Raw genomic sequence first — 288,358 nt, forward strand, 5'->3', positions numbered from 1 at the left:
CCTCCTCTGATCTTTAATGTGATCCAGCCTAGTTCCCTTAGTTTCTTAATTTCCACACATGTCCTTGAGAGGCAGTGAAAATACTAAGAAAGCTCCCACGTGGGTATCCTGGAGGAGGCAGAGCAGAATATTTGCTCAGTACCTGGAGGCACCCAAAGCAAGCCTAATAGCTCTAGAGAGATGGAGCAAGTATGGATTAAGTTCTTCCTATAACAGCTAAAATATTATATCTCAAATCATTTTGATAGCAAGTAGTTTCTCTTTTTCTGAATATGTCTACGTGTTTCCTCCTTTTCCTTTTATAACTGAGTTTTTTGCACTTAACGCTATAGCTGGAAATCGTGTCACATGGAGAACTTTTTACATTTTTTTTACACCTGTATGGAATTCATATGGACACACTATAGTTTATTCAGTCATATTCCTTTGTAGAGGCATTCAATGGTTTTCAATATTTTGCAATTGCCAACAAATAAGTAACCATGAAAATACACATTTTCATTTTGTTAGAAGTATATCTTTGCAGTAAATTACTAGACGTGGAATTGCTGGGTCGAATAGTAAATGCATATCTAGTTTTTTCTAGATATTGCCAAATTCTCCTCCAAAAGGGGTGTACCAGTTGTATTTCCACCAGAAGTGCATCTAGCCAAAGGATGTCACACTTTTTAATTTTCCTTAATCTCAAGTGTGTCACACTTTTTAATTTTCCTTAATCTCAAGTGTGAGAAATGGTATTTCAGAATAGTTTTAATTTGTATATCTGTAAGTAAGGGTGAACATTTTAGCCCATCCTTAAAGGCCATTTTTATATCTTTTTGATGCATTTTCTGTGTCATATCTTTTGCCCACTTTTCTATCAGGCTTTTTTTTTTTTTTTACTTCATTCCATCCATTCTTAAGAGCTTTTCATTATTAGGGATAGTAGCACTATGTTGCAAATATTTTCTTCCAGTGTCAGTTATTTTTTGAATGTTTATGGATTTCGTAGCATTTTTGTTTTGCTATGTAAATTTTAAAATTTTCATTTGGTTATGTTTATTAACCTTATATTTTATGATGTCTGGATTTTCAATCATAGTTAGAAAATCTTTCTTACACCCAAGTTAGAAAGAAATTCACCTATGCTTTCTTTTAGTACTGATACTATTTATTTTTTCCCTTTTTTTTTGCTTTTTTACATTTTGATTTTTGGTACAGTTCCAGTTCGTTATTGAGTGTTGTCTGAGGTACGTATTTACTTTCGTCTCTTTCCAAGCAGCAAACTGTTTCCCAGTTCATTTTATGTAAAGAGTATGTTTTCTCCCCCAGTGATCTGAGATGCCACCTTTATCACACACTAAGTTTTCACATGCACTTGGATCTGTTCCTGAACTTTACATTCTATTTGGTTTGTTTGTCTCTTCATGCACTCATCCTACATTGTTTTAGTTACAGAGACTTTATCGTATATTTTAATGTCTAGTAAGGCTAGGTTTCCCTCATAGTTTTTCTGTTTCAGTTTTGTCCTGGCTTGCACATTTACTTTTTTATGTGAACTTTCGTATTAACTTGTCTAGCTCCATAAAATCTTGTAGGCGTTTTTATAGAGTTTGCTTCAGCTTTATAAAGCATTTAGGGAAAACTGATCTCTTTGTGATATTGAGTCATCCTATCCAAGAACGGGAATTGTCTTTCCAATTCTTCGAATATACCTTTGTATCTTTCAGGGGTATTTTAAAATTTTTCTTTAACCTGCAGGAATTTTCCATATTTTTCGTTAATTTTGTTCCCCAGTGTTTACTCTTCTTTGTTGCTATTGAAAGAGGGATCTTTTTCCCCCTACCGTTAGGTCCTGTAACTGGTTATTTTTTGAAGTTATAGATGTTATTAATTTATGTATATTAATTTTGTATTGAACTGAATACCTTACTGAAATCTTACTTTAATCAATAAAATTTCTGTAGACAGACATCTCCCTAGATCTGATTTTTAAAAAAAGTCTTTGAGAGTCAGTTTTATTATTGATATGCTAAGATGTTTTAGGTATACAAAAATACCATCTGCAAATTGACAAAGTTTTAGATTTTTTTAACCAATTTTTATGTCTCTAACTGATTCTCTTGTCTAATTGCAATGACTAATATCACCACTAAAAGATAGAATAGGGCAATTTTGGGCACTTTTGCTTTGCTCTTAATCTGAGTGAAAATGTCTTTAGGGTTTATTCATTAAGTAAATTTAACTTAAGTTTGTGTATTTAATCATGTGAGAGTATCCATTGATTTCTTGAGGTTTTTTTCTCTGAAATGGTTGTGGATTTTTGTCCAAGGATTTTTCAGCATCTATGGAGACAATTGCATGTTTATTCCTTGGGGCCATTAATATGGTGTATTATGTTAATAATTTTTTAATATTGAACCACCTTGCATTCATGTAACAAATCCCAGCTGATCATGGTGTATTATTTCTTTAATATGGTGTTGTATCCTCTTTGCTATTTTATTTAGTATTTTACATCAATATTCATAAGTGATATTTGTTTGTAATTTTTTTGTGCTGTCTATCAGGTTCAGTTATATTTGCTGTACAAAAATAATTAGAAAGTTTTCCTTCACTTGTAGCACTCTGGAACAATTTATGATGCATTGGGACAATCTCTGGTCTTTGAGCATTTCTTAGACTTTTCCTGTGAAGCCATTGGCCTGTGCTTCTGTGGGCTAGTTCTTTGATTACTTTCAATTTCTTCTACTAAAACTGGTCTGTTTAAGCTTTCATTTTCAAACAATGTTGCTTTTGTTAATACATATCTCTCTAGTAAATTCTTCTATTTAAGTTTTCAAATATATTTGTATAGAGCTCTGTAATGTAGCCTCTTTTACTTTAAAATTTCTTCTGTTTCATTGCTTGCCTCCTGTCCTTCTTATTTTGTATATTTGTGCTTCTCCTTTTGCTTCTTGGTCAAATAATCTTGTGATTTGTCTTTTTCGTTAATCTTTTCAAAATTACGTCTAGTCTGTTTCTTTTTCTCTACCTCATTAATTCTGCTTTTATCATTATTATTTCTGTTTTGTGTTTTCTTTTTGTTTACTTTTTGAAGCTTGGAATTTGATTAATTTATTTTGATTCTTTGATTTTATTGAGAAAAGTGTTTAGTGGTATGAATTTTCCTACGATTACTGTTTTAAATGGAACTGATAGATTCTGATATGGAGTATTCTGTTATCATTATTTCAGTTTTCATGTCCTCTTTCACCCAAGAGCTGTTTAGTAGAAAATTTTATCAATTTTTAGGTGAAAGGGCCTTTTTAAAAGTAATTTCTAGTTTTATTGCATAGTAGTTGGAGAGTACTGTTTATAATATTTCTACTTTATAGAATTTACTGATGTTGACTTTATAAACTAATATATGATCAATATTTGTAAGCATTTGATTAATATATTTTATTCCAATGGTATATTGAGAAGAAGATCTATTCTGTAGTATCAGGATATAACATTTGATATCTACTAACAAAATCTACATGATTATTTATGTTGTTTAGATTTTTAATATCTATACTTATTTTTGTCCACTTTATCTGTCCTATACTGAGAACGGCACATTAAAATTTCCTATCATTAGTTTGTATCTGTTTCTTTGCATCTTGAGTATTTTTTGCTTTATAAAGGTGGTTGCTGTGTTATTCGTTACATAGATATTTATAAATGTCATATCTTTTTGTGAGTTTTGACTCAACAATTAAATATGCTCTTCTACACATGACTTTATTCTGGTATAAACAAACAAATAAATAAAAAAGAAAAGTTATTCTTAGAATTTTCCAGTTAATAAATTTAAAAGGATATACAGAAATAGAGAATTACCACTGGCCACACATTGCAGTAATAATTTTTGCAGGCAAGATACACCAGTGAATACTAAAATTAGTGGGTAAAAATTTGAAGATAAATAGAATTTGCATAGTTTCAAATTATCTCGTTCAAGATGCTTATATTAACTACAAAGGAAAAGATAGTAACCTGACAGAGGAGAAACTCAGCCATCTTAAACACCATCTTAATCGAATAATTAAGATTAACATCACTACTACTAAGACACAGCGACATTATAAATCCCTTGATAAGAACAATACCATTTTTGTGGAAATCTTCCCCAAAACACATAACCTCATTTCAAACATGAGAAAAGATAAGACAAAGACAAATTGAGGGATAAACTACAAAATAACTAATCAGTACTCTTCAAAAGTATCAAGGTCATGGGGCTGGCCCCATGGCGGAGTGATTAAGTTCTTTCACTCTGCTTCCATGGCCCAAGGTTTAGCCAGTTCGGATCCTGGGTATGGGCCTAGTACTACTTATCAAGCCATGCTGAGGTGGTGTTCCACATAGCAAAACCAGACAGACCTACAGCTAGAATATTCAACTATGTACTGGGGGGCTTTGGGGAGAAGAAAATTTAAAATAAAGAAGATTGGCAACAGATATTAGCTCAGGTGCCAATCTTTGAGAAAAAAAAAGTATCAAGGTCATGAAAGACAAAAAAAAGGCTATGAAATTTTTACAACTAAACACAGTGTGAGATCATGGATAGTATCCTGAAACAGGGGAAGGTCATTAGTGGAAAAAATGGTGGAATTCAAATAAAGTCCGTAGTTTAGTTAATAATATATTTCCAATGTTCATTTTCTGTTCTTTTTAACTTTACTATGGTTTTATAAGATGTTAACATTAGTGGAAGCATGTCGAGGGATAAAAGAAAATTTTGTATTCTTTTCTAATTAAGAGACTTTTTTACAACAGTTTTTGATTTACGGAAAAATTGATCAAGTAATACAGAGATCCCATACACTCCCGATCTCCCTGCCACAGTTTCCCCTATTAACATCTTGCATTAGTGTGGTTACCTTTGTTACAATTAATGAACCAATATTATTTCATTACTGATAACTAAGTCCCTACTTTACATAAACTTTTGCTTTTTGTGTTGTTCAATCTATAGGTTTTGGCAGATACATAATGTCATGTATCCACCATTACAGTACCATACAGAATAGTTTTACTGCCCTAAAAATCCCCTGTGCTCCACCTAGTCACCCCTCCTTCTCTTCCCCACTCCCCAAACCCTGGAAGTTGCTGATCTTTCTAGTGTCTCTGCAGTTTTGCCTTTTCTAGAATGTCATAGTTGCAATCATACAGTATGTAGCCTTTTCAGACTAGCTTCTTTCACTTAGCAATAAAGATTTAAGCTTTGTTTATGTCTTTTCATGATTTAATATCTCATTTCTTTTTATCCCTGAATCATATTCCATTGTATGGATGTACCATAGTTTGTTTAGCTGTTCACTATTGAACGACATCTCCATTACTTCCAATTTTTGGCAGTTATGAATAAAGCTACTATAAACCTTTGTGTGCAGGTTTTTGCATGGACATAAGTTTTCAACTCAATTGGATAAATACCTAGGAGCACGATTGCTTGAGTGGATGGTAAGACTATGTTTAATTTTGTAAGAAACCACCAAACTGTCTTCCAAAGTGGCTGTGCAATTTGGTAATGCCAACAGCAATGAATGAGAGTTCCTGTTGCTCCACATCCTCATCAGCATTTGATGTTGTCACTGTTTTGGGTTTTAGCCATTCTAATAGGTATGTAGTGGTATCTCATTGTTTGAATTTGCAATCTCTAATGACATATGATGTACAACATATTTTCATATGCTTCTTTGCTATCTATGTATTTTTTTTAGTGAGACATCTGAGTATCTATTTAGATCTTTTGCCCACTTTTTAGTCAGGTTATTTTCTTATTATTGACTTTTAGGAGTTCTTTGTATATTTTGGATACAAGTCCTTAATCAGATACCTATTTAGCAAATAATTTCTCCTGGTCTGTGGTTTGACTTTTACATTATCTTTTGAAGGTGAAAATTTCAATAAAGAGCAGAGATCAGCAGAATTATCAAATGTTGCCCTGTTTGGCTATACTGTGTAACTAGATCTATGTCACTGTACATATTCCAATTTTACTTTAAGTGGGGTTGGATATTTTTACAGAGCTGTTATCAACAGTCTTTCTGTTGTCCTCGGAAAGAACTTAATTTAGCTTCGGGATCTAATTTGAGAAAATGCTACATCCAAAGTTGAATAGCACCATTTTTCTGTTTATCTTCCCTTTGGTTTGGAAAAGGTTGGGAATGATGTCAGTGTTTGGGGTTTTTCAGTAGCTGTTATGGCAAATTTTGTAACTGAGGATGACTCTCTTTGTTATGTTGATCTTGCCAAGTTTATCTTTTCCCTAAGACCCAGGCCATAGATCTTTCTTTTCTCTCTGGCTCAGAACTATTTCAGCTACCCCAAAGAAGTTATCTGCTCCTAGTTGCAGCACATCATAGGTCTTTTTAAAGAAACAAAATGTATTTGGGCTGTACACTTCCATTGTTGGATACAGGAATTTTGTGACTAAGCCAGTGATTAAAGAAGTTGTATTTCAAACACATACTTTTCCTGGGCACTGTGTGCGGGAAGAGGCGGCATGGAAAGTCTTCCTCCATCAACAGATTACATCAGATGAATAAGATTCTACAACAACCAGAAATAGGTTTTCTTTAGCATACTTGATACTTTCGTTTAAAAATACAGTAGAATCTGATTTGGGGCAGAGAGATTCTCTAATTTGTCTTAAAAGTCTAGGTTTGTCTGAAGCTGTGAGCCATTTCTCAAGGTAGATCTCTAGATGGGCCCTAGCCTCAGGGTTGGATTTCTGGCTGGCAATTATAGGAGTTCTGAACTCATTTTCCAGATGGGAGAATTTATCGAAAGCGCCTCGTCTGTATTGTGAAATTATGTTCTTAATAAGCTACTTGCATGTAGTAAATACAATTTGTGTTTTTGAATGCTTATGCATATCAAGAAATATGCTACGTGCTAGAGTGGGATGGAGTGGGGAATTTACTTCTGATCTTCAGAAAGCTGTTTGGGAGCTTATAAGTGTAAGAGATCTGTAATTAGCCAGACAGAAGTTCTGCTACTTCTACTACTTGCTAGGTATGTGATTTTCACCAAATTATGAATATTTTTAAACTCTCTTACTTAAAACGAGATAATAATACATAATAATATATTATTATTAACAGTTAATAATTATATATTATATATTAACATATAAAATGAGGAGAATAACCCTCATGGGGTCCTAGTAAGAATTAAATAAACTAATACTTGTAAACTTTTACAATTTTACAAGTTGGATGTGTGTTTGGCACACATACAACACAATAAAATTTAGCCATTATTACGATGGAGATTATAGTCTTGTTGAAACAGTAATAAACATAGTTGTTAAATAAGAAACACATGATAGCTGCCAAAAAACATGATAAAAATCTGGTGATTCTTTCTAGAAGACTTCAAAGAAGGAAAAACACATGTGGCTAGGAGTAGCTTGAGAAAGCTTGTCTGAAAGTTCCTTGTGCATGTGATGGTGTCTTATTCATAGCTCCTCTCCTGCTATGTCAAGGCACTTAGCATATGAAATGTGCTTAGTGAACACTGGCCCTTTGAGTGACTGAGGATTTGAGTTAGCAATCCCAGAAAGAGCCAGGATTTGCATAGGTAAGATGAGAGGATACAATTTTGGTGGAGCAGAAATTTAGCAAAGATGCAAAGGCAGGAAAAAGAGTGGCATGAGGTAACTGTGATTAAGGTAGCTACTGCTCATGTAGGATGGCAGTGAGTGGTCAGAGAGAGCCCAGGAAGAGGTGACAAGCCTTTGGGAACACCTAAACACCTGGAACTTAATTTTATGTGCATTGAGTGGTTAACGAAAGCAACTGAATAGGGAAGAATTGTTAATAAAATGATAGTGAAGAAAGGTCATTTCTTGGGCCAGCCCCATGGCCAAGTGGTTAAGTTCTTGTGCTCAGCTTCGGCGGCCCAGAGTTTTGCAGGTTCAGATCCTGAGCACGGACCTGGCACTGCTCACCAGGCCAAGTCCCACATAGCAGAATCAGAAGGACCTACAAGTAGAATACACAACTGTGTGCAGGGGGCGCTTTGTGGAGAAGAAGAAGGGAAAAACAAAAGAAGATTGGGAACAGATGTTAGCTCAGCTGCCAATCTTTAAAAGAAAACACACAAAAAGACAACAAAAAAAGAAAGGTCACTTCTTGTAGTAGAGCAGAATTATTAGAAGAGCAGGCTACAGGGAAAACCTATTACTCACATGTGAGACAATGTGAACTTAAACGCCAGTGGCAGAAAGGAGATTGGGAAGGGGAAACCTTTCAATCCTGAGGTTCTTTACAGTTACTATTTCTTTTAACTATCAGTGAGGTAGGCCTTAGTCTCATTTTCACAGGTGAGAAACTGAGGCTCAGAGAGGTTATTCGTGTGCCGTGAAGCCAGAATTCAAAGCCAGGTTTTCCAGGCTTCATGGCGTGCCCTTTTTTGATAAACTTTAATAATTGATTTACTATGAAGCATCTGGGGAGAAGTTAAAGATGATTTCAAATTGATTGCCTATATTGGAAAATTGCTAACATTATTGAGAAGACAGAGCCAGTTTGCAGAAGATAATGAATTTAGCCTTCAATATACTGAATTTGAGGAAACAGTGGGAACACAAGTGCCAACATGCATGAAATAATTAGAGACGTGGATCTGGAGCTTAGAGGACAAATGAGGGCTGAAGAGAGACATTGGGAGGTCACTTGAAATAATGGATGGTACTGGATGATATGTTCTGGACACAAAAAGTAAAGCTTCAGAACAGAGTTAGGAAAATTCTCAGGACAGGATTAGAAATTGGAGCCAGTGAAGAAGAAAAAAGATGGAATGAAAAAAGTAACAAAGGAATGTGCAAGTAGATTTCTCTTTTTGAAAGTAGGGTCTATCAAATGCTACAGAGCTCAGAGTTTCCTGTGTATATTTGTATAGACATATGTAGATAGAAAGGCGTGAGTCAGCAGTGAGTGAAAGATGGGAGGCTGGGTGATGTAGGCAGTCTGGGAATGGGAAGACCTGGGTTGCAGCACCAGCTCTCCTATTCCGTGACCTTAGTAAAATCACCAAACATCTCTAGGACTTAGTTTACAAATTTGTGAGATGAGAGGTTTAATTGAGATGATTTCCAAAGGTCACCCTCAGTGTTGAAATTCTAAGCTAAAAGAGAGTAAGTTTCAAAATATATAGACAAGATTGGGTGCATAATTTTATAAAATTCATTTAATCATTTGACATCCGTTATGTGTGTGTAATTTACTACATCTATGTCTATATAGTATATGTAGTGGGAATGAGGAGAAAACATGATCTTTAGCATAAAGTTAGAGAATATAACAGATGTTCACAGACAACTACAAAGTAGAGAGTCCATATGTCACAAGAAAGAATTAAGAGGCTATGGAAGTTCAAAGAAAAAGAGAGGTTGTTTCCAATCTGGAGAAGGGAGGAGACGGTGAGGACTGTGGAATGACCTACCAAAGAGCTTTCAGAAGACTTCCACTGTAAACTCCAGTACAGATTAAGCTGAGAAGCAACTCTTTAGTGAGAACAGTGGTGTCCTTCACTCCTTCTGTTGGATGTCACAAACAGGCAAACCAAACTTTGGCCTGGTGACCAGCCTAGGAGTGCAAGAATTGAGCAAGCCTGAGTCAAATCCTAGCTATGCTACTTACTAACCGTACAATCTTGGACAAAGCTCTTAACCTCCCAGCTTTAGTTCCTGCATTTGTAAAATGAGGATACGTCCTATCAGTACCTACTTCACGAGGTTGCTGCAGGGAATATGATGACGCATTTAAGTCCTTAATGATGTGGGCATTATACTAAGTGTTCAATAAATGTTGGCCGTTGTTCTTTTCCTAAACAGCAGATGTTATTAGAACATCTCTTCCTGACTTTGCGAGGTCCCATTACGGCGGCACACGGAACTAGAGTAAAGACCTAGGTTTGCTTTCTGGTTTTGTATTTAGTTAGTTGCTTAACGTTGTGGATTGTCTCTGTGTTGGGGCACCCCTTTAACACTTCGCCAAGCGTTTACAACTCTGCCTCACCCTTCACTTCCTGCTTGCACTGAATTTAGATAATCCAGTGGTGAAAATTTACGGTAATATCAGTTATTTTATAAGCACGCATCCTATCCCGGCCACGTGTTTGGCTTTCTGAACTCCTTGGTTTATACGACCGCTTTTGAATGTCTTAATTTCCCAAAGAAACCCTCCCTGGCGTTTCCTCCCTGTCTTGAGGCAGTCTCTTGCATGTCTCAACAGTAATTCTCAGCCCTAGGTGGCTGCAGGTTTTTCTGATCACCTTGCAATGTTTTCAAGCAATGCCCACAATCTATTTCCTTTCTAAACAGCACTACTCATAAAATGCCTGAGGGTTGTTGTAAGGATCAGATAGAGAATGTGTTAAGACTTTTACAAAAGATGATTCATAGGAAACACGTTACTTGTTTTGTGAGCCACATCACAGTTACAACAGAAGGGTTTTTTAAACGGTGGGCAAAAAAGTTTAACTTTACATATATATTATTTTTCTTGATCTTCATTTTTACCTACAAAAATATAACTTTTCTTTTACCACCGTAGGTGTAGAAAAACTTTGCCTTCTTCCCTTCTGGGTTTTTTGGCTGGCCTAATTTAATCAACATAAGACAGATTAACAGGAGAAAACAAATTTAATTTTGTACATACAGAAGCCCCATAAAATGAGACTTAAAGTGACCAGGGCAGGAAGATAATCTTTTAGACAAAGAAACAGTAGATTTGTGAAGAACTGACAAGGCAAAGGGTTTCGGCCTGGGTAGTAAATGGTGAAGAATTAACAAGGTTCATTTATACAGCCTTCTCAGCCCTAAATTCCGTCTCTGGTGATGACGATGTCTTCTACTCTCCTGGTACACAGAGGGGACCTTCCACACAGGAAATTTATCACTCACTTTCAGGGGACAAAGGAGGCTCATTGTCCTTGCACTGGCTGTTTCTTGAACATGTTTAATTCAAAATAATCAATAAACCAACATGGCATATTTTGGGGTGACATTCTGAACTCCTACACCACGTTGAGTAGTTCTCTAGCATCAGTAAGAGAAAAATATTGGTTTTATTTCAACATTTTATTGAACTTTTTCATATTACACAATTTACTGAAAACATTTAAAATGCCAGTGAGACAAAAAAACTTAAACAAAACAAAACAAACAGATAAAACACCTCTTCTAGCTGAGGTAATATTGTATAAGATTCATTGCCAAATCACAAGTTTTTGTTACTTTGCTATACATCTTGGTACCATATTAATGATACGCAATGATTCAAAAGACAGACATCACAGATCCAGTTTATATTAGAGACAGTGCAATGTACTATTTGAAAAAGAAGAGAAAGCAGAAATGCCAAGTATCACTCAAATTCTAGTGCAATGTGAATTGTCACCAAAGGGATTTTGCTTGTATATTATTGAAATAATTAATTCAAATGTGGCTATCTTTTCAAGAGCTGGCAGAGTAGTCTTTTGTGTTCCAAAAGATCGAGTGAGCAAACTGAGGGCAAACATCCTCCACAATCTCAGTTGAAAAAACACCTATCGAAGCAACATGTTTTATTTTCTGAGCAGATGTATGAATACACAGATAGAAATATTTGTGCACAGATAGAAATATGAAGCATTTGTGCCCAATCAGGAAAGTGAGTGCTTTGTGTGGTTCTAACAAAGCCAGTGCTGAAAAGACAGCCGTGAATAGTCAGGTAGGTCTGCAAAAGTGGGCAAGACCTCCCACTGCTCCAGTTTTGCTTCTGAAAACACTGGCTAAATGATCAAATCCCCAATCCATAGCCATTTTGAAATTAGCTTGTTTTTACTATTTCATATTTAGGACATCTAGTGCTGGGCGTTTGGAGGCTTGAATAAATTTTATAAACCTGGGGATTATTTTTCAAGGTCCCATAGAATAGAGAAGGGTGTCTCAAGGGAAAGAAGTTTATTAACAGATTTTGTAAATCAATTAATAAATTCACTTAACATAGTAACTTAATATTTACCAGGTGTTTCAGTTTTTAATTCAATTGCTTTCAGACTATTCAACTCAAATTAAGAAACCTTACAACGTAAGGCAAGCATATTACACTTCAGCTCCATGGCCCAGATGTGGCTTATGTGAGAGGACCAGTGGGCCCGTGGAACCTTCTATCAGAACCTTATTCATCTATTATCATCTTAAGAAATGTGGCCCATGGAAATTCGATTTTGGCACCCATACGCTAAAGAAATACAACACTTTTAAAAGAGAGAAATAGCATGCCCAATGTTTATTTCACTTATTCCTTTCTAAACTCAGTAAAACATATTTGGCCAGCACTTAATTTAGAGATTTTATTTCAACTAATTTGGAATGGCAGTAAAAAAAATTAGTATTTTACTTGCCACATTTCAATTTTTAAAGTTACTTTGTATTCTTTCTTCAAAGAGAGAAGATAAGACCAACCTTACTTGTGTGTGGTTCAGCCTATCAGTCATGTAATAATCCCATAATGAAAAAGATTTATGTAACTGAATCTTCATGCTAATTTCCATCAAATAATCTTGAAATATCTAATTGTTAGCTAGATAAAGGATCCCAGAGATTTCCACTAGTAAGCACTTGATTCCATTCGTATCCTGTTCTAGAAATTTTCAGGTTACTCTTGTCTGAAACCATCTTCTTTTTTGATTACAATAAAAATGAAAGGTTTTTAGGAAGCTGGACATATTATAATCATCTAAAAATTTACTTAGCAGTTCAAAAGCAATGCAAACGGTTTAAATGCCGCAGCTTGGACAAAGTAAACCAAAATCTAAAAGAGTAACCATAAACTACAACGTGATCAGTGCTGTTTAATTTTATTTCCCCGCTCTTGGTAGAATTTAAAAACGGAATACTTAGTGTTTTAGTAATTAAACACACACACACAACACAAGATAGTGGAGAGAGTTGCTACTTATATTCCGTTTCACACTTTTTGGATTTCATTTTTTGGTTCCAACATTATTAATCACAAAAAGTAATCATTTCGCCGACATTTAGCAAGTACAATAAATCTCAGTTTGTATGCATCCTAGGTTGGACAACATCAGTGCAAAAGTCATCACACCTCAGTGTGCTAAACGGTTCACAGTAAAACTGTGATCACTCATCACAGGAGGAAATGAAACTTTAAAATGTTCGATGATGGATCAGTCAAATGCCTATCGTTTTACTAGACAAAGAGCCTCACTACCAAATTCAATCGAGGAACAGACAGAATTTTTTTAACAATTAACAATTTTTTTGCTTGCTATTTGTTGAAATTTACTTCTTTTCCTCATTCATAAAAAGCAAGGATAAACTTCCTTTAAGGTTTGTACTTTTTCTTCAATATTCATCCAAACAAGTCTAAATAAAAGGCAATAAGGATGAACCTGCTTTCCCCTTTATGTATATGTAGTTTGGAGAGCAAAACTATAAACAAAAACTGGAAGAAAATAAAAACTGAAGCCATTATTTAATGATGACTATACGGAAGGCAAGAGGCATAAATTCCCAGGTGAATTTTAATTGTGTCTCCTTTAAAGACAAGTCATTCAGAAATGAAAGGCAAGTGACGTTCCTTTAGTGCACAATTTGTAAATGTGTAAACAGTAATGGTTGTCATGATTATTTTATATTCTATCTCTGTTAAGAGCGGCTTGAAAAACAGCCTCATAATTCGCATAACTAGGTAGGCAAATTAAACTTTATAAACATATGATGAATTTTAAGGTGCTGGCATTGAAATGCTGGGTTTGGATATGGACAAGTATGCTGTTTGCCTTAAATCTTTTGGGTACCTTGGCTTTTAATGTTTTATAATAAAGCAGAAAGTACATGACTTCATTTTATGCAATAAGCTGATCTAAGAGTGGAAAGTTTGTGAGGATGAAGGGAATTCCAAGTTATATGTGTGTACATAAATGGCTTTATACAATAATACAGCCATTAAAAAGCTATATGGGGACAATGCAATTTAAAATGCTTCAACTCCTGCTTATAGCTTGTCAAATCTAATCCTTCTCGTCTTTTTCATTGATAACATAATATTAAGGATGACATACCAATGTCAATCTAGAAGGTGCAATAACGTGAAAAGTGTTAAAGTCAGATGGAATAAATTCAGCTCTGTGAAATTTTGTTATATGTTTGTTGACAAATTTTTGCTTCTGCCCAACATCATTTTTAGCTCAGCATGAGTGCTATACTAGTTAGAATTTAATTCATGAGTGTTATTTTTATTGAATTTTCAAATTTGGAATACTTTTGATCCAAAATATATACCTGTCTTAAAAAAAAAAAAAAGGGAAGAGTCAATGTAATTAGCATGGGCTTTTTCTACCAGTTTCACTTTCTAATCCATATCCCCCTCCAGTATTTCACTTTTGTCCTTCATAATTTCATAACAAAGTATCCAGATTATGTCTTTTAGACTGTCCAGGAACCTAAATCTCAAACACTATTTTGAAGAAGTGTAGAGTAAATAATTTTGGTAATCTGTAAAACAGCTGCATGCAGTGTGTACTGTATTATAACAGCACCAAACCCTTTATAAAAACCCAGCATTCCTTCCTCCTGCCTTATGGTATTGATACAGTCTCTCATCCCCTCATACTGTGTATTAATTGGAAGCACTTCATAGCCAAGGTCTGTGTTGTCAATTATTGTGCGTGTTCCTTGAATGTGAAGGCGGTGCAAAACTGTTTCCAGTGGGTAAAGTAAAACATCAGAGCAAAGACTGGCAGCAAAGTTAGCAATAAGTTCTGGAAAATAAGCATCCAGCATACTCTGTACCGGGCTAGTGCTCTCAGCTAGGTGGCTGTTACAAGTCTTTCTCTTCAGAATCAGTAGGACAAACTTCTGAATGGCTGAGCTGATGATGTAATGAAGAAGCCCGTGCAGCACCGTAGGGAGGACCAAGGAGAGCAGCGGCAGCAGTCGTTTGCTATGAGGCACTCCCAAGCCTATCACTCTTCCAATTCCTTCTTTAACACATTCCAAAATTCCAGTATTATCTCGAATTATCTCACTCTGAAATAAAAAGGAGGAAATGAATAAAAGTTAACATTTGCTTATTTTGCCACAAAAAAGGACCTCCTTTTAGGTTCCTTTTAAATCTTAATTTGCTGACTAAAGAGGAAAAACATAATGGTTTGCAGACTTCAAATGTTATCTAGGCATTAAATTCTTTTTTCCAATGAAAATTTCATAAAACAGACAGCAGTGAAGCTGGGAGCTATTCTTACTGGGGGAGAGAAACTGGAGTGGAGAAGCAGAGGGGGACCTGCCTCGTTTCCCCACCCTCAAGAAGCTCCTTAGAACTCATTTTGAAAAGCAACAATCACGTGCCACCTAAAGAGGTAGTACAGTGCTTAGAGTTCTGAGGAATGGGTTGAAACTGCCTCCACTACTGACTGGTTACGTGACCATACTTAACTTCTCCTAAGAGTCAGTTTATCATTCTATAAACATGGGATTAGTGCTGCCTACCATTTAGGCACAGAGTTGCTGGGAGTATTAAATGAAAAAAGGCCTAGCACCCAAAAGGCACTCAATAAATGTCAGCCATTATCATCTGCAATCTCTCTGCCTTTTGATAATTTGGGGGACATGTATAACCAAGTTTGTCAAACAGATTACAGAAGCATGGACAGGCAGAAAAGGAACAGCTAAAAGGCCAATTTGGCTGCAGCAATGACTGAAGAAGAGAACAGTATAAAATGAAGTTAAAAAGGTAGTCAGGGGCCATATCATGTCACAGTGTACACTGGCTTCTAGTCCGATGGGAAATAACTGGTTGGTTCTAAGCAGAATATGGACAAGACATAATTTATGTTATACTGGCAGTTGTGCAGAAGAGAAGAGCAGAGGCTGAGAAACCAGTAAAGAAGTTATTGCATAATCCAGAAAAGATATGACAGTAGACAGGATTAGCAGGTAGCAATGGAGGTCAAGTGCTTCAATTGTGCTTTTATCCTAAAGTTACAGCCAACAGGAATTACTGGTGAATTCGATTTGGGATATGAAAGAGAGAATCAAGGAGGACCTCAAGGCTGTTGGAGAGGAAGTGGAGGAACAGCAGTGCTTTATACTGAGTTGGGAAATATTACCGGGGTAGCAATATGGGAGAGAAGATCAAGATTTCAGAAATGTTAAGTCTAAGGTATAAACTCCAAGTGGAATTTACAATCTAGACTACAAGGAAAAGGTCGAAGCTGGACATACAAATGTGAGAGTTTTCAGTAAGCAGAATATATTTAAAACCATGAGACAAAAATAAGCTCACTTAACCTAATCCATTTCCCTATTTCTGGCCCTCTTCCCACTCCAGACTACTTTTAATCCAGCAGCCAAAGAGATCTTAATAAAGACATAAGTTAGATCACATCACTCTTCTGCTCAAACACACCAAAGATTTCTCATCTCCCTCAAAGTAAAGGCCAAGTTCTTACAATGGTCTACAATGCCGTGTACCATCTCTCCCCTCTTACCCCTCAGACCTCATCTTCTCCTGTTCTCCCCCTTGCTTAGTTAGCTACCAGTATATTGGCCTCCTTTTTGCTTCTCAAACACATAAGATACAATCCTACCTCAAGGCCTTTGCACTTACTGGCCCTCCACTTAGAATGTTCTTCTCCCAAATATCCATGTAATTCTTACGTACAGACCTTTACTCAAATGTCATCTTCTCCGTGAGGTCTTTCCTGATCTTAAAAAATAGCAGCTGACCCTCCCCACCCATTACACATCTTAATTTCCCTGCTTTATTTTGTTCTCTTTAGCACTTAGCACCATCTAGTATACCTTATATTTATCTTCTCTATCTCTGTCTTTCCCACAAGAATATAAGTACTACGAGGGCAGAGTATTTTAGTTTGTCTTGTTTGCTGCTGTATGCCCAGGGTCTACAACAGTGCCTAATATAAGCTGGCACTCAAAAAATATTTAATGAGTTAAAAAAAATAAGCAGTTAAGGAAGATTAACTGGAAAGGTAAAATGAAGTCAATAAAAACCTTGATTTAATTTTATGCTGAGAAGTCTGAAATTGATCCCAGGGAATATGAATCAACATGGATCCTTAATCAGCATAGGATACAGTATTGCAACTTAAGAACAGTAATCTTAAAAGAGTAGAATGGACTTTAAAATGCAGGGACTAGAACAAGGATTCTCAGTGAAGAACACAGATCACTAGGAGGTTCATATTTAAGGGCTCCAGAAGATATACGTATAAATGCATATTTTTCAGGGGAAAGAATGTTGTCAAAGAGATCTGAGCTCCCCAGAAGGACAAAAAAGACCACTGAACATGAAGTAGGAAGAAAGAAGCTAATCTAATAAGCTGAGTGTATAGTAAAGAAGGGATGAGAAGAGCTGCCTATCAGTGGGGAGGAACAGACAAATCTCAGATACTTGTTGCAACTAGAAGTAAGAAAGCACGAGGCACGATGGATGAAAGAAATACAAAAATCAAGACTTTCCTAAAAACCAGAACTAAAGTTCTGAGTCTTTAGGGTAAAGATAGTAATAATACCATTAACAGAAAAGGAGAGGCTCAAAAGGAAGCTAATGAATTTTCAGGGAAATAAGATGAGATTATTTTTATGAGTTGAGTCTGAGGTAACAATGATTTGATTCACATAAAGATTAAAGTTAAAATGATTCATAAGAGTAAATGAGTTCTCCAGGATAGTGAATAAAGGATAAAATGCAGAGAGGGTCAAGGACTATGCCTTGGAGTACAACAGAAGAAATGGTAAAGAGGTTACTAAAACAAGAGGAAAATGTTTAAGAGAGTAGAAATCTAAGAAGGAAAAAAGGAGCACGGAAAATCAGACAAAAGGAGTCAAAAGGAGGCAGCAGGTGGAACCTGGAGCAGGAAAATAGGGGCTGGATGTTAGAGCCAGCCCTGATGGCCTAGTGGTTAAAGTTTGGCGTGCTCCACTTTGGCAGCCCAAGGTTCGGTTCCTGGGTGTGGAACCACACCACTTGTCTGTCAGTTGCCATGCTGTGGTGGTGGCTCACATAGAAGAACTAGAAGGACTTACAACTAGAATATACAACTATGTACTGGGGGGCTTTAGGGAGGGAAAAATAAAGAGGAAGATTGGCAACAGATGTTAGCTCAGGGCAAATCTTTCCCAGCAAAAAAACCCCCAAAAAACGAAAAACAAAACTGACATATAGTGAGCTGGGCACTTTACATAATTCATTTAATTTTTATAACTCAGTCATTAAAATACTATTCCCATTTTGTGGATAAGAAAATTAAGATTTAGAAATGTTAAGACATTTCTTTAAAGTCACAGATCTAATTTAAGTAGAGAAATGTGATTCTGACATGAGTCTAAAGGTAAAACTTGTTTCCCCCAGTATATCATGAGGTTTAGTTGTTTTTCCTTAAACAATTACCTTTCTGCTATTTTTTTCCTTATCTATAAAATGAGTATTTCTCACAGAGTTGTAACTGTGTAAACTGCAGCTCCATACAAAGATTATATCATTTATTTAACACAATGCCAAATGTAAGGGAAGAGGAAAGTATATTTGGTTAGCAAGATGTTTACTTCAGTTAACTGAAGTTAATTCTAAAAATAAATAAAAAACCAACAATGGGGCCAGAAAAGCAATTAAGTGGAAAAGATAATTAGAAGAGGAAAGGCTGATCCAATGAGGTTTCTACAGAGGGAACTCCGACATACGGAAGACAAGAAATCTGCTTGAGGATATGATGTTGGAGATAGAAGATAGGTGGTATACAAATAGTTGGCTTTTGTGTATAGGTGAAGTCAAAACTATCTTCACCTTACCGGTTTAAGCATAGGAATGACGGTATGGTGAGAAAGTACATTAATTCAATGTACTTGAGGTGCCACCATGTGGTTGGAAATAGTAAAACAATTGAAAACGCTAGCAGGAGATTGCTTTAGCTCTGTCGTAGTTAATACACCAAGCATCAAATGTTCCTCAGAAAGCATATTTAAAAAAAATGCTGTTAGTAAACTACCTACAGGGACTACCTACTCACTGTCAGGATGACTGCCCATCATGCTTTATGCTCAGGTAATTAGAAATTTATTGCTCTACGATAAGTCATAACCATTTGAGTTATACATGAAGATCTTAAAAAGTTGGAAAAACCCAACAACTATAGATTCTTTGTATTCAGAGCAAGTCATAGGCTGCATTCTGAAATATCCGTATAAGGAGTACAGCTGCCTATGGAAGAGATAAAAACAATTAAAACTAGAAATGTGAAGTAAGTTTGCAAAGGAAATACACACGCTGGCAATGTGCCTAGTATAAAATCTCTGATGTGTGGTAACTGTGAAATAAAAATTTTAGAAGGATACTGTCTTAAATTTTTCTGTTTTACAATCAGACATACACAATGTATTGAATATTTCAAAAAGCACTTTTTACCTAAAAAGTGACAATAAAAAATAGCTCACCTGTACTGTTTCAATTAGACTTGCTGAATAAAAAGGCATTGCCACCACATAGGTTAGGCTGTAGAAATTAAAACAAACTTATCAGTATACTGAAATAAGATGCTGACACTAAATTTTTAAATATCTACTTCAAGATATCAACATAATTTATATTCAAGCCGGAATGATATTTTTAAGCTTTCCAACTATTAATACCTATAGCCTAAAGACACTTCAGAGACCTGTAACATAGGATGCTTCATTCAACAAGTAGAGATGAAAAAAATTAAGTATTAACAGCATAGTCTGCAAAGAAAATAGATTTTATTTTAAACCAGTAGAATGTAGGCTCATTTAGGATTCACTGTTTGGAAATCTATCTGCACATAGCTAATGTAGCCTATAAATCTGATACTTAAAATTTAGGATGAGGGATTCATTCCATTGCTTGCCTTTTCTGCTATTATTCTATCTATTATCATTATCCATTCCCAGATTTCCCACCCAGCAGAGCTAAGCCAGTCTTCAATGGTGAGTGAAGTCCCCTTTTATTATTAAGAAACAATATTGTACAGCTTTGCAAAGTTGTTTCCCATCACCGCTAATTTACACAAAGTAATATTACAACCTTGCAAGCCTGCAAAATATAGTTACATGAAATAATATCAAGGTGGGACTTACCTAACCCTATGGGCCAGGTCCTGGCAAGGAGTGGTTTTCAAGGTGAATGGAACATCACTAAGTAATAATGTGCTGGAATGTCCCACAGAGGGAGCCAGCAAGCTGGGGGGTTTCCAATTCACAATCTTCAAAAAAAATTAAAAAGTGAAGAGTAAAAGTCTAATCTATAAAAATCATCAGTGTTGTAAAATCACTAAGCGCCTTTAGGACTACATTTTAATGACACTAAGGTTTTGAGTTTGCTCATCTTCATATAAATATATTTGTATCAGCTTAATACTAAAATAATAATGATAATAATTTTCTGGGCAATTTGGGTTAAACAAGTTGAAGACCTTTGCTATTTCCTAAGAACATAAAGAAAAATTAGGTTGTGATTTCAGCTTTTTAAATTAGACATATTTTAAAGACAATAAATATTTCAGGATTTTATTCCTAAACTCTATGTTACTTGTCTCTTGAAGTTCTGGTCCCACAAATATTTTATTGCTCTAATTTCCTTCAGCATACTTATTTTACAGGATTTTATTTCCAGTTCTAAAACTATAAAAATTATGGAAATTTTCAATACAAATGCCTCTCTGATACTTACGATTTCAGTAGAAGGTGCTCTCCTATTCGTTTAGGATTCCATTTATGCGAAATCTCCCTAAAAAATAAATTTAAATAAAACAAAATCCATGTTATTTAAAACATCTTGAATTAGTCCAATTTTCAAAAAGGTAATCAATTTTTTTTAAAAAAATGTGTAGGAGAAATATATTCTACTGGTGAACAGTTTCCTTTCTGGGACACACTTCAAACAACTGTAGTGGTTTGAAAAGAGAAAAAATATACAAGGTGCTTTTATATGTGCTGATAGAAGGGGCTGACAGAGGAGGAAGAGTTATAACTGGTTATAAAAATGAACATGAGAAATTAAAAGAGGAGATATAAAAATTATAGCCTGAGGAAAAAAGAATGAATGAGGAAAGGAAAGGGAAACAAGGAATAGAAGAAAGGAAGAAAAAAGCTTCAAGAAGAGTGTAAGAATGAGAATTAAAAACCAAAACAAAATTAAGCAACTGTAAAGCAGAATGACACATTACATTTGTGTAGCACCTAATTTCCAAAGTGCCTTTAATTGTGAGGACATTAACTTTTTGACCTTCATTATATTCTGCTATCTTTCTGAGCACCTAGTATGTACCAGGCACTGTGCAAATTGCTTTGTTAGATTATTTCTAACCCTGACAATGATCCCCTTACCCCCATTTCACAGCTGAGGAAACAGGCTCAGAGAAGGTTCAGAATTGACCAAAGCCATACAACTAGTTAGTGGCGGAACTGGGTTCTAAACCCGGGTCTCTGAGTTGAAGTCTGCCCTCTCTGCCTGCACTGCCTCTCACCTCATTTGATACACGAGGGAAACCTGTGAGATAAGCAGGTATGGTCGCATTTGTTTTATTGATGCGAAAAATGAAGGTCAAAACGATGTTCAAAGGAGACGGGCAAATGCCAGGTCTGGAGCTAAGGTCGAGGACTGTGCGTGTCTTGCTAGTTAGGTTACCTTGGGAAACCAAAAAGAAAGAAGGAAAAGAAGAGAGGCAAACTGAAAAAAGAACAAAAAGGGAGAAAGTTATATCAAGAGAAAAGTCAGAAAGGAGAAAAGAGCATGGAAAGTAAAGAAGGAGGCAGAAAAAAATGAAAAGGCAGATAGAGGGTATGAGGGGGGAGTAGGGAGGGATAATAGAGAATAACAATAACAACAACAATAATAATAACAGCAGAATAACAGGGAGGGAGGTGTAAACTAGAGAGGAGTCTCGCTGCCACCTGCTCCCCTCATGAAATTGGCACCCACTGCACTATGGCCACGGTGGAACCTGAGAAAAACATTTTCTATTTGAAATGAGTGAATAAGACAAATGTAAGGAGACAAAGGAATAAATACATTTTATATTAAACAGGTGAAGAAAATGAATCACTAATAACATAAGCACTCTAAAAACAAACAGTACAGTTATAGCATGGGTGGTATGCAAACTTCCCTACATTTTTCTAAGAGGCTGAAAAGTCTGCAGAGAAACTTTAGACAATACAACAACCATCTCTGATTTATAAGACCTTAGAGAGCCTTCTGGGTCACATTCTGGTTAAATTAGTACTAGAATACTATAATTATGCCTGAACAACCATAGAAAAATATAGCTGGAATGACATTCAGTGATTAAGAGAAAAAACGGAAAAAAGATTAGGCCTTCCATGTTACTGATGGTGACTTTATGATTATAAAACAAAATATGTTTTGTGAATGGCTTGTGAATCAACTGGGTACTACTATTACTCTTATCATGGCCTCAGAAAGTATTACCACAGGTGATTATGACATTGATTTTAAGCATGAAGCTGTCATTAACATTATGAACAGACGGGTCTGTAAGCGGTGTTTCTGTAAGGACGGGGTCACGTCTCCTTTGAATATAATACTAATTACAACTGCCGATTCTTTCTTTTTTTTTTTTTTTAAGATTTTCTTTTTCCCTTTTTTCCCCAAAGCCCCCTTGTACATAGTTGTGTATTTTTAGTTGTGGGTCCTTCTAGCTGTGGCATGTGGGATGCCGCCTCAGCATGGCTTGATGAGTGGTGCCATGGCTGCGCCCAGGATCTGAACTGGCAAAACCCTGGCCTGCTGAAGTGGAGAGTATGAACTTAACCAGCTGGCCACAGGGCTGGCCCCACAACTGCCAATTCTTAAGATCATTAAGGTAAAAGAGCTAAAAATGAATTTAGAATCAAGACATAAGAAAATTGAGACTCTCTTCCTTGTATCTGTTCTCTACTCTTTTATAAAATAAAACTTATTGCCATAGCTCTAGAAATTTAAATTAGCACATTTAAATGCTTCAGGAAACAGTCATGTTAAAATCTACTTGTGAGTAAATCTTTTTATATTTCATTATCAAATATTCAAAGCAAATGTATTTACATATGTAAATACATTACATATGTAAATTACATATTACATACGTAAATACATTTAATTCACTAATTTTACAAGAAAAACTGCCCTTCAAATGAGCAACAAAAATTAAGAGAAGTGGCTTGCTTTTTCTCAAAATAGTTTTCCATTTGATAGATTAATATACATCCTCCCATGCATAATCAATATACAAAAGCAAAAGAATTTTTAAATAACTCTATATTTAAGCAGTCTTTACTTTCCACTGTCTCTCATTTTCACAGGCTAAACTAGCTGCCCTCTTAAAAAAAAAATCTTCCCTTAACCCAGCTCAAACCCCTCATCTTCCAGCTACTTCTCTTCACTTCTCCTCTTCACAGCCAATCTTCTACACCTGCTATTTCCATGTCCTAACTTCCCACTTACCTCTGAATCCACTTCAAACTGGCTTCAACTCCATCATTCCATAAAAACAGCTCCTGCCAAGGTCCCCATGACCTCCATGTCACTAAATCCAATGGACGTTTTTAAGTCTACCTAATTTGCCCTTTCAGCAGCCGTCTGGCACTCATGTTCCCCTCTCCTTCTTGAACCACTCTGTCCCAGTACTCCACTATCCTATGCTCTTCTGGTTTTTCTCCTCTCTTCTGGTGTCTACTTGCAGGAGCACTTGTTTTAACCAAGTCTAACTCCCTAATCTGGAGTTCCTAAAGGCTCAGGCCCTTTCCTTTTCTTCTTTTACACGCTATACACCTTCCCTAGGCAATCTCATCCAAGATGATGGCTTCAAAACCTCCCAAATCTCTTATCTTCTGTTTAGACTTCTCTGTATGTCAATCTTATACATCATCTGTTTACTGACAACTCCACCTGGATATGGCAAAGCATATGAAAATGAATTTGTCCAAAATTAAACTTATGATCTTTCTTTCCTACTCTTAGACTCTTTTAATGTTCCCTATTTAGAAACTATTGATCAGAAAGGAAATCTATTGAGTTGGAGAAAGATTTCATTGTGTTTAAAATAAAATGTGTTTAAAGTCAGTGAATTCAGAGGAGTTATTAGGAAAACAGACAACATGAGGAGAAAAACTGTACGATGCTTATATTAGTTCAACTGCAAATGTGAGATGTCAAACTAAATTGGAGTTCAACCATTGGGTTCTGTGAGAGGCTAAACTACGCAGGTAGCCTCGGTTACAGGTGTTTCTTATGTTAATGATTTGAGAAACACCACCCGAAAAGTAAAGGGTACTTCTGGGTAGAGCGACAGATAACCTAACTCACTCCACCTGGGGGAAGGTTGGCAGAAGGATTTGGGAGAGGTCTGGGCAGAGATTAAGGAAGAGATCACAGATGATGCTCTAGGGTTATATACATATTTTTAAAAGTAATAATACTGAAAAACTATAAGCTTGGTGACTTAATGGGCACCATAGACTTGCTCTTTTTCTCTCATAATCACTATTAAAAAACTAAATATTGGCGAATCGATAGCGTCTCACCTGTTGGACCGAGTGATCACTGTACAACTGAGGAAGCTCAGTCTAGGAGACCCTAGAGCTCATCCTCCTCATACAGTAACTTCGGTGAATTGCTCTGGGTTACTGCTCTGCTGCCTTGTCTGCTATGATCTTGATTTCCCCCAAGAAAGCTCAACTCTACCCAAAGAAGTTAGAGTTAAAAAAAAACAGTTTACATTCCACTTCAAAGAATGGCTTTATTTGACATCCAGTTACACAAGCGAAAATCCTAGAAGTCATCCTGGACACTTCCTTCTCTATCATCTACCATCCCTAATCCATCACCAAGTTCCACCAATTTTACCTAAATATATTTCAAAATTAACCCCGTACGTCCATTTCAGAAGATACCACTCTGGTCTTAGCCACTATTATTTCTCACTTAGCTTATTGTTATAGCTTATGAACATGTATCCTTTTATCTACTCTGATCCTCCCGTAATCTTTTCATCTCCAATTACACTGACCCTTGAAAAACATAAATCTGATCACATCATTGACCCCTGCTTAAACTCTCCAATATCCTTAAAGCAGCCTACAAGGCCATGCATATAGACTGGCTCTTACCTACGTCTTCAGCACTCTCTCATACTGCTCTCCATCTTGCTCTCTGAGCTCCAGCCACATGAACTTCTCTCAGTTACTCAAATTCTCCAGATTCCCCTGCCACACTGTCTTTACATCAACTGGTCTGTGCCTTCTCATCACCACTCTGATCTCAGCTTAAGTGTCATTTTATTAGGGACATTGTTCCTAACCCTTCAATACTCTCATAGAACCATATTATTTTCCTTCCGAGAACAAATCTCAACTGGCAATTATTTATTCATTACCGGGATTATTTTACTTATGTCCCTTACACTAGATTCTATGCTTCATGGTCACAGGTACCTTTTGTTTCTTCTCCTCAATGTATACCTGATTTCCAGCATAGGAACAAACACACAGTAGGTACTCAGGAATATTAGCTAAGTAAATAAATGAATTAATGAGTGGGATGGATTTATCACCAAAATTATCCAAGTAGAACACAACAAAGGTAATCTTTTGTGTCTTCTTTAATAAGGTTCAAAATGACCAAGAGAAAATACATACTCACACAATTGACATGTCCATATGCCTGTAGAGTAAGAAAGTTAGATACTAAAATATAATAAAATTCTGTGCCTTTCCATTCCCATTTCTCTTTCTCCTTCTCTTCAACCTGAAGTTAAAGTTACTATTTCATCTCTGCTTCAGAGAAATGGTGTTACTTGCCTAGGGTCCCAGAAGTAAAAAGTGGGGTAGCCAGGACCAATGGTGTTCTCACTGCAAATACAGAATTCTTTACACATTACCATATGGAAATTTTGGAATTTTGTTAAATTTTTATAGAATTTTGTGTTTGTGGGAGAACTTCAAGAACATTTGATGACAAGTACTAACTATTGATCTTATTCTGTGATATAAAAAGCAATAGGGTGAATAAAGTTAGCCAAGAGCAGGAATTCAGATTTTTTAAGTATGAGAGGGGAAACTTTTAGCTGGCCAAATGTTTTGTTTTGCTTTTAACATTTAACAAACCTGTGTTAAAAGAACTTCAAGACTATGAGGTCCTTTCAAATCAATCACATTGGCAAAAAGCCTGATATCAGTCTCTCTTGCTTTCATTTTCTTCCCTAGAAAGACTGAATTCCAAGATTGAGACACTAGTGGCAGTACCTTCAACTACCTCACTTCCTTGTCAATCTAGAGATTCACCCTGCCAGGGGCCAACTTTGGATTAACAAACCATTCTAAGTCTTTAATACTATCCCTGAGATATAGTATTGATAGGGAAAATCACAAAGTCCTGCCAAATAGCACCTAAACCAATTTATGATTTCCAGTATTATCTATTAACATTCCTTTCATATTCCTTGTAAGGTTCCCTTTCTGTTATACATAGTTGTGACTGTCCCAAACATTTAGGATGCTTTTCTACTTCGACTCTAATGCTCATCCTTCTTTTACCTAATGACTGTGTATCCTGTTTCAGAGAGAAAAACAGACCCAGAAGCAAATTCCCCAACTTCTCTACCCTCCCCCTCCAAATGTATCTACAATTCTAATTCTCCTCTCTTGGCCTCTAGGACACTATTGTTCTATAGCTTACTGCTATTTTCAGTTTGTTTTGTGAGCATCTCTTATTACTCCCCTCAACTACCTCTCCTACCACACATGCAGGGCACACACATGTGCAATCATACATTGTCCAGGATTCTGTCCTTGGTCCACTTTCTGTCATTTAGTCTACATTTTCTCTTTAGGGAAATTCATCCATCCTAATGCTTCGACTGCTACTTTTATGCCACAACTTTCAAAGCTAGGCCTCCAACTTCAAATTTTCTCTAAGACTCTGATCCACAGTTCTAACCACTTATTAGATAGGTCCCCTTATATGTCTTGCAGGAATCTCACACTTCACTGTTGAAAGTCAGATTCCTTATCTTCTTTCCTAGTCCAACTTATTCTTCTTCACGAATATGCCAACTCGATTCCATTCTAGAAATCTAGTCACTGCTGACAATTCATTCTCCCATACCTCCATTCCCAATCTATCACCAATTATTAATTATATTCCAGCTCATCCCCTTCTGTTCTATTCTACAGTTCAGAACCTTCTAAGTCTGGCCTAGATTACTATAACAGTTCTCCAAGTCTCTGTCTACACAGTCCTTTTATTTACACTGCCACTTGAGTATATACTTCATCAAAGCACTCATGTACTAAAAGAGAAACAAACAAAAAAATCCTTAGATTCTCAACTCCATAGAGAATAAAGCCTAAGTCCCTTACAAAGGCACAACCATGCTTCAATCTAGCATCTCAGCCTCTTTTCCTGTTATTCCACTCCATACATGCCCAATATTCCAAGCACAAGACATTTATTATCTAGATCTTCAACCTCCATAAAACTAGGCACATTGTCACCTCGACTTGGAATGCTCTCCTTCTCTGCCAAGTCAATTCCTACTCATTCAAGATCTGGCTCAGATTTTAGGTCTTTTGTGAAAGCTTGCCAGTAACTCCATGTAAAGTGTCCCTTGGGCTCTGAAAGGACTTTAATTACAGCACTAATCACAGTGTACTATAATTTGCTTACATGTGTCTCCTTCACCAAATTGGCTAAAAGTGCGAGAATTGTTCACATACTCATGTTTGTTTCTTAGTTGACAGTTGCTAACACATAGCAGTTGGAGCTGAAAGACATATCTCAATAGATACCAGACCAGGAAGTACTTTCTGTATCATACACTAATTCAATAAGACATAATTAATTAATTAAACTTTATTCTCTGTTTCTTCTCTTAGTTACTTCAGGCAAGTCATATTCAAGGTATGTTTAGAAACTATCATATTTTCTAATTTTTTAATATGAATCTAATATTGAGAAAATGCCAAAAAAGGTACCTTGGTAAAGGTGTGAATTCACTGATTATTCCCTCTGCTCCAAGTGTGACTCCCTGGACAATAAATGTACTTCCCATTCCTTTCCAAAGGGCCCTTGGTCCCTAAAATGAACAAAATTTATTGTTATTTTTGTTAACACCTAAATAAGAAACACAAAAAAGGTCTTAATAAAACTTGACTATTGAATGTTTACTGATATTTTCCAATAAGGCATTATTCTAAAGCACATTTCAGTAGAGAACTACAACTAAATTAATTCCTATCATTATTTTAATGTTTGCCAGGTGGCCAATGTTAGGCTAAGATGAACACTGCAATTAGCTAAATATCTCTAATATAGATTAAATATCTCTAATATTTAATTAATTTTAGCAAGGTGTGAATTCATTGATTATTCAGTGACATCAAACAGGTGTCATTACCGTGTTACATTAGTTTTAGTATAAGAATTAAGATATTTTTATTAACCAAATTAAAAGGAATGATTGTTGCTTTAATTATTACTAAGGCCAAACGGTACTTTTTCTTTTTGATTGGCAGCTGAGATAACATCTGTTGCCAAACTTTTTTTTTCCTTCTTCTTCTTGCCAAAGTCCACCAGTACATAGTTGTACATTCTAGTTGTAGGTCCTTCTGGTTGTGCTATGTGGGACGCTGCCTGAGCATGGCCTGATGAGTGGTGCTAGGCCTTTGCCCAGGATCTGAACCAGTGAAACCCTGGGCCATGGAAGCGGAGCACGTGAACTTAACCACTTGGCCATGGGGCTGGCCCCCAAATAGTACTTTCATTATAAACAAATTTAATGAATCTACAGACTAATTCTCACCTGAGTTTTGTTGAAGCTGTACATAATATTGATGACTGTAAATGGAGTGAGATGATAATGTCGAGCGTGGTAATTAACCTGTAAAAAGAGATATTTCATGATGATTTTCTCTTATTTTGTCAAGAAATAACGAGGCCATGAAAGATACACAGTGGAGTCACATCATAAAAAAAGTTCAATTCTAAAGTCAGCATAAATTACACATAAGCAAAATTACTATTGAAAATGCTTTAAATAACTTATTAAAAGTACAGTACATATGGTTAAATAAATACAATTCTGAAGACCAATGCACAATATACATAGTAATCTAGACTATATAATAAAAAAGTCCTTGGTGTTTGATATTTAAGTTTCCTTAAACACTAGAATTACATTCAGTGTGGCAAAACACCCATGCCATTTAACACACAGGAACCACAAAGAACTCAGGGAATAGGAGATTCGTGTCCCCAATGGCAAGTATTTTTCAAACTATACACTACAGCAATTGGTAAATTATTAAATCAGTAAAGAGGGTCAGAACCAATACTTATTAAGTGAAATAATAAAAAAGAAAGTATCAGAATGCATCACACATTCTGAAGGTATTATTTCATAAAAGATTTTTTTAAGTTACTCATATATATGTAAACACTGGATCCCAATGTAATATTGATATAATGTAAAATATGTCTGAAATTTACTCTTCTGGGCCATTTATACTGGTCATGCTATTTAAATGGCTATTTCTCTCTATATACTTATTTTTTGGCGCTAAGCATGAACAGCTTAATTTGTAATTATTTATATCCTTTCTAAATCAATTTTCAAAGATAAGTTATATTACAGGACTTCTGCCACAGTGTGGTCCACCGACCCCCTGAGGGCCTCATTACCCTTTCAGGAGATTGGCAAGTTTAAAATTATTTTTTCAATACTAAGACATTATTTGCCTTTTTCATTATGTTGACATTTTCAATAGTGCAAAAGCAATGGTGGGTAAAATTGCATGGATCAAAGCAATGGCACCAAAATATATTTTTGTACTTATTGTATTCTTTGTCCCACTCATTTGTAATGAGAAAAAGCCACTTTCACTAAAGAATGTCCTTGGTGAAGCAGTAAAATATATTAATTTTATAAACTCTTGACTCTTGAGTACACATCATCTAATTAACATTCTGTGTGTTGCATAATGAAGTAAGATGGCTGTCGAGGAAAAGCACTTGTCTGAGGGAGTTGCAAGCTGAACTAGCCACTTTTTTCATGGAACACCATTTCTTCTGGGAAAACTGGCAGACTATAGTTCTCCACCCTTGGGACAGACAGGTTTTTAAAAATGAACAAATTGAGCTTGATGACTAAAAAAAAAAAAAGGATAGTATTTGTTGCCAATGATAAATTTGAGTTTACCAGCAAAAATTAGAATGCTGGAAAACCTGTATCCACCATCAAGAGTTTACCAATACCGAAACACTTTTCCAGTGACATAAGTAGTGATTTTAATGATGGTGTTTTTTTGACACTGAGAATCAAACACAGTAACATTTGGAAGATCTATATAACTCAGTAAATTAATATTTTTCAATTAATCAATGCATAATATAACAGAATCATGCATGGGTAAAAAATCCATTCAACATGCAGTATAGATCAATAGATTTTATTGTTAATAGAGTATAAAAAGTTAATTGATGTGGTTTCAGACTTCACATTGCAAATAACCTTTAAGAAACTAGAATTTATTGAGTTTTGGTGTAGTATCAAAGAATATCTGCCAATTATCTGGAAAAGATATAAAATACTCCCATTTTCAAATACACATGAGTAGAAGGCTAGACTTTCTCACTTCTTTCAAAAACAATGCATTGCAACAGATGGACTGCAGAGGCAGATGTGAAAATCTGGCTGTCTTCCATTGTGCCAGACATCACAGATATTTGCAAAAAAGTAAAATAGTTATTTTTCACAAAAATGTTATTTATGTTACTATCTAAGGGTTTACTATTATTTTTAATGAATTAAAGAAATATATATTAAAATTTTCCCAGTTTTGATTTCTGAAACAAAATGAAATATTGATAGATATAACCTGTATAAACAAAAGTTCTTTGGTGAGCTCAATAATTTTTAAGACAAGAAATGTCAAAGACCCAAAAGTTTACGAACTGACATATTGTAGATTTTGGTACATTTCACATGGAATAAGGGTTACATGGTCTCAGTCATTTATCTGAGTTCTCTACTTCAAATTAGGGTTAGGATTACTGTTTTGAAGGTCACAGAAAGGACATTTACCTGACATTGGCGGCGGAGAACAATGCAAGGATGGGCCAGTACATTTTCTGTAAAGAGACTATATAAGAATAGTTTATATATATATAATACAGCCAAATTTAATTTACAACATATGTGTATCTGAAATTACTCTTGCTTGAAGAAACATGCATTATTTTAATCATACAGTATTCTTAAAAGTAAAAAGAAAAGTTTTAAATGCTAGACATGTTTGTCAATCATTCTACCAATAACAAAATTCAATATGAAAAGAATTAAAACAAGAATTGCAAACTGGTAAGCAATGGAAACAATATATAATACTAATATGTACAGTATAAAGATGAAACCACATCTCCGTATGCCTGATATGGTAAACTTCTTTCTCAGACAATTTAAATGCCCCTTTGCATTTTTTTCAGAAGATGTCCTATGAGCAAAGTTGCCACCAGAAGAGTCATCTGTTCTTCATAAACTCCATTCTATAAATTTTGATGCACTTTGTACTTGTTATAGGGATTTTAATGACCATGTTAACTGAGCACTATTTTATGTATCAAATATTTCTTCTGAAGTCATTTCTCACAAATTAATCACAACTGTGGGCTTAAGCACTAACTGTGACATACACACCCACTCACATATATTAAGAATCTATCAAATTAACAATAGCTTTAAGTATCAACGGTGAGGCTCACGAAAAATTAACTCTAGCAGAAGGAAAACTTCAATATACCAATTTTTTTTCTATTGATATTAGGATCCTCAGGTTTAATTATGCAAATAAGGTCTTTTCTTCATTAAAATATTTAAAACAATGAGCTATTCTGGCATGAAATCTAAGTCTTTGTGCCATGCCAATGTTTTTCAAACAGTATTCACTAAAGATCACATAATCAAGGCTGGATTAAAAAAATGGTCCTCATTAAATGCTAACTGTAAGCAAAATCTAGACTCTATGCTGCTAAATGTCTTGTTATAATTCAAATGTTTAGGGAAAATGTTCAATGCACAACTACTTTTTTTCAGAGAGGGAGATAAGATTAGATTTCAGATTTTATTTTATTCTTTGGGTAGACTCATGAAAGTTCTTACACTATTCCTTAAAAAATTATTGTGTGATTAAAGTTGAATGACTATTGTGTATCCTTATTGAAAAAAAATCAAGTTGTAGGTTTTAAATAATTTTTTTCTGCAAAATATTATTCAATATTTAATCTACTGCTCTAAAGAATCAGTCTAAAAGAAGCAATACTAATCATTTATTACTATAAATTACACTAAGGAAAAAACTTTAAATAAATTAAAAATCTTTAGATAAATCATTACCTTGCAAGTCCAATCCCAAATCCAGCAAATCTATTCAACTGTTCTAAAACAGAAGGAATAAGATTATTCATAACCAATACTTAGGTTTACTGTAAAAACAACAAAAAATATTTTCTTTTATTAACATGACATCCATTTAAACCTCAGATCCCAAAGTTGAACTCTCATGGTGCCAGACAGGTCATTTGAATGAGGGAAGGGCCCTGCTGGAGCCTCTGGCAAGTTGCAAGGTGCAGGCCTTCTAACGGCACAACTGCTCTTCAGCTCCAATTCACTGGTGCCACGCGGGACTGCGGACCCTGGGTTTCTACGCTGCGATTTTTCTAAAAGAGAGATTCTCATTTTTATATACTATCTTTCAACTTTAAAATACTGGCAACTATTTTAGAAAGCATTAAAACATTGTGTTAACATCATGTGGGCCAAATCCAACATGTTTGCATGTTGTTTGCAGGTCCAATCTAAGGGCTACCAGTTTTCCACTTCTGACTAGAAACAATTTAAGATGCTTTCTATAGGACGCTCTGACTGATGCTTAACACCAACTTTACCTATCGAGTTGTAAAATTAGTCATTCACTGTTACTGGTGGAGAGCATCTATGTTAAACTAATAGCAGCAAGAAAAACACCTCAAAATTATTAGACTGAAAGAGTACTTAAGGTAATGAAAATATGGGTAAATAAGGCTCTCTCCCTCTCTATCACCCCAAGTTCTAAATATTTTGAGAGTAAGTGGTTAATTAGGTCTCTGATATAGGCTACTGGGTATATCTGTGCTACTGTCGATGGCATTTCTATAGTCTTAGAAAAGTTTACAGCTGGAAACATTTCTATGCGTATGTCAAAACAGAAAAAAATTTTTCTCCTTGACTAAAAAAACTCAAAGTCATAATGGTGAAATATCACAACTCCAGGAGACTAGACATTAAATTTCAGCTATTATACAATATTCACAAGGTATGGATAATTTTTCTCTCTCTCTCCTCTCTTCTCCCATCTCCTCTCTCATCTCTGCTCTTTCAGATGAAGTAACGCCCTCAGTATTCCCTTACGGTCAGAACAAGGCCATGTAAACATGTCTCTGGGGAAACTATTTGGTTCACCCTTGCCTTGAAAAATGTGAAAGCTAGATAGAAGCTTCTTTAGCCCAATTAAGATCCTTTCCGCTTCTTCCTTTTTGTTGTACAGACCATCCCCTAATATTAACAGAAAATATCACTTGATATTTTCTGGAACGTGTTAGGAAGGTTTACTATTGGTAACTGTGTAAGTCTCTCAGGCTTCTATCCTCCTTGCCAAATTACATTCACCAGCCTCTTTGCTGTAAAAAACTCCCAAAAACCAAAAAACAACCCCGTGGTTTTATTAAGAGCACCTCCTCACTGTAACTATCAAAGCACAAATTATGAAAAGATAAAAGCATCAACTTTACTGCCAAAGAAAATAACTGTGCTGCAACCATATATGCATTTTGAATTATTTAATTTATAACTTTCCAGTACTCCTTTTGGAACCTACAGAAAGAAAACCAGGCAGAGTGAAAAGCTAATTGTAAGACACGCAGTAAGTCACTGATCCTCCTCCATAACCTCATTTGTTCACTAGACTATACTTAAAGTCCATTCCTCCCAGTTAATCCAAATCAAATAAACATTACTGTACTTCCAAGTCAAAATCAAAGAAATGAGAATAAAACTCAAGCCTAGAATGCACTTAATATTTAATGACAATCTATAATTCTAACAATTTCAGCGGAATAGGAAGAGGCAGCCACTACTTCCATTTTACGAATAAAAAAGATGTTAAGAATATCTACATCACTGTTGCAATTAAAGCACAGGTCTTCAGACACCCTACAGAGAATTAATCACGTCTTGATTCCAAAGTCTTATCTTGAAATTGTCTCGGTGTTTTTCACTCTTTAGTAGTGGAGGGTTTATGTCAAAAAAGGAAAGCAGGAGGTGGGAAAATATAGGAGTAGTTTGGCGATCTAGAAAACAGACACAACTCCTATGATTAAAAGGGAGGAAATGAGTATTTTTTAGCCCACTATGTGCTCCATACTGCACTAGGCACTACTCATACTTCATTTTCTTTAACACAAAGAACCCTACGAGTTATTCTTCTCTCCACCTTAAAGAAAACTGAGCCATCACAGAAGCTAAGAAGTGGTTTCCTAAGAGTGGTAGCGGCCAGGTTTGAATCCAAGCCTGCCTATGCTGAAAAACTTCTCTGTCCAGAACACAAAGATACAATTCACTAATCAAATCAAGGAAAGAGAGCTATGAGGGAATTAAGTATTGTTCACATATTCCCAGCAAACAGTAAATAACCCAATTTCCTTCTTTCTTGATTCAGGTCATGGATGTCACACTCCAAAACCCTTCGCACTTCCTCCCGCGCAGCCCCGAGCTAAGGCAGGTGTCGTTTTTGGAGGCGATCCCGGAGCGAAGTGTGCGACCAAGAGGGAGGAGGCCCGCTCCGGCGCAGAGGACGAAGGGAGGGCAGAGGGTGTGGCGCGCGCTAGGCTGAGAGGCACCGGGGGCGGGACCCTCGGCGCGGCTTCCGGGGTCCGCAGGCCGCGAGCCGCCGCCCCGCCACCCCACAAACCCCTGCTTTGTCACCCGCATCCCTCACCGCTGCTCTGGCCCGGCACTCCGCCGCCGCCGCCGGGAAACGGCTCCTCCGCGGGGCCCTCGGGCGGGGTGGCGGGGGCGGGCGCACCGTAGGGCGGGCTCTTCTCGCCCCAGTGCAGGTTGCGGCTCCCTGGGATGTCCGGGGGAGTGGTCACCCAGTGGCTCAGGTCCGACGCGGTGCCGTAGGACCTTGCAGGGAAAGCGCCGCCAAAGCCCTGCTCATCCCGGGCACCACCCCGATAGCCCAAGCCATCGAATCCGTCGGGGCGCCGCGGATGCATGGCACACGGGGCAGGATGAGGCGAGCCCACCCGGAGTCCACCAGCACTGGGGCCACCGCGACCTCGGACCACACAGCTTCGCCACCCCCGCCGCCGCCGCCGCCGCCGCCCCAGCGTCTGGAGAAATTCTGACAACCGGAAGTCACGTTGCAAACCCGGAAATCCGCCGGGCACGTGATCGAAGCCTCTTCCGGCGGCCATTAGAGACACGGTTGCTAGGGAGACGCGGCGGTTACGTAGGGCCAACCCTGAAAACTGTCGCCGTTAGCGAGGAAGTGGGACGATGACTGCGGGGTTAATGAAACATAGTACCAAAGAGATCCCGCAACGGATCGCGGGTGGGAGGTGCGTCCTGGATAAGACGAGATCGAATAAAGATGTTTCATTGAAGGCGATAACGCGTTGGTGGAGCCAACTACCTGAGCTCTCAACCAGAAATGCCCCGCTCCACACAAAGACCCCAGATCTAGGTCTTTTCTTTCCTCATTGGGCTAGTGCCTCTCCTGACACAAGGGAGCTATTAGAGGTTAGAGTTGCGGGGTGTTCGTTCCTTCCAGCTTTGCCTCCCGCACTTAGTATTTTCGGTAAAATCTATTGAGACATCTGGTTCGGCCCAGAACGCAAAGGTACTGTGGATGGCTAGAGCAAGCTTAGAAAAGAACGTCCGAGAGAAAAGCTCGGTCTTCCCCTCCCTCCCCCGCTCTCCCCACGACTATAAACTCCTCTCCAAGATTTAGGAGTTAAGTATTTTGCTTTTCTAAGGCCACAAAACAACTATAAATAGTTTTGTGTAGTTTCTTGTCTGGTGCACCTAAATCACTCCGGGTATTTAAATCTCAAGTGATATCGGTCAAAATCGGGACCATAGTTAAGAGGACTTCTAAAGAGAGTGCCCTGTTACCTATTTGCGTCAGCTCCATGGGCTCTTCAGGCAGAGTCGCTCTCCCTACATCTGATCGAGCCTACCATGGCTTTTTCCTGTGTCCCTTCTTCCTCACTGCACGTCCAGGATTCCGAGGGCCTTCGGAAGAGAATCCTGATGCCCGGCGCACTATTGTCAATCTTTCAGACGCGACCATTTATTTAAAGTGATAATCAACTTCAACTTCTTAAGTGGATGGACATTCTTAAATTGGGTTGTGATATGACTTGGGCATATGTATTGAGTCTCTCTCTGATTAAGTGTATCCAGTATTACTCGAGTACTAAAACCAAATTACTGGGTAACTAAAATCAAACTAGTTACTGGGCGTGGCAATACATATTTCTCTGTTTCTGAGGAATGATTGGCCCAAGGATGGGATTGGCTCAGGTTCAAGCTTATTGTTTGTTAAAAGGTGAAAGAGAAAAACGCCTGTGTGTGTGTGTGTGTGTGTACTTTTAATATGAAAACAGTGGCATCTCACAGTTTCACATCCACATCAGTGGAGAAAGGATGAATTATTAAAAGGAGGACAATTGGGTAGCCAGCTGAGGGGAGGAAACAATAACACCCCCTCCCCCCCCCAACACACTCAGAACTTACTCCCAATGAATTCCAGCTGTAATATATTTTTTATTTGCATTTTTAAAGATTGAATATTGGAAGAAAATAATAGGTGAATATTTTTCAACCAGTGGATTGGAAAACTTTCTAAAGGTGACAGCAAGGTGAAAAGCCAAGTAGGGCAAGACTAGTTAATTTCACCATATAAAATTTAAGTTTGTACATCGTAAACAAAAAAGGAAAAACATAGCAATCAAAATTCAGACATATCACAAAGTGAGAAAAATTACATTTTAACATGATTTAGACAATGAATCACTTTATTGTGTGAAAAAGAGCTCTTAATACATAAGGGAAAATCAGTAGAAATACAAACAAAGGACATGAGGCAATTCATAAAAAAAGCAATGAAAATGGATAATAGTTGTATGAAAATATCTGCCCTCTAACAATTGAAGAAAGGCAAATTTAAATAACTATCTTTCCTCTATGAAAATGACAATGTTTAAAAGGGAAATATACATTGTCATGCAAGGTGAGAGCAAAGTAGCTCTCATTCTTTTCTGGAGTGGTGTAAAATATAACAACTTTTTCATGCAAGGCAGTTTGGCAATACGTATCAAAAACCGTAAAAATGATTGTATTGTATCTTTTGACTCCTAAATCTTAGGAAACAAATATAGGGTGTGTATATTTACTTATGCACATGTTCATGACATAATTACTCATAATAGGAAAAATTGTCAGAATTATAAATATCAATTATAATTCATTAATTATTAAAATGGTACATCCATATGATCTTTTAATCAAAACATATTTACTGATCACCTACCTGTGCCAGGTACTGTTCTAAATAATGAAGATAGAGTGATAACTAAGCCAGAGGAAGTCCCTACATTGTTGAAACTGACATTCTTGTTTGGAGACAACAGATTAATATAGCATGTCAAATAATGAAACAAACATACAATGCAATGTCAGATGATGACATTGACACGTATCACATAAAAAAAGATTAAATGATGGAGTTTTTAGATTGGGTGGTCAAGAAAGTCCTCTGAGGAATTGATTTTTAAACAGACCTAAATGAAGTGAGGGAGTGAGCCATGTATGAACATCTGGGAGAAAAATTTTCAAGACAGACCTAAGTATGAGGTCCTGATGACAAGGTAGATAGCCAGTGAGCAAGGGCTCACTGAGAGCTGAAAGGAGGGTAGGGGCCAAATTTTGCAGGGCCCTGTGGGTGATGGACAAGAATTTAGTTTTTTTTAAGAGTAGAAAAGTGAGGTGACCTTAATGTTGTTTTAGAAGGGTCAACCTGAATTCTGTATGGGGCAAAGATGGAAGCCTCCTCTACTTAGTAGGCCATTGCAAGCTGCTGAGGCAAATGATAGTAGTAATTTGATCTAGAGTGATAGTGGCTATGGAGATGAGAAGAGCTAGAGTCAGCATGTTTAAAGATTACGTTAGAGATGGACATTAAATGACAAGTGAAAATGTTCATGTTAAGTTAAAAATATGTACACTATGATTTCATTCTTGTAAAAATAATAGTAAAGATACACAATAAAAGGGTATATGCCAAAATGATAAATTATGTTATATCTGGGTGTAGGTTTGAATATGTTTTATTTTTTTCACTTTTCATTTTCTAATTGTTGTAAAATAGGGTTTTTTTTTGTTTTTGCTAAGAATAAAAATTACTTTAGAAAAAAATCAGTAGAATAGATTAAATTATGGGACACAGCAATAAAGATCTTTCTAGATTACTAAATCTGTCCATAGCATTTAATCAGCAGTCTCTAGAGCACTATCAACGTTCTGCCATCCTATATTTCTTCAAAATCTTTCCAAAATAGTTGCTGAAGTGGTCCAGAGTGTTTAGCTTCAAACTAGTTTGAGAAACTCATAATACAGAAATTAAAATCTGTAATTCTAACATTTAAAAAAGAGTGACCAGTATGCATTATATGAGAATAACAGTATAATATTTCTAGTAGTTATCTGTTGTGGCATAAATTATCCTTAAATAAAGCAGCCTAAAGCAATATTTATTATCTCAGTTTCTGTAGTTCAAGAATTTGAGAGTGGCTTAGATTTGTGGTTCTGGCTCAGGGTCTCTCATGAAGTTTCAGTCAAGACTTCAACTTGAGGTGTGGTCATTTTAGACTCACTGGGTTTGACTGGGACTGGAGGATCCACTTTCAAGATATCTCACTGAGCTAATTGTGGAAAGAATGCTTCCTTTTCTTGCCGGTTTGCTGTCAGGAGGTCTCAATTCCTTGCTATTTGGAGCTCTCCATAGAATGTCGTGAATGTCCTCATGACATGACAGTTGGCTTCTTCCCAGAGCAAATGATCCAAGAGAGATAGCAAGGAGGAAGCCACACTGTCGTTTTTTTTTTTTTTTTTCCTTGTCTTTGTTTTGTTTTGTTTTCTTTTCTTTGAGGAAGATTAACCCTGAGCTAACTACTGCCAGTCCTCCTCTTTTTTTGCTGAGGAAGCCTGGCCCTGAGCCAACATCCATGCCCATCTTCCTCTAGTTTATATGTGGTACGCCCACCACAGCATGGCGTGCCAAGCGGTGCCATGTCTGCAACCGGGATCCCAACCGGCGAACCCTGAGCCGCCGCGGAACGTGCACACTTAACCGCTGCGACCCTGGCCGGCCTCCACACTGTCTTTTATGACCTAATCCCAGCTCATCGCTTCTACCACATTCTATTCTCTAGAAGTGAGTCAGTAAATCTGACCCCACACTCAGGGGGAAGAGATTTGGCTCCATCTTTAGAAGGGAGGATTATCAGACAATCTGTGTTCATATTTTAAAATCACCACAATTAAACCATTACATCACAATTAATGGATAGAAAATATTGTAGGCACCAAAAATTAATAATTAGGATTTTCACACAATTATTAACAGAATGATATAGATTAAATTTTTGACCTTTTTCTTGAGCAGACTTGAAGGATTAGTTTTATTTGAAAAGAATCATATGATAAAAATATTGATAATCATGAAATAGTTTAATAAATATTTTTAAAAGTCCAGTCATTATTCAGTTAGACTGGAGTCAAAATACAAATGAAGAATAGTAAACTATTTTGACAGGTTTCAAGAGTTGGCACAGAATGATATGCCCTGCTAAACAAAAGTAGAGAATAAGCAGATCACTCATTTATATTAATATTTTACTCAGAAATTCTGACAATGAATTCAGCTCACAGGATAAAATAAAATCGTCTACATTTTTATTCAAGAATTCACCCAGCAGTATTTATTTAGCACTTACTACATGCAAGTCTCTGTATTAGGTACTGGGATGCAACTATATACCATTTTCAAGGATGGAATTTTAAAATATTTAAAATATTTTATTTCTAAAATATATATGGACCAATAAACAGTTTTCACAGTAAGTTTTAATATGTAGGAACCAAATCCCTCTACATTTGCTTCTTTTTCATAATTTTCTTGGCTAATCTGCCATTTATTCTTCCAAATGAATTTTAAAACCATCTCATTCTTCACTCTCACTCTCCTGAAAACACACAGACACACACAGACACACACATACTTTGGGCTTTGAAATATATTTGCATACAATTTATATGGTAACCTTAAGAGGTTAGATTTTTTTTTTCACTCTGTGAAATATTTCCTTCAAGGATTCATGGTTTTCTATTTCCTGTGATCTAGGTTTATGCCACTAAGTGTTCTCTTCCAAAAATATCTTCTGTATCTCTGTTGAGATCTGTCATTTAGTGTAGAGTGTGAGCTGAGAATCTAACTGAATCCTCCCCTGCACACACAATAGTGGAACATTTTTACTTTACACTCCTTTATGAAAATTGAGAAATGTCCCCACTGCTTTCTCACACTTCATTATTTTAACTTGAATTATAAAAGCTATAAATCTATCATCTCTTTCAAAACATTTTCTGCCATTTCATTTGATGGCCAAGGGAAAACTGTTTAGGTACATCTAGTTTCAGAGCTCAACATCAATTCTTTCCAGTCACGACTTCCACAATTTTGAGTTCTTAGTTTTGATTAATGTCTAAGTGATCTGCTTTTGAGTGGTTTAATCTTAAAGCGTAGCAGGAGTAGGGGAAGAATTTGTAAATTCTGCCTTATATAAATGTGTCCTTTTGTTGTCTTCTCTATAGAATTCACGGGTGGCTACTTTTTTCTCTAAACGCTCTGTAGAATCAATGGATTTTCATATCATGGGGAAGAATTTTTTGGCTAACCTGCTTTTTATTCCTTTGTGAGTAGCTTGTTTAACAGCTTGAATTTTTTGTGCTTTTAACATTTTTTTCTAGATTTCTTGAAGTCAATTTTAAATAAAACCCACCGAGCTATTTTTAAGTGCAGCAGTCTTTCCATATTTGTTTTATTTGGAATATGATAAGCAGTCAATTTCCTGTCTCATCATTTTTTTTTTTGATCAAAGAAGTTTTGTTCTTCCAACTAATTTTTAAAGATAAATTTTATATTTTTTAAGGATAAATATTATTTATATTTTTCTTCTCTCTTTTATAGGTTGTCTCAATTTCACTTTTGTTCTTACGCTCAACCTACTGACCTATTAGGAGAGTGTGTTTTGACAAAGCCTGGGATTAGATATTATAAATTTTGTTTTTTTTAAACTTTATTTTAAAAAATTTATTAATTAAAGTTTTTATTATTAATTTTTATGAGGAGTTTTAGGTTCAGAAAAATTAAGAGGAAAGTACAGAGTTTTCCCATATACTCCCTACCCCCACACATGCATAGCCTCCCCCATTATCAATATCCTCAACCTGAGTGGGACATTTATTACAACTGATGAATTTACATTGACATATCATGATCACCCAAGTCCACAGCTTATATTAGAGTTCACTCTTGATGTTATACATTCTATGGGTTTGGATCTATAATTTCTGTTTTAAATAGCAAAATGTCTAAAAAAAATCAAAAGACTTATTTGGTTCTTATTATGAACAGAAATAATTCAGGATTGATGTATTTCAAGTTTACATCAATTAAGTTCTCTTTTAAAGTTCTTAATTTTTTAAGCCAATTTATTTCACCAGGACAATCCCTGTACATTAACTTTGAATTTAATTAGAGTTACTCTTCCATACAGTAAAACACTTGTGAACTTTGTAGAATATTTGAAGTTGCTCGCCCATTGGTAGACAGAGGAATTTCACAAGGATTTAAATTAGATAATTTTATTGGATACTATATTTAAAAACAGGCAATCTTTTATGTTTAAATTCTCCCCCTTGTGGTTAGTACGTACAAAACACTTTCTATGCTTTGTTTACCCATTATCCTAATTGCGGAGGACACTGGCGGGTCTACATCTTCTATGTAAAACGAGCTTACAAACAGCAGTCTGATGAAAAGACATAGCTACCTCTGGATAGCAAGCATGTTGTTTTTATTTTTATTTTTTAATTTAGATTGGGGGGAGGGGCGAGGCTTTGGAGGAGGCGTTTAGACATTCAGGGGGCACTGACGCGCGGCCGAGTCGCTTCTCTTCGCAGCTCCTGGCCGGATATGCAACGTACGTACAGTATGTAGAAAGAACCATTGCTAACTGCTTTATGATTGTATTTTAAAGCTAATAAAGGTCTTTTACACGTCTTTGCATCTATTCATTCGAAACTAAACACAAATATGGTGAAGGCGGGGAAGGGAAGGCGGAATTGCATTTACAGGTCCTGGTTGGCTAAGCCCTGGTCAGGAGACTCTAAAAGAACAACCTTCCGGCTCTAAGAGCGCCTCCCACGGCGTCCTTAGCAACCGGTCTCGGTCCCCAGCGACCCTGCGTGCCGCGGTGAGTGATTACTAGGTCCTGGTTCTGATGACTTGAGAGGTTTTTGCCACATTCACCATCCCGAGGCCGCCGGGAGACCCACAAAGATCCACAAATGGGAGCACTAAGCCTTCTTTCTTTGGGGTCCGTAGCTCTGGCTGTTAGAATCCTCTAATAACGCAGGCGCCATCCTGGCCCCTCCTAAGAATCTAAGCGGTCTAGTGTGGAAACACTCCTGTGAAGGCGTGAAGGGAGAAGGTGGGGGATCAACCACTAGGTCATTGGATAGGGAAATAGCTCTTTGCTGGGAAGACGAAAGGTGGTAGGAGAACCTTCCTATTGCTATCAATGAGGGAATTCTTTCAATTTTCTGTGTCTCGCTTGCCGTCTGGCAAATCTTAATTCAGAAGTCCGCTTGCCTCGCTGGATGGTTTCCAAGTCCTTCTATGCTCAGTGAAATTGCAGTCCCCTTCTTCTTCTTTTTTTTTTTTTTTGTATGCAGACTATTTTGGACTTCAAAAGAGAAAGTTCAAAAATTTGGATAAGTGTGTGGGGGGATGGGGCGGAGGGGTGGGGGGAAGTGCCTTGAGGTTGTGAAATAACAGGATTTTTAAAGGCAATTAATCTTGAGGAAAGGGTGCAAGTTTCCATTAGGAAAAAATTCTAGGAAGGGGAAAGGTGATGGTAGGATTCCCTTATGTACCTTATCTCAATAATATGTCTGAATGGATTCTTTCTTTTTGGTGGTCTTTGGTGAAATTATCCTTTGCTCTTTAAGGTTATAGCTAAATCTTGTATTCCCTAAAGCATGTTACCTATCCAAAGTCTTGTTATAATCTTAATAGCATCTAGTGTCTCAGAAATTGTTTTTTAAAGGGTACTTTTCCAACCTTGTTTTAACTGGGGCTTAAAAAAATACATTAGAGATTAATGTTAAAAACTTTTTTTTCTTTTAAATTCTGGATGTATGCTAAGCTGCAGATGAACCGCCCAGCACCCAGCCAGCTTGCTGGAGGCACTTCATGAGCTGAAACATCTCTCTTCAATGTGTAAACAGTCTTTGTTTTGATACTGCTCATAAATTTTAGGTTCAAGGTGAGTATCAGATTTTTATTTCACTAAGAACTATTCTGTATGAACCCTTCTGATCTTGATGAGTAATGCTATATTCTTATTGAACATCTTATTCATTATCAGAATCATTGATTATCTTGATTAATTTGGTAAGTGTTCCTTTCTTGAAGTTCATTATTCATCCAGAGCCCCTAGTAAAGTGCCTGGTCATGATGAATGCTTAGTAAATAGTTATAGTACTATCAATTAGAATTTCCCAAAATGGGTTGTGCACCTGATTCTGGAAATAGTGTTCTAAAGGTTTCTTGGTCAAATTTAGGAAAAGCTATAATTATACTGCTACTCAGTGAGATTTGCAATGCATAGGACCATATTAACATCTCTGAGAAGTCTTACAGTATGCAAACCTATTTAATTTTGTCGAGTGCAATGTTTTCCAAACTTATTTCAGGAGAAAAAGCTTTTAGGAGGTAATTACATCCTAAGAATCTATATTCCATGACACGCATTTTGGGAATTACTAAACTAAACACTGTACTCTTTATTTTTGCTTATATTTCCATAAAACCAAATGGATTCATTTCTTTACAATGTAAAACTATATTTACAGATGACATGATGTTGTACATAGAAAATGCTAAGGAATCCATTAATAGACTATTATATCTAATAAAAAAGTTCAGCAAGGTTGCAGTATACAAGATCAATATACAAATATCAGTTTTATTTCTATACAATAGCAATTAGCAAACTGAAGAGGAAATAAATTAAGAAAAACTCCATTTACAATAGCATTAAAAAGAATAAAATACTTAGGAATAAATTTAACAAAAGTTCAAAACTTATACTCTGAAAATTACGAAACACTGTTGAAAGAGGTTAAAGAAGACTGAAATAAATGGAAAGACATCACATGGTCATGAGTAAGAACACCTGATATTGTTAAAATGGCAGTGTCCCCAGATTGAGCTACAGAGTCAGTCCATCCCTATGAAATCCTAGTTAATCTCTTTGCAGAAATTGACAAGCTGATCCTAAAATTCATATGGCAAGTCTACCTAGGGACCTGGAATAGATAAAACAATCTCGAAAAAGAAATACAAAGTTGGAAAACTCACATTTTTCAATTTCAAAAATTACTACTAAACTGCAGTAATCAAGACAATGTGGCACAGGCCTGAAGACAGACATATGGATCAATACAATAGAATTGAGAATCCGGAAATAAACTCACATTTATGGTAAATTGACTTTTGACAAGGGTGCTAAAATAATTCAACGGGGGAAAGAAAATCTTTCTAATAAACAGTTCTGGGACAACTGGATATCCTTCTGCAAAAGAATGAAGTTAGAACTCTGCCTCATACTGTATATAATAATTAACTCAAATGGATCAAAGACCTAAATGTAAGAGCTAAAACTAAACCCTTAGAATTCTTGTGGCTTTGATTCAGGCAATGATTTCTTAGATATGGCAGCAAAAGCACATACAACCAAAGAAAAAATAGACCCAATGGACTTCATGAAAATTATAAACATTAGTGGAGCCTGCCCTGTGGTGCAGTGGTTAAGTTCATGGGTTTCACTTCGGCAGCCCAGGTTCGCTGGTTCAGATCCCGGGTGCGGACCTATGCAACACTTGGCAAGCCATGCTGTGGCAGGCTTCCCACATATAAAGTAGAGGAAGATGGGCACGGATTTTAGCTCAGGGCCAGTCTTCCTCAGCAAAAAGAGGAGGCTTGGCAGCAGATGTTAGCTCAGGGCTAAACTTCCTCAACAACAACAAAATATATATATATATATGTATATATATATATACATTAGTGCTTCAAAGAACACTATCAAGGAAGTGAAAAGACAACCCATAGAATGAGAGGAAATTTTTGCAAATCATACATCCGATAAGGGATTTGTATCTAGAACATATAAAAACCGTTACAACTCAATAATAAAAAGCCCAATTAAAAATGGACAAAGGATCTGAATAGACATTTCTTCAAAGGAGATATACAGATGGCTAAGAAGCACATGAAAAGATGTTCAATATTATTAGCCATCAGGGAAATTCAAAGCAAAACCACTTCATATCTGTTTGTATATCTGTAATCAAGAAGACAGGTAATAAGCGTTGGTGAGGATGTGGAGAAACTGGAGCCCTTGTTCACTACTGGCGAGAATGTAAAATAATGCAACCACTTTGGAAAACAATCTGGCAGTTCCTCAAATGGTTAAACAGAGTTACCAAATGGTTCAGCAGTTCCACTCCGGGGAATATCCTCAAGAGAATTGGAAATATATGTCCACACATAAATTTGTATATGATATCAATGGCATCATTAAGACTGAACTCATTCAGATCGTCTTGGATTCTTGGATCTCTGGGGCAGCTAGCCCACAGTTAGGACAAGTTTATATTTTTGTTTGTAGAACATAAAATTTCATGGCCACACGTGTTTATGGCTGATGTTACATTGTGTGTGTGTATGTGCGGTGGGAGAACAAATACTGAAACATTATTTTTTACAAGAAGTGAAGGAGAGAATATAAAGAGCAGTTGTCTGAGAAGAATAAATTCTACAGTTTTCTTCTAGTACATGTTGCCTGTAACAACTTCACGCACCTGGTATGAAGTTGTCATTCAGCCAGTAGGTCATCCAGCTACTTCTCTGGCTATTCATACTTCCTTGTTTGCTTAGTGATGCATAGACAAATTGTGTATATCCTTCATATGCTGTAGACATTGACGTTTTCTAATTACTGCCAAGTTTTTCCTATTAGTACTGTAAGAACAGCCAACCAACGCTTAGCGTCCTTAAAACCTGTGGGCTCCTTTCCTCAGCCATGGTTAATGTTCTTCTAGGACATAGCACCAGTACCGAACTGTTTCCTCAGGTTCAGGACTAAGATTCTCATCAGATATCACCTTAGAATATTCATCAATGTAATTTCCAGCAGAAATTTTTTCATGAAAATATTCAGATGTTTTATACCATGAAGCTTCTTAAATTTCTATAGCCAATCTTCTGAATATTCACACTCACATTCAATGTTCAGTTCCTCATGGTCAATTCTACCTTGTTTTGTGATCCATAAATCAGTCATTTCCTTTATTTGGACAGTTTAGCATCATCTATATTTATTGGTCATTTGCATTTACTCTTCATAGTTTTGCTGGTTTTTCAACCCTCTCGATCCAAAATTTGTCTTTCTTCAGCTTAGGGAAATTTAGTTTCATTATTTCTTTGATTAATATTTTTTCTCTGATTTCTTTGCTCTTTCAGGAACGACCTAAAGATTTTGATTTATGCTTGCTTTAAATTAAAAAAAGAACAATTAAAGACCACCATATTATTTGATGGTTTGAGGCTGAAAGAATTCAATGGTGTCAAGTACTTTCAAATTTTAAGTATTTTGCTTACTAGGTAAAGATATTTATATTCTTTGAACTCAGAGCCAAAATAGACAAAGAATTCTACTAAGAATGGAATTATCTTTTAAGAATAGAATTATCTATTAAAAATATAATATCTTGTTCATATTTAAATTTAAATTTGACTATTCTCTAGGTCTTATCATACATTTATAAAATGTGATATTGATCAAATATTTTTCTTGGGCAATTTTTTCCCTCTAAAATCACCTGGAGTCCCATCGTGGAATTCAGCATCTTGAAATGTGAAAAAACTGTTGGCTTACAGGCCAGTCCTTTTTCTCTAGATTATAATTTCTTGAGGAGAGGGAACATATTTTACTTATCTTCACATCTCTAAAGCATAGGAACCTCAAACATCATTAGTGCTTTTATTTTTGTGAAAAATGAACCAAATTGAATTTCCTAAATGACAACCACTTAAAATGAGTAACATGGGTAATTTTTGGTACTGCTAAATATAAAATGGTCAAAAACATTTTTTTTTATTTCTAGCGTATATATAGTGTGTGTGCATAGTTTTCTTTATTTCATATTGTATGTTGTGTTGCAAATAAATAAAAAATACTAGTGCACAGCACAAACCCAATAAAAGAACTCATAGACAATTACATCCACTTCTGCAATTCCTTTACAAACTATTCATCACGTTAGTAGTTTGCAGCAAAGCCAAATGGCCTCCTAAGGTGAGTGTGAACCTAACTAAAGATGTGAACTGAGGCAAGCTCAAGTTAACAAAAATTGAGTTTATTGGGGAATGGCAGAGGAATTGCAATTTGGAAAACACAAACTGTAGCAAGCTACAGGCGAGTCCACTGAAGGTCTGAGGACAACTATATTTATGGGCAAGGAATGAAGAGAGCAGGGAAGTCCAGCCAGAGTCCAAGCAGTAAGTTCATTGTCTTCAGGATGGGGAAAGGTTCTTGGTAAATGGAAATAGTTCCTGTTTAAACTTTAATGGTACTTTCTAGTTCATTTTCCTTGTTGTCCAAGGGTTACTAAATCACCTCTAAATACTTTAAACACTGCAGTTTTTCCTGTTTTGAATATTGCTATTTCATGTTAATTATGGATTACATTTATACTTATTATTTCTGGAAAAAATGCCAATTATTTTATTTACTACTACAAAGTTAAAATGCATGTAGTAGTTATGAATCATAGTTGATGGACTTATAGATGCAGGAAATATTTCTGTGCTTTCTTTAAATTGACTGTGTATATTCCAAGCCTCTGTTTTGCTGACTGGTTGGATATTCGGTCTTAGTTTTTATTAGGCCTGCCCCTGCCCTGGGGTTATACAAAGATCCTGGATGCTTATGCATGACAAAGCATTGGAAGGCATCATGGGACATTGGGTCAGTTGTCACATCTATAGGGTCTTCTCTGTTTTGGCATTTCTCTTCTGGGCCACAACAATCCAAGAGAAGATTTTTATGCCTCTGCTATGCTATGGGGTCCAATCTCTCAAGATGCGGGACCAGATATTTCTTCTGTGATTCTGTCACCTCCAGGGGATGCTGCTATAACAGAGGAGATGGTTCTGAATGACTGTTACCATCCAGTCTCAGGAAACATCTCTCTCTACAATGCCAGTAGCTGTTTTCCTCCTCACAAGGCACTCAGTGTCATCTCTTAGCTTAGTTTTTTGTTTTTATTTTTTGAAGACTGGGAGGATCCAGTGGCTTCAGGCAGCTCAGCTTTCTGCCTTGGAGAAATTCAGGCAAGAAAGGAAGAAGGCCTTATATCTCCCCAGAATCGAGAAGTACAAACCAAAAGGGAGAAGAGTTCTTAAAAAATACATATAAAGCCTGTGTGTATGTATGTATCTATATCTCTATCTGTCTTGCTCCCTCTCTCTATGTATAGCTCTTTAGAATTGAGAAGTACAAATCAATAGGGAGAGGAATTCTTAAAATATATATATAAAACCTTCATACTTAAGGGGCATCAATGAGGCTCCATCACTTATACTTCTCTTTTACAAACTAAACATTTTAGTCTTCTAGCTATTTCCAAAAGGGACATGGTTTTATATTTCCTCACTTTTCCCCTCATACCACGAGGTAAAATAGTCCAGTTGATGTTTTATAAGTGTAGGACCCCAAAACGGATGAGGTAATCTAGTTTCCAACATATTTTACACAAAAGGTTTGCCATGAAGATTTATAACTGATACATATAGTTTAAATTTGTGATGGCAAATAAAATAATTATCTATTTCTTTAAAAACACAATAGATACAAATGTAAACCATACACTCAAACTTTATGCTGCGACAATCTGAATAGTCCCTATGCTGAGTTTGGAGTTTTTTGTTGGTAGTAGGCCTGTGTTAAAGGATCTTAAACAAGGGGGTGGGGCCTGGGGGACGAGTGAAATGATCAGGAGGTTTGTGTTTGGAAAAGCGGCTCTGGCAGTCTGTAAAAGATAAGACTACAAGAAGAGAGATAAGAAGGAGACTGGGAGATAAGAAGTTACTGTAGTAATTGAGGACAAGGATAATGGCATCCTGACTTAGGAGAACGGCTGAAGGGATGAAAAGGAGACTGATTAACAGAGTTCCTTTGAAGATGGGAACCAATGGCACATAGCGACCAATAGTGCCTCCCCAACAATGTGATGCTGCGTGAGCTGGTGAACAACCTGAAGCAAGGTGAGGCCTGACAATGACCATGAAAGGAAGATTTAGATAGAGCCTTGGTTTCTTATGACCATGAAGCTGCCAAACAGACCCTGAATTGCCTAGCTTTGGATTTAAAAAAATTTTTTTGACACCAGAGAGAAATGTACTTCTATCTTGTCTGAGCTATTGTCAATTTTTACTTCTGTTATATGTTACTAAACCTAATTCTAATACAGTATATTCTCTAATAATTTTATTTTTATTGAGGTAAAATTTGCATGCAGTGAAATGCACAAATGTTCATTGTACAGTTCAGTGAGTATTCTGGGTGTCTGTTGCTGGTAACAACTACCTTAAAACTTAGTGGCTTAAATAATTTTTTATACACTCTCATGTTTCTGGAGTTGATTGTATGCAGCTGGGTAATTCTCATTTCGGTCTCTCCTGTGATTTCAGTTAGATGTCAGCTGAGGCTCTAGTCATTTGAAGGCTTGACTGGGTTGGACAACCATAATGTCTCACTCACGTGGCTGGCCGTTGCTGCTTGCTGTCACCTGGAAGCCTGGCTGGGTGCTCAGCTAAAGCTATCTACCAGAGCCCTTATACATGGCTTCCCATGTGATGTTGGCCTCTCAGCGTGGTGGCTGGACTCTGAGAGAACATCTCAAGAGACTTAAGAGAAACTGTAAGGTTTTTTTTTTTTTAAGAAGATGGTTAGCCCTGAGCTAACATCCGCTGCCAATTCTCCTATTTTTGCTGAGGAAGACTGGCCCTGAGCTAACATCTGTGCCCATCTTCGTCCATCTCGTATGTGGGACACCTGCCACAGTATGACTTGATAAGCAGTGCATAGGTCTGCACTTAGGATCCCAGCTGGTGAACCCCAGGCCACTGAAGCAGAATGTGTGAACTTAACTGCTGCACCACTGGGCTGGCCCTGTAAGGCTTTTTCTTTTTCTTTTTTTTTTTTTTTTAAGATTGGCACCTGAGCTAACAACTGTTGCCAATCTTTTTTACTTTTTCTGCTTTTTCTCCCCAAATCCCCCCAGTACATAGTTATATATTTTGGTTGTGGGTCCCACTAGCTGTGGCATGTGGTACACTGCCTCAACGTGGCCAGATGAGTGGTGCCATGTCTGTGCCCAGGATCCAAACCAGCAAAATCCTGGGCCACCAAAGCGGAGTGCATGAACTCAACCACTCGGCCACGGGGCTGGCCCCCAGGATTTTTTTTATAGTATAGCTTCCTATATCTCAGAGTGTTACTTCTGCCACATCCTATCAGTCAAGAAGGTCACTAAGTTAAGCCCAGATTCATGGGGAGAGTGAATTAGACTCCATCTTTTGTGGAGGAGTGGTAAGGCCACATTGCAGAACAGCATATAGTATGAGAGACATTGTTGCACCATTTTGAAAAATGAAATTTGCTACAATGAGTTTTGATACATATATACACTAACGTACCACCCCCAATATATAACATTTCCAACATGCCACCTTCTGTTCAATCACTGCTCCAGCCCCAACCCCCATCTTCCCATAGATCATCAGTAGGTAGTAGTTTTGCCTGCTCTTGAGCTTCATATGTATGGAATCATATAGTAAGTACACTTTTGTGTTTAGCTTCTTTCACTCAATGTAATATTTTTCATTGAATGTATTATTTTTGTTGTATGTAGCAGTAGTTTGTTTTTTATTGCTGAGAAGAATCCTGGTATATAAACATATGACAATTTGTTTTTCCATTCTCTTACTGATGGATGTTTGGGTTATTTCCACTTTGGGTCTGTTATGAATAAGACTGCTATATACATTCTTGTACATGCCTTTGTGTGACAATGTTTTCATTTCTTTTGGAATGAAATTTCTGGGTCAAGGGGTAGGTATACGAGTAACTTTCTAAGGTACAAATTGATTTCCAAAGTGGTTATAGCTTATTTTCACTCCTATCAGCAATGTATGAGAGTTCCATTGCTCCACACCTCACAAAACTTGGTATTGTTAGGTTTAAAAAAAATGTTAGCCACTCTGGTTTAGAGTGAAATAGTATTTAGCTGTGGTTCTAATTTGAATTTTCATGAAGACAATGATTTTGAACATATTGGCTTTGTTGATCTTCTCTCTCAGATTTTGTTCTGTATATCATTGATTTCTGTTCTTAAAAATTCTCTTCCAATTTTTTGGCAGTATGTCTTGCTGTTATTTTTCTCATCTTTTTGTGTTAGCTAATTTTTACCTTTTCATTGTTTTTAGGTAAGTGTTTAATATTTACTTCTAGGTGCCACTTTTGTTGCACTTCACAAATTTTTACATGTAACTTTTTTATCATTTAGTTCTAACTACCTTTGAAATTCCATTGTTATTTCTTATTTTTCTCCTTTTTTTATTGAGCTAACATTGGTTTATAACATATAAATTTCAGGTGTACATCATTATATTTCTGTGTAGACTACATTACATTAACCATTCAAAGAGTAATTACCATCCATCACCATACACATGTGCACAGGAACCCCTTCACCCTCCTCCCTTCCTCTTCCTCTCTAGTAACCACCAATCTAATCTCTGTATATATGTGTTTGTTATTGTTTTTATCTTCTATTTATGAGTGAGTGAGATCATAGGGTATTTGACTTTCTCCCTCTGACTTATTTCACTTAGCATAATACCCTCAAGGTCCATCCATGTTGTTGCAAATGGCAAGATTTCATCCTTTTTTGTAGCTGAGTAATATTCTGTTGTGTATATATACCACATCTGCTTTATCCGTTTGCCCCTTGATGGACACTTAGATTGTTTCCAAGCCTTTTCTTTTTTGATCCACAGCTGACTTAGAATTGGGTTTTCTTTTTTTTTTTCCTTCTTCTTCTCCCCAAAGCCCCCCAGTGCATAGCTGTACACTCTAGCTGTAGGTCCTTCTGGTTGTGCTATGTGGGACGCCACCTCAGCATGGCCTGATGAGCGGTGCCATGTCAGTGCCCAGGATCCAAACTGGCAAAACCCTGGGCCCTGACCGAAGCGGAGCGTGCAAACTTAACCACTCGGCCACGAGCTGGTCCCAGAATTGGGTTTTTTATTTCCCAAATATGGAGGGTTAATTTATCTTTTTATTATAAGTTTCTGACTTAAGTGTGTTTTGATGTCAGGGAATATAATCTATTGGTGTAGATTACTACTCTGTAATTTGTTAAGACTTGCTTTCTAGGCTAGAATGTGAACAATTTTTAGAAATTGTACTTGTGTGCTTGGGAAGAACACATATTCTCTAATGATTGAATACAGAATTCTCTTTGTGTTCATTTGTCCATCATATTAATTGTATTGCTTAAATCTTCTGTACTTTTGCTGATTTTCTTTTTGTTGCCTACTCGATTTATTAGTAGTTAAGAAAGCATAACTCAAACTACTTTTTTACTAATTTGTTTTCTCAGAGCCATACCGACTGACTACCTACTTCTCCACCTGTATACACACCAGTTCATAATTGCCTTTCATTTTCCCAGTAGCTTAGTTCAGGGTTTTTTCTCTCATAATTTCTTGGATTTCACATTTCCTTCTTAGTCCTACAACTTGCTTTTAAAGACAGGATCCCAAAGCCTTGTTAGTCATCTTTACTGGCACTGGAACCCATATCTCTAATTTTTTTGTATTAATTATTTATTCAGAAATATTTTTTTTAAGTGGATGTGATCTATTTTTTGTATGTTCAGAGTCTTCTGAGATTTTTATTTAGATATTTTTCAAATAAATATACTGTCCCTCTTTTCCCATGTTTACACCTTTTTTTCTTTTTTAAAATATTTTTGTTGGCTAGGACTGCCTATACAATGTTGAATAGTAGTAATACTAAAAATATTCTTGTATTGTTCTTGGCTTTTCAGATAAAACTTCTAATGTTATATCATTAATTATCATGTTTATTTTAGTTTTTCCTAGATATCGTTAATTAAATTAAGGAAAACTCCTATCCCTAGCTTGCAGAGATTTTTGTTTGTTTTTATAATCATGAATGGAAACTGGATTTAATTGAATTACTCTTTGGCATATATAAAAACATTTCCTACTTTTTTGCTTTAAACTCATCAATGTTATGGTCTATAATAATAGATTTTATAATATTAAACCGTCCTTGCTCTTCTAAGACTAACCCTTCTCAGTTAAAGTGAATTATTTTTTATTGGTATTGTTGGATTTGGTTTCCTTATATTTTATTTAGAATTTTGCAACCATGTTGGTAGATGATATTTCCCTACAAATTTATTTTCCCAGGCTGACCCAGATCCTTTAACCTCAGATGGTCTAAAAATTTATCTCTTTTTGTATAAGATGGTTAAGATTGCCGAAACTCTAAAAAAGCATAAAAAGTAGAATTATGGAAAACCTTAGGTAGGTATTCTGGGGAGAAACAGTGAGCATAAGAATAAAAGAAAATGACGAACTAATTTAAATAATTGTATTAGCAATTTTAAAAGCAGTTTGTATGTCTTGTTATTCTTTTGGTTGTTGTAATATTAGATATTATGTCTGTTTTTTGGTTGATTAAATGTTTAGAGATAATCTGGTATATATCACATCACTCTATCTATCAATCTATATGGTGCTATATATGGTGGCCTTGTGATTTTTAATTAAATGCTGAGAAGAAATTGATTAAATCTATGTAATTATGAATCAATACTTTAAAATACTTTAGTATAAAAAGCTTCAATCATGCAGAAAAGTTGGGAGACTAGTAAATGAATCCCCATTTACTTTTACTGCAGATTTAATGATGATCAATTATCAATTAAATACATACATTATATTAATTATATATTTTTATGTTTATTACTTAATACATTTATATGATTAATTAGAAGACTATTACACAAAGAACAAACAGTAAGTAATGATTTTTTTTACTCTCCATTTGGATAGTAAGGACCCATTATATATATATGATTTTATATATATATAGTTATATATACCATTATATATACATATATATGTATATGTATATATAATGGTATAATGATACCATTATAATCCCTATTTAGATGAGGAAAATGAGGCATCTGGAAGTTAAGTAATTTGCACAGCGACACAGATATAATCTGTGCTGGAGCCAGAATTTAAAGTAAGCTGTTGATTCCCCCACTTGCACACTTACCCACTAGACCATACAGCAGTCTGATAAAGAGACCTCGCAGAGGGAGGGACACAAGCCAAGGGAGGAGCGTCATGATAAATGAAAAAGAAGACACATTTCTGCAAGGTGATGATAGGTAGAGTCACTTACTATGGAGGGATCGGGTGAGATCAGTATGAAAAACTCTTAGTGGAATTGTCCGCCTGGAGATTACTGTCAGCCTTGGAAAGATTATCTTAGTGTTGGGATAACAGAAACTACATTCCAGATATTGAGTTTTCTGCACTGGAATAAATTTAAGGGTAAATATTATTTAATATAAAAATCATATCCAATATAAGTAAAAGGTAAAATCAAGCTGTGTTTTTGCCCACTCAAGACAAATGTGCAAGATGAATCTGGAATCTATTTAAATTATTGAAAAACATCCCTGGAAGGTGGTAGAGAAAATGTGATTTACTGCAGACTGTCCTCTATAGTGGAATGCTGTATAAGCCAAGAGAATTAGAGCAAGCAAAGAGGTGGCTCTTAGAAATAGTTGCTGTCAAAAATAATGATGTTTTTGATCTTTCATTTCTGCATTATAGGGAAGACTTTATTTAGAAAGGAGAGTAATTCAATCTTTAAGATCAGTTTTATTCACTTAAGATTTTGTTTCCATTTCAAACCACAAATTCAGTCAGTACCATGTGTTTTGGGTACTACAGAGAATAGAAGGACATTTGAATCTTAAAGATCTATTTAAATTATAAAAAAGCTCATTTTTACATTTACATCACCTTCTGCTGATTCAGGAAAAATGACAGCTATTTCTTAACCTTAGTGTGAAAGTGAAATAATTCAACTTAACAACAACTCCATCTTAATCTCTTTACATTTAATTATTGTGATTTCCCAGCAGAGTAAAAGGAATGTCTTGTATTAGATAGCAGAAAAATACAAAATTTGGCCTCATTTTAATTTTCTTTTCCTATTTTAAGGTGATTTCGGGTTACTAAAGAACATGAGATATGCCACTGTCTGTCCCCTTCTGTAAAATTCACAAGTCAACATCACTGGATGTAATTGTCCTGATGAGGAATAAAATGTACAATGGTACAAATGATTTCCCCCAGTAGGTTTTAATAAATGGTCTAAAATAACTTTTTTTTAAAGATTTTATTTTTCCTTTTTCTCCCCAAAGCCCCCTAGTACATAGTTGTATATTTTTAGTTGTGGGTCCTTCTAGTTGTGGCATGTGGGATGCTGCCTCAGCGTGGCCTGATGAGTGGTACCATGTCTGCAACCAGGATCCAAATCAGCAAAGACCTGGGCCTCAGAAGTGGAGCACGCAAACTTAATCACTCAGCCATGGGGTCGGCCCACCAAAAAATACTTTTTATTAAATAATGTATTAGAAAGTGAATGTTTCAGCTCCGCTAATGATTAGTATGTGTGACTCTAGTTATATTAATACAATGCAAAAAGGACCTACTGCACATACAATAATAATAATAATTCCTTGTTGATTGCTTCAGGTTTTAAAGTCTATTGAGAAACGATGAAGAGACCTAAGACTGTGAAAAGACTGAAATGTGAAAATTGAAAACATTTTTAGATTCTATATTATGAGGTATTTTTTTAACAGGGGGAGTCATTTTAAATCTTTTTTTGTTTGTTTGTTTATTTGCCCCACAGAGGGTTTAATTCCAACATGACTATTGGAAACATTTCTGAAGACATTCATCTTTTCTTTTTGGAAACGAGATTATTTGTGTATTGTTTCTTTTAATCTTAGTCAAAAGCAATCCTAATTAATAAAATACATTAAGTAGTATATCATAATAGTAGTCAAATAGTGGTTCACAAACTAGTGTTGGTTAAGCATAGTTACTCCCAAGATGAGTACTTCCAAGGTAAACCAGAAACTGAGAGGAAGCAAGTAGAAAGTTTTACAGCAGTTTGACGTTTTCTACCCGTCCAGTCTGGGGAAGTCTCACACCAGAGGTTTGTGGAACTTGCATGTTAGCAGATGGTGCAGACACCTACCTCTGTTTCCAGCAGATGTGATGGGTCTTTGGAAAGTAGGTTCAGGGATCAAGAGAGAATTTCTAAAATAATTAGTCTCTACCTTCTTGAAACCCCAAAACATATGACTAATCATAGTCAATTCTGTGAAGTGATCAGGAAACAGCTAAAAGCTCAAGGTCAATATGCCCAACACCTGCACGCAAAAACCAATTTGCTTTCAATTCAGTTTCTCTTCAATTATTTTTCTCACTAGGTGGTCTGTAGTTTTTCCTTTCTATTCATTTGGCATCAAATGTTTTAAATTAATTTATCTAAGAATATGTCTCACTCAAATTTGTGTTTCTAATCTCTATTTCTGAAATATGTAATGTTTTATGAATGATGGGTTTCTTTTGTCTTCTTTTGAAGACTGTGTCTTTATCTAGTGTATTTAAACCTCTTATCACCATAATTTTATATGACTCACAATAAATACTTATCAAATGTGTGACATTTATTACTGGATTTATCAAATTAACTCTTTTGAATATCTCTACATCTTTATTATCGTCATCCTGTGCTTATGTGTACTCTATGATGCATTCATGAATAATTGTTTGGAGTTATTTTCCTGAGTGCCTTTTAAGGTGGAAATGTCTAACATGATGTTGTTGCCTATTAAAAAAATTAACTCCTGAATATATTAATCCTGCTCCTGCTTGGGAAGAACTTGTATTTTCTATTAAAGTTAAGCCTGCTCTGAGTGAGGTCCTTGTATGTAGCTTAGTACAGCTGCTGACTTAAAAATACATTTGCTTTACGTTCTAATGCATGCAGATTATTAGAAGCAGACGTTGCTATAAGCAAAAGCAATGGGTAATGATGTTTTGTGCTGGATACTTTCCCATTGCCCCTCCAGATCCGCTTTCCATCTTTCTCCACTCTGCCCTGCACCTTCTGGCTTCTAGTTTGGTTTAGCTAAGGGGAAGCCCATGCAGATGATTGGAGTGGAGTGAAGGAGAGTCAGATCAAAGTTTCCATTCCCCAGGCTCCCTCTGAGCAGGCAGCCTCAGACTGGTTGCATCTCTCTACCAAAGGCCAAAGATTTTTAGTAAGCACCTTCTCCAGCTATTGTTCGTTCTGGGTCCTTCTTCTCAGTCCTGAGAGTGGTAACGGTTCACCCACTTCTTGCCAGCCACTTAGAATGGCACCATCTCGGGTTTTATTTTTTTACTTGAATCAATCTGCCCACATCTTTGGAAAGAGTCTTTTTATACAGTTACCCCATTTGAGTGTGCCATCTGTTTCCTGTCAGAACCTTGACTGATATAATGATCAGTTTTAAAAATCAACTATCTTAGAAATGAAATGCAAAATAATTCCATATAAATCTGACTACTCATCTTATTACTTCATTATGCTGTTTACATACTCTGCTAAACAGGAATAGTGTGTCTTAATTTTGGTCATATACTCATAAAATGTGTTCAGATGTACTTCAAAAGGAAGTAAATCTGGATGTGAGGGCAAGCAGAGAAAGCATAATCTAAATGGCAAAAAGACAGGAGACCTAAAAAAGAAATTTACAAGTAACCTTAAAAAACAGAAAACACAGTAATCTAATAATGATCATAAGCCCTTATATAAAGCTTCCTATATGCCAGGCTCTATTCTAAGCAGTTTACATATATTGATCTATTTATTTTTACAGCAACTCTCTAAGGAGGTACTATTCCCATTGCACAGGTGAGGAAACTGAGGCACAGAGCAGTTAAGTAAATCAGATAGTCGGTTGTATCTTAGCTACTATGCTATGCTGGTTTTCAACAGTTTTGCTGATAAAACTGCTAACGTACAATAAAGACTAAATATTACATGAAAGGATAAATTTATAATAGTAACATAATAGAAAGAACTGGGATTTCAATTCAAAGTTGAGTTTGACTCCGAGGTCTGACAGTTTAAGTTTAAATTCTTCCTTAATATAATTTTGTTCTTAAGCCTGATTTTCCTTCTTCCTACCCTTTTCCCCACAAATCATGAATTTGCATGAAATGTATTATTTGGTACTGTGCATGCATTTCTGTTCTAATATAACATTTAATATTTCTCCATAGGTTTGTGATCTGTGACTATACCTGTTAACAAAGCACCTGTGATTAATAAACTTGGAGTAATGTCTTCCTTTCCTGAAACACTCTTGAGGTTTAATTTTCAAGATTTAAGGAAAACAGGGAGTAACACATCAAAGTAAGTTTGAAAGTATTTTTATTTTATTCAAGTAGTGGACCCATTTACACTGTAGAATTTAGAAAGTACAGAAAATTGTGAACAATAAAAAAAATCACCCATAATTCTATATCTAAGGATAAAAATGTCAGTTTACTATTTTTTAAATAAATACCTTAATTATTTTTAATGATCATATATTTCTAAAATTTGAATTCTACAGTATTTGTTTAAACATCGTTTTCTATAACCATATGTCTTTTAAGTTGCTATAATAATCCATAAGAGAAAGTATTTAAGAACTACTGTATTGTGAAGCATTTTAGTTATTTCTGAGTTCTTTGCTATTTCAAATTAAGCCACAATAGAATATTTTTCTGCATTTCAAATTATTTCCTTGGGATAAGGTTTCTAAAATGAAGTTACTAAATTCGAGTTTGTTGATATTTTAAAAATTGTATGTGATTTAAAAAAATTTTTAAGAACTTAAAAATAAAGAGTAGAATAGAATACATAATAAAACAAATGTTGGCATATTGTTATATTTGTTTCACGTATTTTTCGTTAATAAAGGATAGATCAACAGATAAACTTTGAGCTCTTTGACTCTGTGTTCTCCTACCTAGAATAATTGTGGCATATATCATTTCAGTTCATTTTACTACTTTAATATACATAATATAAAATTGTATTTTCCATATGAATATAAATGTAATTATACCTGACACACTTATCTGTGACTTCGTTTTTTATAAATCAATGTTCTGTTTTGAATTCAATCCGTACTGATAGTTATGTATTTTCTTCATTCATTCATTTTAGCGGCTGTGTAATTTCCCATATAATGATTTCTTATTTTACTTACCTTAATTTCCAAATTTTTGCCAATAAAATCAATGCTACAGTGAAAATCATTGTATATTTCTCCCTGTGTACCTTTGTAAGTATTTCTTTGGAGTGGAATTTTTTATTCCTTGCTCTTTAATTTTACTTGATACTATTTCTCTCTAAAGTATGGGGATCAATTTACATTTTCTTCACCAGTATATGGAAGTATCACCTCCCCCAACTTCACCAACAGTTGATATTTTCAGACTTCTTGACATTTTCTATTGTAATAGGTCAAAAGTGGTACTTACCTGATAACTAATATTTTAAAATCCCTGTTAATGTTTTTTGCCATTAGAATTACTTCTATGAATTATCTTTTCATATATTTGACCAATTTACTTTTGTGGAGGTTTTTTCTTATGTATAATTGATATTCTTAAATATTTATTATGAATTCTTCCAGTCCGTGCCTTGTCTTTTAACTTTGTTTTTGTGATGACTTTCATCATACAGAAGTCTTGAAACTTAATATAGTCATTATATTTTTAAGATTCATTCAATATGTTAAGTGTAGCTATATAATTTTTATTGTTGATTTGTTCATTCCATTTGTCCACTTCACTAACATACTGCAAATAATCCACTCATTCTACGATTGTTGGCCTTGTCAATTATTTCCTGTTTATGGTTATTATCAACAATGTTTCCATGAACATTCTTGTACAAGCATCCTAGCATATATCCTAAGGTACACACCTTAGGATACCTGTATTTTGGTTAAGAAATCTGTCTCCACCACGAGATCATGTAGATATTCTTATATATTATTTTCTAAAAGGCTTATTACTTTGTGTTTCACATAATAGATATGGAAAGGATTTTTGTCAATGGTGTTAAGTACAGGTCCAATTTCCCTTTTTTATATACATATGCAATTGATGAACACCTTGTATTGAAAAGAACATCCTTCTGCACTATTTCTGTAGCACTACTATTGCATAAGTCAAGTGTCTTCCTATAGTGGGGTGTTCCTGGGCTCTCTCTTCTCTTTCACTGGCCTATTTTTCTTGTTCTACACCAATACTGCACTGCCTTAATTACTATAGTTTAGTAATAACATTTAGTCGTTAACGTAACAGATTTTCCAAATTTGTTCTTCCTCAATGATATACTGTGTATTATTGTTAGAATCAGCTTGTCATATTTTTTTTAAAAAAACTTGGTGGGATTTTTCATTGGATTTTTTTGAATCAGTAGATCAATTTATAAGAATTAACATCTTTATTATAGTAAGATTCCAATCCATGAACAAGGTATATCTCTCTATTTATTTAGTTATTAGTAAAGTTTTCTTAAAATTTTAATATTTTTTGATAGGAATACTATTCATATTTTGTTAGATTTATTCCTGTGTATTTGGTACTTTTGATACCGTTATAAGTTTTATGTGTATATTTAAAAATATATTTTTTCTAGCTGTTGCCAGAAGAGAGAAATACAATTGATTTTTTTTTTTTTTTAAAGATTTTATTTTTTCCTTTTTCTCCCCAAAGCCCCCCGGTACATAGTTGTGTATTCTTCGTTGTGGGTTCTTCTAGTTGTGGCATGTGGGACGCTGCCTCAGCGTGGTCTGATGAGCAGTGCCATGTCCACGCCCAGGATTCGAACTGACGAAACACTGGGCCGCCTGCAGCGGAGCGCGCGAACTTAACCACTCGGCCACGAGGCCAGCCCCAAATACAATTGATTTTTATACATTGATTTTTACATGCAGAAATATTGCTGAATTTTCATATTAATTCTAAACTTTCTTATCTCAATCTTGATTTAAAGGGAATATTCCAAACATTTCATGATTAAGTATAATTATTTTCCTCAAACCTTATCTGGGATTTTAATTCTATTTTGTGCTTTTTGAAAATCACACCAGATTTTATTATTTTAAGTAGTTAATGTTCCTTTATATTTTATTTACTGTTTATCACTTTCTTTCCTTCTCATTCCTTCTTGCTTCTTAGACCTCATTTTTCTTTTGCCAAATGTACAACTTATTAAACTTTCCTTGGTAAGATTTTGTTGTTGAAAAAACTCAGTTTTTGTTAGTCTGAATATATCTTTATTTTATTCTTATTCTTGAAAGAAATTTAAAACTGAATATGGAATTACCTTTGGTCTGTTATCACTTTTATTCTTTTTCTCCCCCAGCACATTGATGATATCATTCCACTCACAGCTTCCATTATTGCTGTTGAGAAGTTAGCTGAAATTTTGATGCTTTTTCTTTAAGATTAATCTCTTTTCCCTTACTTGGGGTGCTTTAAACAAATTTTTATTGTCTTGCATTTTCTGCAGTTTTACTGATGTGTCAGAATGTAATTTAAAAAAACATTCTTCTGCTTGGATTTCTTGGACCTTTTGAATCTGTGGACTTTGTGTTCCATCATTCTTGAAAAATTATCAGATATTCTTTCTTCAGATACTACCTTAACAACCCATTTTCTCTTTTCTCTCCTTCTGGGATTCTTGATTAAATGTATTTTAGACAATCTATTGTGTATTTCATATCGTTTACTCATTCATCCCCGTTTTCCACCTTTTTATGTCTCTTCTATTCTATTTTGAGCACTTTATTCTGATATGTAATTTGTTTTCCACATAACTAATTCTCTCTCGTTACCAAATTTATCTATTGAGTTTTAAAAACTTTATCTTACATTTTTAGTAATTCGTTTATTTTTCTTCAAAGCTTCTATGTAGACTTAGAGTTTCTGACTGCCTGTAGATACTTGTAAGCATAATGTAGAATAAGTATAATGGTTATAATTTGTGTCTGATTATTACAATAACTGGAGTCTTGGTATGTGTGTAATGTCTATTGTTCTCATTTATGTCATATTTTTCCTGTATCTTATCATTTCTCACTGGTTCTTGGGGAAAAAAATGTTTCTGTGTATTTTTTGAGGAGAAATATGTCATCCTGCAGGGAATCTTTTCATTTGCTTTTCTGCCAGGTGCCTGGACAACTGAAGTTAAATTCACTGCCTGAGTTTTCTTGGCCAAGTATCTGGGTTTGCCTGAGGTGTAAATCTGTATTCAGACTGATCTTCTCAGCAATATAATAACACATATGCATGAATATGTATATTTTTTCTTTTTCTGTCCTTCTCTATAGCTCCCTGGGGTTGGGGAGAAGGCATTGGAATTAGTTCTGATTGCTCTTACCTCAGATATTTAGTCAGACAAGGTGCAGGGAGTCTCCTGTAAGTTTCCCACACCTTGAAAATCCTGGTTTTTTCTTACCCTAAAGTCATATAGAAAACATACTTGGTCTTGTCTCCATGGCCCCTTATATCAAGGGAAACCAGAGTCTGTCCCTGGCATCAGCTGTTTGAGATGAAGCAGAGAGCTATCCTGCACAAGGGGACGTCACCTTTGTTTTCCTTCTCAGGTGTTGTGTGAATTGTCATAGGTCTCATGCTGTATTTGCTTCACTTATTTTTCCTTAGAAACATGGGTTTTGCAGGCTTAGTGTGGGTTCTATTAGAGACACATATAGGGCTTCAAGTAAATTCTTCAGGTGAGGTACTGAAGTTTGCACATTTCTGGACAAAGAGAAAATTACCCAATCTTTCAATGGATTACTGGTTCAGAGTATACTGTTTTGTCACTGTTTTCTTTTATAACTAAAATTATTTTACTTTGTATAGTATGTTTGGCTTTTTCTACTTCATCTCAGAGATGGAAAAGATGAAAAGATTTTGAAGACTTAGATCAAATATACACATTTACTTTAGCAGACTGAAAAAAATTAAAGAGAATATATAAAGAGTCTTATATTAGGAGGATTTAGTTAAGCTATTAGATTATTTTCTTTCTTTCTCACAGAAGCTGCTTGAGTACTTTTTATATCTGAGAGGCTTTAGTCTTCAAAGCTTCCTGAAATGTTAATAAGCCTGAAATTTTTCCTTTTTATTAATGTTTTTGACATGTTTATATTTAGTAAAATTTGTTCTGGAGATATATGCTCTAAACATTTTAAAGCATTATATGTACATGCCTATATAATATTATTGATTTAGATCTATATACATTTACAATACAATATAGGTCTGTAGTGTGGGCTCTAAATGTGTGCTGGCAAAGCAAAAGGAAACTTTTTTAGACTTACATTTATATTGTGATCATTTGTTTATTTGATCTATAGTGTTCGTTTTTCATTTATCTGAACTATTATAAGCCTTTAAGTGAAATTGTAATGGTTAAGACCTTGCAATCAAGTCTATTAATTTTATCCTGAGACATCTGTACTTCTAGCATTTGGGGTTGGTTACAGACGATTTAACCAAAATGTGGTAACTTAGGAGCTGGATGGCCATTAAGCGCATGAACGCATTCAATTATATATTGCAATGTATCTTCCTTTAAGATGTATTATCCCAAATGAGAGATCAGTAACTACTGATAGGAATATCTGTACAAAGTGTGTAAGGCCTTGTAAGACCTTGGAAACCACAGTCCTCTTATACTTGGGCTTACACCACTGTCTGCCCATAGATGCTAACTCATCCATGCTTCCAGGTTGTATGTGGTTACTCCAAATGTGGGAGGGGCTGGGCAGCTCAGTGTTTGGGCTGTGAAGGTCACGCAGGCATCAGGTGCATCTGAGACTCTGCTCAATGTTTATGGCCAATGTAGGCGCTGATCATGAAGACCTTGCAAGCCCTGTATGCTTTCATTTTGGGGAATGTTTTCAGACATCAGATTTTTCTTATCCCTAAACTCAACTCTGTATCAATGATGCACGAGTGAAACTACTCTCTTAAAGATCTCCACCGACTTTCTAAACATTAACTCTAATGATCTCTTTGTCCTTGGTCTTGATATCTCTGCAGATGTGAATTTTTGGTCATGGTTTTCATCTTCAATCTATTCTAGGATTGCATGTTTGCCTGAAACAGGCACACATTTAAAATTAACTCAAGAAAGGAAAAATGTAATGGAAGGGTTTGGGTTGTCTTGTGGAACCTGAGGGCAGAAAGTCTAGCTAGGCCTCATTCATTCATTCAGTATTCACTGTCTTCTCTAGTTGGTACTGGAGATAAAATGGTCAACTTGGCAGATATAGTCTTCATCTACACTAGACTGTGAACTCTAAAAGGGTAGGAAATCTGGCTGTGTGTTAGTAAATCAAGTACTGATTGGGGGCTACAATGGTGAACAAGTAGCTTTCTGCTTTGGGGTGCTTTGTTGTCCTGAATGATCTCTCAGCAAAAGCCACCTCTTGGCTCTACAGGACCTTTCAACTCTAATATCAATGAATTAAAGTATCAGATAATTATTTAAAATCCCTGGGGAGAGGATAGGGTTGGCCCACCTTGAGTCCGATGCCTATTGTGACCCAATCAGCTACGGTCAGGAGGGTGGCATCATATGGTACTAATACAGTGGTTAGAGCCACTGGTCCAGCAGGGACTATGAGGAATCAACAATTCTCAGAGAGGAGTTTACACCACAAATTGTACACAGATTTGAATTCCATTGTAGTACTTTCCTGAATCTCCTATCATGCTTACTGTTTCGTCTTTCCTTCTTCTCTCCTAACTGTGGCATTTGTCCAAAGATCTCCCTTGACTCTTTTTTCTCAGTACTCTTCCTCTTGAAATTTCATAGCTTTGAGGATCACTAATATGTAGGTGAATCTGAAATCTTTATTTCCATATCTTATTCACTTCCTAATGCCCGCCTCACGAGTCTATTTGGATTATAGACCTCTCCACTTGGATGTCTCACAGGTAAATCATAGTCAGTTGTCCAGAATGGCACAGATCATCTGCCCAGATTCCTCCGTCTAATTTTTCTTGATGTCAGCTCTCTAGAACTAATCATGAAGTCTCAAAACCTGGAGATTATCTGTATGTCCACCCTCACAATTTCTTTTCTCATATACTATTAGTCATCAAGTCCTATCGATTTAGTCTCCACCTAATCTCTCACATTCATTTACTCTTCCTCGTTTTATTGTCCAAACTGCAGTTCAGTTATTACTTCTTACCTGAATTTGTTGGAATAATTGTCCAACTGTTTTCCAGCAGTCACTCCTCACTCCAAACCTTTCAACGTGACTTTCAATTTAGTCATCTTGTACAGCAGTAATCTCATTGCTCCTCTGCAAAATAATTCCCTCTTAAAATTTATCAAATATAACTCAAAACTCTATGTATAGTATAGAATTAGTGCCCACTTTAAGAAAATCTAAAATACCAATCACACTTAAACAGAATAGAAGTTTATTTCTCTGAATGTAGTCAGTTCAGAACTGATATGGTGATCTGGGAGCAAGTTCCTTCCTAGTAGCTGCTCTGCTGCACATGGCTTACACTTAGGCCATCTCATGGTCCATCATAGCTGCTGAAGCTCCAGCTATCACAGTCATATTTCATGTAGCAGATAGAGGAAAGGCAGACAAAGGGTTTGTGCCCTTTTTCAGGAGACTTCCCAAAACTACTATCTGAATTTTACATACATTTTACTAGCTGAAGCTTAGACATTTGGGCATACCTAACTGCAAGAAAGAATCTTTTAGTAGGAAGAGAATAACACTGATGTAGACAGCTATAAGTCTCTGCCATAGATCACCATTCAATGCCATTTGTGTTTGTCCTCAACCTAGCATTTCCATATTCATTTCCTATCTTGATTTTAAGCATTCAATCACTCTATGTTAGGTTAAAGTTCATCATTTTTTTCCCCTTTGTTCCTATTTGTATTAGTTAGGGTAAATTTGAAGCAACTATAAAAGAGGCCTCTAATTCAGTGGCTTAAGTAGGATAGAAGAAGCGTATTTATCTGACGTATGAATGGGTCTAGGCTGATAGGACAGCTCCGCTTTCGGGGTCAGTAGGAAACTCAGGACCCTCATTATCTCATAGGGTATTGTGCTCTTCTGCCTAATCAAAGCTGATTCATCACTGTGTTTGTGTTCTAGTCCCCTGGAAGGAGAATAAATAGCATTCTAGGGAAAGTAGCAAGTCTTTAAGTTAGAGGTGACCTGAAATCTGCATATATTACATCTGCTCACACCCCAGTGGCTTGGCCATGTGGCTATATCCAGCTGCCAGAAAGACTGGGAAATATAGCTGGGTGATCATTTGCCTAAGAAGAAGCAGAGAAAGGATTTTGAAAGGACAACTGCTATTTTGTCACATTCCAGTTCCTGTCTATCCTTCAAGGTACAGCTCAAGTGCCATTACTGCAAAGAAGCTTCTTCTGAATCTTTAACCCCAAACAGTAATGCTTATACCTAGCAGTTATCCAGCATTGACTATGTGCCAGAACTAGACTGTGTGTTCTGGTTTAATGCTTTTCAAAATTCTACAAGATTTTGACCTCATGTCCACAGATGGAAAATTATAGCTCACACAGATTAAATGATTAAGCAAACAGTGTAGGACTAGGAAGTGTTGGAATCATGATCTCTACTACTGAACTCCCACGGAATTTTATCTCCTTTTTTCAGTATGTCTCCTTGATGTTACATCATTAGTGATGTGTCTCACTTCCCTCCTAGATTGGGAACTTCCTGAGGCCAAGCCTGGTTCCTCTTCTAACCCTCACTGTATCTAGCAAAATATCTTATGTATAGGAAGTTTTCCTTAAATACTTACTGAACAAATTAATTGTCAGCTAAAAGAAACTTCTGAATTCACAGATAATCTAAGTAAAGGGTCAGTTTGGATTGGGTATCCATACAATCAGGAGACTTCAGAATATTTTCTTTACATGTAAAATTAGAATGATGCTCTTTATTCACCACCTGTTCCACAGGACTGCACTTACACACTGACAGTAGATCACATTTTTCTTTGTAAGATCCTTTGATATTTTGAAGAAATTGGAATGTGTGAAGCTAAAGTATATTTTCTTTTCAAATGTCTGTATTTACTCTTTAAAGTGTCCTTGTGCTTCTTATTAAATATTTTATGTATCATTAAATGTGTTAATTTGTATAGTAATCTCAATTTACTTGTGATGGACTAGAAATGGTTAAAATAGCTATATGTACTTCCCATTAAATATTTATTGACATGAGCTACAGGAGACCAATTAAGAGACTCAATATCTATACAGAAAGCTAAAAAGCACTAGATTTCCATATTTTCAATGATTCAGCACAGGCCGAGATCCATGTTGAAAAATAATTGACAAAACTAAAATTAATTATAAAACATATTCTAAGCATAGAAATTGAGTTAGATATTATTTTTATCGTGAGGCTTTATTTTGCTTTAGAAATAAAATGATGTAAATGCATTTTCCTCAAAGCCTATGAAAAAGCTAAGATAAAATACCTAATTTGAGAAAATATATTTTAAAATTTGTATTTGAAATCCTGGATATTGTGTGTGTATGTATATGTTTGGGGGTGTCTGTGGTTGGTAGAGGGAAAAATATGCTTAAACTGCATTGACTACTATTTTATTAAGAGGAATGCGTTTGACATTCTTATACGGTAAAACATTCTGAGGCATCTTCTAAAAAGAGCTAACTGCAAAGACTGGGTCAGACAGTTTATTTCAAATATTGGCTCTGTTCTCTTTTAAATCAATGACCTTGAGTTTGATACTTAACCACTCTGATCCTCCTTTTCCTTTTTGTAAAACAGAGAAAGTACATTTTAGTATTTATAAGGCAATCACCAGGTGTTCACTAAGCAAATTGTGTATACAGCAGTAAGGAAAAACTTAAGAAAATCAGCTTAAAGCAAGGAATCTAAGAGAGATACACTAATACTAAGTTATGGAGAAGATTTTTGTAGGCTTTAGAGTCAGATCTGAGATGAGTTCTTGGCCCTTTGTAATTGTGTGACCTAGGGAGTTTCTTCATCTCCATTAGTACCATCCTCTGCCTCCCTCCACCAAGTCATCATCATCTAGTTCCTGCCATTCTGCAAAAAGCCTCCTGGCCAGTGTCCCCCTTCTGCTCTCTGAAAAACAGCCTCAGTGATCTCTTAAGAATGCGAGTGAAATTTTGTTATGCTCTAATTTAAACTCTGTAGTGTCTTCCCATTACATCTAGAGTGAAAATCAAACTCCACCCCGTGGTCCAAACTCCTGGAGATCTAGTCCCTGGCTGTCTTCCTGACCTATCATCAGCCTCTCCTTTGTCTCTGACTCTTGCCTTGTTGGTCTCCTTCTCATCTCAGCTCAAATGTCTCTCCCTCAGCATCTTCCCTGATCGTCTAACATAAAGGATCCCCTTCCCTGCTACTCTGTTCTACACCACTCTGGTTATATCTTCACGTCACTTACCGTTCACAGGAATCATCTTGTTCATTTATTTGTTTTCTTGTTTATTGTATATCTGTTCTCCCCCAACAGAGTATACCATCTGTGAGGCAAGTGACTGTGCATCAGTTTTTGATTGACTGTTGTTTTGTGTCTTCTTGCCTAGAAGAGTGCTTGACTCACAGCAGGTGCTCAATTAATACAGAATGAAGTAACAAATGACTTTATTTCAAAGTGATTTTTGTTCACTTTCCATTCCTTATCTGTCAACACTTCTTTTTTTAAAGTACACTTTATTGTTTAGAACAGTTTTAGATATAATACTGTTTAGAACAGCTTTAGATGATAGTTTTGAACAGTTTTAGGTATTGTTATTGTTTGAATAGCTTTAGATATATAAGAAGATAGTACAGAGAGTTCCCATATACCCCGCATTCAGTTTCTCCTATTATTAACATCTTACATTAGTATGGTACATTTGTCACAATATTGAACCATAAAGATACATTACTATTAACTAAAGTTCATCCATTATTCAGATTTTCCTAGTTTTTCCCTGATGCCTTTTTTCTGTTCCAGGATCCTATATAGGATACAACATTAAGTTTTGTTGTCATGTCTCCTTCAACTCTTCTTGGCTGTGACAGTTCCTCAGACTTTCCTTATTTATGACAACCTTGACAGTTTTGAGGAGTACTGGTCAGGCATTTTGTAGAATGTTTCTCTATTAGAATTTTTCTGATGTTTTCCTCATGATCCATAACTAGGGTTATGGATTTTTTTTGTGTATGAGAAAGACCTCAGAGGTTAAGTACCATTCTCATCACATTACATCAAGGGTACATACAATCAGCACAATTTATCATTGTGGATGTTGACTTTGATCACCTGGCTGAGGCAGTTTGTCAGGTTTCTCCACTGTAAAGTTATTCTTCTTCCCCGCCTTTCCATACTCTTGGATGGAAGTCACTATGAGCAGCCTATCTGAAGTAAAAAAACAAGTTAGAATCATATTTCTCAACATTTTCAACAGTAAATGGCAAATAGATTATAAATATAAAAAATTATTATAAGAAAATATAGGTGTCTATTTGTATATGATTTGGGTCAGGGACATCATCTAAACAAGAAACCCAGAAATAATGAAGGAAAATGGAACCATATATAAAGGCAGTCATGTGTTGCTTGACCATGGGGACATTCTGAGAAATGCGTCGAGTTATTTCATTGTTGTCTGAACATCATAGAATGTACTGAGGATTATTTTTAAGAAACAAAAGACTCAGAAAGTTTTTCTTGTTACCTCCTCCTTAACTGCATAGAAGAATTCAGATTAAAAAAGCCTCTCAGAAGTGAGCTATCACCTTAGCATAACATGAACTAGTTGGTAGAACAGGGAGGAACCTAGAAAAGCCCATTTGAAGGGCTCCCCTCTGTGTTCTGTTTCTATGTGGCCAAAGAAACACTTGTTTTCTAAACTTTTGCTCCTTTTCACCTGCCTCTGAATCACCTTCCTTCCCTTTGAAGTCCCTAACTCTCCCCACCCCCAACATCTTCTTTCGTCTTTAGCTCAGAATGGTATTAAAGGTGAAGGCTTTGGTCATTTTAGCAATTTACTCAGTTTTCCTGGCTTTCTCCTATGTATATGTGTTATTAAACTTTTGTTTTCTTTTCTCCTGTTAATCTATCTTATGTCAATTTACCAGGAAGGGTAGAGGAAAATTTCTTCCTCCCTTCCAGTAGTGAATAGATGGTATAGTCTACTACATACCCAGGCTATATGGTACTAATCTTACAGTACTGCCCTCGTATATGTGGTCTCTCATTGACCGAAACGTCATTATTCGGTGTGTGACTGTATGAAATTTTAATATATGGCCAAAGTTAGCATAACAATGAAAAAACCCAAATATTATACTGACATAAAAGTACCTGCAAAATTTTAATATGATAATCATGCCAGTTATCATTGAGTATTTAGCATGTGCCTGTTATTCTTCTAAGTACAACACATATATTATTTCACTTAACTTTCAAAACAACCCACAAAAGATGTATATTTATTTTTCCGTTTTGCAGACAGAGACATTAAGGCACAGATAGGTTAAATAAACCACTTAAGGTGACAGATCTAGTAAGGGACAGAGTGAGATTCAAACCCCAGGCAGTCTGGCCTGTGCACTTAACCTCCTGGGACTGTGCCCTTGACCACTATACAATATTGCCTCGAGTTGATAGAAAAAAGACAAAAATCCTAATAAAGAAAAAAAATGAACAAAATATATAAACATGCACGTCACAGAACAGAAAATGTAAGAATGAATGTAAAGTCATTCTTACAGGAAAAGATGCTCAATAATACTAATAGGGAAATACAAACTTTAAACCGCAGGGAAATACTATTTTCATCAATTAAATTGGCAATAATTAAAACAACTGATATCATCTTGTTCTGGTGAGGATGTGGAAAATGGGAATTTTCATGCTTTACTACTATGAATATGAATGACTAGAATGTTAAATTTTTTTGTGTGTATGTGAGGAAGATATTAGCCTTGAACTAACATCTATGCCAATCTTTCTCCATTTTTGTATGTGGGATGCCGCCACAGCGTGACTTGATGAGTGGTGTGAAGGTCTGTGCCTGGGATCCAAACCCATTAACCCTGGGCTGCCAAAGCAGAGTGTGTGAACTTAACCACTACGCCACCAGGCTGGCCCCTAAAAATATTTTTAAATAATGTGTTATAATTAAAAGTACATATACTCTTAGATCTTGCCATTAATGTTTGAAAGCTTTTTTTGTAAAATGTTAACACACAGATGGAAGAGTATATAAAAATAAATATAAAGCTTAAAAATTATTATAGAGCAAACACTTGTGTACGCACCAGGTGAAGAAGTAAATCATTTTCAGAAGTCTCTTTTGTAACTCCTTCCAAAAAGATCCCCTTCTTTCCCTGATAACATTCTGCACTCGCCTACCTTTCCTTTGGCTTTCTTTACAGTTTTATGCTTTATATCAATGGAATATTATAGCGTGTATTCTTGTGTGTCTGGAGTAATAGTATGTTTGTGAGATCATCCATGTTGCCCCTATAGCTGCAGCTTGTTTATTTTTATTTCCTTAACACTGAATACCCACTCTTGGGTCTTCTTAGGCTCAACGAGACAGACTCATATGATTATGATAGGCTGCACTCACCATTGACGACATCATTTAGCAGGATACAGCACAGGAAACTCAACACGCCAGCAGAGTGGCAATTGTTTACCTCCTGAGAGAGTTCTTATAGCAGCCCACACAACATAAGATAGTGTGTGAAGACTAGGAGCTAGTCTTCTTTAGCCCGTCCAAATGATTGATCATGTGAGGACATAAGACTCAGAGAGCTGGTGCAGTAGATACACAGGCTGTCCCAAAGTGAAACCACTGACTTTTTTAAAAACAGATTTATGGGTTCCTTCAAAGAACGTGCACTCTGGGAAGCCCAAAGGCTCTCTTCATCAGGTATTTATAGTTCATTCATAGCCCGCCTAGTCCAGATGTAGTGTACCAATCAGGTCATTTTTACTATAAGTAGTGGCTCCAATAACACAGATGACATCCACTTTTACTAGGTTTTCAGGGGACTAGAACTAGAAAATTAACCCAAGTTTAAATTTGTCCATTGGAAAGGAGAGAATGTTTTGTTCAACCTTTATTCACAGACATAGCCCACTTTTTGGTCCATGAGATGGAGAATTGGTTTGATTCCAGATTTTAGCTCTTATGAAAAGTGTTGATTTGAGCATTCTGTACATGTCCCCTGGTGTACAGGTGCACACACTCTATTGGGTATATATTAAGCACTGGGATTGCTAAGTCAGTGAGTATGTCTCTCTTCTTGGCAGGTAACACTCAGTTGATTACCAAGGTGGTTGTACCAATTTACACTGCTACAAGAAGCATGTGAGAATTCTGGTAACTCCACATCCTCTTTTAAATGTTAGTCATTTTGGTGGGTGTGGAGTAGCATCTCATTGTGGTTTTAATTTAGATTTCCCTATTTATGATGTTAATAATAATTTCACATATTTATTGTCCAACTGCATTTCTTCTTTTGTGAATTACCTGTTTAAACCTCTTCTCCATGTTTCTATTGTTTGGGAGTTCCTTATGTATTCTAGATATGAACACTTTGTCAGTTATATGTGTTGAAAATATGTCCTACCACTCAAAGTTTTGCTTTTAATTCTCTTATGATGTCTTTATATAAATATATTTATAAGCAGAGTTGGTAATCAAAATATTTAACTATCGATATAGTGTGGAGATTGATAAATTGGAATAGTGTGCACTTGTTTACTGTTGGCCCCATGTACAAGAAGTACAAGAACTTTTTTTTAAATTACAGCATCATTTAGTGTGGCAAAAATTATACATGAAGTAATGAAATGCCAATACAAGAAGTAATAGGAAATATCAGTCAATAAAAGAATTGATACATTTGTACATCCATGTTACTGCATATTAGTATCAATTGAACTTGAGGAATATCTGATAAATTTGATGAAGAAAGCATGCTGCAGTGTTGTATATGTGGTTCCATTTATTAAAATAGTGTATATAGGTTGGTCAATGTTTGTGAGCATTGAGAAAGATATGCAAGGACTCACACTAAACCATTAGTGTTGGCTATTTCTGATGGGTAGAATTGGAGGCAGTAGTGTTGGGAGGCAATCTCTTAACTTTTTCTTCATGCATCTCTGTATGTTTTGTTTGTTATAAACAGCACTGTTATGTTAATATTTTTAAAAACCTAATTTCTAATGAAATTTATAAAACATGAAATGGATAAAGGGTCTACTTTCTTATAATTCCCTTAGCACTTGGTACAAATGGGAAGATTAAAGCTATTTTGTACTCTTCATGCAGAGTAGGTCCATGTAGATCAAAGATACGTCATCCTAGGTGACTATTGAGAAAGAATTTTCAACCAACCTTCACCCTATCTATCTAATCAGATATCTCCAAGAGCAAGAGTACAATGAGAACAGGATATCAAGAATGAAGTCAATCATTTCAAAATGCCCAATTCTAGCAGACTTTCTGAGTTGTAACACTTCAACTCTTCCTCTATTTTATTATAAGCTCCATGAGGGCGGGGTTGTTTGTTTATTTTACCATTGTATCCCCAGTTTTAAGCTTAGTGTCTGATATATGGGAGATAGTCAATAAAAGCTTACTGAATAAATGCCCATTTTAGGATGGCAGTTTAAGAGTTGGCTATTTCATTAATCATTGTTCACTGGGATGTCTGTTTGGTTCTAGTTTTCAGGGCACCATGGCATTACCTCTGCTTATCCTGTGATCATGTGGTACTGTCATTACATTTGCATACATCTGTCTCCCCAGTAGGACTCTGAGTTACTCAGGGAAAAATCTGATTTTTATTCTTTTTTTCCCCCGTATCCCACAGAACAACTAATTTAGTACATTATGAATATAGTAAGTTGTTAAAAATGTGTTTTATTCTTGCAGATCACTCTTTCTAATAGCATGACTCCAACAATTATTTGACACACAAATAAACAACTCATTAATTCTATTACCTATTCACTATTCCTCCGAGGTCACTTTTGATCCCACATGCGTCATAAATTCTGTGGTACATCATTATAATCACTCTACTCATTGTCTTGCATACACCTTCAACTTATTTTTCTTGTTTCTCTTTGAAATACTTGTCTACTCTCTCTACACTTTCCCCATGGGATCTTTTCAGTTCACAAGACTTTAAATACCATATATGTAGTAATCAATCAAAAATTGATGTATCTAGCCTGAAATTTTCTCCTGAAATTCAAACTCATATATCCAACTGCCTACTCTATGTCTCCACTTGGATGCCCATGGTCATCTCAAACTTAACATGTCCAATACTGAACTTATTCTCTAACCTTACCCCAAATCTGCTCCTGTGGCAGTCTTTCCCATGTCAGTAAATAGCAATTCCATCCTTCTAGTTACTCAGTTCAATCATGATTCCTTTTTTTCTCTCATGCCTAATTTCTAAATCATTGGGAAGTCTGGTTGGAGCTAATGTCAAAATATATCCATTATCCAAACTGTTCTCTTTACTTACATTTCTATAATCCTGATCGAAGTCACCATTACTCTCACCTAAGCGTACATGTGCTCCCTCCCTTGCAAGATCCCATCTCCCCACACTCCAGCTCTCAATGCAACATCCAAATGATCCTGTTAAAATGTAAATTGAATCATGCCACTCTTCTTATCAAAGCCCTGCAATAGCCTCCCATCTCATCCAGAGTTAATCTGGCTACTTGTCACCTCTCTGACCTTACAACATACATCTTTCCTCCCCTGCTCACTTTACTCCAGCCACAGTTGGACTGATTCTACTTGCATGGAGGGAGTAAAGGCTTAGCTTAAATTGAACCAACACTGATTTATGTGAGGAGATACATCAGTCTTCAACATAACTGAAGCTGTGCTGGATTTTACCTGTGAAGAAGGCCTACACCAACAAGACTTCTGGCAACCATTTTAGAAACTTTTTCAGAGGCTACGAAATTCTTTGACATCGTAAGAATTATGTTTCTCAATCCAAGGATATGATAAGATCAATCTAGGAGGCCTGTGCATATATTTTTTATTTTACTGATTGTGTGTGTGTGTGAGAGAAACATTCTTATTAAGGTAAAGTACTTGTTTAGGAAATAGTTACACTTAACCACTGGAAGTTGATTAATTAAAATTTGGAACTGATAGCTATAATTATTGATTTTTTTTGTTTGTTTAGGCCATTGTTTTCAGTCACAAAAGAATTCATCAGGAGATTCAACCAAACAAAAAATCCAAAAGAGAAGGAAGAAATTTTGGAACAAGCTAGAAAAAACATTCTCAGATGTAAGGTAATGGCACACTATTTGATTACTTAGTATGTGAACTTTCTCTTCTAGTTGGTGGGTGATTATATGTTCTAAGATATTGAAATAAAAAATAAGAATACAGCTTTCTTTAATTATAAGTAGGCATAGTTAAAAAATTAATGCAAATTAAAGTTAAAGCTTATAACCAAATAATTCAATGTCAAATGGCTTTTTGGATGAAGAATCTCCGTAAATCATTAGAAAATATATCTGTCAACACTAGCCTGAGAGCCAGCAGCAAAATCAAAGGTTGACAAATAAATTTTTGATTATGAAAATTCTACTTTTTCCTTAAAAGTTTACTAGGATATGATGTGTCCCAAAGAGGAAAAAAAATTTCCTAAATCTTTATTATACATGTACAAAGTACTCTGTTCTTTAACAAACTATTCACTTAACTTGTAAAAACAAGTTCTTTAAGAGTATACCATTAATTCCCAAATTTTTAAAGACATATCAAAGCAGAACAGGAAGTGAAATAAGTCCTTGTTTTGCCTTTCCTACATTAGACCCCATTTAAGTTTGGCAGAGAAATAATATACATATAATTTTGCTTTAATACCGAATAATTCATGAAATAAAATTTGCACAAAACCAGGGCATAAATTAAGCCATCTTTTTTGTTGTGGTCGTTGTTACTTCCCAGTATTTTGTTTCATGATTGCCCATATATTTAAAAATTTGAAAAAAACCATGATAAAATTTGATTAGAAAAATGAATATACTCTTGATAAGTGTACCAGAAAGTGTAGTCTTGAAAGGTACCACAAATTAGATTCATCAATGAGCTTCTCTCCGATTGGCCAACTTCTCCCTTGGGCAGCCCCAGGAGTGGTCACATTAAGAGAAGGGGGGCAATCTTGATACCTCTGTCCGCTTTATCTTTAGTCCATCCACAGTGAAGGAGCCAGAGTTTTCCAGCAAATTGGCATCAAGTTAATTTCTGTTGAATCACATTTCTTTAGTATACTTTTCCTTCTAAAATCAGAGATGCATTCTCTTGGAAATGGGATAGAAGTAATCCCTAGAAAGTAAAGAGTGAGAATTATTTTCAGCAAATAACTAATGATATTACTCAGACTATTGACAAACATTCTCTACATTTTAACTAATACAGTTTACGTAAAATGTCAAAAAATAAAAATAATAAAAGCAAAACTATAAAGTGTTCTACAACTCTGGCCACAGAGCATCAGCCTCATAGAATGACTTCCAGAATGTAACTAAGGGATAATCTAAATTAATTAATTAATTGATTTTTTAAAAGCTGCATATTTTGGTTTGTCTCTTTCATGCTTCCCCGTAACAGAGAAAATTGGGTCTCGGAACCTTAGGCGCTGGGAGGCAAGTTCATCTTCCTACAGCATGGACTGAAGTGGTATATCTGGCTCAGTGCAAAGGAGAAATCCAAGACGGTATGTGCTCTAACTAAGGTCTTCTTAGTTACCTTATGTGTTTTCTAGATTAGCAGTGAAGGCATAATTTGAGACCTTTAAATATGTAGAAATTGTGCAGGAGCCAAGGAAATATTGCCTTTCTCTATTGAAATACCTGATAATGTTTCATTATGAAAGTCCCTTTTGTAATTTTGAATTTATGAGTTTGACTGCTCGACTTTTTAATTACAAAATTGTTTTAAAAACTTTTGCTCAGCATCATCTTTATTGCTTTTCTCTAAAATTAGGAACAAATTAAAAAGTAATATAAAATGTCGTTTAGTGATTTTCAATTACAATAGGCACTATACTTTAGAGAAACTTGTTTCTGCATTTTATAATTCTTACTCATGAAACATTAACCAAATGGCCATTTGTTTTTCACTTATTTTAAACAGCCGTTTTACTCATTACCTTTCTTTGATCACTTCTCATTTATGTGTCTTCTATCGAACCACCACCCTCAACCAATCTAAAAAAGAAATTAAAAAGCATTGTCTTTAAGGAGGTAAAATTCCTTCTCTCGTTGTCCTAAGTTTTATGTGTGTACCTTTTAAAATGAGTTTTAGAATGTTAACCATATAAGGTCACAAAGCATTTCCCCATGTAAATTGGGTTTTGTAGTGCTATCTGGGAGTTTTCAAGCAATAGGAAGAGTAAGAAGGATTTTGTATTTAACTTGCCTTTATGGCACTTCATCGCAGTGCCATCCATGGCCTGACCTCTATTAAATGTTTAAATGATATTGAAATAAACACTTTTGCCTTGCCAGCAACCAACAGCTACCTGCTCTTTGTCACTTAAACCTCAGTTTAATGGCAGTGAAGACTGCAGAGTCACGTGATTCAGAAGAGGCCTGGCCCTTCCCAGCCTCCGGGGCTGAAACATGGTTGATCTAAGTTAATCATGGCGATTCCCCTTTGCTTGTCAGTGATTAGATTAGGGGTGCTCACATGGCCTTGTTTCCACCAAGAGAGGTAAAGACACGTCTGTTTGGAGTACTTTTTGTTGAATTGCTTTTCCATAAGACATGCCTGGGAAGAAAGCACCCCTCAGAAGTCATGCAGTGTCACTTCTGCCATGTTCTGTTGTTTGAAGCAGTCACAAGGCCTGCTCAGGTTCAAGGGCAAGGGAGCATAGACTTCACCTCTTGTTGGGAAGGGTGTCAAAGAACTTGTAACTGTTTTAAAACCTGTCTGGTCTTGGCGACTGAGCAAATAGTTAATTGCAAGACTTAATTGTAGCATGTAGAAAAATAGCATGATTTATAAATTATGGAGTTTCTACTTTTTAATATTTCAGAAGCTTTAAATATGCTTTATGCTTCCCTGGACCATGCTTCTTTTGATTATGATCATCTGCCTGCCTTATTTTTTGTTGCGGAATCAGTTTTATATAGACTCTGTTGTGATGCATTCCTAAGGACGTACTTATATTCACTTGAAATAAAGCTGGCAAAGGTATGTTTTAAAATATTTTTATGTTTTAATTGCTACATGTTCTATGTGTATCCACATGACATCTGTTTTAGGATCTAAACAGGCCATTTGGTTTTATTATGAAATATTCTCTTGTTGGGTGGTTTATTCTAGTCTTCTCTAAATGTGGAGAATACATTATTGCTTGATATCCAAATGGAGATAGTTTGAGAAAATATAGCTTCACCAACTATGTAAGAAAATAAGATTTAATTAAAAATCAAGTTTATACTTATGTCTGAGTATGTATAGTTTTTCTCCTTTCTATTTCAAGGATTTTAAAATTTTCTAATTTAAGGATTTTTAAGCTTTTCCTCTTAAAAATGGCAATGTGTAACTCTAAATAGTTGCTCAATTTGGGCTGGCCCTGTGGTGCAGCGGTTAAGTTTGCAAGTTCCGCTTCGGTGGCCCAGGGTTCACCGGTTCGGATCCTGGATGAGGACATGGCACCGCTTGGCAAGCCATGCTGTGGTAGGTGTCCCACATATAAAGTGGAAGAAGATGGGCACAGATGTTGGTTCAGGGCCAGTCTTCCTCAAAAAATGAAAAAAAGAGTTGCTCAATTTGAGAAGACAAGTTGTTCTCTCAGTATTCTGTATCGTTTTAGAGCCATAGGATGGGAAACTATCTTCATGTAGCTCATGTTTTATAAGGTCCTGGAAGTCATATGGTTCCCCTCCCTGTGATGATCATGGTTGTCTGCTACAAAATTTGTTATTATTCAAAGAAATTTAGCTTACATAGTGGTTCTATTGCAAAGAAAGACAAGAAATGCTAGAAGAAGTATTTCTTTGAGAATATATATGTATGCACACACACACATATATATATACAATTGAAATTAAGTATGGTATTATTTTCAAAATAACAGTTGAAATTAAGTATGGTATTTGCAAAAATGTATTTTTTCTTATTTAGTTTTGGTTATGAACTGTTTGAAACCAAGCATGAAAATATTCATGAGTGTCAGTCAGGGCATTTTTGGAAGATACCATATTTCAGTCCTTAAAAGTCAAGCCTACTGGACAGCCACATGCAAAAGAATGAAAGTAGACCATTACCTTACACCATGCACAAAAATCAACTCAAAATGGGTTAAAGACTTGAATGTAAGACCCAAACCCGTAAAACTTCTAGAAGAAAACATAGCCAGTACGCTCCTTGACATCGGTCTTAGCAGCATATTTTCAAGTACCATGTCAGATCGGGCAAGGGAAACAAAAGAAAAAATGAACAAATGGGACTACATCAAACTAAAAAGCTTCTGGACAGCGAAGGAAACCATCAACAAAACGAAAAGACAACCTAACGATTGGGAGAAGATATTTGCAAACCATATATCAGATAAGGGGTTAATATCCAAAATATACAAAGAACTCATACATCTTAACAACAAAAAAAACAACAACCCAATGAAAAAATGGGCAAAAGATCTGAAGAGAGATTTCTCCAAATAAGATATTCGGATGGCCAACAGGCATATGAAAAGATGCTCAATATCATTAGTTATCAGGAAAATGCAAATCCAAACTACAATGAGGTATCACCTCACTCCAGTCAGAAATGCTATAATTAACAAGACAGGAAACAACAAATGTTGGAGAGGATGTGGAGAGAAGGGAACCCTCGTACACTGCTGGTGGGAGTGCAAACTGGTGCACCCACTATGGAAAGCAATATGGAGTTTCCTCAGAAAATTAAGACTAGATCTACCATATGATCCAGCTATCCCACTGCTGGGTATTTATCCAAAGAACTTGAAAACACAAAGGCATAAAGATACTTGCGCTTCTACGTTCATTGCAGCATTATACACAATAGTCAAGACTTGGAAGTAACCTAGGTGCCTGTCAACGGACGAATGGATAAAGAAGATGTGGTATTTATACACAATGGAATACTACTCAGCCATAAGAAATGATGAAATCTGGCCATTTGTGACAACATGGATGGACCTTGAGGCTATCATGCTGAGTGAAATAAGTCAGAGGGAGAAAGTCAAATACCGTACGATCTCACTCATAAGTAGAAGATGAAAACAACGACAAACAAACACATAGCAATGGAGATTGGATTGGTGGTTACCATAGGGGAAGTGGGGAGGGCAAAAGGGGTGATTAGGCTCACATGTGAGGGGATGGACTATAATTAATTTTGGGATGGTGAACATGATGTAATCTACACAGAATTCGAAATATATTACGATGTACATCCGAAAGCTCTATAATGTTATAATCCAATACTACTGCAATTAAAAAATAAATAAATAAATAAATAAATAAAAAGGGGGGAAAAAAGTCAAGCCCAGTTCCTCTCTGACATGTTTGAGGATAAAAGACTTGTGGAGATGAGGCAAGATACAGACAGCACATAATAGAAACTGAACATGCAAAGAACTGAGGCTTTGTACAGAAGAAGGACTGGAGGAAAAGAGATAAGGTGTTTCCAATGGCTGTGTTTGGGTGGTAAGATTATGATGACTGTCATTTCTTTCTTTTTTCTGTATTTCCCAAACTGTCCATTATGGATATACGTAAAAGATAAGATATCTACATATCTTTTAAAATCTCTGTAATCATAGATATCTAGCTATATATTTTCTATAATGAAAAAAAATGGAATGGGAAAACATAGAGCACGTCTGGCTTTTCTCCTCTTTCCTTCTCATCCCCTTTAGGGACCTTTTCCCATTTCTTGCCTTTTATATTTCTGCCAGCAATAAAAATGACTATCAAGTAAGGTTTTAGCCATTGCACACATTGCTTATAATTTATATACACCATGTCATTTAAGTTTTAAAAGATTCCTATATCTTCTCATCTGAAAGTTTAGACAATTTTCACAGGTTCATATAGCAATTGCAAACACTTAGTACTAGCTATGTGCCTTGCACAATGATCAGTGCTTTAGATGTATTAGACATTAACTTATTTAATCCTCACAACAATCCTAAAAGGTAGACACTATTAGTATCCACCATTTTATGACTGTGGCACAGGGAGTTTAAATGAATTACCCAAGGTCTCAGCAGAGAAGGTTTTGAAACCTAGAGTCCAGTGGACTCTCACTCATGATGCTGCACATTTACATTGGCTCTCAGATTTACTAATTTTAAAGATTACTCTTTATTGTTCTAGATAGTGGAAATTAGCTAGTGGCAATAAGCATGGTCTATAAGTACCTTTGATTGCAAGCAAGAAGCCATTTCAATTATCCTCCTTGCCTTTGAAGAATTTCCATTATATACCTGACAGTCAGTTGGCAAACTCCCTCTTGATCTTTTTGACAGAATGCTATGTTGACGGGTATTGCCACGGAGACATCATCCACCTTCCTATGCACCATATTGTTCATCTTTGATAAAGTAGTATACAGCTCAGAGTTGGGAAGAGCCAGAAATATCTGATTCCCTAATATTATTTACTTTCAGATTTTGCGTTCATTCTTTCCTTGTTATTTACCTCTGAGTGTAAAATCTTCTTAACATTGAAATCTACTTACTGAAGCGTAGAGAATATCATACAAGCAGCAATAGTTTAATATATTTTATATAGAAATATAAGCAGTGCTCTTCAAGGTTCTGTAGAAGAAGATGGAACATATAACCAACTATTAAACTATAGCACTTAAAAAAATTCTGGAAATAGTAGTGATGGTTGCACAACATTGTGAATGTACTTAATGCCACTTGAGTGTACACGTAAAAATAATTAAAATGATAACTTTTATGTTATGTATATTTTGCCATAATATAAAAATTATGCTCTAAAAAATATATAACACATAATAAATGTTATTCAGCATTTCTATTTCTCAGTTAGGTAACAGAATCAGAGAAATGAAGAAAAGAAGAGATAGAAAGAGAAGGAAAGAAGGAAAGTAAAGAATAAAGGAAGGAAAGATGGGAGAGCAGAGAAAGAGAGATTGCCAAGTGGAGTTTCAGCCTAGGAGGGCAGCCCTCAGTTGTCAAGCTCCGGAGAGAATATGTTCACAAAGGAGGCGTGAGAAAAGAAAGTCCCAGAGTTCCCTAGAGATATAGAAAAGTAGATTTTTCAGTAAAAATCTAGCCTTTCGGAATATTATAAGTGAAAGCTTTTAAAACCATTTTTCCTTGCTTAGTTTTAACTAGGGATAGCTTCTGGGTCAGGTGAAACTCATGACCAAGTTGGGGGACGATAGAGCAATTAGTCAAACTGATATGCTTCTCATGGATTTGTCTATTTTGTCCCACATTAAATTTTTGAACATTCAGTAATATTTCTCTCAATATCCATCTCTGCTCCCTTACAAAAATCCTACACTGTTCCCTTCTGACTGTTTTTTCATTCATTTTCTGTAACAATGGGTATTTCTAACTTTAATATTCTCACTTGAAATATTGCAATATTCTTTTAAATGGTCTGTCAGTCTCCATTTCCTTCTCATCTAATTTCGATCTCTTAGATAAGCATAGTACTATATCTAACTGGTGTGTATGAAGAGATAGACCTTTGGGCATGCCTTATAAACATTTTATTTTTATTTACTTTTTAAGTCTATAAATGGTGCATGTTTATAATTTATGGATACATTTACGAATATTGATGGTGCGTTCTCAGAATTATTTTACTGGTAGAAGTTTGTGATAAAAATATTTGGAAATCATTGCAATAATAGAAAGGTCATGACTTTTGGTGAAATACACACAGTCTCAGTTGCAAAGTCCAGTAATGTCACTTATTTGCTTAATAGCTTGGGTGAATCACTTAGACTTGGTAGAATCATCATTTTAGTTGTAATATTTTTTTTACGTGTAGATCTAATAATACCTTGCATTGTTAAGATTTGGGTATACATGTGTCTTGATAGTGATATAGTGGTAGTTATTATTTATTTGGTTCTTCATAATCTTATGATTTAGCAAGTTAGGCACTTGTGTTCCATTTATTTCTATAGTTTGTGGGATTTTTCCTCATTTTTTGTGAAATCTTGTATATCTTATATTTTTTCATATTTTCCATTTTCTGTTGTCTATGTAAAACAAACTATTTTAGCTATACATGTATTTTAAACTTTACAGAAGTAAGATATTACAGGGTTCACTTAATAATGACATTGTGTGGTTGTGTTTTTTTTTCATGAGGGAATGGGGATCTTAGTACAGCATACTATGCACAGGCAGAGTATTTCCCAAAACTATCTAAAGCCATGTTTTTCAAACTATTTTGACTGAGGCTCATAGGAAGAAATATCTTTTGCATTGAATTCCAGCACACACATAATACACACTCATTTATGTACTGAAACAAGGAATTGCACAGTGTTTTATGATGTTTTCTCTTTTCTTGTAGTTTATTTAAAAATCCCCTCTCAGTTGATTTCACGACTAACTTAAGGGGCATGACTTTCAATTTGAAAAATACTGTTCTAAAGGACATAGAATAAAATAGCATTCAGTATTGGTCATTATATGTAATGTAGAGATAACTTATGAAAGTTTTTTGGCTGAACCAGTATTTCAACCTTCATATAAACGTCTTAAAGTTATTTTGAAAGCACGTAATCTCAAATGAATTTGAAATTGTTTCATCAAAAGCAAATGTTGTAACAAAATGGTTTATTTTTCCTTTTGGTTCTTAAACATTTATCGATGCAACACAAAAATACTTTTTTCTTTCTCTTTTGACAGATTGGCTATTTGGTCTTTTTACGACTTTTTATATATTTCCTGCATGGTCACCTAGAAAGTTTTAAACAACATTTACTTAGACTTCAACCATATTTATACGGTAGACTATCTTTTATTTTCTTCACTTACAAATGTCTTACGTTATATTTTGAGAAGCTCAAACTATCACTATAAAGAACATAAGCTGTATTTTATTTTTCGTGAAAGGTAATAAGTGCAGGATTCCTTCTGGGCCAGATTGCATGGATTTTACTTTTAACTTTCCTACTTAACTAAGCATATAACCTTGTCTGTGACTCAATTTCCTCATCTATAATAGTGTCTGCCTCTCTGGATTTAAAGGAAGTTAAATTCATCTTTTGTTAAGGTAACACTAGTGGCAGTGTCGCTGCTGGGCTGGAGGAAGGAGAGAGTGGATGCAGGGAGTCTGTCAGCTATGGCATTAGTATAGGCAAAAGGCATTGAATATATGAACTATTAAAATGGCAATGGGATAGAGTAAAATGGTTTTGAAAAATGTTTAGGAGATTAAAGACGCTGGATCAGTTAGATCTAGGCTATATGTAAGGGAAAGTGAGGAGTTCAGGAGGAATCCTAAATTTTACATATTGGCTAATAGGGTCAAGGTAATGGTGCTCTAAACTGAGAGAATTTTGGAGAAACATTGCACATGTTGAATTTTAAGGTCAGTCAGGTATATATACCCAGTAAGCAGTTGGAAACATCAGTTTAGAACTAGGGAAATGAGTGAAGCCTGGGATTGACACATTTCATGGGTATTAACATCGCTCAGATAACCTGGGGGTGGGGGGTGGTGGTAGGGAGAAATTAATTCTAAGCATAGAGTCGTGGGGAACATAAACATTTAAGAAATTATTGGAGTAACAGACTCCAGTAAAGGAGAATTAAAGGAGATAGGAAAGAGTGATGACATTCAAGAAAATACACATTATCAAGAGCTGTAGAAGTATGAAATAGTAGGAGGTCTGAAAGTGATGATGGATTTCTGCAATCAGAAAGTCATTGTTGATCTTCGGAGCATCCCCAAAGGACAAGGAGAAGTGGAAGCAAAATTCAGATTGGAGGTAAACAAAGAATGAAGGGAAAATTTAAGTATAAGACAGAGATGGCAAACTATTTCAAAAAGCTTAGCTATAAAGAAAAGGAGAAATATGTCAATAGTTTGGATGGAAAAACAAGGTCAAAAGAAGAGAAGATTAGTATGTTGTAGGATAAGAGATGAAGAGATTCAAGATACCAGAAAGGGAATGATAATTGATTGAAAAGGTTATGGAGGAGGGAATAGAAGGTAATGGTGGGAGAGTTATGGAGACTAACCAACATGCAGCACTGCTGCAGGTTTTGAGAGGGTGTGAAACCAGGATGAGGCTACAGACTGGCAGAAGAAGAATTCACGTCTATCATTTCTCTTGTTTTGATTTCTTCATTACATTATAAATCCTCTTTTTAACTCCTCACAGTGTTCAGCATAGTGACTCATACATATTCAGATGATGGTAGCAAATAAATTGCGAAAAATTATTTGAACAAAGCCTTAAGTTCTCACATTAGCTTGTTATTGTGGATATATCCCAAGAAGACCAACATCTTTGTTTCATAAAAGGATAAAATCCCCAGATTTTGCCCTCTTATCAAATACTAAGTAGAGCCTTACATAGGCTAGCTATCTATCTTCAGCAACAGGCTGATTCTTATCTGAGGCCATCAGCAGCTGCTACTGAACCATATTGCCATCCAGTAGAAGAGTGGTTGTTACTAATTTTCCACTGTGTCGATGATGGAAACTCAAAAATAGTCTAAAAGTTTATAAAAAGAACAGCACAAAGATGGTTCTTTTAAATATCACATAGTCTTATGGTGAATGACATAACTGCTGCTATACTTAAAATATATACTTTTAAAAATCGATAGCAACGTCTTGAAAGGGAATAAAATTGGAGAATGTTGGATTAAAAGCAATGACATTGATTTGTTTGTAGGATTACAATTTCAAAGTATGCATTATGAACAGAGTATCTATTATAACTTGATTTATTTTCAGCTGGAAGTTTCCAAGCATTGTTTTGCAGTAACTATACTTAACTGGGCATTCAACCATTATGCAATTGCTGTTCTGAATTATATCTACTCTTACGTATGAATTATTTACCTTGCAGTTTTCTATTATACCACCAGGGGTCATACATAACATTATAAATCTTGACTAGATGGGCAAATGTACAGGAGTTTCAGCATCTCAGCACTGAATTTAATTATATTTTAATAACTAAAAGACAAATGAAACACAATGCAAGATATTAATGAAAAATTTTTCACAAATCATTTTTCTTACAATAGCACTTTCTTTCTCTGGAGAATTATATTGCAATTATCCAAACATCTTTTCAAATGTTCAATTCATTCTGAAAACCATGGAAATTATATGTAAAAGAGGATTTATTTCTGAATCAGTTTTTGGCCCTGTGGAAATCAAGAAAGGATATGATAACATAGATTCTGATATGGTGAGTATATCCTAGTACATGATGACTGAGATCTGATTAGATAGTTGTGCTTGCCAATTTAGTAACATTGCTGAAGACAAGTTTAGTTGGGAGGAGGAGTGAAAGCAAAGACACTAAATTTGTGCAACCATATGCACATTCCCTGGACGTTAGTTAATAGGATTAGTAGTGGGGCGTCAATATGCACCACTACTGCTTTAAATAAAGTAATGCCATAACACCTTCTTCCTTATAGAGTCATCTCAGCTGTTTAATTGAAAATTGCAATATAATTTAGATTGACTTATAAATGAATATTTTAAGATATTACATTTTTATTAAAGAGAAAGTGTGTAAAGTTCAGGCTATTAATGAGAGCAAGTGTAATATTTTTATGCTTCCATAATTCTTATGTAGTAACATTTAATATGCTATTAAAATCAACTGAAAATCTTTTAAATGGTTCAAAATTGAAGAATTAAAGTAAGCCTTAGTACATGAAAAATCTCCTTTTAATTTCTAGCTCAGGGATTAATGATCAGCATTAGAGAAAACTATCCATCCCAATTAGGTAATTCCTTGATATGTAATAAACTATTTATTATGCAAACATGACCACAGTGAGCCATATAACTGTTCATATACCTTACAGCTGATGTACTGCAAAAGGCGAACTTCCGTCTCTGGAGTTCATAGTATCTTTATTTCCTTTTCCCACTTACATTTCAAAAGAAAGCGAGGAACACCTCGAAACCTTGACTCTTTTATTTATTTTTGTTACACATAATTGCTATTTTATAGTTTACAAATAGAATATTTGTTTTTGTAGTAATTTCTTAAGAAGGAAAAATATGTTTAACATAATGCAAGTTGAAACAACTAAGGACTTTTAAGGAAGGTTCTCTTTTCAAATAGTTTTATCTAAGATTTGCCTCACAGTTTCTCCATGCTTCCCTTGGGCACTTTCTAAAACTAACTAAGATTTAAGTATATAAGGAAAAACATTTAATCACATCTATTTGTAATCTTTCTAGACATTGGTGTTTTGTCTTTGGCTCATTACTTGATGAACCATTTATATAAAGAGTGACATATACTAAGTAATTTGAAACTTTTGGTATAACTACTAATGAACACAAATTGTTTCATACATAAAAGGGATCTTGTTTTTAAGTTTGAAAATATTTTAACAGTAAATATAGAATCTAAAACATTGAGCAGCAGAAAGAGCACTGATCATAAAAAAGAAAGACCTGCTCACCAACTGACTGTGTGATCCAGGAGAGGTCCACTAAGCTCTCCAAATCCCCATGTGTTTCTCTTTAAAAAAGTTGTTGCGAAGATTGCAAAAAAGCATGTGCCTTATAAATGATTAAGTGCCATGCAAATGTAAATAATGATTATTGACAAATATATTTAGGAACTCACTTTAACTTAGACAGTTAAATATAATAAATTTTCACCTAGGGATGTGATTATGCTGACTAAATAATTGTGGTTAACTCTGTAGTTAATTGTGCTTAACTTAATGTAGTGACTTGAGTGTTTTTCCTTTAAACAAATAAGATACCATGGAATCTTGAGAACATGAGTGTTTGGTCGTGAGTCAGAAGGCCTTCAATGTTGATTTTGCTTCTCTTTAAGAATCAGTCTGTTTTTGTCACCCTTGGTGCACACACACAGCTAGGAAATGGAAATTTACTACTGCACCCCGTGGCCTGAACTGGAAGGGGCAAAAATGTCAACATAGGAAAAGAACGTATCTGCTTAGAGTGGCACAAGTTAGTAAGTCTCAGTGCCCTTTTCACTTTTTAGAACAAAGGCCACAGTTTCAATCTTTTCTCAGATCTATTTTAGCTCTGTGTGTGCGATTCCGTGAGAGGATTATAACGGATTTCAGCGTATCAGATTTGTTGTCTTCCTTTTTCTCCTCCCGTTACTCCATAGTGTAAAGAATATCAAAGGTAGTATAGTCACAGTGCTGCTAAAATGGCTGATTCAGGCAACGGATTCAGTTCTTCACGGCCTGTTTCAACGTTCCTCAGTTTCAGCCCACTGTCTCCAGGATAACCTAATCTAAGGCAGCCTCTCCAATTTAGATGAGGATGTACCCCTTCAATACCCTCTCACACCTTCTGGAAGGAGAAGGGGGAAAAAAGAGAGAAAAATGGGAATATAAAAGATACATTTCTGGGTCAGCCCTGGTGGCCTAGTGGTTAAGTTCGACATGCTCCACTTCAGCAGCCCAGGTTTGGTTCCCAGGTGTAGACCTACACCACTCAACTGTCAGGGGCCATGCTCTGATGGCAACTCACATACAAAAAGAGGAAGATTGACAACAGATGTTAGCTCAGGGCAAATCTTCCTCAGCAAAAACAAAAATAAAACAAACAAAAAAGGTGCATTTGTATTCATCTGCTCTTCCTTCTTTATTATTAGTAGGCTATAATAGAGGATTTGTGGATTTATTGCTACAGTCCTTATCCTCCAGTTATGCTAAAAGGTCTGTAACAGCATATTTTGGCTACTGCAAAATAATTTATTTTTAATACAAGCACTGGAGTATAAGCATAATTATTTAACTTGTTTTCAAAGTGCTGCTATAAAATTGCTGAAAAAAATTCTGTAGGATGTACACGTTAGGATACACACAATATGGGTGTTGGTTCTAGTTAAGAATGGGAAATTTCCTTTCCCTGCTGAGGGAGCTCATTTCTCTTTTTAACGTCATTTTAAGCTATCTAGACACAGGATTTCCATTGACTTTGACAAATGGTACAATTTAATTAGCTCTGTGGATTGCAGAGCCAGAACACTGCACTGAGTCTTCCACTCTCTCCTTTGCTGAATTTGCTAAGCACGGTTGTCATATGATAATAATAACGTAGTTCTTTGGAGAAGGTAGATTTAAACTCAACTAAAAATGAGACCCTTTACAAAATAGTCACATCGGTCCTAAAGTAGTTAGGACAGTAGTTTTCTGAAAACTAAGAATCACATGGAGTTTATATTCAAATATGATTAACAATCTCATCTTCTAATGATTTAAGTACTCGGTAGGTCAAAGGCATTATCTAACTTCGGAACATTTTGTGCTGTACTGTAATTGTAAATGGTTATTAGGAATTGGGTTAGACTGAGACAGAGGTTCTTTAAAATTAGGAGCATTATCCTATGATTCATGTCCTGTTATCCAAGTAACACATTTGTTTTGAGAGGTCCTTTCATGGCAATGTCAACCAACTCCCAAATGACAGAAAACAAGGGTGAAACTCAGAAAGCTGTCTCTGAGCAGCCAAAATAGAGCCAGGGCTTCAAAGTTCATTTCTGTTGTAAAAGAGACCCTGGTCCCTACAGTTTGCATAAAATTCAAGCTGATGTGGTTATCTGAATTCTCAGCCAACAGTAGATTAACAACACTTTTCTAGATGGGCTTCTCAAAGTAGGCATTGTACAAGCTGCCACTAGCCTATTGGAGAATGTGATGGAGAGGACGTGACCACCGGTTGACCTATAAACTGATACAGGGCAATCAGAAGTTCCTTACCCTCTCTGCTGTCCTCTGTCAACCCCAGCCAGAGCTGTTTTCAAGGACACAGCCTTGAGATGGCAATGTGTTGTTGAGACTGTGTGGGCAGTATACGTAACTGAATCCAGTTAAGGCCTCTGTATAAACTTTCAGGATTCTGGTGGGCAAGTGTGGAGATGTACTCATTTAATGGCCTCCCCAGACAAGCCGCGTAAGTAAGTTCTTTTGCTTATCAAACCTGCCACCTACCTGTCTGGAGTGCTCTGCCTCTTTCTTGGATCTCTCCTTGTCTTCTGTGTACCGGGGGCTAATTTGCAACCAACATAGCCCAAAGCAGCAACGGGGGAAATGAAGGAACTATAGGAAGTGGTCATAAAGCCAAAAAAAAAAAAAAAAAAAGGAAGGAAGGAAGGAAGGGAGGGGGAAGGGAGAGGAGAAAGAAAGGGGAAAAAAAAATTTCTCAGGGAGTCATTTAATGCAGCGCTTAGTGCTTTTGAAACTATCTGTGGTAAAAGATCTCTGTCAACTTTTTTTTTTTTAATTTCCAAACCATCACAGACTGATAATTTTGTGATCTACAATAATAATGAATTACTGAAAATAAAAGACTTAAAAATACAAGCATTAATTTTTTCTTATTAAACTTAAAATATATAAAATTGACTCTCATATTGTTACAAAAGTTTCTAAATATATATTCCTTATTTCTGTACTCTAGTTAACAGTTTGCAGATGTCACTTGTCTGCCAACTACGCCTTGAGTGGGACCGATTTAGTGTAAAGGCAAAGAGCTCTACACCACCTAATGGCTCCCAGAGCACTGCTCCCTCAAGGTCTCCCACAAGGATGATGCGCATGATGATTGTATTAAATCACATAATCGTCGTTATTATATTAATTCATTCAAGTTTGCAAATGTATTTTTTCTTTAAAAAAAAAAGGGAAGAAACTTTAGCAAGATTTCCATGCAAATGCTTGAAATACATAAAATCCGTGAGGATAAGTTATAAGCCTCACTTATCTGGAAAATTCACAGGTGTGGCAGTTTCATTTGCTCTTGATAACGCCAATGCCTTTCAGCCAAAGGCCACCAGGAACACGCATGAGTTTAGGCAAATTGATTTCATTATTTGTTGCAGAGAGAGAACACACACCGGGGGAACCATGGGCTGTCTCAGTCAGAGGGAGTGAGAATGAATTTGTTATAGGATTAGGACTTGGTGTGGGTGATGGGGAGGCTGTAAAGAAACAGTTCTCTCTAGATTTGCTGCTGTCAGAAAGCAGGGGCAGTTCAGATGGGTATTTTGTAGGTGGAACAGTGCCTTTTTGCTGGGGCTTAGAAAAAATTATCAAGTGCTTTATTTATTTATTTATCATGTTCTCAGAGTAATATTGTCTGAGGTTGATATTCTGTGATAACCAACAGGAGAACAAAATGACCTGGCTATGAACGTCAGACTGGCTTGTAATAATATTGATGTCAAATCAGTTCCAGAAATCAGATGCCGCTTTTTTCTGTCTCAATGATGAGTAAAAATAGTATCATAGAAAATTGAAAATAAAACTTAAACCTTGTTTAGTGTCTAAATCCCGATCATTTCTTTACCAAGTGCTTTCCGGAATTTTCTCTGGTGATGGTGCCTAAGATTGCTAACAGGAATTTTTGGCCTAACCAAATAGTCTGTGTAGCCATGCAATGTACATGATTTAAAAAAACAAAAGAGTATTGATTGTTTTAAATTAATTAGTCAAGCCATCCACAAGTTTCAAAACATATCTACTTAAATATTTATTCAGAATAAATTTGTAACACGAGGGCTGTCCGACATCCAGTCTGAGACTTCTAGAGCAATTTAAGAAAAGAATTTCATTTATATGGGTTCCACTTTTGGGGTGGGCTCTACCACAAAGCAGAAAACTGAGTTATTTGGACAAAATATGTGCATTTACTGAAGTCAGCACATCTTAGTCGGATGCCTTTCATTGTTTGAGAATAAAGCTTTTCTATGGAATAGTCTAACATTCTAAACACTGACTCGTTTCCATTTGCTTTTCTGAGATTGTTCCCCAGTCAGTAGCCTGTGCAGAGACTTCATCTTACTCATGCCTTTATCTCCAGAATCGGCTGAGTTCCCGACGTGCAGTAATCAATACCCATCTGTGGGACTTAACTAAACAGTTTACTAGAAACTTAAAATGTCTTAGTTTAAAATTTATGTATGAACCTCTGGCCTTCTATGTTAAGAGTACTCAACATGAAAATTATCTTTAAATTGTTTTCCTGAAGTTGTTTTGTATAATAAATGAGAATTATAAAGCCCTTTGGAGTCTCTTTCAGTGTTTCTTCTGAGCATAAAGAATAAAATATCATCCAAGTTAGCAATTTGAGTACATATCACAGGATATGTATCTGAATCTTTGTTGTTGGTAACAGTTCAATGAAAGTGCTGTTATCATTGTCTACCAATAAAATCAGGTTTCTTTATACCAATTACTTTAGTAGACCAATTATATCTATGAAACTGTTAGTAAGCACTCTTAAGGAAAACAAACAAATAACAGCTGTTTGTTTTCTGAATTTGCAGGCTTTTAAATTAGTTACTTAGCAGACATTGACCATGTCCAGCTAGGCATATGTTTTGGTCCTTAAAGTGGAAATCCACATTTTAAAATCTAATTTGCAGTTTGATATTGTTCAAATTTTCCCTTATCCTCTCCACCTCGGGTGGCAGGGAAAACGAAGTCATATAAGGTCTGAGAAGCACAGTTGTGTCTAATAGTTGTTGTTTAGAGGATACAGGATTTTTGTTATAGTGTAGAACTGATGTCATTGAACACAAGGGACCCATGTGAAAATATGTTAAGACATTACGTTCGGTTAGACTATATATACTTAGAAAAGTATCCTTGAGTAAATTGCTCTGCTTGATGTAACATGAAGTGTAAGAAAATACGCATTTTAATTTGTATATTTAAAATTTATTTTCATGTTTTTTCAAGTCACAGAACTCTTTCCCAGATATATTTTTGTACTTCAATTCCAGAAACATAAGCAATTTAATCGAGGAGGATATGAAGTTAACCCCCTGCTCTGGCACTGTGTTGCTGCCTGGTCTTGTGTTCAGAAGAACAGTCCTCAGTTGAATAAGGTGCTTGAACATCTCATCTTTCATAAAACCCAGCTTCAAAAGCAACGCTGGTAAGAGGGATCCTATAAATACAAAGTAACTCATGGAGAAACCTTTGTGTTTAAATGTTAAATAACCTTTGTACTTAAATGTTAATCACACCTTAGTTAACTATGAAAAGAATTTATAATCTCGGTTCCAAAGGCAAGGGCAATTTATGTATTTTGTATTAGTTCACTTCATCAATAAATTGTTCCTATCTCCCTTTTTTTTTTTCTTGCTAGATGAGCATGCATGTATTGCATAGTTTGTCTTTACTAAGTGAAATTTGTTGTTGATAAGAAGTTCATTCCTACCTTTGAAACATCCTTTATTTTCCGAGTTGTTAAACAACGAGTTCAGTTTTTTGTCCTTGGAGGAAATATACTAAAATTCTGTTTCTTTATGCCTTACCTGTAAAGTATAACAAAAATGAACCTTAATGATAAGTATGAATTTCCTCCTGTATATCTGTTAATTTGAGAAGGGGAAAAGTCTTAAATTACTACAAAAGAGGGCATGGGTTCAATGGAGGGAAGAAGACTTTTAAAGAAGTATTTCTGAGGGAATTGATCAGAGGCTATCCCTTCCAATATTGGAGGATGATCAGAGTTTTGAATTCCTTTTCCAACGCTAACAGTAGTAATAATGTCATGCCATAGCATGTTGCAAATTCAATTGTCATATATATTTTTTAGAATTAGTTCTAGTTTTTAAGCCTCTGGCGGCCCACTCTGCACCAACAGTCTTTGTATATGTAAACTCTAAGAATCCGGAGTATTCTTTATGAACGAAAACTGTTTTCCTAGTTTCATTTGGAAGTTTTGGAAATTCTAGATCAAGTAAAGATTCCTGGGGGATGGCTTAGCACTTGCCTCATTTCTTAGTTTAGAAGAAGATTCATCAAGAACGTATTCTGTCTCGTGGTCTGATGGGAGAAAGCTACTCATATTGCAGTTAACAAAGGTCATGATTTTTTTTACAGTTTAAGACTAAGGATAGTATCTTTAAGTAGGAAAATCACAATGCAGATAGAATATATTTGTTATATCAATAATACAAAAATATCATTTTAATAAGCATATATTAATATAGAGCTGCTAAATACAACAAAAAAATTTAGAGATTCTCATAGGTGCAAATTAGGCTATTCTGGAAGCTATGGTGATTCTTTCAGACCACTCTTATTACAGAAAATAAGTTGTAGGGGATTCAAATCTATGATTTAATTTTTAAAAGGACAAACAACTAGAACTACTTCAGCTCTTGGAAGACTTTAACTTGCTTTTAAAAATAACAGAAAATATATTTTAACATATAAAAATACATATTGCATGACTTTGACTAGTTTATTTTCCAAGTATTCTATTAATTACCAAATAAACAAGTTTAAATAAGTGTTACAATAGTAAAAGTGGTTGATTAAGAATATCTAATTCTGAAAGTTAAGGAATTGTTTCTTTAACCAACTTTCAGTTTTACTCTCTTACATCAACATTGATTTAATTTAATTTGTTAATGATTTGTGTTTAAGGTAGTTTATTTATTTAAAAATTTTTTTTTTTTTTTTTGCTGGCAAAGATTCACCCAGAACTAACATCTGTTGCCAATCTTCCTTTATTTTTCTTTCCTCCCCAGAGCCCTGGTACATAGTTGTATCTTCTAGTTGTAAGTCCTTCTAGTTCTTCTATGTGAGCCACTGCCACAGCATGGCTACTGACAAATGAGTGGTGTGGGTCTGCACCCAGGAGCCAAACATGGGCTGCCAAAGTGGAGTGCACCAAACTTTAATCACTAGGCCATCAGGGCTGGCTTGGTAGTTATTTTTTTTACTTAGTATTTTATAGATTTGAAGGCATTGGAGAACATACAAAACTCTTCTTACTTTACAAATGAAGAAACGAAGGCCAAGTTTATTAGGCTTACTAGTGACTGAAACCAGATTTTAAGGGTCCCCATGTAGCACTCTTTTCAGTACATCATCCCACTGTCACTCTGGCTGCAATATTAAGGAGATAACTACTTTGAGGCACATTGTCATTGAATCCTGACTCTCTTTTTCTGGAAGGACATTGTAGAAATCAAGTGAGGGAGGGGATGGCAGTGTTCAGACAATGCTGAATGAACAGAGGGGTAAATTGAAAAAAATGACAAAACAGTGACTACTTATAATAGAGAGGAAAAGATAATTATTCAAAACAGTGCTGCCAAATAGTTTTGATTCTATTTCTTATATTTACTGGGGTTTTTTTTAAGAAGGAGATTTAATCTTTTTTTTTTTAAGTGACTCTAGTAAATAAAAATAACTTATTGACATTAAAAGATTAATGTCTTTTTAAGTTAGCAATTTGACTTTTCCGTTAGTGAAATTTTCTGTTATAATGATAATATTATACCAAATATTAAAAAATTAACTTTTCCGGAGCTAGCTGGTGGCACAGCAGTTAAGTCCGTGCACTCCACCTTGGTGGTCCGGGATTCACTAGTTTGGATCCCAGGCACAGGCCTATGCATTGCTTTTCAAGCCATGCTGTGGCAGGCGTCCCATATATAAAATAGAGGAAGATGGGCATGGATGTTATCTCAGGGCCAATCTTTCTCAGCAAAAAGAGGAGACTTGGCAGTGGATGATAGCTCAGGGCTCATCTTCCTCAAAAAAAAAAAAAAAAAACTTTTCCTCTTACAAACTATTTAAATTTTATATGTAACAGCCTATACAGCTTTCAAGAAGTCATTATTTCAGATAAAACAAACAAACTGTGATGTAATTATCAAAATCAAACCAGAAATGCTTTTACATTTCTGGGAGACTTTAATATTGGTCTTATGTACTCCTAAGATTGACTTCATGTGAAAAATTGAGAAAATGAACCGGGCGAACTTTTTTTTTAAGTTTAAACTGAGTAAAAATTTAAAAAAAAATAGAAAAGAAAATGAATTGAATGTATTTAGAATAAAATGGGAATATCGAGGCATCAGGCCCTGATAGTAAATTAAGACTCCATCAGGATTTGCTGGACCAGATAGCCTTAGAATTGTGACATTTGGTAGAAGATGTCTTTGGTTTAGTACCTGAAATTCAATACCAAGTGACTGTTAACAGGACTAACCTGAGCAATTTCATTTCCCATTCATATCAGTAAAATACCATAATGATGAATAAATTTTCAGAGATTTAAAATGCAGAGGGAGACCATTCAATCAATTGATCAGAAGAAATTTCATTAATAGTGGCAAAAATTGTCTGTGCCCACACAAGTGAGTGGTTCTCATCTACCCATTTCTGATGCTATCCATCAGTAGATACTTCACCATGTATATCCCTGCCCCACTTTTTATAACCCCTCTATAAAGATCATACGGTACAAAAAGAAGGAAATAGAAGCACATGGTTTCAGCTGAGCCTGGAAAAGAGCAGGCCCAGGATCCACAAAAGGACTCATTGAGGGACTCACAGAATTAGAGTGACCTCTGCTCACTGGGCGACAGGGAAAAAACTGAGGAAAGGAAATGCACTAAGGGTAACAAATTATAAAACAAGGTGAAGAAGTAGAAGAAAGGAGAATGCATGAGCCTCTCTTGGTGTCAATAAAGGCACCAGCCTTTATCTTGGAAGTTTAGCTGCCCTGAGCTGCAGGTAAGCAGCTTGCTGTAAGGCAGATTTCCATTTAATATGTTTAAATTTTATATGATGCTTCATACTCTCAACGCTCCACCCTGTGGTTTGGCCTTTTATAAATTGCCCCATTTGCTCTGGGGAGATAGCTCAAGACAGTGCAAAAGGCTTTCTAATCTAACATCAAAATAATGAATTGTGTTTATAATTGAATTATTAGCCAATGAAGACTGCTGGGAAGTGCAGGATGGCATTTGAGTAGAGCAGTATAACATATAAAATTATATCTCCCAAAGCCATAGCCGATTTAATGCGCTCCATGAATGCATTCCAAAAAAGCTTGACAATTTAAAATTACATTGACATGGCAAGTGTTTTCCAGACATACATCGTGTTTGCATCAAAATGAATCCAACAAAGAATCAACTGCTTTGTAGGGGCAGCAAGGCCTTTATTTGCAGCTAGGTCACTGATATCCACATTATCTGTCTCCAGAATCCCAGTAATTATAATGTTCATGTGACAGCCTAACCAAAACCATTCAAACAAAAGATTTTGTCAATGATCCTCCTCATTCTTCATGAGCTTGGATTTCAATGTCAGTCCTCAGTCTTGTGATTCATTTCCTGGATTTCTTATGGATCCTTTGATCCTCTGAGCTAAATATAGCCAAGTCTGTATCAAGGGTAAATATAAAATTTATGCTTTGCTACATTATGGGGCAGTGAAGAAGACAGTCAACCTCAAAGCAGAAGAACTGAGTTTTAGTCCTGCCTCTGCCACCTGTCTAATTTTGAATGTGTCGCTTACTCCCTGTGTTCAGAATCTGTCTAGCAGTTAAATAGAGATAATAACCACTTCAAAAACCTTGTGAGAGATTTCAATGAGGTAAATAATATAAAAGCTCTTTTTATAATCTGATTCTCCCTCGGATACTTCATGTCCTGCTAGTTCGGATCTGGATTAACTTTTTCCCAGTCTCCTGCCCATTGAATTTCTATCTCAGTACCTGACACATGTCCTGTCCTCAAGTGAACCAAATTCGACACCTTAACTACTACATTTCAGCACTGCCCCCTACTCTCTACTCCCACTGTCACAACTCTAGTTTGAGTTCGTATTGTCTCATGACTATTGTAGCTTATTCACTGGTCTCTTTACCTGAAGTTTTCCCCTCAATAATCTATCCCACTCTGCTGCCAGAGTGACAACATAAATATCATTATACCACTCTCCAGCTTAAAATTATTTAATAAGAACTGTTTTCTGTTGCACAAGTGCTGCTACCTCAATCAGGATCTCATAACTTGCTATGATTAAAAAAAAAACAACAAGCAAGAAGAGCAAAAACAAAGACTGAAAGATTCTGCTACTGGGATTAATTACCACCAACTAACCAAACATGTGGTGTGCCTGACAGGGCTGGATGGAGGAAAACAATTAGTGACTCACCTCTGCCTTCTCTGATGAAGCATCAGTCATTGCTTGTCTGATAATCCATCCCTGTATTCTCCCCCACTATCTTCCCTGGAGTTCCAGGAGTGAAGTTCTATAAGTAGGAGAAAGAACTCTTTTAGTGAACGTGCTGAAGACTAGATTTTTATGTAGCCCATTTTTCCTCAGTATCAATAATCAGGCAATGGCAAGAGAGATGTGTTCTTTAAACTAGTTTTCTTAAATGGCCAAAATCAAGAATGAAATCCTGACTACCTCTTCTCCATATGCAATGAAGATTGAGACTAGATTATTTATATTAATCCTCCTCTTTGTAGACTGTTAATATAATCTTGAGTTTCTGATAATATTAAAGTTAAATCATTATTTAAAGTGTTCCATCTCCTCCTTAAAGAATGATTTATATATCTCCATTTAATTTTTGGTCATATTTATAAGTCGACATTAAAATTTATCTATTTTCCCACTCACTGTCAGCCACTTAGCACTAGGTTTTCCCATTCTCAAACTGTTAAATGCTATTCATTCCCTGCTTGCCTTGAGTACATTTCTAAGTATGAATATAGGTGACCTATTTCATTAGGTGAGCCCTTGATTATATACAATGCTTGGCTAAGTATAACATTTGCCACCATTTATTTTCCCCTAAAACGCATAATGTACATTACGTCTGGAAATAGACTTCTATGCTCACAAGTTTGTTTTTTTTAAATTCTCTCTTCAAATCTCTGAATGTTCCCATGCCATTTCCTAACTTAAAAATTCATGAAAAGATGTTCAGCATCACTAATTATTAGTGAACCAAATCAAAACTACAGTGAGATATCACCCTATGGCTATAATTAACAAGATAGGAAATAACAAATGTTGGAGAGGATGTGGAGAAAAGGGGACCCTCATAAACTGCTGTTGGGAGTGCAAACTGGTGCAGCCACTATGGAAAACAGTATGGAGATTTCTCGAAAAATTAAGAATAGAAATACCATACGATCCAGCTCTCCCACTACTGGGTATTTCTCCAAAGAATATGAAATCAACAATTCAAAGAGATTTATGCATCCCTATGTTCGTTGCAGCATTATTCACAATAGCCAAGATGTGGAAGCAACCCAAGTGCCCATCAATGGATGAATGGATATGGAAGATGTAGTATATATATGCAATGGAATACTACTCAGCCATAAAATAAGACAAAATCATGCCATTTGCAACAACACAGATGGACCTTGAGGATATTATGCTAAGCAAAATAAGCCAGACAGAGAAAGATAAACACCATATGATTTCACTCGTATGTGGATGATAAACACACACATGGATAATGAGAACAGATTAGTGGTTACCAGAGGGGAAGGGGGTTGGAGGATGGTGAAAGGGGTAACGGGGCACATATGTATGGTCACTGATAAAACTTAGACTGTTGGTGGTGAACATGATATAGTCTATGTAGAAAGTGATATAGAATAGTGGACACCTGAAATTTACATGATGTTATAAGCCAATATGACCTCAATAAAATAGTTGAAAAAAACCATAATTATGATGAGATGTTTAAAGCTAGTATGCTTCTTTTTTCTATTTTATTTTCAGTACAGAATTTTTTAGGAACACTTTTGTGATTTGGTAGCCAGGAGATAGAAGACATTATCTCTTGTCTCGCTGACCATCTTATGAAGCTGATGAGGCAAATATTCTGCTTTTCTTAGAGAGAAGCCCCCAGTGTGTGAAGCTGTGCATTAATGCTGTGGCTACTGCTCTACATTTTCTGAAGGCCTTCCATTGACTACTCATCGTTCACATGTGTTCTCAACTCCTGCTTCTCAGTGCTTAGGTTTTTTCTTAAATTATCATGGAAAACCCATATATGCCTACATTAAATTTTAAATTAAATTTTGGGCTTCTAGACATTGGAAAGATTTTCCTTCATTTGGATCCCATTTTCTTCATAACTTGAAAAACCTTAAAGTTTCTTTCCTTTTTTCTTCCTTTTATTGTGGTACTACAGATTTTGTCTTGATTTTATGTTTCTTTGGTTGTTGCAATAGGAATTAGAAAGTAATGGGTCTAGGGCTGGCCTGGTGGTGCAGCAGTTAAGTTTGCAGATTTTGCTTTGGCAGCCAGGGGTTTGCCAGTTCGTATCCCAGGTGTGGACCTACACACTGCTTGTCAAGCCATGCTGTGGCAGGTGTCCCACATATAAAAGTAGAGGAAGATGGGCACAGATGTTACTTTGGGGCCAGTCTTCCTCAGCAAAAAAAGAGGAGGATTGGCATCAGATGTTAGCTCAGGGCTAATCTTCCTCAAAAAAAAAAAAAAAAAGTAATGGGTCTCAGTTTGCCAGCTTTAATTGCAATTGTCTTCTTCTAAATTATGGAAGAACTTTTCAAGTTTGCTCACTTCCATGTGTCAGTTTTACAGTTGACTTCCTCACGTATGGATTTGAATTATATTTTGTAGTTTTACTTTCCTTGCAATCTCTTGTTTTCTCACCATACTAACTTTTAGCTCAGTATGGAGGCTTTTCATTGCCATTTCTTCCTCCTGGGTTTTGTTAAAGATGTTTAAGAGTCTTGTAAAAGTATCTTCTGCTTCCTGTAAGAAATCATTTTCAGAAGTGTGATCTTCTCTGAGCATGCAGACTGATATTGTCTTTAGCTCTTGCCGTAATGTATTTTTCACTTGTCTCATGTAGGGCTCCCTCCTCCATTTTCAATTTTACTTTTCCCAGAACTAGGAGAAATTTATAAAAACTTGGTATTTTTTAAATAAGACGTTTGTGTTGACAGAATACAGAACAGAGTTGTTAAAAGCTACCACACTTAATATGCAGTATCATCAGGGACCACACTATATGCTCCTGCTCTTTGATATTTTACCCTCGGGGAGAAAATACACTCCGCTGCTCCCATGATAGCACTCTGCCCCCGCCACCCACGTCTACATACACATCCTGGGGGGGACTGGTTTCTACCCTTTATATCATCTAGACGTTGTCAGTGCTAAATAAGTATAGAGAGCTGAGGATGACACAGAGAAATAATACCCTACCTCCTTAAAAAATCCTTACCCCAAAGTAAAGGATTGACTGAACTTTTTCTGTTTCTATGAAAAACACAGTAGACAGTAGAGATCATTTTCTTTTTATTTAATTTTTTTTCTTTTAACTTTCTTTGGGGAAACAAGGCTGCTGTGTTTCATGAATAGGCATGTGGGCACTCCTTCTTGCTTTTCTTAATCCAGTTCCATTAATTTTATGGTTAGTGGAAATTCTATATAAGGTAGTAACCTCTCTCTCATTCTGTCTTCAGGCTTGTGTGGATTTTTTGACATTGCCAGGGTTTTTTTGAAAGGCTGAAATAACCCTGTGCAAGGGTTGCAACTTGGAGACATTTTAATTCTATCTTTTAAAATAATGATTTGGTCATTGAAGAAACAGATGCGAAGAGTAAGGAGAACCTAGGAACACTGTTTTGAATGCTGATGTTCCTAACCTTTTTATAAGGTTGTATGAGATAGATTTTAAGAAGCCCCTAGTTATTGTATTTTAGCTGATTTATATTAGTGTAGAAGGAACATCGGACTGAAGCTAGGCTAGAGGAAGTCCAGTTAAGGATTTGGTACTGTTTAGCTGTGTGCATGGTTCACATTAATTTTAAAAGCTAAAAAAACAAAAGTAAAATGAATCAAGTAACTATGTTATTTTAGACACGCCAGTAAACCTCTGCCTCAATTTCTTTATTTACAAAATTAGGGGGAAATCTATAATATTTATAAATTACTTTGGACACATGGAATCTCATGGCATTGTAAAACTAAGTCAGGGTACTAATAAGTGAGACTTAGTGTGCTATAATGGTTTACAAAGAAGCTGGTGTATAAAAATTTCTAACCTAATCCAATTTGAATTCTTCTTTCTATATGCATTGATTTTAGTTTTGATTTTTAATAAACTCCAACTTATAAGTATTGATGCTTCTATTCTATTTCTGGTAAAGGAATTTTCACTAATAGAAAATTTTGCAATCAGCAGCATTGATTGAAAATAGTGTGTTTCTGGCGAAACGTTTTTCTACCCTAGATGGCTGACACTGATAGATCTTTTTCAATCCTTATTTCAGTGAGACTGCCTTAGGTTAGTTACAGTTTTCCAGACTTAAAAGAGAGCAGAAGAACCAAAACCTTGTGACTATGACGTATATTTGGGGGAAAAGAAGTTTTGTGAACTCTGAGACTATCGTTTCTTTTACTTGACCTTATTGTGAAGAATGGGTGATGAGTACTCTGGAGAGTGACTCACTCCTTGTTCATCTCTGAGGACATCTGGACCTCTTCCTTCAGTCACTCTGGGACTTCAAAGAGAAAGGAAGTTATCAAACTCATATCCTTTGACTTTCAAAGAATAGTATTTTTGTAATTCAATTCAGTTCAGCATGTTAAACCTGGCCATTTTACATAGAGTATTTCAGTTAAATCTCACAGTAGTCTCTGAAAAGTAGGTTTTGCTGTATTTACCTTATAAGGGAGATTAAGACTGAGGTAGCATATGCCAATTGCCCTATGTCATACACATATAGTGTCAGAGCTCAGATCCCATCTCTAATTTTTCTGACTCTAAAGTTTATGCTTATAAACATCATGTTATCTTGTGTATCAATTAGGATTCAGTTCTTCTGCATGTAAGAGTAACCTGACAACATTTGCATTACCAATTAGGCTTTATGTATTGCACATAATTATCAAGCAGTGCACTACTGTCACATCTGCTTAAGGAATCCTCAAGACCCACACTCCTAACTTCCTTTTCTTCCGTTCTTAGTATGCGACTTTTATCCTTGTTGGCAAGACAGCTGTTCTACCTTTTGGTTTCATGTATGCATTCCAGGCAGGTGAAAAAGGATGAGCAAAGGAGAAAAAGCACCTGTTATCTAAATTTAATCTGTTTTTTCTTATTCGGAAACATAATAATTTACCTGGACGCCTTTCATTATGTACCTCCATTCTACATGTATGGCTATTCCAAGCTTCAAGGGAGTCTGGGGAGGCATTCTTAAATCAGATTTATTGAGGTATAATTTACATACAATGAAATTCACCCATTTTATGTATACAGATCTATGACCTTTGATAAATGCACACGCCTTATATAATCATACCTCAATCAAGATATAGAACATTTCCATTTTGAGGAGGAAATGTTAACTGAGCATTTTGCCATCTTGAATAAAATTCAGATTTGATTCTGAAAGGAAGAAGGACAGAAATAGTATTAGGTAGGCAACAGGCAGCATTGTCATATTAAGGTTAAATCTTGATGTACTTAAATAATGGTTTGGAAAAGCAAAATTGCAAAACAGGAAATCCCCATAGGTGGGAGAAGACTTCAGTTATAGTTAACTGAGCTTAGAACATGAACTTGGGCGTATCTCCCAGATCTGTTTAGGCCTCAATTTTCTAATATTTGAAAAAAAGATTTTTAAAAGGTCTTGAATGTGTCAAAAATTGTGGTTCAGATGAAATGAGGTAATTTATATGAAAGCACATTGAGATCTCTAAAGCTCTATTCAAATATAAAAAGTTCTCTCTTTTTCCATAATTAGATGTGTTTTCTTTTGAAATTGATGATGAACTTGATTTACTGGCCTGAAATATCACAGTAATGAAATGCAAATATCATTGTAAAATATACTAACTCTTTAATTTATTAATGGCCTATAAATCAAGGCAACGTGCTTCTCTAGGCAGAGGCATTTTTATATTTATGTTCTTATCAGTTCGCTTTGAAACTGTATCTCTTTCAATTGGGTAAAAATAGCACTAAATGTATGATTTCCTGAAACTGTGTACATTTATGGCTAATAAATTCTTGTGTGATTTCCCAGTTATTATATAATATTTTAAAAAATAAATCTCAACAGTCTTCCATTCAATATAAAATATAAATTTTGTTTTGATAAGTTGTACTTTTTGTAAAATCAAATAAATGGAATTTATATGGAATTATTTATTCCAAATAAATTTTGGAATATTTAAGGAGACCGTTTTTTTAATTTGTTCTCTATTTTGAGAAGAAAACACTCTCTTGAAATTCACCCCTTGGAATCACTTGCAAAAAGTTAAAAATCAGGGGTCCTGCCTGGTGGCACAGCGGTTAAGTTTGCACATGATGCTTTGGCGGCCCAGGGTTCACCAGTTTGAATCCCGGGTGTGGACCTATGCACTGCTGTCAAGCCATGCTGTGGCAGGCATCCCGCGTAAAGTAGAGGAAGATGAACACGGATGTTATCTCAGGGTCAATCTTCCTCAGCAAAAAGACGAGGATTGGTAGTGGATATTAGCTCCGGGCTAATCTTCCTCAAAAAAAACAAAATTAAAAATCAAAACCTATTGTGAGACATTTGGGGACATTCTCTAGAACCAGAGTCTTTGATTGCTTGTTATACAGGATCTATGAAGAAACGTGATCATTTGTAGCATTTATTATGCTCAGAGTTTTGTCAGAACACTACTCTGAACTCAAACATCTTGGCAAAATATGGTTCTTTCTTGTACACTTTTGTCATAACTAATGTCAATCAATACTAATCTTTATTGAAAGTAAATGTATCTAGTAATCCAGGATACTCATTTCCTCTGGCCTATTATATTTTTTCCATTTAAAAATTGTTTATTATTTATTATTTTACATTAAAGTCTGTTATTTTGTTCATAAAATTCCCAGGTTGGATTCAGTGCTGGCTTTGTTGGTCCTTGGGGAGACTGCCAAATTAAACATGCCCTGCTTGAAAGCTTTAATGGAACTGATGAGAGATTTTCTTTTAAGCATTATGTCTGTTCAGAAGCAGGTAACAGTATCTTTTTAATTTAGTTGTGCAAAAAGACCTGAATAGAAACAAACTTTATTTTTGCCACTGTTTAAATTGGATATCATATTTGGGCTTACAGTGAGCATAACTTTGTAGTAATTATTTTAATTAAATATAAAAGCTAGTGCACTTTTACCATATATCCCACTATAGATAGATGGACAGATGGAGATAGAGATATAGAAGTAGATTATACACACACACACACATGCACGTGCGAGAAGGACTTTAAATTTTATTAACAAACTTGAGGTCATATAGTCATACATGGTTTAGTTTCCTCTTTTAAAAAATTTAAAACATATCATAAAAACATTGTTCATTGTCATTAGATGTTATTAAAATTTGCATTTTAGTGGGGATGAGATAATTTAACCGTTCCTCTCTGGTTGAACATTGAGTTTGTTTCTAATCATTAACAGTTAATTACAGTTAATGTTGAACTAGTATTCTCAGACATAAAATCTTTATCTGCATTTATGACTATTTCTTTAGAATAAATTCATAAAGTTAAATTACTAAGGGATAGACTATGAACTTTCTTTTCTCGTTCTTGGGACAAATGTCCAAGTTCCTCTCCAGAAGATATAATTTTCTTGCTTTCCTACAGAAAATGTGTGAAAGTGCCACACATAAGAATTGAGCTTTATGTAAAAAAGATTGTTTTACAATGTGATATGGAAAACAGTATATCATTGGATTAATTTACATTCCATTGATTACTAGGAAATTGAAAACTTATTGTTCTTTATAATACTTTTTTAACTATTTGTATTTTTTGTTCTTTAAACTAGGTTTTATGTAATCTACCTATGGAGAAACTGTTTTTTAGTGAGTGCATTTTAGAAATATTAATTGATTATGATCTTTTAGCAACTCCATACAATTTGAAGATATTTTTTATTGTAAGTACAGTGGATAGTTCTTAATTATGACACAACATACTTGATTATCTAATAGCTATCCTCTCATTTCAGGAGCAAACCTGCAAGGTAAACAATTTTTCCTGGGCCTGGAATGTCGTCTACATGTATACAACAATTCTTGCAGAAATCTGCTTGTATGCGGCCACTTCTAATTTGCGAAAAACTGCTTTAATTGGTTTCTGTGACTGTAAAAGTTCACAGAAAATTTTTTTACCCATGGACAAATCGAAAGAACAGCCAGAATTAAGGGAAACAAGTATTTTAGGTCTTTTGGAATATTTCTCTTCAAAAATGTCAGATAAGTGTAAGTAAATTATTTTTCAACTTAATTAGAAATATTTTTATAGTGTCCCTGACTACATATAGTAATAAGCCTTTTACAAGAAGTTAACGTTTCGAAATGGGAAATAATTTTAAATTTAGTAGGATAATGGTAGTAGAATAGTAAAAATCCTGTTGATCATGTAGTTCTCATCCAATGTGCAAAGCTCTTCTAGATCATTTGCAAATAGTGAGAAGTCATCTTCTGTTTGTAGGGAACCCCCTAGTTCCCAAACAGGTCATTCCACTCTTGAACACTGTGAAAGATTCTTCCTTATATTAAAATGAAATCTATCTTTCCATATCTTCCAAACTTTGACTTAAGTTTTGCTTCTGGGAGGCAATCAAAAAAAGTCTATTCGATTTCCCACATGCAAGCCCTTCAAATATTTGAAGATAATTGCGTTGGTTTTCTTTTTCCATCTCTCCGCTCTGCCATCATCTCCCTTCTCTTGCTTACTGCCAACTTCCTGTAGTAACTTTTTATAATACATGAAAATCATATTTTCGATATGATTTATAATTAACTTAAGCTTGCTAGAAGATTGTAATGTTGTTAACATTGTCTGAATTTGTAATAATTTATTTCAATATTATGATGTGAAGACATGAGGGACCCAAGTATTTTTCCATTCAGTGTTGTCTCTGAATGGAAAAAGTAAATATGGCGTTCTTCCTTTTACTCTTTTGTTGAGAATTATTTTCTTAAACAGAGTCTACAATGATAGTAGTGAAGGAAATATATGTCACAGTCATAAAGCAACTTTTTATGCTTCATTTTGATTCATTTAGCTCAGGGAAAAAACATTAGCACAGAGTAGTAATTCCTTTTAAAAAGTAAATGAAAGTTGGGGCCAACCCAGTGATGTAGCGGTTAAGTTCGCATGTTCCACTTCGGTGGCCTGGGGTCCACCGGTTTGGATCCCGGGTGCAGAGCTAACCACTGGTTGGCAAGCCATGCTGTGGCAGGAGTCCCACATATAAAGTAGGGGAAGCTGGGCATGGATGTTAGCTCAGGGCCAGTCTTCCTCAGCAAAAAGATGAGGATTGGTGGCAGATGTTAGCTCTGGGCTAACCTTCCTCAAAAATAATATATATATGTTTATAGATACAAAATTTTTTTAAAACGTAAATGAAAGTTAATTGGAATCTTAGAACCTATTGAAACTTTTAATGATACTCTATTAAATCTTCAATATACCTCTTACCTTTGTGAAGGTTATTTAGAAAAATATTCAGTAATAAGGTTGTGTTTATATATGGAAAATATTTAGCTCCTTTTAAAATCCACATACGTGTTAGCAGTAGAATTCAGGCAGTCCTCATCATTCATGATTCCATGTGTTGACAAATCTAAAAGTATAGTACTGATCATGTTATATACGCTTAAAGAAGTTGACAAAATGTATCTTTCTTTTTTAAAAAAATTGTTTGATTTTATTGTGGGAAAAGCACTTACCGTGAGATCTATCCTCTTAAAAAGTTAAGTGTACAATATATTATTGTTTACTATAGGCACAATGTTGTACAACAGATCTTTAGAGTTTATTCATCTTGCCTGACTGAAACTTTATGCCCATAGATTAGATGTTCAAGTCCCATGTATAAAATGGCGTAATATTTGCCTATAAAGTATACACATCCTCCGATATACTTTAAATCATTTTTAGATTACTTATAATACCTAAAACAATGTAAATAGTTGTTATATTGTATTGTTTAGGGAATAATAACAAGAAAAAAAAGTCTGTACATGTTCAGTACAGACAACTATCATAGGCCTTTCAATCTGTGGTTGGTTGGATCCATGGATGTGAATCTGCAGATAGGGAGGGCTGACTGTAATCATCTTTTACCTTCTCCAGGATAAATTACATTATTTATTGGTTCTTAATGTAGGATATGTTTGGAGATTTATCTTTGTTATAGTCTCCCAGTATGCTACCTTTAGGTTTAGTCTATGTCTTTTAGAAAACTCACTTATACATTGAAATTGAGGAAGAATTCAGAAATGATCAATCCAAAGATTGGGGAAAAAAATGCGTTCTCAGTAAATTGTATTTTAATAATTAATTATCCATTTGACTTTTTTAAAGTTAAAGTTACACATATCATAATAAGTTTTAAAAGAATTTCCATTTGAGTTAAAACCTTTAAAATGACTAGAAGAAAATATAGCACAGTACCTTTGTAACTTTTAAGCAGAGAAGGGTTTCATAAACAAAGCATAAAAATCATAAATCATAAAAGACACAATTGTAAGATTTAACTACACAAAAAATGTACAATATCTGTGCAGAAAAAAATGAAAGTTAAAATAAAATAAAAGTCAGGTTGGAAATATTATATATACATATACAATAAAAAGGGAGAATAGTAATAATAAAAAGAAACATCACCTGTCATTACTATTGTCATCCTCAGCTTTCAATGTGGTTTCGGAACTTTTTGGATGGCCATAATTGGAGCAAGACTAAATCCTAACTTGACCTCTGTTTCTTTTTCTCCATTGCCTCCCTTTTCTTGTGATTAACCTGTGTGCCACAGGTTGGTCTCTAAGCCAATAGTTTGGAACATCAAACATAGTTTCCCAAAGCTGCAAACTTTCTCTGAGAAAAATGCCTGTAAAGTCCAATTTGAAGTGACTTGGTCAAATCTCTAGGCTGCAACAAGATACCTTCCTCTTTCTTTTTTACATTAGTATTCCAAGGTGAGGGTTAGAAGTTTTTAGAACTGGACATCTTGCCAGGGAACTGGCTCTGAGCCCAGGACCTCATAGGCCACAGGGGGCTGGATGAGGAAATGCTGCCAGCACTCTTTCCATCCTTCCATTTATTGCAGCCGTTGGCTGAGCTGCCACCCAGAGCCCTTGGGACGGCAGGGGAAGCAGAGGAGGATAGTTTCAGTTCAGAATATATGAGAAGAGCTGGAAATTTTAAGTATGCGGTGAAGGAAGAAGAGTCCCTGTGGTCAAATATTCTGAGACTGCCCTCTTGTACTTCCATTCTGCAAAGCTTGGTTAGGAGCTATGTTCTGTTGTCTGAGATTACTTTATATCCAATAAACATGGGGCAAGCCAACCATTTTCTTCCATCAACACTGCCTCAGCAATCAAAGCTTAAACTGTCAGGTCTGTAGAAAATAGTTATTAATTGTAGAAGTCAGACCTCTTTCTCTAAATTTGCATGAGATCTTCATAAAGCCCCAAATAACTAGGATAAATGGTTACCATGATTTTTGAAAGTTAAAAAATGTTGCTACTCTTCTCAATAAGTTTTGCTGTCATTCTTACAAATAAATCTTATTCTAGCTCTGAACATCTTTAAACTAAAAGATTCCTACCAACTCATTCTGTTTATTCCCTAGTATGGTTGCTACTGTTCCTTCTGATTGGCACAGGCTAAAGCAACACGCTCGACTTTTTATCAAAGCCTTTGACCATGTAAACATCTTCACCTATTCAAATGAAGGAGGTGAGAATCTCACGGGAACATTCTTCACATTTTCAAAGTATAAACAATACAAAGATGTATCCCATTGGATCCAATGGTTTAAAATGCATCTAAAGATGAGCACAATGGAAAAAGATCCATGAACTAGAAATCATGTGGCATTTCCAAAAGTATTTATGGTGCTAAAGTATATTCCAATGTGCCATTTTAAAAGTCAACTTTTGTAATAATATATCTTAGCAGGGAGAAAAAAAAAGATAGATTTAGGCTTCCTATCCAAATTAATTAGGAAGAAAATGTGTATACATTAATTAAAATCACTCACTAGGCACTTGTAACTGCCTTTGTTATACCAGTCAGAATTCTATTAACATCCTCCAGAGTGCTTCAGATTGATTTTTTTTCCCTGTCGTTTTATCTGGTCCAAAAATGAATATTAATACCCTAGAGTCATTTTCCTCTTCACCTCTCACATCCATGAAGAATAATCTGATAGTATGTTCATGGGTACAGAAATCTCTAATTTAATGTAACACAATATTCCTGTGTTTGGTCCAAATATTTCTTAAAGTTTTGGGTGAATAGTTATTTCAAGTTTTAAAGACATCCGTAAGTAACAACTTATTAGAAGGAATAATAGAAATTCCCCAAATGGGATAAAGAGTGAGAAATTTAGGTAAGAAGAGCAGGGAAAACAGCACCAAAATGGTTCCAAGGGAGGCAGCTGTAGATGAAGAAATGTTCACTGGACGGGACTTGGTGTCAGAAATTTGGGATGCCCGAAATTTGGAATAAATCTCAGCTCAGTTGTCAAGTTCTAGATGACATTAGGCAACTTGTTATATCTCTCAAAATCTTAGTTTCTTCAAGATTATGGATTTTAAAAGAGCTTTTTGCATGTGATGTGCTTACAAACATAAAGTTATTATTCCTTCTTTTAATTTCCAAAGTATCTTTGTTATTTTCCTTTTTTTTTCCTTTGTTGCCCTTGATTATAAGAAAACCTGTGAGGATTATTTACTTCAGAGATAGTCAATATATCTTGATGGTATGAATTTAGTTTAATGAAAGTTACAATAAATCCAGGAATCAGAAGTCTGGTATTTCTATAACTTATTTATGAGAATCACAATGAACTACTTTCTTCTTTGGTTCTCAGTTATAACTCCAGAAGATAATTATTTTTAATTAACAGATTTCCATAATTGACTATGAGAAAAGATCATAAAATTTAAGCAAGGTAAATTCATGTTTCAGTTAACTGCCACACTCTAATAAAAGAAATAGCTGACTTTTGGTTTTTGCTTTTGGTTTTCCATATTGCATGCAACAAAAAAAATAGGCATATTAGTAGAACTTTGGTTCTCTTTGGTTTATTCTATTAGATATTTGTTTAATATGTATAATGATCAAATATGATCATATATACAAAACAACTCTTTGATCAATATTTAAATTTGTGTATATGTATTTAGTGATAGATATATAATTATTATAGTATAACATTCTGAAAATAGAGTATCCTAGAATTCCTATTTATTCTGTACATCCAAAATATATCCCAAATTTTTCCACTTACTTCTATCTCTATTATTATCTCCTATGAAGTTCAGGAGTCCCCTCACTTCTGAAATCACCTGTGAGTTTGTGGATACCCAAGATAAACCTCAGATTTGATAATTTACTAGAAGAACCCACAGAACTCAGCAAAGCCATTTTACTTGTAGTTATGGTTTATTACAGCAAAAGGATACAGATTAAAGTCAGCTAAGGGAGAAGTGCATAGCGCAGAGTCCAGGAGAGTTCCAAGCAAAGCTATCCATTGTCCTCTCCGAGGGAAGTTGTGCAGGGAACATCTACTTCTCCTAGCATTGATGCCTGACGATATACATAGAGTATTGTCACCTATAGAAGGTCACCAAGCTTTGGTATCCATAATCTTTATTGGGGTTAAGTCACACACACATGACTGATCCCAGTCTCCAGACCTTCCAGCGGCCAAGTTGGTACCATGGCCTAAAGCTTCCAAGTAAACAAAGATATTCTTATCAGACAGGACCTTCCAAGGCCTGAGAAGTCACCTCCCAGAAGCTGAGAGCAAAGGCCAGCCCTCTCTTTGCTTATGGTTAATTCTTTACTGCATACCTCCCAGCTCCAAGCAATCATCACTTTGCTTCTAGATTAATGTGAAAGCTAAAAGTCTCCCTGTTCCCCTTGTACTCCCTCTCCCTAGAATCCATTTTCAACCAAGAAGCCAAAAAGATTTTTTAAAACATAAAGTGGGTCAGTTCCCTTCTTTATTTGAAATGCTCTCTTAGCTTTTCATTGTTCTAACAATAAAGTCCAGACTCCTTTCCATGGCCTACAAATTGACCATAATCACTCAGAGTGTGCCTCTGCAAAGGGCAAGCCTGCCTGACATCATCTTGTCCCATGGCCCCCAGGTATCTCATGTTCCATCCATTCCATCCTTTCTTCTGTTTCTCTAAACTACTAAACTCTTCTAGGTCCAAAGCCTTTGCATTTTCCATCCTCTCTGCTGGGAACACGTTTTCCCAGCTCCTTGGATGGTTAACATTTTTCCTTTCCTCCATCAGATCTGAGCTTGAATACCATGTCCTCATGGAGGTCTTTGTCTTACTCTGTCCATAGTAGTTTTCTTCTCCTAGTCATTGTTGGTCACATTACCATCTTCTGTTATTTTCGTAACTCTCATTATGAACTGATAGTGTTCAGTTTACCTTTTTAGTATCTGTCTTTCTCCACTAGAATTAAGTGTCCTGAGAGCAGTAACTTTTTCTTTGGTACTTAGAACAGTGCTTGGCACATAGCACTGACTCAGTAAATATTTGCTAAATGCCTGGCTGGTTGACTGGTTCTTGTCCGTTGGTTTCTTGGCATTGATCTATTTCCTTCCACTCTACTTGGCATTTCATAAAGACAGTGTTTTAAACTACATCTTACATTTGAGTTGCCTTCTGGTGATACTTTTTATTCTGTGGTGTCAAATTATATTTGTCAAAATTGTAAAGGCTGTACTCATTTATACTCATTCATAGAAGTAGAAATATTCATATTTCACATTCACTGAATGTATGAAATCTAAATATCTAGACTGACAATTAAAGTCTTCCAAGGAATTCAAACACTAAAATAAAGTATTGCTACAAAGACAGGATCATAATACTGGTTTTCAAATGCCATGATTTCTTAATAAATTTTCAAGATTCATTAAGAATTTTGTTTTGCTTCAGCTTTGTTATTTTGTAGGATACTGCCTGCTTAGCTGCGGAGACACATTTTCTCTAAGTACAGTTAAAGTAACATCTTTGATAGCTGCCACAGGTCACTCAAAGCAGAACAGAAGATTGCCTTATGCTTCAGCTTGATCCCTGGATGAGGAGTTTCATAGCAGGCATGCTCCTCAGCAAATGTCTAGACTTGCATATTAGAATGCATTCTGCCTTTTCTGATAGTTGTAACACATCCAGTGTGTCTTTATCAGGGTTTTTTCCTTCATTAACTGTCAGTCAATTGGATGTAATAGATTCTCCCTACAAATATTATTTGTAAGTATTACTTCACTGTAGTTTAAATCAGCAGATGAACACTCATTTTAAAAATCATCAATGGCATTTTAAAAGGTTTGTGAGTTTTTACTACACAGTTATCAGAATATATTTCATGGTTCATCACTTGTCTTGTGGATTTTAAGAGCAAACCATATTCAGTTTGGTGATTCAACTATTGTAGGCTTATAAAATACTGTTCCTTAGTAAACAGTAATTTAAAATATATGAAGGAAGGTCATTTGTGTGTACTTTTATCAATCATTCTTTTTACTGTAAAGAATTTGGGAGTCTGCAAAAAAATTTATAAATGAGTTACAATCTACAGTTTGTTTCATTTATCATATTGTTCAAAAACTACTTTTTTATTTCTGAAGTTCACAATTCCAGAATTATTAATTTAAAAGCTCATAACCGTTTCTGTACTCATATTGAATTCAAGCCTTATTTTTCTGCTAATGACTCCCAAATCAATAATTTCACTTCTATTTTACTTGAATTTTAGGTATATTTTTACAACAAGCTACAGGACACTGAAAATTAGATACTCCCCCAGTGCCACATTTTCCAAATAATATTTATCTTCTTTCTCCCCACTCCAGCTTTTCTACATAATCTCATTTCTGCCGGTGATTCCATTATTGTTTCAGTTTCCTGAGCTTGAAAACGTGTGTCTCCTTTCCACTTCCTTCCCTCCTCCTCCTCCACAGCTACGAAGTCGTTTTCGATCTTCTCCACCATGCCTTATGTTTGTCCTTTACTCTCCAACCTCCCGTAGCCATCACAGGAAAGACCTGGGTTACCTCATAAAACTCCTGTATTGCTTTCCCAGTTTATTGCTTGAATAGACATAACCTTTCATTGAACAAATACAACACTACTCTTTTGTTCAAACTTCTACTATTTAATCTGACCCCATTGTCTTTATTTTACCTCATCCATTTCTAACATGAGCTCTCCACCTCAGCTCAATTTGAGATCCTCACTATTATCCTCTACCTTCTCTCTTCTTATGGCTACCTCTCTGCTGGGAGTCAGCAGGCCTGTTACTGGGGCATGAGTAGGCGCCGGGTCTCTGAGCAGATGGGACCATAGTTGAGCAGGGCTGGAGCCTGGTCATGGGACCACTTCTGGGTCTTCAGATTTTGGTCCTGCAAATCGAGAGATGCAAATTGATTTGGCTCCCACCAGCTTCCTGAGCACTCATGCCAGGTCCATGGGTGGGTCCTGGGTGAGCCAAGCTTCCTCTGGACCATGATAGGGTTAGGCTGGAGCCAGGTTATAGAACTGCTTCAGGGTCCACAGTCAGGTTCACTGTCAGTAGGCCTGTCACTGAGGGCACCAACAGGAAGAGGTTTTCCTGGGTCCTTTGGTGGGTGGGGCTGGTGGCAGGACTGTAGACAAGCAGGACTGGAGCTGAGTTCACAGGGGGACAGGAGTGCTTTTAGGTCCGTTGCTGGGACCACATCGCTGTCAACAGGCCTGCCACCTGGGTCCAAGCCTGCCTTCTCAAAGTGGCCCTCCTCAGTCTTGGATTCCACTGAGGTTTCACAACCTCCTACCTGGATCTCAAGGTCCCCGCAAAGGCACTTTTGTTCATGGATGGCTGCCAAATTGTTGTTTCTGTTAGGGGGCAGAGGACTGGGTACTTCCTATTCCACCATCTTGCTGACATCCCTCCCTATATATAAGTTCAAATATTGCAGTACACCAGTTTTAACTAGCAAAGTTTTTGTAAGGGGAAAATCATATTTTTAAAAGAATTGGCTGCTTCTCTGTAGCCTCATATTTTCAGCTTATACTTTCTCTTCTAAAGAATCAACAATAGAAAGGGTGGAAGGTGCCTTAAGTTTGGGAGCTGGACATATGCCTTCTTCCTTCTATTTCTAAAATGTGTACATTTCTCTTCTGCCTCCTCCTCCTACCTTCTAGCCTATTCCTTTCTTATGAATGGAATAGCAGGTGAGGGTTGGAAGGAAAAGCACATGTCTGAATTGGAGTGTCTCGGCTGCCTCGGATAAGATCAGACCAGCATTCACCTGGCTTCGTCGCTCATCAGCTACATGCTGCTGGAGAACTTTCTTACCAGGTTGAAGCTCATAGGCCCCTTCTATTATTTTCAATATAAATCAGTCTACATAGCAGGATTGTAGGGAGGACTAGAATAAGGATGCATGGTAGGTACTGCCAAGTATCCTAGTTATAATAGTAATGATTATTATTAGCCTGGATCATAAAAAACTAGATTGAATGAGAAAAAATTGAAGATTATAACTTTTCAGATTGTGCTTATATTTTTATTCAAAAAGAGCATTCATGAGTTCCAATGTCACATAAGTTATCACCAGGATTTTGGGGGAAAAGTACAATATAGAATGTTTTTGGCTTTAAAATCCTTCCATCTCCCTTTCTAACCCATTTTTTCCTCTAGCTCTTCTTACTTGCTTCACATATGCTCAGTACTCTCACGTAGTTCTTTGCCTAACTGAAGTTCATATCCTCTTTGAGATCTCTCTGTTATTTCATTCTTTAAATTTATTTGTTCCATCACTACCTGAGTGAGAATTCTCTTTTCCTGAGCAGTTATTGCATGGCAATATACCAGCTAGGTAAGAAATAATTAAGATGAAGAGTAAAGAGAAACTTCTTCCTCCTTTCTGTGAGGGAAATGCATATTTTGAAAGTAGAAGTTGATAATTTATATAAATTTCGAATTGGTATATAAGTTTTAGAAGGAGCAGTGTCTTAGATTTTTAAAAATCTTTTCTGGATTCATTACTCCCTTTCCCCTACTCAATTGATTTATGTCTCTATTGTTTAAAAAAATCTTCCAGCCTATAATTACGTCAGCAATTTTTATCTGCTTTTCACATTATGTTCAAAGTTTGCTTTTTGGTTCAAATGCCACGTTTCATAGAGTTTGGTCAGTTTTATAACAGCCAGTGATTTTTCTTCTGTTTCTCTGATTTATTGTAAAAATTCACCATCGTGGTCTAAATGTTCATAGTGCCTTGAAGTGATACCTCTGTCCTTAAATTTGAGATTTGTGTTTAGTACCTAGTTCGCAGTTTTCCTGTTTAACTTTTAAATTTACAAGTTATGATATTAGCTAGGTGCAGCTCATCTTTTCTACAGTTCGAAATTTTCAAATGATCTGTGGTCTTTTCAAATTAAAGGAGTAAAAGCAATGAGGAGTAAAAAAACTAATTCCCAGAACTCGGGATTTCAGACTTTAAAATAGTAGTAGAATTAAGTTTCTTCTTTTTCAAAAAACCGTGCCTTAATAAGATGATTGTCTTTTTAAACAGGTTGTCAAGTGATATGGACTGGATACTACGGTTTAGTGTACAACTTGGTGAAAATGTTGCGGGAACTTCGGGGAGATGAGGAACAGGATGGACTTAGAAATGTAATCTGGCAAACATTGCAGAAAATAAAGGATCACGAGAAGGACGCGCGAGTCTGTAATGCAACAAACATAGCTCAGGTAAGGTAAAACGCTGGGCGATAAATTGGTACTTTCGTCATCAGGAAGCGTGTGTCCTTTCTCTCTGAGGAGACAGGAGGGTCCGCATTCAGTATCAGTGACTCACAGTGGAGAACACGATTTTTAAAATTTAATATTGACCTATTTTTAGTTAAAGATAAGAGGGTTGGCCATCTTCTGATTAAGCAGCTCGAAGAGAGGAGTTGATTTTGGGGGAAGAGTAATTGTTCTGCCTTGAGTTTGTGCCTTTGAGGGACATTTATAAATTTACTGCATTCCACTTTGCCCAGCTCAGCCTGGGTCTGTGCCTAATTTTCCAGCTTTCTTATTAGTGGTGAATTAATTCACTCTCAAAAGTGTTCCGATTTGGATAATAAATTATTTGGTTATCTTATTTGCACATTTTTCTTTCTAGCATTAGACAATGTAAATTGTAAATCTGGACACTTGCAAAGACTGAAGTCTTTTTCTTTAAAGTTAAAAATGTATTTTACAAGTTCTTGGTTTTTCTAGGTCCATATGAATGACAATATATATATTTTTCTTCACAGTCAAAGAAATTCATTATGAAATTAGCTATCCATTCTTCATAAAATATAAATAGGAGTTTTTAGTCAAGCTTTATTCATATGGTATCCTATGATATTTCAAAACTCCATCAAATGGTTTTTTCTTGTCTATGTCTTATTTTGAGCCAGGTTAATTTGTTTATTATCCTAGGGTACACTTATTTTCCTGTCACTGAAAGTTTCTAGTTCTTTCTAGCTTTCACAGATGCAATTATCCTAATGCCTTAATGTTCTGTTTTCCTATAATAATTATGTGAATTAATGTTAACAAGTAAGACAGTAAATAATGAATTCACTCTGCCCAATTAATTGTCAAAGCATATAGAGGCCATTATTGACAACATATAGTATCTTCACTCTAGATTCTAGTAGAAAATAAAACCTTAAACTCTATTTTTTAATCATAAATTTGATTTGGACTAAAAATCTTTATGGAGAACTATCTTAAAAACATGCAACCCATCTTTTTATCTAGATTACTAATATTTTTTCATGGAAAAAGGAAATCAGAGAGCTGCCCATTTGAACTATATTGTTTTAGATTTCATGGACTTGCTTTTGTGCAATTATGCTTCAGCTTTGTCCTTGGTTTTGGATTGAGGAACACAGAAAGAAAAACAGAAATTATTGTACCTTTTATAGTGATGACCACGATGTCACCCAATATCCCCTTTATTGGGACTTAGGAAATAAATCCTCCTTAGTTTCATGTACTCTCCGAACCTTGCTATTGATTTTGTATAAGCGGCTTACTGGAGCTTAAAAAAACGAGAGTCAAATTTTTGGCCAGTTTCCAGCAGAAATAGAGGACCATTTATATTTATCTGACTCAGTCTTATTATTTTCTTTTGTCTCCATGATTCTTTCAATTATTTATATTACCCTCAGGTTTTGTATCTATTTTTATATGCTGCTTCACATCTCAAATGGATTATACTGTGACTAAGTAAATAAGCCAACTCAAATTTGTCATTTCTGTAATTAGAATTCAATTTATATGCCTGTTTCCAGGGCCAATCATTTGGTATAACATAGTCTTCTTTCTTCAAAATTCTAGTAAATATCTATAGATAATTACATTTGAAATTCATAAGTCAGCTAATCAGACATAGCAAATATTTTTTAGATGCTAGATCCAAGTAAAGACTTTATTACTCCAGCAGTCAGCACTGAGAATAACAGAATCAACAAAAGCATCACCACTAGATGTGCTAATTAGTTTTCAGTGCTTAGTGAGAAGACTTGGAAAGGATGCTTTCATTCATTTTAAGTAGAAAATGGGAGGAAGGCAAGCTTTCCTCAGAGAAAAATCTAAATTAGAAATTTCTAAAAGCAGCCATATTAATTTATGCATAATACATATTTAATATAAGAAATAATTTTAATTTGAGTTAAACTAAAAGATACAATTCATCTAGACCTGTTTTACATAAAAGTTAGCTAGAGATAAAGACATTTCGATTACTAAACAATAAAATATATGATTTATGAATATAAATGATAAAGTATCTAACTGTAACTTTGAAAAATCACTTAATTTAGTTTGAATTCCTTTACTTAATCCTGAGATACTACACGGATATAAAGTAAGAAATTTTATAAAACTTTTCCCCCAAATCAGTAAAAAATATGAAATAAATATGTATATATTGAGTCCTAAGTCTATTTTGTCATACTGAATTCTATGGAAGAAGCAAGGAAGTCCAAAAAATGACCTTTACACAGTAAATTTTCCCATCTGTTAGCTAAGATTTGTTGGGTATTTACTGTGTGCGTTGTGCTAAGCACTTTATGTGCATTAATTATTTAATCCTCATAAAAATCATATGATATATGAGTTATTATGGTCTTGATTTTATAGATGAGGAAAGTGAAACTTTAAATAAGGACAGTTAAACTTTTTGAAAGGGGAAGTAACTTGCCCGTGGACACTGTGGTAAATTACATGGTTTGATTTTCTTGTGCTGAATAATCATCTCATTCCTGGAATAAAAACACTTGATGATGATGTAATAACTTTTTAATATTTCTATATTTTCTTTGATATTATTGGAATTAATGGAATGAACAGGGACGTGATTATCTCTTTTTTATATTCTCTGGAAGAAGTTTTTAATATTGTCATGATTTCTTCCTTAAAAATTTTGTAGAATTCACAAGAGAAGCCGTTTAGTCATGGATCCTTAGAGAAAAGTTTTTCATCGTGGAATAATTTTTCAAAGTTATATACCTTCCTAGACTTTATTTTCCCTTGCATCACTTTTGAGATTTTTTTCTGGGAATTTGTCCATATGATCTGCATTTTAAAAGATATTTTATAAAGTTGCTCACAATATCTTTCTATGATATTTTAAAGTCTTTAGAAACTGTCATGATGTTCTTTCCTTGATTCTTAACTCTTATTTTTGGCTTTCTTCTCTTTTTAATTTATCATGCCAAGAGTTTATGAACTTTTGTCTTTTGAAAAGCAACTTTTGAATTTCTTAATACTGATACTCTATATTATGTTTTTTCTATTTCTTTAATATCTGATATTAGTTTTATATTTCCTTCTGCTAATTTCCTTACATTTAATGTGTTGTTCTTTTTATAAAATTATTGAACTATATTCCTTGGCATTGATCTGTAGCATTTTTCTTTTCTAATATATGATTTTAACACTATTAATTTCCCTCTACACATAATTTTGGGTGTATCTTGAAAGTTGCGATAAGTAATATTTTAACTATTATTCAGCTCAAACGAGTTTCTAATTATTATTTTAAACCATGGATTATTGGAGATTATGGCTTAATGTCCACATTTATGGAGATTTTCTTTTCATGATTATGATTTTGATTTCTAATTAAATTCTGCTGTGCTCAATGACAATACTCTCATCATTATGAAATGTTTGTTCTTTATAAAAAGTGTATATTTTCTGTTATAACCCACGGTAGCTTTCTTTTATTAGGGTCCTTTTGATTAGTGTTTGATGGTATATCTATTTCCATCTTTTTATTCCAAGCTTTCTGTATTCTTTTTTTTCTTTTCTAAAGATTGGCACCTGAGCTAACATCTGTTGCCAATCTTCTTCTTCTTCTCCCCAAAGCCCCGCAGTACATAGTTGTATATTCTAGCTGTGGGTGCCTCTGGTTGTGCTATGTGGGACACCGCCTCAGCATGGCCTGACGAGCAGTGCCATGTCAGCGCCCAGGATCCGAACTGGCAAAACCCTGGGCTGTGGAAGTGGGGCACAAACTTAACCACTCGGCCATGGGGCCGGCCCTCTCTCTGTATTCTTACATGTATATCTTTTTGGATAAGCAGTATTTTTTTAGCCTGAAAATTATTATCTTTACATTTGAACCCTTATTCTATTTCGACTTAATATCATTACAATATATTTGTGTTTATTTCTACATTTTATTATTTACTATTCTGTTTGTACCTCCTGTTCCTTAGCCTCTCTCTCTCTCTTTTTTTAATCTCATTTTGTGCCTCTTTGGGGAAGACATTTTTATTATTCCATTCCATCCCACTCCCTTTATTTGTTTGGTGGTTACACATTCTTTTACTTGTTACCCCAGATGGTACAGAATGAATCCTTGAATTATCGAGGTATAATATGCATAGAGAGATTTTGTATTTGCCTGGACCATAAAATAGTCTTATATTCTAACTCCATTTATTTCTCTTTACTTATGCAATTTTCCTGTTGAGCATTTTAATTGTGTGTGTGTATCTGAATGTTTGCATGTGTGTGTGTGTTTAAAGATACTAATATGTTAATATTATTTAAACACTCAATAGTCTTTAGATTTACTCACATATTTGCATGTTTCTTTCCTTTCTCCTTGAATCTCGGACCTTCTATATGGGATTGTTTTTATTCTGCTCGAAGAAAATCCTTTTACATTCTTTTTGTGAGCAGCTGTTGGTGGCTAATTCTGTCAGTTTTCACTTACTTGAAAAGGTTTTTATTCAATTTGATTTTGAAGGATAGTTTTATTGACTAAGAATTCTACATTGATATAGATATGACATAAAATTAAATGTCTAATCACTTGCTCTGTTTCTTCTTCTAGCCAGTGTTTTCCTTGCACCATTTTTGTGACTTTGGTCACAAAGGTTTATTTTTTTTAGTTTATTATGAGCTGGTATATTTTTAATGTCAAGTTGCATATTAACATGTCTACACTAGGTTTCAAGAGTAATAATGTCTAAACTAACTGCCTTAAATTCTTCACACCTAATTATTCAAAAGACCAAAGTGATTAACATCTGTGTGAATTTTCTCTCTGTCGGCCCTGTGCTTATAACTCTCTTCATCTTTTACTCCTGTGTGACCCTCTAAGTTTCCTAAATTCCACAGCTAAAACTCCTGCCCTTTCATGCTTAATTTCTCTAAGGAAAATAATGCTCATATTTATTTCAGGTTTTAAAAGGTGCCCTCTTAAGGGAGTTAATAAAGGTACTGTAGAATGAGTTACACAGCTAAACGTCACATCTAAGAATAAGACAAAGCAAATGATTTCAAAAGAATGAGCATACTTGGTCTATAGGTGTAACATGTTAGAGCAAATTTTTTGTTTTTGTTTTTGTTTTTTTTGGTGAGGAAGACCAGCCCTGAGCTAACATCTGTGCCAGTCCTCCTCCATTTTGTATGTGGGACCCTGCCACAGTGTGGCTTTCATGAGCAGTGTGTAGGTCCGCGCCTGGGATCCAAACCCACGAACCCTGGGCTGCCGAAGTGGAGCGTGCAAACTTAATCACTATGTCACTGGGCTAGCCCCAGAGCAAATATTTTGAATTTATTAAAATAGTATATTCTTTTCTGGAATAGTCTGAATACTTTCTATATAAGTTACCTTTATAGGTGTGTTTAATTTTATAGTAAAACATGAGTATGATAAACTCAAGCTTCCCTTTTCTTTTATTTGTTTTTTTTTGGCACTATCATGACAGCACTTATTTGCAATAATAAAGCTACGTGGCTTAGGTATTTATCCCTAAACACCCTTAGTTTTTCTTAATAACATGCTAATTCCCAAATTTCATTGCACCAACATATTAATGGCCTGTGATACTTTAGGCAGCAAGTTCTATGGTATAAAATAGCTAGAAGCTTTCTTTTACAAGTGATAACAACTCTGTCAGTCTTTCAGTGCTGCCTCACTGCTCAATGTGAGTAGAGAACATCTAAAAGAAATCTATACAGTGCAGGCTTGTGCCTTCGACCTAAAATGAAATATGTATTCTACTCTTATTTCACTTATAGCAAATGACGACATTTATAGCATAACCTTTGTTTTTTCTTTCCTTTCCTAACACTTTGCTCCCAGAACCTTTCCTCATGTAAGATAATTGTCATATTATATACGCAGAGTGAAACACAGCCTTAATTATAAGCTACTGTAGAGTGGGAAGGATTTATTTCATAAGGATTGAATATATTTGAATGTTTATGGAATTAAGTAGAAATTTTTTATTTTTATGCTTTGAAAATAAATATGTCATTCATATGATAAACTATTGAATTTAGTGAATTAAATTTGGTCCTTAATACCTCAACTTATCTACATCACTGGTAAATCTATTACTAACTATATTATGTACTCTCATGTCTTTCATGTCTTTTTATCCAGAACAACATTCTATAATCTACAATATCTGTTCATAAAATTTGATGCTTAATGGAGGTTAGAGGAGAGGTGAGATATTTAATAGCATATTTGAAATGAAAAAAAATTCTAAATAGATCCCTAAATATGAGCCCTTCATATGACAAATTCAATATAAACCCAACTGTTGCCTGAGTATTTGGAAAAGAAATCAAAAATTGTCATATATTCACAGTGGCATAATAAACAAATGTTAATTGATGTGCTTTGTTTGAAATACTTCCAGGGAGACTTGCAATGAGCAAGGCTCTTCTGTACAGGCAATTCAGCAGCATATGTTGGCACATCTAGGAAAAGTCATCATGTATAAATGCTTTATGCCATCTGGTATATGACCTAAAATATCAGAAAGAAATATGTACAGCTAAAATGAATATGTGACTTTCTTCAGAGTACCTTTGACTCATCAGGTAAAGAGCTTGGTGCTTAACATTTCATGGTGAGATCTTTAAAATGAAATTTGTTTTTATTCTTAATGATATTTCCATACGCCTAATGTACTCTATAAAGCAGCAAAATAGAACAAATGACACTATTACTCTCTAGTCTCTCAGCACCTATCTCCCTCCTTCTCCACACATGGCTCCTCTTTTGACATAAATGGAAACATGAGTGTGGAAAGGAGGATGTATTTTTGGAAGAGAATAGTTTCTTTAATGCTTATCAGTAGAATTCCAATGGAACAGATATATCATTTTAAGAGAACGAAACTATCTTGTAGAGCTTCTACAATGTGCCAGGCACTGTGCTAAGTATCTTACATATATTAACTCATCTAAGCCCCATAGCTCTCCCACCACCATCATCACCCATGCAGATGGGGGATCTGAGTCTAAACGGGATTAAAATAAGTAACTGGTGGTGGATGCGCCTATGAGTGAGCTTAACTCAAAGGCTCTGCCATTTCGTTATGTTGTGCGTTCTCCGAAATTAAATATAAACAAGAAACTAACAGTTATTGAAAAACCTTTTGTGTGCCAGACACTGTGCTAGAAAATATATTCAATGTTTATGTTTGATCTTTACAATAACCCTGCAAAGGGGATTATTATTATCATCCCACTTTAAGAATAAGGAAACATGCTCAGAGAGGTTAGGTAACTTGTGTAAGATCTCGTCACTAGTAAGTCAGAAAATGGGATATTCCCATCCAGTCCTTTTCTTATCCCCTCAGTCCTTCAACTTTAGTGTGCATACAGGAGTAGGGCCTGAGATTCTGTATATATAACATGCTCTCAGGTAATGACAATAACGATGCTCTAAGGACCACAATTTTAGTAGCAAAGAGTACTCATGCTGTTTTCCTTTGTGAGCTTTTATAACTCCTGTAGGAAATAGTATTTTGAGACTACCAATGAGTCATTTACATTTAAATTTTAAAGTTTAAAGAAAAAAATTGTCTTCTTTTTTTTTTCACAAACAAGTTAAATATTCCCAGCTCTAAGATTACTTAAGGACAGGTGGAGACAAAAAAGGGACAGCCAGCAAGAGACGAAGATAGAATTTGCTGCAAACTCTGCTGCAATGGCTTGACATCCTATTTCTCCTTTATGAGAGACATGTCAAGGGTAGTGTGAGTTAATTTAAATTTTGATGTGTTTGCTACATTTCCCTAATTATTGATGGAAAATTCAGAACTCTGGAGAGGCTTTTTTCTTTTGTATTGCTGCCATATCATAATTCCTTGGGGAATTCCCCCTGGTGCTGACTTATGCGTCTTCTCGCCAACCTATATTAATGCTGGTTTTTACCATCTTTATGCGCAACACAAAGACAAAGGGTGGGCATCTGCTCGTGCATGTGGCTATAGTATGTGTGTGAGAGAAATACTCTTTAAGAATGCCCTTTGTCCAATCTTAATATTAAATCAGTAAAATTAACACAGATATTCAAAAATTGCCATTTGTTTCTTAATTAAAAATGCCAAGTTTCAACAATCCAATATGAACAATTCTGAATTTTAAAGCCTACGTGGCCATTGCTACATAGGGATGCATGATGAAAGTGTAAATGTGTAAAAATGTGTAAAAAATGTGTAATGTAAATGTGTAAATGTGTAAAAAAGGTTTAAAGGTTGAGTTTGAGGTAATGTTCATTGGCAGGCTAAATAGTAGTAAATTCATGAATACAGTTCTGTTGGAAGGAATTATATCATTAATATTTTGTGTAACTCAATATCATTATCATTCAGGAATATCATTCAGGAATATCATTAATATTTTGCATAAGTCTACTTCTATGTATAGATTTATATTTATGCATAGTTGGCATTTAAGTCTCTGAATTGTAATATTAGAATAACGGCTTTAAGAGAAGGAAGACTCTTTAAAAATGAGATGCCAAGGGCCAGCCCCATGGCCAAGTGGTTAAGTTTGTGTGCTCTGCTTGAGCAGCCCAGGGTTCACCAGTTAGGGTCCTGGGCGAGGACCTACACACTGCTCAGTAAGCCATGCTGTGGCAGCATCCCACATAGAAAAACTAGAAAGACCTACGACTAGGATATACGGCTATGTACTGGGGCATTGGGGAGGAAAAAAAAAGAGGAAGATTGGCAACAGATGTTAGCTCAGGGCCAATCTTCCTCACCAAAAAGCACATTTTTTTTTAAAAGAAAGGAGATGCCTATAAAAGTATAATGATGCTCAGATTTCATAAATTTTCTAATGTAAAGGAGACAATATAAGAAAACTGTTTGCAGTGTGTCAGAGGTTCTGTCAAGTCTTCTCTCAGTTGGTGGTGGGGGTTGCTGCAAGGCTGGAGCAATAGTGCCGTCTTAGGGAATTCCTGAAGGGAACTGATACCTATTGAACTTCTCACTGTCTGCTAAGTGAACCCTCACAAAACTCTGAGAGGCAGTTATTTTTATCTCCATATCACAAATGAAAAATAAGACAGAGCTAAACCAAACACAAAACATAGGCCTGGAGAGGCTAACTAAGTATCCCAAGTTTGCATTATTAAGTAGGAAGTGGAAAAGCAGACCTGATTTCAGATCTTTCAAACTGTAAAGCACATATTATTTCCTGGTACTTCCTGCAGAAAACAAACAAAGTCTTTTATACATAAGGCAAATATACATTTGACCCATATTTGAGACTATATTTCCATAAGTTGAATGCCATGGGCATCAATGGGGGAGGGAAATTTACCTGGGCTTTCAATCAGGGAACCATCATGAAAGATGTGGGAATGCTTCATTTTGTTCCTTGGGAGAGCTTGCATCTGGATCTACAAACTGTCTAGTCTGGGAAGGAAGAAAGCAAGGAGTAGTCTAAAGAGACATGATGAAAAGAGCATCATAATTCTGTAATGCAGGGTAATCCTACCTCTGGAAAGAGTATATTTTACCAGAAATTATGTCATGAAAAGACATTATTTTTTGTTGGTCCATTCTTTTTTTAATTTTTTTCAGTGAGGAAGATTCTCCCTGAGCTAGCATCTGTGACAGTCTTCCTCCTATTTTGTATGTGGGACGCCTCCACAGCATGGCTAATGAGTGGAGTAGGTCCACAATTGGGATCAGAACCCACGAAACCAGGCCACAGAAGTGGAGAATGCAGAACCTTAACCACTTGGTCATGGGGGCCGGTCCCTGTTGGTCCATTCATTTAATCACACATTTATTCATTCACCACTCTCTTAGTAATGGAAGAGCTTATAGTAATACATCTGTGCAATACTGTATATTATTATTGATTTTGAAGTACTTTTTCTTATGAGAAATTAAGCTGGGAAGGTAAGCAGAATAAACATTACAGGTACTGTGATTACCATTTTACAGATGAACCTGCAGACGGACATTAAGTAACGTCTTCAAAGTCACAATAGCTACTAAGTGTCCTAGACACAGTTTAATTTCTGGTTTCAAGTTGAATGTTCTTTCCATGATTTTGACGTAATTAATAAGCAAGATACATGACTGGGAATACTATAAACATGATTGTATACTGATTCCCATATCCAGACATAATTGAAATCAAAGATATTTTAAAAATGGATATATTTCAATGAGGGCTAGTGATAAAGTTCTTTTTCTGAAATTGTAAAAATATGCCTGCTTTTAAAAATTGTGATATTAATGTTTTAGCATTCTGAGTCTTCATTTCATTGTTTTGGTTCTTACTTACTTGCATGATTTTTACCTTATCCTTTTCATATATATTTTTTTGCATGTTATTCTTTCCCATCCTCTCTGACTTTCACAGTAATCCATATTTGCTACTTGCCTTTTGCTGTTTTTCTCATTGCTTTAACCCTTTATGTTTTTCAGTCTTTATCATGAGATTGTTCTATTTTTTTTTCTACTATAATTTCATCCAAATAATGCAATAGTCAATTCAACAGTAGTTCCTGATCTTGGAATCTTAAAGAGGTTGAGTTAGGGATTCGTATGCAGAAAAACATTTTCCATTCCTTAATTTCCTACCACAGGATCCATCAGCATATAAAATGAATCTTGAGTGACTGGTTATGAGCTGCATGAAGATGGACAATATGAATAAAAAACATAAAAACTTAAAACAAAAGGAGGCAGCATCCAATTTATTTATGAGAAAGAGAGCTCCTAATATGAACATATTGTGAACATTAAAAGAGGTATAACACATGACATTTGAAACTTACATCTTCATTTATTTTTACCTATGCCAGCCAAGGAAAATACCTCTCTAGCCATTTCAAAAGAAGATGTAATTAAAAAATCAGTCATGGACGTTGTTGAACATAAGTAAGAAAATTCAGAAAATAGCTCTTTCCTAACTAAAGATTGGTTGAATATTGTGGAATTTTTGTGTTAGGTTTTTTAAAACATTATACCATATTAAACTTAATCAAAATATAAATCCTTGAACATCTTCAATGTGAGCTAAATACAGAGCCCTTTTTGTTTTTTACTGTAGACATTTTGTTCTGTAGACATTTTCTTTTGCTTTCAAGGAAAGTTTAGATTATGCACCAAGAAATGGAATTCTGATTTAATAAAATATGTACATTACTTCAACTGATTGCTTAATTTCTTAATAAATAAATATCATACTTATGAAATTCTTGTGTAGGAAGTGTACAAATTTCAAGTAGAAATTATATCATTAAATTTTTGAAATTTCAAGACTGATTTCATTCATGCTTAATTGTTTATTTCACTGAAAATTGTTGGTATGATTTTTTAAATCTTTTGGGAAACTGCATTTTTTCTTATAAAGGTTATTTTTATTTAACAGGAAGAATGCAACATTAGTCGAAGAAAATGAACATAGATTTTATCTTAACAAGTCATCATTTTTCCTCTCACTTAACTCTATTTTAACTTGTTCCTTTTTCTTTTCTTTCAACAGGCTGAGTTAAATGACACAACTGATCCTTTCACTAGTTACAATACAAAAGTTTCATCAAATGTAGGGGATGAAATTTTCTCCAAATATATAGGATGGAGAGTTGCCAACACGCTTTCCAAACTGTTCTTCCCCTCCCCTGATGCCTGTGTTCTTCCTTTAAAAAAACCCTTGATAAAACGGGATCAAGTGAAACGTCTGAATAAAAAGGATCCCATGAAGAAGAGAGTTCTACATTCTACTGTAAGGTAAAGTGAAGCACTATTCAGAATGGTCCTGTTATACTTTACATTTCAAAGCCACAGAAATTATATATAATCATGTGCCACATTATTTAACTCAATTTCTATTTTTCAATTAATATCTTGGCTCCACTACCTCCTAGGCTTTCTATCATGAGCAAGTACTCCCTTCCTAGAAACTATTTTCTCATTTTTAAAATAGGTATTATTATATAATATACATCAATGTTTTGATAAGATGAAAACCTCCTTCCCATTACTGACCTGCATTTGCTTAGTTTCCCCCAACTCTCCCTGTCATTAATTGCCTGTGTATCCTCACGTTCTATAAAATGTAAATATATGAAATTATAAGTACATTTTTATTTTCTCTCTATTTTTACATGAAAGTTAACATACTAAATATAGTACTTGACATCTTGCATTTTTTAATCTAACTTCATTTCCTAGAGATCTTTCCATGCCAGTATAGAGAATTTTCTCATTATTGTTTCTTTAATCAGTTATGATGCTTTCCTCGGTATAGATGTACCACAATTTATTAAACCAGTTTCCTGTTGGTTGGCATTTGGGTCGTTTTAGATTGTCTGCTACTATAGACTACGACAAAAAGTAACCTTTCACCTATGTCATTTTATACATGTGGAGTAACACCTGCGGGATAAACTCTCGGAAGTGTGATTGCTGTGTCAAAGGGCATACGTCTTTGCAATTTTGGCAGCTATTTCCAAATCGCCTTTCAGAGGAGTTGTACAAATCTATATCCCCACCATTTAATATATGAGAATGCCTGTTTCTCTTTTGTCTTTCCCACAGAGGCTGTTAACAAACTTTTGGGGTTTTGACAATCTGTAAAGTAATGTATGGTTTCTAAATGTAGCTTTCATTTTTATTTTTCTTAACATGAGTGACTTGAACAGCTTTCATATGTTAAAAGTCTTTTGTTTCTCCTTTATTTGGCAATTAACGCCTATTTCTTTTGCCCATTTTTCTGTTGGATTTTTATCTTTTTCTCTTTGCTTTGCAGGAACTATTTATCTATTAATCTATGTGTCCCTCGGCTATGGTGAGACCTGCAAATGTTCATTTTTTTCCCACCACTATTTATTTGTCTTTAAATTTTGCTTATAGTATTTTTTTGCAATACAGTCATTTTTCTATGTAATGTAACAATTTTTTCACTGAGGTTTATCGATATTTTGATCTATTTAGCAAAGCTCTTTTCATTTTAGGATTATAATTGTGTTACATTGTCTTCTAGTACTTTAAGTATTCATTTTGAATATTTTAATCACTGGTCTATTTGATTTTTTTTTTGGTGAGTGGTGTGAGGTGTAGATCCAGATAGCTACTCAATTGTCCCAATAATATTTATTGAGTTGTCTATCTCCCTTCAACATTTTTCCTACTTTTGTGTTATCTCTGTTAAATACTAAATTATTATTTCTTTTTCTACATTCTAAAATAATTTCAGTAATTTGGAATTTTCTATTATTTCATGCTTTAGCAGCATTCCCTCTTAAACCATCAGTACCTATGCCTCTTCTAAGGGTGGCTCTTTGTCCAGTTTTTCTGTGGCCATTGGGAAAGTTGATATTCAGCCAGAATGAATTGGTACAGCTAGATTCAGTTCTTATTATTTGAGGCCCCTGTCACAAAAGTATCTGGAGTATCAACCTGAATATCAATCTCTTTACATTTTTTTCCTTCTTTTTTAGTCAATTTTAGCAAATTATGCTTTATTTGAATATTATTTATGATTTTTCAGAATTTGTTTAGTCACATTGAACAAAGTAGTGTCTTGAGATTCCTTTCATTCTCTCTCTTCCTATGGTCATTCCCCCCTTAACTAATTCTTAGTTTGTGTATTTGCATTTTGTCCCTTTTATTCTCCTTAATTAGTTTATTTAGTGTTTTATCTATTTTCTATTATTTTTTCAGTGAACCAGTTTTTGAGTTCTAACTCATGTATTTTTGTTCTTATGTCTGTGAATCTGTTCCTTCTTTTTTCCTTTGGTCTGTTTTGTGGTTCATTCTTTAATTACTTGAAGAAGATCCTAAGTCATTTGGGAAGTGTTCTTCCTCAGCATTTGTCTGAGTCATTATTTGAGATCCCCAAATTGTGAGACTGTTGCTTCCCAGAGGCAGACTTTGTTGCAAGTGTAACAATTGGGTGAAACAAGGCCAGCAGGAAACCTTTCCTTTTCTGTACACAAATAGTCAATAGAAATATAGACACATGTTTGAGAAAAGTTTTGACATAGTTTTAAGCATTTTTTCAAGAATTCCAAAATCAATGAGGAAGATATGTAGATTTGAGATTGTCACACAGCATGCACTTTAATAGTCTCATGTGCAGAAATAAATATTACAAAAATATTCTTTAGCATATATGATATTTATAAAATTGCAATATGATCAAGGTATAATGAAAATGCCAGCTTTAAATGTCACGGTTATTGAGGTTTACTTTTGAAGTATCTTCAGTGTATTTTCAAGGACCACAGATATGGAAGAAAAATTAAACTGAGACCACAGAGAAGACACTGAACAAGCACACTTTGGTTTCTCATCATGGTCAGTTAAAGGAAAAGATAGTAAGAAAGAAACTAGAAAAATAGAAGAAAAAAGATATAGACAAAAGATTAAAGAAACAGCAAGAGAAAGAGTAAACAGAAGGTAAAAGGCAGATGGAGATGAATGGTGCCTGGGGACACAGAAAGAAAAGAGAAAGATAGAGAAAGTGAGACATATAGGGAATGCTTAGAATAGCAGATTGGAGAAATGAAAGTTATAAGCAGAAAAAAAGATGAAAGAGACCAAAAGGAAAGGGAGAAGATATAAGGGGAGAGACATACTGAGAATGAAAGGTACAAATGGAGAGAGATGCACAGGGTTTGGGGAGAGGAGAAGAGATATGCAAACTCAGAGAAGAATGAGACAAAAGAAGAGTGGGGTGGGGTTGAGACCCAAAGAGTCTTGTAGGTTTTGAAGGATTAGTAAATTAAACTTCTCATCTCAGCCTATGGTTTATTACGTAAATGATGGTCATTCATAAATATTATCTCCATATCCGTTTTTTCACCGCTCATTACAGGCTCTAGCAATTAAATGTAGAATGTCTTTGGCCCAGATGAGAGCCACAGCAGCACAGTGGCCTGAGCATCCCTTTAGCAGGAACACGTCAGTGTGGCACAGCTCCAGGGGTGGCTTTCACATTGCACCCTTCACACTGTAGTGTGTGTGAACAGCGCCCCCTGGAGTTGTGCATGTTTCCAGCTCCAGTTAGGGGCAAACTAATCTCAGGGCACAACAAGGTCAGTGGAGCAGGGCTACAGCTCAAAGACAAGAAAAATGCTAGGTCAGGCGTGACTGAACCATCTCTACTGTCTGTTAGGAGTATGGGCTATACCTGCTTTTTTAAAAGCTGTTGAAAAGCAAATTTAAATCTAAGCTATGCATTGAAAAAACGTCTCTGGTTCACTCAACATTAACTGTGGGAGATTTTATTTCTTCCATTTGCTTGATTCTCCATCTATTCAACAGTTTCATAGCTAGCTCCTTTTGTTAGTTCTCTACCTCCTCCCACTTCCAAGTCCGCTAGACTTACCAAACTAGAGTTAATGCAAATAATGAACATGTGAGCATCTTGAAGTCCGTCCCATAGGCAAAGCACAAAGATATAGGTGAAAGTCCACTGTAGGCTCAGCTGTTTTTCACCTCTTAAAGGTTTTCACGTGTAGGGTCATATCACCAATTCCTCGTCAAGGAGTCCCAGAAATATCCGTTTTGTGTTTTCAACAAATAGCAATGTGAAAGGCGGCAAGAAGGCCAACATTTAGGGGCTGTTACAGAAGATGGGGCACATTTAAGAAGCAGGAGGACAGTAAATTTAAGGCAATATGTTTCTTTATTGGCTTGGAGCATGAAAGCCTTCTTATCTCAGTGTGAAAATCTGAAAATTTACTAGAAAGTAGAAAATGAGAGCTTCCTTATTGATGAAGCATTTGCTACATCTCATGGCTTAGAATTTTTTCCAAAAATATTTTTCCTCACTTGTGTTTTTAGCCTATAAAAGTCTTCGAAAGCAGGAATTCCATCTTTTATATGTTTATAAACATGTTTTTCTCTGGATCATCTGCAGATTTGACTTCTTTCTTTTATGGAATTTTTCAAAAGAAATTTCATTATTGTGCTTCTGTACATTGAGTTATTTTGGTTTTGCTTTAAGTTAGTGGGACATGCTATTGGATGCATGCTCTTTTTGCCCCTCAGTTTGTTTTTTTTTAAATGAAAAAATCATTACGGTTCTTTACTATATCATAAAAGCTGCAAAAAGTCAGGCATATAATACTTCTGCTTCAAAGCATAATATTTTCCTTTTCTCTCTTTGTCAGTAAAACTATCTTAAATTTAGCTTAAGGATGAGAATTCAGAACACCGAAGATCAAATTTTCAAAAACCAGTTTCCATATCTATGTTTTTTTTTTTGCTCCTGAGGTTTCTTGTAAGTGTATTTTCTAAGCTTGTGCCTTGAATCCCTAAAAACTTCACAAACAGCTAAATTATTTGCACATATGTAAAGACTAGGAGGATATTAACTTGAAACTTTATCTCTGATCATTCTTAGTTTGCTCAAAAACTTTGTTAGAGAACTTTATTCATAATACCAGCACCTGGAAGAGAGCCCAGGTGAAACTAGCAAGAACGGACTGAGAACATCTGTTGTCATTTAGGCAGGAAATTTTATACGGCTGACTTCATAAACAGGGTGGGTGTACTTGAGACTATTGCATCTCCTCTGCAGCTTCCTTTATAAGAGGAACTAACTCCAGAGTAGTAGAACTAGGAGTAGTTAACATTTACTGAATGGCAACAAGGTGGGGAAAGGTAAATACCCCAATGTTCTATGAGATAGGTTAAAGAAAATAGGCTTTGTTGGAGAGACAAATGGTCAGCAAAAAGAGGTACATGGTCCCCATTTTTTTTTTCAGCAAGGAAGATTTGCCCTGAGCTAACATCTGTGCCAGTATTCCTCTATTTTGTGTGTGGGATGCTGCCACAGCGTGGCTTGATGAGTGGCGTGTAGGTCCGCCCCCAGGATCCGAACCTGTGAACCCCAGGTTGTTGAAGCAGAGCGCTCAAACTAACCACTACACCACTAGGCTGGCCCCCCACATTTTTCATTATGTCATTGAGAGGTGTGCTAGAGTCTGGGGAAGCAATTGGACATTCACTGTGTTTGCGTTTTGAGGGAAGAGACCCTGCCTGACTGCTACTCAACTTTCTTATGATGTAAGTGTGAAAACCTCCTTCTCGAGGAAGAAATGAACATTTTAGACTCAGTTGCCAAGCCATTTGAGGTTGGGCATCAGCTGGATAGATGATGCTAGAAATGCCAGCTGTCCAGAACCTGGAGCCCTTGTGAAGTGTTCTTAATGGTTGTGGAAGATAGCCATTGGCTCATTGGGAAATTGGGCTTAGGGGAAACTCCATGAAATGGGAGACTCTTAGGACCCCTATTTCTAGCCAGCAAGTTGTCAGGCAATTCAAGATGAGTCTTCCATGTCACAGTCGAACAATTCTTTTTCCACCCCACATGAGTGCATTTTATAAGCAACACACTGTGCTCAGCACTACCCTTAGATGTAGATATTATTTTATCCATTTTACCAATTTTATATATCTATAAAATTTTCATTTTATAGGTGTGGATGCTGAAAGGTTAAGTAATTTGCCCAAGGATTCACAACCATTAAGTGTGGGAGTTTGAAGTGAAACAAATGCATTCTGACTCCTGAGTCTTCTCTGCTGCTTTCTCTCATCTCATGTGAACTCCATCTGACGGCAAAGCCTTAAGCACTTGTTAAAAAAAGTCAATCTTCAAATCATAAGAAAAATCTTTTTATTATTATTTTTTGAATTTCTGTCTCTTGATTTTCAGAACTTGATTTTGATTAAGGGACATTTTTCTCAACCCTGCATCTCTCTAGTTACTATCAGGAAATCTATGTCAAGGAGGAGGCACTTTCTATATATTACATATAACACATATATGTATTATTGTTATTTTTTTTCCTTATTGCCTTTAGCCAAAATCATACTGACTTACTGGAAAGTGCTTCCTCCTTGACATAGACTATATATATATATATATATATATATATATATATATATATGGACAGAGAGAGGCCATATATATATATATGGAGAGAGAGAGAGTTTTAAAAAGGAGAGCTCCAAAAGATTCTTAAACAAAATGCCTTAAACAAATCTGTCTACTTCTGTTTGCTGGGGAAAAAGTCTATGTCTCCTTCACAAAATATCAAATATATTTATCTTGTACCTTCTTTCTAATTCATTTAGAGTACATTACCTAACTTCTCTGAGCCTTAGGCTTCTTGTCTTTAAGGGTGTAAAAGCTATACATCTCTGTCAGGTTTGTCCTGAGGATATAAGGAAAGAATGTAGGTAAAGAGCCCAGACATGTTGGTCCCTTATCATTTTGTTCTATAATTTAGCAGATTTTGTAAAATATTTACCTTCTTCAGAATAAAATATTTAATTCTTAACTTAGTAAAATTGTGATAAATAATAAGGGAAGATTTACATTTTTGTGCCCCTATTTTTTTTTTTTTAAGCTTTGAATTGCTGCTAGCAACTTTTCAAAGAGAACATACAGTTTCATAATGATTTCCTTTTTGGTTATGTTTTGTTTCCCTTCTTCTTTTTAGTTTTTAAGTTAAAACACTATTCAGATCTGGTTCTATGTCATACATGTATTTCGAGGGTGTGGTGTCAAGACCTACTGTGGATGAGTCAAGTTTGGAATCATGGCTGATCATAGTTTTCAGCTGAAGAGAGATAAAGAACATGAATAGTTCTTCAGAGATGGGTTCCTATTTTTTTGAGCCTTTGTGAAATGTTTTATTATTTAAAAATTGGTTAGACCATCAGCTCAGATCAATCATTTAAAGTATTAAAACTTCTAGAAGCCGGCCCCGTGGCCGAGTAGTTAAGTTTGCGCGTTCCGCTTTGGTGGCCCAGGCTTTCGCCAGTTTGGATCCTGGGTGTGGACCAGTACCACTCATCAAGCCATACTGAGGCGGCGTCCCACATAGCAGAACCAGAAGGACCTACAACTAGAATATGTACTGGGGGGCTTTTGGGAGAAGAAGGGAAATAAAAAAAGATTGCCAACAGATGTTAGCTCAGGGCCAATCTTTAAAAAAATAAATAAAGTATTAAAACTTCTATAGGCTGGAGTGGTATTGAAAGTGAAATCTAATTGCCAGTGACAGAACTGTACTTCACTGGCATCCATGGACAATACATGACTCAGTTTACCTGTAGTCTTGCCTGAGAGATAAGTCAATCTCCATCTATCTTCTATTGTCTCTTATCCTTTCTTGCCTTTCCATTGAAACCTTGGTCTGAACAGGAATTCTAGGTGTCATCAGCAGGGAACATAGCTTTAGCTGCCACTTTCACTGCAGGGGCTTTATGCTTATAACACAGGTGTCTAGCTTCAATATAATCATCAACCCTAGGAGTTCTCCATTCACAGTAACATGATGTGATGCAGAATCTTAAAAATGGTACAGTTTTTAAAATGAATTGAGTGAGATGTAAAAACATTCTGCGTTTCAAATACAGATCAACTAGAATCAAAATGACAACCTTATGGAAATACAGAAGTTGTGCAATAGAAAACGAAAACAAAATCTGCATTTTTCTTTTGTGCTTTGTTCCATTTTTCATGAGCACTTTGCTCTTTCAAAGAAAAGGGCAATGTTCAGTTGTGATGAAGTGTGTTTGCAGTGGTTGACAAACTTGTATTAGGTGTTTAATCTGAATGTAAACTTGGAAATGAAATTAAGCTAATCTGTATACCCTCCCCACTTTCTAGACTCTCAGAAAACATGAAGTCAATCAGTTAAAGGGCTTAATCTTCCCCTATTTCTAAATGTCTCCTTGATAGGATCAAGTACTTGATCGGGCATGTGAACTCTTTGAAAACCTTAGTATCCCTGGCAGCTGCTTTCTGTCCACCTGTCAGAGCCAATGTTGCTCTCCAACTAACCCAGCTTTTCCCAGGAGGTCTCTTGCTATGGATCTAAATGGTAGGCAAACAGCAGAAGTCATGATAGAGGTGGTATATTGCTTCAGTAAGCATGAGCTAAACACCTCTGTGTGCAGGCACTGTGCTAGGCACTGGGAATACAGACAAATAAACCATGCTCAAAAGTGTGATTAATGATTTTTCATCCAGAACTACTGTTTGTTTCTCTAGCATGTTGATTTTCCACCATAAATCATTTGGGACTTTGCACCCACAGTTTACTGTTTTTTCATATATTCATTTATTCGATAATTATTTATTGAATGCCTAATATAGGTCAGATCCTATGAGAGGAAATGTCTCAGGTAAAATAGTGAATAAAAATAGTTACAATTCCTTTCTGATGGAACTTACAATCAAGTATAGGAGATAGACATTAATTAAAATCACACATATGCATGTAAAATCACACATATATGTATTAAATCTCTATAATGGTAAGTGCTATTAAAGAGAGCTATAAATAATGTGCTATAAATAATGATAAGTGCCCTGAGGGAGGTGTACATGGGGCACAGGATGTGCAAAGGCCCCATGGTGAAAGGGATCTTGGAGCATTTAAGGACCCCAAAGTAACAGTGGTGTAGCTGGGTCACCGAGACCACAGTGAGGGAGTCAATTAAAAGTGTTTATTATAGCACCTGGCACAGAGTAAGCACAAAAAATGCTATTATTATTATTATTGTCATATTAAGTATATGATAGCATAATTATAAATGTAATATAAATATACTGACATATGATTGATCAGTATAATAATGTTAATTATTATTGCTAATATATGATAATTATTTTCATTATTGCCATTGTTGGCTTTGTTATGGAGGGTAAGTGCCTAGGATGCTACTGCCATATAGCATGCACTAGGTTGGTGGCAATAGAAATGGAAAGGAGGCAAATGGATTTGCATAATATTTGGAAGCAAAAGCAATAGGACTTGGTGATAATTATATATGAGAGAATGACAGAAGGTGAGGAGAGGAAAATGTCTTTTCCAGGTTGAGCAACTAGCCCAATAGTGGTACCACTCACTGAGACAAGGAATGACGTGGGAGAGCACGGTGTGGTTGGAGATAGAGGAAGATTGTAGGTTTGGTTTTGGACATGTTGAATTTGAAGTAGTCCTTTTGAGTTCTTTAAGAGAAGATGTCAAGAAGGCCGTGAGTGTCACAGTTCTGTAATTCAGCGAAGAAGTCTGAGTTGAGTCACGGAATGAAGGTGTTGACTGAAGTCATGGGTACAAGCAACAGTGCCTTGGTAAAGAACATCAAGTGATGTGGAAGGCAGGCCTAGGGCAGAATTTTAAGGAATACCATCATTCAATATCTGGAAAGAGAAGAATGATAGCAAAACAAATAACAAACCAAATCTTCGGTACAGCCAGAGAGGTAAGAGAAAATCCAGGAGGATTTAAAAACCTGAGAAAAAAAATCTATGGAAGGTTGTGATAACTTTAAAATATGATATAATAATGCTTTTTAAAAACTTTAATTGTATAGAGATGTTGCTTTCAAGGACAGATAAGGGAGAGTTTCCTAAATTATCTACCCAGATAGTGATAGAATCTCCCTCTTTGAATATCTCTGATCAGCACTTTCTGCACACTGCACAAAAAATATAAATGTAGGTGACAAAAGAATTGCAAAGGATTGTTTATACATGAAGCATATTTCCAAATAACTTGCAGTAACCACTTAATGAAAAAAATGTACCAAACCAATGCATGAAACTTTCCAAGTTCATAGGCAAGATCCATTGGTCGGGAAGGGCAATAATATGGTATGCTGTTATAATATATGTACATGAATGCACACACTGCACAAATGAGCTTCTGTCCGCTAATGAAATATTTACATGTATCAAAATACCAAGAAATTATGAAGGTAAATTGTCACTTAGAAGCAAAATTTAATGGCCTTTCTGGTTATTTCACAGGCTTACAGTCTTTTTAAAACTTTTACTAGTCTTTCCAATTTTCTTTACGAGATAAGATTTATTAATGATGCATTTATATCATTAGCAATGGCACAGCGTGTCTCTACTATCAGTTTATCCAACAAACAAGGCACAGAGATAAGCATTTCGGGGATTAATTTCTCTCCATAGCACTTTTAGATCCAGTACTTCATGTGCCCCAGTTTCATTTGAGAAAATAAAAGTCAGCCCAAACAAGTTAACCGGACTATGTGAAAATGTTCATGCCAAGGACTGCAGTGAAATCAGAGATCTTAGGGCAGGTTCAGAGTGCCCTCCAAGCAGTCCTCAGGGCCTTGCAGGATGGAGCCCAGTGGGGAAGAGCAAGGACCAGAAGGAGGGTGTGATGGAAGATACTAATCAGGAGAGTGGAGGACGGTGCCATGAATGTATGAAAATTGTGTGACACGTCTGTTTTGTGCATATATTCATTATCTCCAAACTACATTGCTGCTACATTTCTAGAATTTCTGCATTTGTTTATAAACTTGGTGTGTGCTGCAGATATGTCTTTCTTCCCAAAACTTTAATTTTCTCATTCTAAATTTTCCTTTTATTTGTTTTTTCCCCTTTCATCTTCCACCTCCTTCTTAAAAGGGTGCATCTACATCCAACACTGATCATGCCTTATATCTTTAATAAATTGTCATATCCATTTATCATTCTGAACAGCTTCCACTTTCAGTGCCAACTCTGTTACTGCAATATAAGATCAGTAATTGCTAAGCATCCATCATGTCTGAAGTGATATGTTACTAAATTCTTGGCTGTTCACAATAGTTCACTAACCTGAGTCTTGTCGAACTAGAACTAATGTCGAGTGGTCCCCTTTCTATTTTTATTTTTTTCTGCATAAAGCTGTTCAAAGGAAAAGCCTACGTTTAGCATTGTAATTTTACTAAACCATTTATATAAGCAAACCAATATTATCACACGAAAGTCTAGCACAGCTGGCTGACAAATCAACCACCTATTAGCATACTAATATCTAACAAGGAGAGCTGAATCACAGCAAAAAAAGGTCACATATAATAAATTAGGTAGCTTCTTTTCTTGCTGAGCTTGTAAATAGCATGTGTTGCAACCAGCAGGGATTTTTCAGGAGTCCCTCTCTAAAGGCCAAGCATTTGAAAAAAATCTGACATACTCATCCTTATCAACTCCCAAATGCCTATGGGTCATATTCCAATAATGTTCATCTTCCGTCCATAGTTAAATGTAGGAGGAAAGACAATAAATGGTGAATTCCATTTGGCACTCAGCTTCTTCCCTGACAGGACCATATCTGTTTGGGAGAGATGAGTCTGCCAAGTGACACAGCCCATTGGTTTAGGTAGGGCCATTAACACAGTCTGGGGCCCTGGGCCAGCACCTCTCTGTTAATATTCTACATATTGACCTCTGAGGCATTTTATTCAAGTATTGAGTTGGATTACCCCAGACTGAAAACTTTCCAGGCTTATTTTCAGCATATCAGTATATCACAGCAGAGGTGGTGAAGGTGGAAGAGGTAAGGGAGCAGTGAAAGTGGCAGCAGGAGCAGCAGCAGAAATAACTGACCAAGCCTGGGCTCCCTAAATCCACCAGCAAGACTCTCTGCTGCATTTTGCAAAAGCTTCCAACACCTCTCTATTCCTCCTAGCTGTCCTCAGTCATCATGTAGCACTTGCTGTCACACAGACTTCTAAACACAGCTGGCCAAAGAATCAACCACACGTTAAGCATACTAATGTCAAGCAGGGAGAGGTTGTGACAAGTGCATGCATATAAAAGAAAAAGTTGCCTAATATAATTCGCAAGCCCTCTTTTCCTTTCTCTTGTTCAATTCCATATACTGTTCTATTAGTAATCCCAATGTTATGAAAATATTTAAATTCTGGATGCCAGCTTATCCAGAATAGCATTGATATTACATGTGCATCCAGATAGGACTGGTGAGTAGTATTACTGTAAATTCTTCCACTCCTGGATCAGTAAGCAGTCGCTTAAGTTCTGTATTTCAGAGTGTTAATACCACTATGTCAGATATATTCAGGAGTATGATAAAGTGATAGGACCAAGGCAGTGGTAATTTGGCTGGAAGATATGAAAAAGAAAAATATAATTGCTTTTTGGGAGGATATATAGACAGAACACTATATATTTAGGAAAGAATATACTTAAACAAATGGAAGCACCAAAAAGAGTTCTCAAGAAGGCATTTTCTCTCTTTCTTTCCCATAGTCAGGGATGTGTCTAATCCAACCATGATTCAACGGGGTTTCCAGTTATCAGAAATGGAAATTATTCTGTGCTCATATGATCTGTTGCTGAGCAAGCCTCACTGTCAGAAACCTATTTCATATCTTTCACCTTTAATTGTGGCTATATGTTACCGCATGAATGAGAATTGGACAAGAGGGCAGTTAATTTGATTGATGTAGACAGGCGAAGTGGGTAATTCAGACCCCTGAAATTCCCTTTAGGACTTGAATGATCCTATTTGGCTGTCTCAGTGAGTCACAACACTGGGATAATTGCCATATTTTCTCTCCAGTATGTGGACAACCACCTCTAATACTGTTTTCTCAGCCCACTTGCATTTAGACTCTACTGGTGACTAAAATGATCAGGGGTAAAGTTGACCATAAAATATATTATTATGTTCAAGTTCAAGTAGATTTTAAAAATAACTAGACTTCACAATCTGAGGAAAGACAGGCTTGCACAAAACAAACAAAAACCCACCACCACCACAACAATCTAAGGTTGGTGGAAGAAAATCTGTCAGTTCAGCACCGACTGGGATCTGTAAGGTGTGATAGAAAATAAACTGGTAGTCTTTTTGTATAACTGGGATCACAAAAGATTACTATGGTTTGCACTGTCTTGGAAGAGAACAGGTTACTATTAGTGAGTCATTGAGGGTGAAACTAGCCCAAAACAATAAACACCCTCTCTGTTTCAATGATAAGGAAATTCAAGGAATTAGATGTGCAAGTCTGATTTGGGCATGCAAGTGGGCATCACTGTCCCACCCACCAGGTCCTTCCACCTCTCATTCTTCCTTCTCTCGTTATCACTCCCCTACTCCTGCTCAAATTCAGGTAGGCTTTTGAGTGGAATAATAAAAGGAGAGTGGTTTCGTTTTCTATAATTATGTGAGTCTAAGTATGCCCATTGAGAACTTCTAGGGGTTCTGCAGACCTATTGTTTCTTCCAATGGTTGGTGTGAACAATTCAGGTTAGCAGATTACATTGCTTTGCTTCCTCTACTCGGTGCTCACCATCGCGATCACTGCAATGACTTGTCCTTAGGCTAGGAGCTGGTGAGTTCAGCTCTACCTGTGAGGAGGCCAACCAACCAAAGCCGTCACCAGATTCAAGAGCCATTCCCGTGGAAGAGCCATAGGAGTCGTTTGGTCCAGTGCCCTTCTTGTATTTGAGGAAACTAAGATTTCACAAGGTTAACTGACTTTTCCAAGATCACTTACGAGTTAAGGAGCAAGAGAGCAGACTTGGGATAAAAACCCAAGATTTGCTCACTCCTAATATGGCTCCATATTTGGAAAACTCCCATAATTTTCATAGAGATGCAGCAACACTCTAATGATTGAGATAGACTCTTTTCAAAAGGTTCGTAGATAGAAATCAGCTAAAATTTTAACTTTATTTAGCTAAAATCTTGAGGAATTCCTGTATGAAAATAAATGCCTGGTCATATTTATGTGGCAATTTTCGTATTGTCTTCAATGCTACAACTCGCTGTCCCCTACCCCAGCATCAGCATCTCCCTTTGAAAGCCCAGCATTTTAAACTTATGAGGAACCGCGTTCCTCTGCTCAAGCAGCTATATTAAAATATGCCCCCCATATTTATCTTTTTCTGATTGGTCTTCTATAGCTCTACATCTCAAAGGAGAGTTTTAATAGAAGATTATAAAATCTCCACATTAAAGGATGAAAACTATTACAAAAACCTACAATGGCACTATCTAAAGTAACTATTATATCTCAAGATAGACAAATAGCTATTTTCAATTATAGCTGTACACATATATCCTGCCTCGTGCTTACAAATTTCGTGATTGGTTTGAGCTTATAAACTGACAAGATATTCCAAGGAATACATTGTGCGACCTGCAAACAACAAATGGAGAAGAAAGGAAAAGTAGACACATATAAAGGATCAGTTACCCCATGTTCTTATACAATTTTAAAGGCCACTTCCTTGGGTGTAGAAGAGTCAAGGGAATCATTTTCCTTAAAATAAGTCACACAACTCCATTTAATGCTCAGTCATTTGACAACCATGCAAATTAGTGTTTTTAAAGCAGAAGATAAGGTGAAGGAGAAACATTTGCTGTACATCCAGCAGCAAAATTTAGGGCCTGCTCTGTATTTTTTAATTATAGGGCTAGAAGAATGGGTTTATGGAGAAGAACAAAGATGTTGGCCAAATTTGTCCCATAGAATTTCAACCTATGCCAACCTGAGTAAACTAGGCTCTGGGTGCACGTAGCTGAAACATCTGGAAAATGAAAAGTGAAATAAATCAATTAGTGAGGTTCACAGTGACAAGCATTTTTATGTTGGTCTCTTGGTCCCTTAGAAGCCTAATTTTTCCCTTGAATTCTGTACTCAGGAATACAATCACTTACATTTTGTTTTCTTTTAGATGGTCTGATAAGCATCTCAAATTTAACAAGTCCAAAATTTAACTCATCTTGGTCTGACCCAAACCTGCCCATTCCATTATTTTCTCACTAAATGGAAAGTTTGTCCTCCTATTAACTTAGACCTTGAAGCCATCATTATCTCCATTTTGCTCACATTCTATGCCCAATCTATCAGACATTCTGTAGTCTTTACCTTCAAAATATTTCCAAAATCTTTCACTACTTCCACTATTTCCACTTGATTAAAAAAAAGCAGAAAACAAACTGATATTTGAGGCAGGACCATCTAGCTGTGGAAGTGGCTGTTGTAAAGTCTTGCAATAATGGTAAAAATAGTAGGAAGCTAAAGACGGCTGAAATCTCTACGGTAGGCCAGGCACCTTGCTAAGCACTGGAGATACAGTGGTGAACCAGACAAATACGCTGCCCACCAGCATGTAGTTTATAATCTAAATTACAGGATGGATAAGTCAATAAGCAAATGAGGTAATTATGGATTATTTTAAATCCTGTGAGTAAAATTAACTGGGTGATAAGATGGAAAGCAATTGGAGGATTCTACTTGAGGCAGCCAGGGAAGTGTGAGGGAGCCATTGGGGGTGGAGACCTGCTGGAGGGGAAGGAGACTACCTTGTAAAAGAGGGTGTAGGCAGAGGGAACAAGGAGCGCCTGCCGGGCCCAGGGGAAGGAGAGGACTCACCCCCTGTGGTAACTAAAAAGGTGGTTGATGTGACTGCAGAGCTGTGAGTGAGGGGAGAGTGGAGGAGGTGAAGTTGTCCCTGAAACCAGGCCTTACAGGTCTCCTTAAGTAGAGACAAAGAATCCCAATTTTATTCTAGAGCAAAAGGAAGTCATTGGAAAGTTTTAATCAGAGGAGTTAACAAAGCCACTTTACCTTTTAAAGAGAACAGATTGTGGTCTGAAGGTGAAGGCTGAATTAAATTGACATTTCTTCTATGCCTTTTATCTCCTTTTCAAGATTTAAAACCTGTCTTGAAAATGACCTGGGTTTATACTAAATGTCTGTCGAAAGTGGGGACCTATCCTACCCAATCATTGACTGGAATTTCAGTTTGCGTCTGTAGCTGTATCATTCAGCCATAATTTCAGCCCCTGGCAACTGCAGAAATTTGCTGGTAAACCATTTCTGGCCTGATGAGGGCAACATTTGATCAATTCATTCAATGGAATTGGACTAACAATAAGAATAGTATTTATCAAACAACACTGATATTTTTTAATTATGATAATCCTAAAAGGTCAGATTCTTGAAGTCATTCTTTAATTTTAGGTATTTTACTTTAATGTAGACATTTGTATGTATTTAATTTGTTTAAAACTCAAACACCAACACACACTCCATAGAGAGTTTATAGCAAAAGCAAAATAAAACACACACACAAACAAAAAATTCAGAAAAGAATTAATATCCTAGCCACTACTTTTGTTTTTATACTTAATTTGCCATCCCAACAATGATAATAATATCATTCGTTTCTGTGGTAGACATCTCTTTTCCCATCACAAAATTTCAAGCAGTAAGCAAGGAAAATTTCCATTTGGGTAGTGATTTCAATTCTAATGTTTATTTTACATTACATACACTTTTTAGACTTTAGTCTCAGATTATTCTACTAGCTGTAGAATAATTTGATACAACTCTATTAAAAACCAAACTAAACTGTACTTTCCTGCAATATTCTCCCTATAGATTAGGCCTAAGCAAATTAGTTAAATGTGGAGGAGTTCTTTCCTGCTTCTGATGGCACTTCTTTTCTGCAACCACCTCTTGTGTACTTTGCCAGCTTCAACCAGTGATCTTTGAGATTTTAGTTTACAATGTCTTCAGGGGTTTTTCTTCCAACAGTTACTGAAAATTTCATGGAGGTCTCTTGAAGGCCCAAAAGCTATTGAGCCTACAGAATGAATTTTTAATGGGGGAAATTCCAGGAACATAGCCAAGTCATCTGGGGCTGTTTGGGATCTGGAAGACCTTTCTTTTCTTAAATTACATCCATCATAAGAAGCCTTAAAATGGTCACCTGTGCTGCATTCGTCCTAAGGCTACACCTGCCTGAAATAAATTTGTCTCATGAAAAGCTATCCTATAACTTTGTAATGTAGGCACTTGAAAGTTTTTATCCTTGATTATACCTAAAATGGCATCATAATTCCCTCTTAAAGGTTATACAACATTATCACAAGGATAAAGAAGTATAATGATGTTATAATAAGACTAATTAGTGTTTACATTCTACTTTTCTCTTACTATTCCTTTATAAACAGTAACTAATTAATAGATTAGATACCAATATTTTGTCTTTAAAGAATTTAATGCTTTAGATTATGATTTATTTTTAGCTCAAGAGCTTCTTCAGCATTTCTATTTGGTGAAGCACAGCACAACAGAAGGCAGATATTTTTCTTTTCTGTTCCACTGTAAGCAGGTAGAAGGTGTTTGGACCACTTATTACACACATTTGTACTTGCAAGAGCCCTAGAAACAATGGGAGGAATGTCAGTTTTTCTGGGGAAACATTTTACTGTGATATAATAAGTAAATTTATTTCAGAAAGAAAATGCGTATTCCTATATAATGGTTGAAGAATGATTTGTAAACAAACCACATCATTCCATATCTTTTATTTTGACAGTTTATAAGGATTTAGAAAACTGATCAAAGTTCTTTGCACAGTGGAACTATTTATGTCCAGAACTATTTATATGTCAAGAACAATTTTATGTCTAGAAATCCTAGCACTTTCACAAGCATTTGTCTGGAGATTCCAGCTCTCCAAGCGGCTTTTTCAATCCCAAAATGAGGCAGAGAGTCCACTATCCCCCACGTTAAGTGTAGATTGTACCCTAGCCAAGGCTTTATCCTTCAAAGTACTCATGGTGACTAATCATTTCGTGTCATTATCCCATAGTCATTGGGTATTTTTGTGTATGTTTTTCTTAGATTATTGTCTATTTTCTTATTTATTTTTTCTTGCTTCTATTTACTTCGGGTGTACTTTATCTTCTTTTTTTAGCACTTTAAGGTAGAAACTTAGATTAGTGATTTTAAAACGGTTTTTCTTTTCCAACATATGTCTTCAAAGCTACAAATTTCTCTCCAAACTCTGCTTTAAGATGTCATATTTTCATTTTAACTCAGTGCAAAAATATTTTCTTATTGTCCCTGTGATTTCTTCTTCGAAATATTTAGAACTATGCTTTTTAATTTTGAAATATGTGGAGGGGTTATAATTATTTTTATTCATATCAAATTTAACCTCATTGCTTTCAGAGGTCACACTTTATAAATTTCAATTTTTAAAAATTTAATGAGACTTTTTATTTTATTGAGGTCATAATAATTTTTAGCATTGTGAAATTTCAGTTGTACATTATTATTTGTCAATCACCATATATATGTCCCTTTACCCCTTATCTCCACTCCCTAACCCCCTTCACCTCTGGTAACCACTGATCTATTCTCTTTGTCCATGTGTTTATCTTCCACATATGAGTGAAATCACATGGTGTTTATCTTTCTCTGCCTGACTTATTTCATTTAACATAATACCCTCAAGGTCCATCAATGTTGTTGCAAATGGGATGATTTTGTCTTTTTTATAGTTGAGTAGCATTCTGTGTATATAGATACCACATCTTCTTTATCCATTCATCAGTTGATGGGCACTTGGCTTGCTTCCACATCTTGGCTACTGTGAATAATGCTGCAGTGAACATAGGGGTGCATAAGTCTCTTTGAATTGTTGATTTCAAGTTCTTTGGATAAATACCAAGTAGTGGGGTAGCTGGGTTATATAGTATTTCTATTCTTAATTTTTTGAGAAAATTCTGTACTGTTTTCCATAGTGGCTGCACCAGTTTGCATTCCCACAAGCAGTGTATGAGGGTTCTCTTTTCTCCACCTCCTCTCCAACGTTTTTTATTTTTTGACTTGGTAATTATAACTATTCTAATGGGTGTAAGGTGATATCTCATTGTAGTTTTGATTTGCATTTCCTTAATGATTAGTGATTTTGAACATCTTTTCATGTGCCTGTTGGCCACCTGAATATCTTCTTTGGAAAAATATCTGTTCATGTCCTTTGCCCATTTTTCTATCAGGTTTCTTTTTTATTGTTAAGTTGTATGAGTTCTTTATGTATTTTGGAGATTAACCCCTTGCTGGATATATGATTTGCAAATATTTTCTCCCAGTTGGTGGGTTGTCTTTTGGTTTTGCTCCTGGTTTCCTTTGCCTTGCAGAAGCTCTTTAGTCTGATATAATCCCATTTGTTTATTTTTTCTTTTGTTTCCATTGCCTGAGTAGACATGGTGTTAAAAAAATGCTTCTAAGACCGATGTCAAAGGGTGTACTGCCTGTATTTTCTTCTAGCAGTCTTATGGTTTCGTGCATTGCCTTCAAGTCTTTAATCCATTTTAAGTTAATTTTTGTGTATGGCATAAGATAATGGTCTACTTTCATTCTTTTTCATGTGGCTGTCCAGTTTTCCCAACAGCATTTGTTGAAGAGACTTTCCTTTCTGTATGTTCTTGGCTCTTTTGTTGAAGATTAGCTGTCCATAAATGTGTGGTTTTATTTCTGGGCTTTCAATGCTATTCCATTGATCTGTGTGTCTGTTTTTGTGCCAGTACCATGCTGTTTTGATTATTATACTTTGTATTGTACTTTGTAATATATTTTGAAGTCAGCGACTGTGATGCCTCCAGCTTTGTTCTTTTTTCTCAGGATTTCTTTAGCTATTTGGGATCTTTTGTTGCCCCATATGAATTTTAAGATTCTTTGTTCTATTTTCATGATGAATGTCATTGGGATTCTGATTGGGACTGCATTGAATGTGTAGATTGCTTTGGGTAATATGGACATTTTAACTATGTTTATTCTTCCAATCCATGTGCATGGAATATTTTCCATTTCTTTATGTCACGATTGATTTCTTTTAATGTCTTATAGTTTTCATTGTATAGGTCTTTCACCTCCTTGGTTAAATTTATTCCTAGATATTTTATTCTTTTTGTGCGATTGTAAATGGGATTGTATTCTTGAGGTCTCTTTCTGTTATTTTGTTATTAGAGTATTGAAATGCAACTGACTTTTTAAGTTGACTTTGTACCCTGCAACTTTGCTGTAGTTGTTGATTATTTCTAATAGTTTTCTGATGGATTCTTCAGGGTTTTCTATGTATAGAATAATGCCATCTGCAAAAGTGATATTTCCGCTTCTTCCTTGCCAGTTTGGATACCTTTTGTCCAAAGGTATCTTTTTCTTGCCTAATCGCTCTGACCAAAACTTCTAGTATTATGTTGAATAAGAGTAGTGAGAATGGGCACCCTTGTCGTGTTCCTGTTCTCAGAGGGATGGCTTTTAGCTTTTCACTGTTAAGTATGATGTTGGCTGTGGGTTTGTCATATATGACCCTTATTATGTTGAGATACTCTTCTTCTATACCCATTTTATTGAGAATTTTTGTCATAAATGGATGTTGGATTTTGTTAAATGATTTCTCTGTGTCTATTGAGATGATCTTGTGGTTTTTATTCCTCACTGAGTTAATGTGGTGTATCACATTGATTGATTTTTGGATGTTGAACCATCCCTGTGTCCCTGATATAAATCCCACTTGGTTGTGGTATGTGATCCTTTTAATGCGTTGCTGTATATTCGGTTTGCCAATATTTTGTTGAGGATTTTTGCACCTATGTTACTCAGTGATATTGGCCTGTAATTTTCTTTCTTTGTGTTGTCCTTTGGCTTTAGGATCAGGGTGATGTTGGCCTGGTAGAATGAGATAGGAAGTGTTCCATCTTCTTCAATTTTTTGCAGTAGTTTGAGAAGGATCGATATCAAATCTTGCTTGAGTGTTTGGTAGAATTCTCCAGAGAAGCCATCTGGTCCTAGACTTATTTTTTGGGAGGTTTTGATTACTGTTTCATTCTCTTTACTTGTAATTGGTCTATTCAGATTCTCTATTTCTTCTTGATTCAGTTTTGGGAGGTTGTTTGAGTCTAAGAATTTATCCATTTCATTTACATTGTCCAAATTGTTGGCTTATTGTTTTTCATAGTATTCTCTTATAATCCTTTGTATTTCTGTGGTATCCATTGTAATTTCTCCCTTTCATTTCTGATTTTGTTTATTTGAGTCTTCTCTCTTTTTTCCTTAGTGAGTCTGGCTAAGGGTTTGCCAATTTTGTTTATCTTCTCAAAGAGCTAACTCTTAGTTTCATTGATCCTTTCTATTGTTTTGTTGTTTTTTTTGGTTTCCATTTCATTTATTTCCACTCCTTTTTTATTATTTCCCTCCTTCTGCTGACTTTGGCCTTTGTTTGTTCTTCTTTTTCTAGTTCTCTTGGGTATAGTTTAAGATAACTTATTTGAGATTTTTTTTTGTTTGTTAGGGTGGTCCTATATTACTGTGAATTTCTCTCTTAGGACTGCTTTTGCTGCATCCTATATGACTTGATATGATGTATTTTCATTTGTCTCCAAATATTTTTTGATTTCTCTTTTAATTTCTTCATTGATCCCTTGGTTGTTCAACACCATGCTGTTTAGTCTCCATGTATTTGTCCCTTTCCCAGCTTTTTTCTTGCAGTTGATTTCTAGTTTCATAACATTATGGTTGGAAATGATCCTTGATATGATTTCAATCTTCTTAAGTTTATTAAGGCTTGCCTTGTTTCCTTTCTTGTCTATCTTCAAGAATGTTCCATGTGCACTTGAGAAGAATATGTATTCTATTGTTTTTGGATGGAGTGTTCTATATATATCCATTAAGTCCATCTGGTTTAGTTTTTCATTTAATTCCACAGTTTCCTTATTAACTTTCTGTCTGGATGATCTATCCATTGATGTATGTTGAGGTCTCCTGCTATTTTTGTGTTTCTGTTAACTTCTCCTTTTAGATCTGTTAATAGTTGCTTTATGTACTTTAGTGCTCCTGTGTTAGGTGCATATATATTTATAAGTGTCATGTCCTCTGGGTGGTGTGTCCCTTTTATCATTATATACTGCCCCTCTTTGTCCCTCATTGTCTTTTTTTCTTGAAGTCTGCTTTGTCTGATATAAGTATGACAACACTTGCTTTCTTTTGTTTGCCATTAGCTTGGAGTATCATCTTCCACCCCTTCACTCTGAGCCTGTGTTTGTCTTTGGAGCTGAAATGTGTTTCCTGGAGGCAGCATATTGTTGGGTCTTGTTTTTTAATTCATCCATCCATTCTGTGGCTTTTGATTAGAGAATTCAATCTATTTATATTTAGAGTGCTTGTTGATATATGAGGGCTTAATGCTGCCATTTTATCACTTGTTTTCTGGTTGTTCGTATTTCCTTGTTTTTCATCCCGTGTGCTTCCAACTGCCAATTCAGTTTGGTGATTCTCTATGATGTTTTTCTCAGTTTTCTCTTTATTTATCATTTGTGTCTCTGTTCTGATCTTTTGTTTAGTGGTTACTGTGAGGTTTGTATAAAAGATCTCATAGATGTGATAGTCCATTTTCTGATGGCCTCTTATCTCCTTAGTCTAAGTAGGTCTGTTCTCTTTCCTCTTCCCCATCTAAGTTATTGTTATCACAACTTATTCCGTTTTTGTGTTGTGAGTTTGTGATTAAAATGAAGTGATTATAGTTATTTTTGATGCTTCCCTTCCCTTTATTATTTATGTTATAACTCACTGTTTGCTAACTTGTTCTGATAGAGAGCTGAAATTTTCTGATTTTTGTCTGTCTACTTATTTCTTTGCTCAAGGCTTTGTAAACCTTTTCTTTTTTTTTAGGTATAAGGGACTTCTTGATCATTTCTTCTGTGTGTGTGTGGGGGGGTGGGAGTTCTTGTGGTGATGAACTCCCTCAGCTTTTGTTTATCTGGGAATGGTTTTATTTCTCCGTTGTATCTGAAGGATAGTTTCACTGCATAGAGTATTCTTGGCAGAAAGTTCTTGTCTGTCAGAATTTTGAATATTTCATTCCACTCTCTCATAGTCTGTGAGATTTATGCTGAGAAACCCACTGAAAGCCTGATAGGGGTTCTTTTGTAGGTTATTTCCTTCTGCCTTGCTGCCCTTAATATTTTTTCTTTGTCATTGACTTTTGCCAGTTTTACTAATATAGGCCTTGGAGAAGATGTTTTTGCACTGATGTAATTAGGAATTCTGTTAGCTTCATTTACATGTAATTCCAGCTCCTTTCCCAGGTTTGGGAAGTTCTTAGCTATTATTTCTTTGAACAAGCGCTCTGCTCCTTTCTGTCCCTCTTCTCCCTCTGGAATACCTATAACCCTTATATTGCATTTCCTGATTGAGTCAAATATCTCTCAGAGAATATCTTCATTTCTTTTTAGTCTTAGTTCTCTCTCCTCCTCCACCTGAAGCATTTCCATATTTTTGTGATCTAAATTACTAATTTTGTCTTCCATAATATCAGCTCTGTTGTTTTAGTGATTCCAGATTAGTTTTTATAATGAGACTTTTTATGGTTGAATATTTGGTCTATATTAGTGAAAGTTCCAGGTGTACTTGAAAATAGTATGCATTCTTCTGTTTTGTGTGGTGTTCTATGATTGTGAAATTAGCTCAAAGTGGTTGATAGTATAATTTAAAACTTCTCTGTCTTTACTATTTTTTTTTTATTTTTTCTAATTCTATTAGTGGGAGAAAGGTGTAAAAATCTCCAACTGTGGATTTGGCTCTATCACCTTTTTATCCTGTAGAGTTTGCTTTATGTTTACTGAATCTCTCCTTTTAAGCACTCATACATTTATTATTTAAATGTTTCCTAGGGAATTGACCCAACATCCCCCTTTACTTCTGGTTAATCTTCCTTGTCTCAAAATCTACTTCGTCTGATATTAATATTTCCACACCATTTTTTAATGCTTACCTTTATCATGATATATATTTCTATATTTTTCTTGTTCTTTTACTTTTACCTTGTTTTTTTTAATTTAAAATGTATTTCTTGCAGACAACAGATGGTTGCCTTCCCCCCCCAATCTAATTTGACATTCTTTTCCTTTTAATTGGAATCTTTCATGTATTTAAATTTAATGTAAAAGTTGATATGGTTGAATATAGTGCTACCAATTTTTCTATTTGTTTTCTATGAGTTGCATCTTTCTCTCCCCTCTGTTCCTCCTTTCCTGCTTTATTTTGGGTTAATGGTTTACTATTCCATCTTATGTCATCTATTGACCTTTTTGGGTCATACTTCCTATTTTATTTTATATTATTTAGTGGTTGTTTAAGGTATTATAAAATGCATCTTCAACATATGAAAGACTCTTTAGTATTGGACCACTTCATATATAATGTAAGAGCATTGTATAGACTCTGGCTTCTGGGAACTTCCTGTAAAGAGTTTTGATTTTTGTTAGCACCAGAAATATAATTGTTGGCTGATCACCTTCAACTTGTGGAGGTTTGGTTTCCACCTTATTACGAGGGTCTGTTTCAGTTTAGCCTTTAGTCTTAGGGAAAATCCCTTAGTCCTGAGACATAGTCTTTATTCTTAAGATGTGCTATTTTGGAATTTAATGGCCAACCAAAAGTTTTGGCCAACCTCCTCATACCTAGCAGTTTTCAAATTCAAAATTCTTTCCTGCAATGGTCAATGGCTTAAATTTCTGCTCAGCTTCCAGCTGCTACTTTTCACTCTACTCTTTAGAGTCTCTTCTGCATGTGTACATTTCCTAGTTTATCCAAGGAACAGAGGGGGATTTATATACAGATTTTCAGTCTTCTTCCTTTATGGTGCCCTGCTTTCTGGAATTTCCTGTTAATTTCCAGCCACTCTGGATGCCTCAAATTCCATCCTTGGACACTTAATGAAATATGCCTGAAGATTTTTGCTTGAGTATTAGCCATTCTGAATCTGAGAAGACTGAAGTGTGCCCTCAAGAGAAGTCACACAAATGTTTAGCTCACGCAGTTGGATTCTCTTTCTTTCAAGAGTTCAGTTCCCTTCAGTTTGCCTGTTTTTGGTTGCCCTCCAGTGCCTTAAATAATTGGGTTTTATGTTTTATCCAGAGTTTATGATTGTCACCTTTGGGAGGGTAATTCAAATTAAACTATTCTGTTATTTCTAGAACTGGAATTGGAAAAATTATAATTTTTTTAAATTTTAAGACTCCCTTATGAAAACAGCTGAAGAAGATTCTGAGCCACATAGGGCTTAGCAAGTCATATGATCTAGATATGCACAAACTCTGTGCAATGAAATGATCAGTCTTTTTTTTTAAATAAATTCCATCATCAGCATCTTTTTTCTTCTATTGAATCAACTAATATGGCTACAAGGACATCGTTTATTGAATAAAACAGACATTATTGTTCTATTCTTGCTTTACTATGAAGTTCACTTTATAAAATGTGGGAGTATAAAACCTTCCATATTTGGGGATACCTTATTTTATATATACTCAACATAATTTCTCATGCTTATTTCAAGAGTCTTTAACTTGAAACTGTTACTAAACACTGATAGTACTTACTCTCTTTACTTAATTTCTAACTGTCCTCGGTTCTTATTCCCTCCACCTTGGCTTATATGGCTCTATATCCAGGGGTTGCATACTAAAATTAATGCCTGCAGGCCTAGACAAATAAAGTATATATATAAAGTAGGCCTACTTGGAGAAACATTAGAGTGTTCTGGAGAATGAAGTAGATTGGAGAAAGCATGCATTATGTAAAAGGTCAACCTCTCCAACTTTTGCCATATAGAGATCTATAACAGAATAGCATAGACTGGGTCACTTAAACAACAAACATTTATTTCTCATAGTCTGGAACCTGGGAAGTCCAGGATCATGGCCCTGGCAGATTCAGTGTATAGCGAGGGCCTTCCTGTTCATAGCCAACCGTCTTCTCTCTGTGTCCTCAGATGGCAGAAAGGGCAAGGTTGCTCTGTATGGTCTCTCTTATAAGGGCATGGAATCCCATTCATGAGGGCTGCACCCTTATGACCTAACTACCTCCCAAAGGTCCCATCTCCAAATACCATCAAATTGGGGATTAGGTTTCAGCATATGAATTTTGAGTGGACACAAACTTTCAGTGTATAGCAATTAGTGTACAGAGTCCTTCTCTCTTTAATTGCTTGGTTCCATTGTTGGCTCTTCCTGCATTTGCTTATTCTCCCTCACTCACTTACAATGCTCCCCCATGAAAGTCTATCCAAATACTATTTTTCTTTGCTTGATTCAAGTCTCATGTCCCCATAAATTTGCTTAGAGCCTTCCATTATTCATAGTACATCATCTTCTTCTGTGAAATATATAGCACTTATAGTCTTAGAAAACATTTTATGACTTAATTTTACTGCCTTTGTACACTGGGAGTTGTGCCTTAGTTCTCAACGTTTTTTCTTTATTTCTCCCGTAAGTTTTCAATTTTCTTTTATTAATTTATTATTGGTATTGATACACAAGGATGTTTAAAGTTTGAGGGAAGGAGAAACTGTAGGAGGATTATTGATTTGGAGGAGATCATAGATATATCCAATCCAAACCCTTTATTTGACAGATGAGGAAACTAAAGCCCAGTAAGTTAATGACTTACAAATGATCAATCAGAAATTTAACGGCCAGATCTCAGGAATCTAAACCTCCTGTTTGTTTCTCTTTCCATCGAAGATGGAGCACTCAGTAGATTTAGGACAAGGTACTTTTCCATCCAATATAAAAGATGGATTATTCTGTTTCTTCCTCTGTGTTCTTCTTCTTAGGGTGGTTGAGTGACATAGGATCAGATGTGTTAGAGCCAAAGAGATAAAGTAAAATATCTTTTCCCTGAAACTGGGAGTATCTAATAGCCCCATCCAATCACTTAATTTGGTAATGGGGAAGATTATAAGTCAGCCTAACTCTGTTTACAAGATTTTGATTTTATAATATCTATTTTCCCCTTATGAGCCTTGCAGACAAAGCAGTATCCTGGTTGTGAAAGGATAGAATTGGTCCTCTAATCTGAACTATCTATTCTTTCATAAATTCTTAAGCAGAATTAAATTTTGCTAAGACAACTGTAGTATAGCTAAAATAGATATATGTTCTACTTTAGTATGCATTTGCCTTTTGAACATAGTCATTATACCACACGATGGCATCCTAAATCAATTTCTATAAATGCAACACTGAAGTAAAAACATAAGGCTTTGCATATATGAAACTTATGCTTTTTAAATAAAAAGTCTAGATGAGTAACATTTTCATGAGCTTAAATTCATTAAAATTATTTGCAGCTTCTTTGTTCAGAGCCTGATATAGAACAGTAGCAATTGTCCTAATGAAATAAAACTGCATTTACTATCTTTTTGAATTCTTAAAGAGCTTAAATATTATATGCCACAAGTAAATTTAGTATACTCACCTAATTTTTTGCACATGAAGAATGGAAATCTTCCTATGATAAACTACAAAAAAAAAAAACTATCAAAATGACTGTAAAAGTTTCTAACAAAGCCTCTAAGTTTCCAATAGTAATTTGTGAGTGGAATTTTTTTGTTGTAATTTTGTGATTTGAATACAATTTTATTAGGAAATCACAGGATTAAATTACAAATAATCAAATCTAACTTGAAAAATGATATGGAAAAACAATAGTCCCCTCTGCATGAAATGTTTAAGTTCTGTTATATTTTTGTGAGTATTATAGCTCAGTGCTTCTTTACTTGCAAAGGCAGCATGCATTTGTTCTTTTTTTTATTCACAAATATGTATTTCCTTCAATTGATACCTAATAATGTAGTCATTTACTCTTCCAAAAAGATAAGATCACTTTCATTTTTATATTCTAGTAAATATAAAGGTTACAAATGTGGCATTTAGTTAATTACATTCATTCTGTTTACTATCATAGCTCAGCAATATCTATATTTATTTGCTGGAATTAAGTAGAGTATTTCATTCAATTTTATACTGCACTTATTACTATAATGGTTATACTAATATATATTCTTGCCTTATCTAGATTTTTAGATTAGAAAATTATAATTTTCATATCTTGTGTTTTTATTATTTAGCCTTATGTTTTTATTTCAACAATCCCCTTAGTACAAAGTAGGACATTTGGGCTAAATGTAATTTTTTATTTAATCAACATGTGCGTTTTCATTTTGTTCATTCAACCAAGTGAAATAGTGTGTGATGTTATTACTTGATGTATTTTGGATATACATTTGGTATATCAGCAGTTTTTGTACTTTATTACATATAGAATTACCTAGGAGAACTTTTAAAAATCCTTATGTCAAGACCTTATTTCAATCCAATTAAATCAAACTCTCTAGAGGTTGAATACAGACATCACTATTTTTTAAAACCCTTTAGGTGATTCCAATATGCATCCAAGTTTGAGAACCACTGGAATAGATGATAGGATAATATTGACATTATGTAAGGGTAAGGCTGACCTAGTTTAAAACATAGATTCTCTTTTACTTTTGCTATGATCTTCTGATTTACTTAATTTTCTAAGCTCCAATTTATTTTATGTAATATTTGATATATGAAAAATATGTGCAATACAAATGTGTTATGAAGTTTAATTAAAATAATCAGCGTTGGCTCATTTGACTTCAATACTAAAAGCTATACTGTGTACTTCTTATTCATAATCTCATCTACCTGCTTGACCTCATAGGTAACCACTCTCCTGAATTTTGTGTTTATCTTTCACTTGTTTTTGTGAAAATGTTTATAATACACGTATGTTTCCATGACTAGCATATTACCTAGTTTAGCTTGATTTTATGCTTTATAAAAAAAATCCTTACCATATGTAATATTTAGGACTGATTATTCTTTTTGTTCAATCAATATTGTGGTTCAGAGACCCTCTCCTATTGTTTTCTGTAGCTATAGTAATTCAATTATTGTCCCAGAGATATAACATTTCATTGTGGGAACATGGCATAATGTATTTTCCAATGCCTCTGTTGATGGACATTCAGGATTTCTTCTTTTTAATTAAATTTTTGTTATTGCAAACGGAGCTACTATGAACATTTTTTTAATACAAACTCCTAGTGGATGTGTGGCACTGTTTTTTTAGGGTTTACCCAGGAGTGGAGCTGTTGGGTCATAGGATGTGTGCATGAGTAGCTGTAAAGATAATGCTGTTTCCCTCTCTGCCCTCCAAATAGTTGTTTTGATTAGCTCTCACCAGCAGTTAAAGACTTCCCACTGCTTCACATTCTCACCAATACTCGCTACTGTCAGACTTCCTTATTTTGGGAAATCTAGTGGATGAAAAATAGTTCACTGAAGTGATTTCTAATGGGTTTAGTTTATTTTTATATATTTGTTTCTCTAATGAGTAACTTCTTCTGAAATGGCTATCCCTGTCATATGCCTATTTTTCTTTTGGTTTATTCATTTTGTTGCTTGAATTGGTGTTTCCTTTTACACACCTGTTATGCTATTTTATGATGAATATAGTTCTTAATTTTAATGAGGTTGAATGTATTACTTACAATTAGAATATTTTGTCCAGTGTAAAGAAACCTTTCCCACACCTATATCATAAAAAATTATGCTCCTGTGTTTTCTCCGCAAAGTTTAAAAAGTTTGCTTCTCATATTTAAGTCACTAATGAATTTGTGGTTATGGTGTGAGGTAGGAATCTAGTATTTTCCCGCATGTAGATAGCCAATATTCATACACTATTTATCAAAACTCTGTTCTGTTCACGCTGATCAGCTATGCTATACATGTTATATATCAATTTTCTATGTGGACAATCGACTTTATCTGGGCTTTCTGATCTGTTCCATTTGTGAATTTATTCACCCCTTTGTTAATATCATGTCATTTTAGTTATTTGCTGCAAATTCAGTTAGTCTTTCCATTTTGTGAGATGTTCCTTCCACTTTATTCTTCTTCAGCAGTGTTTTTGCTATTGGGCCTCTAGTCTTCTGTATACATTTTACAATTAGACTGGTATATTTCTTGAAGAAGTTTAATGAATTTTGCTTTAAATTGCACTGAGTTTATCAAACAATTTTAGGAAGTTTACTCCTTTATGATACTAGGTTTCCCCTCTATGAATATAGTATAGCTTTTGATTTAATTAGAGATTTAAAAATAATTTTCAAAAAAGTTTTAAAATTTCCTGCCCAAAAATTAGTTCATCTTTTGTTGGATTTATTTCTAGATTTTTTTTTTACTGTTATGAATGGTTTTTTACAAACTTTTTGTATGAAAAATTTAAAACATGTAGAAAAGTGGAGAGAATAGTATAATTAACCCCCTTTTATACAATGTCTAGCTTCAGCAATTATTGGTCATATATCCTACCATGTATTCTCTCCCACCAACCCCCAATTTTTTTGAGACAAATCTCTGACATCATATCATTTCATTTATAAGTAATGAATGGTGGCTTCAAAAAAAATTTAAGAAAAAATAGATATTCTAACAGTTGCAAATGTATAGGAGTAAATATATTTTGCTATAATTGTTTTGTACATTATAGACAGTTTTCTGAAATCTGTCAATAATATCTCTCTCTAGAGTATGTTCTGTGAGATTTGTGACTAATAGGATTTTTTAAATCTTCCTTTCAGATGCTTAGAGCTTTAATTTATTTGTTTTTCCTCACTCACTGCACTTTTGGATGCTACGTTAAATTCTGAATAGAAGTAGTATTAGTCTCTTGTTCACAAATTTAATGGAAATGTTTTGAACCTTTTGCCATTAGAGTGATATTCGCTGTAGGTTTTTGGTAGATATGATTCATCAGAATATGAAGTAATTTTTAATTCATAGTTAATCATGACTTCTTTCATGAACAGCCATTTAATTTTATAAAATTATTTTCTCCATTATTGAGATATCAGTTTTTCTTTCGTGATTTGTTATATAATATTAAACAATACTAACATTCCTGGGAAAACTCCAAATTGGTCATGATGTTTTGTTTTTCTAAATGTGCCTAGATTCAGTTTACTTATGTTTTGCTGGATTTGTTTTGCTAGTATTTTGCTTAGGATTTTTGTGTCAATATTCATAAGAGATATTCATTTGTCATTTTCTTTCCTTGTCTTTCTTTTTTTTTTTTTTTTGAGGCAGATTAGCCCTGAGCTAACTACTGCCAACCCTCCTCTTTTTGCTGAGGAAGACTGGCCTTGAGCTAACATCCATGCCCATCTTCCTCTACTTTATACATGGGACACCTACCACAGCATGGCTTTTCGCCAAGTGGTGACATGTCCACATCCGGGATCTGAACCAGCAAACCCTGGGGTGCCAAGAAGCGGAACATGCGAACTTAACTGCTGTGCCACCGGGCCGGCTCCTCCTTGTCATTTCTTTATCTAGTTTTGGTATCAGGATGATATCAGCCTCATAGAATGAGGTGGGAAGTGTTCCCTTCTATTTTTAGGAAGATTTTATGAAATATTGATGTTAATGCTTCTTTAAACACTTTGTAGAATTCACCAGCAAAGCCATTTGGTGTTGGGCTTTTGTTTATGAGATTATTTTGTTATTGTTGGTAACTCAATTTCTTTACTTGTTATAGGTGTATTCAGATTTTGTATTTCTTCTTGAGTCATTTTCAGTAGTTTATGATTTCTAGGTCTTTGTCCATTTCAAATACCTTTGTTGGTACACAATTGTTCACAGGATTCCCTTGTAAAGTTTTTGATTTTTGTAGGGTCAGTAGTAATGTGTCCTCTTTCATCTTGGTTTGGAACTTTGAGTCTTCTCTCTTTTTTGATCAATCTAGCTGAAGGATTGTCATTTTTGTTGATCTTTCAAAGAACCAACTTGTGATTCTCCTAGTTTTCCCTGTTGTTTTCTAGTCTCTATTTCATTTATTTACACTCTAATCTTATTTCTTTTCTTCTGCTGGCTTTAGGTTTAGTTTGCTCTACTTTTTGTAGTTTCATATAAGGTGGAAGGTTAGGTTTTTGATTTGAGACCTTTCTTCTTCCTTTAAAATTTTGGTATGGTGTATTTTAATTTTAATTTATCTAAAAATATTTTCAATTTTCTTTTGTTCTTTGTTTTTGACCCAGTTGCTTCTTTAGGGATGTGTTGTTTAATTCTACGTATATGTGAATATTCCAAATTTCCTCCTTTTACTGATTTCTAATTTTATTCTATTGTGTGTGAAGAAGATACTATGTACAATTTCAGTCCTTTTTAGTATATTGAGACCCGTTTAATGTCCTACCGTATGGTTTTTCCTGGATAATGTTCCATGTGCACTTGAGAAAAACGTGTATTCTGCTATTCTTGTCATTATTATGCCTGTTAGGTTTATAGTATTATTCAAGTCTTCTATTCCTTGTCGATCTTCTGTCTAGTTGTTTTATACATTATAGAAAGTGGGATATCAAAATCTCCCGTATTTTTGTTGAATTGATTCTATCAGTTTTTGCTTCATCTATTTTGAGGCTCTGTTGTTAAGTGTATACATATTCATAATTGTTATATCTTCTTGATGGGCTGAACTTTTTATGATTATTAAATTTCATTTTTTACCTCTAGTAGCAATTTTAGTCTTAAAATCTACTTGTTTCATATTTGTATATTTGATTATTGTTTGCATGGTATATTTTGTCATCTTTTAGCTTTAAACCTCTATGTCTTTGAATCTAAAGTGTTTCTCTTATTGATAGCAGACCATTTTTAGAATATTCTCCCAATCTGTGCCTTTAATTGAAGTGTTTAATCCACGTATATTTAATATAATTACTGATAAGGTAAGACTTACATCTGCCATTTTCCAATTTTTTCTGTAAGTCACGGCTTTTGTTGTTACTCTATTCCTCTATTACTGCCTTCTTTTGTATTAAATAGATAATTTTTTAGTGCACTGTTTTAATTTTTTCATTTCTTTTACTATTTCATTAAAGTTGCTTTCTTAGTGGTTGCCCTTGGGATTATAATTAATCTCATAACATGTAAAAATGTAGTTCACATCGATACCAACTTACTTTCAACAGTATACAAAAACATTCCTCCTCTATAGCTCCATTCTTTCCTTCCTTTTGTGCTACTATTGTCAAGCATATAAATGTAGAAGAGGAAGGGATCACTCAGATGATTGCTTCAAAGTCCATTCTTCATACACTAGTCTAAGTGCTATTTTTGTCTTCTGTAAAAAGTATACTCTTGTAATTTGGAGCTGTGGTTTTCTGCTTCAGTCCGTTAACATCTACTTTCCATGGTTCAGACAGTGATCAAAATGTGCATCCTCTTGTTTGATAGCCCTGATATTACATATTTGTTGTGTGTTTGTGAGTGTGTATGGGGAAGTGTTATATATTTTCAGGAATTTGGCAAGAAAGGGGTGGGGAAAGGAGAGCATTCCCAGTCTACCATCATAATCCAGTGGTCAATGTCTTCATTTAAACATAAAATCTTGAATCCAAAGACAAGTTTCTTGTCTAAAGATATTCAGCATTTCTGCAACAGATCTAGGAATGGAAATTTGATTTCCTGACTTCTGTTACTTTTTACTATATCATATTTCCTTTTCAATGAGACAATAATCTGAAAAGTCAATTTATCATCCATATATGTAACAAAGTAATTAATCATTGAAAAGCTTGCATTATAAGTAAGATTATAGAGTTCTTACAAATTTCTAGAAACAGATGGTAACATTACACTTGTAAGTTATTGTTGAAACCACATGAAGGAAGATTATATAATTTTTCATAAAAATACAAGGCCTAAGATTCACTATTAACATCACTTCAGTTGATTCTCATGTGCCAAATTAAAGTAGATGTCTTTATCAAATACTTATGAATGAGTTATTAGTAATTAAAAGATAGCATATCAAGTGCATTTAATTAGTTACGTAAGACAAAATGCTATATAGTAATCTTCTATTTTAAAATATAAAACATGTATAAATGAAAGAAGCAGATATTTGGATTCAAAATAAGCTGTTCGTTCACTTGCCACTACTGACCAGTCTTCAAGGCTAGAGAAAAGACATTTCTTAGTGTATATGCTGTTGTGAAACAGGTTGACATTTATTTTTATTTTATAAATACAAGTAGGAAATGGATTATTTTATTTCAATAGACACTTTTTTTAGATGATGACAGGAAAAGTTGACCTTCTTTACCCTCGATTTCCACATCTGCTTCTTGTGGTATAGAATAGAAACTTCTTTTAAAGTTCCCTGCCATTTCTTTTTTTTATCTTGTACCATATTCCAGAGAACCAGTTCAAGCAGAGTCTCTACCAATATCAAAGGAAATGAGTGAGAAACAATTCTCCTTGCAATAAAAGTATTATAGGCTTTAGGGAAAAAATGGGCATCTGGAAAAAATCTCTTTCCATGCATTCTCTCAAAAAACAAGTGAACAAAACAAAACTCAAATCTACTTAGATTTGGTCAATAGCTTAATATGAACTTCCTAACTGTTCATCATTTTCCATCTCTCTCTAACTTCTTTGGAGGAGAAATATCTCTAAATTTTTCTTTACACTAGTAGGGTGAGTTTCTCAGAGTCTTGCATTTGGATATAAAGAAAAGATGACAAAAATATACTGTTAGACTGTTCCAATAAGAGCTGAGTATAATAAAAGGAAATAGTAGTTCATTTCTTAATCTCTGGAGATGATTTCCTTAATGGAGAATGTAGAGGTTTTCTTTTTCTTCCATTGCTATTTATTTAAGGAACACTGAAGTAGATTGCTCTTACTTTAACTTCCAATTTTTATTTCTATAGGATGTAAAACACATTGTAAATGTTACTGAGAATTAAAAGAAAAAGAATACAAAAATAATGAATAGCTATTTCAAGGATGAATGTTTAAAGTAATATATGAAAAGGACTTAGTATTAATACTACCAGTTGAACAAATTTAGGGGAGAAAAATTAGAATTATATATTTTTACTCTAAACTGGAAAAATTATACATTTTAAATATTATGTTGAATATGTGTATAATACATGCCTGATACGTGTGAGTAGGAATTTAAGTGAATCCTTTACAAAAAAGTATTGGATTTTGGGATAGAGCACTTGGCTATATACAGAAAGTAAGTTGTATTCAGTAGTGCCTTAGGAGATACTGACACAACAACTATATTTTGAAAATGATGCATTTAATGAACAACCACCACAAAACAGATACTATTAAGTAAAAACTAGTGGACAACTGAGAAAATCCAGAATATGAACTGACAGGAGATCAGACAAATATGCTGTGATATAGTTATGAAATGTTATATAATGAAAACGAAGGGACTACATGCAAAATAATGTTGAGCTAAAGAATCAAGACACAGAAGATTATGTATTTTATAATGCCATTTGTATAAAGTTCATAAAGAATCACAACTAATGTATAGTGTTATAATATAGCATAAGGATCGAGAAGAGGGTAGTGACTGGAAAGAGGATATGAAGGGCCTTCTGTTATTTTGGTAATGTTTTATTTCTTAATATGGGTGTTGTTTAATGGACCACATTCACTTAGTGATAATTCATCGAGTTATACAGTTATGATATCCACTATTTTCTGTATATTTATGCTATAATTTAGTTAGGTCAACATGGAGAAAAATATCTAGAGTATATAGCTATAGGAATATATTTTCCTACCTCTATTGCAGGTTATATCTGAATGTGTTTTGACAGGAGCAGATAGGCAGAAAAAAAAAATCTGTGAAATTAATACCTCAGGCCTTAAAGATGTTATTTGCTGTGACTCATGAGTTCTTCTTGGATATTTTAGGGGAAAAGGCCGCCACAAAACTATGTAGACTACCATGGTATATTGGAGCCAGCTAACAGCTTTTAAAAAAATTTCTAGTTCTATCATGATCTTGTGGACCTAACCATATACCCATTGACACTTTAAGTCTCAACCAAAGATACAATCCATGGCTTTTTCCTACCTTATCCTTAAACCACAAAGAAAGAGCAAAAAAAAAAAAAAAAAAAAAAAAATCAATGTTTCCATCTGCTTTTAATCAAAACACTTCTACTTCTTCTATAAGAGTGCACAGATAAAACCCTGCTTAGCATTTCATTAGCTAGCTGAATTGTAATTACAGCAGTGATCTAACACAAACAAGGCAACTTTGGCACCTTAAAAGCTCAGTAAACTCAAAATGTTGCCTTATGATATTAACATCTTGAAATTGTGTTAACTCCCTTTGCTGTGCATACAGAGTTTAAACATCGATGCCCACAGATGAATTTTTATAGTTTCTTATTTTATCTTGCACTTCACATTTAACTCTCTGAATCCTATTTTGTATAATTTGCTCTGTATCTGCTTCTATGTAGACACATGCAAAATGTGGTAGAGAGCTGAAGTCATTTTCTAGATAATCCAATCCAAAAAAATGGCCTCAGTTGCCTAGATATTTCAGATGAAGTTGTGTTCCTGTTAGTTTGAGTTATAAGGAGAATTATTGCAATTCTCTATTTTACATGCATAGGCAAATCCTTAGAATTCAGGGTGTGGAAAAGTGCTGAGGGCAGTGATTTCAAAATGAAAGGAAGGAATCTATTTTAAAGCAGAGTAAGCGTTTGAATTTATGGTTATTATTTTGGCCTAAAGTTAGAAAACTCTTTCATTTCAATATTTCATTAACATTTTAGTGATCAGATACCCATAGTATGTAAATTAAAGTGAGCACCACATAGCAGCAAAACCAGATCAATATCAATGATTAACACAGGAAAAATTCATAGCATGGGATACAGTCAGCTTTGCTGTGAATACATAAGAATGAAAGATGCAATGCTTGCCAAGAGATTCTTATGGCTGAGACATGTCACATGGTAAAGCTATTCAGAATGTAATAATGAATGCCTTTCCACTATAATAACGCCTATTCTAATCCTCTCATTCTAAACTGAACATAAATATAAAGGATATTAAGAATATATTTGAGATGTCAATGAAATAAAATGTTGTCACTGGATAATGGTCTCCTGCTGCTTCAGAAAATACCAAGCCAAAGGCAAGACTCGTGTTTTCAGAGTAAGAAGACATTAATCCCATGACAGTGTTTTACTGCAGTGATTGTATTTCTATTATGCAAAATGAGCATGTAGATTTAATCAATTCCTTTGATGTATGTTGATGTAGTAAATTGACAGTGGTTTATCATCATTATGAAATTGTTGTATTCTTGTAGGCAGTTTATCAAAGAAAATACAGATGTTTTAGGAAACAGTTTTTGGGTTGAGGGGAAATACAGGTTTCTGACTTGCTGGTGGTTGGTTTTTCTTAAGAAAGTAATAGTTAATATAACAATTGATGGACTGTATGATTGACATACCCAAAAAGGTTTGTGCAATAGTCTTGTTATTATTATAGCCCCACGTTTCAACTTGCTGACAGGCAAAACATAATAATTAAATATAATTATTTGAGCAAACAACCATAGTGACACAAAGAAAGTTGAACTCCTTCTGAGAGTGCTTTACTAATGCATTTACAAAACCAGCTTTTTTACTTTGAATAATGATTGCTGAATAACAGTTGATATCATTAGACGAGAGCATCATTCTGTATTTCTAAGTACTACTATAATACAATAAAGACCCATTGTGCAAGATAGCTTGGGGCTTCTTACGGAACCACTGAAGCCAAACCAAGCATTATTCCCAATGGAAAATGGAAACCCATCTCTTGCTTTCTTTTGTAGAAAATCCATTAATGCCAAAATAGTTGGATGTATTCCGTTGAATGTATTTAGAATATTGTATTTCATTTAGAAATGCCTGTTCTTTTAACAGGCCTCAGGTTTGCTTTGAGAATCTTTTCCAATTTTTAAAGTGAAGTAAGACTAGTACAGTTAATTTATTATTCCCAAAGGTAGATCTGATTTCAGATGAGTTTTCATCCTCTTTGTTCATTGCATTTAAATAAGTGAATTTTGTACTTCTAAGGCCATCTATATTATCATCCTCTGTATCTTGGTGCTGTAAGGCCAAAAAATCTGAAAATTAAAAGCTTAATTTTCAAACTCAAGAGGAAAGGTAACTGAAAAAGCTATTATTTTTCACAAAAAATGCAAATCACCAAGCACATATATCCCTTGTGCCATTCAGGGAAAAAAAAATCAGAATGGCCAAAAGTGCAATAAGAACGACATCAGGAAAATGCTAGCAGAGTTGAGATTCTCTTTCATGCTTTTGTCATACTCTTTATCTTGTTCACTACAACATAGGCAGTCCACTGTCAACTTAATTCTTTGTGAGGAAAGAAGATCTAGAATCGTTACAGCAATATTTCTTCGATATTAATCACAAATCCATTTTTATGGTAATTTTAGTATGAACTCTACTTTTTATGATCACATACTATATTAGTCTCCTAGGGCTGCCATAACAAAATACCACAGACTAGGGGGCAGTTCCAGAGGCTGGAAGTCCAAGATCAAGGTGTCAGCAAGGTCTGGTTTCTCCTGAAGTGTTTCTCCTTGACTTGCACATGGCTGCCTTCTCACTGTGAGGTCACATGGACTTTTACACGGGCAAGGGCATCCCTGATGTCTCTTTGTGTGTCCAAATTTCCTCTTCTTATAAGGACATCAGTCAGATTGGATCAGGACCCAGCTATATGACCTCTTTTAGCCCTAATTATCTCTTTAAAGGCCCTATCTTCAAATACAGTCACATTCTGAGGTACTGGGAGTTAAGACTTCATATGAAGATTTTGGGGAACATAATTCAGGTCATAACACATACTAATAAGATTTCCTTTGAATTTTAATATTATACTTTAAAAAAATGGAGGCATTGAATGGTGAAATGGGTTGCACAACACTAGCTAGAAAGTTAGTGAAAAAGCCATAATGATATGTGATCTTTAAAAATAATGAAAAAAGTGATTCTGTGTTGAAAAGACTCTTTGTCACTTTTATTCTTCTAAACCTTTGACTACAACCTCATGTATCATTATGCTGTTAGAATAATCTTACATTGATAAAGTATTTCTGTGTGTATTGAATTCCTTCTATTCTAGGTTTTATTTTTCTTACAAGGAATAAGTTCCTTGAGAAAAGAGACCATGTTTTATATAAGTATGTATGGCACTTTATACCTAGCACAGGGCCTGGGCACTCTAAAGAGAAATAAATGGATAGCTGGATGGATGGATGAAATAATTTGCAAGTCGTTTATTAATTCAGAACTGTGATTTAGGTGTTTTGTACCTGAGCTTAGTGCTGATGAGAAAAACTCTTCATTATGACAGAAGACACCTCAGGAATATCATTCTTTAGTGTACATAAAATTGGCTCTTAAAATATGACAGCCAAACAGATTTAAGAAAGATTTTATTGCATGGCTACCAGCCAAAGCCATTGAGCAGAAAATAGAAAGGAAATAAAATTATACTGTCTTGAAATTCAGGTGGGGTTTTGTCCACACTTCCTTATTAAGTGTCTATCTAGTTGCCTAACTGAGTTTCAGAGGCAAAGGAAGAGCTGTGCACATTTGACACATACATAGTTTCCACTAGTCTGTAGGTACTTAGTAACTTGAGTGCGCAAGCCAGGAGATGTGTTTATGTTATTCACTTTCTGCACCATTGTTCTGTGAGCACAAATCTCTCTGTGTACAAACTTGTATGCAGTCTTTAGGGATGTTTTTCCCATCACCAGGAAATACCTGTATTTTAAACTTAACAAGAGAGTTAAAAAATATCTAAGTAATCTATGTATATTGTGGAAAAAGGAGAAAATATAGGTAAAGACACAAGAAAAGAAAGCAGTAGTCATTATAATTCTATTTCCTAGTGATAACTACTGATAACACTTATTAAACATTCCAACATTTATGTATACTTAAGTGTGTCTATGTTAAATCCATATAAATGTGGAAATGATTCTATTCCTATCACAGATTAAGCGAGGCTCCAAATGATGTACACTGACACCAAGTATCCACATGGTAAAGTGAACTGCCAGGTTACCTATACAGAGCTTCCTGAGAAAGAGCTAAAGAAAATGCTTGATTCCCAGTAGCCACCCATTGATACTAAGGCTGCATTGCATAAAAGCATTCCTTGTTGAAGAGTGCAAGGGAGAGAATTCCTTTGGAGAGGGTTGTGCTCCAGGCTTTGCATCTGCCTTCTCAAGAGACAGGCTAATTCACCTCTTACCAAGCAAGAGCCCATGTGTAGAAACCTGGTCCATGCACTGTGGTGTCATAGTGAGGAGAAGTGGCCCATTTGAAATATCCAGCACTGTTTGAAATGTGTTGGGCAAAATGAACACGAGTGTTTTTCATGGTGAAGGCATAGGCTGTCCAGAAGTGACAGACATTGGTAGCAAATGGAATGGTGGACTTCAGGAAATCAATAGCTGAGGGGATCAGTACGTGGCCAGCTACAAGAGATACAGCTCACATTAATGTAACTGCTCTTCGGGAATCTCCAGCAAACATACTTAGGTCATGTGCCGGGCCCAGAGAGCAGCAATGCCACATTATGATAGTGCTAGATGATGGAAATAATTTCTGCCCTTCACCTCTTCTCCACACTTCACCAACTTCCTTCTGCTTCTACCCTGGGAAGATCAGAAGTCAGGCCAGCAGGTAGAAGAGCTTTCAGAGTAAAGAGAAGTCATTTGTGTCCTCCCTCAACAGCATTGTTTCTGAGCTGGAGGTGGGTAGAAACATTAATCTAAAATGAAGTGTGTCAATTACACATGACTAGATGTTTTAATTTTCGAAATTAAATGATAACAAACGTGACTGAAGAAATATTTGTCTAAAGTGAGCATAAAGTAGATCTGATCTGACCTAAATTCCATCCAAGGAAAGAACTAGATCCACCTAAAAGCCAGTTGGAAGGACAGTCCAGGGGAGATTAAAGTGATATCTTGCTTGTACACTAAACAAGTCTGCTTTTTCAACATTATGCACACGCATACCCACACATAAGTCAAATATCAGACACATGTTAAATATATACAATGCATTATACATATCATAAATCTATACACATATAAAGTGGGACTCTGACATCGTGTTTTAGGGTTTTATAACGTGCTTTTTTCTCTTATCAATGTATCATAATCTGATTTTTTCTGCAGCATCATTTTTGGTTACTTCAAAGTAATCCATTGACCAGTTACCCATATTCGTTCAACTATTTCCCTATTGTTGACCATTTATATTCTTTTAAATTCATGCATGTTTAAATTAGTGTTTGCTGAAGTTAATATCCTTGCGATGGATAATTAGTGAACATCCTTCCTTGTTACTTGGAGTAAGTGTGTAAGTGTGGATTTGCAGTCAGAGGGTACACATATTTTAAGGGCTGTTGATAAGTGCTTCCAAACCACCATTCAGAAGCCTTCACCAATTTATACTTCCCACGAGGAGTGACTCTCTTGCCCTTTCCTACACTTTCCACATTACTAACTTTTGATGCATGGCATTGTTAACTTTTTTTTGCTAGATATTTTCCAATTTTAAAATGAAAAATGCTGCATAATGATTGTTATAATTTGCATATCTCTGGTTACTATTGAGTTGCAGGTGCAGTGATTTTGCTAATTTGATTTACCTTAATGTTTTTATTTTCTAATTTTATTGGCCAGAACTTCCTGTCTTGTGCCTTTTTTTTTTCTTTTTGAGGAAGATTAGCCCTGAGCTAACATCTGCCATCAATCCTCCTCTTTTTGCTGAGGAAGATTAGCCCTGAGCTAACATCCACGCCTGTCCTCCTCTATTTTGTATGTGGGACGCCTGCGACAGCATAGCTTGACAAGAAGTGAGTGGGTCCACACACGGGATCTGAACCAGTGAACCCCAGGTCACTGAAGCAGAACGTGGGAACTTAACCACTGTACCACCAGGCCAGCCCCTTGTGCCCCTTTTTTAAAGAGATAATCCATATATCTTTTTCTAATTGATTCATAATTCTTTTGATATGTTAAGAATTTTAACACTTTGTCCTGTATGTTGGTACTGTATTCCCCTGAAAATCATTCATATTTAAATTTCTTTTCTGTTTTTTAGCCATATAAACATTTTGTTTAATTTTCAGTTTTTCTTTAGTCAAGTGAGTCAGTATCATCCTGTATGTTTTTCTGTCTTTTGTATCAAAATTAAAATAGACTTCTTATGTATGTTTATGTTTTATAAAGTCTCAAGTCTAAATATAATTAAAAATATAAAAATTGTCACACATGAACCAAATAACAAAAATAGTAGAACATATACACCCGTGTACCCAGATTTGAGATGTGAGCCGTTTTTACATTTCCTTTACTTTGCTCATATTCTCTTTTTTTTCATGTCTCTTTTTTAACAAAAAAATTATAGTTGCGAGTACTTGCTCACACTTCAGCACATTTGCCTTCCCTCTCTTTTCAGAGGAATCAGTATTCTAACATTTCAGGGTATGATTCATGTCCATGTGTCTATACTTATTCTAGATATAGACAATCTATTTAATTTGTTTCAGAGTTTTAAATTCTTATTAAAATTCTTATAATATGTCTATATATTTGCACTATAATTTTTTACTCAGCATTGAATTTTGAAATTCACTAATGTGACAATTGGTTTTTCTCAGCATTATTTGTTTTGGAACTACCAATGCTGGTGGTTGTAGATCGAGTTCACTCGTTTTAACTACTTTCTAATCTACAAAGGTGTGACTAAACCTCAGAGCATCTATTCTGCTACAAATGGACTGTTAGGTAATTCCAACTTTTTTATTTTTCAATTCCAACCAGTGTTAGAATGAATATTCTAGCTCATGGTTCCTTGGGAACACGGATAAGAGCTTCCCAGAGAAACATATCTAGAAAAAGAATTGTGGAGTCATAGTCCTGTGCATATTAAAATTTCCTAGCTATTGCCAAATTGTTCTTCAAAGTGGTTGGATGATTTACAGAGAGTGTAAGAATCCCTGCTAATCCGAATTTTTGCCAAAACTTAATTTAAAGAGATTTAAATTTCTTTGCTGGTGTGTGAAATGGTTTCCCAGTGTTGCTCTGATTTGCATTCTCTTCTTGTTCCTTTGGTTGTTCATCTTTTAATAGGTTGACTGGCCATTTCGAATCCTCTTCAGTGAAATACCTGACCAAACTCTGTGCTGTTTTCCTCTATTGTTTGAATTTTTCTCATTAATTTGATTTTTTAAAATCTAAATTGAAATACTATCAGATTTTTGCCAAACGTTACCCAGATTTATAAGTTTTGCTTTCATTTTCTTTAGAATGTCTTTTGATGTATGAAAGTTTTTAAGTTTAGTGTATTCAAGTGTATTCAATTTACAATTTCTTTTAAGCATTCTGCATTTTTTTGTCTTATTCAAAAAATCCTTCTCTATCTTGATATCCTAAAAATATTCTCCCATAATTTCTTGAGAAACATACACAGTTTTGGTTTTCACATTTTGGTCTTTAACCCATCTGGAATATTTTATTTTTGTGCATAGTATAAGGTAGGGATATATTTTTATCATTTTCCCTTATGGAACGCAAATTTTCTTGGCATCATTTTATCGAATAGTCTATTCTTTTGCAACAGATCTGTAATGCTATGTCTGTCATATGCCATATACATATAGTCTGTTTCTCTGCTCAGTCCTTTGTTTTCCTGTTTCTATCCCAATAACGCATGGCTTTAATGATTATAGCTTTGCAATGACTCTTTGAGTGTGACAGGGTGAATCCTCTTCTCTAGTTTTTATCTACAGCATGGTCTTAATCTATTCTTGATCTTTTACTTCTTATAGATTTTTTTTTTTAAAGATTTTATTTTTTCCTTTTTCTCCCCAAAGCCCTCCGGTACATAGTTGTGTATTCTTCGTTGTGGGTCCTTCTAGTTGTGGCATGTGGGACGCTGCCTCAGCGTGGTCTGATGAGCAGTGCCATGTCCGCGCCCAGGATTCGAACTAACGAAACACTGGGCCGCCTGCAGCGGAGCGCGCGAACCTAACCACTCAGCCACGGGGCCAGCCCCTACTTCTTATAGATTTTGGGATCAATTCGTCCAATTCTATGAATACTCTTCTTGAAATTTTTATTTGAATTGTAATGGGTTTATAGATCAATTGGAAATACTTGTGATTTCTTTGATGGGTCTCCATTTTATTTGGATCTCTTGTCCAATGAAATTATATAAATTTCTTGAAAAACTTCTTACTGGATCTAGCGTAGTTAAACTCTTAATCACTCTACATTGATATTGTATCCCATAAAACTTCTGAACTCTCTTAAAAGTCTTGATAGTTTGTCTGTGGATTCGCTTGTATTTCAATGTATACATCATATCATTGGTAAATAACAATATTATTTGTATGCTTGTTTCTTTTTCTTTCCTTGTCTCTCGTCTAGAATCTCTAGGTAATCTTGAAAAGAAGTGTGAAAATCATCATCTTTATTTACATTTTTCTCTGAATTAAAAAGAATTCTTCTAAAGTCTTACTAGTAAGCATATTTTCCTGCTGCAGGTTTTGGACAGTTGTATTTTTCTAAGTTAAAGAATCTCCCTCAATTCACAGTTTGATTGGAGTTTTAAAATGCATTTATTTTGGGACTGAATAATTTGTCTTCATCTATTGAAATGGTAATTTTTCTTGTTAATGTTATAAATTACATTGACTTTATCTTTTGGTGAAGAAGATTGGCTCTGAGCTAAGATCTGTTACCAATCTTCCTCTTTTTTTGCTTGAGGAAGATTGTCCCTGAGCTAACATCTGTGCTCGTCTTCCTCTATTTTGTATGTGGGATGCCGCCACAGCATGGCTTGGTGATCAGCATGTATGTCTGTGCCTGGGCTCTGATCCCACAAACCCTAGACTGCTGAAGCAGAGCGTGCGAACTTAACCACTGTGCCTCCATGCTGGCCCCTACACTGATAATTTTTGAATGTTAAACTATCCTTGCATTGCTGGTATATATTGCCTTAAATTCTACTTTATCTTTGATCAATACTACCAATACTGCTTTTTACAAAATGTTTTCATTTTTAGCATATTTTTTGTATCCTATTTTTCTCATTATCTTTGTGGTATTGTATTTTTCAATATAGTTTAATAAAACAGTCTATTTTTGGGTTCTATTTTATATTTCCCCAATCTCAACATCTTTTTATTCTTTAAGAGAACCAAATATATTCCCTTCTCATTATTTTCTTTACATTTTAAAAACCATATTGTCTAAGTTTGTGTGATTTTTCAAATTTTTAGTATGTTGAATATTTTTCTTTAATTTTTTGAAGAAGCTATTTAAAATTACAGGTTGTTATTGCCAAAAGAATTAAATATTTAGAATAGTTCCTGCCAAATAATAAATGCTCAATAAATGATAGCTATTTTAATTACCATTACCTATTCTGTTTGCCCTTTATACAATTTTAAAAAGTTTAATTGTTTTAATAATTTTCCTCTCCAAATCTTAACCACTAGACCACCAGGACTGGCTAATAATTTTCTTCTCCAAACACTCTCCTCCATATTTTCTTTTAGAATAATTTAGTTGTTTAGATTCAGGGTCATATTATTAATCTTTTTTGAAGTAGATTTTATTTTTTAGAGCTATTTTAGGTTCACAGCAAAACTGAGCAGAAATGTTATTAACTTTTAAAAGTTTCTTTCTAAATAATTATGTTTAACGTTTCTGTATTGACTTTTATAAGTACATTAAAATTATTTTAAAATTGTCTAGGTTCTACGATCTTTATTTTTTCACATTATTTCAATCTGAAGATGGATCTTTTCTCCTTTTGTATTATCCACTTTTTAAGTATCCTCCAAATTCTGACTTTTCTCTTCTGTAGCTTACTTAGCTACAAGAGATTTAAAATTTGGTCCCTGGTCTTAACTGCTAGTAGTAATCAACAGTTTTCTTCAGTTGTAAACCAAATGGAAGGAGAAGAATGAAGAGAAAAACAGAAAGTTTTGTCATTTGAAGTTAAGAAGCTTGCTTTTATCAAATAAACAATAGAACTAAATAATATATGTTGATTTCCCTCTCCAAGTCTTCTCTTTAGCACTATATTCAATTTATTAGCCCTCCTATGAACTCTGCCTACAAAATATACTCGAATGCAGCCACGTCTCTCCATCTCCACTGTTATTCCCAAGTCCAAGCCACCATCATTTTTCATCTTGATAACTATGGTAACCTCAAGGTGATTTCTCCACTTCTAGTTTCACACCTCTTGAAACCAGTCTGTGCTCTACTATTAGACTGGTATTTTACCTCACTGAGTGAACAATTTACCTAGTAAAAGTCCCTTCATTCTGAGTACAGAAGTAGAGGGAATCTTGACATAACTATGGACTGCTACAAGGATAAGAATCATTCCGTCCAAGGGTAAAATGCCCTCACTTGCCTTGTCTCCTGAGTAATGGCCATTTGAATAGTAATTTGGGGAGTTCATGAAGTTTTTCTTGGTATCCTAGCCCACGTTATTCGCCCAACTCAGAAACCTTACAGCACTTAGAGCGTGCTCTATATTTTAAACCTAAAAATATGTTGTTTTATATGGTTTGTATACTAATAATTTTATTACATTATGTGTTTGTTACTCCTCATCATTCAAAGTTAGTTTTCCTTCATTGTCTCATTACCATTTTATTTAACTCAGTGGTTCCCCCTATGTTGTATCCAATTCCAGATTGCAAACCCGTTGGGAACTAGGATAACATATTTTATTCTTGTGTTTTCTGCACCGATCTAATAATAAATGTTCAACAAGCATTCTAATTGATTTATTGATAGGACTATAATGGAACTTCTGGGTTAAATGATTCCTTTAAGGATACAAGTAATTCTCATTTGAAGTACCTTATAATATATTATTTTGAAAAAGTAGGAGACATATAACACCAGAGCAAATGTATTTGAAATAGTGAGCCATTGAATCATGGTTTCAGTCTTTACAAGAATGAAAAATGTTTTCCCCAGTGCCTTTGATTAAATTTAATGGATGGGACCACAGCAACTCAATTAGGTTAGCATATCTGGAAAAATAATAGTCGATTTGATAGTTAAGTATAGGCCCTGGTTCTGACATTAAAATCAATACTGATTAAGCCAACACTTTTCTCATTACTCTCCTTCAAATTTAAAGAGATTATAGTTTTAAAAATAATTTTCACTTAAGGGTCAATTGTTCAGGTTAAATCCATTACCAACATATGTCATGAGGTAGCTGCAATATAGCATTAATGATACTTTAATTGTTACTGAAAAACTTTAGTTCCAATTTTAATTCAATCACTTACTAGCTATGTGAGTTTAAGCAATGGACCTGTCTTCTCAGAGCCCTAGTTTCTTAATATGAAATTGGAATAATTCTATCCGGCTCATGGGTTCCATATGAGGATTAAATGAAATAGTGCCTATGAAAGCATTTTTACACTCAATGGCATTTCTAGAGAAAAATAATTCTTTATCTCAAGAGCTAATTTCATTTTAATGATTTCAGATTCTTATTTTAGGCTATAAAATAAAAGGTCATTGTTTTGAGATGTGTTTTCTAAATAAAAACACCTTTCTTTCTTATAAGAAGCTTGCTTTCATGCATCCTTTGATCTGCTAACTAGGCATTCTGATGATCAACAAGGTAAAGTAATTTAATTAGGACAAAAACTGTGATAATAGCCTTTTTCTTTGCTCTAGGTAAGCTTGTAAAAGAGCTTTTGCAAAATTTTCAACATAAGTTATAACCTGGTAAAGGTCGGCAGCCTGTTGTATTTCAGTAATTGTTTTGCATAGAGTGGATTGGGTGCAGCCAGGCTAGATGTGGCTATGGAGACAATGGCCTTTTGAACTTCTGTTCCGAGCATCCTGCCCCATCAGTGGTGAATCCTCTTTATAAACAATGGCCCAACTGTAATGTTTGTTACAATGAATCATGGAAACACAGTCACTGCTTGCTGTAGTTCCAGCCACAAAGGTGGGATAATGAAAGGAAGGAGCCAATGTGGTTGTTCGGCTCATCTCTTTTGTCCCTGTCTCACATGGCCTCTGTCTAGACTGTAGAATCACTCATGATCATTGTGCCAGGCCACAAGCAGCCTTTCCGTGGCTTCTCCCACAAATGGCCATTTACATAGCCACTCCAGCATTCTTTTGATTAATGTTAGCAAGTTATTTGATTGGTGTTAGTATGGTATATGGTTTTCTGCCTTACTTTTAACTTACTTGTGTGTAGGAGTGGGTTTCTTATTGGCAGCTTATACTTGGGTCTTTATTTTTTAGCCAGTCTGTCACTCTTTATGATTGAATTGAGGTGTTCAGACCATATACATTAAATATAATTATTGATATCATTTGGTTAATTATACGACCTATCTATTTGTTTTCTATTTATCCTCCCTGTTTTTTGCTCTCTTTCTGTGGTTACTTTTGAATTAATTTTGAATTAATTGAGAATTTCTGCAATTCGTTTTATCTGCTTTGTTGGCTTATTGGCTATAACTCTTTCTTGTGTTATTTATGCGGTTGCTTTATGGATCATAGTATACATCTTTAGCTTATCACAGTCAATTTTCCAGTGCTGTTGTAACACTCTTCATATAGTGTAAGAATACTGTGCTTCTATTTCTCCCCTCCTGGCCTCTGTGTTATTCTTGTCATGAATTTTACTTCTACATTAGTTATAAAGCACACAACATATGTTATAAATTTTACTGTAAATAGTAAATTACCTTTTAAACTGATTAAGATAATATGACAAAAAGATTTTACGTTGACCCATGCAGCTACCATTTCTGGTACTTTTCATTCCTTTGTGTAGTCCAGAATTCTGTCTGGCATCCTTTTTGTTTTGCTTGAAGGACTTCTTTTTATATTTCTTGTGGTGTAAAATATGCAAATCTGATGGTGGTGAATTCTTTGTTTTTCTAAGTTTAAAAAAGTGCTTATTTTGCTCTAAATTTTGAAAGATATTTTCTGTGGGTAAAGAATTCTATATTGACAATGTTTTGTTTTGGTTTGATTTTTTGTTTTCAGTTCTTTAAAAATGTTGCTCCATTGTCTTCTTCTGTCTTGCATTGTATGGGTAAAATCTACTGTCATCTTTATCTTTGTTTCTCTGTACACATACTGTATATTTTTTTGGGTTGCTTTGAATATTTTTCTCTTTATCACTGCTCTTCAGTAATTTTATTATGATGTGCCTTGGTGAAGTTTTATTTATGTTTCCTTGCTTAGGGTTTGTTGAGCTCATTGGATCTCTGGGTTGATAGTTTTCAATAAGTTTGGAAGAAACTTGGCCATTCTTTTTTCTTTTTTTTTTTTTTTTTGTCTCCTTCTAGTTCTCCTTTCCTTGAGACTGCAACCATGTACATATTCAGCCACTTGAAATTTTCCCACAGTATGTTTGCTCATGTTGTGTTCATTTTCTTTTCAGTCTTCTTTTTTTCCTCTGCGTGTTTCAATTGATCTCGAAGTTTACTAATCTTTTCTTTTGAAATGTTTACTCTCCCATTAATCTCATAAAAATGTCTTTTTTACATCAAACATTTTACTTTTTATCTATAGAAGTTTTATTTGGATCTTTTTTATATCTTCCAGGTTTCTCTGCAATATGTTCAGTCTTGTCTCTTACATCTTGAATATGTGGAATATAGTTATAATAATGTTTAATACCCTCATCTACTAATTCTAAACCTTTGTCATTATTGAATCAGCTTGATTGATTTTTCTCCTCATTATAGGATATACTTTCCTGCTTGTATACATGCCTAGTAATTTTCTTTTTATGTCAAAAAATTGTGACTTTTACCTTGTTGTTGAGCTTTGTTAAGTTACTTAGAAAGAGTTTGATCCTTTGGGTCTCAATTTTAAGCCTTGTTAGGGAATGCCAGGGCAGCATTTAACCTAGGGCCCATTAGTGGGGCAAAATCCTTCTAAGTACTCTACCTGATGGCCATGAAATACAAGGTTTTCCACTTTGGCAGGAAATGGACTATTTCTGGTCCTATATGAGCACCAAGTATGGTTTTCCCTAATTTTTTCCAGTGGTTCTTTTCCCAGTCCCTGGTAAGGCCCACAAATGCATGTGCTGATCAGTATCCAGCCAAGTGGGGCCCTCTGGAGAGTTCCAGATTTCTCTCTCTAGCTCTCTCCTCTCTGGTACCTTGCCCTGAAGGCTCTAGCCTCTTTGGCCTCTTGTCCAATCTGCTTCATCTCCTCTGTTCAGGGAACCTGCTGAGCTCCGTCTGGATTCTCCCTTCTTACACTGCCGGTTGATGACTTTCCTGGCAGTAAGTTAGGACAGTTGAACCTCATCTGTCTCCCATTTTGGTGGGTTGCTGTCCATCATTGTTTGATACCCAGTGGATTGACAATACTAAAAATATATGTGTATTTTCCTTTTTTAAAAAGCAATTTTCCAGACAGAAGCATAAATATGTTACTCCTTAACTGGAAGTTATCATTCATATTAAAAACTATAATCTATGAGGGATGGAATTTTGTAAATGGTGCCATAGGTTTCAAATTTTTCTTCTCTATAGATATCCAGTGGACCTAGCCCAGCTATTGAAAAAGAAAACAAGATAGCTTTTCCTCATTGCACTGCAGAGTCACCTTTGTCATAAATCAAATAACTGTGTATAAGTGAGTCTGTTTCTGGACCATGCTTTGTTCTATTAGTTTACTTTTATATCCTTAATTAACTTCATCCTCTTAGTTTCCGTAACTGTAGAATACATGTTGATAAAAGATTTGTTCTTCTATTTCAGGATTGCTTTAAGGCTCTTCAGGCCCTTTGAATTTTCACACAAATCTTAGTGTCAGCTTATGAATGTTAAATACAGTAATTTTTAAATTTGGGAACATATACTATCTTTAGGGTATTAAGCCTTTCAGTTCTTGAGCAGTGTATGCCTCAATTTAATGAGATGTTCTTTCATTCTGATAATATTTGGTATAGAAGTCTTGAACATTTTTTGTTAGCATTATTTCTAGACATTTGATTTTTGATGTTTTGTAAATGGTATCTAAAAAATTTCATGTGCTATTTATTTGCTGTTATTATAAAGAAATGGCAAGGTTTTTGTACGTTAACCATGCATACAGTAGTCTTGTTAAATAGATATTGTCTAATAATCTATCTGTGCATGTCTTTACCTTCTATGTACAGAAGTCACTGAAGATAATACTATTTTTCTTTTCTTTCCTTCATCCCAGCACTTATGTGTTTTATATATTTGTCTCTTCTCATCTACACTGGCTAGGACCTCCAATTTATAGTTGAATAGAAGTGATGACAGTGTGCATTTCCTGAATCATTCCCAGTCTCATGGATAAAGGTTTCAGTAAATCACCATTAAGTGTAATATTAGCTGTACGTTTTTAAAAATCTTCTTTATCAGTTTAAGAAGTAACTCCTATTCCTAAATTGCTATGATTTTCTTTTTACTATGAAAGGATCTTGGATTTTATCAAAGATGCTCATATATCTATTCAAATGATCATATGTTTTTCTTTGTTCTGTTAAGCTGGTAAATTACACTGCGTGATTTTTGACTGATAAACCAAACTTGTGTTCCTGGAATTATAGCCATATGGCTAAGATATATCATGGTTTTATATATCACTCAAATAGATTTGCTAATGTTTCATTTAGCATTTTCATGTCCCTGTTCAAAAGGGATATCATTAATTATTTAGTCTTTATTTTCTACATTTATATTTAAAGTTATAAGTTTATTTTAGGCAATATATTTCCCTTTAAACAGTCTTAGTGCATCCCATTTTACACTATCATGTCTATATTCTTGGTTTAAAATAGTTTTCAATTTTCCTTGTAATTTTTTAAAGCATGGGTTATTTGGAAGTGCACTACGTAATTTTCAAATGGAGATTTTTGGGTCATCTTTATTTTAATAATTGCTTGCTTAATATCACTATATGTAGAAAACATGCTGTTGGTGACATCAAATTGTGATAGTTGTTGAGATTTACTTTATGATTCAAGATATGATAAATTATGGTAATTTTTCCATGTGCATTTGAAAAGAGTATATCTTCTGTTATCGTTGTTTGCAAGGTGTTCTATATATGTGAAAAGGGTCAATTTTGTTAATTATTTTGTTCAAATAGTCTGTATTTCTAATGATTGTTTTTTGCCTTCCTTTTTCCTACAAACTGTTGAGAAAGACGTGTTAAAGCCACTCAAAGTGATTTTGAATTTGTTTTTTCCACCTTTCAGGTCTATCAATCTTAGCTTTATTGGTTTGAAGTGCTGTTATTGGATGCATATAGATTTAAAATTGTTATATATTTTCCTGGTGTCTTGACTCCCTTATACTTTTGGAATAGCTTTCTTTATTTTAAGTAATACTTCTTTCCTTCAAGCCTACTTTATTTTCTCTAATAAAAGTCACACCACCAATTTGGTGATCACGTGAGGAGAACTCTGTTTCTCTATTCTTCTGTCCTCAAAGAAAAGTAGTTGTGAATATATCTTGAGCCTTAGATGCTTTGCTATTCATGGTAGCTTTCTTTTGGCTAATATTTGCTTGATATACTTTTCATTTTATTTTTAAGTTTCTAGTCCTTGTAAATATGATGTCTCTCTTGTAAACTGCTTATAATTTTATTTGAAACAATCTATCAGTGCTAGTCTTTTATTTACTTGGAGTAATTAGTCCAATTATATTTAATCTAATTATTCTTTGTATCTACCATGTAACTATTCAGTCTCTATTTTGCCCGCCTTTTAAATTTTTCCCCTTTCCTTTCTAGTTCTTTTCAACATGTCCTCTAGACTTATTACAGACTCTCTCTCTATATATATGTATATGACTGATATATATATAGACTGACTATGATTATTATATTATATATTATATATATACAGTCATGTGCCATATATGTCACATTTTAGTCAATGATGGACTTCATATATGATGGTGGTCCCATAAGATTAGTAGCATATAGCCTAAGTGTGTAGTAGCTGTACTATCTAGGTTTGTATAAGTATGCTCAAAGATGTTTGCACAATGACAGAATTGCCTAATGATCCATTTCTCAGAATGGATCCCAGTCATTGAGCGATATGTGACTATGTATAAACATATACCCTGGATATTACAGTCCAAGAGAAATTATTGCCTTTACAAGTCATTTCCTGTCTTTGGCATTCTATTGAAATGCATTATTAATTCTCTCTCTGTATTCCAATCTTCAAAATGCATTTTATTAGTGTTTCATACAGTCAATATCTATGTAGATTTAGTCACATAATAACACTTTCTCTTGACTTTCATTCATTCAAATATTTTGAGTTTCTATGTAGAATTTTTTTCTGCCTATAACTTCCTTTAACAGTTTGGAGAAAAAAACTGTTTAGCTCAGGTCTGCTGGTAATGAAATATCTCAGCTTTTGTTCATGGTAAAACATTAATTCACTTTCTTATATGAAAGATATTGCACTGGGAAAAGATTCTGGACTGTTGGTTATTTTCTTTCAACACTTAAAGGTGTTATTCCATGGTGTTCTGGCTGCCATTATTCCTGTTGAGAAGTTAGCTGTAAGATTTATTTTTTTCCTCCTTTGAAAGAAAGGTTTCTTTTCCAGAAGAAAGTCCTCGTTACGGGTTGAATTGTGTCTCCCAAAATTCACATGTTGAAGCCCTAACCCTCAGTACCTCAGAATGTGACCTTATCTAAAAATAGGGATAGTGCAGATGGAATTAGTTAAGATGAGGTCATATTGGAGAAGATTGGGCCCCTAATCTGATATGACTAGTGTTTTTATAAAAAGGGAAAATTTGGACACAGATAATGCACACAGGGAGAATACCACATGAAGATAAAGGCAAACATCAGTGGTGCAGCCAATGCCAAGGAATGCCAGAGATTGCCAGAAAACCACTAGAAGCTTGGAGAGAACCATGGATTATATTCTTCCCTCACAGACCTCAGAAGGAAACAACTCTGCTGACACCTTGATCTTGTCTTCTTGCCTCCAAAATTGTGGGATTATAAACTTCTATTGTTAAAGCCACCTAGTTTGTGGTACTTTTCTTTACAGCAGCTGTAGCAAACTGATACTGACCTTATTGGAAGATTTTTATCTTTCGTTTTCAGTGGTTTTAATATGATATGCCCAGGTGTTATTTTCTTTGTGTTAGTTTTATTTTTTGTTTGCAAAACCTTTTGAACTATTTCATGACTTTTGGAACTGATAGCTTTTGTAGTCTTGAAACTATGCTGCAAAGGCTGCTTTGATTTCCAGAGGCTTTCTGTTAGTGTATTAGCTTCCCACACTGCATAACTTTAGAATTTGGCAATACTGTTACAGGCTATTAACATCAGCCCTGATATCACTTCCCCCACGTTGAGCCCAGCGTACACGGGGTTAAAACTAAAACCCACCACCCCCTTTCCCACTTCTCTAGCTCCACTCACATGTAAATACCTGTTACTTTAAACTTTGACTCCTTGAGCTTTACAACTAAATGGGAGTTAAAATTGTTCAAAGCCCAGGTGGCCTGGAGTTGGAGGCACACTAAAGTTTAGCTAATCATGTGTCCTTGAAGTTTGCCAGGAAAGCCACTGTCACAGGAATATCAAGGAGCGGAGGCTTCCCAGACCTCAACTCCTCGACTCCCGGTGCTCGAACCCACCTCAACGGCGAAGGATGCCCACCTGCCATCCTCCTATCTCACCCTCCCCCCACCCCCCCTCCACCCCCCGCCTCGCTGCAAGCAGCCTCTCAAGGCTGGTGGAAAAGCGCTGACATGCACAAGCTACATGTGCCCCCCCTCCCCTCCCCAAAACCCCAGATAAAAATCCCTACCCGTTCCTCATCGGGGAGCTAGCAATTTTTGAGGCATGAGCCCTTGCTTTGCTCCCTGTGCCTGGCATAGTAAAAACCTTTCCTCTCCACTCAAGACTCTGTTCTCATTATTTGGATTGGCATAGGGTTCAGAGACCGAACTTTCAGTTACAATACCTCTAAAGGAAAACTGGCTGGATTTTTCAGTCTATCAGTTATTCGCTTTTATCTCTCCGGCCTTAGAAGACCACCACCAGTGTCCCCCTCCAGTATGCCTCTATCCAGGCAAGGCCCAGATTTCTAGTCATTTATTCTGCACTCAGAATTGACAAATTACATAGAGAAACAGTATCTAGGAAGGGCCTGCTCACCTTTCTATGGTTCTCTCCCTTTGGAAACCTTTCTTATCCAGTCTTCATTGTCTTAGCAATATTAGGATGCCTTTAGCCAGATAAATGACTTAAGCTCGTTTTTCTCATTTTCTTGGTAGGAATATTGGTCTGTCACTCATCTTCTTTAATTATTTTTCTGATTATAAACATAATATATATTTTTCATAATAACTAGGAAAATGAAATATGCCCTCAGCCCCTTGTGCTGTCAACTTTAGATAATCATTATTATTTTAGTGTGTTTCCTTCCAGATCTATTTTTTGGAGGTAGTTTATCCAGTAGACACACAGACACACGCACACACACACACACCCTACTTTGGCAAACACTAAGATATCACTTTTGCCTTGTGAACTTCAAAACCTAGAAATAAACACACATTAATGGATAAAGGGAGAGATTATACATACCAAAAGACATTCAATCAAGTTACTATACTCTACGAATTGAATAAACTCATCTAAAGAAACAATGTATAAATTTAGGAGGCCCATCAGCAGTGGGAGCAGAAAAAAGTGAACATTCTAGAAACCAGCTCTTATCTATCTAGTTCCCTTTGCTCTGATTGTTTGCTAAATATGCAAACTTAAACAAAAAAAACTGATTTCCTGTGTGGAATTGCCTATAGGGAGAGATTATACTCCTAAATTAGTTCTCTTTGTAAATCAATATCTTGGCTTTCTGCTTTTGTGCATCAGCATTCTAAAATTTGGTTTTTATGAATTTCCATCAGAGAGTGATCCACTTTCCTGCGTTGATATAACTTGCTTCTGTCTCAGCAGTACTGAGGTAATAAAATCGTGGGAATCTGTTAGGGTAGCAATTGACTTTTCTCAGGCAACACCCAATCTCTCCACAAATGTCTTTCTATTCATGTAGCAGTTATTCACTTGGTAAATAAATAGCTTTTTTTACTTCCCATGATTGAGATTATTTTCTATATACAATTTTATAATCTGCTATTTTCAGTTATGCGCATAATGTGAAGTTTTTTCCAACTCATTAAATCTCTCTAGAATGAAAATATTATGAGAGCGGGGATTTGTCTGTCTTGTTCTCTGCTATATCCCGTTACTAGAGCAGAAGCTGATGCACAGTAGATACTCAGTAAATATTAGGGGAATAAATCAATAAATGAATTATTATTTTTCTAACCAATTAATAGTATCAAGTACCATATTACCCGCAGGAGCCATAGCTCATTTAACCAATTGGCTATCATTGGTCATTTAGTTAATACCCAAATGTTTCACTTTTATTAACAATGCAGTGATGAATAAATTTGTAGATACATCATTTGGCACATTTTATTACTTAATTCAAGTTCCTAAATTAGTGGTTGTGTGTATGTGTTAGATTTTTATAATTGTCAAATTGTTAAGATCTCATTTAAAGTGTTTATTTATAGAGCAAAATACCAAGACAGTAGTCTAAATAGCCAAGGAAAATTGAAGTCTTTGTTAAATAAATAGTATACTAAGGAGGAAAAGAAAATAATGTTCTGCTACATTCAGACCCCTGAAACTGAAACTGGCCCCAAATAAAATATTAGGCAGCCTAACTTCAGGGCAGATAAAGGGTCTGGGCTCTAGATTACCCTTTCATGGACCCTGCCTTGTCATATGATGTTAGCCACCAATCATGGATGACACTGATGGAATAGCTTAAGACATGGAATGTGACAACTTTGTCAGGAAGAGGTCCCAGTGACAAATAGAAAGCTGGACATAACTACTGCTCTGAGGAACTTCCAGTTTGATGCCTCACTGATATAATATTTTATCAAGACAGCTTCCCAACCAGGCTGATCTTCTTGACCTGGTTTTCCCTGTATTTGTCTATCAGCATATTCATTTGACAGTGTGCTCATGCCGTCACAGAAAGTAAAGCCAGCTTTTCACTCTGTATCTACATTGAAAATCTTTGACTTTTGGTAGTGCTTTTCCTGGTGTGATTTGTTAGATAGCCTCACTTTTCTTTAGGGAAATTGTCTGTTTATGTGGATGTGCTGACTTTGGGAGGCCAGTCCCAGGCTTTGGCTGGCCTCCTGTGTGAGCATCACCAGGATAGGGATTCTCATGCTTCCCTTTTGATTTACTAGCTCAAGCTCTTTGAAAACACTTGCAGTTTAGTAAGCTGGAAACATGGATTTTTATAGTAGGCTCGTGATATATACTATACAGTAGGTTCATGGTATATATAAGTTTAACTCCCAGATCTTTCCAAATGCTATGGTGGTTTATCCAAGTTATCTCTTTTGTTCAGAATGTATTTTTTTATATGGAATGATTTTTTTGCAATTAATTTACTGTAATGTCAAATTTCCCTTGTTATATAAAGACGCTGTTTTTAAATGTGAAATTGTATATCCTCTGATTGCTGCTTTGGGGTACACCTGAATACATTTGAGCTTAAAGATCATACCATATGCTAGCAGGGCTGGACTCCCAGGTGTCAATTTACATTTATGGCATTCTTCCAGTTGCAACCACCAACCAATTAATGGCATTTTGAGCAAACTGTCAGTATACTTATAGATCTCAGACTTAGTCTGGCCCCGTGATGGCTTGTCTAGCCTTGCAGGTTTTTCCTTGCTCTCTTCTCCCCGTCTCCTTTACTTTTCAGCCAACGTCAACATAGTCCCAAATTACTGACTCAAGCAGTGAGTAGCAAGCTATTATTGTCCAGTAGAAACATTACAAGGCTGTATTTCTTGTGTAGCTTTTGTCCATTTTTTACTCATTTGATAAATATTTGTTGAGCATCTACAATTTCTCAGACACGGTACTCTGCTGGTAAAAGATTGAATAGGCAATTCCTTCCCATATGGCTCTTTTAGTGGGGGAATAAAAATAACTATATTATCATCAGTTCAGTGTGTGGTAAGTGCTAAGAAGAAAGTTCAAATAATAGGATGAAATTTTAGGCAGAATATGGCTTCCTTAGGTTGTGTGGTTAGGAAAGCCCTCTCAGAGGAGGTGACCTCTGAGCTAAGACCTGGATGATGGAAAAAGACAACCATATGAGTCCCTGGAGGATGAGTATTTCAGATAGTGAGCACAAAGGCCTCAGGTGAGAACTAATCAACCTGACCTGTGTAAGGGGGAAAAGGAAGCCTGTGTGATTGGAGAACGTGGAGGCAAGAGGAGACGCAGGGACATCAGGTGAGAGGGTGGTACTGCAGTGCAGGTGAGATGCAACGGTGGGGCTGGCGTAGGGAAGGAGTAGTGGAGTTAGAGAAGAGAGTTTGAAGGTAGAACCAACAATACATACTAATGACCTGGAGATGGAGAAGAGGTGTGGGGAAAGAGTTCTTGGGAATAAGCCCCACGTGGTTGAACTCAGTAACATGGAGAATTTCATCATTTTGGGGTTTTTTTTAGGTATGCTTTATGAACCCTGGGCCACTGAAGTGGAGCATGCGAACTTAACTGCTACACCACCAGGCTGGCCCCAGAACTTTGTCATTTAACTAAAATAAGAATGGTTTGGAATGAGATCAAAGGAAAAGACAGGACTAAATAGGCAAAAATAACATGCCTGGGCCATAGAAAGTTTAAGATATCTAATAAACATTCCAATATGCTATGTAGAGTAGCATTTGTGTGTGTGTTTGAAGTGACAAAGTATCCTTAAAGATAATTTTTTTAAGGAGTTTCAAAAAATGATTTGGGTTAAAGTAATAATTTATTTGCAGTATTTTTGGAATAAATATTTGACATCCTAATACAGTACTTTTGGGTAACTTTTCATTTTGATACAATGTGAAACATAAGAAAATTTGCTAAAGTAGTACAAAAAGCACCCATATAACCTTTTCCAAGATCCATAAATTGTGAGCCTTCTGCTGCATTTACTTTATAATTCATTATCTATTTATCTATATATTCGTCCATCTATCTAGTCACACACATATACATATACATGTGAGTATGTCACACACACACATTTTTACTGAACCATTTGAAAGTAAATTTCAGACATCTTGTCCCTTTATCCCTAAATACTTCAGTGTGTTTCCTCAGAACAAGAACATTCTCTTATATAAACAGAGAACAATTATCAAAATTAGGAAATTAAAATTGATACAATACTATCTTATAATTCACATTCTGTGTTCAAATTTCCAATTGTCCTGAAAATTCTTCTTTAGCTATTTTCCCCCCTAGGTCTAGATTCCCGTCCAGGATCACACATTCCTTTTGACTGTCATGTCTTTTTCGTCTCATTTAGTCTGGAATCATTCCTCAACTTTTCTTTTGTGTTTCTTCATCTTAACATTTTTACAGACTACAGGAAATTATTTTGTAGAATGAAACTCAACCGGAGTTTAATTTTTCTTCATGATTCGGATTATCCATCTTCAGCAATATTGGCACAGCAAGGATGTGTCCTTCCCAGTGTTTCATATCAGGAATGACATTGGTTTATTCTGTTCCTGATTATTTTAATTTTCATCTCTTGGGAGTGTCTAATAGATTTCTCCATCATAAAGTTACTCTATATTCCATTAGTAATTAATTAATTTGTGGGATAATACTTTGATACTATTTAAATATCCTATTTCCCATTAAGCCTTTACCCACTGGTTTTAGTATCCCTTGATGCTTCTTTCCTGATACTTCTCGCATTACTGTCATGGTTGCAAACTTGTGATTTTCTACCTCTGTCATTTCTACTACATTTATGATTCAGTATTCTGCCAAAAGATTATTTATTCTCTTCTTCCTTGTTTACTTATTTATGCAAAAATTATTTATTTAGTTATTTACTTACTTAAATCACTATGGTTTCTTTGATTCTTATTTTATTCAATGAGTTATACTGTATTATTCTCATTATATTTTTAAAGATTGGCACCTGAGCTAACATCTTTTGCCAATTTTTTTTCTTTTCTTTTTCTTCTCACCAAAGCTCCCCAATACATAGTTGTATATTCTAGTTGTGAGTGCCTCTGGGTGTGCTATGTGGGACGCCATCTCAGCATGGCCTGACGAGCAGTGACATGTCCTCGCCCAGAATCCAAACTGGCGAAACCATGGGATGCTGGAGCAGAGTGCACAAACTCAACCACTCAGCCACGGGCCAGCCCCTATTCTTGTTATTTTTTGGTCCCATATATTGCCAATGGGAGCCCCTTCAGTCAGGCTCCTGTGTCATTTTACTATGTCCCAATCATTTTTTAAGCATCTCCATACTTTCTGGAACAAGATGCTCTCGCCTTATATCTTTTCTTACTCAATTCTAAAGTCAGCCATTTCTTGAAGGAGGAGCTGTAGTTTCTTGGGAAATGGTATTTAGAAACCAAAAGCTCTTGGGGCCGGCCCGGTGGCATAGCAGTTAAGTTCACTCGTTCTGCTTCAGCAGCCCGGGGTCTGCTGGTGTGGATCCTGAATGTGGACCTATGCACCACTTATCAAGCCATGCTGTGGCAGGCATCACACAAATAAAGTAGAGGAAGATGGGCATGGATGTTAGCTCAGGGCCAGTCTTCTTCAGTAAAAAAGAGGAGCATCAGCAGCAGGTTGATCAGCTTGAGGTTAGCTCAAGGCTAATCTTCCTCAAAAAAAAAAAAAAGAAAAGAAAGAAACCAAAGGTTCTTGGTGTCTCAAATATTTAAAAATATTTGGAAATCCTATTTCACAGATACTTATTTTTAATTTCAGTGGCCAGTAGACATGTGCTGATAATATTTTTAATTCACTATTATGATGTCAAAGGCAAGACTTATTCCTAAAATTTGAAAAACCTTTGATTTTTAATTTTTTAAAATTTTTTAAAATTGAGATTCATAATAGTTTACTTCATTGCGAAATTTCAATTGTACATTATTTCTTGTCTGTCACCACACAAGTGCTCCCCTTCACCCCCTGTTTCCCCCCCACCCACCCCTCTTCCCCTGGTAACCACTGAACTGTTTTCTTAGTCCATGTGTTTATATTCCACATATGAGTGAAATCAAATGGTGTTTGTCTTTCTCAGTCTGACTTATTTCACTTAGCTTAATACCCTCCAGGGCCATCTGTGTTGTTGCAAATGGGATGATTTTGTCTTTTTTATGGCTGAGCAGTATTCTATTGTATATATATACCACATCTTCTTTATCCAAACATCAGTCGATGGGCACTTGGATTGTTTCCATGTCTTGGCTATTGTGAATAGTGCTGCAATGCACATAGGGTGCATATGTCACTTTGGATTGTTGATTTCAAGTTGTTTGGGTAGATACCCAGTAGTGGGATAGCTGGGTTATATGGTAGCTCTACTTTAAGTTTTTTGAAAAATCTCTATACTGTTTTCCACAGTGGCTGCACCAGTTTACATTCCCACCAGCAGTGTATGAGGGTTCCCTTTTCTCCACATCCTCTCCAACATTTGTTGTTTTTTGTCTTGGTAATTACAGTGATTCTGACTGGTGCAAGGTGATATCTCATTGTAGTTTTGATTTGTATTTCCCTAATGATCAGTGATGTTGAGCATCTTTTCACGTGTCTGTTGACCATCTGTATATCTTCCTTTGAAAAATGTCCATTCATATCCTCTGCCTGTTTTTTGATTGGGTTCTTTGTGGGTTTTTTTTGTTGAGTTGTGTGAGTTCTTTACATACTTTGGATATCAACCCCTTGTCTGGTAAACGGTTTGCAAATATTTTCTCCCAGTTGGCGGGTTGTCTTTCCATCTTGTTGATGGTTTCCTTTGCTTTGCAGAAGATTTTTAGTCTGATGTAGTCCCATTTGTTAACTTTTTCTTTGTTTCCATTATCTGAGTAGACATGGTATTTGAAAAGATGTGGCTAAGACCAATGTCAAAGAGTGTACTGCCTATGTTTTCTTCTAGGATTTTTGTGGTTTCAGTTCTTACATTCAAATCTTTAATCCATTTAGAATTAATTTTTGTGTATGGTGCAAGATAATGGTCTACTTTCATTCTTTTGCATGTAACTGTTCAGTTTTCCCAACACTGTTTATTGAAGAGACTTTCCTCTCTCCATTGTATGTTCTTAGCTCCTTTGTCAAAGATCAACTGTCCATAGATGTGTGGTTTTATTTCTTGGCTTTCAACTCTGATCCATTGATCTGTGTGTCTGTTTTTGTGCCAGTACCATGCTGTTTTTATTACTATAGCTTTGTAGCATGTTTTGAAGTCAGAGATTGGGATGCCTTTAGCTTTGTTCTTTTTTCTCAGGGTTGCTTTGGCTATTCAGGGTCTTTTGTTGTTCCATACAAATTTTTGGATGCTTTATTCTATTTCTGTGAAGAATGTCATTGGGATTTTAATTGAGATTGCATTGAATCTGTAGATTGCTTTAGATAATATGGACATTTTGAGTATGTTTATTCTTCTGAGCCATGAACATGGCATATCATGCCATTTCTTTATGTCTTCTTCAATTTCTTTCAATAATGTCTTGTAGTTTTCAGTGAACAGGTCTTTTACCTCTTTGGTTAAATTTATTCCTAGGTATTTTATTCCTTTTGTTGCAATTAATTTGAATTGTATTCTTGATTTCTTTTTCTACTAGTTTGTTGTTAGTATATAGGAATGCAACTGATTTTTTTTTTCTTTTTGAGGAAGATTGGCCCTGAGTTAACATCTGCCACCAATCCTACTCTTCTTGTAGAGGAAGACTGGCCCTGAGCTAATATCCATACCCATCTTCCTCTACTTTATATGTGGGATGCCTACCTTAGCATGGCTTGCCACGTGGTGCCATGTCTGCACCTGGGATCCAAACTGGCAAACCCCGGGCTGCTGAAGCGGAATGTGTGAACTTAATTGCTGTGCCACCAGGCCAGCCCCTGCAACTGATTGTTTTTTAATTGATTTTGTACCCTGCAACTTTGCTGTAGTTGTTGATTATTTCTAATAGTTTTCTGGTGGATTCTTTAGGGTTTTCTATATATAGAATTATATCATCTGCAAATAGCAAAGTTTCACTTCTTCCTTTCCAATTTGGATTCGTTTTATTTCTTTTTCTTGCCTAATTGCTCTGTCCAATACCTTCAGTGCTATGTTGAATAGGAGTGGCAAGAGTGGGCACCCTTGTCTTCTTGTCTTGTTCCTGTTCTCAGAGGGATGGCTTTCAGCTTTTTGCCATTAAGTATGAAGTTGGCTGTGGGTTGTCATATATGGAGTTTATTATGTTGAGGTACTTTCCTTTGATACCCATTTTATGGAGAACTTTAATCATAAATGGATGTTGGATCTTCTCAAATGCTTTCTATGCATCTATTGAGATGATTAAGTGATTTTTATTCCTGATTTTGTTAATGTGGTGTAGCACATTGATTGATTTGCAGATGTTGAAGTATTCCTGCGTCCCAGTAATGAATCCCACTTGATTGTGGTATACAATTCTTTTAATGTTTTGCTGTATTCGGTTTGCCAATATTTTGTTGAGGAATTTGGCATCTAAGTTCATCAGTGATATTGGCCTGCAGTTTTCCTTCTTTGTGTTGTCCTTGTCTGGTTTTGATATCAGGGTGATGTTGGCCTCATAGAATGTATTAGGAAGTGTTCCATCTTCTTCAATTTTTCTGAATGGTTTGAGAAGCATAGGTACTAAATCTTCTTTGAATGTTTGGTAGAATTCTCCGGAGAAGCCATCTGGTCCTGGACTTTTGTTTTTTGGGAGGTTTTTGATCACTGTTTCTATCTCTGTACTTTGATTGGTCTATTCAGATTCTCTGTTTCTTCTTGATTCAGTTTTGGAAGGTTGTATGAGTCTAGGAATTCATCCATTTCTTCTAGGTTATCGAATTTGTGGGCATATAGTTTTTCATAGTATTCTCTTATATTCTTTTGTATTTCTGTAGTATCTGTTGTAATTTCTCCTCTTTCACTTCTAATTTTATTTATTTGAGCCCTCTCTCTTTTTTTCTTGGTGAGTCTGGCTAAGGGTTTGTCAGTTTTTTTTTATCTTCTCAAAGAACCAGCTCTTAGTTTCATTAATCCTTTCGACTAATTTTTTTTTTTTTTTTTTTGGTCTCTATTTCATCTATTTCTGCTCTGATTTTTATTGTTTTCCTCTTTCTGTTGACTTTGGGATTTGTCTATTCTTTTTCTAGTTCTGTTGGATGTATTTTAAGATTACTTATTTGAGATTTTTCTTGCTCGTTGAGGTAGGCCTGTATTGCTATGAATTTCCCTCTTATGACCTCTTTTGCTGCATCCCATAAGAGTTGGTATGTTGTATTTTCATTTCCATTTGTCTCATGGTGTTTTTTAATTTCCCCCTTTGATTTCTTCCATGATTCAATGGTTGTTCAATAGCACATTGTTTAGTCTCCACATGTTTCTGACTTTCACAGTTTTGTTGGTTGATTTCCAGCTTCAAAGCATTCTGGTCAGAAGAGATGGCTGGGAAGATTTCAATCTTCTTGAATTTATTGAGGCTTGCCTTGTTACCTAACATGTGTCCTATCTTTGAGAATGTTCCATGGGCACTTGAGAAGACTGTAAATTCTGCTGTTTTGGGATGAAATGCTCTTTATATGTCTATTAAGTCCATCTGGTCAAGTGTTTCATTTAAAGCTACTGTTTCTTTGTTGACATTTTGTCTGAATGATCTATCCATTGAAGTAAGTGAGGTGTTGAGATACCCTACTGTTATTGTGTCGCTGTTAATTTCTCCCTTTAGGTCTGTTAATAATTGCTTTATATACTTTGGTACCCTTGTGTTAGGTGCATATATATTAATAAATGTTATGTCCTCTTGGTGGAATGTCCCTTTTATCATTATATACTGCCCCACTTTGTCTCTCCTTGTCTTTTTTAACTTGAAGTCTGCTTTGTCCGATTTAAGTATGGCAACTTCTACTTTCTTTTGCTGGCTATTAGCTTGGAGTATTGTCTTCCATCCTGTCACTCTAAGCCTATGTTTGTCTTTGGAACTGAGGTGCGTTTCCCGGAGGCAGCAGATTGTTGGGTCTTGTTTTTAATGCATTCAGCTACTTTGTGTCCTTTGATTGGAGAAGTCAATCCATTTACATTTAGAGTGATTATTGTTATATGAGGGCTTATAGCTGCCATGGTATCTCTTGTTTTCTTGTTGTTCTATGTTTCCACTGTTTCTCTTCCTTCATGTTTCTGACTGCCATTTCATTTTGTTGGTTTTCTGAGAGGGATTTCTCACTTTTCTCTCTTTTTATGAATTGCGGCTCTGCTCTGATTTTTTGTTTGGTGGTTACCTTGAGGATTGTGTGAAGATATTGAAGATGAGGTAGTCCATTTCCTTATAGCCTCTTATCTCCATTAATTTCAGCAGGTTCCTTCCCTTTCCTCTCCCTTTCTGAGTAGTTGCTGTTACAAATTGTTCTGTTTTTAATTTTGTCAGCTTGTGACTAAGTTGAAGTGTTTATCATTACTTATGATTTTTTCTTTCCCTTTCTATTTTAAGTTGTAATTGAGCCTTTGCCTCCCTGTTCTGGTAGAGAGCTGCAGGTTTCTGATCATGTATGTCTATTTATCTCCTTGCTCTGAGCTTTGTAGACCTTTGCCTTTTTGTTTCTGGTGTGAGGGCATCTTTAATTATTTCTGGTAGGGGAGGTCTAGTGGTGGTGAACTCCATCAGCTTTTGTTTATCTGGGAAAGCTTTTATTTCTCTGTTGTATCTGAAGAAAAGTTTTGCTAGATAGAGTATTCTTGGCTGAAAGTTTTTGTCTTTCAATATTTTGAATATATCATCCCATTCTCTCCTAGCTTGTACAATTTCTTCTGAGAAATCTGCTGAAAGACTGATAGGGTTTCCTTTGTAGGTTATTTTCTTCTGCCTTGCTGTTCCTAATATTTTTCCTTTATCACAAATTTTTGCCATTTTTGCTATTATATGCCTTGGAGAGAGTCTTTTAGTGTTGATGAAGTTAGGCATTCGATTAGCTTCATTGTCTGTAAATCTGAAACCATCCCCACGTTTGGGAAGTTCTCAGCAGTTATTTCTTTGAAGAAGCTCTCTTCTCCTTTCTTCCTCTCTTTTCCCTCTGGAATACCTATAATCCTTATGTTGCTTTTCCTAATTGAGTCAGATATTTCTCAAAGAATTCCTTCATTTTTTAAAATCTTAGTTCTGTCTCCTGCCCCACCGGTAGAATTTTTACATTTTTATCCTCAAGAAGATTAATTCTTTCCTCCATAAGATCAGTTCTATTTCTTAATGATTCTAGATTATTTTTATTTCATTAATTGTGTTTTTCATATCCAGAATTTCTGCTTGATTTTTTTTTAAAGTTTCAATCTCTTTGGTGAAGAGATTCATTTTATTGTGAGCTCCTTGACTTGTCTTTCTGTGTTTTCTTGTAAATCGTTGAGTTTTCTTATGATGGGTATTTTGAATTCTCTGTCATTTAGGTTGTATATTTCTGTGTCTTCAGTGTTAGTTTATGGAGACTTGTCATTTTCCTTCTGGTCTGAGTTATTGCTGCAGTTTCTCATGGTATTTGATGGACTAATCTTTTGTTGGGGCATTTGTGGTATTCTTAGGACACACATTCCCCCTGTTACTGCTGGGGGGAAGCAGAAGCAGCATTTCTAGTGCCACCCCATCTGCTGGAAGCTGTGGGGGCATTATGGGTGCTTGCCCCAGCCTTGGGTGCTTTCAGGCACTTGTGTGGACTGTCTTTGTCAAGTGGGGCTTCCTCACTGGGCTAGGGCCACTCTTTGGCATCTCAGGGGCACTCTGAACTCCCCCTTCCAGCCAGAAAATGATCACCAGTGGGCTCAAAACTACTGTGCCTATTCCTGCAGCCACCCAGGACACGTTCCCTCTCTGGGGGCTCAGCTGCACTATGAGTACTCATGCATGTGCCTGGGAAACATTTGCCCCAGCACATAGATCTGCTGAGGTCTCTGTTTATGTTCCGTGGTCCACAGGTCTGCTGTGCTTGGTGGGTGGGGCTTCTGCTCTGGGACTTGAGGTGCGGCTGCTCCTTGACAGCACTGGGGTGTGGTGGGCTCCCCTTCCCCAACAAGAAAGTGAATCTGAGTGGGCTCAAAGCTGCTGTACCTATTCCTGCTACTGCCCAGGACATGTCCCCTCTCTGGGGGCTCAACAGCACTATGAGCACTTGCATGCATGCCTGGAGAGCATTTGCCCCAGCACGTAGATCTGCTAAGGTCTCTGTTTACAGTTCATGGTCAGCGGGGCCACAGTGCTTGGTGTGTGGGGCTTCCTCACTGGGACCCAAGCTATGGCTGCTCCTTGACAGCACAGGGGTGTGGTGGGCTCCCTCTCCCCATTGTGAGAGTGACCACGAGTGCAGGCTAAGTGTTACCACTACCTCCTCTTACAGTCACCCGAGTGTGTGTTCCCACTTTCCGGGTACTTGCACCAGTTTGAAAGCATTTGTGTGCATGCACAGAGCAACTGGGGGAGAGCAAGCCATGCTCACCTATCTCTGCCACTTCCTGAGGGGCCAGTCCATCCACCCTCAGATGTACAGGTGCATGTTTCTCTCAGGCATCCTTTTGTGCTGTGTGGGCTTCCTCCACTGGTCAGTGAATGTCCATTTAGTTGTAGTTCAAAAGGGGGAGAGACAAAGGGAACAGCTTACTCCACCATGTTGCTGACGTTACTCCTTGATCTTGTAATGTTAAGATCAAACTCAGTGCTATGTGTCTTGGAAGCTTTGTGCACCTTTTGATATTCAGAGACATCAACCTGCTAATAGATTGAAGAATAAAAGCTTCAGTGCAAATGAGAGTTGGTCCATGTAGTCTAAAGAGAGTTCTTCCTTGCCTAGCATCAGGGGCAAGAATTGCTACTGATACAATTGAAAATAGCAGAAAATTGATGTTCCAAGGCAATAGCATAAAATGTGATCTCTAATATCTATATTTGCTACAGGGCCGTATGTAAACAAAATAACAAGGCTGGAAAAGAAATGTGCCCAGATCAATCTCTGCAAATGCCATCAAATGGTCTTGTCCCTACAAAGATGCCTGAAGACTTTCCTAAAGAATTCTTATTACCCTCACAGACATATTCATTTTGTTTTGATGCAATATATAAGGCTGAAAGTAAGAAAAAAGCAAAAGAACTCGGTAGAGTATAACTGTAACGTTTCACATTAAATGCAATTTACTCAAGTCCATTTAGCAGATATTTATTTGGAGACTTTTATATACAAGACTTGTGACCAAGCTAGCACAGTAAGTTCATGCTTTAAGCCTCTGAGCATTCCATCTCTCCTAACTGCTCCAAACACATGGAGGGATATAAAAATAGTTTTTTAAAACTATTATTTATAGTCATATAAAAAAACAAGAAAAGCGTATTCGTATATTAAAAACATAAAAGAAATGGAAAGTAGTGAATGAGGCTTAACATGGTGGAGACTTCCATGGCGTTCAGTTGCTATGGGGGTATCAAGGAATAAAAACACTCCATGTAAATTGGGGTGGTCATAGCCAGGCTCATTGCTGGAGTTTCAGTCAGCTCCCCATCTCTCCTGAAAGGGCTGAAGACAGCTGCTAATAATGTTGCCGAGGCCTGTGGCTTATATCAAACTATATTCCTGGGAAGTTAGGAGGACACAGATATAACCTCTAAACTAGGAACTCAGCTAAGACCCCACTGGCTCATTGATCTGCAGTATCCCCATATCCCTAAAGGAAGGGAGCTCCACAAAGCCAACATATGACCTTGTCTTGTACTAGAACATCAGAACACTGGGACAACTTGAAGAAGATGATTGTAGAACTAAGACACAGGTAAGACTGAGCAAAGAGAGAAGGAGGAGGAAAAGAAGTGAAGGGTGAAGGAGAAGAGAGAGGAAAATAAAATCATCAACTTAAAATTAGCCTGCAACCCAAATTCTCACAAATGAATACCATAAGAGAACTAAGTAAGGAAAATCAACAGTTGAAAGATGGGTTAATTTAAGATGAAATAGAAATAACAAAAAATATTTTAAAAATGTAATAAGATATAATGATGGAAAAACTTTTATTTATAAGATATCATGATAAGCATTGGCACAAAGCACAGTTTCAATCCTCTAGGAGCTTACGATGATAAAGATATTATATATTTACTATGTATATCATCATAGCTATGAGTATATATGTATGTATGTGTATGTATATGTATATTATATATTTTCAACTACTTTGTCACCTTGTCTAATCAACATATGTACAAACTTTAGAATATGTTATAATGTATATCATTTATTATTATCTAACTGGTACTTGCAGTCATTTTTATAAAAAGTTGGAATAATTCCTTCTAGTATATACAGTTATTTCCATTGGAATATCTTATTTGCATCCCATTTTAACTTACTTCAAGTTCTTTCTTCCTTTTATCATAATGCATTTGAGATTTGTCTATGTTGTTGCGTGTATTAGTATCCATTCTTTTATATTGCAAGGTAGATTTCATTTGTATTTGTCTGTGATCCATTTTGAGTTAATTTTCTTTATCATGCAAAGTATGTGTCAAAATTGGTTTTTTTTGCATATGAAATTCCAGTTATCCCACAACTATTTGTTTAAGAGACTATCTTATACCTGTTCTAATTGTGTTCGCACCTTTGTCAAAATACGATTGACTGTGTGTGTGCGTGTGTGTATTTCTAAAATCTTTTTCTGTTCCGTTGATCTGTCTATCTTGATGTCAGTACCACATCCTCTCATTTACTATAGCTCTATAATAAGTCTGGACACCAGCTAGTCTTCTTTTTCTTCAAAATTGCTTTTGTTATTCTAGTTCTTTTGCTTTTCTATGTAAGTTTTTAAATCAATTGATCTATGGCTCTATAAAACTCTTCTGAGGGGCTGGGCCCGGGGCCAAGTGGTTAAGTTCGTGCACTCCGCTTCCGCGCCCCAGGGTTTTGCCAGTTTGGATCCTGGGCGCAGACATGGCACCACTCATCAGGCCATGCTGAGGTGGCGTCCCACGTGCCACAACTAGAAGGACCCACAACTAAATATATACAACTGTGTACCAGGGGGCTTTGGGGAGAAAAAGGAAAAATAAAATCTTTAAAAAAAAAAACTCTTCTGAGATATTGATTGTGATTGTACTGCATCTCTGGATCAATTTGAAGAGTATTAACATCACAATACTGACTCCATGAGTTCATAAACACTGTATGTCTCTCCTTTTATTTAAATCTTTTTGGGTTTCTTTTATTAGAATTTTGTAATTTTCTGCCCATAAATCCTGCACATATTTTGTTAGATTTATATCTATTTATTTCATGTTTTTGTTGCTGTTTTAAAACATATTATTGTAGCCTCTAATTATTCATTGCTAGTATATAGAATTACAATTGGTTTTTGTATATTGACCTTTTATGTGTAATCTTGCTAAACTCTCTTATTAGTTCTAGTGACTGTAGTAGATTTTGTAGGAGTTTTGGCAGATATCAGCTACAAATAAGACAGTTTTATTTTTTCCTTTTTAACCTATGTGCCTTTTAATTTCCTTTTCTTTTCTTTTAAATTTGTTGCACTGGTTAGGAACCCCCAGGTCAATGCTGAATAGGAGTGATGTGAGCAACTATCCTTGCTTCGTGATCTTAGAGGCAAAGCATTCAGCTTTCTCCATTATGCAGAATGTAAGCGATAGGTTTTCATACATGCCCTTTATCAGGCTGAGAAAGTTCCCTTCTATCCCTAGTCTTTAAAGAGTTTTTATCATGAATGAATATTGGATTTTGTTAAATGCCTTTTCTTCATCTATTGAAATAATTGTCTGAAGGTTTTCCTTTTTAATCTAGTGATATGGTAATTATAATGATTAATTCTTCAGTGTTAAAGTAGCATTCCTGGGATAAAACCTACTTCTCATAATTTCTTATCCTTTTTACGTATTGTTGGATTTGCTTTTCTATCATTTTGTTAAAAATTCTATGTCTATGTCGTGAAAAATAATGATCATGTCTTTCCTTGTAACTTCTTTTTCTGGTTTTAGTATCAGGACAATGCTGGACTCATACTATGAAATGTTGCTTTCAGGTAGAGCTTTTGGAGAATTGGCATTATTTGTTCCTTAAAAGTTTGGGAGAATTAATCAGTGAATTCATCTGGTTGGTATTTTCCTTCTTGGGAGGATTTTAACTATGTATTCAATTCCTTTATACATATTAGAGTGGTCATGTTATACTCATTTATTTTTAAATGAAGTTTGATAGTTTTCATCTTTCAAAGAATTTGCTTATTGCATCTAAGCTGTTGAATTTATGGGCATTAAATTATTTATAATATTTTACTGTTACCCTTTTAATGTCTGTAGGATCTGTAATAATGTGTCCTCTTTTGTTCTGATATTTGTATCTTTTGTTTATTTATTTTTTAGTTTTATTTTGTTTGTTTTTTGCTTGATGAGCCTGGCTGGAGGTTTATCATTTTCATGATTTTTGAGAAGAACAAGCATTTGGTTTCAATTTACTCTATTGTTTATTCCACTTTCAATTTCACTGATTATTGTGCCTATATTTGTTGTACTTTCTTCTACCTCTTAGGGTTTAATTTGCTTTTCTTTCATCAGTTTCTTAAAGTGGAAGCTCAGATCACTGATTTGAGACATTTTTTGTTTTCTAATTTAAACATTTAATGTTATACATTTCCCTCTAAGCACTACTTTAATTGCAGTCTACAAATTTTGTTTGTTTTTGTTTTCATTTTCTTTCTTTTTCTTTTCTTTTTTCTTTTTGTTTTTGAGGAAGATTAGCCCTGAGCTAACTACTGCCAGTCCTCCTCTTTTTGCTGAGGAAGACTGGCCCTGAGCTAACATCCATGCCCATCTTCCTCTACTTTATATGTGGGACGCCTACCACAGCATGGCTTGCCAAGTGGTGCCATGTCCGCACCCGGGATCCAAACCAGCGTGACCCAGGCCACCAAAGCGGAACGTGCACACTTAACCACTGTGCCACCAGGCTGGCCCTCATTTTCTTTCAATTTAAAGTATTTTCTAATTTCCCATGTGACTTCCTCTTTGAATCATGGGTTATTAGAAGTGTGTAGTTTAATTCTAAGTATCTGGGTATTTTCCAGATATTTTTCTGTTACTGTTTTCTAATTTGTTTTTTATAGTCTTAGAATAAACCCTTTATGATTTTTATTATTTTAAATTTGTTAAGATTTCATTTGTGACTCAGAACATTGTCTATCTTAGTGAATGTTCCATGTGTACTTGAAAATAATTTGTATTCTACTGTTGTTATTTGGGATGTTCTATAATGTTAATTACATAAAGTTTGTTGATAGTGTTGTTTCAGGCGTATTGATTGATGTCCTTATTGATTTTCTGTCTACTTTGTTATATTAATTGCTGAGAGAGAATTGTTGAAGTATCCAAGTATAATTATGGATTTGTGTATTTCTCTTTTCAGCTCAATTGTTTTTTTGCTTCGTGTATTCTTAAGCACAATTTTTAGGTACACACACATTTGGTATTGTTTTTATTCTTAGTGAATTGATTTTTTTCGTCATTTTGTAATGTCCTTTTTTAGCCCTGGTAATATTCCTTGTTATGAAGTCTATGTCACACTGCCTAAAGTGTTACTGTTTTATAACATTGGCCTTTATTTCTTGGCTTATGGAATTAAAACTGAACCTTGGTTGTCCTAAAGTGAAATAAAGTAAAGGAACTGAGCAGGTGACTAAGATGAATAACTCAGATGAGGAAACCAAGGCTTAGCGAGTTCAGATGAGGCAGTAGAGGCTCAGAGGAGGGGCTGAGATGAGGAAATTGAAGCGCTAAGAGGCTGTGTTACACCCAGCTAGTTAGTGGCAGAGCTAGGGCTAAAATTCTTATACTGGGTAATCTCTAATTCCACCCAGACTGAAAACATGTCTTCCAATGAGTTTGCTTTGAATGAGCACCTTATTACTTAATAGTTCTAGAGGTATATGGTAGAGATTTAAAGTCAGGTATCATACCCGAGGTTCTCAGAATGGAGAATCTATTTCTCTTTGGTGACAAATTACAGGGAACAGCTCATTGTGTTTTAGGGAAATGGACCAAAATAAATTGTAAAGTCATTTTCCACATTCTCTTTCTAAGATGAATTTGTTGATAAGACACAGCAATGATTTCATGATATCAGTGAAGCAATCACTATGTGATAGCAATGTGACCTTCAAAGTCAGCTTCAGTTCTTTTGGTTTTTGGTTTTGGGTTTTTTTTTTGGTGAGGAAGATTAACCCTGAGCTGCCATCTGCCACCAGTCCTCCTTTTTTTGCTGAGGAAGATTGGTCCTGAGCTAATACCTGTGCCTATCTTCCTCTACTCTCTATGTGGGATGCCTGCCACAGCATGACTTGATAAGCAGTGCATAGGTTTGCATCTGGGACCCGAACCTGTGAACCTCGGGCCACAGAAGTGGAGCGTGCGAACTTAACCACTACACCACCAGACTGGCCCTCAGCTTCAGTTTTTGAATTAGCTATTACTTTTTGGTTTTCCATGTGCTTTGCTCAAAAACTGTTAAGCACCTCACACATTGAAAAGAGTATATGGGGGCCAGCCCCGTGACCAAGCAGTTAAGTTCCTGTGCTCTGCTTCGGCAACCCGGGGGTCTCCAGTTGGGATCCTGGGTGCGGACCTACGCATCAAGTAATGTTGAGGCGATGTCCCACATAGAAGAACTAGAATGACCTATAACTAGGATATACAACTATGTACTGGGGCTTTGGGGAGGGAAAAAAAAGAAAGAAAAGAGAATATGCATGCATTCAGAGACAATGCTTTCTAGTGTATTTGGAACCGAACACTGCCCTTTATCACTTTTGCAGAAGAAATTTTGATTGACAAGCACAGTTGGCATAAAGTCATTAGTAGATTGCCCTTTTATTTGTTCTTCCAGTTGTGTCTTTCGTCCTAAACTGATTAGCATAGAAAATAAAAATGTTAGGCTGTATATTGGGAAATTCTTTTGTTGAAATATCTTTTCCTCTCTTGCCCTTTCTTTCATTTCCTCTTATCCAGATTGCTGTAGTAATCTTGGGATTGTATAGCTGGCCCTTTTAAGATACATTTTCAGAATCTGCTCAGAGAAGATTTGATGGAATCTATTTTCAGTCTCAGTGGGAGAATCCTAATTTGCATCTCCTCATGGGTCGCTCTGGCCTGAATTAATCTACACTGACCTGGTTCATTTAAAATCAATTCAAGGTTTTCCTATGTGCACACAGAACAAACTACTACCTATACTTCAGATGCTGCAAATACAATCCCAAGGAAATTTAGGCAATCTGGATGGGTTCTTCAAATAAAAGTGTACTGTGTTGTATGTTTAAAATTGAGAGGGTCACTAAGGTGAAACTAAGAAACTGGAAGAGTGTAACCAACCAGCTAGTCAAAAATTGTATCAGTTGTCTGTGCTACAAAATACGTTTTGTCAAACCTAATGTCTAATTCTTACTTTATTTATCATCTGAAGTGATTGCTATAAAATCAGTTCCAGTAGCATTTTATTATACAGCCATACATCGCTTAACAATGAAGATATGCTCTGAGAAATGTGTCATTAGGCGATTTTGATCCTGTGTGAACATCATAGAGTGTACTTATGCAAATGTAGACAGTATAGCCTTCTACACACCTAGGCTGTATGGTGCTAATCTTATAGAAACACCGTCGTATATGAAGTCCGTGTCCATCATTGACCAAAACATCCTTATGCAATGCACAACTGTATTTCTTCTAAGTATGCAAAATATTTTTGTGGCAAGATGGACAATTGTTATTCAACTACAATTGTAAAGATTGTTACAGGTTATTTCTTCAAGCCAAGATTCTGTAACCAGCTTTACTTTAAAAATGAGATGTAAAAAAAAAAAGCAGTTTAAACTGAGTGAGAGCCAATGGTAGTTTACTTTGCTAGAACATGCTATGCTATTTACCCAGAATCAACAAAAATAGTAGTTGGGACTTTTCTCAGTATTTTAGCACTTGCATTTAAACAAATTTTCCCTCAAGTAAACTGCTGAACTATAAGGAGATAATGATATATTTTTTGTTGTGTTTAGAAAAAGATCCCATACTTGGAAATATATTAAATTATTGAGCTTTACAAATACTAAATGTGCAATAAATGCTGTTCATAAATACCTATAATATTAAATATAAATAATAAATGCTATAAGGAGGGTAAAGTGCTATAAGAGTTCGTAGTAGGGAAAGAAAACTTCTTGCTGGAAGGAATTAGGAAGTGTTTAATTGATAGTAAGACACTTAAGTTAGGCTTTAATGAGAAAATGGATTTTGAACATGGACAGATTAAAAAAATTCTCTGTCAAAGGAACAGATTCATTGAAGTAGAGGATTATGTGAATTTACTGAAAACAATGACTAGAAGATTAAGTTAATGAATGAGGAAGAAATGAAAGACGAGGTAAAATATGACTACTGCGGCCAGATAATGGTGACCCTTGCAAACAATCCTAAGACTTTGAACTGTCCTTTTTAGGCTACAAGTGACCATCAATCAAAGTGTTAGAGCTATTGAAACGTGTCATAAAATAACAGGATTCATTCATAAAAGCAACATCTAAAAGGCATATTGTCAGGGAGTATTTAACTTCAGGCAGGTATGCTATGTTCTAGAGATAAAATAAAGAGGAGTATCCTTGCTCTCAAGGAATTTTGAGTGTAAAGGAAGAAATAGATGCACCAAAAAAAGCATATGAATTATTGGCTGAATGTTTCTCTAATAGAGACGGATGCAGGGTACTAAGGAAACAGGAGAGAACGATATAAGAGGGGAATTCTAGCTCCAGAAACAGATAAATCCTGAGTTACCAGTGGCTTAACACAATAAGTATTTATTTCTTGCTCCATCACAGCCAAATGTGGTGTTCCTTCTCAGATGGCCTATGATATGGTCGTTCAGGGATGAAGCTTCTTTCATTTTGTAGTTCTGCCCTCTCACAGGTCCTCCAAGTCATCTGAATGGGTGAAGATAACCAAGGGGGAGGCATATACACCTAATCCACTCAGCTGAGAAGATTCATACTTATTCCATTGATGAGAGCTAACAGAACAGGAAATGTGGTCTAGCTGTTGTGTCTGAGACAAATGTAATAGAGTTTTGGGGAACATATTGGAATCTCTGCCCCAAGAACACGTGTGGCTATAGGGTAGGGGTGGGTAGATCCAGGAATGATGGAAAGCGCTTGTGTGGTTGTATTTGGTTCCTTACATCTGGCATTTGTTCTGGTCAGTTAGAACTTATCTGACACATGTTTGATTGGCTGGTGCTCATGTCATTCAGTTGTTAAATATTTTGATTAACTTCTGCAATTACCTGCACTTGTGCTAGACTTGGAAGCGTGAAAGTGAATCCAGGAGTTCTACTTCAGCGAGATTGAACTGGCAGTGGGTCATGAGATAAATCAAAAGTGGAGAGATTTGGAGGTAATAAGATAATTTAGGAGGCTATTTCAAAAGTATGGGTGAGAGATGAATAGAGTAGACAGTAGAGATGAAGACCAGGAAGGAAACTGAAAATATAGCTTCAGACAGCTATCTGGATGGGAGGAGCAAGAGAGGGCGAAGGGTATACAAACTAACTAACTAACTAGCTAACTAGAGCAGGCCAGAGATGGTGAGCCTTGGTAGTTCAGAGGTTGATAGTGCTTTTACCAAAATAGAGAACAAGAAAGAGGAACAAATTTTAGAAGGATCCCTTAGGTTCGTAGCATTTGGAAGGCAGGAATCTGCTTTGTAATCCCAGAATCTGATGGAAGGTGCCCTATAGATATTCATTTAATTAATGACAAATGAAACAACGTTACTTCAGTTGTAGATAGACTGAGTTTTTGGTGTCACTAAGATGTTCAGGTAGAGATGTCCATCCACCGAATGGTTGAGAAGGTAGAACCAGAGTAAGGAGGTGATAAAAACCTCCTAGGGCAAGGTGGTAATTGAATCCACGTGATTACAAGGCAGAACGTGACAGCAAGGAGAAGAAACTTTGGAACAATCTCTGCAGTTAGAGGGGAAGCAAATTCAGAGAAGGCACAACCACAGATGGAAGAGGAGAACTGGAAAGGAAAAATGTCTCAGAAAACAGAGAAGCCATTTTAAACAGGGGTCGTTAGACATGTTAAATAATATAGACATGTTAAGAACAAAGAAACCACCATTTCATTTCACAATTAGGGCTTAAAAACCAATTAAATTTCTTTTATTTTGTAGATGATTTTCTTTCTTTCGTTCACTTTTTTTCTCCCTAAGTTTTTATGGGCATAAATATATAAAAGTCTGTATTGGGAAAGTACAAATTGTCTATGATCACATCTCCTAGAAATAATTGCTGTTAAAGTTGCCATATTTCCTTCCAGTCATTTTAAATGGAAGTGGAAATAGTGGCAAATGCATGCATTGTCAAATGCACCATTTGTCAATATAAAATTACCCTCTTTGAACTGTTTAATGATTTTTGCCTTAAATTCTACTTTGTCTGAAAATAGTGTTGTAGTTTCTGATATTTTAATGTTTGGATTTTCCTAACAAATCATCTTCATTCCCTTTCTCTTTTAAGTTTAATATCATTTTGTTTCAACAGTCTCCTGTAAGCTACATTTAGTTTGATTTTTCCTTTGGCTTCTATGGAATTAATGGTATTTACTTTTATTGCTACAATTTGTATGTCTTGTCTTTTTTTGTTTTATATGCTATGTTTTGTATGATTCCTTGTTTTTTTCTGTGTATTTTTTTCTATTTAGAATTTTTTATTCTTATTTTGATTTACCCCAATTATTAGGAGGGCATATATCCTCATATATCCTGTATTTAATTCTTCTTATGATTACATCCATATTTCTCTAAAACAATTCTGTATGTCAAAAATTATCAAAGTCAATAATAAAATACATATTTTGCATCATATCTTCCTTTTGATCCTTTCCCCACTCCACTTAAGAGGGGGATTGCAACACGTTTTTACTTCTTTTCACTCCATTTTCTCATATTTTAAAACTATAATGTGTATTTTAAGAGCCATATTCACATTATTTAAATTTATTAAATTATTTTCTCTCTAAGCAACATTCTATTTTTATTCAATTATGTAACAAAATTTAAAACAATTATTTAGATTGAAATTGAAGTTAAATTTGATTCAGTGTTCACTGCCAGTCTTTGTGGAAGTATTGGCTGGATGTTAGTATCTGGAACTACATGGCAGATCATTGTCCTCAAAGAGTTTAGAGTCTAATGGCTTTCTCTCAGTACTATTACTCTTTCTTGCTCTCTGTTTCGGTTAAAAGCACTACCAAACTTTGGGTTACCTCCATTCATAATCTCCTAATTTAAGTACTTTATAGAAAGTAAAAAGGAGGAATTTACTGTAAGTATGTGAACACCTAAAGATTCTTGGGATCAAAATCAATTCTTTTCTCATTTTATATTGCAGGGAGAAATCCTAGGGCTGATTTTACTTTTGTTTACTTATTTTTCTCTCAATATTTGTAGAATTTTGCTTTTATCCTTGTAGTTGATTTTTTTTTCCTTGAGTCTCTTCATTTTTCTTTTCTGAACTGGCTTAGAAAGTCATTTCAATACACTTACTTAGGGCATTTTTCAGCTCCTAAATTTTCTGTAGTCATTTCTTTGAATACTGCTTCTATTCCAATTTTTCTGGGTTTTTTAAAATTGATAATGTTTGGGTTGAATAGCATTTATTCCATTTTAGTTATCTCTTCTCTATGTTCACTTTATATTTTCCTCTTAACTTTGGGAATCTTATTGAATTGGTAATCCATAACACTGATTTATTTTTCATAACGTCTGTGCTATTTTTTTAAACTGATTTTACTATGTATTGATCTTTTACAATGGCACTTCCTGTTTTCATGTCATCCTTCGTCATCTCACATTTTTTTTCTCTCTGACTTTTCTATTCTCATGACTTTCGGCTCCTATTTTAGGGATATTGTATCTTATACCCTGAATGTCAAGTACTTTTCTGTACCTTCTTTCAGATCCCTGAGTAAATTTTTTAAAAGCTTATTTTCTTCTGGATATATGGGGTGATATAGCATTCTTTTTTCCTTTCAGTAATTTACAGATTCTTTTGGAAATTTCCTTATACTTGCCATGTGTTGAAGAGGGCTCTCTGCAGGCCTGGTGTGTGCCAACAGGCAGGATTTAGAAATTGTCCTTGCGTCCCTCTCTGTGCATTTGCAGGCTAGTGAAAGCCCCACCCCTACAGCTGGGTGGCGTACTGATAGCCAGAGTGCCTATCATGGTTGCCAGTCACAGACTCAGCTTTTGTCTAGTGTGACTATGCTGGAATGTGAGGAGGTTTTTTCCTACCATCCTGCCTGGATCTCAGATCTCCGAACAGTCTTATTATCCTCAGTCTGTTTGGAAAACAAGGCCCTTCCTATCTCAGCAAGATTCCTCTTCCCCTCAATATTATTTCATTTGTGGTAAGTACCCTTTCTAGGATGCACTATAATGTCTGCCCATAAATTTCTTCTATTTAATTTTTAACTGATTTTTTATTACTTGAAGAAGCTAACCATATATATAGGGGAGCTGGTATGGGGAGGCAATAAACAGCACTCCAGGTGCTGCGAAAATCGATTCCCGTCTTGCTGGTTGGGTTAGGATAGGCTTGGGAACTTGAAATCCAGTTCCAATGACCCCCATATTACCACATATCTCCACGTGGTCCATATTATAATGGACAAGAGTGAGAGTATTATCATAGAAATACTACAAGCCTAGCAGAGTGTATTTTAAAAGTATGAATAATTTTCAGAATTTCGTCTTTAGCTATTATTAATAAAAAATTGTTTGTAGTATACCCCACAATTATGGAAACATGCCAGCATGTCAAGACATCATAGTTGAGAACTTCTAGAACAAAACACTGGTGGGATATTAATATTTAGGCATTCTTAGTAGTTTAGCCTCAAGGCTAAAGTCCTATACTATTATATCCTTTAACCTGCAGCAGTTGAGTCATTCAGAGGCAGAAAAGAGAGGAAAAAACACAGTCTCTTCTATTTGCCCATTTGCCCACCCCAAATCTGTATAGTTGCAATGGCAATTAATTGTTCCTCTGAAAAGATAACTCTTCCTGTCTTTTATATTCACTGTCACCATTCTGTTTCAGTAACTCCTGAAATAGTCCCATATCTTTGAGTATTTCTTGTTCAATCTGCAACTGTTAGAATAATCACTTTGAAACTGAATTCTGATCATGCTGTTTTCCTGCTTAAAAGCCTTCAAAAACTACAAGGATGTTGTACTGAATGAAGGTGAAGTTTCATACAGAACAATCAGATCCAGAGTCCCAACCTTCCTTCTCTATTAATTCCACTTTCTCCCCTTCTCTCCTCCTCTTGAGGGCCACAGTGACACACTTCAGGGAGGAGGTCAATGTCTCTGTCTGGCACACAAGGAAGGGCCTATAGACACTGATTTTGGGGGTTTCCCAAGAAAATGACTTCACTTCTGTGCAAGGCGGCCTCTAAACTTGCCTCCAATGATCCCTGCTTCTTGATATCAATGCCCTTGTGTAATCTCTTCTCTTTGACTATAGGCTGGACTTGGTGATTCACCTCTAATGAACAGAATATGGCAGAAGTGAGGAGATGCTACTTCCAACGTTAGGTTACAAAAAGATAGTGGCTTCTGAGTTGGGGACTCTCTCTCACTTACTATGAGGTAAATCAACTGCCATATTGCCCCAAGGGGAGGCTTGAGTGGCAAGAAACTGATGTCTCTGACCAACAGCCAGCAAAGACTGAGGCTTGCCATCAGTCATATGAAAAAGCTTGAAATCGGATCCTCCTCCACTTGAGCTTTGAGATGTCTGCAGCCTCTGCCAACATCTTGGTTTCAGTGTTGTGAGAGACCTTGAGTCAAAGGCCGTGCCCAAATTCCTGACCCAGAAAAACTGTGAGATGATGGATGTTTGTTGTTTTAAGCTGCTAATTTTGGAGTAATTTGTTACCCAGCAATGTGTAACTAATATAATCACTACCCAGTCACTCCATGATGAGGGCCATTATACAACAAGACCAAAAACCCACCCAAAGCTTCCCATTACCTTTTTACTATCTTGCTTTTCAACACAAATAATTGAGAAAAGGGGCATGAGGAAAATTTGGGGAATGATAGGTATGTTCATTTTCTTGAACATGATAGTTCCATGAGTATATATGTGAAGATGTATCAAATTATATATTTTAAACATATCCAATTTGTTGTGTGTTAATTATACCTCAATAAAGCTGTTAAAATATGAATGGAGATCTAATATTCACCAAATATTTGAAAAAAGTCTCCAACATAATAGACAGAGACCCTAACAAATAAAAAGTAAAAGTCACCTAGAGAAAACTGAAAGAGTGCAGAAGAACAGAAGAAAAATTAAAAAAATAGATAATTACCTTCTGAAAAATAAATGAAAATTTTTTCATCCATGAAAAAGGTAGGCTATAAAAGAATAGCATAAGAATAAGAAAGAAAGAGCTCTTGGAAATTAAAAACATAATAGTGGAAACTGAAAATTCAACAGAAGGTTTTGGAGATAAAGTTGAAGAGATCTCTCAGAAAGTAGAATAAAGACAAAGAGGAGGAAAACAGGAACAAGAAGATAAGAAAATGAGAGACACCGTTCCAGAGGTTTAACATTAGAATAAAGGGAATGCCAAGAAAAAAAAAGAACAAGGAAGACAGAAGGTAATTATTTATCAATGAAAAAACTTTTTTTAATTTGAAGAACCAAAGATGATTTTATACAATTAAGGGGCCCAAATAGCGACCAAGTAATAAATTTAAAACATTTATTTATTTATTATTAAAATTTAATAAGGCACTTCGTATTAATTATTCATTACTATGTAACAAATGCCTACAAAATGTAATAACTAAAAACAACATACATTTATCATCTCACGGTTTCACTGAGTCAGGAATCCAGACAAACTTAGCTGAGTTCACTGATTCAGGGTCTCTCACAAGGCTGCAGTCAAGGTGTTGGCCAAGACTAGAGTTTCATCTGACTGCAAACTGGAGAAAACTCTACTTCCAAGATCACAAATTCTTGGCAGGATTCAATTCCTTGTGGGCGATTAGACTGAGAATCTCAGCAATTTGTTTGCTGTTTGCCACAGACCATTCTAGTCACTTGCCTTGTAGGCCTCTCAAATATGGCAACTTGATTTATCAAAGCATAAATGCCAAGAAGGCAAAAGAGAGAGTTTGCTGATAAGACAGAAGTCACACCTAATCATGGAAGTGATAGTTCATTACCTTTGTCATATTCCATTGGTTAGAAGCAAGTCATTGGGCCATACTATACTCAAGAAGAGGGAATTACACAAGGCATGAAGCCTAGGAGGTGAGGATTATCAGGGGCCATCTTGGAACTCTGTCAACCACAAAGTTCATTGTGAAAATTGGAAAACCAAAGATAAAAGAAACTGAAAACTTTCGGTGACAGAAACTATTAGCAATCATAAAACATTCCATGCGTTTCTGTTTTTCCAGAAGACTTCCTTGACGTTATATTAGAGTAGTGGTTCTCAGCCAGGGGTGATTTTGCCTCCCAGGAGATCTTGGTGATGTTAATAGACATATTTGATTGTCACCAGTGGGACGTGTTACTGCCATCGAGTGGACGGAAGCGAGAGATGTTGCTAAATATGCTACAATGCACAGGACAACTCCCTACAACAAACCAATATCTAGTCTAAATGTTAATATGGCAAAGGTTTAGAAACTCTGGGTTAGAATCATGTATTTTTTGCCAAGTACTATGAGCAGAAGTGACATGATGATTCTGTGCCAAAGCAATTAAGAACTAGCATCTTTCCTTTGCAAGTCTTTCTTCCTCTGCCAAAGTGAACTTGAAAACCACATGTTGAGATGGTGGCATTACAAGATGGGAAGAGCCTGGATTCCTGGGTCACCAGATGGAGGAGAGCTCCTAATGAACTGCATTAGATTTTGTGTGAGCAAGAAATAAGCATTTGTTTTGTTACTTGAGATTTCAGTGGTTATCTATTGAGAAAATTAGCAATAAATCATCTTATTTATAATCTCAAATAATTAAATAATCTTAAATAATACAACTCCAGAGAGAAGTAACAGGTTACTACAAAGGTCTGGGAATTAGGGAGGCATTGGATGCTGGAAAAGTGGTAACAGAAGCAAGAAGATGGTCAAACAATTGCCTCAATACACTGAGGGGCAGTAATATCCACTCTAAAATCATAAATATCCCTTCCTTAGTATTTAAATATATTTCATTGATAATATTTGGAAAATAGGTAAAAAGGTTTCATATAAAAATTTATCTGAATCTATTCTGTTCTTCAAGTTGGTTAGAGTTCAAATAACAAATGGCACTTGAATATTTTCCTGCCTCAGTTTATTAAATGTGAGAGTAGAAAAAGACATTTTCAAGTTATACTTCTATTCACCATTTCTTAGGAAGATTCTTAAAAATATCTTCCCCCAAAAGAGGGAATAAATAAAGAAAAAGCAATATAGTAGGCTCAGAAAACACTGGTCCCGACAGAGAACAGTGTTGAGGAGTGTTCCCAGGATGACAGTGACGCTGCAGGCCTAGATTCAACCAGTTCGAATTGGTGTAGGAAGACACTTAAACTCAACATGTTCAAAACTGAAGTTATCACTTGTTCTCCACCCAACCTCAAAGGGCTCTTTGATACATGTGCTCACTTAAGTCAATATGCACCCTTCTTCTCAGTAACACTACACTAACTCCTACTTATCCCTCCAGATTTGTTTCAGAAGTGTTCCTGGAGCCATACCTCTTCCTGGGGCACATTATGTTTTCTCCTTCCTTGTGAAACCATCTTCATAAGTTTCTATAAGCTGCCTTTAAAGAAACTTAAACACCCTTTGCTATGTCTTTTGGCATGTTTCAGTCAATTACATCACAATCCTGTTATCATAACCACACAGGTTAGTGTTTAAAATGAGACTGATGAAAAGACCTCAGACTCTGATGGCTAAATTGATTTAGGAGATTGTAAATAAACTGAAATAGAACATGAATCTGCAATGTTAGTGTGGCAGAGGACTATCCTTGGCCTAGGGCTGCAAAATTGTTGTCTGGGAATGCAGGAAGAATTGTTTCAGTGGAACATGTCCATTAGACATTTTGACTCAATGGATTGAAAAGAAATTAAAATTCAAATAGTCTTGACTTTGAGTTCCTTAGTTCCTTCTGTAAGCTCTGGTCAATGTGAAAGTGACACCTGAAACTTTCTGGTAGGCACTGTATAGGAAACCGCCAGATCAATAGTCTGTCTGGCAAGGAAAAGTTAGACTGAAACTGTAGAAGCAGATGTCTGAGACAGAGCCCCTGGGATGGGATCATTGGGAATGGCAGAAGCCCAAGGACCCTGGAGCCTCCTTCATCGGCAGTTTTTTATGCCAGGCAGAAATGGGATCCTGCCCAGGCTGTGCAGATGATGGAAGGGTGAAAGCAGAAAAATTTTTAACTCAAACTGAGCAGACTGTATACATAGAATGTTTTGCACTGCAGGAACTACAAAACTAGGGCAATTAAATAGGTACCAGATATTTTAAATGTGGGATCAGGTAGTGGTAATAGAAATAATTGAGTACCAGCTCTTTCTTTACTGATCAAATGGGATATCAAAAATTATCTTGAAACAAATGAAAATGGAAGCAAAACATACCAAAACTTATGGGATGCAGCAAAAGCAGCTCTAAGAGGAAAGTTTATACTGATAAATGCCTATATTAAGAAAAAAAAAGAAAGATCTCAAATAACCTAACTTCATACCTCAAGGAAGCAGAAAAAGTGGAACAAAATAAGCCTAAAGTTAGCAGAAGGAAGGAAACAACAAAGATCAAAGTGGAAATAATGAAGTAGGGACTGGACAACAATAGAAAAGATCAATGAAACTAAAAGCTGGTCTTTGAAAATATGAAACTTTTAGCTATACTTACAAAAAAAAAGAGAGAAGACTTAAATAAAATAAAAGAAGAGAGAGAAGACACCAAAACAGATACCACAGCAATACAAAGGGTCATAAGAGACCACAGTGAACAACTGTATGGCAACAAATTGGATAAACTAGAAATGAATAAATTCCTAGGACAATACAACCTATAAAGACTGAATCATGAAGAAATAGAAAATCTAAACAGACCAATAACAAATAAGGAGATTGAATTAGTAATCGAAAACTTCCCAAGAAAATCCCAGGATCAAATAACTTCACCCGTTAATTCTACTAAACATTTAAAGAAGAATTAACACCATTCCTTCTTAAACTCTTCCAAAAAATCAAAGGGACAAGAACACTCCCCAACTCACTTTATGATACCAGCATTACCCTGATACTAGAGCCAAATAAAGATACTATGAGAAAAGAAAAGTACAGGCCAATTACCCTCATGAATATTCTCAACAAAATGCAGATATTCTCAATAAAATACTACTAAAACAAATTCAACAGGATCATACATCATGATCAAGTGGGGTTTATCCCTGGGATGCAAGGATGATTCAACATATATAAATCAATCAATGTGATACACTACATTAATATAATGAAAGATAAAAATCATATGATCACCCCAATAAATGCAGAAAAAACATTGTACAAAATTCAAATTTTATCCTTTCATGATAAAAGCTCTCAACAAGTTGGATATAGAAGGAACATACCTCAGCATAATACAGGCCATAAATGACAAGCCTGCAGCTAATGTTATACTCAGTGAAAGGTTGAAGGCTTTTCCTCTAATATTATGAACAAGACAAAGTTGCCCACTCTCACCACTTGTATTCAACATAGTACTGGAAGTCCTAGCTGGAGCAATAGGTCAAGAAAAAGAAATTAAAGGTAACCAAGTCAGAAAAGCACTTAAATTGTCTCTGTTTTGCAGATGACATGATTTTATATATAGGAAACCCTAAAATATCCACTAAATTAACTGTCATAAATAATAAATGAATTCAGTAAAGTTGCAGGATACAAAATCAACATACAAACATTAGTAACTTTTCAGGGCTGGTCTAGTGGTTTAGTGGTTAGGTTCATGCACTCTGCTTCAGCAACCCAGGATTCTCTGGTTCAGATCCCAGATGCGGAGCTACACACTGTTCATCAAGCCTTGCTGTGGCAGGCATCTTACATGTAAAGTAGAGGAAGATGGGGGCAGCTGTTAGCTCATGGCCAATCTTCCTTAGCAAAAAGAGGAGGATTGGTGGCAGATGTTGGCTCAGGGCTAATCTTCCTCAAGAAAAAAAATCAGTAGCTTTTCTATACACTAACAATGAACTAGCTAAAAAAGAAACAATCCCATTTACAATGGCATCAAAAATAATAAAATACTTAAGAATAAATTTAACCAACGAGGTGAAATTTCTGTACACTGAAAACTTTAAGACATTGAAGAAGACATAAATAAATGGAAAGAAACTCCACACTCACAGATCGAAAAACTTTAATATTGTTAAAATGTCGTTATTCCCAAAGTGATCTGTAGATTCAGTGCAATCCCTGTCAAAATTTCAATGGCATTTTTCATAGAAATAGAAAAAAATTCTAAAATTCATATGAAACCACAAAAGGCCCCCATTAGCCAAAGCAATTCTCAGAAAAAAACAAAGCTACAGGCATTATACTTCTTGATTTCAAACTATATTACAAAGCTATAGTAATCAAAAAATTAATTTTTGTGAGTGGCATAAGAAAGGGTCCAATTTTACTCTTTTACATGTCAATATCCAGTTTTCCCAGCACTAATTATTGAAGAGATACATGCATGGGTTTATTTCTGGCCTCTTGATTCTGTTCCATTGGCCTATGTATCTGTTTTTATGCCAATACCATAGTTTGGATTAAACATAAGAACTGATATTATAAAACTCCTAGATGAAAACATAGGGAAAAAGCTCCTTGATGTTGTTCTAGGCAACAATTTTTGGGGTTCAACACCAAAAGCACAGGCAACAAAAGCAAAAATAAACAAATGAGAATACGTCAAACTTAGCTTCTGCACAGGAGAGGAAACCATCAACAAAATGAAAAGGCAACCTATTGAATGGAAGAAAATGCTTCCAAACCATCTGTGGAGAGTTAATATCCAACTCGCACACCTCGATAGTAAAAAGACAAATAATTTGATTATAAAATGGGCAAAGGACCCAAATAGACATTTTTCCAAAGAAGACATACAAGGGTTAACAGGTACGTGAAAAAGTGTTCAACATCACTAATCATCAGGGAAATGCAAATCAAAACCACAGTGACGTATCAACTCACACCTATTAGAATGGCTATTATCAAAAAGGGAAAAGATAAGTTTTGCCAAGGATGTGGAGAAAAGGGAATCCTTGTGCAGCATTGGTGGGACTATAACCTGGTACAGTCACTGTGGAAAACAGTGTGGAGGTTCCTCAAAAAATTAAAAATAGAACTACCATATGATCCAGCAATTCCACTTCTGAGTGTATATCTAAAGGAAATGAATCACTACCTCAAAAGGTATCTGCACTCCTATGTTCATTGCAGCATTATTTACAGTAGCCAAGACATGGAAAGAACCTAAGTGTCCATCAAAGGATGAATGGAAGAAGAAAATGTGGTGTATATATACAATGAAATATTATTCAACCATAAAAGAAGGAAATCCTGCCATTTGTGACAACATGAATGGACCTTGAGGATATTATACTAAGTAAAATAAGTTAGACAGAGCATGACAAATACTATATCATCTCACTTATATGTGGAATCTAAAAAAGCTGAACCCACAGAAACGATATGGTCACTGTGATTAGGTCATCTGTGTTTGCTAATTGTCACTTATCTAAATTTGGCTCCTACACTCTCATAGAGACTGGAAGATAGGGCACTATCTTTCTTGATGATTGCCTTTTAAAAGGCTGGCTCTCAAGTTTTTGAGAAAGACATTTCTGGGTTGTAAAACTTACAAGAGTGTGAGAGAAAAGGAAGAATTTACAATCACAAGTTTTCTAAAATACTCTGAAAAAAGGGAGGTCAAGGGTCTAGAGTCAAGAAGCATGTCTAAGGTTTAGTCAAGCTGAGGGGAAAGTTGAATCCTTAAATCCAATGACAGTGTCCTTGTGTCCTTATAAGACATGTCCTTATAAAAGACAGAGAAGGAGAAGACATACAGAGATGCAGAGGAGAAGACCTTATGAAGACAGATTCAAAGATGGGAGTAATATGTCTACAAGCCAAGGAATGCCAAGAATTTCCAACAGCTACCAGAAGGTAAGAAGCAAGGAATGCATTCTCCCCCAGACTCTCCAGAGGAACCAACCCTGCCAACCTCTTGATTTAGGACTTTTGGCCTCTAGAATTATGAGAGAATGGATTTCTGTTTTTTTAAGCCTAGCAATTTGTAGCAGATGTAAGATAGTAATACACCATCTTTCTAGAAAAGTTTCTCCCTACTTCCCATTTAAACTCCAAAAGTCAAAATTGTACACTTCATTTAAGCTCATCTTAATTGTTTTGTCCTCCATTCCTTTTCCTCTTATTTTTTTTTTTTCTCTTCTCTTTTAGTACCAGCCAAAAGCCATGGCTTTCTCTTCTGAATTCTTTTGATAATGATGGTAATAAGGATAATACAGCCAAGACTTGTTTAGTATTTGCTCCATTAAACATGCTTTGTGTTTTATCCCTTTTCGATCCTTATAAGAACATAACAAGGCAGGTACTATTATTCTTTATATTAAAAGTAAAGAAACTGAGGAACAGGATTAAATAATACTAAGTGGCAGAACTAAAATTTGCTTCAAGATCTACGTACAGAGCCCATGTGCTTAACTATTTTATGTATTCTGTCTATATCATTGAATGTTTACTTCTCTTATGTCTCACGTTGTCTTATATTATAGTTGTCTATGCATTTGTCTTTTCTAGTACAAACCGTTCAACTGAGATAACTAGAAATCACAGATGCACAAGCATATTCATCTAATCTTCTCATTTTAAAAGTTTTCTATATTGTCATGAATTTATTTAAACTTTTGTATTCAAGAAGGAATCTGAGGCAACTTGCTTGAATATTTTTCACCTTTAAATAATTTAAAAATTTTGCCGTACTTATATTTTCACAGTATTTAGCACAATTCTTTAAATATCAGAAGTGCCCAAATTTTGTTGAATGAACGTATTTAATCCAAGTGTTGGCCCCAGATTCCCCAGCATTCTAGAATCATATTTTCCTTTAATGTTTTAATAGAAGGGCTAGAGTCCCCATTCTACATGCAATGGGAAGATCATCTCTCTTCTGCCTCACAATATTTCTGCATCTTATGGGTTGGGAGAGGGCTCCAGATATTTTTCCTGGTCACTTACGACTTGAGTTGCTTTCCTTTGAACTCCTGCTATTAGCTCTACCCTGTGACTTGTCTTCTGATTGCCATCCTCTTGCTGTACTGGACACTGTTCTACTGTCATAAGAGTGTTGTATGGTAGCCTCTTACTGATGACCTGGAATATAAAGAGGATTAAAGCATATCACAGCTTTCATTTATTCATTCAACAATTCACCAAGCATACAAACATTCATTGAATATCTAGTGGCACTGAGGAGACAGTGATAGGCAAACGAAAAAAAGTCTCTGCAATCATGAGCTCATATTCTAGTTAGGAATATATGCAACTCACACAGGCACACAGATAAACATAAAATTACAACTGAGATAAGTATGATGAAGGGAAGGCCCATGGTGAGTTGACAGCTATCATAGTGGGCTTGAACTGAGAGCTGAAGGATAAGTAGGCATGAACCAGCCCTGCAACAGAGATAGAGGAGGAGGAGAAATGCACTGGAGAAAGGGATGACAGCGTGTGCAAATAAACAGTAGCAGGGTGGAGCAAGGTACATTACAGGAACTGCAAGAAAGCCCATGTATTAGGAATGCGTAGATCCAGGCCAAGTAGGGAGAGACAGAAGTCTGAAGAAACTATGCAAAGCCACTTTAACAAATGCACAGTCTACACCAGGCTTCCTTAACAACAAATGTGATCTTAATCCTAAAGCTAATGGGGAGTTATTGAACAGTTTAAAGTAGAAGATTGACATGATCCACTTTGTATTTTGAAAAAAAAATTGGCTACTGTATAGAGACAAGATAAAAAGGGTAAGGTTTGGAGGATACCGGGATTCTGAAAAGGAGACCTTAGCCAGGTGAGAGATAATGATTTAGACTGGGGAAATGATGGTGGAGATGAAGATGAATGGAGAGATTTGAGAGGCATTTAGTGCAGCATAAAGCAAGAGGACCCGGTGATATGAGGGAAGTGTGGGCTATCACAATTATAGAGCTCACTGAAATGCTATAGGCAGCAACTTGAAAAAATGTGTATTAGACATTATAGTCTTAAAAATTGATTAAACTTTTCTGAATATGGAAATTTTCCACCATCTATGTTTCTCCTTAGCCTCTTGGCAAAGAGCTTTTCCTTTAAACCCATTTTCTCTCTTTCAAAACCATATTCTCTACCATCATTTTGTTGCTTTACATATTTCTGGACCCACAATCATTTCTTCATAATAACTTTAATAACACAATTATTATGTAGACAGTTAACACTAAGTCTCCACTAGTTTAAGGCTCAGCTTTGCACTGCCAACACTTTCAGTGAGTTGTTGCTCAGCTGTCTGCTGCTCTTCCACCCTTAGTAATACAAAGCGCTCGGAGAAGTATTGAAATCACGGCATTTTTCAGAATATCTGAGATCAAATTCTTAGGCTTAGACTTCCAGCAGAGCTTCCAAGGTCATGGGGTTATATATGGCTGTGGACACTTTCATCTGCCCACGGGGCATGGTTTACTTCAGGCTTCCTTAAGATCTTCCTATCCTAGCATCTCATTTGTTACCAACCAGCAGTAGTATTTATGTTGCCTAGGAGAAGATTGCCTTTTTATTATTTATAGTTCTCATTTTATATATCATGCTCTACCCTCAAAAATGTTAGTTTTAGTAAACCAAAGCTTACAGAAACTAACCGCTGTATATATAATAGTCTACACAGAGTATTTTACGTTAACAATATAGAATCAAAATCTTTGATAATGAATTATGACTTGCACATCTCTATATTTCTGGAAGGAGGAATATCTGTAGTAATAGTGGATCTGTTCTTGTGTGCTCTTTTGAAGGGGACATTCTTCTGTATCAGATCTCCCGTTGTTTCCTTATCCAGACTTCTTCACCAGGACAGATGAAGAGTTGGCGAGAATCATTGACCTTCACGTAAGATCAACTTTCTTAAACTAGCAGCAAAAGCTTTGTTCTTTAAAGGCACTTTGAATTATTAAGTGTAAGTTCTGAGACTGAAACATTAACACATGAAACTTAAAAGCAAAGCCATGATTGGGCATTACCAAACTTAATTATATCTCAGTGCACTGTCTATACACCTCAGTGCCTTCATTGAACTACAGAAAATTTGGCTTTCTGACATTTGTAAAATACTAGTCTTATCCCAAGTTTCCTGAATTCATACTGATTTCTTGTGACAAGAATCTGATATTGAACACCAAACACTGACTTTTTTCTATAGTGTAGTTTTAATAATGGAACAAAAATCTTTTCACTCAATTTTTGGTGATCGTTCTTTATCCTTGAAATATTAGTAAGAATTTAATCACTGTTCTTGGTATGAATTAAACAAGCAGTGGCAATACAAGGTCATTCACTTAAGATACTTTAATCCATTGAGCTGTATTTAGTCGATGATTTCTCACCAAAATCATTTTATGACTCCTTCTTTTTAGGAGTAAAGTTGGAGTTGGAGAGAAAGTACTTATTTTTTGTTTTTCCTTTGAATACGATATGGAGTCAATAGCATATAGAACGTGTTTAAATTAATTTTATCGCCAGTTCAGTATTATCTACCGGATTGTGTTTATGTTTCCATGATTAATTTTTTCATGTTCCAATTATTTAGTGATCTTTTGAGAAAGAATAAGGGATCATTTCATTTACTGATTCCATTGAATAGTTATCACACAGCTAATATTGAAGCCACTCTAGTAATAGCTACAAGTATTGGGGTTTGGAAATGGAATGACATCCTGGAATCATGAAATGGTAGCTGTAATATTATTCTTTTATTCACTAATAAAGGTTTTGCAAAGCCAACATGTCATATATACAGGGTATTATCAAAAATTCCTAATGGTTTATAAATTGCAGCATCTGTGTTTTACTATTCACTTCAACTAAATGATCTAGAATAGATTACAAGAGATAGCAAATTGCTGATGTGTATGGATCCATATATGTAGTGTAGTTTTAATAACAGAACAAAAACCTTTTGACCCGATTTTTGGTGACCATTCTTTACCCTTGAAAGATTAATAAGACTTTAATCACTTTGTGATTAACCACATCTGCCTAGGGCTAGTTGAAGAGACTGAAGGCATTATTCTGAATGATAGAGAGAAGGATAGGAAATAGCTCCTAAAAACCATCATCTTTTCCTCATTCCAAGAGTATGAGCATGATCTAAGCAATCACCACCGTCAATCTGTTTATAGTGCAGCTATAGAAGGGGAAAGAAATCCTTCCTGAAAATATGTTTGATAATTGATAGGATCCAAAATTTTTGCTATGTGGCCAACCTAATCAAATAGTTAGTAATTTGCAGTATTGATTTGGGAAATTTTATGGAAGTTTCTCTGAATATTACACTTTTAAAAATATTCACATATATACCATTTCCTTTCAGATAGCTATAGCAGTAATGCTTTGTACTCATATTTGCTCTTACATTAGTTAATTTAATCCTCACAACAACCTTGTGAAACATTTACCAATAACAAGAATGGTGGTTACAATGGAGTTACTTGCCCAAAGTTTTAAATTAGTAAATGACTGAATCTACACACAAAACCAGATCTCTGGATTCCAAATCCACTTTTCAATGTTCAATAGTTGCTCAATTTCTTGGTTTATAATCCCCATCCTGAACTGGAGGTGGGAAGGTGGAATCTGTAGTATTGGCAAGAAACAAAAACACACAGCTACAGGTGTAATTGTCCTGCCAAGTCAATTGAATTTTACTGAGTGGCCATAATAAGCAAAGAATAGGGCCGATACCTAATTTTTCAGGAGATATTAAGGTACCTTGTACACTGCTAGTATTCATAGCATGATGACTGACTCCCTGAATGAATGGGTTGAGTAAAGCAGTAAATAATGGTTTTATTTTCCATGAACTTCAAGCATATCTGCATCCCCCTCGCTGCCACAATTATGATAATAACAGCAGATAAAAGTAGAGACAAGACGATGGTTTATCCAAATTGAATTTGTCATAGTCAACAGGGACAAAAATGAGAAAGAAAAATTACTTTTTTCTGAGGCTGACAGAAAGAAGGATCATAACGTTATGGTAAATTCCAGCGATGCCAAGTTCTAACAAGCTGGAAAAAGAAGAAGAGCTGCCTCCTGGACGTTAGCAAAATGATAGCCCATTATGGCTTTTATACATGCTGTTTGGGAAATAAAAGAGTTCTACTTCACGAAGAGTTCTTAAGAATTAATCCTCTGTTGATTTTTCACATTGTAAAGATCAAAGTCATGACATACATTGAAATCTCACATAAGGTAGATTAGTTGTCCTTGTTTATAGATATTGTTATTGTTACACTAACTACTACTTTTATGCTGTAACAAAAAATTGGTAGTTTGTCACACAATTAATATTATTATTTATTTATTATATGAGAAAAAATTGTGTGTCACAGATGGAACTTGTAGACTGACTAAACCAAAGTATGAATTTCAGCTTATGCCTCAATGTTCTGGATGTTTTGCCTCAATTTTCTGGATATTTCATGTGAAAATGGTTTTTGAAAAATGAAACTTATATGAGTAATAACTGTGAGTAGTAAGAATCTCAAGATAAGTGCAGGTAACTTTTGTAGTTCTCATGTCTTTAAAATTTAACAGGGAATAAAAAAAGTGGACATGATTTTATTATTATTTTTGTTTAATATTTACTGAGTATGCTGACATCTTAAAAAATATTATTGCCTTTGGAAGGCTGAATGATGTGTGGTGGATTCTGAGGTTTAATTCTGCTTACTAATATCTATATATCTCAGATGACAAATAACAGTCATAATTCACAGCACTGGTATATAGTAATTTAGAAGTTAATTGATAGGTTGTTAAGCATAGTCTGGTCATTTGTGAGTATGCATGGGCTGAGGGTGACAAAACGAGCAATGCAGATATGTCTTTTTAGAAATTTTCAACATTTCATGCTAAGGGTCATTCTGTCCTGAATTTTTACCCAGCTTAAGGAGAGATTACTGCCTCTTTTTTCCATTTCTCTCATTAAAGACATTAGAAGGGGGAAAGAGATCCTCTTAATGATGTTTAGTTTAGGATTTGCCATCATTACTTCCAACTATGTATTCCTAGGACTCTTGCCTCCAGATAATGCTGTTATTGTCATGACTTAACATGTTCAATTGAGTTGAATTTCTTAGAAGTATTTTTTACTGGTCTGCTGCAAAATGAGCATTTGTCTACCCATTAGTTTCATTTTCAACCTCCTGTGTAATAGTATGACAATTTTTGCCTTTCACTTTAATTTGGTTTTTCTTTTTGTTTTTCTTTGGCTTGATTTTTCATTTTATGATTCCATGCTATCATGTAAATACAATATTGATGAAGAAAGGAAATTTCTTTGATATATAGAAATGTAAATTCTATTATTTCTTCTTTTGAATGGTTTATTATTAAAAATGTTCAAAAAGAATTCTGTTTTTTATGAGACTTGTATGCTTTCTAACAGATGGCTTATATATTTTTCCTGTATAATTGAGTATAAATTCATGAAGAATATTTGTGAGAAAAACTGAAAGGATAATTGGATATAAGAATCTGTATTTTGAGAAGACAAATTGATATATTTTTTCATGGAAAATCATATGTAAATGACATTTTCTCTCTGTAACAGTGGCAGGAAGAGCTAAAGACCCGACAGAAACAAGACGCAATATGTGAGGAGGAAGAACGTAGACGTAAAGAGTTAGAAGAAGAAAATCACTTCAGAGAAATTATGAAGAGAAGAGTAGAGAAACTACACAAGCAAACCAAACCCTACGAGCTTCCTCCTAGGAATGAAGAAATTTCATTAGAAAAGATAATGACCCCCCAAAATTGAGGCCCATATGTCAGAAATTCATTGTATGAAAGACACTGAGATAACTACAAGTTAGGAAAAATTTCTTCTAATTTACTGGAGGCTGTCTTTTAGAAAAGAGTTGTTATCCTTGTGCAGGCTCTTTAATAGTCATATCTTAGTCCTAAATTAACAGTTAGCTCTTAATCACATTTGAGTGAAGTAATTTTCTAGACATTTTCGAGAATACGGCTAGAGCTTTTCCTAATTGACCTGCATCTTGATCAGAGAGCATACTTAGTCAGTGATTCTCGGAGTATTGATATTTAGTGGACAGTTAGATGGAAATGAATTGCAAATTATTAATGAGTCACATATAAGAATTATTTTATTTCTTGAAAATGGAATGAGCATCAACTGATACTCCTATAATAACTATTATACAAATAAAAAAAAGTAAGGCACCTGCTTGGATTTGCATTTCATGGTCCATCTCTGCCAAATCAAGCCATATTGATTTCATCATACTTACCATGTGTCAGAAGGTTGAATTTGATAAGTTACAATATAGAAACAAATCTGGATGGGCCAGTCATCTCAGAATGACAATCTTTGACAGATACCAGAGGCGACTCCTCAGTGACAGTTTTACTTTGTCACATGAGTTTGGTGGATTTGGACGTCCTGGAAGGTATGGCAGTACTTACTGGAGGGGTTCATCCAATCAGGAGTCATTTTTAAAATGGTGCTTCACTCTCAATCACTTCGCACGCAATCTATGGGTAAGAGTAATGGGGGTGGGGGTGTCCAGAGTTCCTGTGATACCTTACACTCCTTTCTGAAAAATATAGATAATAACCACACCTCAATTTCACACAGATGACTTAGCGATCCTCAAGAGACGGGTACTTTATCAGGGATGTCAAACTCAAATGACTACCAGGTCAGGAAAGTAACATAAATTAGTGACGGGGCTATGGAACACCTACTCCATCTAAAGAAGGTTCCCACCACTCAGCTACACTCAGTAATGTATGTCCAGTATTGTGGTATCATCCAGTCTTTCAAGAATAAGCCCTCAGATGGGATTATTTCTTTTAAATAAAAGTTGCTGGATTTCAAAATATTAGCAACCAATTAAAAAAATCACATAATCTCAGGTTAAATTTGACACATGGACCACCAGTTTGTGACCTGTACTATGTGAACTTAAGGCATCATTCTGTGTTCAAGATAACAATAACATGTGGTAGAAAAACGGGAAGAGGGAAGAGGGTTCCTATTTTGATTCCCAGTAGAGCTGAATCAAGCTTTTGTTGCTCCTCCCAAATCTTGTCTTCTCTCCTTTCGTCCTTGTCTTCTCACGCAGAGAATAGGTAAGTTCTCAGGAATAATATCTCCCAAAGCATCTTTGCAAATACCTTCATCAATCTTTGCTCTCTTTGCATGTGAAAAGAAATCTCCTACAGAAAGCCAGCCGGTCCCTTTTCTCTGAACCTCATCCCTGCCAAAATCTTGCTCCATCAACTGTTCACTATGCCCCTTGAAGGCCCTCTCCATCACTTGCTCCTACCCATGGAGGTCTCAATTTTCTATCACCTTTCCATCCAAACCACTCTCTCCTTAAGACCTGCAGTGATAGCAGCCTTACCAACCCCTGACTGCCCTTTTAAGTCATAAACTTTCTATTGGGTTGCAGAGAGTTGGAACCACTGGGCTGTTAGTTGTGGGGATGGGACTCTGGAGATCAAAGTGCTACTTATAAGAATTTCAATAAATTTTGCTGTTTCAGAACAACTTTCATGCAAACCTGGTGTCCCCAATTTCGAAACTTTTCTGGTGTTCTGAGGCATGAATTAATCTCTCTTAAGGTTTCCCCACTGCAGAGTTAGGGTTTTTTTTTCCTGTTCTGCTTAATTTGTTCCCACTTGTTTACTTGCTTTCTATCTTCCACAATTTTCTTAGTATTTCCAATGTGCTATTATCTTTTCTCCTTATGGATTCATGCCTTTAAAAAAATAATCCTTTTTCTGTCATAGTAGGGAAGATTTGGAAGGAAGCAAAGAAAAAAAAGGAATACACACACAGATATATATATAGACAGAGAGAAAGAGCTGATTAGTCAGAACCCTCATGCATTTATTCTTAAACTATTTTCTAAAATTCTTTATTCTTAAATTAATCTCTAAAATTCTTTACCCAAGTTATTCTTTAAAATTCTTAAAATCTGGCAATACACACCTCTGATGGTTTTATTCCTCTATCCTGGAATATTAACAAAGACTGGGGCTTGTGGATCTGGATTCACATTCTAGCTGTGCCACCTGCTAGTTATGAAACATTGGGCAAGTTACTGAACCCATTTGAGTTTCAGTTTACTCATTTATAAAATGGGTACAATTTATGTAACGAGTGATTGCTATCAGTCAGAAGCTAATCAGGAAAACAGAAGCATGTCAGTCATTTTAACAGAGAGAATTTAATGTAAGGAATTGTTTTAGAGGTGTTAGGAGAACTGAGAAAATGTACAGGTGACATAGAAATAACACAGAAACACTAACCACAGAAAACTGCTGCCGCCTCTAGCGCCAGGGGCTCAGAGATCCTCTGAGGAGGAGCACTGCCCAGATCTCGCTGATCCTCTAATGAGGCACAACAAGGTGATTTTGGAAGTGCAGGAAAAGGAAGGAAACTGGAACAAATTGTTGCCGAAACCCACTGGCAGAAGAGCAAGAAAACAGAAAGAACTGGGTTCCTTCTTCCCCATCCTAGAACTCTTCCTGAGTGGTCCTGTCCCGAGCATCACAGAGCGCAGAAGAGTGGGTTTGGAGCTGAATGATACTAGTTAAAGAACCAGAAAAAATGTGTAGCTCAATGCCTCGAACATATTAGGCCATGTAATAAAAGTTAGCGCTCCTCTTTTCTTCTGCATTTTAGGGCCTCTTTTCTTCTATTTCTCCAAGCTTTCCGGGGACAAAAAAAAAAAAAAAAAAATACTTGGAGAAAAGCATTACCTTTTCAGTTAATGTAAATAGCTTAAAAAGAAAGTTTTGCTAGAATTTATTTTTATAACTAACCCTTAATTCTTCCAATAAGTCCTTAATTTAACACAAACTCAACTGGAACATTTTGTAATTCACCCTTAATATTAATTTTACCTCAAAATTCACAAAGTAAAATGAGTCTCAGGCTGAGTTGGCCATCCAGTGGGATTCTTTCAGCTTTTCATCTACTCTCGTGTTGGGCACCTCATGGTTTCTGAGCCTTAGTTCTTTATTTTCCCAGTCTTCTCACTTTAAGTTGGTGGGAGAAAGGAGAATGAGAAAGATACCCCATGTTTCATTACCCTCTACAACTCTTGTTCATCTTACATTCCTCCATCATTAGGAAGTGTTAGCCTAGCTCAGCTCTCAATTCCTTTCCATCTAAAACTTGTGTCTGTGCTACTTTATACTCTTTATGTTTACTTTCATTTTAAAAGAATAAACCCAGGTCTTCCTGCATTCATTTATTATGAATTCTCTGTAGATTTCTCTTAGCAACCACCAAAGCAACTTCTTTTTCACACAAACTACCTCATAGACCTTTTACCTTCTTGAGAATGAAATATTTATAGGAATTTTAGCTAGTTTCACTAGTGTATTGGAAATTAAAAGACATCCATTAGGGAACAAAAGAGAGAAAAGACATAGTAAGTTCTGAGTAACAGAACATAAAAATAAGCATTTCTTTTAGTGCAATTTAAAAAAGGAAAATCAAAAGATTCACAAAGGTTTGTGGGGCATGCCAAAAAGAAATTTAAGGAAGAAAATACTCAAAGCAAATATCCTTACTCTGACATTTGTGAGTGGACATTTGGGAGAAGGGGGCATGCAGAGGTAGTAGACAACTAAAATAACCCATTTTATTTTAGAACAATTTTAGCAACAATTTTAGAAACTCTGTAGTAACGTTTAGCAATTATAATCCAGATACAGTCATGCACTGCATAACGTTTTGGTCAGTGGTGGACCGCATATACGACGGTAGTCCCATAAGATTAGTACCACGTAGCCTAGGTTTGTAGTAGGCTATACTATCTAGGTTTGTGTAAGTATACACTATGATGTTCGCCTAATGACGTATTCCTCAGATTGCATCCCCATCTTTAAGTGACCCCGACTGTAATTGATTCTTAGGCTCTTACCAGTAAATTCCTCTCTGGGACATATGACTGTAACTGTCTACTAGTTGATTTTGAGTGACCTTTCTCACTTTTTAAAAAATTTTTCATATCAGTAAATCCAAGGAAAGTTACCGTGTATAAGTTGTAAACACAGTTTCTTCTTCCTACAGCCCACCATAATCATCCCACTATGTCCATACCACACGGTTCCACAGCAGGGTTTTACAACCGTGACACTTTCAACATTTTGAGCTGGATAATTATTGAATGTTGGAGGCCTTTCTGTGCATTTTCAGCTGTTTAGCAGTGTCTTTGGTCTCTGCCCACAAAATGCCAGTAGCAGCCCTCCCCAGCCTCGTCTCTGCCAGTCCTGGCTACTAAAAATACCCCAGGGGCAAAACTGCTCCTTGTTTAGAGTGTCTGTTTTATAGTTTCACTGAGCTTGACTTCCAAATTTCAAAGTTAACCTCGTGGTGATTGCTTTCGGATTGCTTTCAAATTTTGTGCGACTGCTTACACGCTGAGCTCTCACTTTTGTTCAGCTGGTGACTCTCAGTTAAAATCACCATAGGTCTCCTGAGGCCTCTTTGTTCCTCCTCACAGTTCCGTTTGCTAAAGTGGGAACATAACAAGAGCACACCTATTTGTTTTATATGTGATTAATCCATGATATTTATCACCTTCCCTGTGGGCTAAATATAAACGAAGATAGGGAGTCGTGAAAATCTACTCTGCCAAGGCCTACATAGAAAAGACATGTCTAGTAATAAATTCAGCCCACACTGCACTTCTCAGCCTTAGGCTGGCCACTTGAGACAAAGGATTTGTAAGTCTCCTTGTACTAATTCTAGATATTTTCTCTGACATACAGGATGTGTTTGGAAACTTAGAGCAAAACTCATTTTAAATTATCATCTTCTATAACATAAATTCATATGTTTATATAGTTTTGCAAATTCTGTTGATGATTTGGTTACCTTTGAGCTACTGCATTTTTCATAGTGACATAGATTTCAAGGAAAATTTGGCTTTAATGTTATTCAAGCTCACTTTTTCCTCCAATCATTCTAGCTAGGGGACCTATTTCCATAATACCTAGTGCCTGCTTATTTTTTTATTCCTGCTTCATTTGAAAGTCAAAAATAAATAAAAATGCATTTCCAAAGCACTTTTCAGTTGGAAGAGCCTTGTGGTACCCAACTTTCTAGTGAAATTTCTCAGGCTGCCTCTATCTTGGAAAAGGCAGATTCTCTTTTATGAATTAATGAACAAGGTAGGAGCTAAAAATTTCAAATTCAGCACTGCAACATTTTTATACATAGACTATTGGGAATCCAGTGATAATTTGAATATTTACTCATTTGTTTTTAAGGACATTCATAACTTAATTTCATTGGAAAATTAAGTTTGAATAAGCACTAAATTCTCATGAAGACTAATCATAGATAGCTTCTTGGTAGACCCAGTTCAACTGATAGCCAAAGAAAGAGAAATATAATGTTCATAAATTGTCTTTTAATTAAGTTAAACAGCTGCCAATCATTCCCCATACTTGGTTTAGGGAGGAGGGTAAAAAGAAGCTTAAAACCTACTTATTCTTTAATTAGCCAATAATAAATATCTGAAGTCCTTTGAAGAAAAACATGAAAGCCAATTATAACCCTTGGAGCCAACACTGAGCCCTTATTCCTGAGAATAGTGAGATGCTAAGAGGAATGAAATGGCTCATAAGATGTTAGTGCTGGAAGAGATCTTAGAGTTAATAATCTAATGCTCTCATTTTACAGACGAGAAAACTGAGCACTTGCAGTTTACCAAGCTAAACATGAGATATTCATCTGTTCATTCAATAGAGCAAAACTATGAAGTAGGTTCAATTATTTCCCTTGAATCATGAGGAAATGAAGGCTTTTGGAAGCTAAGTGATGTGCTAAAATGTCACTTAGGTAAAGGATGGAGCTCTGCGGGCTTAAGCACCACACTACGCTTCCTCAGAGGTTTGGCAAAATAGTCAATAGCAATAGCAATCAGGAATATTACCCAAGGCCCAGTTCTGTCTATGATATCATGACACTATTCTGAGGCTCTCTGTCAAATATATAACGCCACTTATGAATACACAGTAACAAAACAGAAGTAAAAACCCAAGTATATAAAGTTGAACTGATAGTGCAGCTTTAGGTGAGCTCTCAAAGGAATTGAAAAGTTAAAATTCTTCAAAAGCTTGACAATTCATGAAATGTGTGTGAAATCATGATTGATTTTAGTAATCATTCAGGAATGAAGAATAAGATGCTACTCTGTATTCATCTCCTTGTACAGCTATGATTATGATGGTTTGGAAAGAATAAATTGTGTCTGGGAAGCAGAGGTGTAGCCAAGGGGAAACATTTTGGCTGTGCCATTTCTGTGTCCTTTGCAGAGTCACTCAATCCAGGCAAACAGAAGTTTTTTGCCTATTCCTTGACATTATTTCATTGACATGTTTTATTTGTCAACTAGACAGTGCTTGAACTTTGAAGAAAATCAGCTTTTAAAAAGGATTTTGGTAATAGTTGCAGCTAGATATAAGGCCCAAATAATTCAAAAGTCCAACCTTGGATTCTAACGTAGCTTTCGTAACTCCTATTGTTATGTCTGTACCATTTCTACATCAATACAATGCAGGTAATTTTTAGCACCACTTTACCTCACAAGAACACTGATGGTTTTATTTTAAATGCCTATGAAAAGTGAAATGGGGTATTCATGCCAAGATTGCAGATGCAGCCTTGTGTGTTCCTGCAGGGATGGTGAAATGGCATTTGGGGAGTGAAGTAGGTATTAAAACCTGAATTTACAAAGCCCATCTGTTATTTCCTTACCTTTTCCTATGATTCTAAAGCGTGTGTTTCCTGTTCCCTTGCATCCTTAAAATTGCTCTAGATAAATGAATAACATGGCAGTGATTTTAAAGAAGAAAGGCAATAGATAGGCAAGTTGACTTGGGGCTGGTGATGGTGATGATAATGATGATAACAATGATGGTAGAAGCCAATGTATAATGAACTCTATGTCTTACTATGGTCTAAAACTGTTAATGATTCTCATTTAATGATTAATTTTTCACAACTCTGGACATATATATTATTATCATCTGCTTTTAGATGAGGAACTGAAGCTTAGAGAGATCAATTAACTTGTTCAAGGTTGCACAGCTGGTAAGTGGGCCTTTTGAACTTGACCTATCTGACTCCTAGGCCTGTGTTCTTAGGCATTGTGCTACAGTGAGTCTGCAATTATGTCAGCATGTTTGGTTAAGAATGAAAGTGATGACAGTCACAGCGATGATGAGGAGAATGAGTAAACTGCTTAAGAGCAAAGATTCTGTATTTTTACTCAATTATATATTGCTCTTAACTTACAACAGTGTCTAGCCTATAGCAAGCTCTCAGCATGTGTTTCTGGAATAATTGAATGAATGGGTGAATGAGTGATATTAAGGAGTGCTCAAGATCTTTCTATAATAATAAAAAGCTCATTTTTAAAGAAGTCTGTCCATTTAACAGTGGTAAGTGGGTCTCCCTCTGTACTATGCTCTGTTGTGCTCTGGGTATAATGGTGAGCCTGCTCTCATGGAACTTAACTTCTGCTCGCTGGTTTACATTTCCGTTATAAATTCAACAGGCTTGCCTATCATATTCAACACATGCAAAATAAAATGTAGTTTAGCCCCCTTTGAAACTGACATCAAAGCCTGTATTGATAATACTGAAGTCAGGGCAGGAGTGGGGAAAATGCTATGAGAGAGAAGAATCATCCTTGTTTCTCAAAAATGTAATGCCCTTCACAGGTTACCTGACTTCAGGTTCATTAACAGAGTCTATTTTTCCCTTACACATAAATTATTTTTGTGAGCATATTAAAGCCTTTAGAAAATGAATTTTTTATAGGTATTATAAATAATGGCATGTTTTTTATACTATACAAATGTACTGAATCCTGTTTATGTCTCTAACTCAAATTTTTTATTTGGCTTCCCAATCAAGAGCAATGACTAGGGGCCGGGTCAGTGGTGTGGTGGTTAAATTTGTTCACTCTGCTTCGGCAGCCCGAGGTTTGTGGGTTCAGATCCCAGGTGCAGACCCACACACCGCTCATCAAGCCATGCTGTGGCAGCATCCTACATACTAAAAAGAGAAAGATTGGCAATGGTTGGTAGCTCAGGGCCAATCTTCCTCACCAAAAAAAAAAAAAAAAAAAAAGCAACAACCAGAGGACTCATATAGTAGAGTTCCTTCTGCAGCATCCATCCTCCAATATGATCACTAGGTCATGAGACTTATGGCTGTAGAGGAGAGGAAAGATGAGTCTTGAGGAAGAAGAGGCCTAATCCTATTGCAAGCAGAGAGATTGTGGAGAGTAAGAGTTAGAAAGGGTAGATTTTAGGGTGCTCAATACCCTCACTCCTTACCGCAAGAGATGGGGGGTAGTTATAAATATCCAGATAGATAAGGAGCCCGAGCAACTCAGGTCAGTAGCATTAACTCCTACACTACTGGGGAACTGGCAAGTAGGGGGAGGTGGTATATGCAGCCATTTCCAATGACGCATTCAATTGTCTGGGTGAGATGAGAAGGCAGATCGCTGGTATTAGCACATTAAGCCCAAATAGCCAGAGAGGATTAGATATACTTCAGGGCACATTAGTGCAGAAAGTGCACCAGTGCATCCATTCTACAGTAGAGGCAGGGAGGAGCCAGAGGACATTGGGAAGATCTAAGGACCCAGTCTCCCCTCTACTGCCTTACACAGGCCATTCCTCTCTCCCATATGTTCAAACGCCACCTTGGAAAAAAGAATGAGAGGAAGAGGAATCTGAAAGGCAAAGCAGTTATCCCAAAGAAAACAAGTTAACATTTAAACAATCTCTTGATTTGCTAGATTTGTATAATCTTAAAACTGAGTTAGACTGTGCTTCATCTTTCCCCTGCCCAAAGATAACCAGCAGAGGGAGCTTCTTGAGGAAGATCCAAATGGTTTTATAAAACTTCAGAAACAAAATTCTTCTCTTTGTATTTAAAATGTAGTATAAAACCAAATTTGCATCCTTGCAACATATATATGAAACTTACATTCCAACATATAGATATAGCTGGATCGATAGATAGGCTAAACAGCTGTACATCAGTCTGATATGTGCATTTATTTATTCATTCATTCAGCTAATATTTATTGACTGCCTGCTGAGTTCCAGATATCCTTTTAGGCACTGGGGATATATCAATGAATCAGTGAACATGAAAGAAAATATAGTAGTCTATATATTAAAAAAATAATAACGTCTCTGTGTATAAAACAAGTAAATAAAAATATGACGTAATTTCAGATAGGGATAAATGAGGGACAAAAATAAAGCAAGTAAATAGAGAGTGATGAGGAAAAGTCTGTTTTAGATGGGATCATCAGGGATGAACTTTCTAAGGGTTTCAGCAAAATTAGAATGAAGAGAGAGTGAGCTATCTGATTTTCTCGGGGAAGAGTATTCCAGGCAGTGTCAACAGCAAGTGGAAAATGCTTGGGGTAGTCCTTCATGCTTTTCACTAGATATTTCTGCTTCTTACCCCTTCCTGGCACCCAGTAGCATTGTACTTTGGGCCCTGCTGTGTTGTGATGGGTCATATGGCCAATTCTGGCCAATGAGTTGTGAAAGGAAATGATATGTGTCACTTCTGGGCTGAAGCATTTACTTGTTGGCTTGAAAACTTACAATGTTTCTTTCTTTTCCTCTTCAAAACAAGAACTAACAATGTTCAAGATATTGGGTCTTCTCTCGTCCTTGGCTCCCTTAATAAAAATGATGGACTTGAGAAGATAAAGCCTGCTGGTTTTAAGAGTTGGAGATTTTGGAGTTAATGTAGTACTGTGGAATAACTCAGCCTAACCTGATGTGATAGGAGTGAGTTTAGTTTGTTCCAAAAAAAAGCAAGGAATCCCTTGGAGCTGGAGAAGAGTAGGCTCCAGAGGGATGAGAAAGAGATGAAATTAGAGAGGTAAATCTGGGACAGATCATGTAGAACTGTGAAAGCCAGGGTTCTAGGTTTGGATTATTTACTGAGTGGTGGGAAATTATTGTAGGGAGGTGATTAAACAAACAACTTTAGCCTTATCTGTTATACTTTGAAACCTATGTTAAAAAATGTAATGATTTCTTTCTTTTGAAGCTGCTATTTCACCAAAGGTTTAATATGCTTGGCTAAGAACATAACAAATTATAAAACTGTGATTTAGGAGCTGAAAAGATTTCAACTTAAACCTAATACCTTGGATAACTTACAACATAAAACAAGAATGGATCCAAGTATTTCTCCATTGGAAACATTTAGAAATTTACGAAATGTACGAAACTAACTTGATAAAAGTCAAACCAAACAACAAAAACTTCTTCAAGTTTACTCAGCTGTCTTAAAATTTTGTTGGAAAAAGGAGTTATAAATAAAAATACACATAAACATGCTGTTAGAAGGATGCTCTTCTTTTTATTGTTGCTCTACTCAAAAAAGAGGAAGAGCTTGGCCACTTTATTTTTACTATTAAGCTGGTACAATGGCCTTGATTTTTTTCTTCTCAATAAGAAAGGCATATATGTGACATATCAATGGTCATGATTGCTTCAATCCAAGCAGAGAGGTGGAAATTGAAATAGTGACACGATGGAGCTCACAGCACATAAGTGTGAGTGTGTCAGTGGTTTTCATTCACTTTGTAGCTCCCATATCAATGGCAAGGAAAATAGGTTTGATTAGATTTGGCACTAGCTTTCCTCTAACAATATTGTCAAGAAAGGAGATTGTTCAGGGTTGAATTCCCAATTATTTCCTGCTGTAAGAAGCAGGATAAAACAATGTCTCCAGCATCAAATGTAATTAGTTCTCCTATTGACTTGTGTCTTTAATGTTAAAATCATATTCCTCTGTAGGAAGATTGACAAAACCATTCTTTCTTACATATGCACAATCTTTGAAAACTGAGTGGATTTGGTTGACAACTTATTTCTGTGTCTCTGAGATCAAAGCTCTGAAGAGATCTGAGATCAAAGTACTAAGGAGATGGGACACAAGATGTAACAGGAATAATATTTTGAAAATATTTAACTAATGTAAGCCACGGGTTTTGTTCCCCTTACCCCCATGTCTCATTTTCCTTCATCATCGTTTAAATATTATAGTCCTCAAAGGGAAGGAGCACACCCATGTTCATAGCAGCATTATTCACAACAGCCAAAGGTGGAAGCAGCTCAAGTGTCCAGTGATGGATGGATGAACAAACTGTGGTTTATACAAACAATGGAATAGTATTCAGCATCAAAAAGGAAGGAAATTCTGACACATGCTACAATACGAATGAACTTTGAGAACATTATGTAAGTGAAATAAGCCAGTCACAAAAAGACAAATACTGTATGATTCCACTTATGTGAGGTATCCAGAGTGGTCAGATTCATAGAGACACAAAGTAGAATGATGGCTGTCAGGGACTGAGCGGAGGGAGAAATAGGAAATTATTGTTTAATGTGTATAGAGTTTCAGTTTTGCAAGAAAAAAAAGCTCTGGAGATGGTTGGACAATAATGTGAGTATACTTAACACTACTGACTTGTATGCTAAAAATGATTAAGATGGGGGCCAGTCTGGTGGTACAGTGGTTAAGTTCAAGCACTCTGCTTCGGTGGCCTGGGAGTCACTGGTTCAGATCCTGGGTGCTGACCTAGCACTGCCCATCAAGCAATGCTGTGGCAGCATCCCACATAAAATAGAGGAAAATCAGCTCAGGGACCATCTATCTTCCTCACAAAAAAAATAGATAATAATGATTAAGATGGTAATTTTAATGTTATCTATACTCTCACAATTAAAAAAAGTAAAATGTATTTTAAAAAGGGAAAGAGTGGTGAAAATTATATTAAGAAGGGGAAAGAAAGGGTATGCCTCATGATAGAAAAGTGAAGAAAGTAGACATCATATCATTGAAGCCCTGGAAGAGTGTGGAAAAGAGAAAAGAGAAACATTGATGTGAAGAGGGGTCCAGTACATGTGTCCTTGTTTCCTCCCTGGGGATGTGTCCTGACAAAAACATCTAGAGAGGGTGAGGTGGTTTAGGGAGAGCTGGGAGCAACAGAGCAAGTTGCTCTGGGGTGAACTGGAAGGTCATGGGCCTTTAGCATAACTCCACATCCTTTTCATCCAGGGTGGCACAGGGATGCTATCACAGCATTTGCAAGGGAGGTGTCTGGATAAATGAACCTCAAACAGTAGTTGTCACCCCCTGTTCTGTGTGAGGAAGGCGCGGGGTGAAGAAGTTTCTGTGTTCTGACAGGGTTTCAAAAAGGATGCTGTTATGATGTCCCAAGAAACAGACAGTTCCTACAAATACCATCTGAGAGAAGCAGAACAGCACTGTTGTAAAGAAAGAACAAGAACTCTGAAGGCAGTCTACCTAGGCTTTTATTTCTGGTTTGTCTATCTTCTAGCTACGCAAACTTGAAGAAACTAATTAACCTCTCTGTACCTTAATTTCACTTCTTAAGATGTAATAATAATACCTACCTCACTTTGTTGTTTGAGGATTAAGTGAGTTTATACATGTGAATATGTTCACATGACACTTGACACATAGTCCTCAAAAAATGTCAGCCATTTATTATTATTATTGAAAAGATATGTGAGGAGAGTGATCAAATAGACATTTGTCAACATTCGCTAAAGAAGCTAAGTCACTCAACTTCAAATGGAAAGCTTAAAGTTTCCATCATTTGACACCTGAGTATGAGTTAGGGAAAAATATCAGATCAGTTATTAGGAAAAAAATTAAAAGCTACCTTTTTTGTACATTGAGTGTAGTGTGAGTAAATTTGTGATTCCACTATATGTGGAATTCATGGTATTCCTGATCTGTTTGCCTGCACCTAACATTTGCGGGACCAGGGAGAAAGACAGCACTAGAGCCCATATACCATCTGTGTAAATATTTAAAGGATACAAATCAAGCTAATAAAATAGTAAATAAAATATCTCCTATCCTTTGACTTTGAAACCTACACCTTCACAATGAACTAGAAGGCCAAGCTCAAATTTGGAATTAGCATGGAGTTTCGTGCTGGAACCTGGTGGGGCAGGCAAAGTAGGCTGTGTCCCTTGCCTCTAACCCTTCTCTTCCCACCGTCTGTCTCTGACCTGTGCTATAAGAGGCCTAACGCACATGCATTTTGTCAGCCTAGCCCACATGATCAAGCTCCATCCATACCCCTGTAAACAGATACCTCTTGCCCACACCTCAGGCGAAGAGATGCAGACATTAGCAACACAGGCCAGCCTCCTGGTACTTGAAGCATGGTGTAGTTGGAGAAGGGGCATGGGCTCCAGGTGGGCATGTCCCTTTAGCCCAGTCAACTCCTTACCTTGTAGAGAGGACTTTGGCCAGAGGACCAGAGCAGGATTGACTCTTGTCCAGAGCCCAGAGCAAGAGCCTGTGCCTATGGCTGGCAATATGCACCAGAAACTGATTCCAAATCCCTCAATTACAGCTAGAGGGCAAAATCATCCAAAGTTAGAGGCCATCCCAACACTGAAAGAGCAAGAATATATAACAGAGGCTAAAAGACACTCAACAGATAGAGGAATGGGAATGACATAGAATGTCATTTCTAAGGCCTTTCTTGAAATCAGGCACTTTGAAAAAAATGAACCTCTTCTAGAAAGAGAAGCCCAGCTCCAGCTCCAGCAGCTCAGGCTGCAAATGTAGTGATCAAGGACGTGGCATTTTCCATTGATTCTAAGAAGCACATTTATTTTACCTTTTAACATCTTGAAATTGGAATGTTTCCTATAATTGATGGTACTTTACAATTACTGTTAACCAAGCAACAGTTGTAAGATGGTTGTCGGTGCCTGTGCATGCACAAACTTGATCATAGCTGTTCACCCCCAACCTCACTCTGTGTACATTGTTGGCTCTGTGCAAGTTGTGTTGGGTTGCTACTTAAAATGTCTTCAATAAGATTATGCTATGATTTGGCACTGAAATAAAAGTTAGCTTGCATGCAGGAAGACATAGAAACAGAACAGCAGGGTATAAATTGGATGTTAGCGAAATAAATGTTCATTATTGGAAGAGTACAACTTCATGTTTATTTGCAAAACAACAACAAAGTGAGTTACAGACCTTAAAAGCAAGATACCCACAAGTAGAGGAAGCTGTGCAACATTTTGTTACTGAGGTTATTGGTTAGCTATTGCTACAATAATGTTGCATAATGCTATCCCAAAACTCAGTGGTTTAAAACAACTCATTGTCATCATGCCTGTGTCTGAAGGTCAGCTGAAGTTCAGCTGGCTTAGGTGGGAGTTACTTAGACAGCTTAGCTTCTCGTTTCTGATGTATATCTTGTATGGTTGTATCAAAGTTTGTTTATCCATTTCCCAGTTCATCATTGCTTCCAGTTTTGGCAATTGACATTCTCATACAAGACATTTTGTGGACAAATATTTTCATTTCTCTAGATAGACAACTGAGAGGATAATGTCTAGGCCATAGACCAATGAAAGTTGAAGTGTATAAGAAACACTCAAAGCTTTTCCATAGTTGGCGTAATATTTTACAGTTACTCCAGCAATGTATGAGGGTTCTGTTTGCTCCATATCTTCACCAATATTTGGATTATTCAGTCATTCCACTATCTTTTGGCTTGCAGTGTTTCTGATGAGAAAACTGCTATCATTCTTTAGTTATTCCTTTGTATATAATATGTCTTTTTTTCCTCTGGCCGCTTTTAAGATTTTCTTTCTTTTGGGCTTTCAGCAGCTCCACTGTGATATGCCCAGGTTTGGTTTTCTTTATTCGACTTGGGGCTTCTTGCTTCGGGTTTGTAAAGCTTTGTGATCTGTGGAAGGATATATTTTGTTAAATTTTTAAAAATTTTGGCCATTATTTATAACATAATTTCTGCCTTATTCTTTCTTTTTCCTCTTCTGGGACTCCAAATACATACATTTTAGTTTGATAATTACTAAAAGTTACAGATGGTCTGTTTATTTTTTTCTACCTTTTTTCCCACTATGTCCTTCAGCTGGAAATTTTTTATTGACACAGCTTTAAGTTGACTGAATCTTTCTTTTACCATATCCAATTTGCCTTTATGCTCGTGCAATGAAATTTTGTTTTTCACATATTGTAATTTTCCATTTTAGAAATTTAATTTGATTCTTTTTTACTTTAGAATTTCCACATCTTCCCAAATATTTCTTCTGTAACCATTTTATTCATCTTTTCCTGTAAATTCCTTAACATATTTTTCATAGTTATGTTAAATTCTGGAACTGCTAATTCTAGAATCTGAGGCATTTCTAATTCTGTTTATATTGACTTTTTTTTCTCTTGGTAATGAGATATATTTTCCTGTTTCATCATATATCATGTTTTATTGTATTACGAATATTGCATTCTGAATGTATGTTTTCAAAAGGACAATATAAAATTTGTAATTTGTTTTGCTTCTTTTTCTTTCTTTTGTTTTTTGCTTTTTTTGGGGGGGGGGGTGAGGAAGATTGTCCCTGAACTAACATCTGTGCCAATCTTCCTCTATTTTGCATGTGGGATGCCACCACAGCATGGTTTAATGAGCAGTGTATAGGTTCCTACCTGGGATCCAAGCCTGCGAATCCAGGGCTGCTGAAGCAGAGCTTAGCAACTCTGCCCCTGTTTTGCTTCTTTGCCAGAGAATGCAAACCTGTTGCCTCTGTTTGGCAGTTCAGGTGAGGGTGCTGGCATTCAGAGTCTTTATGGTGTCAAACTGAACTGGTGCTGTATCACAGCTTTAGTAATATTGAGTTCACCTCTGATTAGCCCTGTGCCAATTTCCCTGTATCACCACTGCCCTTTTTATCTTGTCCATATTTGAACTGGGAGAAGGCTGGGCTTCAGTCTAAGATGTTTTTGTTTCACCTTTGGATTCAACTTTGGCATCCCTTTGGCAGTGCTCTGAGATCTGAGCAACACAGGAAAATGTGACTTCTCTGCTTGGCAGCTCCTCCTCCGTGGCTGATTTCTTGCTAATATTCAGATAGGGAAACTTATGTGACTGAGCGATTTGCTTTCTGTTTGGACTCTTCTAGACTTTAATGTCTCCTGCCATCTCAGTATCATCTAAAACTCAGCTCTTTTCTTTTTGCCTCTACAGAGTCTTTTCATCTACAGCAGGCCCGCACCTCCGTTCACCCATATCCAGACCAAGAACTGTCCTGAGGTGGGGAGGTTGTTTTGGTTTTCTGTCCAACTTTGCAGCACTTGTTTTTCTCTGGAATTCAGTTCATCAAGACTTTATTATATCTACTATTCTTCATTATCCTCTTAGAAAATTATATTTACTTAATCTATTTTGTTGATATTGTTCTTACCATGATTTGGAAAGATTTTTTGGTTATTCTTCATATAAACTAGCCAGCCCTGGAGGTCTAGTGGTTAAGATTTGGCACTCTCACCACCGTGGCCCAGGTTCCTTTCTCTGTCAGGGAACCATACTGCTGTCTGTCGGTTGTCATACTGTGGTGGCTGTGTCTTGCTGTGATGCTGAAAGCTATGCCACAAGTATTTTAAATACCAGCCGGGTCACCCATGGTGGACAGGTTTCAGTGGAGCTTCCACACTAGGGATGACCTGGCCACCAACTTCTGAAAAAATGGGGCATGAAAACCCTATGAAAAGCAGCAAAGCATTGCCTGATACAGCACTGGAAGGTGACAGGATGGCGCAAAAAGACCAGGCAGGGCTCAGCTCTGCTGTCCACAGGGTCACTATGAGGTAGAATCTACTCCATGACACTAAAAACAAACTGTATAAACTAGAAGTGGAAGCCAGATAAAGATTCACCTTTACACTTAAATTTGTATTCACAGTTTTATATTATTTTTCATAAAATTTCCCCCAAATTAAATAAGCTTTAGGGCTCATGTACTTATATCTCTCCTGAAAGAATTAAAACATTTTATTCAGAGTGCAATTTTTTAAGCCAAGGAGACACTGAGATAGATAAGATAAATCCTACATGGGCCCTGCATCGAACATTTCTTCTCTCATGCCATCATCTGTCACCTTCTCTGCCACCTTCTATCCCTCTTTTTTCACTGAAGAAATAGAAATAAAGATAAGAGTAAGAGGGCATAACAAGACAGAGTAGGGGCAGAATGGAAGAAGGAAGCCATCTTGGAGGCAAAGAATTTGGGTAGATTTTAGGGAAAGGAAAACCATTTTGAGATACATTTATCCTTAGCATTACAAGTTAAGCCTCTAGCAAATTTAGACGTTGAAATTAAATTCATATACTCAATTTTACTGTGTTTCATTTTTGAAATATCAAGTTGGCAAGATGGCAGAAGGGTGGGGAAGGGTAGGCAAGCCCACAGGGAGTGTGGTGGAGAAGGAGGCTGGAGAGCAAAAGGTAAGGTTGTAGTCAACAGGGCAAAATAAGAAGGAAACTTCACTAAAAGTCCTACGCCCAACCCACAATCCACATCACTGTTTTGATCTTGTAACAAATTCTTCTTTGCCTCTTCTGTCTCCCAGCTTGAAGAATTTGCTTGAAGTTATAGCCAGGCCCTGTTCAACATATTCCCCTCTTCTCACACCTTCCTCTTCACTCTCCATCCCACTCCACACACGATTGAAAATCAGTTAGAGACCTCTTCAGCTCTCTCTCACTGGCAAAGCTGCACATTGAGTATTTCCAGCCCACCACAGGATCTGTTCACTATAATCTAGCAGATGACTTCTAATGTCTTTAAATTCTGCAATGTTTTGATGTAAAGAAAAACAAGATGACTCACTTTGTGCTTTTGGCACATTCTCTACAGATTGTCTTTCATGGATATAAAGCCATATACTATCAGCCTGACCCTTTACAAAAAGGGTTGAAGGCCCTAATACGAATAGAAAAGCCTCAATCTTGGTGTTTCAATTCCAGAGAAAAATTGTAAGTAATAAATCTCTTAGACTGTGAGCAGAATTAGAAAGTTTACTTAAACTACCATAAGGCAGATAAATAGATCTTAGTGTTAGAAAATATTTGAGAATTTCCCCCCAAAGTGAATGGCTCTCTTTACCATCACTCTCAGCTAGATAAAACCTACTAATCTATGGTGTTGCCTTAGGACAGAACACTCATTTTCCCCTCAGGATTTCCTGGGATAACTATGGATATCCCATATTCTTATTTTGATCTGCGTAGCTTCAGCTATCCACAGATCATCAGAAGCTAAAATGACTATTTGGCAGAGAGCTGCCAAGGACCATTCATAGCTCAGGAGATTTAAAGATGATACCAGAGGATATCTGAAGCTTTGGCGCTGCAGACCTGCTACAAAGATTTGTTGAAAGCAGAGGACTTATTTATGCTGGAGGGAAGAATTGCAATAGGAACACATAGGGATTTGGGCTGATGAATTTAAAACTGAGTTGAATTTAGTATATACCATGAACCCCTACTTCTTAATATAACCCAAAAGTCTTTAAAAAGCAGTAAGTTGAAAATGTTCTGTGTGCAGCTTGGGCCAGTGAGAGAGAGCTGAAGGGATCTCTAACTGATTTTCAGTTGTGTGTGGAGCGGGATGGGGAGTGAAGAGGAAGGCGTGGAAAGAGGGGAATATGTTGAGCAGGACCTGGCTATGACTTTAAACAAATTCTCCAAACCGGGAGACAGGAGAGGCAAAGAGGAATTTATTACAAGATCAAAATACTGATGTGGGTTGAGGTTAGGACTTTTCAAAGAATTTTCCTTCTTATTTTGCCCTGTTAACTACAACCTTACCTTTTGCTCTCCAGCCTCCTTTTCCACCACACTCCCTGTGGGCTCCTTACTCTCCCCTACCCCTCTGCCATCTTGCCATCTTGATGTTCCAGAAATGAAACACAGTAAAATTGAATATATGAATTTAATTTCAGCATCTAAATTTTCCAAAGGCTAAGTGTACCTCAAAATGTTTTTTCTTTCTCTACTATCTGCCCAAATTCTTTGCCACCAACATGGCTTCCTTCTTCTGTTCTGACCTGCTCTGTCTTGTTATGCCCTCTTACCCTTATCTCAATTTTTCAAGAGGGATAGAGGGTGGCAGAGGAGAAAGTGAAAGATGATGGAATGAGAGAAGAAATGCTCGATGCAGGGCCCATGTGGGATCTGTTTTATGTCTATCTTAATGTCGCCTCTATTTAAAAACTTGCGCTCTGAATCAAGTGTTTTAACTCTTTCAGGAGGGATGTAGGTCTGTGAGCCCTACAACATTGAATTTGGGGGAATTTTTATAAAAAAGAATATAAAACTATGAATATAAACTTAAGTAGAGAATGTGTCAAAAGCACAGAGTGTGTCATCTTATTTTTCTTTGTATCAAAACACTGCAGAATTTAAAGACATTAGAAGTCATCGCTAGTTTATAATGAACAGATCCTGTAGCAAGATTTTTCCGTATTTTTGGCAACTATTCTCTTTTTTTCCTGGTCATAAGTATTTGGATTTTCTTTTACAAAATTACCTCTCCTCCACTGTTTGTATTTTTGCTGAGACTGTCAATCAAGCTACACCTTCGGGACAAAAGTCATTCACTCCAGGCCATCTGGACACCGGAACTTTGAGTCTTAGTTAATGGATAGAAGAATAAAAATCATAAACCTTTTGGAGATGTTACTTGTCATCAGCAGCATGTTGATAAAACTGTCACTCACTCCTGCCATCCCACTTTCCTGAGCTGTACCTGTTCCCACCCTGCTGCACCTGATTCTCTTTAGTCTTCTTAATGATTGTGGTGCCATCCCACGGCCTTCCAATAAATTCCCTTTTAGTTAAATTGCCCAGGGTTTGTTTATATTGTTTACAACCAAAGAAAACCAACTCATACAAATGTTCCAAGTTAGTGAGATGGGAGATGATTTTAAGAGTAATTAGCTACTCCATAATATGTCTCTGCTTTCCTAACAGTACAAATTTTTATTTTAACATTTAGATTAAAGTTCTGAAAGAGCTGTTTAAGTAAAAGTTGATACTTTGTGGGACTGCAAAAATATGTAGTAGATTTCATCAGGAAACAGTGGCAAGCTGCACCAGCAATCTTCTATATGGAGAAAATGATGGATCAGGAAGGCAGTTCTGGTGTTCCTAAATCCAGGAGGTTTACAACTGGGATTGCAAACTGAAATATCTGTGGGGAATGAGCAATGACGCAAATGGGTGAGTCATCTGGGATGCTCTCACTTCCATGCAGGGATGATCTAGCCCATTTTTCTTCTTCAGCTTCTTCACTCTCTTTTCAGTTTCCGCTTGTAATAGAGACATGTACCTAGAGACATATTGCCTGGCTCTAAGGAAAACACGAGTGCCGGTGTAGTGATAAATGGCAACTGAAATTTACCCTCATTTTCAGGGAAACAATAGGATCATAAGGATTCAGGGATTGGAGAACATATGCCCTCTACAGGGGGCAATGCTCCTCAGCTCTGACCAATTACTGCCTTTCAGGAGGACTGGCTCGGGATTGCTGTATCTTCTGATGTTTCAAAAAAGTAGTCAGAAATATTGATGTTTTCCTCAAGTGTACAATAATCCATTTTATCCATATCGGCAACCAGTTTGGTTTAAAAAATATTGCGTCAGCCTAGGAAAACAGATGGGCATTCTGTTCTTGGCCTATACTAGAAGCTGGGCTGTGATAATTGACATAGATTTGAGGCGTGTAAAACGCTTATTAAGCACAACATTTAAGCAAACCAAATAATTTTACAAATCAAACTCATAAACTGGAACAAGCCACTATGGTCCCCAGGGGTGGCCTGAGGGGACCCTGCAGGGCCCAGCAAGTGACAGAGGGTAAGCCGAGAGGGGAAGACTCTTCTGCTGCTGGTAGCTCGGGATGACATATCGATGCTCTTTGCTAGGCCAGACAGATGACTCATACTTGGGTCAGTAAGTGGTTTGGTCACTCTGTTATATATGTAGAAATACATTAAAGAAAATTAAATATTGATACTCTGAATTTATGAAGCTTATTCATCCCAGATCCTGTAGTTCCCAAAGCTAAAACAAGAATGTTGCATCGTCCATGTCACGTTGCTTTTATACTACTGCATTTGCCTACGTGGGTTACCTAGGAAAATGAACCGTTCTTTTGCCACTGAGCATCTTCAAATAAAGAAAAGAATAAGATTGACATCACTGTTCAGATCCATTAGTTAAACGACAGTGACATTAGACAGGTAGTTTCCAAAATACATCAGCATCATTTATACCCAACAGCAACAACAGACTGTGGGCATTTTTCTACTGTGACACTAGGTTTCCAGACACTAAGGCAGAACGTGGAGTTTCCACACAGTGCTTTTAGGAAAAGGACTGGAAGTGGGAGGCGAAATGACACAGTAAATGTCTGTGTCCTAATGATTATAGAGAAGAAAGAAATAACCTGATTTTACTTAGGGGCTAGGTTAAAATCATTGAGGGAATAAAAGGATATAGCAGGAAATCACCTGGTATGATAAACGGTAATCTTCCCAAAAGATATGCCACGTAGGTCTAAATATGTCTAAGCAAATAGAAGATTCTGCTTATTCTTGGAAATTTTTGTTCTAATAAATGCCACTACGTTATTTATTGATTTTAAGTCCTTCATTCTTTGTAGCCCAGGCATCCTGCATACCCACATTTAAAATAAACATAATTAATTTGGTTTCTGGAAATATACAACCTGAAAGTAAAAGAATTTGCTAACTTGGCTTTTCCCGCTTACTGTTACAATGAGCAGGGTGTGTGTTTTATCTGTTTTTAATCTGGATTAATTCTATGTTCTCAGGCTTCCATTATTGGGGTGAAATATGCCAGCTCCATGAGAGTTAATCTCATTTCTTATTAATACACGAAAATAATATGTTATTTATTGGAGTATATAACGGTAGTCTGGCAGATAATGTGTTCATTACTTCATTTAAAATTTAATTATCACATCAAAATGTCAGCTAAATCATGACATGTCACTTTGGCTTTTATATTTGAGAAAACCAGGATACAAAGAAGTTAAACAATTGGCTCAATATCACACATTTTATAGGTATAAACAGTCAGAATTTGATCTTAGGTCTGCCTGATTCCAAATTGTGCATTTTCCACTCACTTATGCTGACCTAAGGCTGAATGAGTGAGAGTTGACAGATGAGAGGGGAATTGTTGTAAACATGATAGTCCACGTCTAAAACTTAAACACTTATGATCGCACAGGGCTCAGGAAGGCAGGCCACAGCCCCATAGAAAGATTTCCCTCTGTAGAAGCGCATCTCAGGGACCTAAGAGCAAGGACTATTTTGTGTGTGCTCCCACCTCCACCCCCACAAAGTACACCATGTAGTGGTCATTTACCAAAAGCCATCTGGTGCATGTGCACTGATCAGACATCAGTGTCCCTGCACGTGAGGAGGTTGGAGTGAATAGTTTAACTCTCAGATTGACAGTGTGCCCATGACTCAGTAGTGGCTTTAGACTATCCAGAAAGAAAGGTCCTGGGGTCACCAGCTGGTAAGACAGGGCAGCTAGGGAATTTGCCTTCAATCTGCACTTGCATGAAAAGAACCCTGTGTTTAATGTGTGTTGATTTGGAGTCACTTAGGGGCTGATGGAAATCTCAAGCATTCTAGTTTGAGATTGCTTCGAAGCCCACTGTCCCATTCCAGTGACTTAAAGGAAGAGCAGTGGGGAGAATCACAGGACGTGAGGGGACCGGAGGACAGATGCACGAGCACTTGAGATGGCTTGCAGATTAGCAGAGATGAGGTCAGATTGATGGTGGAAGAAGGGTGAAGTGGGTATTGTGAGGGAAACCTGTAGGGCCTGACAAGGCCTCCACACATGACTGGCATTGTCTCCGGGGGCGGGGTAAAGGAGGAAGCAGCAAGGAAGCCGTGGTTGGTTGGCGGTGAGAGGCTAACCACGTGTAGGGGCCCAAGTCACTGAGAATTTTTTTTTTTTGAGGAAGATTAGCCCTGAGCTAACATCTGCTGCCAATCTTCCTCTTTTTGCTGAGGAAGACTGGCCCTGAGTGAACATCCATGCCCATCTTCCTCTACTTTATATGTGGGACGCCTACCACAGCATGGTGTGCCAAGCGGTGCCATGTCCGCACCCGGGATCCAAACCAGCGAACCCTGGGCTACCCAGAAGTGGAACATGTGCACTTAACGCCTGCGCCACCAGATCAGCCCCCAAGTCACCCAGTCTGACAAGGTCTACTATAGGGACAGATGTCTGCCCTGTGCAGGGCAGAGAAATCTGTGTAGTGCTGGGACAAAGAGGCAACTAAAGGGGATTGTGACAAAGTCTAAGTCGGTCATGAGGGGATAGAGCGATACTTGTGGGACATTTGTTGTTTTACTGTTCTAAATGGGGCTGAGATGGAGGACTTAAAGTGACTTTTTCTCCTCTTCATGCCTCATTTTCCTCATAAAATATATCCTCTTCCCCCATAAACATTTTTTAAAAGTCGATCAATAAAAATATCTTGGATTTTCTATGGCCTCATTTTCTCCCAAAAAGATTAAACATATTTTCTTAGGTAAAAAAAAAAAAAAAAAAGCTTATTTTACTGAAGTTTTGAAACAGGTTTGGAGCAGAGTTGACAAACAGGAGGTGAGAGGCTCTGAAGGCTTGTTCTCATTTGCATACCTTCATGGCTCCATATTACAGGAACCCAGCTTTACACCTTCCTCAGGAAGTATCTTTATTCCTGCTGACAGCAGGATTAATGGCTGTGCTCAAAAGAAAATCAACTGTCAAAAAAAGTTTCCTTCTTGTGCTTGTCCCCTCTTTGTGCTGTGTAAGCTTGTTTTTTACTGGATTAAATGGTGTGTTGTTGAGAGTTCTTTATGGCAGGCCACAGAACCTGTTAAATTGAGCAGAATGGGATAATTAAAGGGTGTAGGTAGTTCACAGAATCTTTGGAGGGCTGAGGAAAGCTGCTTCAAGACCCTACGCTGAAATACCCACCATGTCCACACTGCATGATGGGTCACAGAGATGCTGTTGCTTTTGCCACACCGGAAGCCACTACTATAGCTGCCAATGTCTCCCAAGTAAATCCCCCAAACAGTTTCCATGTCTAATGCTCTGTTTTTAAGTTGTGCTTGCTTATAGGAACCAAGGCAGAACATCGTCAGATGGTCAAGCGGCAGAACTAGTCCAAACCAGAAAGGTCCAAGATGGTTATAGGGTGCCATATGCAAAAGGTGCCGTGTGCAAGAAGGAAAGACCTGTGCATGCCCCAAATGCCCCTGCCCCGAGCCATGATGCAGAGACCGCTGTCCCTTCACATCCCGTAAGAACCCTGCTCACCTTCCCTTTTGTGGGGAGAAGGTGTTTTCAAGCATGAGCTCTGCCTTCTCCATTCACTGACCAAACAATGTTTCTGCTCTACTATTCCAAACCTCATTCTATTGGCGAGATCAGCTCCAGGCAAAAGGACCCACTTGCAAGTCATTAGTCCCTTAGGGCTTGGTAACACCAACACCAGAACAAGGTGGCTTTTGCTTCTATTTTTCATTATTTATTTATTTTTGGTCAGCAAAATAGCCTATATTCTTGCTGTCTCTCCAAACAACAACTCCAGTGACAGTAGCTGTTGTTCATTGGAGAATTTCTATGAAATGGGAAGAAATCTCATATTTAGAGGACAGAAGAGAGATTAAGGAATCATTTTGAATCCCCTGGCTTAATGCAGCTGTGTGGACACGTGGATCTGGCCTTTTCAGCATCTGGACGCGCTCTGAGACTATCACATCTTCTTAGGTATCTTACAATCCCCTTAAGCACATGGCTCACAACCAAACTAAACCAAGGTCACTGGTATGTGGCATCAGGGCTTGTGGATTATGAAGTGGCCTGTACAAATCTATCAGGAGCAAGAAGCAAGGGAGGCTGTGAGCTCTGTGGCACACCCAGAGCCTCTGCTCATACCCTCAAACCTGCAGCATCTACAGAACCTGCATGCAGCACTCCCACAGACCTTCTGGAGTCTATGGCTCAAGGTCAGAAGCCATTGTCTTAGAAAGGTGTCAGAAGTCAACATGTCACTTCTATGCCATCATAATATTGAAGTAAAGAGTAAGAAGAACAGTACACACCCATTCTTTTTCAAGAGAGGATAAGACAATTTTAGAATCAGCTATTGTTTAACACAGTGAAATCCTTTTCTTGAGAGATAAAAGTCAAAAGAATTAATATAAATCCAGAAGAAAAAGAACCTGTGTGAAATTTAATCCTGAAGATGTTATTTGTTCAGACACTTAACTTAACCTCAATATCATTAGGCTGAAAGAACGATTAATGACCTATCCCAGACAAAAGCACTGATATAAATTTGGCTTAAATAAAATACAGTCTGTTTTTAACCAATCATAAATTTACCGAGGGCTTCTTAAAAACTCAGAACACATAGTCTGCATCTTTAAGGAATGTTACCTCTTTGGAGGGAAATAAGGCTAACATACATGAAACTATTAGCCAAAAAGACAAGAAGTAAATTGTAGTTCATACTATGAGAGCCAGAGTGATAAGCAACAGGCAATATTTGACATTTTCCAGCTTCTAGAGCTGCCCGCATTCCTTGGCTCATGACCCTGCATCACTCCCACCTCTCTTTCTATTATCATATCTACATCTTTCTAACTGACCCTCCTGCCTTCTTCTCTAGGGACCTTTATGATTATATTTGGTCCACCTGGATAATCCGGAGTAACCTCTCCCTCTCAAGAGCTTTAATTTAATTCCATCTGCCAATTCCCTTTTCCATGCAAGGTAACATGCTCATAGGCTCCCGGGATTAGGACATGGACACCTTAAGGAGGGTATTATTCAGCCTACCACAATGGGGACTATCAGCCATTTATGACTTCAGTCTTTTTCTTGTAACAGTTGGTTACATACATTGGCAACAATTCTGACTTCAATTTTTCTGTGTCAGAATAAGATTGTGGCTCCATTTTTCTTTCTACACTGATTTATGAATGACTGTGTAATGGCAGCCTTTTCTAGGCTAAACATGGGTAAGAGCCATCTTATCCTCACAGTGGTGGGTAGCTATAAAAGGGAGAGGTGATGATGTTGGCTAAAGCCTGGGAATAGGGTAATAGGTAAAGTGATTTTAATAAGATGCTTGGAGATAATTTGTGAATTTCATTTACTAGACTGCACCTGTCCCTTTTTCTGTGAATCATTAAGAGGTGACAGTCCATGGAAATCCATACCCTCTCTTACGGTGAACTGTGTTCACCTGAGGTGACGAGTTACTGAGAGAAGAACAGACTATCAATAATGGTTTTATATTTTTAAAAACAATAATTTCCTCTTAGTCCAGACAGAAGCAACATGCTGTGCAAAATTATACATCATGTAGCAGCAGCTGAGAAGTCAACATATATCACTATCAATGCTACCTCTATGAAAGCCAAAAAAATTACCATATCTAACAATAATTTTTACTTTAATAGAGAGAAAAGGGGACACAGAAAGCAACCAACTTATTCTTATAAATGGTTGGTTTAACACACAGTGAACAAATTGATGTGCAAATTGGCTTTGATGAATGCTTGTGTTAAATATGGTTATTTATTATGAGTTCCATTACATAAGTTGGTCACAAAATTATAACAAATGTTCTTTATTAATCTTACCTTCTCTGTGGTTAGAGAATGACTCCAGGCAATTATCTTTCTTAGACTTCAGCATCATTAGTGCTGATGTGCTGAGGAGGGCAGACAAGTTCTAATAATACACAGAGAAGAGAAGCATGCCTTTTCTTTGTTTCTTACGTACAGAGATATTATTTCTCAATACAGTTTCCTTCATCTCCAATTAAACCCTTCAAGTCATTAGTTTCTGGTATTTTTGCAGTGTGAGAAATATCTTAGAAATTGTGTTCTTTATGGCACGACATTTGAAATTTAAACAGATGGCGTAGATCCTGGTCATGAGAAACCTAGAGTTTACCCAAGATGGCACAAGTGCTCTCAGGCCACATTTGGCTGCTTGGTAGGAGCTTCAAGCATTTGCTCTGTGGTCCAGTGACAGATTGCATAATTGTTTTCCCCTTCAGCACAGGATACAAATAACTGGAAGATAGTAGCTTTCTGGGAAAGTAAAGGAAATATTTCTTCCAAGAACACTTTTACAGCCCAACACTCAACCAGAATCAAAGAGTTAAAGAGCCATCCCATAGATGACCTGGAGCCACCTCTTAAGTTATCAGGGGCCATTGTTTCAGTTGTGAGTTTTTCAGTTCCCTGCTTCTTATCTTCCTCTCCCCTATAGACATGTTCTTGCCTTTTCGGTTCTCTTTACATTCTTAAGAGGGGAAAAACCAAAAATAAAGAAAAAGAATTCATTCTGTTAGTTATGCAGCTCTGACTGAAGACTGAAGGTGAGGTTAAATGGTGCAGGGGAGGAGGTGCTTATAAATCATGATTATGTAAAAGAATATAAGAAAAATAGCAGTGCAAATTTGTAGTTTGGATGATGTGGGCTCGGCGAGCTGGGGAGTCAAAAGAAAGATTTCTTGGACTCTCAAGGTCTGGTAGTAGTGCTCCTTTATTCAGAGACTAGCACGGAGTAGCATGGGGACAGGGCCCATGGGCAGTGAAGAGCTGCAATGTGTTGAGGATTAGAGCTAAATTTATAAGGCATGGGTATGTGAGTTATTTCTTTACAAGACAAAGGAAAGATCATGGTAAAAAGCCATTAAAATGGTATCAGTGCAGATGGGGGGTCTTGTTATCAGGTGGTCCTATAATTTTGGAAATGAATCAGGTCAGGGCGTCCCATACTTCCAGGAGGATGTATGTAGACCACGACGCCTTGGGCTTCTCTCCCTGGCGCAGCCTTGATCCTCATTATGGAAAAGTTACAGTCAGATGGTATGCCTGCATTTTTCATTATTAAATATTTATTGAGCACCAGTAATGTGTGAGCTCCTGAGCTAGGTGCTGGGTGCTAAAGGTCTGGGGTATGGCGAGGAAGAAAGTCTACTGCCCTGAAAATGCTAACCAGCAGACTGGTCTCAGAAAACTTGCCTCATCTTGATGCCAATTGTTCACCACTGACACAAATGCTTATAAAAGTTATCTTAGAATTAGGTTCAGAAATGAAAGAGAATATCCAGTAAATTTAAAAAGTTAGAAGTTATTTTATTTTTTTCTTTCAGGTGAATATCTATATAGGCAACCCAGTGCTTATATGAGGATCTTTCTTACTATAATACCAGGCGGGGACTCTTCCTAAATTCACTTCATAGTGCAAGATGGTGGCATCAGGTCCAGACTCCATCTGCATTTGAGTCAGCAGAACAAGCAAAAGAGCATACTCCCTCCCACTTAAAGAATATTTGCTGGAAGTTGTACAACTTCCATGTACATATAATTGGCCAGATCTAGCCATAAGAGCAGCCAAGAAATGGAGTCTTGATTCCAGCTGGTCATGTGCCCAGCTAAATATTGTGTATTCGGGGACTTTTAATTTCTGCTCAGGACGTAGGATGTTGTAAAGAGCATCACCCCTGCAGTTACAACAATAACAACAGCAGCAGCAGAAGAAGAAATGACAAACAATCTGAAAATTCATAACTTTTCTTGAATCCAGCAGAGAACTGATGATTACCAACTGGCCTGAAATCTAAGAAAAGCATATCCAGGAAAAATTAGGACATGAGCACTTGCTTACCTGGGATAGATGCTATCTATCATAGGTAAGAATTCAACTTAACTTTTTAATGACTTTCTAAAGGCCAACTGTAGGCTGGCAAAGGGCCAGGTGCTCACTCAAAAGATCAGCAAGAGTCCTAAAAAGGTGTCCTCTGTGATGCAGGCCTGGAGCAGCAAAGGCACTGGGGGGAAAGTTCAGATCATTCTCCCCTATATCTTGGGTGAACTAAAAGGCTCAAACTGTTGGAGGGAGGAAAACAAAACCTGATGCCCTCAAGGCACAATGAAAATCCACCGGTGCTGGGGGAAAGGAAGAAAACAAAACCCTCTACACCTGAGAGGGATGAAAATACCTGCTGGGCCCAGACCTACAGCCGAGAGTGAGGTAGGGTCACTGAGAAAGACCTACCCTCAAGACTCAGGAACACAGCGCCTGCCTAAGACTGAGACTTAAAACAACAGAGAATGACTTTCCTGCCCTCCAGGCTAACAAGCATTGAGTAAAAGTAACAGTGGTTTACTGCTTGAGGAGGGAGAAGAGCATGTGGAGAGACCCTTTTTGACCCACGATACAAAGAGAAAAATCCAAAAGTGAGCGTGGAGCAGACATTGAAGAAAAGCCCTGTGGCAAACCAGCCCACATGCTAAATAGAAAGTTATCCTAGATGATTTGAAGCCTATGCTATACTAAGAGTAATCACAGAAACAACAGCAAAATCCAGGTGAACTTATAACAATGATGATCCAATCAGTCCCACCACACACACACAGGCATAAACTAGACATACACTAAGCCTAGCAGAAGGAGAGATGTGTTCATTTCCAGGCCTAAACAGTTTTTATCTCAGACTCTGCTGTCCTCTACAAGATGGCCAGCTCCATCTTTCAACAAAAAGTTATGAGGCATACAAAACAATAATAAAAGCATCCTACTGTCAAGAGACAAAGAAATCAATAGAACCAGACCCAGATATATGATAGAGATGTTGGAAATATCCAATAAAGAATTCAAAATAAATATCACAATATGGTAAAAGCTCTAGAAGAGAAGGTGCACGATATGGCACACCAGATGAGTAATTCAGAAGGGATAGAAAATATAAGAAATAAACAGAAATGCTGGATATGAAAAATAGATGACAAAGAATGACTTCAATAGGCTTATCAGCAAACTCAAGATAGCTGAAGAAAGAAACAATGAACCCCAAAACAAGTCAGCATAAATCACTCAAACTACCAAAGAGAAAAATGGAGAAAGAACAGAGCATAGGAAATATTCAAAGAAATATTGGTTGAGAATTTTCAAAAGTTAAGGACAAATAAAATGACAGAGCCAAAAAGTTCAGCTGAGACAACACCAAGTAGGATAAATAGAGACGTAAACTAACAAATAAGCAAGAAGACAAACAAAAACACTTAGCTGTGTTATATTCAAACTGCTGAAATCGAAAGACAAAGAGAAAATTTTGAAACTGACCAGAAATGAAATACTTATTATATACAGAGGGGGAAAATATAAGAATTACAGGCTTCTCATGAGAAACTATTCAAACTAGAAGGGAAGGAGTTACATTTTTTAAGTGATGGAAGTAAAATATCCTGTCAACTCAGAATTCTATATGAAAACTTCTTTCACAAGCAAAGAAGAAATAAAGACTTTCTCGAACAAGCAAAAAATGAGAGAATTAACGTCAAGAAGATCAACACTAACAGAAATGTTATAGGAAGTTCTTCAGGTAGAAGGAATGTGCTATCCAACAGAACTGCGGTCTATACAAAGAAATAAAGTACGCTGGAAATGCATCAAATGTAGTTAAATATAAAGATAATTTTGTCTCATTTTTTAATTGGTCAGAAAAGAGAAGTAACAGCCTAAAGCAAAAAAATAGTGTATTGTGTTTATAGCATATGAAAAGGTAAAATATATGAAAATAATAGCACAGAAAATGAAAGGAAGGAATTGGGGATGTACTGTTGTAAGGGGCTTTCATAATTGTGAAGTGGTAATAAATTATTTGATGTATATTATAAAATCTAGGGCAACCATGAAAATATCAAAAAGGGGTATAAACAACAAGCTAACAGTAGTGATAAAACGCTATAATTAAAAAATTTAGGGGCCAGCCCAGTGGCACAGAGGTTGAGTTCGCACGTTCTGCTTCGGCGGCCTGGGGTCCACCGGTTTGGATCCCGGGTGCGGACATGGCACCACTTGGCAAACCATGCTATGGCAGGCATCCCACATATAAAGTGGAGGAAGATGGACACAGATGTAAGCTCAGGGCCAGTCTTCCTCAGCAAAAAGAGGAGGATTAGCAGCAGATGTTAGCTCAGGGCTAATCTTCCTCAAAAAAAAAAAATAAATAAAATAAAAAGAAGGCAGAAAAAGAAAAAGAACAAATGACACAAATAGAAAACAGCTAGATAGAGTAGTCTTTAATCCAAAAATAGCTATAATTATATAACTGCATTAAGTGTAAACTGTCTAAAAATACCAATCAAGAGACAAAAAGCTTTACATTAGATTAAAAAAAGCAAGTTTCAATTATATGTTGTCTATGGTAAATCAATTTTTGTTATAAAAACATAGGTAAAAAGGAAAAAAGCTATGCCATGTAATTACTAATCAAAAGAAAGCTAAAGTAGTTATATTAATATTAGCAGAGAAAGGACTATTATTCAGAATAAAGAAGTAGATTATATGATAATAAAGGAGCCAATTCTTCAAGGACAATTGAATATTTTATACCTAATAACAAAGCTGCACAATATATGAGGCAAAATCTGATGAAACTGAAAGGAGAAAAAGACAAATCCAGAATCACAGGTGAATACTACAATCCTTCTCTTTCAGCAGTTGACAGAACTAGTGGACAGAAAATCAGTGAGGATACAGAAGATCTGAAGAACACTATAACCAACATCACCTCATTGACGTTTCTAGAACATTCCATCCAATTACAGCAGAATATATATTCTTTTCAAGTGCACATAGAACATTCCTCAAAATAAATCATATTCTGCACTGTAACAAATTAAAAGTTAAACAAATCAACAAATTTAAAGAATTGAAATTATTCATAGTATGTTCTCAGACCCTAACAGAACTAAGTAGAAATCAGTAAGAGAACACTATCTAGAAAATCACAAAATATGTGGAAATTAAACAACTCACTTCTAAATATTAGGTATTCCATTGTTGTTGAAAGAGAGAAAATGAGATATTGGGAGACAACAAGCAGTCTCTTCTAGATACGGATATATAAATACAATGATTATGCTGACAAGTGACTCTGTGTTAGGTTGTTGTCATCAAAGTATTTAATGCAGTTGTTATGGACTGAATGTTGTGTCCCCCTAAATTCGTATGTTGAGGCCAACTAATTTGGAGGTGGGACCTGTGGGACATAATTAGGTTTAGATGAGGTCATGAGTGTGGAGCCCACAGTATGGGATTAGTGTCCTTACAAAAAGAGGAAGAGAGACCAGAGCTCTCTCTGTCTCTCTCCATTAAGTGAGGACACAGTGAGAAAGCAGCTGACCGCAAGTCAGGAAGCAGGTTCTCACCAGGAGCAGAACTGTTGGCACGTTGATCTTGGATTTCCCAGCATCCAGAACTTTGAGAAACAAATGTTTAAGCCACCCAGTCTGTGCTATTTTATTATGGCAGCCTGAATTGAGTAAGATGGCAGTTCATATTACTGAGTTGGTGGGAGCAGCCACCTCAGTCTGCCAAATCATGTCTATCCTTTTCCCAAGATGCTGGACTTAACCTTGTCTTGCTCTTTCTGCTCATTAGCTCATTTTATCAAGATTTTGGCTCCTTAATCTAAGTATCCGCTCCTCTTCTGCCCTTCACAGTGCTGACTCAGCCCTCTTTGAGGAGGCAAGGGATTGGAACAGCAATTGAAATATCAGACTTCCACAAAAGCTAGCCACCCCAACTAATTCAGTAACACCATCTGGAGAATGACCTCTGCCACTTCTCAGTATCAGGAATTCCTCATACAAAAGAGTCGCCAAAGTTGACTGGTAGAGCAGGCAAGGTAATGGTAATGTGAGCTCTTCACCATTTCTCTTGTTAGGCTAATGATGCATATGCCGTATGATGCATATGTAGGAGACACAATGACATGCAGCAAGCTCAACTTATCCTCAAGCTTGCAAGCTCTGCAAGTTGCTTTCATCCGTCCACCAAGCCCTTCATCATTTGATTTATTGCTCTACCCCTGCCCAAACGTCTGTAAACTCCACCTCAGTAATTCCTGTTCTCTTGTGATTGTAAATGCAGTACCATTTATACACTTTTGACTTAATCTCTAAATATCTTAATGATCAAGACGTATTTTTCCTCTGACGAAAACAATTTCATCTAATTCTACTGAATCAATAGATTCTATTTCTATCAAGAAAATATAATATATGCAATAGTCCCAAATATGCTTGAGCTCATAATTTTAACTTTCCTTTCCTAAACCTCTAACCAAATTCATTTCACTATTGTTATTTAACTGAAGAACTGGGCATTCTCCAGCATACTATGTTTCCTTTGCAAATGATACTATGGTTTATTTTTTTAATTATTTGAGCAACATCTTTCTTTCCCATTAGGTGATTTGCTCTATAAGGGCATGGATATTTGCTTTTTTTCTTTTTTTGCTCCTTTTATCCCCTGCACATGACACGTCATTAGCTCAGTAAATAGCTGTTGCATGCATGAATGAATGAATGCAGGATATGTCCCACAGAGGTTTGTTTCTCTCTCTCTTTCTCTCTCTCTCTCTCTCACACACACACACACACACACACACACACACATACTTATTCATATGGGATGCTCAGACTTCCTTGCCAATAGACACGTACCAGCCTTTCTCCAGTAGTGTTTGACACAGTTAGCTCATCATATTCATCAGATATACCCATGCTTATTGGCCTCAGGTCATACTTACAAGCACGACAGCAAAAAGGTCATCTCTGCCATCATAGTTTTATTGCAAACCAGAGGAAATAAAATAAAGCAAGCATCCTGTGTTACACATACACAAGCTAATAAACAAACAAAAGGTCTAAACCACTGTGGCATCACTGTGACAGCAGTGTCTTGAAGAAACTCCACTGGTTCTCAGCCCTGTCAGAGGCAATGAACGCCTGTACTGTGTGTGCTGTAATGGAGCTGGGAAGAACTGCGGCCAGTTCTTTGAAACTGTCAACATGTAATTGCAGATGGACCTTCCCACAGGTGAGCTTTGCCAGCATACAACTTCTCTGCTTTAGTCGGTGACATGGCTTTTGTGCTATCACATTATTATCACCAAAGGATATTATTAGTAAAATATCACATGATCAAAAGAGTATGTTTTAAGAGGAATTCAGAGTCCTGAGGCCAGGAAAGTAGATGGAAGTTTGTTCATGGTATACATAACCAGGTTCTGATATCCACAGAGGGTTCTCACCTTGGATTTCCTGTGTCTTAGGGGTGAGAGAATCACAAGGGAATATCTCAATGCTCCCTTGGCCACGAATCACCCATCATTTGGTTCTGTCTACTTTGAAATTTTCCTTGGAAATTTTGTCTTTTCCAAAAAATAACATGTGGGAGTGCAAAGAGAATGCAAGAGAGATTACTGGCATCTGATATTTTGGATTCAGCTCAGAATCTCCATGCAAGAGATCTGATTTTGGGGTTGGACTGAAACAACAGGTCAAGGTTGATATGTCCCCAGAAAGCAGTAATAAAGGGTCACTCTGCAAAAGGTACGAGGTGGTGGACAATGACATCCTCCAAACATTTTCAACTGCACCCAGAGTTATCAGGTATCTTGGGTTTGTTTCAAAAGAGAATGTTTTCAAACTCATCATCCTGTGGCCATGGTTACATGAATTCTCTGTTCTTCCAAATATTCATGTGGTCTTTCTGGTGTTAGGGATTAGAGAAAACCCTTTTGGCCAAATATCTGACCATTATCTTCTGTGAGGTAGGACTCTTCTGCAGTGAGATGATATCATTTAAACTCGACAGCTTCCATTCCCCTCTCCTGATGTATAACAGAGAGATAACAGACATGGAATGCGGAAGAGGGCACAAGCAAGGAAAGTGAGGAAGAGAGAGTGGCTGAGACAACAAAAGCTCAACTGGCTACAGTCATCTTTTATTTCTTAATGTTCCTCAAGGACAAGAGATAAGAGTCTGCAGAATTCAGTCTTTCCCTCTCACAGGATGAAACTTTCTCTGACAAATATACCTATGTACCAGATTACCAGTGTTTTTGGGGATGGATCATCATAGCAGACACTTATTCTGCAACTGATATGGACAGGTCTGACTTGCTCTTTATTTTCATTGGCATTTTATTATGAATTTCACTGTGGCAGTGGAAAGGTCGAACCTGAGCTTCTGAGCAGTGACAGCCAATGGCCCATTTATTTCTTGTGTCAGTGTTTTCCTGAGCTCCAGTGGAAACATGGTAATCTTGATACCTGTCCGATACTGTCATTTAGAAAAGAGCCTGACTCTTGCTCAATTTATAGCACATGCAGTCCTTTGAAAGGCTTATTCTAATGCAAGGTCATGCAGCATGTTTGTGTGCAATTGATGTTGAATTTTTATACCAGCTCAGCTTCAATTCAGAATCCAATGCAATTGTTAAAACAAACTTTACTTTTTCTTCAGCACAAACTTTGCACCCAGAGTTATCAAGTGTCTTGGGTTTGTTTCAAAAGAGACTGTTTTCAAACTCATCATCCTGTGGCCATGGATGTAGGAATTCTTTGTTCAGCCACGTATCGATGTGGTCTTTGCTGGGGTTAGGAAAAATACAAACCCAGTTGAACTGTATCTCAACCTCCTGGATATCTTGAAAATCTTGAGTAGCAGTGAGATTTAATCTATCCTTTCTACTTCAGTGGAATGTTAGATAAATGAAATCGCCTTAAACTGGTAAGTTTAATCAGGATCTTTAAACTTTTAAAAAGAAGGAAGAGGAAAAGGAAGAAAGAAAAAGAGCATGGATTTTTTTTTCCTTTTGGAAGCCTAGAAGGAAGTCTGTGGGCATATGGAAATCAGAAAACATAACTAAATGGAATTTGCTCTATGTTATCCAGTCTCTTTCACAATTCTTTTCTCTCTTCCTTTAACTTTCTTTGGATTGTGATTGTGAATTGATTTGCTGATGACAGTTTCTATGTTCGACTGGCCTAGGGACATGGGAGAAAAGGAGGAAGTACTAGATATCTGAGAGGAGAGAGAAAATGATGTAATGAAGCAGAAGAAAGTAAGAAGAAATTACTGAAAAATTAGGGGACCACTGAAATCTTGCAGCCTAATACTTCTTTGCCAGATTTGTTTTTGTTTTTGTTTCTTTTGAGGAAGATTAGCCCTGAGCTAACATCTGCTGCCAATCCTCCTCTTTTTGCTGAGGAAGGCTGGCCCTGAGCTAACATCTGTGCCCATCTTCCTCTACTTTATATGTGGGACATCTGCGACAGCATGGCTTGTCAAGCAGTGCCATGTCCGCACCCAGGATCTGAACCAGTGAACCCTGGGCCACCAAAGTGGAATGTGTGCACTTAACCATTGCGCCACTGGGCCAGCCCCCAGACTTTTTTTTATGGGCATCTTTACTCATCCTTAAGAAGGAGAACAGGGGTTGGCCCCATGGCCAAGCAGTTAAGTTGGTGCACTCCACTTTGGTGGCCCGGGATTTGCTGGTTCAGATCCCTGGCGTGGACCTGCACGCTGCCCATCAAGCCACGCTGTGGTGGCATCCCACATAGAAGAACTAGAATGACCTACAGCTATGTTATACAACAATGTAGTAGGGCTTTGGGGAGAAGAAAAAGAGGAAGATTGGCAACAGATGTTAGTTCAAGGCCAATCTTCCTCACAAGAAAATAAAAGGAAGAACAGGGCAGGCTTGTTGCTTCCCATGGTGTACATAGGCTACATTCTGGTGTCTGTGTAGGTCGAATACTTATCTTTTCATCAGGGACCTTTTTGGGAAATTCTGAGGATCTGTTTAATGGTTCATCGAATGCTTTGCTGCATTCCAAACCACTCTTGTTTTGGGTTGGGGAGGGAAATAGCTTCTTTTCAGAAGAGCAGAACCAGATTGGTTTGATCTGTGGCAGCTGTTGAGACCAGTATGGTGACACACCAGGAGACTCTGAAGGGGGCTCCCTCCCACCTGCTTCATCCCAGGGAGGTGTTGGGATCACAGAAGGCCTCCAGCCAAGTGTGTGCTTTATCTTCAGCCCTGACGAGGGACTGGGCCAGATGCTGTTTCCTTCTGTACAGGGACCTATCCATTTAAGCGGCAGTCACCAAATCCAAAGGTTTAAAAAAATAAAGAAGCAGCAGCAGCCATTTTCATATCCAATATTCAATATCTACTTTAATTAAAATGGATATCTACTTAAATTATTTAAAGAAGGTAGCTCTTTGATCATGAGTGCTCATTTCCAAAGATTGAAGACAGCAGAACTCAGCCTCCCCACATCCTAATTAAAGGTGATAGCCTGAATTAGCATGTAACTACTTGCTATGTTTGTCACATCACTAGTAAAAGTAGTTTCAATGCTCTTGTTTTTTCTTACTTACAGAGAATGCTCTCTCACAAGCAAAGAGCACAAGCTCTCCCTTTCCAGAAAAGGCTGGTGGATCTTGTGAAAGTCTGGAGGAATCCTGAGGGATAAAAATGGTGACAATTATTCAGAAACAGGGAAGGAACAACTTCAGAGTTTCCCAAGCATTTAAAACTCTCCTTCTAATCTTTGCTTGAAGGCTGATTATTTGATATTTGATGTCACTCACTTATTTCTAAAACAGCTGAATGGCTCTTGATAACCAGGCAGCATTGAAATTTGCAACTTCTTTTCTATTGAATTAATATTTGAGGAATTAGAACAAGAGAAAAATAGATGAGATTGGTTCAGATTTTTTCTGACTCCCTTGAAATCATACCAACAAGGAAATCCATTGTAGCGTGATGTAACCTCATTGGAACTGTGGTTTGAAAGGATGCTTTCAAGGGGAGATGGAAATTGCAAGAAGGAGTTTCTCTTTATGCCCTTGAAATAGTATCCCATGGTGAACTGAGGTTCCTGGGATATTACAGAAGTGCACAGAAGACTCAGGAAGATGTTTCTGGTTGGTTGGTTTGTTTTTGTGAGGCCCTTGACATTTTTCCCCCAAGAGGTGAATTGTTCTTTCCCTTTCCTCTGGTAACAGGCTCTACCCACAGAGGTGTAACCACGAACCAAGTCAGAAAAATATCCTCTGGACAGAATGGTTAGCACAGGATATGTTATCAAAGTAGGCCCAATTACGTTGCTCCTTAGGAATGTTCTAAATTGTAGTTGCTAGAGAAGTGCCCATTTCTCTGTTATTGTGTAGCTTAAAGAGAATGAACCAAGAGTAGCAGAAAGCCATGCTCCTTTTGCTTAGAGGAGCTGAAGATTAAAAAAAGCTACAATGCAGAGACAGAATCGTAATTGTATCTGAAGCCCTAGGTCCATATGTCCTGAAGGCCAGCTGTCCCCTGCTCTTTCTATAGTTTGATATGGGTCAATACAGTTCTTTTTCACTTAAGCAAATTTAGTTTTTGTCATTTGCAACCAAAGACTCCTGACTAAAACAGTGACCTCAAATATATAAGTGTTTCATCCTCTGCTGCATTGCTTTTGAATTATTTTCTCTAGCACATCAGCTCAGAATGCTATATGGTGAAAAGTGTAATGTCTTGGTATTTTTCTCTTGCTTCGTGTTCCTTCTGGCTGCCTCTGGAAGTGGTGCTTGGGGTAAAGGCTGAACTTGTATAGGTAGGACCTGAGTTTTTGTGTTTATTTTAAAAGATTTTATTTTTCATTTTTCTCCCCAAAGCCCCCGGTACATAGTTGCATATTTTTAGTTGTGGATCCTTCTAGCTGTGGCATATGGGATGCTGCCTCAGCATGGCTTGATGAGTGGTACCATGTCCCCAGCCAGGATCCGAACTGGCGTAACCCTGGGCCACAGAAGCAGAGAGTACAAACTTAACCACTCGGCCACAGGGCCAGCCCCAAGGAACTGAGTTTTAAGCACCTGCTGAGAAAGATAATCTCCCCTTTGTCCACGTAGCAGACACTGCCAATGCCTTTCCCACATCCTTCTGACCTTACTATTTTGGTGTGCTCCAGCCTCTTCTAACTCCCATATCTGCATCTCTGTGCCTAAAAGCTTTTTCAGGCACTGCAGAGAGCCATTCTTCTCATGTACACATATACTGGAAGTTCAGAGAATTAACAACCTCAGGAGCAAGCCTCAACTGACGACGATCAGGAGTTTGTATGAAAGCCCCAAGGTCCCTGATCTCTTAGGTAGCATAACTTGGAGCAATGTTTTAGTCATTTCTCAGTATTTCCCCTTAAGTTTGAGCTCCAGTTGCTGACTCTGGGGGATGACTTAAAAATACACTCTGTATTGTCTTCCTTCCCTTCCAATTGTCTCTTCTCTAGTTTCAACCAGTGTTTCCTCCACCTCCTAATGAAGAAACTTGCGCTTAGATCCTGGTCTCGGAATATGCTTCTGGGAGAATCCAACCTAAGACAAAAATTGAGAACCAGAAATAAAGAATTCCTTGTCTAGAGAATGTGGTTTGAGATTCTCAATCTAGGGATCTGAAACTTATTCTAAAATCAAGAAATTTTCAAAAGATAAGGGAATAAGAAATAGTTTTGTACCAGAAATAAGCCCTTACTTTTATGATCAAATGATTTTTTGGCAAAAGTGTCAAGACAATTCGGTGGAGAAAGAATGGCCTTTTCAATAAATGATACTGAGTCAGCAACACATCTGCATGCAAAAAAAGAAAAAAAAAGGAAATTACACTCCTATCGCATACCATATACAAAAATTAATTCAAAATTAATCAGAAACCTAAATGTAAGAGTTAACACTATAAAACTCTTAGAAGAAAACATAGGTGTAAATGTTTGTGATTTGGGATTAAGCGATGGTTTCTTAGACATGCCACCAAAATCGCAAGCAACAAAATTAAAAATAGATAAATTGGACTTAAAAATTTTTTAAAAAAACCTTTGTGTTTCAAAGGACACAATCAAGAAAGTGAAAAGATAGCCCACAGAATGGGAGAAAATGTTTATAAATCATATACCTGATAAGGAACTTTTATTCAGAGTTTATAAATAATTCTTGTAGCTCAAAAATAAAAAGACAAATAATGCAACTTAAAAGTGGGCAAAAGACTTAATAGATAGTTCTCCAAAGAAAATGGAGAATGGCCAATATTCCATAAGAACAAATGGCCAACAAGCACATGAAAACATGTTCAAAATGGTTAGCCATTATGGAAATGAAAAGAAAAACCACAGTGAAATACCTCTTCATACCCACTAGTATGACTACAATCAGGAAGATGTACAATAAACGTGTTGGTGAGGCTGTGGAGAGATTGAAACCCTCATACATTGTTGGTAGGAATATGAAACGGTACAGTCACTTTAGAAAATGGCTCGGTATTTTCTTAAAAAGATAAACATAGAGTTACCATATGACCCAGTGATTCTTTTTCTAGATATATACCTAAGAAAATTATAAACATATGACCATGCAAAAACTAGTACCCAAATATTCATAGCAGCATTATCCATAATATCCCAAAAGTGGAAACAGCCTAAATGTCTATCAACTAAAAACTGGATAAAAATAGGGAATATTATTTGGTCATATGAAAGGAATGAAGCATTGAGGCATGTGTCTCCAAGGTTTACCCAATATGGATAATCCTTGGACATGTATGACATGAAAGAAGCCAGACACAAAAGGCCCATATTGTATGATTCCATTTGTATTAATTATCCAGAATTGAGTCAGAAAGTAGATTATTGGTTACCAGAGGAGGCCAATAGGGAGAAACTGCTAATGGGTATGGGATTTCTTCATGGGATGATGAAAATGCTCTGGAATTAGATAGTGATGATGGTTGCACAACTCTGTGAATATACTAAAAACCACAGAATTATACAATTTAAAAACTTTTTTTATGGTATTGAATTAGATCTCAACAAAGCTGTTAATAAAAGCAAAACAACGACAAAAGAAATAGTTTGGGTTTTACAAATCCCAAATGCAAAATTCAGGAGGGGAGCATTTTTGTTTTGTTTTTTTTAAATTCATTTGCTTACTTATTTTTTCAAATGGCAAGTCATAGGAGGAAAACTATTTAGATAAAGCTCTGAGAATTCAGAAAGAAGTTGTCTAGATGAATAGTTAACTGCTGATCAGATGTTTCTCAGCAGAGAAGCTACATGAAAGAATTAAATTTGCTGGAGAAACTGCAAGGCAATTCTGAGGGAAAAGAGTTTCCTAGCTTTGAGTCAACCTATACAGCTAGCACTAATCTAAGCAAACCTGGGTTCAAATCCTATCCCCGCCATTTCGTAGTTATAGGCAAGTGAGTTGGCTTCTCTAGAATGCAATTTACTAATTTATTCAGTGATAATAATTATCCTGACTTTCAGATTTGTTTTGCCAGGAATGTTGGATGAACAGATACTATATGAAGGACATTTTTGTGTCACTAGTGCCACAGTGATGTAGAGGACAGATAAACTCTCTCCCTTTATGGAGCTTACATTATGGGGAGGAAGATGGACAAATAAAGTAAGTAAATAAACAAGACAATTTCACTGTGAAAAGTGCTATGAGGGAAAGTAAGAGGATATGTAGCATTGAGTGGTGGCTGGGTGAGGGATGATTTTAGACCAGGTGGTCCAGGAAATCCTCTCTGAAAAGGTATTTGAGAAAAGGATGGAAAAATAAGGAACCAGCTAGGCAAAGATGTCCAGAAAACTTTCTAGGCTAAGAGAACTTTGAGCATCAAGACTGTGAGAGAAAAGAGGGAAAGTCACAGAAAAAGAAGAGGAGAGGCATGTTCAAGAAAGATCAACCTGGCCAGAGCATTGTGAGGGGAAGTTACCAGGATTAATGTTGGAGGAAGGCACAGACCATATAGGCCCAGGCCCAGGGACAACATGTGGAAAAGTTTAGCCTCTGTGTTTAACAAATGGTACTCATTATTACTAGGGCATAGTAAAGCCATTCTCCAAAGACTAGATTTCTCTTAAGGGATGGAACAGAGAGTATGATACGGCTGTGACATCCTTCTCCATGTAGACAGCCGGGGATGACCTGATTGCTCTACACAGCAGGCCAGTGACCCCTTTCTTCCTTCTCCAATCAAGGTGTATTCCTCCCAGAACATAGACTCCATCAAAAGAGGACAGGCTTCTCAGGAGAGGAGCGTGTAGGAAATGCTCTGGCCTCCCTACTAGCAACTCCATTAGTGGATGTACTTTGTGTCATACTGTGCAAAATGCATGCTTTCTCTTTTCAATTAAAATTGATCAGCATGACTAATACTAAAGGGCCTGGTGCTTTAAATCCACTAAGGATTAGCATTTGGGCTGTGTGGGAGGCTGAAACACAACCATAGACGTTCTCACACAGTATTGCCCTAGATACTACAGAAAAAGCCCCAGGAGATGGGGTGCAGGGAACTTAGAAATGAAGACAAACCACTCCTGTGTCTTTGCATGTTTCTTGCTGCTACTTTGGATGATGGACTGCTCTCACTTGGAGGACCAATTATTCTCTATGAATCTCAGGTTGACATGCTATTAATCCAAAAAGGAAGTACAACCCAGTATTGTACTTACTATAATGATTTGGACATTAGAGGAGGGGACAGTGACACATGTTCATATATATAAAATGAAAAACTCCCTTATCTTTTCTCTTTTTTTTCCTGCTTTATCTCCCCAACCCCTGGTACATAGTTGTATATCTTAGTTGCAGGTCCTTTTAGTTGTGACATGTGAGATGTCCCCTCAAAGTGGCCTGATGAGCGGTGCCATGTCCTTGCCCAGGATGCGAACCGGTGAAACCCTGGGCCACCGTAGCAGAGTGCACAAACTTAACCACTCGGCCACGGGGCCGGCCCCTATTTTCTTATGTACAATATATTGAAACAATTTTGCCCTTCCAGCTACTAGCCATACTGCTCCAAGGAAAGATTCATTCACGCATTTCTTGCTTTTGCTGAGGTTGTGAATCAGAAGTGAGAGCTAGTATGCCGGCTTTGTCATCTCTTTTAATTTACCCTTCCATGAACTGCAAGACAGGAGAAACAAACCTACATATTATTGCGTGTTTGGAGAAACAAGATTAAGATTAGAGGAGGACGCAATGAGGAAGAGGATGTATTAGTTTCATCTTGGAAGATTAAGGCTTGGAAAATCCTAATTCCTTCAAACAGTAAATCTGAAATAACTCTTCTATGCTGCATACTGAATCTAGAACTGAGGCTAGCCAACTATGGATACTTTATGAGAGTATATCTTAATTGCATTAACTTATTAACACCCAAAAATGTATATACCTGAACATAGTTTCTGAGAAATATATACTCTTCTTAGAATCTTTGTGCAGTAACTAAGTTTCATCACAGCATAATAGTGTTAATTTTACAGACTGAATTTCCAATATGACTTGAAGATGCAATTGTGGTGGTCATATTTCATTACGTTATTAGCTGTATAGATGAAAGTTGCTGGTGTAGTAGAATTTTCAAAAATGGATGCATGGATGGAAGTATTTGGTAAAAGGGTTATTTTCAAGCAATGGTCTTAGGTAAATGAAGGTAGTGACAGTCTTCTTAAGTGTTTTCCAAGCTAGTTTTAACTTCCTTTTCTGTGGAAGCAACCGCTAAGACACAAGTAGAAACTCTGCAATCACAAACGATTAATGGTTTTCTTCCTTAACTGAATGTGGTCCATGGCATGGCCCAGGAGCACACAAGGGTAAGTCAGCTCTGGGCTCTATTCAGATTATTAGAAGCATCTCAGCTGATCTTCTGCCGTATCCTCAAAGTGACCTTTCTTGTGACTCACATTTGAAACAACTTATGAAAACAGTTCCATATGTCAAACTTCATTTCATTCAATTTTCTCGTGGTTGAAAAGTGACACTAAAGATGTTTTGTCTTTCAGGGCATTTTCCTTTGGGAGCCAAAGACCTGATGATATATAATCCTTCCTGAAGGTTTTATGGCATGGCTTCACAAAGCAAACATTTTTCCCCCTTATTTTATATCACCCTGACAAACAGAAATGCTGAGCCATTTAATTACAGAGCCCGCCTGACACATCCAGAGAGTCAAATATTCTGGCGGCATCTAGCTGAAGGGGAAAAATGCACTGAATCCCAGAGTTACTTGTCAAGACAATGACACCAAGGAAACTAGTAAATAATCTGACGGGCCCAACTGTGGATGCTATGGTGTGCCAGAGTGGTCCCTGCTTCCTTGTGTCAGCACCATTAGCCTTGCAGTGTTGCATCCCACGATGGTGATACTTTGAGCTTCAGGCTGAGTAGCCAGGAGATGATGGGCACAGGTCTGAAGAACAAAAGTCAAGCCACAGGTCCATATGTCATGAGGTGGTCTGTTCTTTATAAAAATTTCCGGATCTAGAGCTTGCACTCTTAATTCTCAAACTAAGTCACAGAAAGAATCTGCACAGATGCAATTGAGTATTCCTCCCTCAACTCCAAGATGTGACAGACAACCCCCATGACCATGCATGAGTGCACTAAGACATAATATCCTGTAGTGTTTCAAAGCTCAAACACATAATCAAAATATGTCAGGTCACCTTTACTTAATGCCTTTTCTTCCCTTTAGAACATTTAATCCCTGTGATAATTTCCAGTCCATTTTATAGCAATAGCTAAAGTACGAAAGTCACCCTCTTGAATAGTTTTTGTTTGTGTGCTTTAAAGTTTTCTGTCTTTTTCTTTCTTCTGTCAATCATACAGCAAAAAGAAAAAGAAAAAAAAAGTCACCTACTATGAAGCAGTCACTATTCTAAGCACTGGAATTGCAGTGGAAAAGATTGACAAGGTCACTGTTTTTAAGGAAATTACATTCAAGTTAAGGGTTGGGGGAGAGAAAATAAATGTGTAAAAAGATAAATAAGATTATTTTGGTTGTAAATGCTCTGAATAAAATAGTTTACAAGGTGACACGTTGTCAGAATGGGGATGTTCTCAGGATGGCCACAGAAGTTCACTTTGAAGGGATAATTTTTAACTTGAGATATGAACGATGAAAATGACAAAAGAAGGCAGCCATGAAATATGTGAGTGAAGATTGTTGCAGAAAGAGGAATAAGATGTGCAAATGCCCTAAGACAGAAATGAGAGGGTGGATGAGCTTTATGGAAAGAAGGGTCCATGTGGCCAGAAAGTAATGAATGAAGAGTGGAGTGGACAGAGATAATCTTGGGGAGGTTTTCAAAGGTCATATCACGTAAAGCATTGTAGGCATATATTTTGAAAAGGAAAAAGTAAAACTGTCTTTACTGGCAAAAAACATGATCCCATATGTAGAATATCCTAAAGAATTCACACACAACCTAGTAGAGCCCATAACCAAATTTAAGAAAATAGCAAGATGCAAGATTGATGAATACTACATTTCCATGTGCTAGGAGAGAAAAATCCAAAGTGCAATCAAGAAAATTACATTCAAAATCGCATCAAAAGGATTAAAGTGCTTAGGAAAATTTTTGACAAAAAAGTGCAAAACCTGTGCATCGAAAACTAAAAAATGTTGCTGATAGAAATTTTTAAAGATTCATACAAATTGAGAAATATGTCTTCTTAGAGAAGAGGAAGACTAAACATTTCTAAGATGACAATTCTCTCCACATTGATCTATATAATTCAGTTCAGTCCGTCTCAAAATCCCATCAAGCTTTCTTTTAGAAATAGACAAACTGTTCCCAAAATTTATACGGAAATGCAAAAGATGTAGGCTAGCCAAAATAATTTTTGAAAAATAACAAAATTGGAGGACATGCTACCTTTTTTCAGGTAGTGGTGGCCTCAGAATAGACATTTACATCATGAAACAGAATTAAGAATCAGAAATATATCAGAATATATATCCTTATATTTACAAATACTTATTTTTGACAAAGATGCCAAGGAAACTCAATGGGAAAAGAATTGTCTTTTCAACAATCTGCTGGAACAACTGGATACCCATATCTAAAAAAAAACGAAAAGAACTCAAGTCCTTATCTCACACAACACACAAAAATAAGCTCAAAATGGATCATAGATCTAAGCGAAAAAGCTAAAACTATACATCTTTTAGAATAAAATATTGCAGAAAATCTTTGTCAATTTAGCTTAGAGAAATATTTCTTAATTATAACACTAAAGTTAGTCATAAAAGAAAATATTGATAAATTGGACATTATTGTAAAAATAGGCTCTGCAAAAGACATCATTAAGAAAATAAAAAGGCAAGTCACACAATGGGAGATAATATTTTCAAATCATATATCCAATAAGTGTTGTGCATCTTGTATAAATTTATAAGAACTCTCTATGCAGTAATACCAACACTCAACTTTAAAATGGGAAAAAAATTACATATAAATGGACAATAATCACATGAAGAGTTTCTCAACACCATTAGACATTAGAGAAATGAAAATTAAAACCACAATGAGACAATGCTATACATTTACTAGAATGGTCATTAACCAAAAGACAGACAGTTACAAGAGTTGGAGAACACGTGGAGAAACTAGAAGGCTCATCCATTGCTGGTGGAAATGCAAATTGGCACAGCCAATTTGGAAAACAGTTAGGCAGTTTTTAACAGTGTTAAACATATACTTACCATATGATCCAGTAATTTCACTCCTAGGTATTTACCCAAGAGATATGAAAGCGTATGTCTACACAAAGATTTTTTCACCAATGTTTATAACAGTATTTTTCATAATAACTCAAAACTGGAAACAATCCAAATATCTATGAACTGGTGAATGGATAAACAAAATGAAGTATATCCAAAGAATGGATTACTATGCAGCAAAAGATCAAATTACTAATTCATGCAACAACATAAATGTGCCTCAAAACCACTATGTTAAATGAAAGAAGACATACACGAAAGACTACATATTGTATAGTTCCACTTACACGAAATTTCTGGAAAAGGCCAATCCATAGCTATAGAAAGCTGGTTAGTGATTGTCTGGGGCTGCAGGCAGGTGTGAAGCTTGACTAAAAAACATGCATGAGGGAAATTTTTAGGGTGACAGATATGTTCTAAAACAGGATTGTGGTGATAATTGTACAACTGTATAAATTTACTAAAAATTGTCCAACTTTACATTTATAATGGGCAAATTTTGTGACATATCAATTATACCTCTATAAAGCTATTGAAAATATCACAATGGTATCATTGCCTGTAGTTATAATTATAACCCAAATGTTAAGTATTAATTAAATTATTTTCACCAATTTGAGTTTCATTTTCTAAGACAAAATCTCAATTAAACGCTTTACCCTTATTCACTATGATGTTGATGTCCCTGCTTTATGTGATTTCACCTGAAGTGGCCTTTTTCAGCACCAATTATCCTCAGATAATGAAGAAGTTTTATATGCGTATTACTTCATAATGTGCTGTATCAGTTAGGAATAGTTTAAAATACGAGTAACATAAAACTCAATTTACAGCAGTATAAAATTAAGTGAAGGTTTTGTTTGTTTGTTTGTTTTATACAACAGGAAGCTTGGAGGTAGGTGGCTACTGGTTGGTTCAGAGGCTCAACACCAAACAAGATGGTTGCCTCAGCTTCAGGCATCATATTGTGTTTAAAACAGCAGTAAAAGGCGAGAAGGAAACACAAGAGGGAAAGAAAAATTTCCCCAGGTAACTCCACTAAACTACTGGTTACATTTCATTAATCAGAATTGAATAACTTGATCACCTCTGGCTGTGGAGGAGTCTGAGGAAGAGGATACAGCTTCCCAGACTATAATGAAGATGGAAATGGAGGAGAAGATTCAAAATATGTCAACCAGCAATAAAAAGTGACTGTCCCTTGAATCAGTAATGTCACTTGGGGAACATCAGAACAGGAGCTAATTGGGTGAGGATCAGCTCCCAGGATATAGGACACTGTTGGTAATTCAGGTAAGAAATGAAAAGGGAACAAAAATGTAAAAGAACCTCCCTTTGTACCATTTCTGCCTTTAGAAATATGATTACATGAGGAAACCAATCCTAAAAGGTTAATCTAACATTATAATTTTATATATGAAGAACTTGTGATCCAAAAAGATTACCTGATTTGCCTAAAGCCGCCCAGTAAAAAACTAGCAGAGCATGAAGGCCCCTCCAGGTGTCCTGAATCCTGGTTTGGTGCTCTTACTGTAGCATCTAATAACTTTGTTCCTTGTTTATTTTCTTATTGTCTTTACTACTAGATTGTAAGGGAATGACTATTTTCCTGCTGTTTTTTCAGCTCCGCTAGCTGTATCCACAGTTTGGAGCACATATATTCTTAGCAAATATTTAGCTGAGTCATCATATCATAAAGATAACGAGAACCCTCAATTATTCAAAGAAATGAATGAAAGAAAGCTATTATTGCAATGTTCAACTGTGGTATCGAGATTTTCTATGAACTACTGATAGTGTTTGCTGAGAAAATTCAACTCCTGAGGCATCTATTTTAAAGACCTTGTTCACTAATGTTCCTGGGATGATTTATTTAGAAGTACCACTTTTTTCTTGAGTTCCCAAAGAAATTGTTGAGTTCTCCAGAAGTCTCCTGGTAATTGCTGTTGGAGTCTTTTTAGGAAACTCGTTTGAAGAACATTTTCTGTTTCTGATCTAAGTTTCTTTTCTGATTCAGTGCAGCCTAAAGTTCAGAGCAAAGAAGCCACTCTGTTTTGATGTGATGAATATGAGAGAATCAGTCAGGCAAGTTAGAGAACACGAAATAAAAAGTGACTTCATCTTTTAGTCCCTGTGGTCTTCATGTAGCCATGCCACCTAGCACCTGGAATTAAAGACTGTTTCAGTCAAATGATAGAACACTGGCCTTGGAAGTTTGGAATGAAAGAATGGCCAATGAAAGCTAAGGCCCATGAACTTGGTTTTAAGGAGTATTTATACCTGAGAGAACGTGGTAGCAATGCTTAAGTTTGCAGACAAAACTTTTCCCAGTGAGTAAGTCTATAGCAGCAATTTAATGAGATGGAGAGAAATGAGGTGGGTTAGGTAGAGGTGAAGAATAGACATTTCAGTGTCAAACCAGCACATCTGAAACATTGCAAGTCAAAGGATCCTCCTCACCTTTGTTTTGGAATTCAAACATCCGCATTCCCTCTCAATGAAATACCTCTTTATAATGGCAATAATTTTATATGTTTCATTAGATAATTACTCAAACCTCATAAGAGATGGAAACAATTTAATTGGTTTAAGTTCTGAAACACTTGAGAGGCATCAATATCTCATGCAAATCTCTATCACGCAACGGACTTTATTTCCATAAAGCATCGGCAAGCTGTAATTAGATGATATCATTAATATTAACATTAAAAATGTCATCTCTGCACTGAAGATAAAAATACAAAGAAAGACCAGGCTTACAGAAGCAGAATACAAATTGGTACCTCAAAATAACAATCCACATTTCTATTTGAATATTATCCAAATCACTAGAATAATTAATCGTAGTGAGGAAACTAAATATCCAACATCTCCCCACTAGCCGAGCGCATTCTTGAAGGAAGGCTAGACTTAAAGAAAAGGTGGAACATACAGAGATGAGCCTGAAGGCCAGAACTAGGGCTGCTTTAAGTTGGGGATAATTAAACACTTCTTGAACTTAGTTTTCCATGTTGTGTTCATGATTCACTGGCAGAATCTTTTAATCATAAGGAATAGTCATCAAGTTAAGTGATAAAGTATGAACTCCCAGGAGGCACTCTCAAGCTTCCAAGATATACTAAAAGCCACTGTATTGGTTTTTTCCTTGGCTCATTTTCCAGGACTCATTTATTACCTCCCACTGAGCTCTTCTGGGTCAACACATGGGGTCCTTATTGGGAACACTGTATACTCCAGATCTTTTATCTTGAACCATCATTCCCCTTCTTGCCTGATCCTCTCGGACATAGAAAGCCAGATTTATATTGCCTACCTTGTGTATTACTCACAAAGTTTATTGGATACTGTTACTAGTGTTTCTTTCAATCTCCACACTCCTTAAACTCAAGGCGATACTAAAACATCTAGTGTTTTATTTACCTAGATTCCCTCCATTTCACTGGTAATAAGCCTGCCGTGCTTTGGGGAACTTTTCCTCCCCCATTTTCTGCAGCCATGATGGAATTTCCAATTATTCTCTCTTTCCTTTCTTGGCCAAGAGTGTCATGAGACAATGATTGGCACACTGGTAGAATTATTTCCTAATATTTTATATATGGTATTAGAAAGGAGATATTCTCTCTTTTCCACTGGATCGTGAACAGTAATATGTGTTACCAGACCTTTGACAGCCTGACTATGGCAATTTTGGGCCATGTCAAGCATTGGGGATGACATGGAGCAACTGGAACTTTTATGCACTGCTGGTGGTAAAATGGTGCAATTGCTTTGGAAAATATTTTGCAGTTTCTTAAAAAGTTAAATATATACCTAAAATATGACACAGACATTCCACTCCTGGGTATTTATTTAAGAGAAATAAAAGCATATATGCACACAAAAACTTGTACACAAACATTCAGAAGATCTTTATTTGTAATAGTCAAAAACTAGAAACAACCCAAATGTCCATAAAAAGGTAAATGTACAAAGAAATTGTCATGCACACACACACACACACACACACACACAATGAGCCACTAATCAGCAGTAAAAAAAAAAAACCTATTAATAACAACATAGACGAATCTGAAACAATTATACTGAGTGAAAAAAGTCAGACATAAAACAGTACATGTTGTATGACTACATTTTCACGCAATTCTAGAAAATTCAAATTAACCTATAGTTGCTTAGGAGGAGACAGGGAAGAACAGTAGAAAACTTCTGAGAGTGATGATTTCACAGTGTATACATATTTCAAAACATCAATTGTACACTTCAAATACATACAGTCTGTTGTGTCTTGTAAATATCTATTAAACTTTTGGAAAAAGAGAGAAACAGACAATGTTGTCATAAACTACAAAAGTTACTCCCAACAGACTTTCATCAAAGCAACTTCTAAGATATATATTTAAGTCCCAGAATTAAAGACTGAGATGCAAAGTACTGCCTATCACTATAGAAGCCAAAAATACCAGTTTAGGAATCTAATTACTTCCAGAGGGACACTGCCTCCTGGGAGTTTGAATCTAGATGTAATGACACAAAGAACTAGGGACAGTCCGGAACTCAATCTGGTTGTGGCAGAAGCAGCAGAGACAGAAACAGCAGCATCTGGGAAAACAGCGGCAGCTCTGCCTAAGGAGGCATTGGCATTGGCATTGGCAGTATTACTCATTGTCTAGTAGTACTGATGAAGTGGGGCCAATGGCGGTACTGGGGCCCCCTAACAGGGACAGTGCATTCAGTGCAGTGCGTGGCATTCCAACCAGCTCTTCCATACTATATTTTAGCAATAGTTCTCTTCACCTACCTTACTTCAGGTATGGTCATTTTCTAAGTTTTTTAGTCAGTCTTTCCTTCTAAGAGCTACTCATTACCCTTCCAATAAACGAGCGTTCTGCTGACATTAGAGAGGAAAGGTTAGGGATTAAAAAATATATGTAAAGGCCTGAGTGATCTACATACTGATTAGCTGACCAGTCAACTATATTTTATATATTCTATACTTTACAAATGAACAGCCAAACTTTGCCCACGATGAAAGTCAAACTGTGCTGGAGAAACATGTCTGTAGCTAGATGTGAAAGTGACAAGATAAGAAAGGTCAATAAGAGCAGAGACACGTTACTCATTCGAATGGGAAGCAAAGGGACTTGAGCTCTCAATCCCTCCTCTAGGATAGCAGGAATCCCGGAAACATATCTTAAAAGCAATGTAGTGGGGACAAAGTCACTGCCAGATATATATTGAGATTAGAGTTTCCTTTGGGGAAGTTAGACTTCACAAAGTGACTTGTTTAATCTCTAGTGGTCTAGACTTAGAAAGATAGGAAGCAAGGAGCTCACCCACATTGGGCCAGCCAAGCAGGGGGAATGTTGCAAGTTTTGCGAGTTCTTTGGTTTAGGAATAGAGGTTACTTCATGTTCCCTCTCTAACAAGTGAGGATTTTAATGGGCATTTAATTACTTGCTGTGAAATTGAAGTAATTTATTTTATGTGGAAGCACAATAAAAATCAGAGTGACATCTCCGAGACCAAGCAATGATATTCGTTTTGGCGGTACCTATTGATTCACTTTCTTAGTGTGTGACTTGCAAGGGAGCAATTTTCTTTTCCAAGACAAATACTCCGAAAAGTAGCATTAATACATTTAGGCTTCTAGAACACCAAGCAGAATACTTACAGACTAATGAAAATACTTGAGGAAATGGTGGACTTAAGGCCTTAAAGAAGTTTTCAGATATGGACAAATGTGATATTAGATAAGATGTTAAACACTTTTGGAAGCATATCTTCTCACCTCCGTCTCTGAAGATCCCCAATCTGTCCATTCTCTTCACCTTCCAAGCCCCTTCAACTCTTACTTGGATTAGTGGCAACTGGTTAACTGATTTCACTTTTGTCCACTGAAGTCCATTTGTCACAAAGACATCAGTGATCTCTTAAAAATGTATATCAGATTGTGTCACTTCCCTGCTTATAGCATTCGGATGGCTTCTCAATACATTTGGAATAAAATCTAAATTTCTTACCAGGACCTAAAATGCTCAAAACCATCCGGTCCCCACCTGACTGCCCATCTCAGCCCTTTCTATTCTTCTCTGTGCTAACTCTGCTCCAACCACACTGGGCTTCTTTCTGTTCCTTAATTATACCAAGCTCCTCTGTGAAGGCCTTTGTACAAGCTGTTCCCACTGACTGGAACAATCTTCCTCATATCCTCAAGTAGCTGATTCCTACTTATAACTCAGGATGCAGCTCGAATATCTGTCCCCACAGACGCCTTTACTGGCCACCCAGTATAAAGTATGTGCTATCACACAACTGTTTTATTGTCATCATAGCACCTATCACTACTTGAAATTGATCTTTTTCTTTGTTACTTATTTGTTGCCTGTTACCCCCACTAGAAGTAAGCTCTTAGAGAACAGGGATATTGTCTGCTTTAATTATCACTGCATCTTCAGTGTCTACAACAGTGTCTGGCACATAGTAGGTATTCACTAATTATATATTTTATGAATTAGCAAATAAATGAAAAGTAGAAAGAAGAAAGAATCCCAGTTACATTTATCATTACCTGGCAGTCTGCTTGCCGTGGAAATAGGACTAACTTATTTGCTACCAACTCTGAAGAATGATTGCTCCTGACCCCCAGTGGCAAACCACCAATGACATTTCTTAGAAGATTATCCAAAATCAAGCATTTCAATGCACACCATAAGTCTAGTCCTTTTCTTCAAATGCAAGTATCAGCTTATTATAATTAAATACCAGAGCTGAAAGAGATCTTAGTTATATAATTGAAATGTAATATTAATAACAAAAATAATAATAGCTAACATTTACTGAGTATATACCATGTTCTAGTCACTGTTCTAAGTGTTTCATATGTATCATCACCATATTTAATTCTCATTACCACTCCACAAATTAGGTACTAACATTATGTTCACTTACAGATTTTAAAAACCACTTCAGTAACTTGTCCACGGCCACACAACTAGTATGGGTCAGAAAACAGCTGGTGTATGCATACTACTCAATCTGAAAACTCTCCCTTCCACCTGGACAACAGACATAGTATTCAAACCAGATATTCATTTTCTGAGCCAGAACGGGATCTCCCAATTTTCATCAGCACAGTGCTCCAGGCAGGGCCTGCCCTCAGAGTGGTATTGGCACCCAGAGAAAACCTCAACCATTCTAATCTTAGAGATGATTTATTCTAACCTTCTTATTATAAGATAAAGAAATAAATGTCCAGTGAAGTTACATAATTTTTCTGAGGTCACATAATGTCAGGACTGGAAACTACTGAGTCACTGTACTCTTTACAAACCACCACAAGTAGTCATCAGGGAGTGGTAAACATCAGAGCTAGTGTATCGATTTGGGGAGTTAGAAAGAGCCACACCTAATGTGAAAAGACGGCTATGACCTGATATGGTACGCCGTTCTACTAAAGATGCCTGGAATCCTCCTAGCCACTCTTTTCTGCAGATATCTCAGACTCAAGTGACTTTGTCTTGTTTTGTTTAGTGCAGGAGAAAATAGGACCACTGAGTAAAGTATACAAATATTTACTGAACATTACATGCCCAGCGCCCTACTGGGTGGTGGTATGAGCTGAGATGAAAGCAGGTGAGATGAAAATTGGTCCCTGATCTCCTGCAAGGCAAAGCAGAATGGTTTTCTCCTGCCAAGCAGAGAAGATAAATGCAGTGCACAGAAAGTGGGGATATTATCCTTCCAGGAACTGGTAATGGCCTTCAGACGCGTAGGCAGCTGTATATAAGTTTCCAGATGAATTGTTTAAAAACTACTTAGGGTGTATCTTCTTTTCCTCACTTGTTCCTTTATTTGCAATTCTCCTGTTACCTTTTGGAAAGCATTAAGAGAAAGGAGCAAATCAAAGTGGGCAGGCTCTGTTTGAGTTCAGTTACCGAGTCAGCAAGATGAGCATAAGTGCATTTGGGATGGAACATGTGCAGTGCAGAGGGCACTGTTTGCTTTTTTTCCCCTCATAGCAACTAGTGCAGCCCACTCCTACCTGCCAAGACTCTAGGATGGGACCGTTGATGGATTCTAAGAGTCTGATTTATGACATCTGCTGATTGTACCCTGGCAAAGGAGAATTAAATATCTGCTAAAGCTCTAGAGACCAGGAAGCTTTTTCTGCTTACCTGGTGTTTTATCTCCAAAAATAACTGTAGAGGAAAATCTTGGCCTAATTTACTGGAACCATAACAAATACTTATTGGATGAATGCGTAGATCAGTTGTGCCTTCTTAGGAATCATTATTAAACCAAAAAGCTAGTGTAGTGTGTCTGTGCGCTCTGAATTCTAAAACAGTTTCTTGCAAACAATCCTCTCTGTAGCAAATGGCCACCTAGCTGGAGAGCGCCAGCTTAATGTAAATTCCCATCTAAGGTGGTTTCTCTATTCTCTTATAACCAGAAGGCAGTAAAATGAAGCCTGAAAAAAATTGTACAGCTATCTGACTCCAATAAAGAGAAGAAAAAGCCCAGATTGCCTCATTTTTTTTTTTTAACTGAGTAGACCTGTTATCCAAATTTATAGCAAGTTGCCAAGTTTGACAGAATGGCAAAAAGCCTTACCCCTGCCAAGGCTTCTAACCCACAGCAGTGTGTGTCACAAGGCAGGCAGGAGCAGGACTCCTTGCAATGTGTAAAACCAAAACTCGAAGTCCAGAGTGCTCGTGGTTCTTTGACGGACGCCTTGTGTCGGCTGCCATGACCACCCAGTGTCTTCTTGAGCCCAAGAGCTTCCCTGAATTCATTCACAAGCATTTTCTGAACACCTACTGGGGCCAGGCCTTGCATTAAGCTCCCGAGGATACAGCAAATCAGTCATGGCATTTGCTCTTGAGGTGCTCAAAATCTAGCAAAGGAGATGGACTTAAAAACAAGTAATTATAGTATATTGTGATAAATGCGCTGAAGAAATATGTTCTTCTAATTCAAGATGCTTTGGGAATGTAGATTAAAAAGCTGCTAGCTGCAGACTGAGCATATTTGTTTTTGAATATGATAAAAGGATTTGGAATCTTTCACAAGAAAAACACTTCTGTATCAAAATCGTTAACATGATTAATATTATAAGGAATCATCAGTAGTTATTATCTTATTATTATAGACTTATATTGATGACCAAACACTATGCTAATAGCCAAATTGCCACATTTTGCTCATAATTTAATAAGTCCTTACCATACAAATTGTCTTTACACTGAACTCATCAGGGGAACTTAAGCCATTCAAACATGGAAAACACAAAGGAATTAGTTTCTGCTATCATCATGAAAAGGGAGATCTGAGACAAAAAGGAGAGGAGCAAAGTACAGGAGTTTACTGCTACCAACCCAGAGGGCATAAAGAGTCAGGACAGGGTCAAGGATTGCCATCAGCCCCAACTCCAGCAACTCTGCAGCTATTGGACAATTTATTGGACAATTTATTTATGGTGCATGTATCTATTCCAACTGCTTCTCCCAGAACCATTGTGAAGATAAGGCAGAATTGGAAAAAGAGGTGGAAAGAGTGGCCAGATTCTATCACGTGGGATGATCTGGGTTCTCAAAGAGTTACAAGATAGCATGCCTGGTTCCTCCTCTGAGCTAAACCAACCATGTCATAGCTTGGCCAATTACAGCACGAGTTCCTTGGTACCTGGGCCATCCATGCAGAAGTCGATGTGGTTGTTAAATAAGCAAAGATACCTTGCTTGGCCATCCCAAGACCCAACAGGTCAGATAAGTGGAGTGCCTTCCAGAAACCGCTGAGAAAGCAAAATTGAGATTTCCTAAATCTTCTCCATTCTCTCTCCAAATTCAAATTGTTTTGGAGGCATCTTCCATTATAATCTTGGCATTTTTCTGTTTTGATATTGTAATATTATTTTCTATAGTTTAGGATAAGGATTACAGAGTCTACCTTTTCAGTCATATGTTAAAGAAATCATTTTATAAGTCCCATACAGATAGTAACATCAAACCGATTGTTCCAAGGAGCAGTATGAAAGTGGTGGATTCAGAATGGCTGTAGTAGTCAGAATTCTATTTGTCATTATCTAGCTCTGTGACCTTTACAGTTGCTTTAAATCCTCTTTCTTTTGATTTCCTCAGTAGTGAAATGTGGAATTTGGACTAGATTAATGTTCCCAAAATACAGGCTCATGGAACAGTGGCACATGGGTGATTTAAAAGAACACCTCAAGCTGTACTCCTGGATATCTGGGGGTAAGTTCCAAGATTCCATATTTTTCAATTTTTTAATTAATTTATTTTTTTGGTGAGGAAGATTGTCCCTGAGCTAGCATCTGTTGCCACTGTTCCTCTCTTTTGCTTGAGGAAGATTGTCACGGAGCCAACACTGGTGGCAATCTTCTTCTATTTTTGCATGGCACAGCATGGCTTGATGAGTGGTGTGTAGGTCTGCGCCTGAGATTTGAACCTGCCAACCTAGGGCCACTGAAGTAGAGCACGTGAACTTAACCACTGTGCCACTGGGCTGGCCCCAAGATGCCATATTTTTTAAGGCCGCACAAAAGATGGAATGTGCAGCTAGTTTGGAAAACCATGAGGTTCCTTTTACCTCATGTTTCACCCTTGTCTAATAATAGTTCCATGAGATCGACATACATGAAAAAGAACCTAGGAAGAAACAGGTAAATTCATATTTTTCAAAGTGTTAAATCCTCATTAAAGCATGGCTTTCTGAAAGAGCAGCAAGTAACTTGCATAGATTTCATGATCTTACTATTTAGCAAAATTATCTTCACTTGATCACAAATGGATAATTCCCTAATAAACTGGAGGCATGACAGTTAGTTAGATTTTAGACTTTTTTCACTTTAAATGAAGTATTAATAGCTAAAATATTACCTGTTTTTTTGGTCACAGTCAAAATAAAATTGAGAGCAAAGCAATTAAGCTGAGGCTTATGATGAGGACGGAGTTTTTAAAGCCAAAGGCATTCCCGACCAGTGAAGCAGGTGCCTTGATCAGCAAGCATAGTTAAGAAAGAAAATTGAATTCTTTGAAAATAATTTGGAAAGGAACTTGGAAACCATATCCAAACAATGCTCTTGGGCTGACATTTCAAAAATGTATTTGCTCTTTATCCTAATCACTTTGGTACTTTCATCAAAGGGAAGGCACGACATATGGGACAGAAGATATTCAGTGAGATGAACGAGTAGTCAGATGCGAATGGTTGGAAAAGGCCCAGAGATTACAATCTGGCTCACCTTATACATCCAACCTCAGCTCCCTAAAGTCTCGTACGAGCTGTCATTTATGGAGAACCAGTGGTAGAAGAGGCACTGCGGAGCTTTCTACAATCCTCAGAGGAACTCTAAGGAGACTGATGCCCAGAAAGATGAACTGTTTTACACAAGGTCTCAGACCTGCTAAGAGATGGAGCTGGGATTCAAACTTAGTTCTATCACTTCCTGTGCTTCTGAATTCAATTCCCTCCTGACCATTATTCTAACGCTATTTCTGCCCCACGGCCGCCTGAGCACAATGTTAGTGTGTTCAGTGTCTTCTCAGCATGTTTCAGGGATTTACAGATGGAATTTCTCTGGAACAGTTTAACACCAATACGGGACTGTTATTGAAGGATTGCTCTTTCCTTCCTGCTCTTATTAGTATTGTTATTGCTTGTTTTCTCTGATACCCCATACAGCCCCCATTGCATCTGATTGCCTATTCCTTAGAAGACACCTAGCCATGCTGGAAAATAAGTGAAGAACATAATCTTTTCTTAAAATCTTGTCTTCTCTGCAGACTTGCACCATATGTTTAAAATCTATTGTTTTTACACACATAGTTGACCAATCAAAATGATCTGCAATAAGCTGCTTGGGTATGAAGTGGTCTTCGTACACTGAAACCACTGCTAACTGATAATGAGTCATTTTAGAGAATCCAGAACAAGCTCATCCTGCACTGATGAATGGCACAGGCTGGGACAAACAATGGCTGAGAGTAGAAAGCTGGTGAAAGGAGATGGACTGAACAGAATATTTTTGTCTTATGTCAACAGCTTCTCTTCCAGGAGGGGAAACAAACCACATTAAATGGATCCTTGATCCTACACAATATGAATCAAAACCAGAAAAAGTGCAGTGATTAGACATAGCATCAGTCAGTCAAGAACTGATATGGAATCGGTCAGTGAAGCTTGGGCCCCAATAGCAGAGCATCTGAGCCTGTTGTGCGTTTCCTGCCCCAGGTGGACAAATCCTCGTTCTGCTGGAGCTGCGGCTACTGCAGCCCATTTTCTCTCTTCTCCTCCCGTTTTGGGCCTCCACTCCACCCTTCAGCCCCTCTTTGAGGGTCATCTAGGGGGTTAAAATTAGCACTGGAGGATCCTACAGAGGAGGAGCTAGAGCTTAGCCGGTATCTTGAATGCAATCTTCTCAGGAGCAGTCTCCTGCCTTGCCCAGGGCTGCCTGCAAGGATTCTAGAAGGCCCTTCCCCAGCCTGGGGCCTCTGGGGAGCTGGAGTAGAAGAGCCTTGGGGCTAGGCTTTGTCTGCCTTGGACTGAAGCCTTTTTCCGCAGGTGCGGATCTGGCACAACGTGTGATCCTGGGTGCCACCAGCGGCAGCAGGAGCACGCTGCTTCCTCCTGGGAAGGCCATGGAACCTGCAGACTAGAGAAGCCTGCGCCCCGCCAGTCTCTGATGCCAGTTCCGTTTATTTCCGTGAAGCTACTTAATGAGATTCTTCATGCATAAAATTAATTTTTGCCCTCTTTTATCAGCTTTTACCACTAAAGGATTTACTTACGATTGTGTCAGATTTTATTTATATGTGTAATAAAGGGGACCCGAATCATAATGAAGGCTTTTATGGGTAATGATGAGAGATACAAAGGGAACCTGAGAGTGGGCAGCCATCCAGGCCCCCTTTGGATGTGCAACTGCATTATGCAGGAGATACCCCTGCAGAAATGCATGCGAGACCCTGCTTTCCCAGAGCAATACCTCAAGTCAGACCCTAATTTGTTGCTGAGGGAGAGGACAAGGAGCAGGTCTATTAATAAACAGTGCAAATAATTAGGCTTTATGGGAATTTGGTTGTTTTCTTACACACCAGATTTGCTCTCAAACCCTTCACACCAATGTGTCCGGTTCGGCAGCCAGCGGGTTGCTGCATTGAGTGCCACTGGGAAGCAGTTTGGAGTTGCTACCGGAGCAGAGCTGGACAATATGCTCCTTGGTAATGGTGGCCTTTGTTCACTGAGTGTCCCCTAAGGCTGGGCTCTGGGCCATGCCCTGTGCTAGCATGATGTCACCTAATCTTCCAGACAGCTGGTAGGGTAGCTATTGTCATTCTCACTTTACAGACAAGGAAACTAAGTCCCAGAGAGATTCCATAGCTGCCTAAGGTCACATACCAGTCTTCCCGGAATTATCTTCCCCCTGTTTTGGAAAGGGGAATTCACTCCCTTCCCCATGCTCCTCTCTGAGTCATGAGCCCTCCTCCTCCAGGCTAGAAAGGACTGTGGAGTGTGTTGAGAACAAGCACTAGACTGGACACAAGACACCTGACTTCTAGTTCCACTCCTATTTTTATTACTAAATGCTCTGTGACCTTGAGAAAATCACTTCACTTCTCTGGCTGTCACATTCTTTATTTTTTGAAAAATAAGATTATGATCTCAAGGAGCCCATTCAGTTTTAGCATTTTTATTCTGGGACACTCTCTCCACATAACTGACAATAGAGTATGTGCAAAGTGTATGTGTTAGCTCATAGACAGAAACTGAGCTCATTTTTCAGAGCTGAAATATTTGGAGCTATGCCACTGCACAGACAACAACAGGATGGTCTCTGGATTTCCAAAACTATGAGTGACTGCCAAACAGTCGTGCAACATCAGAGACTTTTTTCTTACTCACCGGCCTCTTGCCAACGCTAGAGATGAAGAATCATAAAAACAACCAAATTGAATTGCATGAGATGGCTAAGGAAACAACAAGAGATGAACACAATGGTACAGATTAGCCCTTTCTACTGTGGGAGCCTTGCTGTGGAGTCCCAGAGGCTACATGGGGACTTTATTTTCAGGAAAACTTGGTTCTATTGATATCTCACATTTCCAACAAGAAAAAGATGTCACTGGCCATTTGAATCACAGGGGGGAACTTCTGAGACACAGTCTGGCCTTTGTTGCCTACTATGGGTTCTATGTTTTCGACTCTGCAATACAAGGACCAGAGCCACAAACCTTTATCCATTCAACAAATGCTTTCTAAGATCCTACTGTGCTCTAAGCTCCATGTTAGGTGTCAAGGAGAACAAGAAAAGGAAGACACAGAGCCTTTCCCGAAAGTGCTCCCAGTCTAGTGGCAAAAATAAACAATTGCAATGCAAGACGATGAGGACCACAGTAAAGAGGGTACTGTGGATGTTTGAAGGATGGTCATCTAGCTAAACAGGGGTGGGCCGTAGGGAAAGGTTTTCACTGGAGTTAAGGCAGGAGGAAACAATTAATTCCAAGAAGAGTTCATGTGTAAGCTGAACCTTGAAGGATGAGTAGAAATTAGCCAGGCAGATGTGGGAGGAAGGTGTTCCAACAGAGAGAAGGGTAGAGGACTCTTTATTGATCACGCCCTACTGAATGGGAGAAAGGAATGTTTAAACAGAATCAGGATGTTCTTCCCTCAGAGGAGTTTTCAGGAATTGCACTGAGGAACGTTTAGGTCTCCAGTATTTGTAGCAGTCCCTTTCTAAAGTCATCTCTTTTCTTTTTCCTTCCTAGAGATCTGACCGAAATTTCTTTCTACCAATCTCACTGGGAATATCCTTCAATGAAAAAGGATCCAGAACTGTCATGTCTCTAAAAGAGAAAGGAAGACAGGATGGGAGAGGCAGAAGAATCTGAGATCCAGTCAAGCCTCAGCTATACCCAGGTGCTCCATGGAGTGAGGTCCCAGCTCAGTAAAGCCCAGGACCTATTCTCAAAAGAAAGACTCAAGAGCGGAGAAAGCAGAGAAGGAGCTTCCGAAGGTAGCAACATCCCTAAGCAACTCTTAGTCCATACATTGAATCAACAGTGGAAACAGAAAGTGTAGAGTGTAAAAAAGGCATCTTTACTCTCTTTTGAATTGTTAAGAAATAAACTTAAAAGACAGAAAATGGGCTGCTATGAGCTAACGGCTAGACCTGAGTAAAAGCAAGAATGAGAAGTGCTTTCCACATGTCTTTGTGAGGGGAGGAACAAACTGAGCATATGACTTGGAGCGTCACCCTCCCCCATCCTGCGTGACTAGAGATGGCGCCAGAGATGGGGAAGATGGGAGAAAGTACATGGCTTTCCTTTTTAAGTTCATGCTCAGCCACAAAATGTGAACTGAGCAGATGGAGGGAGGGTAAGGAGATGCAGTTTTGATTAACAATCAATACCATAAAGTTGGAAGAAGTATTTCATGGCACCACTGACAAATACCATCTTTATTTTGCCCTCCATGAACTATCTTATTACAAGAGTAGAAGCAGGGGTGATGAAAAGAAGTGGGGATCATGTAAAAGAGACTTGATGGAAATAAGAATAACAAAGCACTAAGCAATTTCTTGTGACTCACATGCAGAGAGAAAATGTTTTCATGAAAGAAAGCCAGAGGAGGGCCTCACGGGAAGTACTGTGAGTTTTTCTTTGGAGATTCCATTATTACTTTAATAGTTTTTTTCTGATTACTAAAGTGATGGAGGTCCTTTGTATAATATTTAGAAAGTACATGAAAGCACACAAAAGAAAATAAAAATCATTCACTATCTTAAAGAAAAGCATTATTAACATTTTAACTCTTAGAGATCAAAGAATTTTTTAAAGAGGAAAACAGAAGAAAGAAGTGGCAAAAAGCTATGAGATCTTTGAACTCTAAATTAGATGGCAGATAATTTAGTGACATAAAGCATTATCTCTATTAATGAATATATATTGAAAGACATAAATTCTTATCAGAAACTTCATTGCGAAAAGTAAAAATAATTGAAAAAGGGGATTTTGAGATGGTGGTCATTTACATCAAAATATTCACATAGCTTTATGATCAAGTGTTGTACACAACAGAGGTCCCTGCCTCAACCCATCCCTGAGTCTTGCTCTCTCTCCTTTATTCTATCCGTTATTCTTTCTCTTTTGGGTAGTCCAATATTGGTGAAAGTGACACATTGACTTAGCATGGCTCAGGGATAGGGTGAATATCAAGGAAGGAATGAGGGTCAGTGTCAAGAATGATTTTTAGGTCCGATCAAAATGTTACATAAATATTCGTCTCTGCACCCCCCCCCCGCCCCCCCTTGTACGTGTGGATATGAGCAGAACAAGGAGTCCTCACTTTTGAGTCTCGATAAGATGGGTTCTTTGGAGTTGGCTTCCACCCTCCTCACTTACATTCAAACTGAGGATGCTGCAGACTTTTGATACGATAGGCTACTTCCTCCCCTACCACCAATGGTCCTTACCTAGCAACATGGATTTTGTACTTGGCTGTAGTCCAGGCAACACCTCATCCTACCCACTCATAGGTTGGCAACTGGATCAAGCCAACCCCAGGTCTGGGCACTGGGTTGGTCATGGAAATCCCAGAAAGCAATATTGCCTCTGCTTCCTCCCATTGGCTGCCACAAGTTCTAACCAGCTCTGCCTCTATTAGGATCCATGTTCCAGGTGATTTCCTGGTAGCAGGGTTACTGTAATCCTTTGTGACTCTAGAGTTCCTAGAGAAAGGTAAGTACAATTGTTCTCAGGAAACTGAGAGACCTACTGTCCACCATTTTGCCACCCAAAGATTGTTGTTCATAATACCAGTTCACTGGTAGGAAGCTCGCAAGAGAGATTCAGCAATGTAACATAAAAAGCTACCAAGGAGCTCAAGAGATTCTCCTTTTTGAGAGCACCATTTTTACAAATTTCTTAGGTAAATGCAACAGCCAATAGCACAGGGAAATCAGAGCAATTTCCAACCAAACTGGGGGGAAAAGTTTATCTATTCAGGAATGACAAAGGGATCTATAGTTAAGTGATACAAAGATTGTCAATAAGTTATGAATTGTATGACAGTTATATTGTAGAGTTATATATGTATATGATGGGAGTCAGTTACACTGAACATTCTCAAGAACTTAATAACCCTCTGAAGTATAAATCTCACTTCACTTGCTCATTTGCTAATTAATCCATTTATTCAT

At 36.3% G+C, this 288,358-nt stretch overlaps 2 protein-coding genes and 1 long non-coding RNA gene across 33 annotated transcripts; 2 read left to right on the top strand and 1 right to left on the bottom strand.

The window, feature by feature from the left end:
* Window positions 1–11,082: 11,082 nt before the first annotated feature.
* On the bottom strand, window positions 11,083–36,431 carry SLC25A46 (solute carrier family 25 member 46). Of its 2 annotated transcripts, none has more exons than XM_014730735.3 (8): window positions 36,274–36,431; window positions 32,455–32,497; window positions 31,147–31,204; window positions 28,867–28,944; window positions 28,040–28,140; window positions 20,736–20,792; window positions 19,484–19,541; window positions 11,083–15,061 (listed from the first exon to the last, which is right to left on the bottom strand). In XM_014730735.3, the coding sequence occupies exons 1-8, from the start codon at window positions 36,290–36,292 to the stop codon at window positions 14,483–14,485; spliced, it is 993 nt and encodes a 330-aa protein (XP_014586221.1). In that variant the 5' UTR covers window positions 36,293–36,431; the 3' UTR covers window positions 11,083–14,482. The 2 variants fall into 2 exon arrangements, with proteins under 2 accessions (XP_014586221.1, XP_023473659.2); XM_023617891.2 differs by lacking the exon at window positions 36,274–36,431 and adding an exon at window positions 35,093–35,992.
* Window positions 36,432–42,556: 6,125 nt separating this feature from the next.
* Window positions 42,557–224,925, top strand: TMEM232 (transmembrane protein 232). Of its 30 annotated transcripts, none has more exons than XM_023617880.2 (17): window positions 42,623–42,698; window positions 43,653–43,772; window positions 46,332–46,396; window positions 59,042–59,174; window positions 76,078–76,189; window positions 77,517–77,622; window positions 78,946–79,103; window positions 84,790–84,889; window positions 87,148–87,314; window positions 93,867–94,021; window positions 105,779–105,902; window positions 106,901–107,153; window positions 117,500–117,678; window positions 129,244–129,488; window positions 217,438–217,575; window positions 220,479–220,572; window positions 224,297–224,925. In XM_023617880.2, exons 4-17 carry the CDS (start codon window positions 59,101–59,103, stop codon window positions 224,501–224,503), a joined length of 2,112 nt encoding a protein of 703 aa, XP_023473648.1. In that variant the 5' UTR covers window positions 42,623–42,698; window positions 43,653–43,772; window positions 46,332–46,396; window positions 59,042–59,100; the 3' UTR covers window positions 224,504–224,925. The 30 variants fall into 30 exon arrangements, with proteins under 30 accessions (XP_023473643.1, XP_023473654.1, XP_023473650.1 ...); XM_023617881.2 differs by having other exon boundaries at window positions 42,627–42,698; window positions 43,659–43,772; XM_023617875.2 differs by lacking the exon at window positions 46,332–46,396 and having other exon boundaries at window positions 42,557–42,698.
* A 35,195-nt stretch (window positions 224,926–260,120) lies between these two features.
* Window positions 260,121–286,996, top strand: LOC111771800 (uncharacterized). The gene is made up of 5 exons (XR_011425148.1): window positions 260,121–260,312; window positions 265,906–266,033; window positions 272,028–272,436; window positions 281,280–281,393; window positions 285,927–286,996. It is a non-coding gene; the product is annotated as an uncharacterized lncRNA (long non-coding RNA).
* Window positions 286,997–288,358: the final 1,362 nt, after the last annotated feature.

The sequence above is a fragment of the Equus caballus genome, chromosome 14 (assembly GCF_041296265.1).
Source record: "Equus caballus isolate H_3958 breed thoroughbred chromosome 14, TB-T2T, whole genome shotgun sequence".
In the NCBI taxonomy this organism is placed as follows: domain Eukaryota; kingdom Metazoa; phylum Chordata; class Mammalia; order Perissodactyla; family Equidae; genus Equus; species Equus caballus.

What these genes read in the sequence shown, in the direction of transcription:
- SLC25A46 (XM_023617891.2), bottom strand. Translation starts at nt 35,573, where the DNA reads ATGGCCGCCGGAAGAGGCTTCGATCACGTGCCCGGCGGATTTCCGGGT. An exon ending in ACAGCTTCAACAAAACTCAG is followed by an intron (nt 28,141 to 28,866) that starts GTGAGAATTAGT and finishes TGTTCATTTTAG; the next exon opens with GGACCAAGGGCCCTTTGGAA. An exon ending in GTCTAATTGAAACAGTACAG is followed by an intron (nt 15,062 to 19,483) that starts GTGAGCTATTTT and finishes TTTTTATTTCAG; the next exon opens with AGTGAGATAATTCGAGATAA.
- TMEM232 (XM_023617875.2), top strand. Translation starts at nt 59,101, where the DNA reads ATGTCTTCCTTTCCTGAAACACTCTTGAGGTTTAATTTTCAAGATTTA. An exon ending in ACAGGGAGTAACACATCAAA is followed by an intron (nt 59,175 to 76,077) that starts GTAAGTTTGAAA and finishes TTGTTTGTTTAG; the next exon opens with GCCATTGTTTTCAGTCACAA. An exon ending in CGAGAATCATTGACCTTCAC is followed by an intron (nt 220,573 to 224,296) that starts GTAAGATCAACT and finishes TCTCTGTAACAG; the next exon opens with TGGCAGGAAGAGCTAAAGAC.